The sequence below is a fragment of the Ambystoma mexicanum genome, chromosome 12 (genome assembly GCF_040938575.1).
Source record: "Ambystoma mexicanum isolate Mex_15411 chromosome 12, UKY_AmexF1_1, whole genome shotgun sequence".
NCBI classification, from domain to species: domain Eukaryota; kingdom Metazoa; phylum Chordata; class Amphibia; order Caudata; family Ambystomatidae; genus Ambystoma; species Ambystoma mexicanum.
This window is the reverse complement of record NC_090936.1, coordinates 766,981,507-767,269,864: the sequence shown is the minus strand read 5'-3', so window position 1 is coordinate 767,269,864 and position 288,358 is coordinate 766,981,507. Positions and strand designations below refer to the sequence as shown.

General features: G+C 42.7%; 1 protein-coding gene across 2 annotated transcripts; it reads left to right on the top strand.

Moving 5' to 3' along the window:
* The first annotated feature begins 90,901 nt into the window (after positions 1-90,901).
* DCN (decorin) lies at positions 90,902-280,392 on the top strand. Of its 2 annotated transcripts, none has more exons than XM_069629267.1 (8): positions 90,902-91,414; positions 147,638-147,886; positions 206,635-206,747; positions 237,416-237,629; positions 263,771-263,884; positions 270,060-270,153; positions 271,707-271,845; positions 279,701-280,392. In XM_069629267.1, the coding sequence occupies exons 2-8, from the start codon at positions 147,664-147,666 to the stop codon at positions 279,893-279,895; spliced, it is 1,092 nt and encodes a 363-aa protein (XP_069485368.1). In that variant the 5' UTR covers positions 90,902-91,414; positions 147,638-147,663; the 3' UTR covers positions 279,896-280,392. The 2 variants fall into 2 exon arrangements, with proteins under 2 accessions (XP_069485368.1, XP_069485369.1); XM_069629268.1 differs by lacking the exon at positions 90,902-91,414 and adding an exon at positions 93,045-93,159.
* The last annotated feature ends 7,966 nt before the right edge of the window (positions 280,393-288,358 follow it).

Genomic DNA, 288,358 nt, shown 5'->3' with positions numbered 1-288,358 from the left:
CAGAATTCGAAACAATCCGTAGTACGCCAAACAATGATGAACAGGATCAGCTGTGAAGCGCTGGATAGCAGTCAGCGCGTCGCTTTTAAATGCAACAGTAATCACGTGACCATGATTCACGTCACATGATCGGTCTCCGGAACACGTGACCGAGGTGGTAAGTAGTCCCCTGTTGCGCAACGGACACTAGGCATCTCAGTGATCACGTGAGGTCTTGTGTGGTGTGTCCGAGGAGCCCCCCTGGCTTCACCACCGAAGACGTTGGAGGACACCTGTGGTACGTCTCCAGGGCAATTGCCAACACAGAAACAGGAAATGTGGCAGATGCCGACGTCGTTTGAGATGCCGATCCTGGCCAACCCCTCGCCGGCAAGCCTGCAAGTGTAAACGGGACCTGTCTTGTGTGGGGCCCTGGTGTGCTTACTGTGTGTCTATTGGGGAGGCCGGGGGCAGTACTGTTGGGTGCGTGGTTGAGGGCGTGACAAAAGCAAAAGGAAGATGAAACATTGGAGACCTTTTAGGGACGCCTTAGGCGCCTCTCGTTGGCATGTGTGTGGGGCGACGCAGAGGACATGATACAAACTATGCTGCTCCTAGGGCAAACTCAGAAGACAGGTCCTGAGAGAGCCGGGCCTCGCACTGCCCCGCATCTTTGAACTGGGCCGGTGCCACGAGGTGGCTGAGGCTCGAGCAGCCAGGTTGGAGGCGGGGTCCCACTCAGCCAAGACTGAGGAGGTGTGTGCCATGTGGCGAGGTGGAAGAGGCTTCAGAAGACCTGGGGTAGGACCCTGTGACAGAGCTGGAAGAGCAGGTGAATCTTGCCAGAAGTGTGGGTACGACCTTCCCCACCCGACTGAGTGTCCGGCGGCAGGAAGGACATGTGGTAGGTGCAGCCTGCCTGATCATTTTTCTTGGGTGTGTAAGGCAGCCCTGCCCATGATGGTGCCGAGAGGCCCGGCCCGGTCCGGGTTCCTGCGCCAGAACCGCCCGCCGAATGTTGCCCAGGTGGACCAGAGCGAGGAAGATGCCCAGGTGGATGAGGCAGACGAGGAGGAGGAAGAGAACATCTTCTTTGTCTCCAGTGTTTGAGTCCTGAGAGGGAAGAACAGGAGACAGCCGAGGTGTGTGGTGGAGGTCAATCACTCGCCAGTCCTGGTAGACACAGGGCCGTCAGTCAATGTGATGGCCCGGGGACATTATGATGCCATGGACGCGCCCCCCAAGCTAATCACACCGAAAGCTCACATTTTTGCGTTTGGGGGGCTGGAACCGATCCCACTGGATGGGGCCTTCGTGGCGAATGTGGAGCATGATGGCTCGCAGATCACTGCCCGGTTCTATGTAACGCCAGTAAGCACGAACACTCTGTTGAGCTGTGCCTCAGCCAAGGCTCTTGGCATTGTCAGTTTCGCTTACTCCGTGTACCTGGAGGACATTAACAACCTGCTTGATTAGTATGCCGCTCTCTTTAATGGAATTGGACAGATGGCTGGTGACCCGGTGAGGTTGCATATTGATGAGTCCGTGCAGTCCATTGCCCTGAAACACTGCAGGGTACCATTCCACCTTTGTGAGCAGGTGGACAAGGAGCTGGACAACATTGTTAACCTTGACATAATTGAGATGGTGGAGGGCCCGACCCCCTGTGTGTCCCCGATTGTCGTGGCAAGGAAACCCAAGAAACCTGACTCTGTCCGTATCTGTGTTGATATGAGGCTGCCAAACAAGGCCATTAAGAGGAAGAGGCACCTTACCCCAACCATTGATTACATCATTGTGGAGGTGCAGGGGGCTCGTTTCTTTTCCAAGCTGGACCTCCGGACGGGCTATCATCAGGTGGTCCTCCACCCGGAATCTAGGTACATCACCACGTTCACCACCCACCGGGGACTCTACTGCTACAAAAGACTTAGCTTCGGAGTGTCCTCGGCAGCGGAGGTTTTTCAGAATATCATCCGAGGTGCCCTCACAGACCTAGAGGGCGTTCTGAACATAAGTGATGATATTTTGGTGTTCGCGAGGACAGAGGTGGACCATCTGCAGAGGCTGGCAAAGACATTCGAGAGACTGCAGTCACTTGGCCTCACCCTTCACAGGGAAAATGTGAGTTCCTGCGCCCCTCCATCGAGTTCTTCGGCTTTGTTTTCAAAGAGGGGGGTGTGTCGCCGGACCCCAGGAAGGTCCAGGACATCAAGAAGGCACAGCCACCCGAGTCGGTGTCTGATGTGAGGAGCTTTCTCAGCATGGTCATTTACTGTGGGAGGTTCATTCAAAATCTTGCCTCCAGGTCTGAGCCCCTCAGGGCCCTGACGAAGAAGGAATCCACCTGGCACTGGGGCCCACTTGAGCAGGCGGCGTTCGAGGACATCAAGGGCGCGCTGATGGCTGAGGACACCATGGCGTTTTTCGACCCGGCCTTACCATCGGTGGTCATCGTGGGCACCAGCCCATTTGGCCTGGGCGCCGTGCTAACTCAGATAGATCGTGACGGGGTTATCTGTCCAGTGGCCTATGCCAGCAAGGCACTGTATGAGATGGAGCAAAGATATTCACAGATTGAGCCCGAGGTGCTGGCGGTTCTCTGGGGCTGCAGGCACTTCAGGCTCTATGTCCTGTCGAGCCCGTTGACAGTCGTTACGGACCATAAGCCCCTGCTTCCCATTCTGGCAGGGTCATCATCGAAACCACCGGCGAGGATCGAGCGGTGGATGCTCGCTCTTCTGGAATACGGAGTCACCTTGGTGTATCGGCCGGGGGCAAACATCGCAGCGGACTATCTACCGGCACACGGGAGCGCATGGGGGAGTAGAATATGACACATGTGCTGAGGAGGCCGATGATCATGTCTGAATGGTGGTGGAGGCGGCCACGCCCAACGCAATGCCCCTGGCCGAGCTTGAGTCTGCAGCTGCCGAAGATGAGTGCTTCCAAATCCTAAAGCACTCCATGCAGCAAGGCTCCTGGAAGTCGGTGCTGGAATCCTTGGCAGGGTGGACTCAAGAGGCCAAGACGGGACTGGAGCAGCTGTGGAAGGTCAGGGAGGAACTGTAATTCTCGGCGTCGGGCCTGCTGCTCAGAGGTGACCGGATAGTAGTCCCTCAGTCCAAGGTAAAGGTTGTGATCGCCCACGCCCACCATGGACACCAGGGCGCGGCAAAGACCAAGGCCAGGCTACGACTGAAGGTTTGGTTCCCTGAACTGGAGAGGAAGGTGGACGACTTTGTGGCCGCCTGTATCTGGTGTCAAGCGGCATCTCCCCTACAGCAAGAACCCGCCATTGAGGCAATGCCTCGAGGCACGCGACCCTGGGAAGTGGTCCATGCGGACTTCAGATCAACAACCATGGGCACCCACTTCCTAGTGATCGCCAACGAATACTCAAGGTATCCGGAGGTGTAGTTTGTGGACTCTGTGGCCTTCGAACACGTGGTGGTGGCTGTGGAGAAGGTGTTTGCGGCCCATGGGTTCCCCCTCACGCTGTGCTCTGACAACGGGGCGCCATTCCCGAGTGAACGGTTCTCGGAGTTGATGGAGAGCTGCGGGGTACAGCACCGGAAGATAACCCCCTTGTGGCCTAGGGCAAATGGAGAAGCCGAAAGGTTAATGAGGACACTGAACAAGACATTCAGGATCACCCAAGGCCAGGGACAGTCCCTCCAGAGAGCCCTTTATCAGTTTCTGCGGGTGTACCGTAGCACCCCGCATGCGTCCACGGGGGTGGCTCCGGCTGAGGTTTTGTTCAGGCACTGCTCGAGGGGTCTGACACCCGAGGTCGAGGAGAAGGAGCCGGGGGTGATCGACAACCAACAGGTCGAGGTGGACTGGCGGTTGAGGATTGAGCAGGAGAACATGCGAAGAGGGCTCCGCCCGCAGCGACTGGAACCCGGTGACGAGGTCCTCATCCACAACAGAAACCTGCATGGAAAACTCTCCCTTCCCTACGAGCCTTAGCCGTTGGACGCTGTGGCCGTCAAGGGATCTATGGTGGCTGCCTCGGACGGAAGGTCCGCTGTCACCCGGAATGTCAGCTTCTTCAAGAAGCTGGGGGACCCGAGAACTGACCCACCCCCAGAACCGGACTTGATGGAGATGCCTGATGACGAAGGAGGCCCCTCCAGCACACCTGAGTCCCCTGTCAGGGGAACGCCTGCGGATAGACTAACCGTGCCGGAGGTAAGCGGGAGGTACCCCAACAGGGCTGGGCGAGAGAAACCTGCTTACCTCAGTGATTACGTGCTGGGACATTTGTCTGATCGACTTGAGTCTGGGGATTGTTGAGTAAGGGGACCCGGCTGGTTGATAATAAAGGGGTGTGTGGGGAAACTGTTTTGAAAGGTTGATTTAGTAGAGTTGTTTGATTTGCACTGTGTACTATTAAAGTGTTTCTTGTTTGTCCTCCCAAAAAAGGAGGAGTGTGGCGCTGCCCCTTGAAGGGATGCGCATGCGGCGGCGTGATGTTGGACGCTGCCGCGTGCAGCAAAAATTAAGGGTGGCATTCCTGGCCGCGTCAGTGCGACCGGGAAGCCCGAGACAGGATGACGTGTGTCGAGTGAGTCCTTGTGTGCTGGGGGCTTACGGTTATCGCTGCAGGTCAGGACAAACCCCCAACACGGCCTACTCTACTGCCATGCACACTGCTGCACAGTGCTGCCCCCATGTATGCCCAACAGCCTTCCAATGCGTTGCCTGGCAAGACTGCCCAGAGCCTCCTTGAGCCTTCACCTACTCTATTGCATCCTTCTCTTGCCATGAACACTATTGCCCCTTTGGCTGCCTGCCAACAAGCCATTGTGCCACTTGTTTCGACTTGCCTAAGCCTTCTGAGCCCACAACTCCACCTACCTCTTGCCACACCTTACGTAGCACCATCAGTTAGCCTCTCCATCACTATTCAGGTCTCCAAGCACGTAAAGGCACTAGGGGTTTCTATTGATGCTGAGCTACACATGTCCCGCCATATCAACGCACAAGCCTCTTCCACTGCCTATACGGCTAAACTCATCTCTGTGAGCACAACATTTATTTCCCCACAAAACTGCCTGAATCTTGCACAAGCCATTATTTGCAGTATGCTTGGCTATTGCAATGTATTATTCTCTGGGACCTCTCCAAACAATCCCACAAAATTGCAACTCTTGCAAAAGAAGGCCCTCAAAGCAGCCCTGGGTTTAAATATCTTGGCACATATCTCAACAACAAGCAGGGAAGTGCACTTGCTTCTTATAAAAGCACAAAGCGGATTTAAAACGCTAGCGATTGCTCACCGATGTCTGCACAAGAATGCCCCCTCCTATCTCATCACACCTATATCAGCAAAGCCAGTGTTTCATGCACTAAGATCCTCCTCCAGTCTGGCCTTGCTTGCACCCAGATTCAACCGCAAGCAAGCAGGGGGTGCTGGTTTCTGTGTCACTGCCTTGTGGATCATTCTTCCTGAATATATTAAAAATAAGCCTTCTTTCCTTGTCTTCAAAAAGCTTTTAAAAAAACAGGCTTTTTAACAGATATGTATAAACATGCAATGCACTATGTTCACTACCTGCTTTTATCTGACACCACTTACTATGTACGAGCGTGTGATACCTGCGGGTTTGGGCCCTATATCAAATGAAATAAATACATAAACAAATGCATCATATCGAAACTGAAATGAAAATACATAATACTAACATTACATGTGCATGTATTTCCCAGATCACCATGGCCTCTTCAGCAATCTCTGTGCTAGTAGCATAGTGTAAACCTGTGCCCTGCTAAATCAGTATCCTGATCTGCAGTGCCTGTTCTCCAGTGGATGAGAGGAGCAGGTTCAGAGACAACAGGTACCTTCTTTGCAGCTGCAGTAAGAGCCAGGCCTCTTCAGTGCAGGGGCTGCATTTAAGTTGTGTAGCCCTGTTCCCAAACTGCATAATTTTAAGAACTCTGCATCCTGCTATAAACATAAGCCATACCTGAATTGGGGTATGCTGGATATTATTTCTTTTAATTATTAAAGTCAAATCAAATTGGTATCATAATTAAGTCAGTCCTGTGAGCCCAACCAAGCCATGAACAGGTTATGTGATTTCCTCCTAGACTGGCTGTCTTTCTGCAACCAGCAGGACAGGAGCCAGTTGGATTTTTCTCTCTTTTGATCCTTTGTGAGGTTGGGTAAAACCTCTCTCCAGCAAGACAGCCCCTCAGCACGGAGCTCTATTGGGAAACAGACATAATCAAAAGGTACAATGAACACAAATGGACTAGCCTCACATCAGGGGGCTTCATACCAAAGTGTCTTTGATACTATGGGCCTCATTACTGTTAATGTTAATGTTAATGTTAAAGGACATTTGTACCACGCACTATCACCGCCAGAGTGGTCCCCTGGCACTGTGGTGGCTCTGAAAGAGGAGGGGAGGTTGAGTTAGTGGGAGGAAGCAGGAAAAGTGCAAGAGAGCAGTGATGTGCTGTTGGCGGCCTCAGCCCGGTGGGTCCGTGGGCTGGACCTGGGGTGTTTGTGGCTGGTAGTCGTCGTGCACTGTTGTGCAAGACTATGTGTGTTTTTTTTTTGTTGTTGCAATGTAGTGACTTTTGTGCGGTTTGTTGTGCTGTAGGTTTGGGTGCGTTTGGTTTGGAGTTTGAGAGGTGTATGCAGAAAGGGAAATTGTTAGTAGGGCTTGTTAGTTTGCGTCTCTATCCTGAATTGAGGCGCTCGGCTTGTGTAGTCTCCCCTGATACGGCTCTGTCCTGATCTGGGTGCGACTGGTATACAAGGTTCCTTACTCCTCTGGCCCCCACCTCTAACATGCTCTCTCGTAGCTCCCCTTATCCTCCCTTCATACTCCTGTGGCCAGTGCACCTGCCAATGTCAACCTCTCAGGTAGTGTGGTGATTGCCAATATCTCGACAATTCCACACTTCTGTGGTACCTGGCGGTAACCAAGGGGAGGGCGAAAGTGTTGGTGGGATTGTCTGGGATAGTTGACTCAGTCTCTGTGCGTGCCGCCTATGTAGAAGAAGTCCAAGATGGAAGAAATTAGGGCTATAAATGAGTCATCCGAGATCAGCGCAGGATTCCAATATGCATTTATGATAGAGATCTTACAGCAAATGCCACTTCCTGCTGATGATGGGTCGGGTTCCCATGTGATCGAATTTTCTTGTATAAGGAAGTTTGATGAAACTGATTTCAAGAGTTTCAAAGTACTGCCCAGTTTCACTGCTCTGAGTAAACCCGCCGATGGTAACCCAAGTATTCCCTTCACAGCCGGGACAAGAGAGAAATCAAAGCCATCCAACATTGGCAACTTCCTCAGCCACGTATCCTGTAGGTTGATTAAGTCAAACTCGCCAAGTTTAAGTTCAAGTTTAAGTTGCTAGGTCTTGAGAGGTGGGTAAACCCCATAGTGTTCCAGGATATAAGTTTCAGCCTAGCGGTATTGGCTGAAGAGGAAACCGCCAGACGATCTCATGTTTTCTGATTGTGGAGCTAGGCTGCTAAGATGAAGGTTGAGACGCCAAAGTATTGGCCAGCCAAGACCAATCATAGGTGGGCAGATTGGGCCTTTTAGTGGGTTCTTGAAAGTGCATGTTTCCCACTTGTCGGGTCTGACTTGAATGTCACATTTATTTTGAATTCAGGACCTAGTGATCTTCAGGGAGTCCTGGAACAGGGGGAAAGGTTTAGAGGCAGGTGTACTGTTGCAGGTGTTCTGTTGCCCCTCCAAGAGTTGACCCTCACAGCGATTGCACTTTGTTGTCGTGGAATCAGAGTTTAACATTGGTGCAACATGACATTTCAAATACCAGTAACAGCAAGCTTTCTGTTGAGTCCAGCAGCATGTTTTTAACCACTGGAGACGAGAGATGGAGGAAAACCAAATCCAGGCGTTTTGTCGTAGAATTCAATGAGTTGGAAATCGGAGGACCGTAGCAAACGCAAGTTTGGAATAATTCCAAAACCCCTCTCCAATAACAGTGATCAGTTTCGTGGGTTAACCCGTTTCGCACTTGCTCCGATGCAGATGGGCCGGTTGTTCCTGGGGTCATTACTTTTATTGTCTCCCATCCTGCATTGGAGTTCTTCAACATGGTTTGAGCTTTTGGGCTGAGGGGCTGATTTGTTGGTAGCAGCCTGGTTTCTTACCACCACTGGGGCCTGTGATCTTAATCGTTTCCATTTGTCGTCCATAGACTCAAACCATTACGAGAATCGAGGTAATGAAAATAGGAAGACGGAATGGTATTACCAACACCTTTAACGGGTCCAGGCCATTATGAACTGACAACCCGCCAATACCGCTACCGCCCATACCGTGCCCCTTAATATCGGCCTGCGCGCGTACATGAGCCCCTTCGCAGAGTAAATACCAGGATGCCGGTAATAGGAGGACATCACAACTCACGTGGGCATGCAATTACCGGCATCCCGAAGGTGGTAATTAGGGCCTGCACGATGGTGGCCATACAGGCATCGCTGACCACCCGTAAACAGCAACCTGCCGTCAAGGCAACTGCCACAGGTGCACACAATCACCACAGGTGGAGTCAATGGAGCCTGTCCCAGTATAAAAGGAGTACACCCACACACCACACCCCTTCCTACACCAAAATGATACCACTAGCTGTTGCAATCATGGGGCTGGAGGACATGCCTATAGTGCTACAACTACAGCAATGACACCAACTACAACAACAACTACAGCTAACATAACAGGCAGCACAGAGGAGACGCACGAGGAGAAGGAGGGTGAGACAGAACCAGCAATTACCACCAGTGCAGCCAGCAGTACCTCGTAGGCAGCCACCAATCCCTCACATCAGACCCAGTCCATTCAATCTAACCCCTGAGCAGATCCACACCCTGTACCGCTTGGACCGGGACACCCTCTCCACCATTGTGGACATGATACATGATGACATTGTCAGCCTCATTGAAATACACACTGCCATCCCCCCACTACTAAAGCTGGTGTCTGTGCTCCACTTCCTGGCCACAGGCACCTACCAGCACACAGTGGGCCAGCTGCATGGCATATCACAACCACTCTTTTCCCCCATGCTGACCCAAGTGCTGGATGACCTACTGAAGCATGCTAGCGCCCACCACGGACTGCCCAGGAGATTGCCAACACCAATGTAGGCTTTCATGCACTGGCAGGCATGCCCAATTACGTTGGTGCCCTCGACTGCACCCATGTAGAATTGGTAGTCCCCCATGCCATAGAGGCGGTGTTTTGTTCCATCCCAAGACCTAAACCATCCAATCCTTACCTTAATACCTTGTCACAATGTCAGAATCCTTATTGCAATCCTGTCTTTGATTTATCTTCCTAAGCGCCATCTCTTTAGTCATTTTCATCTTGTGTAAATCTTAAGTTATCCATCCTACTTCGAGTGATCCGACTAGTTCCGCCAGAAGAGGACACTGGGGATTTGGTGTTGAAGTCATGAATCAACTCCAGAGCTTACTTTGTCCCTCCTTGGTATTCTAGCCGGAGTGCTCTAGTCATAGAGTAAAACTATAGTAAATATTTTCTTGTCCAAACTGAGTTCTTGTCTGTTTTCACTGCCCAATTTTTCTAAAAACGCCTCTCATTCAACCTTGCATATCTCACTCAATTTAATAGCTAGAGACTTCATTTCAACTCTGACTTATACATAAGACCTGTAGATACACCGCACACTAAGAATCAGTGTATTTCACCCATTTTTCTTAAAAACCGTTTAGTGAATTTTAGGCGGGAATTCACATTTCAGCAAAGTTTTACATGTGTGATTTTCAATTTAAATTATTCCAAACTTCCATTAAGATTCAAAGTGCACCCCCAGCAGCTGAAACCGCCACTCCACAGCTGGCCCCTGTGGTTGTGTTGCCCCTGTGGTTGTGTCAGGGGAGCCATATACTGCCCCACACACATCAATCTGCACCCACACTCACCCATCTGGCCCACGTTATGCTATGTTATTGATACTTATAGAGCACAACATTCACCCAAGGTCATCTTGGCGCTAAACAGCACTAGGAAGGAGGGCTATGGGAAACTGTTCAAATTTCAAACAGATATGTTTTCAGGGAAAGCCTAAAATACATATTTATTTATTTTATTTGTAGTTTTTATAAAGCGCTACTCACCCGTAGGCCTCAAAGCACACAAAAAACAAAACAAGACATAACATGACAGATTGTCAAGAGAGGGGTGCAAATGAACCAAGCCCGGTCTGATAAAATCTATACAAAGGGGATCTAGTCTGGATCAAGGTTGAACAGGTGAGTTTTGAAACTTTTCTTGAACTCGAGACTGGAGTTGGATTGCCTGAGTTGAAGCGGGAGTTTGTTCCAGGATGATGGTGCCTGAACATCAAAAGTGGAGCAACCAAATGTTTTAAGGTTGTACCTCGATTGGATAAGTTTTAAGGGGTGATAGGACCGCAAATGGCGACCAGGTGGAAGGGTGGTGAGGCAGTTGGTAAGGCATAGGGGGGCTTCACCATGACAGCACTTGTAGGTCAGGGAGAGTAACATGTACATGTCACGTTGTTGACAGGAAGCCAATGAAGACTTCGTCGAGCACTTGTGACATGTTCCCTCTGAGTAAGGCCATGGACGGCTCCAACTGCCCCGTTCTGAGCAACCTGCAAGGCCTGAAGATTCACCTTGGATGTCCCCACCAACAAGCTGTTGCAGTAATGGAGGTGTGAGTTAATTAGGGCGTTGGCTAGGAGGGATCTATTTTTTTGTGAAATGTATGGGCGGATGTGTTTCAATATTTTCGACACATGCCCACAAGAGGCCCAGGCATAAGCAACATGGGGTTTCATGGACAGCTCTGCATCCAGCACAACACCAAATGTTTTCACCTTCTTGGATACTTGGATTTGATTTCCTGCTATGGAAAAGCTACTGTATTCAGGAGACATGGTTTTAGGTTTTGTCCTGATGCTAATATCAGGAGTTCAGTCTTTTCGGGATTGAGAGCAAGGGGGTTTATGGTCATTCAATCCTGAATGGTGTTATAGATGCGATTTATAGCATCGTAGTCCATGCTGTGACAGCTAGTTAACTCTACTATGACCTATGTGTCATCTGCGTAGTTAGTATACTGCACACCCAGGCCATCCAGAAGAGTGGGGAGTGGCATGGCATAACAGTAATAGGGAGATACATGACCCCTGTGGTACGCTGCAGGTAGTAAGTGTGGGCATTGAGCGGGAATTCTCTATTGCAACTCTGGTGCTCATGGGGCCAAGAAAAGATAAAATCCACTGAGCAGCCGCGTCAGAGCAATGCGCCTGTTCACTCAGCCTGGTGACCAATAATGAGTGGTCCTTAGTAGTGCGAAGCAACAGTGGGAGTGAATTCCACAGCATGGTGGCAACGACAGAAAAAGCTCAACCACCAATGTGCACATACTTGGTGTGAGGGATCACAACTAAACAGGCCTGGGCCGAGTGCAAGGCCCGAGCAGGAATATAGAGAGTACATTTCTGCTGCAGGTATTCTGCGCCAATCCCATACTATGCATGGTGGACCAGGCAAAGGGACAAGAGAGAAAAGTCTCTTGGCCACAGGGAGCCAATGCAGGTGGCAGAGGATCGGGATGGTATTGAAATAACGAGGTGCTGAGGTGGTCGTCCTGGCTGCAGAATTCTGCAGGACCTGAAGCCCATGTGTAAGGTAGGCAGTTTTCCCCAAAAACAGAGCATTACAATAATCCAAAGCAGACAAGACAAGAGATGCAACTACCGACTCCCTTAATTGTTTAGCAATAAAGGGAAGCACATTGCAGAGGATTTTAAGCTGGAAATGGCCTTTCTGACACACTGCACTAACCTGATGTTCAGCTGACAAGGTGGGGTAGATTAACTTCTAGATCCTTCACAACCAAAACAAGGAGCAAGAGTAGGAAGTCAGATCATGGGAGTCACGAGAGTTGCGACAGATAGCAGGCCCACCACTAACACCTTGGTCTTGTCACCATTCAGGTTGAGACAATTTCTGCTCATCAATTCCCCCACAGTTACCAAGCAAGCCCTAAACTTGGATGTAGTCTCATCAGAAAAGAGGTCTAGTCGCACAATGATCTGGGTATCATCAGTGTAAGAGTAACACAGGAAGCTGTGGGAGGATATGAGGTTGGTCAGGGGTTAACTGTAAATGTTAAAAAAGGATCAGCAAAATGGCAGACCATGACACCCCCTCGTCACCTGAGCAAGATGACCAGGCACATGTCTAGCATGAACTGCAATCAGAGGGTGACACTGATGCAATTGGACCACACGATAGAGGTCACATGGGTTTCAGTTCTCCCTGCTTTGGATCCAGCCCTCTCATATCCCAGAGCCCATTACACTGTTGTAATTGGCACCAATTCCTTATTCGGGTGTGTGGTAAAAGTGTTGGTAATTCTGTTACCTCCACTTTTAACATATACCACAAAACTCATGATGAGCCCCTTTATCCTAGACCTTGACAGAGGCCAGAAACAGAGAACACTATAGGGCCTGTTGAGAGCATGTTATGGTCTTGGTCCCAGAAGATGAAAGGATACCAGAGAAGGGGTAGGGCCAGATCAGTCACCCATGGGTGCGGTTCACATAAACTTAGTGTAACAAAACCCCAAGCAATGGGAAATAAATACTAGTTAATAGAAGAGTGAAACAAGTATCAAAATAATCCCAAGAGGGTAACATGTGACTGGACGGGAAGAATATCTGAGCCTGACAAGTACCCTAAAGAAAGTAGAGAGAATTACATGATGGTTGTGTAACTGGGCTCTGCACTATAATCATAAAACTGGAAACCAGGAATGCTCTGGATTATATCACCTTTACACTATTTCCACAAAGGGAGCATGGCACTATAGGCTTGAGATTGTAATTCTGATCCAAGAAGTGTGCTGGAAACTATTACCCTAGGACTGTATGCTAGTTGTAGGCATCCCCCTTGTTTGGTCCTTGAAACACATCTAGTTAACTCATCCTGGCCTATTTATGACATGTATCATATTTTATATTCTTTCAAGGGTGATTCCCTCAGGCCACATAAGTTATACCCACCCATCCTGTTTAGTTTAGAAACTGTTTAACTTACCTGAATGTTCCTGAGTGTGTGGATCCTGTTGATCCTTAATCACAATCGAACACGCATTCATGATTTTTTTATATCAGGACAGTGCATTTAACTTCTGTAAATGAAGATATAATCTTTGTGTGACAAGTGAAATATTAATTGCAGAGAAAAACATCAAACAATTTGTTATAGGGAGGAGTAGATTATATTCAGAAATTGTAGACCAATGTGCCATCTTTCTGTGATGTGACAAAATATGTGTTGCTTGTGTAGAAATAGTCTTAAAAATCTTTCAAGGCAGGATGAGACTACATTCAGTGTCTGCACAAAACATTTTCCACCTCCTTGTGACTAGTTTGGCACCACAGACAGGAGTGACTTTGGAGGAAGGCCAAAATAGGGAAGGCCAGGTGGGAGACACCTGCTAAAGCCTCAGTTTTGGGCCAGGGATTAACAGTCCTGGTGAGGGTGCGTTGTGTATGCAGGTGGACTAGGTCTCTCCTCTGCCAATAACAGGCAGGCTACACTGAAGAGAGCAAATCCAAAATGACTGCTCAAAAAGTCTTTGTTCAGGTAACAGATCTATTCCTTGCAGAGAAGCAAACTTATTGCCGGCAGAGTAGTTTAGTTTAGTTTAGTTTCTTTATTTGTACCACGCACCGAACCCTCAGGTAACTGGGCGCCCAAGTTTTATGCAAGAGTTACAGACAGTTTCGACAACAACAAAAAGAATAATAACAGTAACAGAAGTAAGTGCATATCGACCATGATTACATGGGGGTCAAGACAAGGTAAAGTCAAGTCTGTTACAATACCAGGTTACAGAAGGCATAGAGAGAAAAGGCAGGTGAGATGGATGCAGGGTGAATGTAAGGTAAGAAAGCTGGTTACTCCTGTTTCTTACTGAAGAGCCAGCCTTTTACTTTGGCTCTAAAGGTCCAAAATGTGTGTTCCATTCTAAGAGTGAGGGGCAGGGCATTCCACTGTTTGGCAGTTAACACAGGGAAGTTCGCACCCCCCGCTCTTTTTTAGGAGAAATCTAGGAACGGTAAGGCAGTGTGAGTACACAGCTCTGGTTGGTCTACTTGGTTGGTGTTTGTTGCCTTTGTCTGTCCGGTATTTGAGGTGGAATTTGAGAGGCAGTTGTGGGTGATGATGAGCGTGTGGAGGGCAATTCTATCCCGTACTGGTAGCCAGTGGGCGTCCTGTCTAAAGCTAGTTATGTGCATAGATCTCGGTATGCTTAATGCAGATCTTATTGCATTATTTTGAAGCACCTGGAGTTTGTTGAGGTTCCTTTCTGAGTTACCTAGGTACAGGGTGTTACAGTAGTCAATCTTGGATAACACTAGAGCCCTAGCTAAGGTAATGCAACTACTCAGTGAGGGGTATGATTTGCAGGCATTGATTAGCTCGTTAGTGTAGGCCGTGGAAGAGGCAGTGGCATTCACTTGCTTCTTGAGAGAGGGGGTAGAGTCTAAGTATACCCCCAGTGTTTTGATTTCTTTGACCACTTTGATCGGGTTTCCATCGATGTTGATGGATACGTAGCAAGCGTCTAGCTTGTTAAGGCGAGTTTGGGTGTCGACGATGAAGAGCTCGGTTTTTTCATCATTAAGGCATAGGCTGTGGTCTTCCATCCACACCTGGATTTCCGAGTATATCTCGTTAATCCGTCTAGAATCATCTTCATATCACCCTGAGAGCGTAATGAGAACCTGGGTGTCATCAGCGTAATTTGTGTATGTGACACCCAGGTTGTCAAGATGGTAAAAGAGGAGCTTAGTAAAGATGTTATAGAGCACTGGCGAGATGCACAAGCCTTGTGGTATGCCGCAATGGATGGGAATACGGTCCGCTGAGGCGGATGGTGCGAAGACTCTCATAGTGCGATTGGACAGGAACTATTGAATCCAGGTAGAGGTGTTGCTGGAGAAGGCAGCTGCTGTGGACAAGTGATCAGTGAGGATCTGATGATCGACAAGATCAAAAGCTGCAGATACATTAGGCACACTGCTGCAGGCAAAAGACTGAAGGCATACATGCTAAGCACACCCACGTTCCTGGCACCCAGGGCCTGTAGCGTACCCTTGGATGGAGGGGGGCACCAAGGAAAGAAGGGAAGGGTTAGAGAGGGGAAAGCTGAATGGGAAGGAGGAGAGAGGGCGGGAGAGAGACTGGATAGAGGGGAGAGAGAAGGAATAATGGACAGCTGGGGAGCAAGGAAGAAAAACATAGCTGAAGAGGAGCTAGTAGGAGAGTGGAGAGAAGGGGCTGGTAGAGAGAGTCAGGGCTAAGAGAAGAGGTAAGAAAGAGAGAGAGATATCAAAAGGGAGAGAGAAAGAGGAGAAAAAGAGTGAGAGAAAAAGAGAGAGAAAGAGAGAGAGGGAAAGAACAAGGGAGAGAGATAGAGAGAAAGAAAAGAGAGGGAAATAAAGGAAAAGTAAGAGAAAAAGCGAAAGAGAGGAAGGGGAAATAGAAAGAGAGGGGAAAATACAGTGAGGAAAAGAGAAAGTGAGGGAGAGAGAGAGGAGAAGAACGAAAGATAGACAGAAAGAGAAAGAGCAAGAGAAGAGTGAGGGTTAAAGAGATAGAGAGAGAGAAATTGAAAGAGAAGAGAGAGGAAAGAGAGAAAGAGAGTGAGAGTGAGAGAGAAGGAGAGATAGGGAGAGAGAGAGAGAGAGAGAGGAATAGCGAAAGAGAGAGAGACAGAAGAGAGAAGAACAGGTGCAGAGATGGCTGGGCGGTTCTCCTGTGGCAAACATAGAGCAGATCAGGGGAGAAAGAGGAACAGCTGGAGGGAAAGAGGAGAGCTTGAATAACAATTAGAGAAATGTGCCTGCTAAAGGGCCTCTTCAGCTTCTCTGACCCAACCCATACATTCAGCACACCACTGCAGGAAACCCAGAAAGAGACCCAGGTCCTCTCTCCACATGCTTATAAGGCTGTCAATCCTCCACTTCAGAGCCCACCCACACCTACTCCCATGCTGGACACAACACATGGAACTGGTTTCTGGCTGTTCCCAGGGCTCAAGGAGGCAGGGATAGGCCCTCTCTCACAGCTGTCACTTCTCTCCCTCCACCCGCATGTTCGACACAACAGGCAGAACTGGTTCCCAGGTCCCAGGGAGGCTCGTTGACAGGAAGGGGAAGGACATCAAAGGTGGGAACACATAGGCAGGACAGGTCTTCTCTCCACAGCTGTTACTTTCTCCATCCAGAGTCCAGCCACCAACCCCAACCCCATGATAAACACAGCTGTTTCCAGGGTTCATGGAAGCTTGGTGACAGGAAGGGGGCAGATAAATCACAGGGTGTAGGGCAAGTGGGCAAACACAGGCAGGGATTGTTAGATTGATGTTTCTGTGGAGGGGGGTTCTCAGGAACAGATGAAAGGGCCTGCCTTGGGCTGCAGAATACCCTGGGTATAAAGCTAGCAACTGTTTCCTGGTTGGGAACAGCTTCAGGGGGAGGTTGGCCAGGTTCAGGAGAGAATGGAGTCCCTTAGTCTGGGCAGGAGCATGGCTGGAGTTCCACAACCTCCACAATATACAGCCACATACAGTGCAATATGAAAAATACATTTGGGACAATGAAACATACAGAAAGTCCACAGTAAATAACAAATTACATATATGTGAAACACAAGTGAAGGCTGCCATTTCCACACTTCTTTTCAGGGACTTTCAACACAGCCTTTCTGATATTGAGGTGCTAATTTTCAGTGTGGGGCTGCCAAACCATCAACCAAAAACATCCTGTCCAGCTACAGGTGAGCTTCGTAGCTGGAAACATGCAAGTTCCAAATGCAATTATTTGCTCTGCTGCATACCCATGTTCTACAGCATTAACTTGTTTCTGGGATTTACCAACTTTGCAAAAAACAAAAAAGTTGCTTTAGCAAACACACAAAAAGCCCCATGCCATCAATGCTATCATGGCAATTTTGAGGAACTAGTATTAGGTTCAAGCAGCCGTTCTAGACTATACGTTGCGTAATATCACTTCACATCCTCTTCTAAGCCTTCAAAATATTTGGCCTTTGCTTCATTCAGCCAGTACATATTGACATTGGATTCAGTGGTGGCTTGATGCATTTTCTGTTAGTCTCAAAAATGTCCAATGCACATCTTTTCTTCCATCATTGTCAGAAGATTAAATAACTCAATAGGTGCCTTTCCCAGCTGGCAGCATGTTGAATTCTGCGGATGGAAACTACAAATAAATAAGAACCAGTGAAGTACAATTCATTGGATTTTTGCCTTTATAGGATTTTCCGACAGCGTCCCAAAATCAGTGGTATCTGCTACCAAGCGCCAACATTTGTTCCATTAATTTCATTCTGGTTCGGATTAGCTCCTTTAACTCTGATTATGATATGATATATGATATTTTATTTATATCGCGCCCATACACAGGTGTTTCAGAGTGCGATTAACTTCTTTACTCCATTCTTAATCTTTTTCAGTCCCATTTCAACTCTGCAGAGAGGGGAACCAACCAGCTTCTGAAACTCATTGTTGCTTTCACAATTGGAAAGCCATACCTACAATATGTGTTGTCTGTCTCTCTGGCTCCAAAGGCAATCACTTAACTTTTGTATCGTCTTGCCAAATTCCCTGTCATTCACTTAACAAAGGTAGGATAGTTCTGGATAGTTCTGGATAATGCGACTCTTCATGGTATACACCCCTCTAATGGAGACCAGTCCCCACAACTGATGCTCATCTTCCAATACATAGTGTATGTGTCAGCCTTACCTCCTTCAGCCCCTCCTCTGCAGTCTGTCCCAGTGGCAATTGTAAACCCTTTATTGTCAGCCCGTGATTCACAACCTGCTTCCCACGTGGTAGTGGCAAACCATCATTTGTCAGCCCTGTGACCTCTCCTCTGCCTGTGCTTTGCACCAATGACTCTCCCACCTCAGGCAACAACTGCTGTGGCTGTTGGCAGCTGGCACCTGCCCCCACAAGAACAGCAGATGCTTAATTTTACACCAGGCCCTGGTAAATAGCATATTCATCCTCCAAAAAGTGACCACCTCTTTTAATGTCCTCTCACCTGCTTTCAAATGCAAATCCTTGCATTGCTTCATGATTTCAATTCCTTTCTTATCTAAAGTTAATGTTAATGTCAAAGATCATTTATACCGCACACTATCACCACCAAAGTGGTCCCCTGGCACTTTGGCCGATCTGAAAGGTAAGAGTCTGAGGTGGATTAGTAGGGAATAGCGGGAATAGGTAGAGTAAGAGTTGTAACGTCCTTTGACCTCTTCATTGTGGTTTGCACCGTTCGCTGAGCTTGGGTGCGATTTGCAGTTCAGTAGATTTACGTGTGCTGTTGTGCAGGGCTATGTGTTGTTTGTTTTGTCATTGCAGTGTGGTGGAGTGCATGCGAATTGTTGTGCAGAGAGGTGGTTGCGTTGTTTTGCGTATGAGAAGCGTATGTAGAACTTGAGTTTTTAAAGTTGGGTTAGTAGGGTTTTTCTTAACTCATTGCTTTAGACTGCGGTACTCGTCGTCGCACCCCACGCTGTGTGTTGTATGTTTTTGTAGCAGTTTGTTTGCCGGGATGGCAGATTTTGGTTACTTTCCTCTCTAACTGTCTAATGGTTTGTGGCCAAGAGGGTTATGTGGGCCCCTCCCCGCCCCCAGGCTGGAGATGCCTAAGGTAGGGGTATTGTATGTCTCCCTGGGTTATTGTGCGGGATCCCATCCACCGAGGACCGGGTGCACTAAAGGCTCCAGGGGACCCTGTTATTGGTTAGTGGTCCCTGTATGCATCTGGGGTTCCTGTGTTTGAGTAATGACTAGAGTATGTTCTTGGGATCTCTCCCTTGTTTGTTTATTCCATGTATGCAAGGTAAGGAGTGCTGTTTCTGGCATAGTCTTTGTTTTTCCTAGTCGTTCCCTTCTGATTCTGAGGTGAAGAACCATGTTTAGAGTCGTTTTCTGAATTTTAGGTGATCACTTGTATTGCATATACCTTTTGGGAGTGTCAGGCTGAGAGGTCCTGTGTCCGCGGAAGCTGCTGAACCCCCAACGATCCCCCTGAAATGTAATTCCCAGAACTAGATTTCAATTCAGCTCTGTAAACTACACCCCAAAGGGAAAGGGGGAAGTGGATAACAAAACAACACCAGGCAGACTGCGTCAAGGCTAACCAGAGCTGAACCTGCAGAGGATATAAGAAAGCAGATACAATTCCTTTATTTACTTACTTAACCTTAGGAATGGGAAAGACTTTCAATCCTTAACTAATAATTAAGAATCATACCTGGCTCTTCTCTTGAAATTTCTTAGAGAAGCTTGTAAAGAAGCTGAAAATCTCTCTTACTTGAGACTCTTGAAATTCACAGCAACTTCTTACTTTGGGCAAATCTGGAAAGTTTAGTTCATTGTCTCTTTTCCAAAATGCACTAGATGTCCAGTTAAATTGTCTTTATTTATTCTTTCCTTTTCTTTCAAACTATTTACAATTCCATTGAGTTTGTGAATTCTTGAAGAATCACGTGTTAAACTCACACACGGGTTATTTCCATACAGATGAAGTTCACGTTGAAAACTTCCTGCATTGAAGAACACGCACACGGAAAGCAAAATCCACGCGCAGAAAACACACGCGCAAGCCTAAACACGTAAAGTAGAATTCACGCGCAAACGAGAACACGCGCAGAAAAAACACACGCGCTAAAAAATTTCCGTGTTGATGAACGTCCGTGCCTATTCACACGCGCCTTATAATCCACGCGCAATGAGTTCACTTGCGATCGAATATACACATTTAAAAAGACACGCACAAGAAACCACACGCACAATTGAGTTCAAGTGCAGAAGCACACGCGCTTGAAATCACACGCGCTATAAAGTTCTCACGCGGCAATTAGATTTTCGCGTCCGGAAGCTCATGCGCTGGAAACACACACGCTTTAAAGTTCTCGCGCGACAAATGAATCTCACGCTAGGAGCATCCGCACTGGAAAACAAACGCGCTCTTGAGTTCTCACGCGACAAACAGATTCTCGCGCTAAGGAGCACCTGTGCTGGAAAACACACGCGCTCTTGAATTCTCATGCGACGAACCTATTCTCGCGCTAAGGAGCACACGCGCTGGCAAACACACGCGCTCTTGAATTCTCACACGACGAACAGATTCTCGCGCTAAGGAGCACACGCGCTGGCAAACACACGCGCAGTTGAATACACTAGCACGCGCAAAGGTCCAACGATAATTTCAGATTACAAGTAGTACGCGCATTTTCAAATAGCGTTCAAGCGCAATCAGGAAGTTCAATAGTACAAGTACAAAGATAACTTTTTACGAATTTTCAAGGAAATGTCATTAAAATGAACAGAGCTGCAGTACAAACAAAGTCACTTATCTCCAGAGCGAATTCATAAGGATCTTCAGAGTTTCCTGTCTTCAAAAACGAATTCCTGACAACTGATAGCTTCTCCATTAACCCCCAAGAAAGTAGCCGCTCAACTGCTAACGCCTGAAGGATAAAATCCACCAGGCCCAAGTCTAAAGCAGGAGCAGCCACTAAACACGTCCTCTCAGCTGGGGTTTAGATGATGAAAGGCACAGAGTGACAGTTTAGAATGTTCATTGTTGTTCTACAGTGTCTTCTAACCAATCAGAGCTGTCACTGTGAGACTCCATTTTGCCTTGGGTCAGAACCAGGATTCTGAATCAGCAAGTTAAGGCCAAACCAACTACAATAGAAAACTTCCCACCCAAATAAGGCTAATCTAAAAAAGGATAGTAAAGAGAAATAATGAGAAGGAAACTTGAATAAGGGAAAATAGCCTGAATAGGGGAAGGAAACCTGACAGTACCCCCCTCCTAATGCCCAGTCTCTGGGCCTACCTTATGTGGATTTTTAGCATGAAACTTAGCAACTAAACGGGGTGCATGTACATCAACTGAATCTTCCCATGATCGTTCCTCAGGTCCATATCCCTCCCAATCAATTAAATACTGCAACCTTCCCCCCACTTTCCTGGAATCCAAAATTTGTTTAACCACAAATTCCTTAGATGAATCCTCCAAAATCACAGGGGAAGGTGGTGTTCTAAATCTAGTTCCTGAACAAACTGGTTTTAAAAGGCTAACATGGAAAGTAGGATGTACCTTCAATTGCTTGGGTAATTTCAATCGTACTGCCACAGGGTTGATGATTCTCTCTACCTCGAATGGCCTACAAATCGTGGACTGAATGTATTCTTCCCCTTAATTTTTAGGTACCGGGTAGAAAGCCACACTAAATCTCCCACCTTATATTCAGGACCAGCCTTCCTTCTCAAATCAGCACACCTTTTATATTTCAATTTGTTTTCTCCCAGCACCTTTTGAGCTCTATCCAAGTTATTCTTCATTACCAACAAACGATCTTCCACTCTAGGATTCCCAGAATCCTCCAACACCTCAAAACTCAGAAAGCGAGGATGAAACCCACGACCCAAAAAGAAAGGGGACATAGAAGTAGCATCTTTACCACAATTGTTGTAAGAGAATTCTGCCAACCATACCAAATCCACCCATTCCTCTCTAGCTTGTAAATAGCACCTTAAGAACTTCTCCAATTCCTGATTTACTCTATCCACTTGTCCATTACTCTCTGGATGATACCCAGAAGTCAAACTAACTTCCACTCCAAGTTTCTTACAGAAGGCCCTCCAGAATTTTGAAATAAATTGAGAACCCCTATCAGAGATAACTTGACTTGGGAGTCCATGTAGTCGAACTACACCTTGCAAAAAACTATGAGCCAGTTTTTCTGCGGTAACCTCTTTAGTAAGAAGATCCACCACAACAAGAATGGTAGTACAACCCTTATCTTGAGGGAGATCAACAATGAAATCCATAGAAATAGTGTGCCAAGGACGAGGAGGAACAGGTAACGGCTCCAATAAACCATGCGGCTTCCCAACTTGACTTTTTGCTTGTGCACAGACTACACAAGTTTTAACAAAGTTCAATGTGTCTTGGCGAATTTTTTCCCACCAAAAATTCCTTCGAACCAATTCCAGAGTTTTTCTGAAACCAGGATGTCCTGATAAAATGGATTCATGACAATTTCTCAAAACCTTTTCTCTTAACTCTTCTGTAGGTACATAAAGCTTGTTATCAAAAAAAGGAAGATCATCTTTCAAACTTCTGGCTGGATCCAGTCTCACCCACTCCTCCATCTTCTGCAAGGACATATTCTGGCGAACTTCATTCAAAAAATCCATTTCTTTAATGGTTCTAGCTAACAAAAAACGTTCTGGAGCAATTATAGGTTCTGGTTCCAGAATCTCTCTATCCTCACTACCAGGAAATTGGCGGGATAAGGCATCAGCTTTTTTGTTCTGACTTCCGGGTTTAAAAGTCACAATGAAATCATAATCGGCAAAGAATAAAGACCAGCGAAGTTGTCGTGCAGATTTTAAAAACAATACATTTCGGTGATCAGTAAGGACCGTTACCGTATGTCTTGCCCCTTTCAGAAAATGTCTCCATTCTTCAAAAGCGGACTTTATTGCTAATAGTTCACGATCTGCAATTGTGTAGTCCACTTCAGCGGCAGAAAACTTCCTAGAAAAGAATGCAACTGGATGTAGTTGACCAGTATTTTCATTCCTTTGAGAAAGCACCGCCCCCAACGCTAAATTAGAAGCGTCCGCCTCCACAAAAAAAGGTTTAGAGAGATCAGGATGAATTAGAATTGGACTAGAAGTAAATCTTTGTTTTAACTCTAGAAAAGCTTTTTCTGCTTCAAAGTCCCAGTGAAATTTCACTCCTTTTTTCAAACGTCTCGTTATAGGAGCAACCAGCCGAGAAAAACCTTCGATAAATCTCCTATAAAAATTGGCAAACCCTAAGAAACTTTGTATTTCCTTAACCTTAGTAGGAGAGGGCCATTCAAGAATTGCTTTGTCATGATCTCTGCTTCCAAAAGATCAGGACTTGCCCGACTCCCTTGGAAGCAGACCCATAACCCCGGTTCCGAGTGCCAGCCAGTCCCAATTGGGACCTTTTGGACCCTGTCCTGGTGCCAGTGGCACCAGGCTCATAAAGATGCCCAGTCCCAGCGCTGGAAGCGCCGGGCTCATAATGCTTAGGTGGACTTACCTGCAGCAGACCATGCTGCTTACTTACCTGCCAGTTGAACCCCTGATCCTCTTCTGTTTGGGACTACTTTTCCTGTTGGGTGGGGCAGGAGCCACTCCCTAGGTTCAGAACACTGGAACTCTTCTGGAAAGCAGGAACTCTTTTCTTAGGCGTGGCTGTGGAAGGAGACACCTAAGCAGGAGGCTATTTAAACCACACCCGATGGATGAATCTTGCTTTGCGTTATTCTGCATTCTCTGCAGCAGAACGCTCATCGTGTCTTCTGCTTCTGATCCTGGGCCTAAGGGAACAAAGGCTTACCATCCTGGAATCCAGTCTTCAGCAGCACCTGTAAAGACAAAGAAAGAACAGGTTAGCACTACGGTCTTCAGTGGCAGCGCATCTCTTACCTGGTCCATCGGCTGTCACCAACGCCTCGCGCTGCATTCTGGCATCTGAAAGACAAAGGCTTACCTACTCTTCGCATGCTCCGGAGGTCTTCGCACTGCATTCCGGCATCTGAAAGACAAAAGCTTACCAGCTCTTCGCATGCTCCGGAGGCCTTCGGCGCTGCATCCCGCATCTGAAGACAAAAGAAGGTGCGTTTAAAGACATTGGCCAACTTTATTACTCACGTGCCATTACTCCTTCCCACGCCGAATCCAGTGGGTATTCCAGCACCCTTCAACTTCTCTAAAGCTCCGAACTTGTACCTGCAAGATAAAAGGGACAGTTAGTGCGCATCGTGAAGCAGGCTACAAGCGCTTACTTACGTGCTTCCAGGCGCTTCTATTCCTCACGCGGGTTCGATCCTCAACTCTCATCAGCCCGCCATCCGCCATCGCCGGAACCCTGCAAAACAAGAGATATCATTACAAAAGACTTTTAAGACATTTGAAGTGCCCAGAACTTACCGTTTGTGCAGTTAACGACGGACAGCAGTCCTCTGAGGTCAAGAGGCCTGCACCCTTATCCAGTGAAGAAACTGGTTACGGCACCCTGCCCCGAGGCAGATGGAGAGCTCGGCGTTCACTTACCTAAGGTGAGGGTGTTAACCTTTGGGGTTCTACAGGAGAAGAGAAAGGGAAGTGGAGAGAGGCACCCAATAACCCCAGTTCATTAATCCCATATTTTCTATCTGCAGACACCTTACTCTTCGAGTCAGACATACAGTGCACAGAGGTCCAACCCAAAGAGCCGACCGTGTGTTACACATCACCTTTGAAGATACAGCATTCACCCAGTCAAGACCGGCGCCTCTGCAGGAATCAGGTGAGCGTTACAGAACGCAAAGCCTATCGCAAAACTCCCACCCAGGCGCTATGGAAACCTCGGATACCGACCAGCTAGCCCAGTTACTCGGGGAACTAAGAGCAGAAGTGCATGCAGCCCGTCAGGAAACGAATGTTCTAAGAAGGGAACTGATTATTTCCAAGGAGCTGACAGACGGTCTCGCTAGACAATTGCTACAGTCACAAGCCGGACAAACTCTGTTACCCGCATCAGGGGCAAATCTTCCTTCAACATCCTCTACGAACCCAGTGCAGATCAATCTACCTGGGAATGTACCTCTGGCTCCGCCCGAACGATTTTCTGGTGACCTAAAGAGGTTTGCAGTATTTATTAATCAGTGCCGGTTGCACTTCTTATGCCGGCCAGCAGCCTTTCCAACTGATCAAGCTAAGGTAGCTTTCGTGCTTTCGTACCTTAGTGGCAATGCGGCAGACTGGTCGATCTCTCTAGTTAATCAATATGATCCGGTTCTCCATGATTTTCGAGCTTTTCAGCTCAGTATGGAAAAACTGTTTGCAAGACATTCACAGGGGCAGGCCTTGGACAATGAGCTCCTTTCATTGCGACAGGGTAATCAAGACCTTTTGGCTTATATTGCGTCTTTCAACAGACTGATAGTGGAAACTCGATGGCCTGAGGACAAAAGGATTACGCTGTTTTATAGAGGTCTACGTGGAGAGCTCAAAGATGTGTTAGCCCAAGTAGTGAATCCCCCGCAAGACTGTTCGGACTATATTGACTTAGTCGTTCAAATTGACCACAGACTGCAGAACAAGAAGGCCGATCGTTCCAAGTTTGATGCTCGAGTATTTTCCAAACCACCAACTCCTACCAAAGGGGTAGACTCCGGGAAACCCATGCAAATAGGGGGCCTGAAAGGACCACTAACACAAAAGGAGCGGGAAAGGAGAAAACAGCTGCAATTATGCCTCTATTGCCGAAACTCGGGGCACTTTCTTCGAGACTGTCCGGTGAAACCAGCCAAGAAGGCAGTAGGAGCTGCAGTTCCCAGGGTCACAAACTCTGAGCAGGGAAACAACCTTGCCCGACAAGAAAAGAGGTCCTCTTGCCGAGCGTTAAAACCAGTTCCGTGACCTCGCATTTCGTGATACCTATGGTCCTCATTAGCCCTGAACATCCGGATAGATTACATGCGATTGAAGCTTACGTCGACAGCGGTGCCATCGGCAATTATGTGGATCATGAAATGGTTTTGAGGATGAATCTGACTCTTTGTCCAAAGGCTGTAAAGGACGTCATTACTACGGTGTATGGTACGGAGATAGCCTCCGGACCAGTAACGCATACCACCCAAGAAGTGACGCTAGTAAGTCAAGATGGACACCATGAGAAGATCGTGTTCGATGTGATCAAGGCCCCCCCAGTTCCAGATTATTCTAGGAATTCCTTGGTTAGAGAAGCACATTCCTCAGATCGATCGGCGAGCAAGAACGGTTCAGTTTCCAGAATGTGTCTCTACTTGTCACCCTCGACCTGGTGTTGCACTGGCAGCAATTTCCTCGGAGGCTCCTCAGTTACCTCCTGAATACCTAGAATTCCAAGATGTTTTCAGGAAGGATCAGGCTAACTCTCTACCTCCTCATAGGTCTTATGATTGCCAGATAGACCTGATACCTGGATCTACTCCTCGTTGTAGTAGAATTTATGCCCTCACCGAGCCTGAGAATCTTCACTTCCGACAATACCTGGATCAATACCTAGCGAATGGGTTTATTCGTCCTTCCAAGTCCCCTGCTTCCTGAGCTTTGTTCTTCGTTCTAAAAAAAGAAGGGGACCTTAGAACTTGTATAGATTATCGCGCCCTGAACCAGATCACCGTTAAGAATAGATATCCGTTACCTTTGATCCCTGAACTCCTGGACCAAGTCAGAAAAGCATGCATATATACAAAGCTGGATCTTAGAGGAGCCTACCACTTGGTACGAGTAAAAGAGGGCGATGAATGGAAGACGGCCTTCCGCACCAAGTATGGGCTATTTGAATATCAGGTCATGCCCTTCGGACTTTGCAATGCCCCGGCCGCCTTTCAATATTTTATGAACGATGTCCTCAGAGAGCTCATCGATGTGTGTGCTGTTGTTTACATTGACGACAACCTTGTTTATTCTTCATCGGAAACTGAACATCGGAAACACGTGAAAATGGTCCTCGAGAGATTGCGTCAACACAAACTTTTCGCTAAGTTGGAAAAATGTGTTTTCAACGTGACTGAAGTTGAATTCTTGGGATTCATATTATCACCCAGCGGAGTGCGTATGGATTCAAAGAAGGTCGATGCAATTCTCAAATGGCCATCGCCATCCTCCGTAAAAGGTGTTCAAAGCATGTTAGGCTTCGCTAACTTTTACCGCAGGTTTATCCCCGAATTCTCTCGAATAGTCCAGCCCATCACCGCCTTGTTAAAGAAAAACAAACGTTTTGAATGGTCTACCGAGGCGGAACAAGCTTTCCAGAATTTGAAGACTAGATTTATCTCTGCACCGATCTTAAAACATCCTCGCCCAGAACTCCCCTACATCGTTGAAACTGATGCTTCGAGCCTTGCCATGGGGGCAGTTCTATCACAAAAGGACCCAGTAACCAATCAGTTGCATCCCGTGGCATTTTGGTCCCGCAAATTCTCGCCTCCTGAAATCAATTACACTATTACTGATAAGGAACTTCTAGCTATCAAGTCCGCCTTTAAGGCTTGGCAGCATTATCTTCTGGGGGCCCGACACACCGTTACTGTGATTACAGATCACCGCAACCTGCAATATTTGAAAACCGCAAAAGCTCAATCCTCTAGGCAACTCCGTTGGGCACTATTCTTTGCCGAGTTTGACTTCATAATTACCTATCGACCTGGTACAAAAAACGGTAAAGCTGATGCCCTTTCTCGGATGGGAGTGGAAGAACATTTGATCAATCTTAAACCTGTACCTATCATTCCCGAACAAAGAATTCTAGGTGTAATCGCCACACAATCCATAGAGGAAGTTAAGGATAAAGCCAGGCTACTGGTAACTCCAGCAGACATACAGAATTGTCATCTGCAGGGAAAGGACTTTACGGTGAAGGACAACCTATTATATTTCCAAGAACGGTTATACCTGCCCAGCACAGATTTACAGAAAAAGGTAATCTCTTGTTATCACGATTCTTTAATGGAAGGACATCCCGGTATGACCAAGACCTCGGAAAAGATCAAGCTCTACTTCTGGTGGCCGTCTTGGAAAAAAGATATCAGAGACTTTATAATGTCCTGTGGAGTATGCACCCAAAACAAGAGTCAAAAGGAAAAACCAGCCGGCCTCTTACGCCCTATTGACATCCCGCCTCGCCCTTGGCATACGCTTTCTATGGACTTCATCACCGATCTACCTCCATGCTCCGGATACAATACAATCCTAGTAATCGTGGACCTATTCTCCAAGATGGCGCATTTCATTCCACTCAAAGGCTTACCAACAGCAGCAACTCTGGCCCGAGAATTTCTCGAAAACATCGTCCGACTGCATGGTTTTCCTTCAGTTCTAATTTCGGATCGAGGTAGTCAATTTATTTCTCATTTTTGGCGAAGTTGCTGTCGGTCGGCTCAAATTGATGTGAGACTTTCGACCAGCCACCACCCTCAAACCGACGGACAAACCGAGAGGACCAATCAAACTCTGGAACAGTATTTGCGCTGCATGCTACAACAAACTGAAAAAACTTGGAAAGATATCCTTTGGATAGCCGAATATGCCTACAATAACTCTGTCCACTCGGGAACTGGGAAGACCCCGTTTTTTCTTTTATACGGTAGTTGTTACCCTCTTAGAAGGGCCAGTAAGGAGGACGCGCACACGAAGTGGATGTAACAACTTCTTTATTCATCTATCTTCTAATCGGAACTGGCGCCTACGCGCCTTACCCAGAACTCCCCGTTCCTCCTTCCCGCTCCCCAATACAATAACTCCGCCTCCCCAACGGCGGGGGCTGCACTCATTAACTCTCGAGTGCCTGGCAACACCACCCCCGAACAATATGTCCAAACATCAGAGTCAACACTCTTCAACTAGTCTCACCGGCTTCTTGACGACTCTCCGAGGCCTCTCATCAAGGGCGCTTGGTCCCGGGGTTTCCGGGGCACCTTCTTCCTGACTCAGCCCGTCCGGGTCTCCTCCCGGGGGAATCCACGGATCGTCCCGCGGCTCTCGAGGTTCTGGAGAGACAGACCTTTGGGGCACTCCTAATCCCTCTCGTCTGTTGTAATGTTTGAAATGTTGACAGTTCCTGGTGACAGCTCGGTGTTGGTCCTCCGCTGTCACCATAGTGCCATTGACTGCGGTTACCCTCATGGGGCTTGGGGCAAACCGCGGATCTGTCTTCCTGAGGGTTGGTTGTTGTACGAGCACTTCGTCCCCTATGTGGAAGTCTGGCAACGTCGCATGGCGGCGTGCGTCAGTGTCCCATCTCGCTTTTTCTTTTGCCTCTGCATCCTTTTGGAGCACCTCCATGTCAGGCGGTTCTTCAGGTGACAAGTTGTGAGGTATGCGGGTTCTCACCTTGTATCGAAGCATTAGTTCAGCAGGCGTCTTGTTCGTGGCTTCGTGTGGGGTGTTTCTATAATCCCTTAGGAGTCGGCACACCGCCTGGTGAGGATCGATTGCCTCCAGCATGGCTCTTTGTCGTGTTTTTTTGATAGACGCCATGAAGCGTTCGGCCATGCCATTTGCCTGTGGGTGGCGAGGGGTCACCTTCATGTGTTTAAACCCTAGGTGTTCCGCTAGTGTCCTGAATTCGTGGCCACAGAATGGCGGTCCATTGTCAGATTTGACCATCTTCGGGATCCCCCACTCGCTGAATGCCTCTTCTATCACCGCCGCTACCTGTGGGAATGCAGTGGAGGTGACGCATTTGACTATCGGGAACCTTGAGTGCTCGTCTATGAGAAGCAAGAGGTAATCGCCAACTTCCGTCGGCCCGTAAAAATCCATTGCCACGCGCTCCCACGGGCGTTCTGGAATCTGTGTATATTGTAGCGGAGGAGGGTGTTCTGGAGGGGCGGTGCACTGACATGCATGGCAGTTTCTCACCCATTCTTCTACCGCCGTGTCCAAGAAGGGGAACCAGACATGGCACCTCAGCTGTTTCTTTGTGTTGCCCGCGCCCCTGTGGCCCTCGTGTGCTATGTGCACGACCTCGTTCCGTAGCGTGGCGGGGATGACGATCTTGCACCCTCTGAGGAGGATGTCGTTGTCCTTCACAGCCAGCTCCCTGTGTATCCTGGCCAGCCGCTCAATTTCCTGTTTGCACACCCCCGGGTGCGCCAGCATCGCTCTGCGGTGGTCATGCCACTTGTTGGCGGAGGTGAGGCTGATGGCGAGGGCCATGGTCGGGTCGGCCGCCGATGCGGCTGCAACTCTCTCGAGGGACATCGCGGGTGGCAGTGAGTTGGTGGAGATGAACTGTACGTAGGCGACGTCACCCTCCTGGGTCACTGGCGCCCCGACGGGGTGTCGTGATAAGTAGTCAGCGGGGTTGAGGTCGCCCCCGGGGCGGTGGACTATGTCATAGTTGTATTCTTGCAGGCGGATGCCCCACCTCTCGATCCTGGGGGGCATCTTGGTGTGAGGGTTCCCAAACAGGGACAACAGGGCTTGATGATCAGTGATGAGCGTAAACTTTTTGCCAATGACGAAATTGTGGAAATGTTCGCAGGCCCAGACGGCTGCCAGACTCTCCTTTTCCGCCTGGGAGTAGGCAAGTTCCGGGGCGGACAGCGCCCTGCTCGCATAGGCGATCACGTGTCGTGGGTGAATGTCCTCCCCGCTGGTCTGGGCCAGGATGGCGCCGAGTCCCACCGGGCTGGCATCCACGACGATTTCGGTGTGCCATGACGGGTTGAAGTACGCCAATCGGTGTGCCTCCGCCAGGGCACGCTTGATGTCAGAGAATGCCGCACGACACACGGGGGTCCACTCGAAGGCTGCTTCCTTTTGCAGGAGTTTGCGTAGTGGGTCCGTGAGGGACGCGTAGTGAGGTATGTATCTGGCGCAATACCCCGCCATGCCGAGGAACGAACGGACTTCGGCTGCTTGCCGCGGCTCGCTCAGGTTGGTGATGGTGTCGACCTTGTCAGGGTCCGGGAGCATCCCTTCACGGGAGAAGATGTGACCGAAGAATTTCAGCTTCGATTTACTGAATCTGCATTTGGAGATGTTGAGGGTGAGACCCGCGTCTTGGAGTGCCGTGCACGTGGCAAGGAGGGCTCGGTCATGGGCCTCTTTCGTCGATCCGAACACGAGGATATCGTCGCTGTAGTTTAGGGTTCCTTTGATGGGTCTGATTACCTGCCGGATGGCCTCCTGAAAAATTTCCACGGCGGACGAGATCCCAAAGTTCAGTCGCCGGTATCTGTAGAGGCCATCGTGGGTGGCGAATGTGGTGATGGGCCTGGACTCCGGATGCAGCTCCAGCTGATGGTAACCTTGGTTGAGGTCGAGCTTGGAGAACATCTGGGCGTTGTTTAGTTGGACAATCATGTCCTCGATGCACGGTCCTGGATGTCTCTCCCGTTGGACGGCGGTGTTTGCCACCCTCATGTCAACACACAGACGTATCTTGCCCCCTTCCTTGGGCACGATCACCAGTGGTGACACCCACGGCGTCGGCCCAGTGGCTGGTTCGATGATGCCGTCGGAGAGCAGTTGGTGAAGTGCCTCCGACACTGCTGTCTGTAGGTGAAAACCAACCCTTCGAGGGTGCTGCGGGACGGGGGTCACCGAAGGGTCGATGTGTAGCCGGATGGGGGGGGCCTTGAGCTTGCCCAGGCCTTTGCACAGCTTCGGGAAGCCACTCGCAACGTCGGCCTGTGTGATCACATTTTGCGGTTGATGGCACGTGACAGTGCCGACTGAGTCTCTCGGGTTTAGGCTGTCCGAGATTGCGGCGATGACGTCTCCCGCTCCCACGTGGATTTCGATTAGCCCCAGACGAGATGCCGTGTGGTAACTGAGGAGGCATCGGCTTTTGGTGAGCGACCGGATGACGTGGATAGTCGTGTCGATCTGCCGGCCGTTCAGGAGGAAGCGTTGTGTAAAACATCCCACAGCCTGTAGGGGCGTTGCGGCACCCCACTGGAAAATTCTGGAACGGGGGGCCTCCAGTGCTGGTGGGTTCAGAATTTTGGCGTAGTCCTGTTCACCCATGATATTGACGGTGGCACCTGAGTCGATCATGAAAAGGAACTGTTGGTTGCCCATCTTGACAGGGATTTTGGGGGCCTCTCTGGCCTCTTCAGTGTCCTGTATCAGGTTGACGAATTCATCCTGGTCATACATGTCGTATGGCGGATCGTATGCCGCCTCTTGCACGTCATGGTAGGCAGTCCCGTATCTGAAATCTATCGGGGGGTGGTCATATTCGTCGGTGAGAGCCTGTGGCTGATCCGGTAGTTCAGGCAGCATCGGGTAACCTTGGGTCTGATACTCGTCGATGGCTCTGATGTAGCGCCTCTGTCCCCCTCCTGGTTGGCCGAATCTGGGCTGGTGGTATTGTGGGGACGGCGGACGGAAAGGCATCCTGACCTGTGTGGGGGGTCTCACCGGCGGGAACGGTATGCCCTCACGGCATACGGACTGGAAATGGCCCTCTCTCCCGCAGTTCGAGCATCGTTGTGACAGCGCTGGACACGCTCCGGCATGGGGGAACGACATCCCACACCGATAGCACAGCCGCTGTAGACGAGGAGCTTGCGCGGGCTGCGTCCTGTATGGGTGTGAGCCTCTATCTCCCGGGCGGGATGGCTGCAGCGCCGCAACAGTTTCAGCAGTGTCCAATTTGGGGTGGGCCGGATTGCACATGGATGTGGCCTGGGCATCCACCCTCTCGTGAATGCGGGCTAGTTCACTCACCTCTTGGATGGTGAGAGGTTTCTTCAGGAGTTGTTTCTTGAGGGCCGGAGACAGGCACCCTTCGATGACCCTCAATCTTATGGCTTCTTCCAGTGAATACGCGTCAAATTGACAGTTCGCTCCTTTTACCCGAAGGCGAGTGATGAACTCATCTACCGTCTCTTGCGGCATTTGGGTGCATTTGTTGAATAGGTAGCGTTCATAGTCACGGTTGACTTCAATTATGAGGAGCTTGTCTAGCGCCTTAATCAAGTTCTTGAAAGTGTTTTGTTCTGCAGCGGGAATCGTTTTCACAACGGTTTTAATCTCTCCCCCCACCAGATTGAGGAAGATGTCCCTGATGTTGGGCGATTCGCCATCGCCGGACCCCCGTACATAATGTTGAAAATCCTCCATCCAGTCAGTCCATCGCGGCCCTTTTGTGGACTGCGGGGTCATGGTGAAAGGTGGGGGTAGGCGTAGTTGAATCGGTTGCGTCGCACGGGGCAGTTGAGGTGAACTGGGCCCGGACCCCGAAGTGGAGCCCCTTCTGCTCATGGCGACGTGCGATGGTAGCTCGTCGGGGGGAGATCAGTCAGGCCGTGGCGTACTTCAGTTGCCGGAGGGCACGTGGTAAAATCCCCGATGTAGCGGAAAGAGGAGGGTGGTGGCACGTGTGCGGCCACCGAAAGAGCAGGAGGAGGTGCCTGCGGCGGAGGAGCCGGTAGGCCTGCCGAGCACGAGTGTGGCGGATTGCCAAGGAGGAGGAGGAGGACTCCGCTGTGCGCACTGGAAGACCTCGTCGCCAGTGTTACCCTCTTAGAAGGGCCAGTAAGGAGGACGCGCACACGAAGTGGATGTAACAACTTCTTTATTCATCTATCTTCTAATCGGAACTGGCGCCTACGCGCCTTACCCAGAACTCCCCGTTCCTCCTTCCCGCTCCCCAATACAATAACTCCGCCTCCTCAACGGCGGGGGCTGCACTCATTAACTCTCGAGTGCCTGGCAACAGTAGTCACCCTCGAACCTCGGAGTTGGATCCACTCCAAGATCTTGGAACACCAGCAGTAGACCACCTGCATTCTACAATCACCCAAGCCTTTAAGGAAGCCGTTTCTCACCTTCAAAGGGCTAAAGAACAATACAAGAAAGGAGTAGACCAACATCGGAAGGAAGCCCCCCAATATCAAGTAGGAGATCAAGTCTGGTTATCCACCAAATATCTACCCCTAAAAGGACCACGCACATTCAACCCAAGATACCTTGGTCCCTATTCCATCACTACCATAGTAAATCCAGTAGCGGTCAAGTTGGACTTGCCCCCTCACATGAAGATACATCCGGTCTTCCACGTCTCTCTATTAAAACCCGTGCAACCTCAAACCCAACTAACTACATCTCCAAAACCTATTCTAGTTGATGGAGAACTCGAGTTTGAAGTCAAAAGCATCCTGGATTCCAAGATCTCCAAATCCAAACTATTTTACCTGATTGACTGGAAAGGCTACGGTCCCCAAGAAAGATCCTGGGAACCTGCAGAATATGTCCACGCGCCTCGTCTAATCAAAAGATTTCATCGAACATTTCCTAACAAGCCCAAACCCCCGGAGAAGCCCGGTTTGGGAGGGGCCTTGAGGGGGGGTGCTGTCATGATCTCTGCTTCCAAAAGATCAGGACTTGCCCGACTCCCTTGGAAGCAGACCCATAACCCCGGTTCCGAGTGCCAGCCAGTCCCAATTGGGACCTTTTGGACCCTGTCCTGGCGCCAGTGGCACCAGGCTCATAAAGATGCCCAGTCCCAGCGCTGGAAGCGCCGGGCTCATAATGCTTGGGTGGACTTACCTGCAGCAGACCATGCTGCTTACTTACCTGCCAGTTGAACCCCTGATCCTCTTCTGTTTGGGACTACTTTTCCTGTTGGGTGGGGCAGGAGCCACTCCCTAGGTTCAGAACACTGGAACTCTTCTGGAAAGCAGGAACTCTTTTCTTAGGCGTGGCTGTGGAAGGAGACACCTAAGCACTACAGGAGGCTATTTAAACCACACCCGATGGATGAATCTTGCTTTGCGTTATTCTGCATTCTCTGCAGCAGAACGCTCATTGTGTCTTCTGCTTCTGATCCTGGGCCTAAGGGAACAAAGGCTTACCATCCTAGAATCCAGTCTTCAGCAGCACCTGTAAAGACAAAGAAAGAACAGGTTAGCACTACGGTCTTCAGTGGCAGCGCATCTCTTACCTGGTCCATCGGCTGTCACCAACGCCTCGCGCTGCATTCTGGCATCTGAAAGACAAAGGCTTACCTACTCTTCGCATGCTCCGGAGGTCTTCGCACTGCATTCCGGCATCTGAAAGACAAAAGCTTACCAGCTCTTCGCACGCTCCGGAGGCCTTCGGCGCTGCATCCCGCATCTGAAAGACAAAAGAAGGTGCGTTTAAAGACATTGGGCAACTTTATTACTCACATGCCATTACTCCTTCCCACACCGAATCCAGTGGGTATTCCAGCACCCTTCAACTTCTCTAAAGCTCCGAACTTGTACCTGCAAGATAAAAGGGACAGTTAGTGCGCATCGTGAAGCAGGCTACAAGCGCTTACTTACGTGCTTCCAGGCGCTTCTATTCCTCACGCGGGTTCGATCCTCAACTCTCATCAGCCCGCCATCCGCCATCGCCGGAACCCTGCAAAACAAGAGATATCATTACAAAAGACTTTTAAGACATTTGAAGTGCCCAGAACTTACAGTTCGTGCAGTTAACGACGGACAGCAGTCCTCTGAGGTCAAGAGGCCTGCACCCTTATCCAGTGAAGAAACTGGTTACGGCACCCTGCCCCGAGGCAGATGGAGAGCTCGGCGTTCACTTACCTAAGGTGAGGGTGTTAACCTTTGGGGTTCTACAGGAGAAGAGAAAGGGAAGAGGAGAGAGGCACCCAATAACCCCAGTTCATTAATCCCATATTTTCTATCTGCAGACATCTTACTCTTCGAGTCAGACATACAGTGCACAGAGGTCCAGCCCAAAGAGCCAACCGTATGGTATACATCACCTTTGAAGATACGGCATTCACCCAGTCAAGACCGGCGCCTCTGCGGGAATCAGGTGAGCGTTACATGCTTGCACTTTTTTAGGATTCATTTCTAAACCCTTAGGTGAAATTATAAAACCTAAAAACTCCACAGAATCTGTATGGAATTGACTTTTTTCCAATTTGGCAAACACATGGTTTTCTCGCAGCTTTTGTAAGACTAAGCGCACATGTTTCTGATGTTGATCCAGGTCAGAAGAGAAAATCAAAATATCATCGATATACACGACCACAAAAATATCTAGGTATTCTCTAAAAACCTCATCAATGAAAAATTGGAAAGCCGCTGGAGCATTACATAAGCCGAATGGCATACCTTGATATTCAAACAGCCCAAACCTGGTCTTAAACGCTGTCTTCCATTCGTCCCCTTCCTGCACACGCACAAGATGGTAAGCTCCTCTCAAATATAACTTAGAGAAAATATTTGCTCCTTGTATTTGATTAAGCATTTCCGAGATGAGAGTAGGAGGATACCGGTTCTTAACCGTGACTTTGTTAACTGCTCGATAATCTATACAAGTTTGAAGCGTTCCATCCGGTTTTGGTACAAAAAATAAAGGAGAGGCCGCTGGTGACTTAGAATGACGAATAAACCCTTTGGCCAAGTTTTCCGACAAATATTCTTTTAAATAATCATTCTCTTTCTCTGTAAGAGCATATACCCTACTACTAGGCAAAATTGTTCCTGGCTCCAGCTCAATTTTACAATCAAAGGGCCTATGGGGTGGTAATTCTCCTTCCACTTTCTCATCAAATACGTCCCAAAAATCTTTGTAACACTGGGGAAGTTGACCCACTACAGCTCCCACATCATGACATCCAATTCCAGTCTCAGCCAGAAAACTAGACACTGAATTACTTTGACATCTTCCTCTAAGAGACTTCCTGAAAAGCAATTCTCTTTACAAAAATCTGACTGCATGTCAATTGTCCTAGCACTCCAATCAATCAGAGGATTATGGAGTGTAAGCCAAGGCATACCCAAAATAATCTTCAACAAAGGAGCATCAATTAACTCAAACGAAATTATCTCTCTGTGACCTCCTGATAACTCCAAAGTTAAAGAACCAGCCCTGTGAGTAATAGGACCAGAAGATAGATATGTACCATCAACAGCCCTAGCCTGCTCTACAACCTCCTTCTGAATAATTGGAATTCCCAAAGATTTTGCCAGACCCCAATCCATGAAATTTCCGGTGGCACCAGAGTCAAGCATTACAAGACCATTTCCCTTACACTCCAACTCAAAGAACAAGGATACATTTACGGTTATATGGGGAACCGCTGTCTGCACCGTATTGGCGATCTGTTGCACCTTGACCGCTGAGGTAGAAGTCTTCTTGGGAGTGTAAGGACAGTTCCCTAAAAAGTGCCCACCTCTTCCACAATATAAACACAGATTGTTATCTCTCCTCCTAGCCTTTTCTTCCACTGTTAAAGGGCCTCGGACCCTGGGAGATGGATTATTCCCTTTGGATCTACTCTCTACCTTAGGTCTATCCACTCTCACTAGAGACTTTATGTCACCCTGACAATTACGCCTCTCTGCCTTCATTTCACTCAAACGAAAGTCCAATTGAATAACCAAATCAATCAGACCTTCACAAGTAGAAGGGCGTTCAACTACTCCAGACAATGCATCCTTTAACTCATCTCTAAGGCCCCTATAAAACAACGAGGCCTGTTTAACCTCGGGCCACTTGCTTTCTCACACAAGGGACTTAAATTGTGTTATATAAGCAATCAAGTCTCTATTACCTTGTTTTAGTTCTAAAAGTTCACCATCCACTTCCAGAGATAACTGTCTTCTATCAAACATCTTTCGGAATATCTCTAAAAAACTGGTGTAATTTCCTAAAACCGTACTCTTTTGACTCACCAACAACCCAGCCCAAGCAGATGCCTCCCCAGAAAGATAGGACAACATAAAAGTTATCTTAGATGCATCCGAGGGAAATAATTCTGGTCTACTCATAAAATGTAATTCACCATGTGTCAAAAACACCCTAAACCTCTTGGGATCCCCATGATAACGTTCTGGAGGCGCCAAAGGAACTGGCATAATTAAACTCCTTAACCCTTCTGCCACTGGAGGCCCCCGTTGTATTTGTGGTAAATGATCTTCACCTTCCCTTTCTAACTCAAGTGGAGAACCAGCGCCCCCTGAAACCTCATCATCTCTCCTTTCTCCCCTCTGTTGAATTTGTGTTACTTTAACACTCAAGTCATCCACCTTTTGACTAAGTAAGGCATTTTCATCCCGAGATATTTTCAACTCCTCCCGTAACTCCCTGATCAAAGATCCTAACATCTCCATGGATTCGTCGGGGTTCATGACAGCTCGGGCGGACTGAATTATTGGCCTTTCATTCTGTCAGGCTGAGAGGTCCTGTGTCCGCAGACGCTGCTGAACCCCCAACGATCCCCCTGAAATGTAATTCCCAGAACTAGATTTCAATTCAGCTCTGTAAACTACACCCCAAAGGGAAAGGGGGAAGTGGATAACAAAACAACACCAGGCAGACTGCGTCAAGGCTAACCAGAGCTGAACCTGCAGAGGATATAAGAAAAGCAGATACAATTCCTTTATTTACTTACTTAACCTTAGGAATGGGAAAGACTTTAAATCCTTAACTAATAATTAAGAATCATACCTGGCTCTTCTCTTGAAATTTCTTAGAGAAGCTTGTGAAGAAGCTGAAAATCTCTCTTACTTGAGACTCTTGAAATTCGCAGCAACTTCTTACTTTGGGCAAATCTGGAAAGTTTAGTTCATTGTCTCTTTTCCAAAATGCACTAGATGTCCAGTTAAATTGTCTTTATTTATTCTTTCCTTTTCTTTCAAACTATTTACAATTCCATTGAGTTTGTGAATTCTTGAAGAAACACGTGTTAAACTCACACACGGGTTATTGCCATACAGATGAAGTTCACGTTGAAAACTTCCTGCGTTGAAGAACACGCGCACGGAAAGCAAAATCCACGTGCAGAAAACACACGCGCAAGCCTAAACACATAAAGTAGAATTCACGCGCAAACGAGAACACGCGCAGAAAAAACACATGCGCTAAAAAATTTCCGTGTTGATGAACTTCTGCGCCTATTCACACGCGCCTTATAATCCACGGGCAATGAGTTCACTCGCGATCGAATACACGCATTTAAAAAGACACGCGCAAGAAACCACACGCGCAATTGAGTTCAAGTGCAGAAGCACACGCGCTTGAAATCACACACGCTATAAAGTTCTCACGAGGCAATTAGATTTTCGCGTCCGGAAGCTCACGCGCTGGAAACACACACGCTTTAAAGTTCTCGCGCGACAAATGAATCTCACGCTAGGAGCACCCGCGCTGGAAAACAAACGCGCTCTTGAGTTCTCACGCGACTAACAGATTCTCGCGCTAAGGAGCACCCGCGCTGGAAAACACACGCATTCTTGAATTCTCACGCGACGAACATATTCTCGCGCTAAGGAGAACACGCGCTGGCAAACACACGCGCTCTTGAATTCTCACGCGACGAACAGATTCTCGCGCTAAGGAGCACACGCGCTGGCAAACACACGCGCAGTTGAATACACTAGCACGCGCAAAGGTCCAACGATAATTTCAGATTACAAGTAGTACGCGCATTTTCAAATAGCGTTCAAGCGCAATCAGGAAGTTCAATAGTACAAGTACAAAGATAACTTTTTACGAATTTTCAAGGAAATGTCATTAAAATGAACAGAGCTGCAGTACAAACAAAGTCACTTATCTCCAGAGCAAATTCATAAGGATCTTCAGAGTTTCCTGTCTTCAAAAACGAATTCCTGACAACTGATAGCTTCTCCAAGAACCCCCAAGAAAGTAGCCGCTCAACTTCTAACGCCTGAAGGATAAAATCCACCAGGCCCAAGTCTAAAGCAGGAGCAGCCACTAAACACGTCCTCTCAGCTGGGGTTTAGATGATGAAAGGCACAGAGTGACAGTTTAGAATGTTCATTGTTGTTCTGCAGTGTCTTCTAACCAATCAGAGCTGTCACTGTGAGACTCCATTTTGCCTTGGGTCAGAACCAGGATTCTGAATCAGCAAGTTAAGGCCAAACCAACTAAAATAGAAAACTTCCCAGCCAAATAAGGCTAATCTAAAAAAGGATAATAAAGAGAAATAATGAGAAGGAAACTTGAATAAGGGAAAATAGCCTGAATAGGGGAAGGAAACCTGACAGGGAGACAGTTCTAAGTTTTTGCTGCCAGGTGTGAGAATGACGACCCCCCAAGTTTTCTTTTTTTGCATGGTTTTGGTTCTAGGTGAATGGTGTTGCTTGATCTGAGTGGCCTTGCCGGTAGGTAAATGAATATTTTCTTTTGTAGTAATTCTGCTCCTTGGCCGTGGATTGCTCTGTGCATTATGCACATTGTTTTGGACCTTATTCTTTGATGGGTAGCCAATGTAGAACTGTTAGTGCTGGGGTGATGTGGTCCCTTTGTGGTAGTCTGAGCAGGAGCCTGTCTGCTGAGTTTTGGATAAATTGCAGTTTCTTTAGTAGACATTCCTGCATTCCCAGATATAGACTCTTGGCATAGTCTATTTTGTACATGATGAGGGGGATGGTAAGTGTTTTATGGATAAAAGAGAGGAAAAGGTAGGATCCTTATTACCATGTGTAGGAGGAAGAAACATTTCTTGATTATTGCATTTACTTGTGGTTCTACTTGCCTGCCGTGTCCTTGCAGAGTGGTTTGATGTACGTTGATTTGAATGATCGCAGTAGTTTCCCTGTTGCAATGGATAGGTTTCAGAGGTTTCTGTAATATTACAGAGGTGTGCCTTGTGTGAGGATTGATTTGTATATGTCTGGAGGGCAGGGGTGCATGGGGGAGCCTGCTTTTTTGCTATTTCTTAACAGCCTGGCGAAAGTCTCTACTGATATTTGTGGGAAGCTTTGGCGTTTGTTCTGATGATCCTCGGAAAAGAGGGTTGGGTAGTGTATTTTGATAGACTGTTCTGCTTTGTTTGATTCAGTTGATGATGATGATTTTGTTTTTGAAGTGATCTGCAAGGTTGTTGCATAGTTTCAGTGATGGTACAGGAATGTTGTTGCATCCAGGTGGGTTCCTCATTTTGTTTATGATGTTGAACAGGTCTTTTTGAGTGTTTGCGGTTTTGGTGATTTGGTTGTCATAGTATTTGTTCTTGGCCTTTTGAACTTCCTTTTTGTATGTGCGGGTTTGTATTTGAAAGTAGCGGACAGGTGCATGGGGAAGTGTGAGAGGTGTGAAAATGGGGAGAGCAAGGTCATTGATGTGACATGGGTGTTGTTTGTGTTATTTCTTATTGGTTTTTATATTTTAAAGAGATTATTTTGATAAGGCATTATAAGGTAAAGTAAAGGTATGGTAGGGAGCCCCTCCTCGGAAGGGGAGGGAAGGTGGTACCACAATAAAATATATTATTTAAAGCAGGAATACAGAAATAAAAATAGTGGTCCTGTGTATATAGTGGGACTGGAACAAGTAGTGGTTGTTATTTTAGCTAGTTATTTTATTTTATACACGTTTTTATTGGATGAAGAACAGGCTCTAGGAGGAGCATTGATTGTGTGTGTCGCGGCATGGTGTGGCATTGAATGGTTGTGTGAAGGAGTGTGTGTGCATAAGGGAGGGGGAAAGAAAAGTGTGGGGGTTGATTTTCCTTCTTTAGTTGCAAGCAGCAGCAGCATGTGCAGCACATTAGCAGGGCTTTGTGTGGTTAGTACAACATAGAGAGCACCAGCATAGTGGGAGGAACACCAATACAGTATATGTATAAAGCCCTGCCACTGTATCATTACAGGGTGGAGAAATATCGTAGTGTATCACGGAAATGGGAGGAAGGGGGGGTTGCCCTGCCCATGGCCAGAGCAGGGCTCCCACAATAAGAGCATCTTGGAACACATGTCCACATTTTTAGTAGCTAAGTATAAGGGAAAACAGCTACAGAAGTTTCCAAAATTAACTTTACAGAAAGACCAGCGTATCACTCTAAAAAATGACCCCCACAGAAGCCACCAAATTGTGTGAATATTTTGTCACCTGACTGGCTGAAATATTATCAGGCCCACCTCCCACTGGTCACAGAATCACAGAAAAGGGCAGGCATCTGAGAGGAAATCCATAGTACGAAAATAGATGTCAGATTATTTCCTCACTCTAAAAGAGAGGGAAACGACAGTAGTGAGGACCTACGGGGATACTCCAGCTATGGTTGAAATACCACAATTAATTATATATCTATTTGCCACAGTCAATGTTAGGTTATTTTACTTATATATATTACTGTCTTTGCCTCTCACCATTGTTTATTCAAGAGATGTTATGTTATGTTGATTTATACTGTGCACCGCTACCATCCAGGGGCAGTCTCCAGGTGCTCACATGGCTGCGAAAGAAAGGAAGGCGGGGTGCGACTAGCGAGGATAGGATAGGATAGGTTCAGAACCAAGAGAAACTGCCATATGTGTGCATTGTCTTGCGTGTGGATTGGTTGTGTTGCCTGGCTTGTTGTAACTGTAAGGGTAAGACTCAGGGCCTCGGATGTGCACAATTGTTTGTGTAGGTGTGTAGGTCTGCAGTTAAGTTTTAAGTGCAATTGTGCACACTGGTTTGCAGTATCTGTGTGGTGAGGTTTGATTTATGTATTAAGTGCACTGGGATGTTCCATCTAGGGTTATGTACAGAGTCTCCAAAAGTTTGTTGAGTGTGAGAGTTCATTGCTGCTAGGTTTGTCTATGTGTATTGTGGCTAGCCCATAGTCATGTATAGTGGCCTGGGTTATAATGGAGGAGCAGGAGTGGGGAAGATTTGTCAGTACATTGGTTAATCTCGACAGTACCTCAGAGGTTTTTCTATCAGCACAGAGCCAGTTGCCTCTGAGCGGTACCCTCCAATACTCCTGGTTGTGGTGCATTGGCCACCCCCCCACCACTCCAACCATAGAGGTTAACTTTGGCTTGTTGCAAGATTAGCTGCTAAATAGACTCCTGGTTGGTTTCCATGAATCTTGCGGAAGTGCTGCACGACTGTGCTACCCTAATTATGTGGAGTGACGCATGGTTATTCTAATGCTTCAACTTAATGCGTTACATGGCTGGTCTTTCCTGAATGCAAACATGATGTGCATGGGGTTTCTTTCCCTGAATCTGTCTGAAGTGAGACAGACTATTCTTCGCTGATCTCTCTGGCTGTAGTCCTTGACTTGGAGGGGGGGTGGGCAGTGGGGTATTTGTAGTCCTCCTTGAATTAGCCACCATTGTCCTAAATCTGTGACTTAGTGCCTTAGTGCGTTTCTTTCGGTCCTCTAGGCTTTGCTACTGGTGTCCCATTGTGTCGGTCATTGGCAATTGAATAACCACGTTTTTAGTTATTTCCCGAAGGTGATGTGGTCTTGTGTGGTTCTAATTCCCTTGGGCACTGTGTTCCATATGTTAGCAGTTAGGGGTGAGCATGCATATCCTCTGAATCTTCTTTTTTCATATTGTTTTATCTCTATTTGTGGGTTGTTGCTTGATGTTAGGTCCCTTCTTGGTTGGCAGCGGCTTATTTTAGCCTGGAAGAATTTGGGTCCTTGTCTGTGTAAGGATTTATGTGCAATGCAGGGGGCCTTGAATTTAATGCATTTTTTACCTGCAGTCAATGGACTTCTTTGAGCTGGAGTAATGTGGTCTCTTCTGTTTAATCTCAGGAGAATCCTACCTGCAGTGTTCTGGCGCTTTGACTTTTTTCTGTGAGTCTTTCTGGCATTCCTAGGTAGAAAATGTTTGTTTTGTCGATTCTTGTTAATATCAGGCATATGACTGTAAGGTTTCTGTGTGGAAATGAGAGGTATGGAAGCAACCTCCTGAGGACTCTCGGGAGATAGAAACACTTTTTTGTGATTGCTTTGACTTGCAATTCCAGTGATTGTCCATTGTTCATGAGTATTCCTAAGGTGGGTTGTGTTGCTTTCTGGCGGTGAGACCATTGTTTCCATTTTGGCCAGTTTCAATTTGGGGTTGTTCATTGTTATCCAGTTGTAGATGTCTGTGATATAATTATTGAGGGTGTTTGATTCTTGGGTCGTGGTTATTTTTATAATCAGTTGTGTGTCGTCTGCGCAGTTGTAGGTCACCCCGTGGGTTTGAATGATTTCCATCAAGGGGGACATGTAGATGTTGAAGAGTAGTGGAGAGAGGCTGGATCCTTGTGGCACTCCGCAGGAGATGTTTTTGGTGTAAATGGTGAAAGGTGGTAGGTATGTTCTTTCGGTTCGATTTGTGAGGAAGGAGGTAAGACAAATTAGGGTTTTGATTGATTGATATTTTATTTCTATCGCGCTCGTACACAAGTGTTTCAGGGCGCGACAAGGCAAGGGAGGGGAACAGGGGAGAACAAAACAGCGATCTTACTAGGGCCAGTGACATTGAGAAAGCGCAAGTGCATGGGATAGGGGGAGGGGAAAAGTGCATGGAAGGGGGGGAGAAGTGGAAAGTGCGAAACAGATAAATAACAATAAATAAATAATAAAGGCAACAAACAGTGGTAATGCAGCCAGCAATTTGCAAGTGCTAGGTTTAAGGCAGCAGACAGGGTAGGTCTGATAAGTGCAGGAAGAAAAAGTGGGGGGGTGTATGGGTACAGATACAGACCCCAGTGCACGGGGTGGCCCAGAGGCATTGCGGGAGGATGACAGGATGAGCAGGTACCTGGGCCCAAAAGACAGAGGATGGCCAGGTGCATGGTGCCAAGAGAGAACAGATCAGCAGGGGAGAGGGGGGGCGAAGGCAGGAGAAAAGAGGAAGGTCTTGAGGTGCTTCCAGAACTGGAGATGGTTCTCCTCAAGTTTTAGAGTGGCAGGGAGGCTGTTCCAGAGGGAGGCCCCAGCCGAAGACAGAGATCTACCCCCAGCTCGTTTCTTAGAAAAACGACTGACCCTGAGTAAGTTGGAGGGAGAGGAGCGAAGAGCTCGAGAGGGGAGGTATTTGCGGAGGGATAGCTGAAGGTATTTTGGACCCAGGCCCCAGAAAGCCTTGTGGACAATGCAGAGGGTTTTGAATGTAATCCTTGCATCCACTGGGAGCCAGTGAAGAGATTTCAGAGCTGGAGAGATACGATCCCAGGGCTTGAGGCCAAGGACAAGTCTTGCAGTCCTGTTCTGGATTAGTTGCAGGAGAGTCGAGGCAGGTTGATTTAGAAAGAGGCTGTTACAATAGTCCAAGCTAGAGAGAACCAGAGCTTGAGATACCATGAGCTTCTGGGGGAAGGAGAGGAAAGGCAGAGTACCTCTGAGGAGGTGCAGTTGGAAATTTGACTGGTGGGTTCTTTTATGCCATGTTCCATCACTCTTTTTATTAGTGTGTCGTGGCTAATTGGATCTTCTTTGAGAGCAGCACCTGAGATGCTCTCCCCTACTATTTCTCTCTCAGATCCTCAACAATGCATCTGTAACCCTACCTATAACAGCACCTTGATGCCCTTGCCTTATTGGGTGCCATTGTCTGCATTTATTTTAAGGTCGTCCCATCTGGATAGGAGTTAGAATTCTGTTCCTCAGAATGAAGATAACCCTTGATCACCCTTCTATATGTTTACCGGATCTTGGCAGAAAAGATATTAAAACAGTTTTTTAATCACTAGGGTTACAGCTATGAATTTGTAATTTGTCAAGAAGTACTGTCTATCTCCTAAATTAACTGAAATTGTAACAGGACTTACAAAAATGGAGAGAGGCATGTGCATATTTATCTGGTCATGAGGTTCCCTTGCTTAATGCTGCAAAGTGACATGTCATCCTCTTTTACAGAAATTTCAGGGTGCCGTTTTCCCAGTGACACTCAGTTGGGCATGTAGGAAGTACCCAAAAGGTCCATCCTCTCTGAGAACAAAGGGGCTTTGGGCCTCATTCAGAGTTTGTTGGTATCCTGGCGGCAAATGTAGATACATTGCTGCCAGATTCGGAGTGCTGGAGTGTTGGAGTAAATCTGCATTCATGGAGTCCCATAGGACTCTATGAGGGAATTTGCCGTCATTACTGAAATGCCAGTGCCGGTACTGAGGGCATTTTCTGCTGGTAGGACACCTGCCTTACCTCTACCTTTTAGCAGGAGGTAACGCAGGCACCCCACAGGCAAAGCCATAATCAGGCAGTCTGGAAAAGTGACAGTATCCTTGAATACCGTCACTTTTTTACCATACTGGTCAACTTAGAATGAGGCAGTTTATCTGTAAATATGTTCCTTTGCCAGGACTTCCTCTCCCTCTAGCAGACTGCATCCAACGTTTGTCTATGTCCTCAGCCCAATCTTTATAAGAATTCCCCCTCACATGCTAGTGAGGTGTGACACTGTCCCTTTGTGTTTACAAGGGATTTATTTCTTTGGACTGTGCACAAATGTACATGTGTCCATGATATATATGACGGTGATGCTGTAACATGCTCACTGAACTACAGGTCAGCAGCTGAGGGCCTTTCCACTGTTAACAATTTTTCAAGCAAGCCATGATTTCTTGAAGAGAAAACACCTTGATGTTTTGTAAAGAGAGGACTTTTTGTCACCTGCATTCTGTGAAAGTTTGTTTAGGTCAAAGTCTGTATGAAGAGATAGGGCCTCATTAGTAGTCTGTCATTACGAAATCCGATTTTCCGGCATGCCGGTGACACCATGTCCGGCAACCCGTGATGCAGGAATCTCTGTCGTCCTCGGTGCTGGGGACTCTGAATCCGGCAACACAGTCCTGGAGCCACCGGCGGTAACAGTGGTGCCACAAACACTGTGACCGGAAATGCAGTGATCGCTGGAACAAGAAATCGTCCAGCAGCCATTACTAAAACACAATCCATTGCAATCCTGAAAGCAAAGGTGACTTTCACCACTCCTGACCACAGAAACTCCACTCTTACCATGGCATCAAGAGTCTGTGAGATCCGGAGGCGCAAGCCATGCTTCAGTGAGGCAGAGCTTACCAGGTTATCGGACACCATAGTCCAGCATGCTGCAGAGCTCTTTGCAAATGACCAGCACAGGCAGGTCCAGCTGCACAAGAAGAGCATCTGGGAGGAGGTCCCAGAAAGTCTCTGCAGTTGGCACAAACCCCCACACAGTGTGAGACTGCCACAAGAGGTGGGATGACCTGCGCTTGAGGGTGCGCAACCTCCTCTTGTCCCAGCGCAGATAGGGCATGGCTGCAGGTCGCGGGAGCGCATCCCCAAAACACCTGCTGCCCTGCGAGAAGACATGCAGCAGTGTGCTGCACCGCGAGGCCATCAAAGTGGTCAGTACTGCAGAGGCCAGAGCTAGGACACCTCGAGAGGCTGGTGAGCACACGTAACCCCAATGTATTGTCAACCTCCCTGTCCACCCTGCACCCACTACTGTATCAACATATGACATGAATGACAAGTGCATTGTCCACAACACCAATAAAGCCCTGCATGCCCCCGACACAAGACCAGCAATAGCAATCTGGGTGCACACACCGACATACACCCTCCCCCAAAACATCACTCATACCACTAATAAAGCTAGAACACAGCACAGGCACCCTGTGCTGCTAACAGAAAATGCTTCTGCTACTAATCAGACACACCTCCCACTGCCACAGCTTAATTTGCATGTGCCTGCCGTGCTTCGCATAGCACAAAGTCGCATCAGTGCTAATCCCCTTATCCACCCACAAATGACCAGCATCACACACAAAGGAAACACATGACTCCCTCATCTCAGCCAGCCTGACCAATGAGCAGAAATGGCCACCTATCCCTGTAAGTGCTACAGGCAGCAGGGACATGTCAACCCCATCCATGGCACATCCCTCCCCAAGCCAACATCACACAGCGTGAGGGCCACACCCCTAACACCATACCCAGCAATTGTCAGGACACCAAAACAGTAACCCCGGCATGCCACCCGCACAGTACGCGTGATACAAGCATGTGTTCACCATGCCATTCCCCCGACATGTCCCTGACACAGCACAGGCACAAACAAGATAGTGCTTGAATCTCTGCCTCATCCATCCACACTGTTCACTGACAACATGCCTTTCTGACTCCCTCAGGCACATCATCTGACAATGAAGAGGCTGATCCAAGCACCTCAAAGGGCACCAACCGTCGACACCGCTAGACCCAATGGACCACCACCACCTAAACCCAGGACTCCACAGCCTCAGTTGGCACAACTGCCACTGCCACCCCAGCTGCACCCATCGAGCCACCACCGGTCCCACAAGCTCAAGACATTGAGCCACCACTGGTCAAACAAGCTCAACACATTCAGCCACCACCGGTCTCACAAGCTCAACCTATTGAACCACCATCAGTCCCACAAGCTGCACCCACCCAGGATGCCCCAGCTGCAGCAGTATCACCACCACCACCGCAGCGACATGCATATGCACATGCATGCATTGAAGAGGACATAGCAGATGACAGTGGAGTGGACACAGGGGAGACCACCAACCACATCACCGGTGAACCTTTGCTATTCAGCCCCATAGGCCCAATTAGCCCACAATGCCCACCCTTGCCCAGTGTGAGGGAAATTGATGGCAGCTGATGCGTGAGAGCGCCCATGCTAGTGGGCGTCGTAATGCCAGTGCACTTGGCCATTGTACATGAGCAATAGTAAAGATGTCCAGGAGGGGACGGGAGGGCAACAGTGTAATGTCATCCATAGCTGAGACAATGGCTACGTTCCTCCAGGCTTTCCTAGACCGACGGCCCACAGAACTCCACCACGCACCATCCACCAGTACAATGCCTGCTTGTTTGGTGCAGAGCAGCCCAAGGTGGCTTTCAATGCAGCTGTCCCGGTTGGCACACAGCCGCACGCCTGATCTGAAAAGGGGGCGTAAATCGGCCCAGGACACACATGTGCCCTATCTGTGACTTGTGCAAGTCATCCTTGCAGAACATGACAGGAGTTGCGTAGAGACAGTTGGGGAGGGCGAGTGGGGAGGGATAGTTGGGGAGGAGGGTGGTGAGGGACAGTTGGGGTCGGGCAGTGGGGAAGGATAGTTGGGATGGGGCAGTGTGGAGGGATAATTTGGGAGGGGGAGTGGGGAGGGATAGTATTGCCAGTTTTCTTTTTCTACATTTGTAAATATTTTCATTGTATAAATTACAGTTGGTGTTGCATCAAACTCATGACTGGACATTGCTTTTTCAGTGTACGTGAGTGATTTATTTACTGTGCAGTGCCCAGTGCGCTAGCTGGCCTGTGCCATGTGCATGTGTGAAGTGATCAGACATAGTGGTAAATCAGTTCCTTGCATGCAACATGGCCATCCATCCCATCACGGTGATGTGCAAATGTAGTTCATCATCACTCTAATCCTCCTCCGCCTCTAGTGCGTGCATGACCATGTCGGGGCAGTGGGATGTTGCACCTGATACACCTGTTGTGCAACATGGAACAGGCCAGGACTATCTTTCCTACCTTCACAGGGGTGTACATAAGTGCGCACCCCGATCTGCTCAGGCAGCGGAACCCTGCTTTTAACAGGTCAAATGTCTGCTCTATTGTACAACGAGTACAGATATGGGCACGGTTGTATCGCTGCTGGTGCTAGTTGTGTGGTTGCCTCACGGGAGTCATCAGCCATGGCATCAGCGTATATCCAGTATCGCCTGCATGGGAGCAACAAAAAGTGTAGAATGTCATACTTCTGTCTGTATCATGTTGATACAGTCTGTATAGTGGTCACTAAACAATGCACAATTACACATGTAAATTGCTGATTACATAGCATATGTCATATTTTGGCAAGTTGAAATGCGTATTGTCAGTATAAATGGATGTCCATGCATTGTATGGACCATTTTGCGTAGGATCAGAGTGATTTTAGGGATATATGTCTGCTGTCATGAATGTCAATGTAATGACAAGTGCTAAATGCAATTGTGGCTTGTCCAGGTGTATGTGTGCGGGTGCCGGTTTACCGGCCTGGAAAATGGTCTTTGGCCTGACACAGCCAGTGTGCCCGACATGGCAGAACCTCCCGGGGGCCGCAGACTTAGTAGGCATGGTGGACATGGGTAAGGACGTTAATCTTCGTTGAGATGAGATTTTAAATTTGTTTTTAATCTGTTCATGCCTGAAGGTGTACTTGCATTCTGATGTACATGATGTGCTGCATTGGAGTGGTTGAACAGCATCAATGATTATGCAAAAATTATGAAGGTGGACATATTCACAGAGAGATACCATACGAGGAATTGGATGGATGGAGAAGGCGATCACAGCCTAATGACTGCCATGAAGCCAATATGCCTTGTCAATATGCATGGTGGCTGTGTGGTGTGCTGTCGCTTTGATATGGCCCATTCACACCCACCACAACCTCGGACACTTTCAGTACAACACACACAAATGAGACTTATATGTGTTCTTTTTGTGTTCAAATTCAATATTCCTATGATGGGCATGCCACACAATCATAGATGTGTGGGTATAAATGTGAACTTCAGGGTACTGTGTACTTGGTGTGCAGGACACAAGTGGTATGGAGGTGGGGTGTTGTGATGCCTAAGTATTATCAGTCTGTGCATCAAGTGGTGTGGGTTGTGCTGATTGTGTTTGTGCTGGTTTTTGGGACATTGGTGTGAGGAATTCTGGTACATGCAGTGCTTTTGATGTTGCTGTACGGATTTGATGTTGTTATGCATGCACATGACCAGTTTGGTCAATTGAGACACGCCAGTCAAGGCCTTGTACTCAGGCATGCTATTACAGTGTTGCACATTGCATTGCAAACATACACTGTTGATAGGTGTTGCACATACCCCAATCAACGAGTGCACATGCTCTGGTAGATACACTCACACAACAGCCAGATACGCTATGGTGTTTTCTGTCCCCCTCACTTTCAACAGTGCACATACTCTGGTAGATACACTCACTCGACAGCCAGGTATGCACTCTGCTGTGACGTGCCTTGTACCCTGGCAGCGTGGAGATCCGCAGCACCATGGGTCGTGGGTTGAACCGGGGAATCTGGAACAGCAGTGGATGATGAGGTGGCAGGCATCACACACCATCTGCACATTGAGTGAGAGGTTGGGTGTTCTGTTCTGGTACACTGCCTCAATGATATGCCTGGCCAACAGCTCCACATGTGTGCAGTCCAATGCACCTATCACATTGGACATGCCTGCAAGGGCATGAAAGCGATTTTAGTGGCATTGACCTGGTCAGCTGTTCTGGGAAGGCTGATGTGATCGTCAGAGCATTACGCAGGAGTGCATTTATGCCCTGAAACTGAACACGCAAGAAAAAGGGTTGTGATAGCCCATGCAGTTCACCCACAGTGTGTTGGTAGGTGCCTGTGGATAGGAAGTGTAGCACAGACATTTCCCTGAGCAAGCCTTGTGAGATCAGTAGCCGACCCAGAACACACTGGGACGGGAACAGCACGACCTGCCACCATTATAGTGTAACGATGTAGCCATGATGAACTCGGTCCGAACCTTATTTATGAGATGGTAGTATAGAAAATAAAATCAATTATTTTGTTTGTTTTGTTCTATTCGTATTTATATAGTACACAAAAGCCCGAGGACATTGTGGCAATTGCTGATCAAGACAAAAAAACAAATAACGTCTTTATAGGTTTTTCAAATGTGGATATGGAATTTTGGTTAAAAAATAAATACATTGTTTTTCTTTTTTATATAAGGGTCGCAAAGGAGACCAGAGGGGTCACGCTCCAGCCACAAGGTGTGTGGCTGTGACCCCTGGTGACCCCCAAATGAGATCCCTGAGTGGGTACACTGGGTGTGTGCTAACTGCAGAGCTGGAGAATGAACAAAAAGTAAGCACAAATTACAAAAGTCATGAGAACAGTTAGAAATAGTTGTACCAACACATACAAAGCAATTTTCCTTCCTCTCTGACAGACTCTCTTTAAGGTTGTTATGGACAAGGGAAAATCACTTTATATGTGTTAGTGGACAGCGGGTGCGGATTGCAGACAATTTAGTCATTCCAGATGGGCGCAGTTGCGTTATGACGTCTGCGACCTTCTGTGATCATGCCATGTCATTGGTAACCATCAGTGTGACCTTGGTACTGTGTTTCTGTCTGTGGATTAATTAAAAGTGTATCACGACGTGAGTTGAAGGAACGTGTAATTTATATGCATTTTATTATGTACATGTGCAATGATTGAGTACAATATAATATGCTATTCTTATTTGTAACCATTTATGTACATGGACGATCGAAAGGATCTACATTCCTCAAATCAAGTCTTTCTTCCTTAGTGGATGCTCTGCAATGTGGTTAAGGAATGCATCAATGGTTGGAGGCATTGGCAGGAACTCTTTAGTGAATTCCCTCGAGGCATCCTCCATACCAATCATCAGACAAATGCACCCAAGTCTCCCAAGTCTGCAGAAAAGTAGATTTGTGGTCCCTAACCTTGAAACAATGGCCAGCATAGTCAGGGTATATGAGGAGGAGGAGTGGACAGATCCTGGCTCCTCTGGAAAGTGTGTTCTTTGCATTTTCTTGGTGATCCATCTAGAATGAGTTCTTCATCTCAGGAAGAGAGGATTATTAGATTGAGTACAGGTTCTTCCTCTGCCCAGAAAGGGTAATCCATGCTGCAATTATTGAAAGAGTTCTCAAGCTCAAGAAAAAAACAGCCTGCACCCTTAAAGCATAAACCTTATTCAGCTCACTTTCCCACATCTCCCAAATTCCAATTATAAAGCCAAATATGTCTTCTGTTCTCATTTGCACAATTACTACCTCGGCAAGCACCACCTTTCCTCTCCTACTCTCTTATGTCAGGTCTGCCCTGGATTACTCCTCCATTTCCAGAGTTTGCAAGAGCTTACTGTATTTGATGCCCTCTTGGAAAGCAACATGACCCCATTAGAGACATTCTGAATACAATTCATATAAACCCATTATCCTGATCAATGTTGTTTTTTAGTGTTTTTTTAAAGTATTATTTATCCATCAATCAACTTTATGCTCTGGGATCATTACAACCTGGGCAGAACAGTTCTTTCTTATTAAATCACCCAGCCACAGAAATATTTACCATTAATGTCTCAAAACATCCTGCCCAAATGTATCATTTATACAGTATAGATGGCTTTCATGAACGCTCCACCTTAGTTTAAGATTCTCAATTTCAGATTGATATGAAAAAGTAACACTAGGAAACAGTGATGTATGACAGATACACTATATATTAGCCACCGGCGTGCTTGGGATGCTCTGCATTATCTCTACTATCCACTGACAATCTGTAGATGCTTGGAAGCATGTCTTCCTCGGCGCCTGCACCGGCTTGCTAAGCTCGAGACAGCATGTTCAGCAAAGTCTGTGTGGAGGTTGATAGTTTGTATCTGGGAGATCCAAAGCTTTTAGTGCCTGGGGTGGGCTTACTTTAAGGGCCTCACCAAGAAGGATGAAGTTCAACCTAGCACAGACAATTGGTACAGTTTTTCAGAATTCCTGCTTCCTGCTGCACAGCTAAAAATGAAAAGAACAATATGAACCAGCATCACCCAGGTTACTAGAAGCACACCTCACTGGGAGACGTGGAGTCCCCTCGCCCAAGTTGCCCAAAAACAGAGACTTGCAAAAGAATAAGAATTAGCTCAAGGGAAATTAATATTCCTTCCATCATTGAATCGACAGCACATCCAAATGAATTGAGAAATAGCTAGAAACCCCTCTTTATGAATCTTACAACAGCATGGCCTACACATCCCTACAATAAAATAGAATCAGTTTAGTTATGATACTCTGACCAGCACCAGTTCTAAATGCCTTTAATTATTTTAATTGTTCAAAATAAAAAAAATGCAGTTCATTGTTGTTTATTATATATTTTCAGGCAAAGGAGAAAATGCTGACTATAATGATCACAATCTCACTCTTTTCATTGCAGGGAGAAGTAATGGTGCTAAATGAGAAGACAACAAATACGGTCCATTAAAAATAATCGCAGTTGGCCCAGCTGTCTGGCATCAGTCCTACTTAGAGGTTTCAGGTGTCAGCTCACAATCATGGAGATCCTACCTTATTGTTCCGATATGTGAAAAGATGGGAGAGGGTAACCACAGAACTCTGACCCTATTTCCCTCCTCCATTACTCATTGAAAGTGTTTGAGAACTTGCTATTGAGTTTAATGTTTGCTTGGGACACTAAACACTCAGCTATTTTGTCTGCCCCCTCCCAACCAGCATTACAGAGGATATTGGTTTGGTACTATTGACAGGGCTGCAGTATTGCTCTGATTGTAGGAAAGTATGTAATATATTATCTTTCATAGGGAACAGCATAAATTTGTATTTGGTTTTTATAGATTTCAAAATTTCATTTGAGTCAGATGATCAATTTCTTTTAAGAGAGGCACTTGATAACCCAGGGATCGGGAGCACAATACTAACTATATTTCACAATTCTAGCTAATGTGATGTGTGGGTAATCTTCACAATATTTTCTAATGTGACGCATGGTTTCTAGCTGAAGATGAGTGGGCAGAGTGTCAGGTGGGAACTTGATAGGCAGAGAAGAGATGAGAGAGAGTTTTTGGCAGGGAAGAACAGCATCTCTGGTCTGGTAGAGTTTACCATCAGAGAGTGCACAGCCATCCAATATTTAATGGCAGAGACACAGTTTGAAATGTTCATTGGGAGATCAGAGGAAAGTTCGGGGAAAGAGAGGAAGATTTGGGTGTTGTCTGGGAAGTGTTGGTACAAGACCCAAAAGGAGGAGATTAGTGCCCCAAGAGGAGAGGTGTAGAGTGTACAGTGTTAAGTGAGTGGACCCAAGACATAGCCTCATGGAATACCAATAGTTAGAGGAGTGAGTTGCGAAGGATTGTTGATCCCGGAGACAGACAATTTGCAGGGGGCAAGGTAGGATTCATTCCAGGCAAGGACTTGATCGTGAATCCCAAGAAGAAAGAGAGTATTAAGGAAAGAGTAGAGTTGAGAGTCTTAGAATTAGGAGGAGTGAGGAGTGAGTGTAGGGGCCCTGTAGCCTGTGAGGATGGTTGGAGTGAGAGTCAATGAGGGTAGGTAGAAATCCCCTTTCACTCTATCAAGAGTGGATTTGAGAGTGTTCAAGGCAGAGAGGCAGAGTTGCAGGTCCTCATGCTAGTGGGTATGCCTCCATTTGTGCAGCAGCTGATGCATCTGTGTGCGGAGAGAGCATATGAATGGAGTGACCCTATCCTGAGGATGCCGAGAAAGTAAGCAGTGGGAAGTGAGAGGAGAACTAGTCATATAGTAGGCATGAGAAGCTGGAGAATGCAGTGTTGATGGAAGAGGCATCAGGTGTGAAGAAATAGAGTGAGAATGAATTGTAGGTCAGAGCAAAAGGGGGGAATGGCAGAAGGTTTACATGAAGCAAGAAGTATGAATCGTGTGATGAGGAATGGTCAGAGGGCAGAAAGGAGAATGTGGTGGAAACAATGGAGTGATCAGATATGGATGTGTAGTATTAGTGGCTGAAGAGGTGGAGATGAATAGGAGATGCACATGGTTACCCCCTATGTAGGCAGATATGTTATTGATAGAGTTGAGAGTGTGGTCACTAAGAAAAGACTGAAGTTCAGATTTCTGAGAAGTGGTTGGAGAGGGAAGGTTAAAGTCACATAAGAGAATGAGGTGATGTTTAGTGGAAAGAGAATCAAAGAGTTGGCCAAGATCATAAAATATTGGTCCACTGGGACCTAGAGTGCTATAGATGGAGATGATGTGAACAGAGTAAGGCAGAACAATAGTTGAGATGGTGAATTCAAAAGAGGTAGCAGAGGACATGGCATTGGAGATTTGTGAGGCATTGAGGTAAGAAGGGAGTAGGTGTCCGACGCCTCCAACTCTGCCAGTCAGTTGAGGAAGGTGAATGAAAGATAGTTTTGAGTCATGTAGACCCACCAAAAGGAGGTGTCAGATAGAGAAATCCAGGTTTCAGTGATGAAAGCAGTAAGTTAAAAAGTATGTTTTCTTGCATACAGACTGAGCATTGCAAAGTGCAATGTTGAGTTGATGAGGTAAGGAATGGTATAGAAATTCAGTCTCAGAGAAAGAGAGGCAAGAGGAATATGTGTTAGAGGAGGTATGATCAGCTTGTCCGCTTTGCTTGCTGGATGGTGGTGGAAGAGAGATGGAGTAGTGAGAGTTTTGAATTGTGAGTGTTATAATAGAGCCAGCACATGTGGAAGTTGTAGCGTGATTGGAGAAAATGTTGGGAAAGGTGAGTAGGAGGAGATTCAGGAGGAGCCAGAGTGAATGCATTATAGGTGAGTTGCACAGTGTCACAGTACAGTAATTAGGAAGCTAGTGGTACTCACAGGTGCAGGTGTATGCAAATAGTTGTTTTAATGGAGTGTTGGAGTTAGATTTTAAGGTTATTTGTGTGCTGTATGCAAGGCATTTTTGCTTGTGGCAAATGGGGCTATCAGAGAACACAGATTTAAATAGAGAAGGATTGTTATATTATAATTCGTTTTTAATATCGAAGAGGTTTCTAAGTGCGGATGCATGATTCAAACCAGTGTTGGTCTGTGTCGTCTTGCTTCCAAGATGAGCACATTGCCCCTGAGCTATACTACCCATTCTAGGATATAGTAGCAACCCTTAGCTCTGTCATCCCTTTGCTCTGGACACCTGGGCAAGTGGACATACAAAGGACATTACTTATACCCCCAAAGTAATTTGGATGTAACTTTGCCAGAGGGCACAGGGCAGAGTCTCTAGATCGATCCTGGAGGCGTATTCTGGGTCTCTTGGCCTCTGCAGGCAGCCTCAGGCAGATTGGAAGAGGGCTTCTGGTGGTGTTGGGGTGAGCTCTGTGTTGCTTCCATCCCCTTTTGGAGGGGAAGGACCTTCCATCGATGGCTGTTTTGGGGTTAGAAGTCACAGGGGAAGTCCCTATATTCATTCAATTGTAGAACCAAAATCATTCCTTCTTAATCTCTTCAAATGTTCAACCAATATGTTTCTTACTCTCTACATGTGTTTCACCACTTTTATTTTTGTGTACCATCAGGAGAGCTTCTACATGGAGCAAAATACAAAAAGAAATATAGTGAAATAATAATAAAAATTGTAACCATAAACATTTTTATAAAACTTACATATAGTTTCCCATATGCTAAGTGTCAACTCACCCTGTTTATTTTTCATTGTTTACAGCTAGAAGAATATTTGAACTCATACAGATTTTTAATCTCCACCTTATTTTTCCATCATATGTATAGAGGACCTAAAAAGAAAATAACATCAGTTGTTTTCACATCAATGTTGTGTTTTCCACCTAACATCCTTTTTGTAGCAGTTTGCCACAGCACAGTGACCCTATTCTAAGCTAAATTGGATGCTAAGGTAAAATGAATGGATCTGCTTTTTAGATCAGCTGCACTTACCTTATTTAAGAAGTGCCAAGGTGATCCGCGTATCCCCCAGCATGTGCCTCCATTCCACGATACAAGCTGGAGGACAAAATGGCGGCCAATTATTTGCTTAGTGTCATGACAGCATCATGTTTTAATGCGCAATGAAACCAACTCTGGACAAAGAAGAGCTCAAAATCAAAGTACCTCAACAACAATCCAACACAGAATAGAGGAAAGAGGTCAGGAACAAAGAAACCAAGGTGGAAACACGCCAGGAATCCAAACATAATCTAAAAAAAGAGGCAACAATCGATAGTTCTGGTAACTAACTTGTCAAACTATCAGGTCAGTGATGCTCTTAAATTAGTACTAAACAAAGGACTATCATTTAGCCTTACGTGTAGAGCAGCCTACTTTGAAACCCAATTAGATGTTTTCAAATTGTGTAGATTGAAATTTAAAACGTTCTTTGGGGAAACTCCACATAAAATGAAAGAGAGCCAAACTATGCAAATTGCATCTGAACTAACGGGTGACCTTGTAGAAAATACGGTCAACCTATTTAACCTGGCATGAGACGAAAACTAAAATGCAAATTGATTCACTGAGGAACAAGAATTAGAGACAAGCCTATCAGAAGAAACAACATTAAAACGTCTTTACCAGAGAACACTATCATTGATTTATTTAAAAAAGTAATTTGCAAGGATTTGAGAGAGAACTACCTTGCCAACAAACATTTGAAAATACGACACAAGTTAACTATGAAAGAAAAACAATCTATCCAGGAGTTGGAGAAAAACCAAGCGATAGTAACAAAGATGGCAAATAAGGTAGGAAGAATAGTGATTATGAATCGCACAGATTATGTTAGAGAAGGAAATCTGCACCTGAATAATCAAGAATGCTACCAGAAACTAATCCAAAATCCAGTACCAGATTTGCAAACAATTTGGCAAGAGAAGAGTAAAGTATGGAGTGATGAAGGCTTGTTAGGGGAAGATGAATTTCACTACTTAAACATATCATGTCCTGTTATTGGGAAAATGTATATTCTCCCTAAGATCCATAAAAATATACCCCATTTCCAGCATGTAGGCCTATCATAAATGGAATAGGGTCACTCACGGAGAGAATATCACAATATATAGACACATTTTTACAACCACTGGCATCAGGCCTGGCATCCTATATTCCTGACACTAAATATGTCATCCAGCAATTGGAATCAATTCCATGGGAACAAAGCTACAGATTTGTAATTCTAGACGTTTTTTCTCTTTATACAAGTATACAACCTGACATGGGGATCAAGAGCACTGTATACTTTTTGAAAATGAGATCAATATCGTACAAACAGCAAAATGAAATAATAATATCAATGTTAAAATGTACTATAAATAACAATACCTTTTGCTTCAACAATAAACTGTGCTGCCAACTGCAAGGCATGGCTATGGGCTCAAAATGTGCTCCTTCTTATGCCAACTTATTTATGGGCCACTTCAAAATCAATCATCGAAACTCGAGGATTTCAAATAAAACAATAATGTAATATTCTGGCTTTGCTGTCCGACACAGATTTTGTGAACTTTGTATCCTGCTGTTGTGCTTGAAGACTTGGATTTTAAGTCTCGCCCTCCCTGTGCTCCAGTTGCTACCGCCACTATAACAACAAGGCTGCTCGCGCACCCACGCACACGCACTCTTGGCAAGTATTTGGTTAAGTACGCTTGGCCGCTGGTCCTGCTTTGCTTTGCTGTCCGACACAGATTTTGTGAACTGTGTATTCTGCTGTTGTGCTTGAGGACTTGGACTTTAAGTAAGCACAACAGAGACTTTGAACACTATCTGTGTTTGGAAAGCTTTCTTTCCACTATTGAATGGTGTGCAGGGGACGGGAGTTCCTATTACTGATAGGAACTTCATTTTTTTCATATTGTTGCTGACTTATTGATACCAGAGTCATTCTTTTTCTCCCCGGCACCCAGAAAAAACTGATTAGTATAAGGATCATTGGATCAGAAAAATAAGGAATATTTGAAGTACTTTATATAGAACATACATATGATAGGGTGTGCTTTCCCTGCTCTTTTCTTGAACTTTAAGTAAGTACAACAGAGACTTTGAACACTATCTGTGTATTTTGAACGTGTTTTCAACGCAGCTCAAATCTGTTTCTATCATTTTAGTTCCCGCCCTCCCTCTGCTCCGATTGCTGCTGCCACTATAACAACAAGGTTGCTCGCGCACCCTTGTGGCAAGTTCTTGGTTAAGTACACTTGGCCGATTAGCTGAGATGCCGTGGGACCGAGGTGTAGCTCTGCTACGTGAGTCATGTCATAACAAAATAATCTTTTTTGTATATTGCAGTGTGTCGGCTTTCTTTGCATGTACACCCGAGGCAGAACCTACTCGCTAAAAACAAACATGCCGAGCACGGCAGGAGACTTACACATGGTCGCAGTCACGCCGACGAGCCGAGAGTTTCAGGTGTCCCACAAATCAATACCCCTAACGCCTGCCCTTGTGTTAAAGGTATTGACAGCTATTTCCAAATTGTCTGAAATAAATATACCTTTCCCATTTGAAATGGGGATACAATTGGGCGTGCGCTCGATAGCAGCTGCCAGAATTTCCGGTTTACCAGTAGTCTCTTTACACGCTGCTACCTCAGTCATGCCGGTGCATCCGCAGCTTTCGGATGACACCATGCTACAATCACCAGTCTCCAAACTTGTGCGACCGCAGGTGGATACTTCGATGAGTTTACAGTCAAATTCCACCCTCAGTCAGGAGGATCCAGAATAATCCATTTACGCCAGTCAGTGTGAATCCCCAATTTCCATATATAGCAATTTATCTGGGAAGCGAAATGGTCGTTCTAGGGACTCTTCAGTTCATGCTCATTCACTTCAGTTTGTTTATCCCACTCCCCACCGCCCAGCTCTTTGGATGAAAGCATTGGTGTGAATAATCCAATCATTCACCTGGCGTTTTCCTTGTTGAGCCTTGTTAAATTATTTGAAACGTTCGATGCTAAAGTGACCAAACAAGTTGCCCAAATCGATCAACTGTCATCATGGCTGCTAAATAAGCACATTTGTTTAGCTGTGCCAAACACAGTCATATTGAAAGAAGATTGGCTTGTGAGGAGGGCGGTGCCTAGTTTAAATTTAGGCTGTACTTCTGAAAAAATGAGAACTCCTGTGGCAGAGTTGCCTGAATTTGTGGATATAATTCGACCAATTGTGGATCTTACAGGTGAACCCGCTGTGATACCCATGAATGTCTCATGGTTGAGCATGACAGACTCCCCGATACAGTCAGGTGGGGTAGAAATGAGGTTAGTAAGTTCCCCTTCTGATACTCACAGAAGGGCTAACTTGGAGGCAAACACTGTGCAGAAATCAGCAATAAATTAAAAAAAAGGTCTAAGTGGGGTGGCTAAAAAACTACAGAGCACTCTCCCTCTTAGACACTCCAGAAGCGCGTTGATGTCCTTTTTTAAAGCTTTAACGTTAACCAAAAAACTGTCTGACATTCCCAGAACTCAAGGCCCGAAAATTCCAAAAAGTGTAGGAGAACTGACTATTGCTCCCAAAAGCCTGAATGTAATAAAGAAAGTGAAGTTACTAAATCTCCACTGCCGTATGCCCCCTTGAATGCTCTATTACAGGAAATAAGGCAGGATGAACTATCTTGTGTCATCCCAAATGTGAGTGCACCGCAGAATCCCCCAAGTATGAAAGTGAGCTTTGAGAATCAAGCACAGGGGGTGGAGGTTTCCCCAGGAGCCATCCTGATGAAAGATCTGCGGAGGGCGGTAGATAATTATCTGGCTGAGCTATTGTCTGAGCCGCCTGCTGTATGTGCGTATGGGGTGCCTGTTGTGACTCAAAAAGCTCTGCCGTGGCCTCTTATAGTAGATGATCAGGGTAGTGATCCTGCCAGGTTGGGTTCTTCACATCAAGCTCCTAGGCATAACCTTGCCCAAAGAGATGGGCACACGCCTCTGTTTCAAGCAACAAAAGCTGATAACCAATACCTAGTCACCAAACTGATGGGCACTGTTTGTGTTGCCTCTCGTCATTTTATACCATATCATTCTATTTGTGATTCTTTAATATTGGAATGTCGAGAAGGCCCCTTTGAAACTTACAATATAAACAGACAAAGTGTGATTAATTTTTTGGGTGATTTAGTTGAGCTAGAAGATATTAGTATCTGCCGATATTGCAAAGGTGGAATTTGTGTCTGATTTACTCACTTTGATTGTTAGATTGTGGATCCCCTGTGGTGTTGTCCTAAATACTATCTGGAAGGCAAAAATGAAACTTTTGAAATGGGGTTTTTGATTGCTCAAGATCCAGAGCGCCTTGCCTTAAGAGTGGAATATGACAATCCTCCAGCAAACATATAGCCAGGAGCACGTGCGGAGGGCAGGCCCAGTGTTTCCCCACTTCCATCAGCCTAACCATCAACACAAATATGTCATTCATCGCTTAGAGTTGCAAGTTGGAATACTAGAGGACATTCCCACTTGCAATTATCTATTAAAAACATTCCGGATATCTTCGACATAATTGCCCTACAGGAGACTTGGCTGACCCAAATGCCAGTATGGGGTAACTATCAAGCCATTCTACGCCCAGCAATCACAGGTGTGCTAGGTCGACCATCACCGGGGCTAGTAGTGGGTGTAAACATGAGTCTAGGGCTATCTATTGCACAGTGGGACACTGTCAACTCTTATATTCAATTTGTTAAAATTGTGTGTCCACAACAAGTTATTGCGTTTGTAAACATTTATCGAAATCTGCTTGGGTTAACTGATGAGGCATTTTATTCAGGTTTGGCAAGATTATTTGATAAAATAACTTTGGCGTCAGATGTAACTGATACTGTGGTAGTTGATTGCCTCTCAAATAAATCTAAAGGTCAATCTAAAGATCTGTAACTCCAGCATTACCGGCTACTCCCAGTACTTGACTTTGTAACCTAGACTGAACCTTGCTCTTCAGCTGTGGATCCATAATTGTAACTGATTATGTATTATATGCTATATTGTTGTATTGACCTGTAGCTTTGTGACTTTGTTACCTTGTAACCATGTATGTAAGCTTAAAGTATTCTTGTTTTCGCACCCTGATACCTTCGGGTCTGGCGCGCGCTACAAGTAAACAAACAAACAAACAAACAAAAGAGCCGATCAGGTGGTTGAATTTCATGATGTGCAGGAACTTCTATATGCTTAATGGTGCAGTTGACGGAGATGTTCCTGCGCATTATTCCTGGCATCATGACTCTTCCACCAGTATCTTTGACTATATGTATATGGATCAGAATCTGTTTTCTAAAGTACACTCTTTTGAAGTCATTCCTCAAATACAAAGCGATCATAATTTATTATCTTTCTTTATACAATGGTTGTCCCCGGTTGTAAAGCAGACCTGGACGACCCAGCAGTTCTCAGTCAATAATGCTAAAACACGTCTTTGTTGGACGCAACCGAAATTAGCTGAATTTAATTAGGTAATCAATCATAGCAACAACTCCAATGCCCTAATACATTATTTAGACCTCCTTGAACCATTTAAAAATACAATTATGGTCATGAGTCACCCTAAAATCAAACACATACATATGTTTGATCCTTTGATCAAAGAATAAAAAGCAGCCTATCATAAGGAAAAAAGGCTAATATTAGCCTTGAAAGTCTCTGGCATTGGCCAAGCGTTGAGCTCTGCTAAATGCAAATACCTGAATTGGCTGCATGGACTTCACACACTTATCTATCAAAATGACAATGAACAAATGCTAAAGGCCATTGCGAGTAAGAACTCATCAGAAATGTAGGTAATCCTTAATCTCCACGCTAAACCACGGCAAGCTGAGGCACAAACAAGTGTAGTGCAAGAACAACAATGGGTGGCTCACTATACCACCCTATATGCCGAAGAGGAGTTTGATCCTGCATCTTATGTACAAAAATCTGGAATAAAATGGCCAATTGACTGTTCCCCCCTAATTATTGAAGATTTTATTAAAAAACTGAGTACCTCAAGTGTGGCTGGCCCTGGTGGTCTACATAACGTGATGTTTAAAACTGATCCACACAATCTTCAAACAAATCTTAATAACGCGTACTATCCCAGATACTTGGAAAACTTCCATCATTATGCCTATTTATAAGAAGGGTGATCACACAAATCTGCAGAACTATCGGGCCATAGCGTTAATAGACGCGCAGGGCAAATTGTTTGCCAAACTAATCCTGCACGATTTTAATGCATGGACATTAGTGCATAATTGGCTTGACCCCCAACAGACTGGATTTGTTGCTGGCATAGGGACTTACATCAACCTTTCCTTGTTTAGTGCCATTAGACATCAATGCCAAACAACAAAACAATCTGTTTACTTCGCGTTTGAGGAGCTACACACGGCTTTTGATTCCATCTCAGGGGTACTTTTAATGCCCAAATTAAAAAGAGATGGTTGTCCTCCAACACTTTGTGACATCATCCATGCTTTCCATTCGGAAACTTCAATACGCATTAGGCTGACGCTGGATGGGTTATTATCATCCTCAATTTTAACAGCGCAGGCCCTCAAACAAGGCTGCTTACTTATGTCAGCTATTTTCAATTACTTTATTCAAGACGTTAAGCAGTTCCTCACGAACATATCTCCTGATTCACCTATTCTTAATGGTATCCCCATTACAAATTTAGTGTATGCAGATGATATAGTGCAAAATGCAAATGTCTCATATCAACTCAAATTAATAATATGATGAGATTGGTGTTGGCTTATATGTTCACATCATCAAGTTGGTTGAATGAAGTTTATACCATTCTCGCAAGCTCAAATGTTTCTATTGAAATGTTGATTTCTAACCCTGACAAAGCAAAAGAATTGATTTATTGTTGTGATTGGATTGCCACCAGAGTTCAATGTTTAGAGTATAAACAGAATTGTGCTTTGAGATTCCATCCAAAAAATGCTAAAACCATGGAATGTTATCTCTTAAAAGCTCCATCACCACAGATACGTTTAGCTATCCTTAGAGTCCGCCTTGATCTCTGGCCTAATAGACAAATTTAAGCAAGACGTAACTTGATACCTAGTCACAGAAAATGTTGTTGATTCTGTTTTAATCAAAATGCAGAAGAATCCCTTGAACATTTGATTTCATGCTGTCCAGCTTTAATTAGTTTACGAATTATACATTTTGGGTGACACGCTATCACTATTGGTCGTCTGGATGGTGATTAACGATGGCCTTATGTATTATGCTCGTCCAATATCTCAATACAGATCTCGACTGTCAACTTCCTAAAAGAATTGAAACGGGATGGTGACTGATGTAATCATTGTTAAATGAGTCAAAGTGGGGATTTGTATCTTTTTTACTTCATGGGTTTGTATTCTGCAATTTTAAAAAAGGCCAGGTGTCATTTCAGTTTATGTGTTTTATGTTATTTTCATTAGTTGAGAAATGTACTTCAATGATGTATCTTGTTTTGTTATAAATGTACAATGTTTTGTAAAATATATATTAAAAAGTTGATTTATTTCAGCTAAAACAATAAAAAAACAAATATATATTATGGGGTGATTTATTGATGGCATCTTGATGATTTGGGAAGGAGAAAGATCCACACTCTTGACTTAAATTACAATGAATATAACATAAAATTTACAATGCAGGAAAGTCCAGAAAAAATAAAAAATTTGGATTTGGAATTATAGATAAAAGAGGAAAGCATACAAATGAGTTTATGCACAAAACCAACTGCTGGTAACAGTATTCTACATGCCCAAAGTAATCATCCGCACCACATAATTAACAACATTTTGAGAATAAAATCAATTGCAGCACAGATGAAACCTATGAGGAACATGTTTATGAAATGATAAGCACATTTCATCAAAGGGGCTATAAACTGAAGGATCTACATAAAGCAGTTAAGAAAGCCAAAAAAGTCTCACAAAATGTTCTACTATCCGACAAACCAAAAGAAGCTAACAAGAAAACAAAGGTTAACTCTTTAACAGCATGCCATACTGACGCTCAAATTATTAAAGTTATCCTAAAAAAATTGAAATATCCTCAGGACTGATGACAATGTAAGAATATTATTTGGAGGAAAAACCAACAGTAACGTTTCGCAAGTCCTTGACAACCAAGAATTTGACAAACCCATGTTTTCTTAAACCAGAACAACAAAAGGAGCTTTGTAGACAACTTAGCTTGAAAAAACCAACAGGAAACCATAAATGTGGCAATTGTAAATTTCACCCGCAAATCATGAATGGCACTAAAATTTTGACACTACCAAATGGCAAGATCAAGAACTTAACTCAATTAATAAATTGCAATACCAAATATGTTGTTTATGGAATTAAGTGCGTGTCTGATACATTTAATAATGGAAGTACTAGCCGTGCCCTTAAAATACCATTATTGGAGCATATGGGGATCATCAAAAATAGAGATTCATGATACCTCATGGCATTACATTTTTGTATGGAACATTCAGAATCAGAAGTAAACAATATAACATTTTTGGGACTAGAAAAGGTGAACATGCCACCACGAGGAGGAAACAGAGAACAACTGTTAAGACGAAGAGAGGCAAAATGGATATGGGAGATGGACACTTGCCAAGCTGGTTTAAACAGTGGAAATGAAATGTCCAATTTGCTGTAAATTTGATTGGAAATTGGTAGAAAATGAAATTTTATTTTTCTGTATTTATATTTTGAAAAGTGAATGTAACTTAATCAAGATTTAAGAAATAGGACAGAAAAACCTATAGATAGGGTACATTCGAGCCTTGTAGCAAATTCAGTAAAATCTAAGGTTGGAAAATGTGATGACAATATTATTATATGGTTATTTGGATAAAATGGTTGAAATAATCAGGGCAACTCAGTTTAAGTAAACAAAGATGTCCATTATAAAGTACAGTATGCAAGATGATTTATTCGTGCTTAGGACTGACATCCGAAGAAAAGCAGAGTAACAAAATGAGCACAAAGCACACGGCAGCCAAACTTAGATGGCCGTCGAACGTTGGGCGGAATGACGTCATTGCGCATTAAAACATGATGATGTCATGACAGGAAATAAAAGGCCGTCATTTTGTCCTCCAGCGTGTATTGTGGAATGGCGGCACCTGCTGGGGGACAAGCGGATCACCTTGACACTTCTTAAATAAGTTAAGTGCAACTAGTCTAAAAAGTAGATCCATTTGATTTAGCTCAGCATCCAATTTAGCTTAGAATTGGGTCACTATGATGTGACAAACTGCTACAAAAAGGATGTTAGGTGGAAAACACAACATTGATGTGATAACAACTGATGTCATTTTTCTTTTTTCAGGTCCTCTATACATTTGATATACAAGTAAGGTGGAGATTAAAAAAATAAACAGGGTGAGTTATTGTCAATTATCATATTGGAAACTATATGTACGTTTTATATAAAATGTTATAGTTACAATTTTGATTCTTTTTAAACTATATTTAAATTTGTGTTTTGGTTGATGTAGAAGCTCTCCTGATGATCCACTAAAATAAAACCAGTGAAACACGTGCAGGAAGTAATACAAATATTGGTTCAACATTTTAAGAGATTAAGAAGGAATCATTTTGGTTCTACAATTAAATGAATAAAATATTTGCATAAAAAAGGAAATATTGTAGAATTGGTTTACATGTTAAGCGCTATAAAAAGAAGGCAATGACCCAAGTAGGGTATTGAAGCAGATCGTTAGCGTACTGAGAGAAGTACCACCTTTTGTTCATGATGCTTACAAATATTGGGCAGTCACAATATTGGTGCAACTCATGCAGACAACTATAAAGAAACAAGGAGGTTCAGACTCACCATCAATAGGTAGCCCATATTGACTCACATGCGTCTATATATATGAATATTGTTTGCAGTAAGTGAAGATTTCATACATCATACATTTTTAATGGCATATTCTAGAGAGATGTAGCAAATTGAAACACGCTTTACCCAGTGAATACTCCATGAATATGTGATTTTGTGAACTGGGAGATACACAGAATCTATATGTCTGCCTAACTTCTGTAATTCAATTATATCAGATGCTATGGGGAGGGCTTATGAGGAAATGAAACTATAAATGAAGTCAGACAGACCTGTTTCCATCTTTCTTATGTGAATGAGCCAATAGGAAAGAAGCAGCTGTGAGATGTGTCATTATCCCTTGGGTATAGCATCAAATAGAACACACAGAGAAATGTAAATCAGTTGTACTCACATTCATCTTAAGTGTGGAGTTTACTGGTTATTTAAGCACAAACAGATAGGAAGAAAGGAAGTATTCAGAAAATAAGACACGATAAAGCCCCGCCAGATAGGAAAGAAGCAGATTGGAGTCAAACTGTTTGTAGCTGATGGCAAAATGCCTTTAAAGGGCCTGACACAGATGGGATGAATGCAAAGGGTTCTATGTGAAATTACCTAATTTTAAAGCTCTCATGTGAAAAAGACTGATTTACAATGGCCGATTTTCTTTTGATCTTAAAACCGACATTGTAATGGTCTTTTTAGTTTGAGTGCTTTACCATGAGTTCTTTTTAAATATTTAGGGGATGTTACCCCTGATTCACCCAAATCCATGATAAGCTTTCTTTGGATGGCATCTGCTATCACAGGCATACAGGACTTGTTGATTTGAATATACATTCCATAAGGGGAAGTGCCCAAACTAGGTATAGAATTGTCCGGATTTATAGTGCTAAAGAAACTGGTAAAGCATCTTCTTAAGGATTTAAAGATGAGATGTGTTCCCTTCAGATTGACATGCTTTGTCCACTCTCTCTAACATTATCGATAGTTCTCAATGGTGACTGTAAGCAGTACTTACAGCTAAGGCTATTTGGGCCCAATTTCCAGAATTACAAATACAGATACTTCCTCTATCAAGTCCACAGATACCTTCTTAACAACAGCTTCTTCATTCTCTAACATAAATTGTGTCATTGGCGTATCTATAATGTCCCCCTTATCCATTCTTGCTGTAATGATGAACCTGATGCCTTGAAAATCATGAGCAGTGTTCTAAAAGCAAGAGTAGTGTTATAAAACCCAAGAATGTATCATTTGTTTTCAGAGAGTCTGACATCATAGAAGTTGCATAGAACATGCAGTCAAGTAGTGTCTTTACACAGACTAGGAACAAATAGCTTCGCACAAATAGTGTAGAATCGTTATTTCTGCAAGCTATAACTGCCATAAATTGTTTTGTGTTCAACTTTATTCTGAGAATTGCTTCATCCTTTGATTTCAGGATGGATGTGGTTTTAAAATAAACATAATTCTCTGCAGTAGATTGTTTGATTTAACTTGGCTAAAAGTGAATAGTTGAAATGGTTCAGATGGAGGTGTGGGTGCAGGCCCACTGAATTCAAGTAGGGAATTACCAGTTTATTTATCTTGTAAAATAAAATAAATTGTTGCAAACCAGCATGCTTTGTGTTTCATAGTATGAATGTGTTATTGTCATACACACACCCGAATCCGGAGCTGTATACCTTGATACAGCACTCGGACAAGACGGAGGCTTCCAGCACCATTTTCACAGGTATGCCTGACCTGTATATTTAGCTGCTGCCTCTCCAACTCGAACTCAGTGCCTTGGGCAATCCTCGTTTCACTGAACGCCTCCTGCCCTCCTGTATTGGACACCTGCCCAGAGGAGACCACATCATCCCTCCACGTGTTCAGCACTTTCTGAACCTTGGCAACCCAGTTTGCATTCCAAATCACGGTCCTGATGAAGATGGTTCGAATTCCCTAAGCCATCAAAACCGGTCGACCCCTTTCGGCCATGAGGGCTCTCATGACCCACATTTGATCTCTCCGATACCAACAAAGAGACTTCATTTCCTGCAATCTACCTGCTTTAGCACACTCTTTACCACCGAGTGAGCTAATTACTTTTATAAGAGCCAATTTTTAACCCTCCAGCCCGCTGGCTGGTTTTTACTGCTTCACCCACCAGTGGTTTCTCCAGTTGTACTGTTTTTGCACCCCAACCATGGTGACCTATGGGCATTATTAAATTTGTACACTTTGGATGGAATACAAACAGTTGACCTGACCCACAGGTAGTACCCATGTTCAAGATCCAGCAGCCACAAGATCTAATCTACAACCTTGTTGAATACTGCTACACCATCTGGAGAACACCACTTTTTTTAGATTTTTCTCACCTTTCACAGACACTGCCACTAGTATAGAAGGTCGAGGGATAGTACTCTCCTCTATATCTGTTAGATAGGCGATACACCACACGCTACCCAGGGACAGGCACCCCCGCCAGGGTTAGGGTGTTCTTCCTTAAGGTAAGGTACGCCGAGTCGGGTGGCCCTTTCTCCTTTTTTGTTTTTGAATGTGAGCACTCTAGTTGATCAAATTGCTTGCATATGTATGACGCACTCTGAATACCTGCCTTCCTAAAATAATGTTGTTGTTGTGCTAGCAGACGTTTCCTTGTTAACGGTTAAAAGGAAGAACACGGTTGTACCGTGCCCTCTAGCTTTTTTTAAGCTTTCCCTGTTGTTTCTAAGTTATTGTCATACGCTACATTATTAAAATGAGAGTTGTGAAGTGTTTTCAATGTTTCTGTCTTCCCTGCTGCACGATGTAAACAGCTCGAAATGTGGAATGATGTTTGAGTGACCTGCTGAGTGTTCTATAAAGTTGGTGAGAGGCTGTCTGAAAGAGAGGTTGTGCTGGTGGATATCCCCTAGGTTCTGTGCTTCTAATTATCTTGTTGGGCCTATAATATCTCAGCAACCTGTACCTACAAGAATAAAGCCTGATTACTTTGGACCTGTTGCTCCTGGATTCCCTACTTGATCGGCCATCACATCAGCCATCTGTCATTAACTTTGCATTTGTGTATCTCTAATCCAATCTACCTTTGTCCTCTTTCTAATTTTATCAGAAATATGTTCACCGCTGATGTTTTTGGTGCTTTTGCAAATATCTTTCTATCTTTATCTATCTAACTGGCCACCTTTGACCATCTGAAGTTCAAGTGTGGTCCTTCAACATCTGATGTTATTTGAAGCAGATACCCATCAATGGTATTTAGGGATGGTGGGGGATGTTAATGCACTGTTGACTGACTAATATGAAGATCATCGCACATCGTGGGAGTGCAACAGGAGTGCTGTTTGGCTGGAGGGACTCTGCTTTATTGGTCCATGGTTTAGACTTCAGCAGCCTGATTTGACTTTGCTACACGCTTTGCTGTATTCTGGATGAACTGTGTTCTACTGGCGTGATCTGCCAAGCCCTGCCTCTCTTTTTCCCAGCAAGCACTATAAATTCATGTGCACGCACGCAACACATGCATGCATTGTGGGAGTGCATCAGGAGTGCTGTTCAGCAGGAGGGACTCTGCTTTATTGCTCTGTGCTTCAGACATAGTCTGATTTGACTTCGCTACACGCTGTGCTCTATTCTGGATGAACTGTGTTCTACTGACGTGGTAACTAACACCTTCCACATCTGCTAAATAGCACCTGAAGGATCCATGTGGGTTTTGCGAACAATTGTTTTGCTTTCTTTGTAGATCTACCAAGCTCCGCCTACATTTTTCCCAGCAAGCAGTATAAATCCACACGCGCAATGTGCATGCGCATCGTAGGAGTGCATCAGGAGTGTTGAGTGCTGTTTGGCTGTTCAGCTGAGCAGCCGACAGCCTCCTGCCCATCAATTCCCTTGATTTACACTGCCTTTGATCATGCAGTAAGTTTATGATTGGTAAGCACCATTCAGCAATGGAGATTTTCACCCTCAAAACAGGCATGCCTACAATGTTACTCGCTGCACCTAGAGCAATCTGTCCCAACATGGCTGTTCTGTCGCATACCTCTCCCCTTAGGTCACGCAGGGCAGGATGTAAAGAACTCACTGGCCACTTCAAGAAATTAACACATTCTAAATCCTTAGTTACAGACATAAGAGCTTATTACGCTCCTGCAAGCGTAATTAAGAAGCAACCTGAAAATGGAGCCTACGACACACAGAATGTACCGAGCTTGGAGTGCAACTGCTCTGTTGTCGTCCCGCCATCCATCTCAGACATGGACATGATTGCCCATTTATCTGATACTGCGGCTATGGCCAGTGCAAGCATGGCTAAAGATGTCAATGGTGTCCCCAATATGAAAGCTAACATGCAGCCTGTCCATGACGTGTAAGTTCATAAAGTGATTGATACGAATGTGCCTCTTTTATACTCTCCATTTGTGAAAACTCAAATTGCTAAGAGCTCGGAGATGCCGATGAGTTGTTATGAACATAATGTTGAAGCAGTGATGATAAATAAAGCAAACCCATGTAGATTTGGTGGTAAATCTATACCTATCCATAAAGAGCTGAAAAATTGCGATCCTCATTACTGTTCTGCAAACCATAGGGTGTGTCGCATTTTACTATCTACGGTAGGGGGCATGGCAGTCAACCATTCTGACTTACTTGTTTATGAACCTTCTCTGATGGAGGATGTCATCCCACAGACCCAACCGAGCGAACACCCGACGGCACAAAGTTTAAATCTATCACAGTTCCCCATATTGTATACTGACTCCCCTGGTTCGTCAGTGAATATGTTCCATGTAACCATGCTGTCTTCTGCAAAGCCTACTCTTTATCCATCATTTGGGTTGGAACAACCAACACATTGCAAATAATGGGCCCATACTAAGTGCCCTGACTAACAGTGTATATACATTGATCATGTTCTACAAGACCTTACTGAAAAAAACTGAAAACAATCACGCCCTGCTAGAAAAGATCGCTAATAAACTTGATCTGATAACTAGTGCCCACAAACAATTGCCCTTAGAGGAGAAATTAGATATACTAATTGCATCTGTGAAAAGCAGGAATCCATCGCCTTACCATGGTGTAATTTTTAGTTCAGCTCAATCACACTTACAAACCCAATCAGAAGGCTTTGGAGTGGCTGACACAAACAACACCTCACTGCCTGTATTCATTGACGTTGATACTGTATTTTTTTTGTATTTGTATTTTATTTTACTTTATATAACGCCTTTGTCCGAAGCGCTTTACATGAGGAAAGGTCAACGGTCCATGAAATCAGTAATGGAAATCAGTGTTCAAATATTGCCAGTGACAATCAATCAGGGGACTGAAGCAAATTAGTTTTTATAGAAGCACGAAACAAGGAATAGGAAGTAATGGAACGAAGAGAAAGGGGAAGCTTGTTCTAATGAAGAGGAGGAAGAAGTTGAAAAGAATGAAAGCGGGATTGAGCACAGGGAGGATGGGGAACATTCAGTTTAAAGAGAACTGAAGAACAAAGAGAACGAGGAGGAGAGTAGCATGATAGGAGAGATGCAAGATAGCTGGGCAAGTCTGTATAGAGATTTGAAAACTAGGCAAAGAAAATGAAATTTAATCTGAGAATGGAAGGACAGCGAGCCAAGTGAGGTCAAAGAAGAGGAGGTCAAGTCTCGATAGGCGAGAAGGCAGAGTGATTGAATAGATGAGTGATAAATTGATTTAAGAGGAGCAAGACGTGAGCAAGGAAGACCAGAGAATGCGACAGAACCGTAGAATAAACGAGAGAATATTAACGGAGAAATAAGAAGTTTGGTGGTGTGAAAAGTAAGAAAAGGACAACAATCTATGAATATTGTAGAGATTAAATCAACAGGCACGAGATATAAGGGAGATATGTTGAGCAAAGGAAAGATTATAATCGAAATAGAGACCAAGATTGCAGGCAGTGGGAGAGATAAATAGACTGCAGAGAGCAAAAGAAATAAAAGAGGGAGGAGACTGTAACAAAAGAGTGTTAGCAAGAAAGAATAGGACCTCCGTCTTTCCGGCATTGAGAGTAAGGAAATGGGAGGCCATCTAGGACAGCTGAAAGACAAGTTAAGAGACTACAAATAATATCAGGCGTAAAAGACAAAAAAGATAGAAACAGTTGAGTGTCATCAGCGTAAAAGTGGTGTGATAGTCCAAAAGAAGAGATTATAGGAGCAAGAAATAAAGTGTATGAGAAAAATAGAAAAGGACCAAAGAGTGACCCTTGAGGAACACCATGGTGAATAGAAAAAGAAGAGGAGGTGTTACCAACTCATGAAACAGCAAAAATACGGTTAGATAAGTAAGATGAGAACCATGATAGAACAGAGCCACGGAACCTGAAAGAGGAGAGAGTTCAGAAGCAAAGAGTGATCCAAAGTGTCAAAAGCAGCAGATAAGTCAAGAAGAATAAGAACAGAGGAGTGTTTAGTGTATTGAGCTGTGAGAACAGAGTGAAGCATGTAAGTCAGTGCTGTTTGAGTAAAGTGACAGGGATGAAGGCCAGACTGGGTAGGAAGAAGAAGTGATCAATCAGACACAAATGTTGAGATTTGTGAGTACACACAACGCTCAAGAAGCTTAGATAAAAACAGGTAAGAGAGCAATAGGATGCAAGTTTGAGACAAGAAGAAGATTAGCTGCAGGCTCTTTTAGAATAGGAATAATAATTGCGTGTTTGAAAGCAGATGGAAAAGTGGAAGTAGAAAGACAGATGTTAAAAAAAGAATTAAGAAAGGGTTTCAAAAGCGGATACATTTTCAAAATGAGTAGTGAAGGAATGGGGTTAGTGGGGGCAGCAGTGGGGTGGACTTTGGTTAAGAGAAGAATAACCTCAGACTCAGAGACTGGGGCAAAGTTAGAGACAGTATTAGATGGAGTAGGAAAGAGCAAAGGAGAAGGGTTATAGGAACGTGAGCATAGAATGTCCTGACGTAGAGAGTGAACTTTAGAGAAAAAATGTGCAAGATCAGATGCTGATAAGGATGAGTTAATAGAAGGATCAGGTGTGGGAGGAGAGAGAAAGTGGGTTAATGTTCGAAAAAGGCGACAAATGTGAGTAGAGGCTGTGGAGAATATCTAGGAAATAAGAGCGTTTAGCAGAATTAATGCAGTTGTCGTAGAGAGTGTGATAGGAAAAGTAGGTGGCGTGATTAGAAGGAGATCGAAGTTTGCACCAACGCCTTTCAAGACGACGAAGAAGACGGAGCATAGAACAAAGATGGGGGGAGAGAGCCAAGGTTGGGCAGGTTTGCGAGTAGGTTGAAAAGAGGAAAGGTGATAGAGTTGGTCAAGACTACAGACAAGAGAAGAGGAGAGGGTGGACGTTGCTTTGTCCACAGAGAGAGTGGAGAAATTTGCAAGCGATGGAAGAGAGGTTGTGCAAGTATCGTAAAAGAGTGTGGAGTTAAAGTTGCATAGGTTGTGCCTAAAGAATGTATTAGGTGAAGGATTAGAGAAACTGGGAGCAGTAGCTGGGGGCAAAGAAGCAGAAAGTAAGGAGTGGTCAGACAAGTTAGACAGGTAATACCTATATGGAGGAAGCAGTAAATGATTAAGTAAAAATCAGGTCGAGAGTGGAGCACATGTATGAGTGGGGGGAGAAGAGAGTAGAGAAAGTAGATGTGAGTCAAATATTCATAGGAAAGGAGAAGCTGAGTCAGTAGAGGAAAGATGGATATTAAAGTATCCAAGTAGAACAAGTGGAGTAGGACTAGGAAGAATATATCCAAGAAGGTGATCAATGTCTTCACAGAATTACCCAAGTGGACCAGGAGGGCGGTAAACAATAAGAAATGAAATGGCGCATGGAATAGTGAAAGTCTTATACATACATTCAAATGAAGAGTATTCCGGTAAGGAGGCAGGCGCAGGAAGAGATAAACAGTTGGGATGGTACAGCAGACCAACACCGCCACCATGACCTTTGGTTCTAGGAACATGAGCAAAGGACGATTGTGAGGAAGTAAGAGAAGCAGCTATGGTTAATATACTGTTATTGATTGTATCACCCTGAAGTACTGTTAATTGAGAATGTGCCTAATGTTGTGGGGGTGGAGCAAGAGTTTGTGCTGTTAGACAATCTCTTCGAGGTTTTTCAACCTTTTCATAAGAAAAAGAAGGGCAAAGCCCAACTAATTACTGACCTGAAAACACTGAAAAAAAGGAGAACGAAAACATAAAAAAATCAAAATCTGATTAGTAAAATATACAAAAGACAAATAAAAACATGTATTAATGCGCTTTCTAACCCTTCTAAAGAAAAAGAAGCATATGTCCAGTATTGCACTCAACAAAGAAAATTGTGAAAGAGTCAGGAACTACCTTTGGTCTCTGGAGGATAGCTCAGTGGCAACGTGCTCGCCTTGGAAGCAAGCTGACACGGAGCAACACAGGTTCGATCCCTGGGCCCACACTTAGAAACATCTGGGTTTTAAGCATGTTGTAAATAACCTATCATATCATATCATATCATATCAATAAGTATCTCTACTGATAAACTGGTTGAACCTTCCCCCTTGATTGACTGCATTAATTGTTCAACGTACTCTATATCAACGCCACCTGATAGAAAGAGAGAGAGAGAGAGAGAGAGAGAGAGAGAGTCGGAGCCTGCTGCACTGTGTAATGATCCTGGGGAATGCAGGCAAGCAGCAGGACAATAGGAGGATTGAGGTAGTTTCGTGACTATGGAACAAAAAAGAGCGATGCGTCTGAACAGTAGCAAGTGGGGTCCTGTGTTCCCAATTATGTTACTGCAGGACATAGCCAAAGATCTAGAGAAATCTATATCTGCAAGCCTCAGAACGATTAACCTCATAGACCCCCCCGTATGGCACTTAGCATGACATCTGCCACTGAGGTTGCTAAATCAACTGAGGTTGCTCTTCTACCAACCTTTCTGCCAAAAGCCACACTATTGAAGACCAAGAATATATCACTCTCCAGATGAAAGACAGAAAGAGGGGAGATCCATACCCGAAGAAAACAACAATCTTGACGGTTTTTAGGGAGATACACATTTTGAAAAAGGTGAACTCTAGTGACAGCAAAACCATTCCATTTCTAAAATCACATAAATTAGATACTGTGAACATAAGAGTGCCATCACAAATTGTTAGGGAATGTATCTAGAATGAAAGATCTGCACTGGAAAAAAAGGGTGTAAGAATGTGAATCTCAAATTCAATCCAGTTAATAAAAGCAGCAGATAATATGTCTGTAAATGAATATGGAAACAGCCACCCTATAAAACGGTGAGCTTTGAGGCTGATGCACCTAGACAACTGATTAGACAGAAGGCGCAGAATAACGGTGTAGTTGAACTACCCTCAGGTCAAAAAGTCTTAAGCAGGAGCGTGCAGGATGACTGACAGGTCCCTTGGGAGTGGTTGAGAAACACCCTGAGTGACAAACAAAAAAGCAGCATGAATCATTAGAGCCAGATAAATACTGACCCTCCCTTGTATAAGATCACGGTGTGGAATATGAGAGGGTTTGCCCATCTCTTGGATGCTAATGACTCCCGTCATATGTCGCTGTACGATATAATAATATTACAGGAAACTTGGTTATGTGACTACCCGATCTGGCCTAATTACGAGATTGCGTGGATGGCTGCTATTAAGCAGGCAAAAGGGCATCCTATTTTGGGCCTGCTGATCGCTACCAAAAAAGATCTGAATGCAAAACTTACCCTGTGGGCCTCTCCCCATCCCTGTTTACAAATGGCCAAATTGGAACTGCGGGATTCATGTAATGAGAAAATCAATCTATTAGCTATTGTGAATATATACTGGAATCCAGCAGCAGTGGAGGATGATGTATTCTTTAGCCATGCAACACAACTATTGGACACGATCGCATACAATGCAGAGAACTTTGCACCGAGAATAAATGGACATTCATTTAGTTGGGCCACATACGCTGATGACATCGTGCTGATGGATTCCACCCCCATTGGTCTTCAAAGACTCTTAACAAACTTGGGCATTTATTTAGCCTCGCTCGACATGGAAATAAATATAGATAAGTCAAAAATCATAGTCTTAGGTCCTGAACTTGGCTACGAGAACAAACACTTTAAGTGGTACGTTGATCAGAAACCGTTAGCCAGCACAGACAACATCAGGTATCTTGGAATATTGTTTAACAAATCCATCAGAGAATGGAATTGGACTGAAGACTTGAAGGTAACGATGAATACTTTTGCTCTCCAAGGTGCAAAACTACATCGAGAATTTGGTAAATTCACCATGATGCCAGTCATTTTGTTCTATCGACAAAAAGTGACGCAGCGATCACCTTTGCCGGTGAGGCCGGCTTCAATATCGAACCAAAAATTTGGGATAAATTAGAGGCATTATTTTGGCGTAAAGTTTTAAGACTGCCTAAATTTGTCTCTATACCTGCAATTAGATTCGAACTTGGACTTCAATCCTTAAGTGCAGCAATTCTATGGAAATCCTTTTCCCTCTTTAGGAAATTGATACTACCGGGATCCATTGCACCTTATAATACATTGAAAGAATCACCGTTAAGCCCCTATCATGGCTTAATTCAAATCTGGTCCAAAGTTGTGCTCTCAAACCTTGATCATTTCGGTGCATCAACAGACCTTTTGTGTTATAATCCTTGTGCAGTCAAAAAGAAAGTGAACAATCATGACTGGAGTAATACCATCGACAAACAACAGATGCTGAAATCAAGTATATCACAAAAATAGGATATGCGTGCAGCAAATCAGGTGCCAAAATATCTTCAATTTTTTCCGTCAAGATACCGTCGTGACATGTTCTTGCGGATGATGCTCAACGTATTACCAAAAAAGTAATGCTATTCCTCAGACATGCACAAATACCTCTAACAACATCTGTTGTTTTTGTGACAAAAGTGTAGAATCACTTAGACATTTAGTCATTGAATGTCCACGATTAACCACGGAACGTACCACTGCATTGGGGCCCTTTGTCTTGCACAATATCTACAGCGAGGAGTGGTGGAATTCTCTAATTACGTTTGACTACACCCATGAACTGCAGTTATTCTTCACAAAAAAAAGGAATACGTATATAATACAAACGTAAACACCCTTTCGATCAGACTTTAGCAACGGCAAAAAAAAGCTGCAAAAGGACCTCAGACAATTAAAATCATATTCACCCAAGGACTCGAGAAGGGCAATTGTAAACTTGCGCACAAAATATAGAAATGTTGTTCTACAACATAAAGCTGCAAAGATACAGGTAGATAATGAAAGTATGTTGGCTGCACTTGTGAGCAAATCCAGCAGCTCAATTTGGAGACTGTTGAATTATGCGCCAACCTCTAGCATGACTGTGCTGTTAAATTCAGTATCCGAAGAGGATTGGACATCCTAGTACAGTGCTATCTATGCAGATCTTGACACGTTCCTCTTGTTACATATTTAAAGAATGAGCAAAGACTTCCTAAGTTTGATCATTTGGAAATAAAACTGCTCATATAAAAATTGCGCATGTCGGGAGCCCCAGGTCCGGATGGGCTATCGAACACATCACTAAATGCAAACCCAGACAAATGGTCCAACATCCTATATATAGTGTTCAACAGGATAAAATCCACCGGCTGGATACATTTATCCTGGAGATGCTCAATCATTGTACCTGTATATAAGAAGGATGACAGGAAGTCTCTGGCGAATGATCACCCATTAGCTCTGTTGGACATTCTGGGAAAGCTTCATACAAGGATAATCCTCAAAGATCTAAATAAGTGGTTGATATCTGCTAACCTGACTGACTCACATCAATAAGGGTTTGTCGTGAGCCTAGGTACATCCATAAATCTCATAATACTGTCTGCTCTGAAAGAACAAGCTCAGATCACTAACCAACCTTTATACTTTGTAGACTTTAGAGTCGCATTTGATTCCATATCCTGCAAAATACTATGGGCAAAGCTGTCTGAGGCATGATGTCCGAGCTATATGATACATACATTACAACAATTCTACTCAGACACATCATTTCAGATCAAACTGACGCAGCAAGGCCTACTAACTCAGCCAATCCCCACTAATCACGGCCTAAGGCAAGGCTGCATATTTGCAGCAACGCTATATAATTCTTATATCAAAGATATGAATCTCATGTTCCAGAACTGCCACTCCTTCCCCCTAAACTTGTGACACATCATTTTACACATCTGTTTACGCAGATGATTTGGTTATCATTGATCGCACTCCAATTGGCCTGCAGAGGCAACTTCAAAATCTAACTAAATACACAGAAAAGAATAAGTTAGCAATTAATGTAACCAAATATAACATGAAATAGCAATGAAACAACAAAAAACGGAAACATGTTTTCAACTGGACCGTCAGAGGTTGCAGTATGCAGATAACTCACGAGTATAAATACCTAGGCCAAATAGTTAGCGATACAAAAACTGAAGCTACCTACCATAGCAATTTGCAGCATAAAATCAAAGCATTAGTCTCACAAGCAAAACTGGGAAATATTCATATTTACCAGTGATCACATTCTATTAAGCCAAGGTGGTCCCAGTGTTTACATATTGCACTTACACTAAACTCCCTGAGGCCCAGCCGGATTGGAATTTACTGGAGGGATATTTTTGGAAAGCCCTATTGCCAATTCCGAGATCCTTCCCAATCCAGGTGGTGAGATTTGAAATAGGGCTCTCACTCTATCTGCTAAATGTAAAGCTAAAGAGAGATACCAAGCCTCTTTGCTGATAGCTGATTGAAGCTTGGCTGGAAGTTAGGAAACCTTTGGCCACTTGGAACAAAGCGTGCAGTGAGACAATGAAAAATGTAGATCTGCTAATATGCAATCCAGTGAGAACGAAATTGAAATTGTGGGCACATGATTGGATTAACACCAGAGGAGTGCCTGAAGTATAAGTTATTTAACTATGGAAGCTTTCGTATCAAAAAACTCAATGATGTCCCCAAGCATCTAATCAAGTTTCCAGATCAGATGTTTAGAGATGACATCATGAGATTAAGATTTGACCTATGGCCAACAAGGTCTCTGCTAGCATTGCATTCCCGCACCCACCTGGATGGATCTTGCAGATTTTGTATGAAGATTGAACAGAGAGAAACTCTCTAACATGTATTGGTCGAATGTGCAAGATTGAAAGCTATGTGATTTGAATACTTCTATAAACATCTTTGTGATTTTAGAAATCTATCACAGAATGACATCTGGACAATAATATTCAGTGCACAGAAGATATCTTTGAATTTGGATGTAGTTAGATATTTAAGGAAATTGGAATGTTAGACCATCTAGTATGGGAAGGAAATGTTAGATGTGTGTGATACTAATTTTGGTTTTATGAAGTCAATGTAAATACATGTTGTGATTGTATGTTGTAGTGGTTTTAAGGACGTGTATTGATAGGTTTTATATACAGATGATTATTGGAATGAACACACATTATCTGAAAACGTTGTATTACGAAAAACCATATATATATATATATACAGATCATGATCATTAGGTATTGGCATCAAAGGTCAAAGTGCTGTAATGAGTCTATACCCTATTGTCACTTCTATTCTCTTAGGCATACTCCACCTGGCTCAATAAATTAAGTATGTCTTTCTAAATGATTGTGGGGAGGGGTATTTATGCTTACATCTCTGTAAAATGGTCCTGGCACTCTTCTCTTTTGAGATTCATTTTGGTACTCAAGTTGTTACTGCTGCAAACAAATGCTACCACATCTTCCTAACTCATTTTTGTGTGTCCCCACCACATGCCCCCAGGCCATCCTGACTATGGGGAGACTGCGCGACAATGTCTTTGTCATGCTGGCTGTGCTACATCACTGTACACTGTAAACCCCAGAATAACCTCCATGCACTATTCTGCGAATGTTCTGTGAATCCCAAGGTCCCTTTTGGAAGTGTTCCATTTTGCAACAACACCCCAAGAAATCTGGAGCACAACCTTAGACTTGGGCTACAGCTGAATACCTCATCTTCAGTAGCTCCCCCGTTTATCCCTGACACTGTACATTGGTGACTTCTTTAGTATATTGTTATTGACTTTTGACTACTCAGATATTATATTAGTGCAATGCATCTGAGACATCAATTAAGCATTTAAACATACTGGAAAATATTATTAAATGCAACAATCACCTGGTCTCTGTACAGATGGAACACATGTGAAGCCTACAATATGCTTTGAATACTTTCCATATTTCGATCTATGTTTCTCAGAATATATGCATTTTTGGGGGTTTAGTGGGCATACCGTATATTGCCTTCAGAAAATCCTACTAACCTTTCTGCAATTTTAGCAAGATTCAGTTTTTGCATTTTTAGCGGGGGGTATGGAGACTTTTTTTTAGAGGGGTCCTAATGGTGAAAGCTGATGTCAAGTCTTCAGTCTGCTGCAGGACCAATTTCAGAGTTTTTTGGCTGCTCAATGTGACTCCAAGTATTACTTTAATTGGCAGATCATTGTCCTGGCCTCAATTAATTTGTGGAATTGAAAATCTCTTTACCAAATATAGTTGGCTTATATTAGTGCAATCCAAGGTCAGTGATAGCTACTATTTCCAATTATTGCTCAGTTAAAACCCAGATTTCAGCAGGATAATCTGTAAGCACAGCAATGAATTAGATCTAAAATATATTCTCATCTGTATTGTTCCTGACTCCTCTCATTGGATAGCCTAATTGTAAAGTAACTATTAAACAATAGGCAATCTGTTGGTCTCACCTGCTGTACTTTATGCATTAATATGCTTACAGACAATATAACATGTATGGAGAAGGCTGAATCGTTGATGAACCTTTCCGATTATTGGAGACTACTTCTGCTAAACATCCTTTGTACTGAGTGATGGGTAGCAAACAAGGTTATCCTTGTCCTTGTAACAGGCCACAGCAGCACAAGTCTACTTAAAGCGCACAATGATCATTTACATTTTTTTTTGTGTTATTGGAATCCTGGGCCAATTCAGGTTAAGATTGAAATAGCACACTTGACACAAATAATTGTTCACAGAAGCTTTGAAAAATTCAGCGGCTTTACAGGACAATCCTGTTTTCTCATGTATCTGTTTGTGCCCTCTGAAATACCCTAGGATATCAGTATGAGATTGTTCTCATATGTAATTCATTTTCCTTGCCCATATTCCTAAAATCACTTTCGTAAGGGGACCATGACTTTTCATTTTCATTTTCAATGGATTTATTAATCTGTCAGATAGGTTGACAATGAAGAGCAATCACATATTGGAGTACAAGACCCACAGTGTGGACTGACATAAAAGTCACTTTGGCAGAAGCAGTGTATGAGCTGAAGATGTATCTTTCTGCACCAACGAGTATCTTCAGTAAGTTATGGATTCATAGCATAGCCTTGCCAAGTTAGATGATAATATTTTACAGAATGGAATACTGGTGGTTGGTCAGCTATCCTCTTTAGGAAAAAAAATAACTGAAATATATTTTGCTCTGATTTTTGGCCACGTGATATATAGCCAACTGTGTTCTAGACAGCTCATGTTAGTCCACCAGTTCAGACTTTACAAAACACAAGCAAGTAGTCATTGGGGATATCAAAGAGACTTGGAAGAAATGATGCCAACATGTCAAATATTATTTTATAACATGACATGAATGGAATAATCAACACTGGTTACATGTTTAATGTGGTCATAAATAGTTATTTTATTTATTTATGTAATCAGTGATGCAAAGAAATGAATACAAGTCATTCCTGTTATTTTTACAATGTCATATATATCAAACTTTCAGCTGACTACCACCATGTCATTTGCTATTTCTGATTCATTTCAACAGTTGCTCGCAAATGATCCTCACATTGTATTGTAAATGTTCTCCTGGTTTTGTGAGTATTGCCTTTTATAATGTAACCAGTCTTATTGTTTAATTTAAACTTTCTTCAAATTGAGACCTAGACACTTTGCATTTTTTCTGGGGATGAAATTGTCTTACCACTGCAGTGGTGGTTGCTATGCCTCTTTTGTATTTTCCTTACAATTACAGTTAAATACTTATATGAGGCACATGTACAGTGTCTTGGGAAGATTTTGTTTTAGATCTTAACGGGTATTTCGGTAATTCTTCTTCCCAGGCTATAAAAGCTATTTATATTCCCTTTAAAGCACGTGTCACCTCTTTTATTAATGACAATGTCATCCTTGTAGTTCCAAATAAGGGCTTTGTTGTCTAGTTTGCTAAGAATTATGATACTGTGAATCCCGAGTTAGCCACTGCTTCTGGGTTTTAACAAAATAGCTTGGTTATGTTAAAGAATCAAGGTCATCCAAAAGACATGGCTTAGAATAGAGTATCACATGTGCAGACAGGGTTTATTGATTTCCCCAGGGCATTTGAGTATGGCTTTAGCTATAGTTACTGTGTCTAACTTGTGATGAAGGTTCCAGGGAGCATTTAAGTGGATAGGAATGAAAGTGAGCATCAGTGTCTTGTTCTTTCACAATCGCTAAGGAACACAATACACATTCTCCACAGTCGAATGTTACCTTTACGTTACAATACAATTGTTACAGCCAGTTGAAGAATCTGGGTCTTGAAAGATATCAGGATTGGAGAGTACTATAAAACTATTATCTTTGCATAAAATGTTATGTTATTTTCATCAGGGCATGGTGGTATGCCATTTGTCTATGGTGACTGCAGGATTGTGACAATGGGGGTCATTATGACCCTGGCAGTAGCCATGCCAGTAAATACCGGCACAGCTGCCGCCGGACTCATGAATTTTCTGGCACCCGGCGGACCTGGTAATTGCCCATTCCCGGGCGCCGGAAAATATTACTCCCATGGGACTCAATGGGAATGGGGAGGCTGGATGCACCACCACCAATCATGAATGGTGCCGGTGCTCCACGTGTGGGTGCCATTCTGCCTGCCAGGTCAGACCTGGTGGGCTGAAAGGCACCCGCTCGCAGAACTCGTAGTTTGCTGATCCACAAACAACAGTACCGGCAAGTTTACCGGCACCGTTGTTACTGGACCAGTAAACCTATAATGTGGCCCAATGGCTATGAAGTTATTAAGATGGGTAGAGATGATACAGTGAACATCTCTGCCTTGTTATGCAACATACAGCAAATGATTTTGACACTAAGGCTACCTGGTGAGCCATTACCTTTGGGTTTAAATACAGTAGTTGCATTCTGTTGAAGAACTGAGGTCGCACACTGCACAATGTACCTTTGCAAAGCTCAAACAATGGCCAGTGCCTCTGTTGTTTCAAATGTGTGTTTTCAAACCAAAATACAAGCGTGAAAAAGCCCAAATTGGAAATCTTTTAAAAAAACAATGAACATTTACATACTTCAAAGTTAACAAAAAGGTAAGAACCTGCAAGGTGGGTGCACCTTACTATAAGAAGAAGCATTGACATTTTTTCCAGGAGTTCTAAGGCCTTTTGAACTATTGGTTACTGCTGCAACATTGTATCTTGTCTTTCTACCGGACAAGAAGAATCTTTTACAAATGTAAAAGTGCACATGTAGCATGTCAATGATACATTCTACTAATTGGTGGGTTTTGGTGAGATTATCAGACCATGTGTATGTAGGGGTCAATTTAATAGAAACAGAAGTCAAATACTGAAGCAAAATACAGGGTTCCAGAATGGTGCCTTACTGTTTTTGTGTATAATGGGCTTTTCCCAACTCCATACAAAAGGTGTGGAGTCTGTGAAGTGCGTACTGACACTTTCTTATATAATATGCCACACCACATTGAAGAGCATACCAACAACATTCCCTTCACACTCATGGCATCCACACGTGATGGACACAAGAAAATATACACCAATTTATTGGTGTTTTGATTTTACAAATCATGTGAGAAATGCGTCCATGAACATTCTGGAAACCTGTCTTGTATTACAGAAATGGACATCTTTTTAAAATGATGTGTCAATTAAGCAAAACATCTAATGTTTATTTCCATAGGTCAACATGCACAGTATCATGTTTCTTTATAAATGTGACATTACAGGAATTATTGTAATGTATCTGCAAATTTATAGCACCAGGAATAAATTAGTGTATTTTTGAATGTTAGAAATCATTCATATATTTAATTTCCTAGTATCACAAACAGTCTGGTGTTTGGACAGGGTTTGCCTGGGCTTGTTATTCATTGAATTCATGGTAAGGTAACTTAATTACACATTTGCATTTGAAGACCAATATCTTGGGAGGTCCATGGCTTGCCATGAGTCACATGTGTGGCAACACCAGACATTGGATTTTTCATCAAAAAATCCCATTAAGTCAGGCTATACCAACAGAGTTACTTGCTCAAAACTTGGAGACTTCAGAATTAATATGAGTAAATACACTTTTTCTATGGTGTTCAGATTACTTCATGACTTCTGGATGGTCATGTGAGGGAGTCTGTTCTTTTTCATAACAATGGATGAGCTGCTGCAGTTGTAAGAATATTTGTTTGACTGGAGTTCTGCTGGAAACGTGAATGACTGTGGAAGTGGGTTGAGGAGACGCGCCACTTACAAATGTGATGATAGTGGGAACCGCTCATATAAAGTGCAGCAAATTGCGGCACTTGTAAGCAGTTTTGATCAGCTGGGGTTTTCCTGGAAATGTATTCATGACTGCTGAAGTCGGTGGAGCAAACAAAGCAGGTGAAACAAACGGAGCAGGTGGAGCCCTTGAAATGCACTAAGAGTGTGATGTGCTTGCGCAGTGTGCAGAAGGAAAGTGCATGGAGCTAAAGGAAGGACAGATTTGAAATATACCCTAAGGCTTGTCATTGATATGTATGCTCACCTTCCCCAACTGAGTACAGGCTTCAGTTATCAGATATTGCCTTCAGTTATCAGATATTAGCTGAATTACTACCTACTTCGCTGCTGTAAAATGTGATTGTTACAGATATATTTTTACATTTTTTGACCTGTCAAGATAATATATCTACGAGTGTCTTCGGCAGGAATAAGGGTATTTTCTGCCATTTTCATCAGCAACCAATATTTATTAAATAAGAGGTTGTGGGAGCAAGAGTGTATAATCATGTTAAAGTAAGTTTTATAATATACATCCTATTGTGATGTGCCAAAGAGGACAAAGAGTTGGGGTCTCTGCCCCAATATCTAATTAAATTCCTGAATGCCAGTTGGAGAAACCCGTTTTTTTGGCTTTAGGCTAAATCTATTGCCCACTTACGAACTTATGTGAGTTAGAGCAGAGGTTGCTTGTGTAGATTCTCTTTGCCATTTCTGTTGTGATCACAACCAAATTGAGACTTCCTTTCATACATGTGTACAATGTCCATGTCCTCATTATCTAATAAGCAAATATGTTGGTAAATGTGCATGAAATAACGCATCACTTGATATTGAACACTTTGGAGTTGCATCTTAGCGGGCAATCAAGTTTTTTTATTTTGCCAAATCTCAGGTTCATGCAGTTAATTATTTAATCAGAGGAGAGTGTCAACACAACATTTCTTACAAGTGGTCCAACGTGATTAGGGTCTTTGTATGTGACTTCATGTTGATATTGCCATTTAAAAACATTTTTATATAGTTGACTTCATTTGAATTTTTGATCGATTTTGGGTGTTTTTAATAATGTATTTTCAATAATGTCTTACTTATACAATGTTTTAATTATGTGTTGTTTTTTTTGTAAGGTTTACTTTTAACCATCACACTAATAAACAAAAAGAAAAACAACCACCGATCATACAGTCCACATCCACTTACTTTTCAACCTTAGGCTTTTAGCTTGTCCTTAAAGTCTATCTGTGCTGAACTAATGGATTACTTCAACCCTAAGTGGTCCAGCTAGCTGTTCAAGTGAATATTTAAGTTCAAAAGAGACCTCTCTTTACAAAATTAACAAGACATGAAACACATGGTTGCTTTAATATGGCTATATCATCCAGATTATATGTTTCTGTGTAACTTCTCAATGTATTGGTTTACAGGGAAGATAAGATAGTTTTAGAACCAGGAGGGCATGCCCCAAAAATTGAGACTAAACAAGATATAGTCATATTTATCCATTATTAGTAAATTATTCATATTTTAGAACGTTGTCGTCTAACACACTACAGAAACATATAACTAATCTAAAGATGTGGGCTTGCTGTCACGATTTATATCTACTTTAATGACGGGACATATTCAGGACCAGAATTATGGTAGACATATCGATTTGAGTCTGATATTGTACAGTACCACCCTTTATCACATGTCTAAATAATGTTTTACTTATCAAATAAGGGAGTTTTTTGTTTGGTGGTTTCAACTTCTTAAGAGAACCAAAAACTCAGTCAATCAAAAATTATAATGTCAAATGACACTGTGTGTGAAAATGTAGATTAAACATACATTCAAACCCATAGAAAGGATAGAAGGCTCTGTGATTCTGGAAAGTCTGCAGACTGGGAACCCTGTGCTGAAGTTGGATAATACTTGAGATGATGGGTGGACTCCATATGGCTTGTTCAGAGCATAGAAAGCCTGAAGTAGACTTTGATGAAATAGGGCTCAATTTCCTCAGAAAAATTCCTAAGTAGAGACCTGTGGGCATGGCTGAATGGTTGAAAGGTGCCTGGACCAGTGAGATGCCACACCAGCTCTGAGCCTTAATGGAAAGGCCTGGAAATTAATATAAACACCCCAGTGCAATTAGATATATGTCCTTAAGAATCCTTTATCAGTAGGCCCACTGGAGTGGGTGCACTTAGATGAACATCACAGTGGAACTGATGTTAAATAGAATACTGTAAAATGTTTCACTGTGAAATGCACCTTTTTTCTGACAATAGCCACAACAAATGTAGATGTGTTGTAAACTAGAGTGATAGCATTTTCTGTGGGAAATGCCGATTGTGTTGTGATGCTAGCGGTAAAATAAACCCTGTGTTTTTATAGGTGTATTTTGAAACTGGAATTGTCAACTTGTGTACAATGCTTCACAGTTGTACAGTGGGCTATTACATTTTCAACATGTGGAAGAAATAATTATCTAACAAAAAAAAAAGAAATTCTGTGCACAGCAAAGCCAATCATGCACAATTAGAGGGTATTGAATGTGTGTGAAATAGACAATATGCAAGGGTGGCAGTGGTTGAAAAGAATGTTTGAGAGTGCAGAGGGGCCTTCTAAATGAAAATTCTCATTGGCCTTGTGGAATACCAGAGGTCATGTTCATTTTCTTTATAAGGATCCCTCATTGGATTTTCTTTTACACAATGAAATATTTATGCTACAAGAAACTTGGCTAGTGGACTCATATTTTATTGATGGTTATCATTTGCTTCAGGCCATGGCAAAAAAGGGCCCACAGAGAGTCCTTTTGGTGGGCTGCTGGTAGGAGTAAGCCACGAACATGAGTTTAGAGCTCTCCACCCCATGAATCCAGAAAGAAATGCCCTCGGCTGTGGAAGTCATCTTGAAAGGGTCCTCTCTTGTAAAACATGTGTTGTTAATACATTTCTATGACCCACGGGGGAGCAGACCGAATTTATTTTTGAATATGTCAATTCAGTGCTCATTAACTGAGTTAATTCACCAGGAGAAGATAGCATGATTTTGGGAGGAGACCTGAATGCTAAGTATGGTGAGCATAGGATGGTGGGAAATGTTGGTACTGTCTGCCTAGACAGTAAAATGGCATTGAAGGCTTGAAATGGAAAGGGGAAAAGTGGCTAAAGTACTTATTGGAGTGGGTTATAGTGATACTGAATGGAAGAAGAGATGGGGACATCCCAGGTAAACTGTCTTGGCAGAGTGGGGGTTGTCTGGCAACACTGGACTACTTGTCTGGACTACAAGATCAGAAGCACACCGATGGATAGTGACTCCTTTTTCACAATCTGCAACAAGTAAAACTGCCACACTTTATAACGCTTCTCTAAATGTAGCCAACATATTGCAAATGTGTCACATTTCACAGAGTTATTGTCAGGGACCTCATGTTTGTTTTGTAAGTTGGGGCAGCAAGAATGTTGCCCTTAATTGGCAAATGTTTTCCCTTGGTGTTATTATGATTAATATTATTATTATTATGGTTTTTATTGAGTGCAGACCTAGCTTTGAGAAGCAATTGAGCACTTTACAGAGGTATACACCAATACAGATAAATAACAGAGTGCTTTACAGAGGTGTACAACATTACAGATGCATAACGGAGTACTTTTCAGAGGTAACAACAGAACAGATATACAGCGGGGGGTAGGATTCAGATGAACACAGAGGAGGGGTACAGCTTACCGGGTGGCGGGAAGGAGAGTGTCCGGCAGCATCTAGAGAGTCAAGTGGCGTGAGGGGCAATGTTATGGCCTAGGTGTTGAGGTGGAGAGACTCCTTGAAGAGGTGAGTATTGAGTTATTTTCTTAATTGTAGGAGCGTGTGGGTGAGTCTGATGCCAGCGGGGAGGGGGGTTTCATAGTCTTGAGGCTTAGGGAGAGAAGGCTCGTTTTCTGGTCCGTTCCATTTTGCAGTGGCGGATTTCATGTCGGCACGTGTCCTGGCTTCTGGTGGTGCGCTGTCCACCGGAGATGTTGAGTTTCTCTGCAAGATATCTGGTTGACTTGGGGGAGACTGCCTTATAGATAATGCAGCAAGACTTGAAGGTGATTTGTGCTTGCAGTGGGAGCCATTGAAGATTGATGAGGCCAGGGTGATGTGGTCGTATCTGCGTAGACCCTTGATGAGGCGTGCAACCACATGTAGGACACTTCTCAGGGGCACAAGGGAGGACAAGGGGAGGACTTTGAGAAGTGCATTGTCCCATCCCGGTGGGATAGGACCAGTGCATGAACAGTGGATCTAAAGCTGTCCGTAGGGAGTATGGGCTTAACTTTTGGCAGGAGTGAGAGCTGATACAAAGCTGTCTGAGTTTTCTTAGCTATGTTTGTCTTGAAGGAGAGGTGTTTGTCGATGTGGAACTAGAGAGACTTGGCACAGGAGGTGAGCTCAGGTGTGAACCCCTCAGAGGTCATTGTTGATAGCCAGGTCTATATGTCAGAGTGTTCAGTGTGTTGGTGAGGAGTAGGAATTTGGTCTTGGAGGGGTTGAGCTTCAAGTGTGCATTTGACATTCAAGACTGGATGTGTGAGAGGCATGTTTTGAGCCTATGTTAGTCCTTGATGGAGTCTATGTTGAGGCATAGAGTGTGTCGTCAGCGTATTGGTGGATGTGGATGTTGTGGTGGCTAGGAGTTCTTTCAATGGCACCATGTACAGATTGAAGCTCACTGAGGAGAGGATGGCACCCTGCGGGGCTCCACAGCTGATGGGTAACATTGACAATCTAGAGGAGTCCATCTGAACAAACTGATTGCGGCTGGCGAGGAAGGACTTCAACCACAGCAGGACAATGTTGCTTATCCCCATGCACCGATGTAGGGTATGCGAAAGTGCCTGGTGGTCTACTGTGTCGAAAACTGCCAAGAGTTCAAGTAGAACCAGGAGGCAGGGTGGCCTTCATCAAGGATGTTGGGGGCGTCATCAACCACATGTATGCTTGCTGTCTCCGTGCTGCATCTGTGTCTGAATCCGAATTGGTAGGTTTTGAGGAGATTGTTGGTGTCAATCTGTAGCTGCAGTTGTGTTGGTATTGCAGACGGGTGTGCTGGAGCTATGTCATTGGCACCCTACATAGGTGTTCTCCCTGGGAATTAAATGCACAGCGGGTTTCAGGGGACAGATAGAAACATCCCTGCTAGCCTTGCAAATGATGAATGATGAGTTGCCGTTACACTGGTCCACCATCCAAAGCAGTCCTGCAAGAACATGGTATGCAAGGACTAGCTCCTAGATTTCAAGATCATCATCACTGTAGGGGGACATGACCTCAACACTGTTTGAGTTCTGCTCCATTTTTACTCTGGAATAAATTCACCTATATTTTAGGAGGTGAATTACAACGTTCTGAACTGTTGCAGTCCTCTGTAAAAGTGCTCTCAACCCCTGGCCCGCCTATGACCCCCAAAAAACCAAGGCTGTTACTTTGCACTCGTTAATCACGTAGACACTACATACCTGGGAGAGACATTTAAATCCTATACATCAGACCCTGCACTGTGCGATGTTTCATTTATGCATTAGGTCACCTCATTTCCCAAACAGTAATAACGCATGGCTGATTAGCTGCCTTTTATTTATGTAAAGAAAAAAAACTGCACATAAAGATGCACATTCAGTACACGTGTACGTTGCATTAAGAGAAACAGCCGTGTGCGCATTTGCCGCTGTTAACATATACTAGCAGTGTCATCGGGAGTGCACCGATGAAAGATTTTGAAAAGCACAGTAAAAAGCGAGGCTGAATACGTGGGTGGGTCCGACAGCTTGAATGGTTCAGATCAGATGAAATATAGGTTAAATGATTCTGCTGTGCTGTACAAGTCGTTAAGATCCTGAACAGATGAAAAAGAAATAAAGCGGAGAAAAAGCCCGATAAACATCCTGGCTTGCATACAAGAGACATATCATTACCATATGATCTAATGTGGGTGTCAGCCTGGATTGTGTTCATTGCGAGAAACCTTACTTTGTAACCGGAATGGAAGCAGGAGGGTTTTCAAGTGACAGTCACTGAGCAGCAACCTTCCCCCCTCCCTCCTTTCCACACCTGCAACTCTTTTGTCTGGGCTGAAAATTTAGTTAAATTACATCTCGGCTTTGAGAGGTCCTCCGGAAAGTCACTGGAATAAAAGGTACGGTTTCAATTAACTCTCCTTTTGTGTGCATTTTCGGTAATAAAACTTCACTCAGTGTTGCAAAAAATGCTTTTATTTATTGGATGAAAAAGGACTGGAAAGTGCAATGTTTCTGTAGACTTCTGTCACGTTAGTATTGCACACAATGTGCAGTTTATTTAAAATGTAGGCTGTTTCTTTAAATATGATGTTTGTTTTTAAAGCATGGTTTTTCACATTGCTCAGTTTAGATTAACGATGCGAGTATTCGGGGGTAGGTGTACTTTGTTATATGCAAACCCGGTGGCATACATGTATGTTCCGTGCCAACTGATTAATCTTAGCAAATGGTGTTTCAAGGTAAAAACATGCACTAAAGGGTGATTTCTGCATTCATATACAATCCTTTGCCTTTAGTGCTTGCGTGTGTCTTGAGGGCATGCGCGTTTTGCTGTCCATCCGCTCCTCTTTGCCACCTCAGGTGCTAGCAGACTCTTCTGCAATTAAGGGAACCCGTTTCAGAGGTTACTGGGGTCATTGGGGGAAACAGCTCGGAGCAAGTCCTTGCACATTCAGAAACACATATCTTTGCAAATGGAGCGTACTATAGCAGACAGGCAGGACTGTGCATCAAGTTGCTGCCTGTCCACGGCTGCTAGATGTCTGTCTTACATGAAATGCCTCTGAACTGTTTGTGGACTGTGGCGATTCAGTGAGCCTTAGGACAAGCGCGTGAAGCATGGATAGAGTCGCTTTCTGTATACAAAGCATACGAGTTGCAGGAGGCTGTAATTCACTTTAGGAATGCCCAGACAACCCCACGACCTACCATTTCTGTGCGATAATGGGCATTCTTTTATGGTTGGGCCAGGCGCTGCACGTGAAGTAGTTTAAGCTGTTATTTTGAACATAGTAATTGCATACCGGCATTATGCTAGTCACTGATCTTTTCTTCATCACGTTCTAAATGAGGAGTGCTGAAGTAAATTGCAGCATCTCCTTCGCGAAATTAAATAGGATGCAGATAAGTGCCATCTCTTTATGCTGCCAAGTAAAGTGCATATCTGCAGCTAAAACGCTGATACTTTAAAACATCTGTTTGAAGGCATTTTTTTAACGTATTTAAATGGAAGGGTGTTTTGTCGTTAGAAAAAAGAGCTGCACGGCTCTGTGTGGTTTCTTGATAAGTGACATCACCAATGTAAACGATACGCCTTGCACACTTTGGAGAGATCCATGCTGCTTTGCCAACGGCCATACAGTGTATATTTTTTATGGACTTGGAGAACTGTGCATGCTTAAGGAATATTCGTCCACTGATGTTTCTGCAGAACTCACATTTTAAAGAGTACTATTATGAAAAAAAAATCCATCTTATTGTGTAGTTCATCTATAGTTATCCATGGGATGTTCTCGGTGGTCTGCTGGAAACGCTAGTTAGATGTACGCTTTGAAGCAGGGTTGCTCTTTTAGGCTGTGTGTGGCAAGCATTTTTGCAGCACAGTTTGTGATTACAGCTGCTGTGTTTGCCAACACGACCAGAGTGCCTGGCTAGGAAAGAAATGCATGGAAACGCTGGCAGTACATATTCCTGCCAGGTCAACTGAGGTTCTAATAATGTGCTCTTATTGTGAGAGAGCATTTTATTTCCAAACCGCAGAGGGAGAGGGGAACTACCAACGAGGGGACTCCTGTCTGAAGTGAAAGGTTCCCATGGTAGAGTTCAAATAGAACGCTGCATGCACGCTATACTCTTCCGAAATGTAAGTAGCAGATACACAGCAGTAATTGCCTTTTAAATGCCATTGTAAAAGTCTGCTCCAAGACCATGTGGTGTACTCTGGGAGCAGCACATCCTTATTTAAAAGGTTAATGGTGGTATGCATTGCATTGTTCAAGGTTGGTTTGCATGAGCCAGTATCATTCTTTTAAAATGCATTGCATTCCTTTCCTTTAAATATCTCTAAAAAGGACCAGATAAGAAGCATGTTGCAAATTCTAATTCTTGTATTGACTACTGAACCTTTAACACTTCAATTGATTACACTAGGTGGGTCAAATTCGCAACTCCCAGCATCCTAATACGAGGAGGATGCTGGTTGGTGAATCCCACTGCATAGAGTGTAGTTATCAGGGACTTCCATGTGAGTTGCATATTTAAGTCACCCCACAATTAAAATTCTGGATATCCATATGCTTTGATGTCTCTTTTGTTTGAATGTATTCTCTTTTGTTGGACTGTAGGACTCCCATCATAGTTTCTAATTAGAGAGCCACTCTGCCATGTCATTGAATGAGCATGTTGCAGAGTAATTAGAGAGGAGAACAATGTACCAAAGTAGTGGGGCAGTGGCATTGCAGGCACTGCTGACAGATATCGTACTCCTCTCTTGTTAACTCGACAGCTCTGCGTCAATGACTCTCGCCACCTGGGCAGATGAGTACACATGATGGTGGCTGATTTCAATGTTGTAATGGAGGAATATGGGCAACTGATATTCATGAGCCCCATGTTCTGACATTGATCAAAGATTAAATTATGTATAATGTGCACAATTCAAAATGCACTGCTGCATTACACATTTGCACTGTGCAAACTTTTCTCTTGCACAAATTACAGAACAAAAACGCACTGCAGTTGTTCAACGTTTATAGATGGTAGCCTTGGTATTACTGATACAGTGTTCAGCATTTTATAAATATGTTTATGCATTCTCAGTGAATGGATGCTTTCTTTGGCAAATTGTAATAACTGTACACTGGCCTCTGGTTCCATGAATCGTACAGCAGGGTTTAATTGTTTTAAACAAGTCAGAATTTCTTAGGTGTATATTGATTAGTTTGGAGTTCATTCTACACTCAAAATTTTAAAAAAACAGTTTCTTTCAGCAAACTCATACATAGGACACTCACCATGACATCCTTTGGTATGGTTTAGTCTTTATGATATACTGAGCTGCCCCACCTTCCGCATCTACTGTACCTATGTATTGCTTTTATGTTTGCATGTGTATATATTGGTCTTTCCTATGTTCAACATTCATACCATCAGCTGCTTCAGTCACCCTTTGATTGGGTGTGGGCAGAAGAAGTTGGGCAAATACGAGGTCTGAGTTTTGAACAGTGATACCAGACTTAAAAATAAGGGTTTGCATATCAGCTGCAACACATCTGTTTAGGTAGTAATCGTCATTTTCCCCAACAAGTTTCTAAAAAGGTTGCAGCTTTATGAAAATTCCAGACTATGCAGCTGACAAAGCATTTGCAGGAGCATTATAGACATCGTGATGGATTATTCTCCAACTCTCTCTGACCAGCTGCAAAAGTGCTTTGCTGGCATGGCTTAAAGTTTCCACTTCATATGAAAGAGCGTGTTGCCGAGACACCTTCAGGCTAACACCACAGCACGTATGTGGAATCATACGAGATGAGTCACAGGTTTAATTTGCCTTTCACCCTTTCAGATTTCCCTGGGCCTCGAGTTGCAAAGAATTTGAACTTTTCTAAAGAAAGCAGATGCTGATGAAATGGCAGTGCATTTCATTTAAGCTGCCAGTTCCATTATTTTAGAACCTTCCTGTAATATATATATCTACCTATCTATATTACAGGGCCTGCAGTAGCGGCCCTGTAGTTCTGGTTAAGTTGATCAATTCATAGAAAGAGCATTTTTTGGGAGGCTTAGAACTTTGCCCCCACAGATGAATCCTCACCAGTATATGGCCCCCTCAGAATGATTTTGCAAAGTTTTGTGGTTTTGTTCAGTAGTGCAAAGTTATAAGGGGGGGGGGGGCAAAATGAGTGGAAATCCTCATAGAAACAAAATATTGCTTGCGCCTAAAGCCCAAACCGCTGGACTGATTTTCACCAAATTTGTGCCAGGAGTGGCGGCATGGTCCTGAAAGCGTGCTTTTGTAGATTTGGTGTAAATCCATCCAGTAGTTTAAAAATAAATTGCCAAAAAGTAGTAAACAAAATTAGTGATATCTCGGTTCGGTCTATGGACTAATTTCCTGATTCGGTGTCCGCGGACACGTCTGCACCAATGAGGGAGTGTCATGACGTCCACGGACAGCATACGTGCCCGCTTATTGGATGTTTAAAAGACGTGAGCTGTGTCATATTTCTTGCAACGGTTGTGCCATGTTGGATCCGCGGACAGATGCCAGTGTCTGCAGATAGCACAGTGTGGAAAACACATTTGGGGTTATTTGGTGGCTGAAAGAGGGCCTGGAAAGGGTGGGGAGTGGAATAAAGTTGTTATAGAGCTGTCTTTATAGGTGAAAAAAAGCACTGCAGGTGCCACCGAGTACACAGTCAATTTCAGTGTCCATGGATGTCTTTGGGAGTGGGGAGTTTCAGGGTGAGTCTTGTTGTTTGAGGTGGCATTGAACATACTTGTTATATGGTTTAATTCTATTGTGGTGGTTGTGGCCAGTGTAGGTAGAAGGGCCTCCCCGTGCAACACCACAGTAGTGCACAGACCTGCATATGCCATCTGGGTCTTTTAAGAATGCCTGGCATGTAAATGGGACATTGGGGGACTGGCTAATCAGGTTTTGTGGTTGTGGAGGAGGAGTTGAAGTGTACAGGAATACAGGATCCAAAGTATTCTGTTTGTTGTTGTGTGTAGTGAAGATGGCTGTGGCTATGGCTATGAAGACGCAGAGTTTGTGGATGGTAGGAGATTCTTGGATCCATTCATTGATGGTTTATACTGAATCTGATGGCATCTCTGCTACTATTGGATTGGAAGAAGTGGATGTTTCGTCGAATGCAGCTTGTGGATTCAAGTTGGTGACTTTATTACCATTCAGTGAGAGTATGGCTTACTTTGAACATCCAGATATTATGATTTTACATTGTGGAGTCAGACAGTTGGGCAATGTGAATGCAGTATCTTTTCAGTTTGCCATGAAGTACATGTTGAAAAGTCTAATGGAACTGTTTCCAGCTGCAAAATGATTTTGTTTTAAATCCATGAAAGTCAAAAATGGAGACGTCCAAACTTGTTTTATTCTGAAATGGAAGATGCTAGACACCATGTCAATAAAGGTGTATGTGCTTTTTAATTTGGTTTAGGAATGACATCTTTTGACATTGCAAATATTAAGTGGGATGGTGTAGATATTTTTTGAGGAGATGCAGTGCATTTGACTGATGTCAGTAATCTGATTTTGCGTCTTAATATCCAAAATGCACTGACATTTTATGTGTGAAGGATTTTTTTATTAGTTGTAGTAAAAAAAAACAAAAAGAGAAAACAAATTAGAAGTAGTTTTTGTGAAAGTTAGAAAAAATAGTTACGTTCAGTAAAACATTTGTTCGTGTAGTATATACACCCTCAAAAAAAGGTTATTTTAAGAGCCACCATTTCTCAACAATTCTTTCTGGCTTGTATATTTTTTAATTTTGTTTTTTTTGTAGGGGAGGTGAGGAGGTAAGTTGGGGAGGGAAGGTGTGGAAGGGGCACCAACCACAGATATGTCGGAGCTGGTGGACAGGGGAAGATGTTGGGTGTGCCTTAAATTTAAGGTAGGTGGCAATGTTTCTCATACTCCTTGAACGTGGCCTTGAAAGTGGCCTTGAACACACTCTGAAACTGTTCCCCCCTGAAGAGTGGTGTGTCATAGTACAGAGTATTGTGACTTTCGAAAGGTAAGGGTCAACAGTGCTCTGTATGGCATGCGAGGAAGTTGGTGGGATCCTCTGCCCAACAGGAATAGCCTGTGTGGTGGTTGGAGTGGTTAAGGAAGATGGGGTAGATCAAGATAACCTACTTCTCCCTGAGAAAGGAATATCCTTTCCTAGAGCACCTGTGGTGTCACATTGAGGTGGTCACAAAAGAGTGCTGCCCAGGTTGTCTGTGACTGAGTTCGACCCTACACTCAATGCATTGAACCTCGACAGCCCAAGCTTGTACACCCCCAATGGTTTTAAAGAACTGAGACACCCATGATTCTCTCTAAGTGCTGGAGGTAGGGACTTTCTCTGCCTCATCTTCCTGTTTCTTGTCATCCTCTTCCACATCATCGTGTTTGTTCCCTTGTCTCAGTCCTCCACCTGGTGGTGGTGGTCATGGCCCCTGGGAAGTTGGGGTGGTCATGACAGATGCCAGTCTTAAACTTCTGGAATTCTCATGGAAGTAGCTCTGAAAATGTGCTCTCTCCTGGTCTGCCAGATTGAGAATGACTAAAACTAATGAGTGGGTCCCTTCAGAGGAACCATTGGAAACCTTGAGTTGAAAATAGACCTTGAAGAATTTGACAGATCAATTAAGAATAGGTTATGTTTGGGAGCTCTGGAAGGGTACACTTTCAATTTGAAACATTCTATATTGGCCAGAAAATCCAGTTTCCAACCGTCAGCAGTCACGGACAATGTCCGTGGACACGATGGCATGCTGTATGAGCGAGGTGACATGATGACATATGTGGTGCATCCATGGTGATGGCAGGTGTCCGCAGACATCAGGAGGTGTGAGACGCTTGGCGCATGTGTGGGGATGTTCGCAAACAGGTGCGTTGTCTGTGGAATAATTTAAAATGCATCATGCAAGACCGGACATGCACGGACAGGGCGTAATGTCCGCAGACACACCTTTATGCAAACGGAGCCTCTGAATGATCGAGATGTTTGTGGACTATTGATTGGGGTTTTATAATTGAAATAAGAATGCATTACACAATAATATAGAAGATATTTGTAGTAGAAAAAATACATTTATTTATGAAAGCGATGAGGTATCACGTATACAAACTTTCCATCAAAAAAATGCCCATCAAGGGTTTTCCATCAAAATGTTTCCAATGAAAAAATGTGCATCAAATGCATATGTTTGCATATTTTTGTGGTGCTTACCTTCGATGGAAAAAAATTGATGGAAAGACATATAACCGGGGTATCAGAATGCAAAACATTAATGGGAGAGTAAGGAATTTCAATAAAGTTATCATCTGGGAAGGGAGGCAGAGAAGTTTCATCCAACAGTGTTTGATTTATGTTTTGAAAATGTGATTGAGGTGAGTGCTGGGCAAAAGGGAGACAGGTACAAGTAGGAGAGTGATACACAACGTTTTGTAATTAAAGGGTTTTTAACATAATTTAATAGATCTTTAAAGTTATTGTTAAATGTATTCAATTTTAAAGACAAGATGATTATTTCAATCTGTACAGTTGGGGTTTGGAATTGTATTTCTGATTGTTGGTATTCTGTATAATTAATCTGTGCTGTAGTTTTTTTAAATGTAAACTATGTACTATAAGGAAAGAAGAAACTATTATTTCAATGAGCTCTCCATAAATTATCATATTTGTTACTATTGAAAGATGTATTTTTTACCATTAGAGATGTTATCTTCACGTACTTCATGTTTGAGGCAGTTTTCTTCTAGCCACTGAAGTGTGTTTGCCATTTCTGTTAAAATAGAACATAGAGATATTTATTTATGAAAAATGTTTATATAATGGATGGTAATAATATTGTTGGTGAAGTTGGTCAATTTATAGAAAGAGTACTTCTTTGGCAGCTTAAAACGTTGGCGTCATTTGATGAATGGCTACCAAAGTTTGCAGAGAGGCGCATGCTAATTGGATGTTTGAAAATGTGAGGTGCATTTCAATTTTAGAAATGGTCGCCATATTGAATGGTCGGATCATGGCATTTGTTAGCGGACAGCGCGATGAGGAAAATAAATCTCGAAAATATATTTTGGGGTTATTTTGTGGAGGAAGGAGGGCTTGGAAAGGGTCAGAGAGTGGATATAGTACTTTTTTTTATAGGTGAAAAAGCTGTGCAGGTGCTGCCATGTCTGACGTTAATTTATTTGTTCGCTGACGCTCTTGGGATTTGGGGGGGGTCTGGGTGAGTTTTGTTATTTGAAGATGCATTGTACATATTAGTTATATGGTTTAATTCTATTGTGGTGGTTGTGGCCAGTTGCCAGATTCTTGGGGTCATTCTTGGGGGCATGGTCATAGGCCGTTTTAAGTGGGGTCTCCCAGTCAAGACGGGGAAACAATGCCACAATTGTACACTTTTTGCCTAACATAGTTCTATACGATTTGTATATTTGAGTGACACTATGGTAGGTGTACTTTTCAATTTATATTTGTAAAGCAGAGTATTGTTGAAAGCGAGACATGGGGGTGAGGAGGGGAAATGATGAGAGAGCAAGTAAGTCAAGAGTATTTGCCCACAATGCTGCAAGAGAGTTTGCAATCCTGGACACTCGTGCTGTTATTTTCCCCCGATTGTGGATGATTTTCAGGGCACAAGTAAAGGACACATGTGGGTGGACAGCATAACTTTTTGTCAGAGGGTGGGCGCAACTCCTTGGTTTTTTTGTAGTTTGCAAGCTTGTTCAAGTATTTGGCTACCAGGATTTTACTCAGTTTGTCATGTTCCCAGTGCAGATACTTACGAGACCGCAAGCATGTGTTTTTAAAATGGCCAGATTTTGATTTAAAAAATACAGTGGGCACAGTGGTCTGGAAGTGTTTTAAAATGGACAGTTGACATGGCCAAAAATTGGGCCTGCTGGCCATGGCTAGTGATCAGGTAGTGATTTAAAAATTACAGTGGGCCATGACTAGTGAGCTAGTAGTGTTAAAAAATGCAAATTGGGCGCGGCCGAAGGCGTGTGGTCTGGTAGTGATTTTAAAAATACAGTGGCCATGGCCAGAGGCTGTGCCCACTTTCCATGGCCAAAGGCCATGTCTAATGGTCTGGTAGTGTTCTAAAATATACATTGGGCACGCCCGAAGGCCATGGTCAGTGGCGTGGAAAAAATCTATAGAATAACAAAACCCTTGAAATTCAATTAAAAAAATTTAGTTGAAGGGACGTTAAAGTGATAACTTCACGCAACAATTATGACATCACAGATGGCATCCCAATAACATCCCTTGTGACATCACTCATTGCATCATCTATGATATCACTGGCGACATCACACATTACATCTGGGAATGCAGCAGACATAACATCATTGATGACTTAGCTAATAAAAGTTTTGATTAACTAAATAACAAGTTAGGTCATCGCCTTAGCTGTGGCCTTTGCCTTGGCTATGGCTAGTGGCTAGATAGTGTTGTTCAATATACAGTGGCCATGGCCGAATGCTAGGCCACTGGCCGCCATGGCTAAAAGTCATAGACAGTGTCCCTTTAATGTGTTAAAATATACAGTGTGCACAGATGAAGGATGTGACCAATGGCTATGGATAAAGACCATGGCTCCTGCCCCTTTAGTGTTGTAAAATGTACAGAGGGCACAGCCAAAGCCCGTGGCCACTGACCATGACCGAAGGCCATTGATAGGGGTCCTTTAGTGTCTGAAAATATACACTGAGCATGGTCAAAGGCCATGACCACTGACCATGGCTGAAGGCCACCACTACTGCAACTTAATGTGTTAAATTATACAAGGGGTACGGCTGAAGCCCATGGCTAATGAATGGTAGTGTTGTGAAATATACAGGGGACAGAGCAAAAGGGTTTGGCCACTGGCCATGGATGTGAAGTGTATAGCTAATGGCCCCTTAAGGGGTTAAAATATACAGTGGGCATGGCCAAGTGCCATGTATACTGTCCAGTTAGTGTTGTAAAATATAGAGTGGGCAAGGCTGAAGGCCTTGGCCACTGGTCATAGCCAAAGGCCATGACTAATGGCTCTTTAATGTTTTAAAAAAATACAGTTGGCACAGCTAAATGCTGTGCCCACTGGTCATGACCGGTTAGTGTTGTAATGTAATGTGTGATGTCACAAGTGATGTCATAGATGATGTAATTTGTGCTGTCACCAGTAATGTCATCAGTGGTGTTGTCTGTGACGTTATCATTGCAGTCAAATGCAGCACATCATGTGATGCAAAGTTAAAGTAGATTTAGCTGACTTTCATTTTTTTTGCGTTAAAGCCTCACCTTAAAGTCCCAGCAACTAACATTTTTTTGTTGAAAATATATATGAACAAGCCACTGGTTAGTGGTGAAACGCGTCAGGCTGCCGTCTGGCTAAGCAAAATTTGCACTGGGAGAACACTTTTTATCTGCTGCATATGTAAAATAAAGGCTGTTATATTTCATACAACCGATGATGCAGTGTTTGCTGTTGGATTTCCGTGATGATTTGAATCATTGAAACACTTTTTTGTTCGTGGAGTGCTGCTCGCCTGAATAGTTTCTGTTTGAAGCTGTTTGTTTTTGAAATATATATATATATATATGCACTGAAAAATCTTTGTTAAAGGGATGTTATGCTTAAATTGAACTAATAAAAACATGTGAAATTCAGTGAAAAAGCTTTGTTAAAGAGAGGTTATGGTTACAAGTAAAACCAAAAAACACCCAGAAATTCACCAGTTATGGTAAGCTAAGCAACCATAACTTTTGCCACCACCGTGCACTGCTAAGACTAACTCCCAGGACATCAAAGATGACATCACAAATGGAATTGATGACATCACTGATGCCATCACATATCTTGGCCACTTGTTTTTGTTCACTGACATATCTAGGCCAGGTGGTTTTGTTCACAGACAGTCAGAATATGATATTTTAAATTTACATTTCAAACTTTTTTTAAATTAGTTCGCAGACACCACACCAGCCATATTTATTAATGGGCAAATGTCCTAATTTTTCACCCTATTCAGAGGTACACACCAGGGGTGTCCTCTCTCCCCCCTTCTTTTCGTTTTAGCCTTGGAACCCTTCTTAGAAAGAATTAGACAAAATAACAATACAAGGGGTATAATTAAATCAGCAGCATATTCAGATGATGCCTTATAATGCCTCAAAAGTCCAGATATGTCTTTAACACAATGTCGTGATTTTATGTCACAATTCTCTTTAGCTTCAGGATATAAACTGAATGCAGATAAATCAGAAATTCTCCCTCTTGATGTTGATTGCACCAAATGTTCCAAAATTCAGGGATGAGATGGTGTTCCAATGGCATTACATATCTTGCATTCATATTTCCGCCTCTATCAAACATCACTCTGAACTTCTACTATCTGGAATAAATGAATTTACTAACTCTTGGTCCCCCCTTCATTTGTTCTGGTGGGGTAGATTAGAATCTATTAAAATGATGATTTCTCCAATTATTCTGTATTCCCTTTATATGTTAGCAATCCATTTTCCTCCTCTCTCTTTATATCAATAGATTCCTGCATAATAAAATTCCTTTGGGGGAAAAATAGACACAGAATATCACTATGCAAACTTAAGAAAATGTGTATCTATGGAGGAGTTCGATTTCCTGATTTCCAAAAATATCATATGACCTTTGTTTTAACAAGTACAGTTGTGGTTCACTCGTGAACAATCCAATGATATACCTCAGTGGCTATGTCTGGAGAGAGCTTTGGTTCCCCCAACTCTTGCAGAGTGTTACTTATCAAGGTGAAAAATAGATTTTTTAAGTGCACCAGCATTATCGTATCTGCTTGCTACCTCAGAACATACATGTTTCCGCACACCTCAAATCCCTCCCAGCATATTTCACCATACAATTGGTTCAATCCATTGATCGAAATTAAGACAAGGTACATTTTCTGGAGACCATGGCTCTCTCTAGGTATTAAATATCTAGATTAACTATTTGTGCAAGGAATCCTAATTAGTTTGAATGAACTTGCTGCTATATTTTATGCCTGAGCTCATACCTGCAACAACATCTTTCTATCATCAATTAAATTATGGAAAACTATAACTCCTTGATATGCAAAACATACTGCTGCTAATCTCGATATGCAACAATCTTTCTAAAATCCTCATATGACTGCTTAACTGTTTTACAAAACTCTTTCAGAAAACTCTTCCTTGGAAATTATGAGGGAGTGCTGTCTGGCTTGGCAGCAAGGTTGTCCTCTCCTGGAAAGTCAACTACAATGACATCACGTTTGAAATCGTATATCTGGAGTCACCACTTCAGCAAGTCTATTATAAACCCTATATTTCTTCCATCATGTCCATCATGGAGTCTTCATTACTGCTTCCTTACTCTTTAGTTATGCCCATATGCAGAATGATAGTTGCTGGAGTTGCCTACCATCCCTAGGTTCCTTTAGTCACATGGCCCTTTATTACAAATATGGTCAACCTTTTTGGCCCAGTATTTGGATTGCACTCAAAGACATCTTCAATTTACAACAGGACTTTTGTCCTCAAGTTCTTTTTTCTGGAAATGTTACTCTAAAGGATGTTATTGATAAGAGTAATTGCTGCTTGTTCAATCTCTTTATTGTAATAGCTATTAAAACCATAATGTCTAACTTGAAAAAGTTGAACAAACTTCATTACAGGGTGTGGTTGAACTCAATTTGCAATATTTACAGATAAGAGAGGTGCAATGCTTCTACTCCATTTTTAATGCTAAAACATGAGCTGAAATGAACACCTTTTACTGCATTCCTAGCATGTGTTACGCCTGTTTAACTGCAATCCAGTAAATCAAATGCCATACTTTATCCCTATGTTATTCCTTCCCACTCTTGCCCTCCCTTCGTGTTTTCTTTCTGTCTATGTTTTGTTCTCAATGTATGTCTATGTCCCCCTCCTATTCAGAATTGTAGTTTTTATAAATACTGACTTTGTATTCATGCTAGGCCCTCATATGTTTCTACAGCCAGTTCTGAGTGTACATATATTTTATTTGCAATATGTTTACTACTCATATTACAATGCTTTGTATGATTTGGTACAAATACAACTTTTAAACTCAAAAGAAATGTTAGCAAGACACCATTGCAGTATACGGAATCTTATGCATAGACTATTCTATGCAAAAAAGTTCTGCTCTAGAACTGCAAAACATAAATAACATTCTCCTACATGCAACAGCCAAAGAACACCTTAAAAAAATAGAGCACATCCAAAGTAAATACTTTGGAACTGAAGGTGACTTAGAACATTCAGTAACTTCAGAAAACATTATCGAATACCTCACAAACACCAACCTCCTAACGAACACATTCAAAAAAGAAACAACAAAGTTTCAAAACACATCTGATGAAATACCAGACCAAGAATGTGGCTGTTGTTGCAGGATGTTTTATAAAAAGAGTACAAAATCAGTATACATGGCTTACAAGATACAGGACAATGAGGAATCACAATGATTCAAAATAGCTTTATATCTAACAACAGAAAATTAATACAAAATAGCTGACCCTCAATAGTTTGCATGTACTGCAAAACAAAGCTTGACAATAACCAAATGCTGCCTTGTGCTAACACTATTGTAGAGTCACAGGGATGTTGTATATGCAGACTCAGGCATGTGCTTACACATCCTTTAACTCCTGCCAAAAACAGTTCTTATCTGCTTCTCAAAGTCCTACCAAATTTAGTTGGCAGCTCATTCCACCTTTATCTGATTTCCATCGATCATGCTTGCTTTTCCCCGGCCAAGTTTCTAAATATATCATCCCGGACGTGCTTATCTTACAGTGAACTGCTGCCAAAGAATATTTGCTATCAGCATGAGTCAGGACTCTAACACGTTCTCACAGCGCCATTTTGTATTTGGCATCCATTTTGAAACATCTCTCTGTCTGTTCGGCCATACTACCAAACAGTGAGTCAATATTCACTTTTAAGCATATCTCATTTTCTATCCAGTTTCCAAAATATATTTTTACATATTTATAATGTGCGTGTAATACCAGAGGCACCCTTCACTTCCTGGGTAATTCTGCCTCCAAAAAATATGCATCACACATGCACTTTTTAACTTTAAAACCACTATAATTCTAATTTCTCCAATACTGGAACCATTGATCAGCCTATCATGTTATCTGCACTCAGTTTGAGGGGCAGGGGTCTGGTACCCCTAAACAATATTCCCACTTCCAAAGGCTCTCCAACAACTTAACTTGTTCAGTACAATGACCAATAGATCAATATTTATTTGTACTAGTTAATGGTGTACCAACAAAAGATAAACAAATTTGGCAATAACTAGTAGACTTAAACAAAGTTAGGAAAACCCTACAATATCTGAAAGAAAGCAAATACTACTTAGAATAAAATTAAGAGAAACCACGCAAATAATTAAAGATTCACCAGTAACTGGCCAATCTGAGTGTGTAGACCCAGTTACTTCAGCCAACATTTTAGACCAGTATACAATTCACCCACTATACACTCCAAAGACATCATTGAAGATGCATTAGAAACATATCAAATGTGTCAAGCCAGAGGATCCACAATGAGCATATGGGAAAAAAGTGTAGAAGCACGTTCTTTTCCTCTTCTTTTTCCTGCAGGAAAAGGAAGAAGATATGATGAAAGTTCGACACAAATTAGTGTATCAGGACATCGCTCTTTACAAATGTATTCTGAAGACCACAGATTCAGCCAAAATGTAGAATACATTTTCCACCTCCTATTCGAGCGTGAACTAGCAACTCTATGTTATGGAGTTGCTTATACATTAAAAAAGGCTCTAAACATGTCCGCTACCCAACTGCCTCAAAATATAAAAGGCAAAGATACATTTTTTCAGTCAAGTATGAGATATCTCTTGTCAAACATGCGTGTTACAAATAAATACTGGTTCCAATGTCATGCTGATGTATGTTGCATTCTAAGGCCCACCCACATGGTTTATTACTTTACTTTAAGTTGTGCAGAGTATGCATGGGATGACTTGTATGACTTCTTATGCACCGGAAACTAGAATAAAGATAACATAGATATGAAAACACTAGGAGAACTGTGTTCTCTTGAGCTTGTCAATGTATCAAGGCACTTTCGCCATCTCTTCATTCCCATCCTGCACTTCATCTGCAATAAAACTACCCCTCCTCTCAGAGAAGTGCAACACTTCTTTTGAAGAAAATACTATCAATCCAGAGGAGCACCACACATCCATATTCCTTTGTGGATAAAGGATGCTCCCAAATTTGGCCATGACAGTGATACCACTGTTTTAAGGTTTACTGAAAAATACATTATCTGTGACATTCCTTCAGAAACCACAGATAGGGACCTATGATCACAAATATTATGCTTCCAAAAACATAAGTGTGGCAAATACTGCCAACTTAGATATAAAAACAAAGGTAAATACTATACCAAATGTCGCTTTGGCTTCCCTAGGCCAGTTTGCAAAAAAGTAAATAGCTTGATGTCTTCTGTTAGACACAGTGTAAAAGGCAAATCCCCTAAAACACATACAACATTCAAAGGGACAAAGCATCCAAGTACATCAATGATTACAATGCAATCATTGCCCTCTTTTGGAATATAAACATAGACATACAATACACTGCAGACAATTCCACTGCAGCTGCAAGATATGTCACAGCCTATTTCACCAAAGCTGAGAAAAACAAGCTAAAACACCTCTGGGATGACATATCATCTGACAAAACACAGTGACAAAATGTGTACAGCTTCAACATTAAAATGCTCTCCCATAGAGAATGCAAGTGCTACATGGCTGCACACCGTTTAAATGGCACAGCCTTATATGGAAAATCTGAACACATCGTCTAGGTAAACCTTGGTGCAGCTTCATCCCGAAAAAGAGTAGTAAAATCCTATCATGAAATATAAACAAAAGCCAAAAATTATCCAAAGAGCCAGTACATTTAAAAAAAAACAATGTAATTGACACATACTAACCAAACAGAATTTCTGTTTTGGAAAACATGTGCCTGTACAACTTAGCCCTAAACTACTCCTACGAAAACAATGTCACACCAGTTGAGACAATTGGCTAATATTCTGTCTCAACTTTTGAATGAAGCCTAGTTAAACTTACAAAAACCCAGCCTAATCAATCATATGAAGTTATCATTTCAATCTTTGCAACATAGAGAACTGAATTACATCACCCCTCTGCAACATTTTAAAACCTAGGAGAAAAGAAGAAGAACTATTAGGTGACTATGACTCATTTGAAGCTCCTTTCAAAGCAAATGAAAGCAGTATAACAATTCTCAATTTCAAACAATACAACAAAATGTTGGACACTGAATGACATCAAGAGGAAGACATTGAAACTCAACTAGATAAAGACACTCCTGATGGCAGTCAACCTTCCCTCATAGGAAGCCAATAACCCTTTGGAGAACCACTCATTCTAAATGATGTGTAAATAGCCATGACTGAGGTAGAAAATACCATGTATCAATATAAGCAATCTGAAAAAGACTTTTCAGTGCTCAAATCACAGCTAAATGATGAACTCACCATTTATCTAGAAGTCACTGAAGAAATTGAACATGGTTTTAAACATGAACATAAAACGTGTACCTACAAAGAAAAGTGTACACCTCTGCTCCTGTATGTAAGTGGTGAAGCTGGTTCTGGTAAAACTTTCTTAATTAAAATAATCAGCATATTTTCTACAAAACTTACAAACAACAAACTTTTGGCTGTTGTAACAACCCCCACAGGTTTAGCTGTCAACAACGTAGGAGGTGTAACTTGACACCGACTACTGCTTCTTCCAGTGAAACACCAAAACAAATTAGAATGCTACAAATGATCAGCAGAAGCTGCTACTGAAGTACGCAGAATTTTGAAACAAATGAAAGTGCACCTAATAGATGAAATAAGCATGGTTTCCAACCTCATATTGGCTTTAATTCACCTCACAATGCAAGAAGTCCTGAAAAGCAAACACGAAGAACTGTTTGGAGGAAAACACGTTATTGTTTTTCAGAGACCTCCTACAGTTAACACCAGTAAAATGTCAATCTATTTTCAAAACATTAGGACACAAACAATGCTGCAACAAACTCGGCAGCATTGGAAATGTAAATCTCTGGCAACATTTTCACTACAAAGAATAAACTCAAGAAATTGTAACATTTTAAAAATCATTTAAACTGGTCTGCTTAATAAAGATGCAAAATCCATCTTAAATTGTAGACTAAACCATGAGCTAATTGGGAAAAACACATTTGATCCTGATGTCATAGAACAATTAACTAAACACAATATAAAATGTAGTTCCTTAATGCCAACACTTACAATCTTTTGCCATTTTAATGAAAAAAAGCTAAAAAAAAGAAACGCAGCCCATACTAAATATCAGTTCCATGGACAAACTAGATGTACACTGCCTATGTGTCAACAAGCAACAGCACGACTAACAGCCTGATTCATGGAATTATTTGTGTGAAAAATGCAGATTTGTGTGCCTTTCTGCCCAAGAATATCTGTTTGAAGTATGGGGATTTTCTGGCAGAAAGGCGCGCAAATCTGCGTTTTTCACGTAAATAATTCCATGAATCAGGCAGTAAATAGCTTAGAAAAATGTATCTCGAACACAGCTTGATTGGAGAAAATCTTAACTTTGTGTTTAAACTGCAGATTAATTATAAAACATAACCTTGATGTAGAACAAGGTTTAGTCAATGGAGAAATTGGTACAGTTGTTGGCTTCTAAACATATCTGCATGACAACAACATTCAGTTTGTCAACATCCACAATTGCATGTTTCCTTCTTTACAAAGACATCTATGTATGCAGAGAACAATTCTCTCTGTCTCTTGCATATGCTTTCACTATTAAAAAATCTCAAGATCTAACCCTAGATGATGCATTGGTTGACATTAGCAGCCCAGTATTTAAAGAAGTTTTCATTTACATAGCACTTTCACGTCTTGGTGAACCCAATGGTCAATTCCTAGTTAACATTGATGCAAACAAAGAGGCTCAAACTGAAAACAAAAATTAAAACTGAATCCAGATCCTTTCAGGGTCAATTACAGAAAAATTGACAAACAGTTTAAAAGTGATGAGACAAAGGGAAAGCTGTTTTTGATCTCCTCCAATTCTTCTTGTAATAGAAAAAAAGGTGGTTCCTGCGAAAACTGCCATATGGATTTGCACCAAAAAAGAAACAAATTGGGTACAAAGTGTGACAGATACTTCTTTTTTATTTTGTGTAAATCCATCGAGGAGTTTTTAAAAATTGTGATGGAGAAAGGGGAGTCACAGGTCGAAAATACTTTATATATGTCCACTGGCATAGTGCGGTCCTCACAGCCTTTGCAGTGTGGGGGCCTGACCCACCACAAGCTCAGCGGGATGGGGGCCGGCCTTGCCCTCACCTTGAATGTACGTCAGGATGAGGGCTGGCCCGGGGTGACTTCAGCTAGTGGTGTGGGGAGAAGGTGATCTGCCTATGCTGCACACATCAGATGAAATGCAGTACTGCTTCCAGTCTTTGTACAGCATGGATCTAGAGGCCTGGAGAGAAGACTGAACTTCTTCTGAATGGGCAAGAATGTGACTATATATGTATATGAATGTTCTGGGTGGTGTGAGAAACCTGAAGGTGTCTCACCCGCTAGTGCTGTAACATCTGTCGTCCAAGTGGCCATGACACAGCCATCGCATTGGGATCCAGTTCCTGGGGGTGGACCAGTGGGGGAGAATCAGCTGGATGGGGGTACTCAGGCATTGGAAGTGGGATACTGAAGGTTGAGACGCGGTACCCCCTTCCCATTAACACCTGTTCCCCATCCTACCCCATAGGATATATAGAAACTTTACCCCCACCTTTTCTGACACAAGAACTGTCCTATGCCATGACAGACAACGGACTATCACTGAAGCCGTTTACCTGATGTGTCCCAACCCCACGTCAGGCAGGGTCAAACAATTGATAATAACTATGCACACCTGATGGCTCTTTCTCTTGCCGACAGGGATAAAAGACAGAGCATGAAAGCACACTTCGAGCAGGGCCAAACGCATGAGGAAAGAGTAATTCCAAGCCGGCTGTTCAAACAGGGAAGAAAGGTGGCAAGACCTGAGAGGACAACAAGGCGGGAAGTGCCTTGCCCTCTTCAACCCGGACCTGTGGAAAGAATAATAAGAACAGGATATACAGCTGGTGTGTGGCATAACAGTTGTCAATGGTGCATGGTGGCCTCCCCATTTGATAACCCAGGCAGGGAGGCACGCTTGCTACTGTGGTACCATCCTTGACTCCAGAAGCAAGACAAGCTGATGAGGTTCAGCACAACCAGTGAATCAGGGAGAACTGATAGCAAACCACACTGTGTTGAGCCCAAGGTTGCAAACAGCAGCATTGTATGAACTTGTGAACAAGGAACTTCTGTGTGTTTAAGATTGAAAGAAAGTCCCTTGAAAGACCAGCTGCAGAGTGGTCACGTGCCACATGGGCACTCATTTGAAGGACTCTGTCTGGTCTCCTTTGTTGAAACTACAAGTACCAGGACTCCCTAGGAGAGGCTGGCATAAGGAGTCAGAGGGGCCATACAAGAGTTGGGTCAAACCCCTTGTACTATCGAAAGTCTCTGACATGTTGATAAGAAGAAGAGCAAACTGAATTGTGTGTTTGACAAATGTGAAGCCAGCTGAGGGATGCCTGCGAATCAAGGTGAATAGGAATATCCCTGTCACCACTGTGTCGACATGAGCAAACCCGGCTGAGGGTTGTCCACAGTGAAAGGTTGTCTAAAAAAGACATTGAGACTCTTGAATGTAATGTTGTGAATAAAAGGCCGTAGTGAATCCAACAGAGGGAGGCCCAAGTTTCACGAAGGATTGGAGCCCAGCAGAGGGAGAGGGGGATCGTAAGGCAAAGAGTAGTCACCCCATGATAAGTCATTGAAGGAACTTTTATTTGTGTGTGGATTGCAACACCACATCAGGTCCTCTGAGGCAAGAGACTTTATGTGAAAGAGACTTGGCCACAGAAGGCCCTGAAATTTTGGAACTGAACTGTAACCTTGTACTGACGAGGCCCAGGAGTGTGCTGTGCTCAGGAATCCTGCCTTGTCCCATGCTAACAACATATGGTATGGAATGTATCTGCAGGAAATGTACAGGGGAAAATACTGTGTTAATGGAAGAAAGGAAAAAGAAGGGGGTAAGGGGACATTTTAGCTTAGTTGTAGACATGGCCGGTGTGACCTAGTTACTTAGTACTCAGGGTGATTCAGGACATGGTCATAGGCCATGGGCACTGGTCAAATCCAAAGGCAATGGGCAGTGGGCTACAGACCTTCAGCCTAATTTCTGATATGTATCCCATGGCCATGGTGAAAGACCATGTTCACTGGGACCTGTTTTTTTATAAGTGAGGGGATATGGGCCACGGGTGAAGGATATGGCCAGTGGGCCACAGTCTTTTATATTAATGTGGGCATTCACCATTGCTGAAGGTCATGTCTGTTGGGTCCTGGATAAGCTAACACAACAAAATCATTGATAGTCAGTTACAATATTTAATAAAGACACAGTTAAGGTAACACAACCAATGACATTCTGGTGTGGGAAGTGACGAGAATCTGAACTCAGAATCCATTTCATGGTTCAGCCCATGAGCACATACATGAGATCACAACAGGGATCAACAATGAGAACACACATTACATCAGGTGTGACATCTAACTTTGTTGCCACTTCCCATCCACCCCAAATTTCATGGGCTTTGTTGAGATAAATTGAAAATTGGTATGCAACACCCTAGTTTGTTGCTAGCCCTTTTTGTTATTGATGTTCCTCTTTGAAGCATGGCTCACAGTTGTCTTCCCCCAGGAGTTTCCTGTGCTGGAGAGCTGTTTCACAAACTCCCAAGAGGTCAAAAGAGACAGTGCTACCCTGCCTATTGTCTTATTGGTTAAGCAGAGATAGGCAGTTTGGCAAGCATCCACATAGCCTGTCCATAGCTGGACTGAGCTCACATGGTTGACATTTGCTTGATAGAAATGTGATGTGGGTTTAATAATTATGCAATCAGTCACCATACCAAAACCCAGAAATGATTTGTTAGAAAAGATTACCCTGTCACCAGGCGGATAGTTTTGCACAATTAGTATGCTTTTGGACCTGAGATGAAATTTATATGTAGCCCCTGTCTGCAGTGACTTTGACATGACCGCAGCCGTTAAGCAGGACACTTGCAAACCTTGAACCTGCTGTGTGCCACTTATGAGCAGGATCTGCGGTGCAGCAGGCAGTTGCAGCAGGGCAAATGTGGTCACTGTCCTTTTGGCATTAAGCTTTCTGAAACGGGGGTTTCTTCAGAAGACCACCCCTTCTGATGTGGAAATGCCAATGTAATTGTATTATTTATTAAACATAAACAAGATAGGGCTTTAACACCCTCACCAGAAGGAAATTTCTCACAGTACCATATTTGGTTATGCCCAAATATGGCAAAATTGAAAGACTATGCTATGCCCACCATTGTCCTTTCTCAGTGGTCGAAGTGAGCGGGAGCGGTCGGGAGTGGTGCTCCTCTACTTCGTTTAATTACATTTTACCGTTCCTATGCTTTTATTTGAAAAAGAAACGATTCCGGATTGCTTTCGTTTTAAAATAAAAGTGCAGGAACAAGATAAAACTTGCACTTTCAGTGCACTGCAATGGACGTTCCCTTACACAGCACGCACATGTGTCCTGGGGTTTGTATTGTGAATGGGAGGTGGCGTGGCGATGGGGTTTGTGGGGAGTGGTGCAGGCCAGTAGGAAACATAGTTCCACTACTTCTTTTCATACACTTCGACCACTGAAGTAAGGCAGCTGTGTTGGCATGGAACAACAACATGGAGATTAGTGCTCAATGCTGTGGGGAAGGTTCTGCAATTCTGCTTCTTAAGAGCTGTTTCTTTAATCACACCCTTGAAAGTAGGGGCAGCACCGATTCTCACGAGTATTTACATGGATAATCAATTTCACTGTTATTTTACATACTTTAGGATAAGAGGATTACAAAGGAATTTAGCAACATAGCACGGTGCCTCACTACACCCCAACTAGATTGTCACTTAACAAAATTATAAAACAAAAGCATTGATTTTTTCAAAAATCAAAGACTGTAAGATGCATAAAATAAAATATGTGAGCACTCATGTACTTCTATAATTTCCATACATAATAAATGTGAATCATTGGCTTTAAAAATGAGATTTCTTGCTCCTTTGGGACAACTTTCACATACAAATGCATAGGGTACGTGAAAAGAGTGATTCACTTATATACATTTTCTTTTAAAAACAATACAAGGATTATGATGACATGTTTTAATGTAATACCCGATTAGACTACTGCTCACACTGTGCTGCTCTGGTGGTGTGCAGAGCCTAGCATTTAGGGTAGGCCTGCGAGAGGGGTATGATTCGTGGAGCATGTAGCAGCATCCTCCTCCCTCACCTTGCTCCTCTCCTTTAGACAGCAGTGGCATGGCATGTGGGGGTAGAGGATTTGATCGGAACCTTCTGCTGCAGCAGGAACCAGTTACAGAGCATGAAATCTGCCAACCAAAGACGGCACCAATCATGCCAGTACCCCCATGCTACTAATTGATAGCTTTCTTAGCCAGTCCCAGATTTACTTCATTCCTGTGTGCACCCCCTTGCCCCGTGCTCCCTTCTATACAGATATGCTATGGTAGTCTCAGCTCCAGCAATGAATCACTCATCCAGTATTCAAGAATGTATAACAGGGGAGGTGGCTACAATCTGGGCAGGGCCATATAGGACCTGATTCATGGAAGCTTTTTATAATGGTGCAATCCCATAGGAAAACGCTCTCTGAATCAGGCCCCTATTAGGAATACCTTCACAGACACGAAGTTGCACTATAATGGCTCTGGACTAATTAAGACAGTTAGCTGGAGGCAGTTCAGTTCTCCCGAATCGGGATATACATGTAAGCTTCACTGAATGCGAAAATAAACCATTCCTGGCTGGCTCTGGGCTGTATCTGGCAGTGAGAATGAACTATCTAGTGCACGTCTCCTTTACCCTAAATTGTGATAAGAGATGAGGCTGGAGAGGGCCAGTCAAGGAAGAATAACTTCAGAAACATAGAGCTCTGTATCGTGTATCAGAGCTGATTCCGACAATGAGGAATACATCTTCTGAGCATGTTGTAACCTTATCCAAGAATGGACACTGAATACTGATTGTATGAATGGCTATCACCTCTCACCACTTGTAGAGCAATTTAAGTTGCATCTTTATGCTGGTGGTATCAAAGAATGTCTCACATTATAAACGGTGTGGCTACGAATCCAACCGCATGACCGCCAAGTGTAATGTTTCTGTGATTTTTGACACATGTATGGCCCCTACATAAGTTTGATTTGGAATATTGAGGGTTAAACATGTTTTGCGTGGAATGGAAAATGCATATTAACCAAAAGCGACAGGCATACATCACATGTATACTGCCTTTTGTTTATGTGCTACAGTGTGATGCTACATTACTGCTTGATTCATCATTTTACAATTGATCATACATAAAGCAGAGGGTTAAATGCTATAATTGAGAAACAACCCTTTGTTATAACAGACATGTTATAATACCATCTGATTGCAAGCCAATCTTTACTTTATCACCTCCACACAAGTTGTAGATATTGATACCTTTTATTGGTCTAACTGAAAAATCTGTGTAGAGATGGAACAAACATTAGCTTAAAAAGTCCCACAGACCTCTTCACCAGATGTTGCAGAGTGAAATGATTTGTAAAGGAAAGCCACAGCACAGATCATTCTCAAAATGGAAAAGAAGAACATTTCATTGGCGACACACAGGTTTGAAAACAGTACACATTCCACGTGCTGCATTTAACAGAAAAAAGGAGAATAAGCAGATTAATTTCACATGTAACCATTAAGTCAGGTGCAAGCAGACTTAAGGTGGGTCCTGCTAGTTTCCTAAAATTACTAATGTTATTTTATGAGGTGTGTTGGAGTGAGAGGTTTAAAAACACATAATTTGGAATGGGGTCACTTTGTATATTAATCAGAGAGTTTAAAACAGTATTTTGCAGCCTCGAAGTAGCGTCTGGGGTGTTTGAGTGATTCCAATGTAGCAGCTAGGGCTTCCTGACTGGTATACAGTTTGGCACTACAGAAATGTGCTCTAAGGTTTAACTGATGCAGTCTCCAAAGTTACCTTACTATGGGCCTGATCATGACTTTGGCGGTAACCCTTAAATTTGGCGGTAGCGCTATTACCGCTGGATTTAAGGGTCTGCCAAATCAGGACTTCGGCGGATTTCGCCCCAGCTCTGAGCTGGGGGAAATCCGCCGAAAATTTGCGCTATTACCGCCGCTGGGAAATCCGCCGGCGGTAAGAGCGTGAATTTTCCCCATTGAGCCCAATGGGGAATGGGGCATTCCCGAATGGGCTCAATGGGGAATGGGGAATTACATTACCGCCAAACTTGTGATCCGGTGCTATTAGCGTCGGGGAGTTCTGCGGTAGGGGTAATACCGCCAGTGGTAATACCGCCAGCGTTACCGCCAAAGTCGTGATCAGGCCCTATGTCTGAAGCTTCAAAATGGTTTCCCGACTTGCATACAGTGCGGCAAATGAAAGGAAAAAAAAGTTAGCCATTTTTTGGATGGTGCAGTTTCTGCTGTTATGTCAGCTTGTCTATTGTTCCGCAATGGGCTCAAAGTTGGCCATAGTGTGCCATAAGTCCAATGTTGATGTAAAGACCACTGGCTTTCAGGTTAAGCATCTTTGGGTACTTGAGCTCCCACATTCTTCTGTGTATGGTATTAATTTACTCATGCTATTTTTTTAGTGTTATGGTCCTTTCTTTGTTCCATTCTTGAATTTATTTTCTAATCAGCTGCGGCGATATTCATCTTTGCATTATTTCATTTCAACATGGGCTGGAACATTTGTTCTTCTTTTTGGTTATTGGGTTCCTTTTTCTGCAGCACATACAGACATGCGCAGTCAGACATCTCTCCTGCCTTTAAAAAGGCATCGCTGCACCATTGTTTCTAGCCAGGTGTTCCGTGTAGGTCCCTACACGTATGCGTAGCATTTCGAATTTCAATCAATTCTGGGACCAAGAGACTGCCATCTGCTCTCCTTCGGCGCCTGGCTAATTTTACAATACGGCAACCATTTGGCAGGTAAGCTTGCGGCCAGTCTCCTCGCTTTGCAAATAACTTTTGAGCCATAGTCCTGTTCATAATTAACTTTGAGGCGCCGCCCCCTAGACTGTTGCATCTTGCCTTTGAGCTCACTTTTACAGCGTGACTGTGTGAGCAGCTCTTATTGATTGATTGTGCATGCCGAGTCTCTACATTTTAACACTTCTTGGCCCCCTCAGTACGGCACAGCTGCATGCAGGTGTTCCCCCATTTCATTTAGCCATTTTAGATGCACATATTGCAGTATTTTTACATTTGGGAAAGCCGTGGGTCATTTCTTGCCACTTAATATTATAATGGAGTTTCTTTGCGGTTGTTTCAGCATTCCGCAGACTGTGTTGATTGTTCAGGCTAAGTTGTGCTGCCTCTTCAAGTGTCTAACATATGCAGCTCTGGATTTCCCTATACTGCATGGGGCACCTTTCAGGTAAGCTACCATCTCCGCCTTAGATAAAGGCACTCCTTTCCTAACCCAGGAACCCACTCACCTAACCTAGTGCATTTGGGTTCTGTTTTAGGTTATGTTTGAGTTTTGAATTTTTCGGTGCGACTGGCCGCACTACACTGCATTGGTCGTTTCAGCAGCTCAGTTTTTACCAGGTTAGTGTACAACAAGCGCTGTTCAGATATAGACACTGTTATTGATCAGGCTATTCTTATTTATAGAGATATATTATTATATATATATTTTTTCTAGTGGATGCTTCACCATGGCTTTGAAGGTCCTTTTTCACGCTGCACGGTTCTCTTTTGGGAGTCACTCACCCACCTGTGTCTCGTATACAAAGCTGTTGTAGTGGGATCCCTATGTGCTAATTTTTATTATGGTATATATGGTCCTAAATCGCTTTTAAGTATTTAGGCTGCTAGCAGCAGTCCTTTTCTTTCTTTTTTTAATTATAAGTTGCAGACAGTCGGCACAGATTTGGGCTTTTCATGTAGTAGTTTATAGACGTTTTCTTGTGTGTTCCTTTACAGAATGGTAACATCCACCTCCTGAGGAAGACGTTGTGTTTACTACCACTACACGTCGAAACTGGTCGAGAGATAAACTCTACAGGGATGCGCTCTTTGCACTTGTTCCTCTGATCCGCCCTGACAATAGATTGTCTATGAATTATTTCTATTGCTTGTAAACATTACATTAATGTGTATTATTATGGGGATGAGTTATGAATTCCTTTTCCCCACTTTTTTTAGTATGTTTCTTGTGTCTTTTGACATTTTGGATGTATGTCACGGTATGATGAGTTGTGTGAGAATTAATGCACCATGAATGGCTAGTATGAGTGATGATGTTTTAGCTGATTTTTGTCATATTGTTGCTGCTGTTTTGCTATATTAAAGTGATCAGTGTATAATTATTTGTGATTTATTCACCAGTTTTCAATTTTTGTATCACCTTAAATAAATGTTGATACATTATTTCTAATACTATCCTTCTCTGGACATATTCTTTCTGTTTTTTTGATGGTATTAGAGAGGCCACCTTTTAAAATCATCACGGATAGATCTTAAAAAGAATGCCCATCCTCTGTGAAGTGTTGACCCACTGGTGTTTCTGTATTGTGGTTTGAGATAGTGTATCTATGTAGGTTTAACTGCGATAAAGCTAAAGCCTTTTTTCACTCAACTCGTCCTAGATTCAAGCTATTTCTGGTCCTGGACAGCAATGCCATCGAATATGTCACCAGCTATACCTACTTGGGTCTGGAATTAGGGTATTCAGGACTCTACAAGGGCTGCACAGTTGATGGGCTATATCTACAGCTTTGCATGGCGGGTGGCAGGATATAGTTTGTCTGGTCTCAGGAAACTCTACATCCAGGTCTTCTGCCCAGTAATTCTTTATGGTTTAGAGTCACTGGTGGTACATGATTATAACTGGCTTAATGTTCTTGAAGGCCACTTCTGGAAACGTATGCTAAACATTTCTCAGGCAGTGCCCATGGAAATTCTAAGATTCGAACTGGGCTTAACATCCATGAGAGCCATGGCACTGAGATGCAGAGGTGAGATGTGTATTAAATCTGTTAACTCTCCTAGATGTCCTTTATTAGACACTAGGCTTGCTCCCCTGCCACTTGCAATATTGAGGACATCACTCATTACTATTTGCTTAAACACTCTTTCAATAAGAAGATTATTTTGTGGGATTGGCACTTGAACTTCACACATCTAGACTAGTCCACTTGCAGATTACATTATATTGAATTTGAGCAATAGTGGACAAACTCCTAAATTTGGAAACTATATGACTTTAAGAGTCGATCAAGATCTGGTCACATGGCAGCTATCCCTTTACTTTTTAATGATCAAATTGATGATGTATATATTATGAATGTTGTACTGCATATTTCAATTGTTTTATTTCTATTTGCTTTGATTGCTTTTATGTGAAAAGTTATTTGTGAGCTGAACACATTAAATTAAATTAAAAATTAATAGGTAGGTTTATCCTTTCAAGCAGCTTTTTTCAGGTCTCATCCATGTAATTCCCTTGAATGCATTCTTTGCAATGTATGAGGTATACAACATTGGATGATCTTCAGTTGTATGCCCCTTTCATCTGTATTGTTCAGTTCTGTGGGGTTGTTATGGAAGATTCGGTGCAGATGTTTTGGCATGTTGTGCATTTCCTGATGTTGTAAGGGTATGTTCCAGATCGTCTTTGTTCTTTATCACCTTCGATATAATGTCAGTGGATAGGAAACTACTAATCTAAATCCAACACAGGCTGCATTCTCATGCCATTTTCATTGCAAGCAGGCTTATGAACCCTAATTTTCATTAATATTGGGAGTTTTCTTATATTAGTTTGCAAACTGGCTATAATTGCATGAATGGTACACTATGTATTTACACCAAATACCACGTTGGGATCACCAAGAATACAAGAAACACTCTTCAATTAGTCCAATAGATATATATACACAATATTGCATGAGCTTGAAACTTCTCATGCAGAGACCCATACATGGACAACATATTATGTTATGCTAGGACATTTTTCTAAGGCACAAAATTCATCATTAAGTGACATCTTGGTTCTGATGTTCTTTGCTTTGTTTTGGATGAGTCATCTGGGTTACATTTGGAGTAGCAGGACGTTTGATGATTGCAGGCGATGTGGCAGACATGATTAGAATTGTGACAATCCAGTAGGTAGAAAAAAGAGACAAGCAGTAAGAATAAGGGAAATTAGACTGTCAGTGATCTGCTTATTAAAATGCACATTGATCTGAAATAAGACAACCATGTAATGGTTGCTCACAAAAGGAAGCACAAGTACCATGCACTAATGTAAAAAAGCGTGTTACCTTTCACATCTTTTGCAATGGTGATTCCATCATTAGTAAAGATATTAGTTCAGACATTAACTGGTTCCCTTTTCCCAATTTCACTGGTGCCATTAATTGTATACATTTGATTTTGGTCAACAAGACAGGAACTTTCCCCACAGCTAGGATATATTCTGGATTTATTCCGTAAGTAGGAAAAGATATTACTATTACGTAATGTTTGCTCACATGGCAGTAGATTCTGTTAAGGAGTCTCAGGAGTGAAGTGAAGCAGATCCAGATACAGCGCTATTTTGAACAAATGGCTGTGTATGATAAAACATCTTTTGAACACTTTGCATTCAATTAATTAACACACATCAGAAATGTGCAATTGCTATTAGTGTTCTCTGATTTAAAAAAAAACTGTTCTATAGGTGCAGGCATACTAAAAAACGTAGCCATGTGGGTTACAGTCAGTCTTTGGGCTACTCTGGGTATAGGGGTGTACCACAAATCAAAAATGCCTATATAAAAAAGAACGTTTTTCACATTTATCATGAAATCAGTTACATAAGAATACACTAATTTGTATTATAATAATTATTAATACAATTAAATAATGTACTTATTATAAAAACAAACAGGGTAGACACACAAGACATTGGGGAAGTGGGGAAAAATCATGCAAGATATGATAGGAAGAATAATGCAATCCATAGTAATTATCATTATATATCACTAAGATACATAGTAGCACACATTCCAATTTCTAAGGAAGGTAGAAAAACTGTTGGAAGAGTAAGCATGACATTTTCCAATTCTATGAATAAAGCAAATACATTTTCACCACATCATAAAAGATAGTTTATCAGAATTTTTCATATTCGAAGAAATAAGATCAAAGCTAATAGAAATGAAATGTTAAATAGATTTGGAGAGGATATTTTGCCCATATAGGGATTAACAAGAGTTCCAATCGTTAGGTTACATAAGGGTAGTGATTTGTGAAAATTCAAAACGGTATATGAGCAATCACACACTTTCTCCCAGAAATCAAACACATATTTCCGATTAAAACTAGAATGAACAAAATCAGCATTTCAAGACAACAAAGAATGGAAGTGTTAATCAATATGTTTGAAATTCTCTGGGGAGGATGGTAAATATGGTGCAATATGAAAAGACTGGTTTGGGTTATATTGGCTGAAATAGAAGTAGTATATTGCTTCCAAATGTTCTCCCAAATATCAGGGAAACATGCAAACCCCAGTCTTTTTCCCATTCTTCAAGGTTCCGTTCAAAATAGAGTAGAATTTAGCAGCTTTAGTGAGAAAATACTCATTATTAATAACATCATTTTGGAATTAATTTTCTGTGAAGCATTGGGAGGCATTGGGAAAGCTGTGGAAATAGAGATGATAAAAGCATGTTGAAAGACAAGATGAGAATCAATTAGATTCAATTTTAAGCACAATTGTGAGACAGGGAAAGCAACATATGTGTTAAATAAATTACTAATTTGTTAAATATCCTTACAATATCATCTACAAATAAATTACTTATTATACCAAAAGCCTAGACAGCCTAAATGTGCTAGGTCATGGGAAGTTTCTAAAATGTGTTCCAGGTGATTTTGAAAAGGTCCAGCCGAGAAAATGTTTTGACATACCGGCCAAGAAGTAGACAATAGAACATTTTCAATAGACTTCCAAAGTCCTCAGAAAGCTATGTATCTGGCTACAGTCATTTCTGGCTAGAAGACAATAGCAAGTATATAGATGCTTTGCAGATAATCTTGCCATAGATATATCTTAGTATGGCAGTCAGAGGGGCTCTACATACTCTTGTTTCCCAACTTCTATGTTGATCTATGAGGTCAGATTATGCTATTGACATCCTCATGGCCACCAAAAAGGAAAAACCTTGGGGAAAGAATTTGAAAAAGGGTACCCAGGCCTGTAATGTGGATGATGTCTTGTGGTCTAAAATCAATGTCTGGTGTCAGGCCCTGTGACATTTTAGGGTTATTTATCCAGTCAATCCCAATTGCACAGGTTCTCTTAGCTATGGGAGACTTTGGCTTTCTTGTGAACATGGTTATTTTGGAGTTGGGGCTACAGTTGGCTGAAGAGTCTTGGCATGCAGTAGAGCTGTTGAGGGGCCACTTGAGTACTGCATTGCAGTGATGGGTACCGTTCTGACATTCCAGTCTGGTGGAGACATGGCTCCTGTTACAGTGGTACCAGAGAAGGTTCAAATAGCTCCCATTGGGTAAGGTCAGGTAAGAAGGAACTCCATGGCGATGCATCACCTTAAAAAAGGTGGTGTTGGGATACAGATGAGGTTAGGGGGCTGAGTTGAAGGATTCTCACAGATTATATCCTGACTTTGCTTTACAATTACATGTATATGTTGGTTGTTGTACATACTTGTTCTTCTGTATCCTCTGCAGAAGGAGCTGAGTCACACCCTTGACTGAACAGGCACGCAGGGTATCATACCTGCTGCTCCCACCAAAATAAGGGAAGTCATCACTACCCTTAATCTAAAAGGTAGAAGGTGTAGTTCTCAAACTACTAGGCACAATTTCATCATCAAGCGCTGTTGTGGGGGGGGGGGGCTTGAACTTTCATTAGCAGGTAAAATATAAATTATACATTATGTCCTGTAATCAAATGAACAGACTCTACAACTATTTAGTAAAGGGTAAGATCCACTGGTAGACACTGCATTTTTCATTTAAAGGGACAATGTCACCTTCCAAGGTTCTGTAAGTTGGCAACTGGCAATATAAATATGCTCTGATTTTATATTAAACTTTCTTTCCACTGTTTTACATGATCAGTCAAATGTATTTCTCTGCTCATTGAGACTTGTTTGACAAGCAATATTTCTGACATTCATAACTTGCATTAATATTTTGCAAACCTCTACATGATAATTTACTGGCAAAACATTCTTAAAGGCAACATGGTTGTAGGCAACAACTTCATCAGGTGGACGAATGTTGGAGTCATCAACATATACTCACATACATTGGTGACCACTTCAAATTATATCACTTCATTTTAATGTATCAATCACACTACTTTACTTATTAAATCATACTACTTTATTCATTATGCGGGTGATGTCAGAATTTTAATGGTATCTCTCTGTCATCCATTAGCGGGATTCTGTATTTCAGCTTTGGGTATGCTCTTTATCGACATGTCAACAAACTTGAGCAGATCTTCTGTAGTAATATAATATTTGGGTTGGACTAATTAACCCATTTACTGTACATACTACAATGTTTTCAGTTTGCAGGACTGCTTCTGGTTTCCATTTAATGAATTCTATGTGTACATTGTGTTGTGGCATCCTCACCACATCCACAAAAAGTGGAAGAAATAAACCTCCTCCAGTCCTTTGCCAAATAACACCACTCATTTTTTTTTTTTGGATAAACTATCTTTCATTTGGAGTATTTTCTCTCAGTAGTGCATATACATATTTTCTCTGACTTGGATTCCAAGAAACAAGCTGTTGTACTTGCCAGAGGCTTTAGATTTGTTCCTCGATCTTGTTGCTTTCTGTCATCTGGTACCGCTTTATAAGAGCTCTACACATGGAATTCGTAGATGTGAATGCATCTATTTTGTGTGTTGTCAAACATCAAACCAATTTGGTAGTGCCTTTTTTGTAGGTACACTTTTGTAGTGCCATTTATGTAGGTACTCTTTATTTATTATTTTTTAACTTGTTTTTATTGGCATTTTTATTAACTATAAACATGAACACCTCCTTTTGACCCCCCAAGCCCCTCCTCCACCACTCCCCCTTCCTCCCCACCCTTCCAGATGTGCATGGTATGAGTAGGAGTGTCTGTAAGATCAAACAAGTTTCTGAAGGCAATAGGAGATGTTATAGTCCTTTTGGAGAATGTTCAGCACCATGTCAGAGTCTTTGGTGAAATTGGATTGTTCACCTTGCATGGAGTATGTTATCCTTTCAAGTGCAAAAAGTTCCAATCTTTGGGGAGCCATTCACTAATATGAGGCGGATCCTTCGATTTCCATTTTTGAGCGATTGCCAGTAAAGCCGCTAGCTGTAGTATGATGAAGGTTGTTCACGTTTGTTTAGAGCTACCTCACAGGTCTGCTTCACTAACAACCAAAAGGCAAGATCTGAGAGTCCTGGGCTCCTGTAGCACAAATATTTGTGTCATATGTATATTAACTTCTTCCCAATATGTTACCCACCATATATGCACACAATCCCCAGTCTCTCCACATTCTCTCCAGCATCTATCGGAGATAGATGGCTTCATTGTCGGTAGACTGGCTGGTGTGTAGTGCATTGCGTCATTAGGCTGTACTGGAATTCGCTAACTTGAATTGATTGGGTGAGTTTGTGTATATCCTTCCATAATCTTCTGGTAACTCCTCCCCCAGTGTCAGATGCCAACAGTGTTTGTATTTCAGTGCCATTTTGTGAGTTGCATCAGCCATGAATATGTGCAGATTTTAAATGAGGGGTTTGTTTCCTGGATTGGATGTCATGGATTTTTTAAATGGACTTATGTCTCTTGTTGCTGCTTTCTTAATTGGGGGAGCTACTATCCAGTGCCGGACCTAAAAATATTGAAATCTGCCAGATTCCTGAAGACTCAGTTCTAGTTTACATTGTATGAATGATTTGGGATCATTGCCTTGAAACATATTTCTGAGTCTGTTACAACCGGCCTGTTTCCAATTAACAAATGGTGGTGCTCGAGGCCTGGGGTAATCTGCAGGCTGTTGAACAGTGGCATGAGGGAAATGTCATCAATTGACAACTGTATCCCAGACTTCCTCCAGCAGGCTCGTGATGAAGCTCAGATGCATTTTGGGCGGTCAGATATGTGTAAGATTTCTGTTTTAGTTTAGTTTTTTTAACCATCCCAAATTCTTCCACTTCTCGTACCGCTGCTTGCACTGAAATCAAGGGATCAGAGGTTAGCAGCAACATGTCATCTGCATGCGCCATGATTTTGTGTTGGACACACCCAAAATCATTCATATCGATGGTGTCCGTCTGTCTGATGCTGGCAAGGAGTGGCTCCAAGTGCAGTGCATATCGGAGCGGTGACAAAGGGCATCCTTGTCAGGCTCCACATTGTAGGGTAATGGGGAGAGATAACTGGCCATTGATTAGTTATCTTGCACTTATTATTATCTTTTACTTATTATTTTTGGATGAGGTGAAGTAGGGATTTTTCAGCCTTTTTTATTTGAAATAGGTTTAACCTGCCTGCTGCATCTCTGTACACTTTTTGTATTGAAGGCCTGTGTTTGTTTCCATATTTGTCACTACCCGTCTTAAATCGTAGTCTAATTCTATTTCGAGTGCCATTTTTATATGTGTTGAATGGCCCCTTAAGTAATCAGGACCCCACGTAAAGTTGCCTTGAAGGCATCCCATGTTACAATTGCTGTGGTCTCCCCAAATGGTTTAAGTTAAAACAAACTCCCCAATCCTCTCTTCAATTTCATCTCTAACGACCTGGTGCCTAAGTAGATCAGATGAAACTCTCCAGGCCCATAATCTTTGTTTGCCTCATGGTATATTCAGACTAATTGAAATTGGAGCGTGATCCATCAATGTTATTGTATGACATGTGATTTGCGTGATACTGCCTAATAGCGGTATAGAGGCACAAGTATAGTCTATGTGCGAAAAAGAGCGGTGAACATGTGAGTAACGTGTGTATCCTTTCTCAGATCCTCTAAGAGTTGGCCAAATATGAACCAGGGACAAATGTGCACATTTCTGTTTTAGTGTGGCAGAAGGTGGGGGGGAGTTGGGCATAGCGTGTGACTGTAATACTTCCCAGATGGGGTCCGAAGCTATGTTAAAGTCTCAGAGAACCATTGTTTCGCCCTTCATGAAGGATTATAGCTGGAAAAGGGTCGATTTCAGAAAGCCCTTTTGGCCCACATTGAGGCATATACTGAAGCCATTGTTAATGTCATGTAACACAGCTCTAGAGTCACAAATATATAACAGCCCTCTTTATGGACCTTAGTGTGTACTATCTTGATTTGGGGTCCAGGACCTAATTGCCATGAGTACTCCAGCAACCTTGCCTACAACATTCGCCTGTAAAATAACAGGGTAATCTCGCAAGCAAAGTTTGTGCCTGTCCGTATCACGGATATGAGTCTCTTTGGAGGGCCAACAAATTTGGTTGGTAGCACGCCAGTAAGCCCTGCAGTTTTCTACGCTTTAGCTGCTTGTTTAAACCAGAATATTTAGTGACAGGTACTTGAATTAACTTGATATAGCTGTATCCTCCATGGGGCTAGTGAATGTCTGAGCCTGCCTTTGCAAATATACCTTAAAACAAACCATGCTCTGTGTTTTCCTCTCTCTCCCTTTCCCCCATTCCACAATTTAACCCTCCCTTCCCCAACCCTGAATGTTCGCTTACACACCTCTTGATTTTCCCCTGGCGTGAGTCACAGTACCTAATGTGTCCAGGGGTAAAAACCCTAAGCCGTAAGCCATACTGTTCCCCAGGGTAAATTGTGGGGTACCCTAAAACTCCCATATGTTACCTGAACAGATACATTTCAAAGTATTGTGCTTCGTCTCTGCTGCAGTTGGATTTACCTTTTCTCTGTCAATTATCCACAGAAATGTTTCAATGCTGCGTCTCTACGTAGATGCATTTGGATTCTGTCCTCTGAGGCCGGCTTTCCAGTCGTCCCTCTGCATGTCCCTGTTTCTTCTCCCTTGTCAATACTGTGACGACAATACCCAGGGTTTAGATTGATTGGTGAGCTGGTCCTTCTTGTCATCAGTTGGGGCCCCTGATGTATCTTCTTCAATTTGAAGTAGGGCAATTCCTTATTCTCGAGATGTTATTACATGCTGTCTTCCCTCCATGGAAGAAGCAATCCAAAAGGAAATGTCCATTTGTATTTGTTCCATCGTAATTGTAGAGTTTTTACCACCACTTGCATGTCTCTGCATTTTTGGAGGGTTGTTTGCGAAAGATCTTGATAGAGTTGAATTTCAGTCCCGTTATACATTATTGGTGTCAATGTTCTCGCCTCTCAGGATTTGGTATTTTTGTGGATATAGGGCACAGGCTGCTAGTACGTCACAAGGGCGAGCTCCGGGTCCTGTTCTTTTTGGGCCTGTCCTGTTAATCCGGTCTAGTGGGATATTAATAGCCTCTTCACCTGTGATAAGATCCACAAAAACGGGCGTTATGCGTTATGATCTCTTTTAGTTCAGGGTCCGTCACTGTTTCAAGGAGATTTTTAATGTGGATGTTGGAGCGTATGGACTGGTTTTCAACATCCTCACAGTGGATTTCAAGATTGTGCGCAATCCTTGACAAATCTTCTCAAGCTATATTCCATTGTTTAATTTCTTGTGCGAGTTCCTGGATTGCATGCTTGTTTGCGTCGACCCGGTCTCCCCAAGAGGATATCTCCTTGCTGAAGTCCGCTAGTGAATGCCTAATTTCTGATGCAAATGAGGAATATTGTAGTTGAAAGGAAGTAGAGAATTTTTCTTGGAAGTCTTGTAAACTTTTTGCAAAGTCCTCTTTGGACCTGCCATGACTGATCCTCATTGTGTGGTATCGGTGCAGAGTCACAGTTTCTAGCTGAGGGAGTTGCAGGATCTTTTGCCCACAATCTTTGCACTGGATTAGTTTGAATCCGATGAGTTTGTTTGTGTCCAGCTGGGGTATTCTACTTTCTACCTCCTGGCATGTGCGTATTGCCGTAAGCAGTGTACAACTCACAAGGTCTAACTGCACTCAGCCAGGGAGATGAATCCTGTTAGTAGATCAGAGGTACAAGATGTATACTCTTCTGGCTTGGAGGGGTTCACTTTATGCCCTGTCACCATCCTCAGGTGCCCGTACCAGTCTTCTCCCTCCACAAAGAGCCACTGATCATGCAGATCTCATCCAGCGAGGGACGCTCTTATAATTGTCCCACATAAGGGTCTTGTTGCCGCAGGAATGACATCAGGGGAGGAGAGTGTATATGTCCTGAAAGCAGCATCCCCGGGTGCCTTACGTGTGGCGAGAGGGGTCTACACCCTGCTATCTGCAAGTCAGTGCTATTATGGGTGCTTATCCAGTCCAAACAGGGCCTCAGGCTACTTCAGGGATCTCATTAGAAGTAGTCTCTGTAATAGCGGACTCTCATCTGATAAGACCCTGGTATCCCGCACTGTCACTGCCAGGCCAGTTCTATAGTGTGCAAATCCATGTCCCTCCCAGGCAATGCTTCTGGGCTTCTCCCCTCTCCCCAGGTCAGCTCCGCTAGTTGCAGTGACTTATCAAGGCAGAAGCTAGTGCTTGGGCAGGGGCCCCATCCCTAATGTACCTGATCTTTATGGTTTCCCACGTAGCTGTTTACATGTGTTGCGGGTATTCTGTGGTCTGCCGAATCTCCCCCAGTGCGGTGGGCAGGCCGTGGAACACCGGAGTCGCTGAGCCCAGAAAGCCTCATGTAGGAAGCGATCAATGCGACTTCTCTGACATGGAGCTGCACCTCCCGGCCTACGATGGAGTTTCACGATAAGACTGAGGGCAGGCTGTTGAAATTCTTATTTGCAGCGGGGTCCTGTCCAGTCAGCATTCCAATTTAGGCCTACTTTAAGATGATCCCTGCTGAAGTTGATGTTTTGTAAAGACTGAGCACACGCACGCATGTCTTTACAGTGCGATGGCCATCCTGGAATACCTACACTCTTTATTATTATGTGCAGTGGCCATCACTTAACTCTTATATACTTAAAGGGCCAAAACAAATGTTTGTGTCCACTGCTATGTTAATGTGATGTGCCTGTTCACTATATCAAGGCCATGAACCCCTGCTGTCCCATTTGACATTACAATTGAGATAGGGACATGAACATTCTATTGCCATATGGGTGCTGTCGATTTATCTGTTGCTAAGATGGCAGGCCCTGACAGTTGGCATGTTATTCACACACATGTGTGTGTGTACGCGCGTGCGCACGCGCCCGTGCTTTATTACTGTATTTCCCTTTGGGGTAGTTAGGCATTCCCATAGGTCGACATGTGTCTCAGAACGATTTATTCTTGATCACTTGTTATTTGTAAATGGCTTTGCCTTCCTAGTGACAGCAGTATGTAATTTGTGCACTGTGTCGATGCTGCAGTGTAATATATTCATATTCACTATGCTCTATGCCTCCTCGGTGACCTCAGTATACATTTAGAATCTCCTTGTTCCTCCTCTGTACTCTTCCATGACCTCTGCGACTCCATCTCCCTGTCCATCCTCCCCTCTGGCCAGACTCACTCTGAAGGGCACACACTCGATGTCTTGATCTCCTTTGACCTCCCCATCTCCATCCCTCTGACCACTCCTCTCTCCTGGAGCAATCACTCCCTCCTCTCCTCTCATCCCTCCCTCTCTTCCCCCACGCCAAGCCTACCCCACCACTGCCATCTACCTTCTCAGACATCTGGCCCATGAAGGGTTTATCAGATGAGGCTTTTGCCGCCCTTTTCTCTCCCCCCTCCACTTTTGGCTGTCTCACATCCTGACACAGCCCTCTCTCTGCTCTACTCTTCAATTTCTGATACTCTTGATGCTCTTGCCTCTGTCATGAGGATCAGTTTGAAGTCCAAAGCCAAGTGCAATTCCTGGTATGACTCTGACCTAGCTACACTTAAATGTAACTGTAGGGCGGCTGAGAGGAAATGGATGGCTTCCTGTTTATCCTCTGACAAACTGGCCTGTCACCTGCTACAAAGGCAATACCGACTCTCTGTCCTCACCAAAAAGAGAGTCCACATTCAAGCTCGTGTTTCTGTGGCATCTAACAACTCAGCTGAACTCTTTAAAATCTGCAAGGAGCTGGTCAACTGCTGCAGTCTCTACCCCTCCTGTTGCCTCCCAGGCTCTTTGCAATGCCCTTGCCTCTCACTTCATTTCAAATACCCAGGACATCCTGTCTACCTTCTCCCCTCTCCATCTGTGCTTGCTGACCCTCCTTTTGCCAACCACCCACCATCGTTCTCGTCCTTTCCTCTTTTCTCCCCTGACGAGGTCACCAGACAAGTCAGATCTATGAAAGCCTCGTCAAAACAGGTTCATCCCTGTTCCTCTAAAACCATCAAGGACCACTTGCTCCGGCCTTTGATGATTTTTTTAACCACTCCTTTGCCTCAGGGTCCTTCCCCTCCCCTCTGATGCACTCCCTTGTGCATCCTTTTCTCAAGAAACCCACAGCTGATCCTTCTTGCCCAGCTAACTATCACCCAATTTCCATTACTCCCTTTTTGGGCAAACTCCTGGAAAAGTTGGCCATCTCTCAGCTTAACCTTCACCCCAATTCTGTTGGCTGTCTCCGAGACAACCAGTCTAGCTTCAGAGCTGCCAGAAGCATGGAAACTGCACTACTGAACATCTGTGAAGATCTGCTCTCCAAGCTTGACTCTAACATTACCTCTGTCGTCATCCTCCTTGATCTTTCTTCTGCCTTCGACACAGTCAAGCATACCATCCTGCTCAACCGTCTCTGTGACAACCCGGGTATCACTGATCAGGCTCTGGCCTGGCTGACCTCTTTCCTCTCAGATCGACCCTCTTATTTCCAACTTGGGCCCTTCCTATCATCTATCTTCATCTCTACCTGTGGTGTTCCCCAGGGGTCTAACCTCTCGCCCTGGCTTTTCAACCAAAACCTGGCAACTCTAGCCCACTGCATTGCCATTTTCTGCTCAAATTTCCAGTGCTACGCTGACAACACTCAACTGATTTTCTGGCTGCCCTCTGCCACCTCCTCTCCCTCTCTCATCTCTGATTGTCTAACTGCCATTCAAGATTGGTGTGCCGCCAATGATCTTTTTCTGAATTCCAGCAAGACGGAGATCCTCCTCATCGACACACCTTCACCATCCTTTCCCCTCACTCTAATAATAATAATTCATAATAATAATAATTTCACATTTATATAGTGCTACGAACCCTCAGGTATCTGAGTGCTGCTTATTATTACCCACGGTGTGTGGTGCTCATTTATCGACCTCGGAAGGATGGAAGGCTGAGTTTGGCCCTGCCGGGATTCGAACCTGCGTTAACAGGCTCTGTACACATCTCAAAGCGATCGCTCTACTCGCTGTGCCACTTGACTGGCAGTACTGTCTGGCTGGCTTTCCTTGGCCCTCCTCTTAGCCCCACCTACAAGGTTAAGAACTTCGGGGTCATCTTTGACTCCACCCTTTCCTTATCCACCCACATCTCTGAGGTCTCTAAAAAGTCAAATTTCCTACTGCACCTGCTCAGAGGTACTCTACCTTTCTTCTCCTTCCCCCAGAAGCTCATTTTATCCCAAGCTCTGGTTCTCTCTAGGTTGGACTATTATAACAGCCTCTTTCTAAATCTACCTGCCTCTACTCTCCGCCCTCTGCAACAAATCCAGAACAGGACTGCAAGACTTCTCCTTGGCCTCAAGCCCTGGGATCGTACCTCTCTGAATTCTCGCCATTGGCTCCCAGTGCATGTACGGATTAAATTCAAAGCCCTCTGCATTGTCCACAAGGTTTTCTGGGGCCTGGGTCCAAAATACCTTTAGCTATCCGTCCACAAATACCTCCCCTCTCAAGCTCTTCTACCTCTAAATCCCTCAGGGTCAGTCGTTTTTCAAAGAAACAAGCTGTGGGTAGATCTCTGTCTTCGGCTGAGGCCTTCCTCTGGAACAGCCTCCCTGCTACTCTAAAACTTGAGGAGAACCATCTGCAGTTCCGGAAGCACCTCAAGAGCATCCTCTTTTCTTCTGCCTTCGCTCCCCTTCTTCCCTGCTGATCTGTTCTCTCTTGGCATTGTGCACCTGGCCACCCTCTGGCCTCCGGGCCCAGGTACCTGCTCTCCCTGCCAATCCTCCTGCACAGCCTCCAGGCCATCCCTTTCACTGGGGTCTGTATCTTTAACCATACAAGCACCCCTTTTTCTTCCTGCACTTATCAGACCTACCCTGTCTGCTGCCTTAAACCTAGCACTTGCAAATTGCTGGCTGCACTACCACTGTTTGTTGCCTTTATTATTTATGTATTGTTATTTATCTGTTTCTCCTCTGCTTCACACTTTCCACTTTTCCCCCCTTCCATGTACTCCCCCCCCTCTCCCATGCACTTGCGCGTTCTCAATGTCAATGGGCCTAGAAAGATCGCTGTTTTGTTCTCCCCTGTTCTCCTCCCTTGCCTTGTCACGCTCTGAAACACTTGTGTACGAGCATGATAGAAATAAAATATCAATTCAATTCATATGTGAGTTATATTTGATCCACCTGAAGACTTCCTTTTTGGTGAATGCAAGCATCGCTGGGCCTTTGTGTAAGCTTAAAAAGGGGAGGGGCAGAATAATATGCCTTACATGCGATGTTTCAACAAAAGATGGAAGATTTTGTGTAATAGGGTTTACATTTACATGATGAGGTCTATTGTACTATATCTGTTGTTGAATTTGCGAAACTTTCATGCTCCAAAATTATGACTTTCAGCTCATTATGAGAAAGTGATGTGTTTTACATGCATTTCCTGACATTGTGATTGACATTCTTGTCATGTACGATATTACCGTCAGCAATTTTTAAAGACTTTGGGATAACAGAACTGCTTTCTGTGTTCTTTTTAAATTATCCATAAGATAACAATTGCAACATCTTGGCCTGTCATATAAGGGGGGGAGAAAAAGAACGATGGCTATAAGTCCAAAGTCTGTCATATGAGTCAAACGATAAGAGAGACAGAGAAACGGTGGAGGAGAGACAGAGAGAGAGAGAGAGAGAGAGAGAGAGAGAGAGAGAGAGAGAGAGAGAGAATAGTAATGCTGTTTTAATGTTCATTTTCAGCAAGAGGGTTTCAATCTTACATGGAATTTAATCATGTGCCCTACCAAGTTAGTTTAGACTCTTCGAACATGGACCATATCAGCATTGCTTTATGTAACCCAGTGATAGCGTGACATTTGTTTCATTTTGTGTAGAGCTTTTGCTTTCCACCGGATAGGAATCTCCTCATTTGTTCAATATTGCCTCAACATAAATGAAACAACTCTAATCTTGCCTAATTTATGCAGAGGCTATTTCAACCCCCTTCACCAGGATAGGAATATTGACGTCCGGATTCTTACCATGTAGAATATAATGGATCAATCTTTTTTGTAGTTAATGTATACCGCAATTTCTATGCTTGGGATGGATAATAGTGGAAAGAGATTCCGGGGCAAGCAGAAACAGAGGAAACAAAGGCCAGCCTTCCTCCCTAATGTTCACGTTTGTGAGATGATATACCACTAGTCCTTACGATGGTCACTGTGTCACAATATATTAATTTGCTTAGGTTCAGCATATATTCCACAATCTTCTTAGCACACTAATCAACTCTCTTTAGACATCTGGTGTTGCACAAGAATGTGGGCCCTACACATGCACTTGATGTCTACCCCACTGTCCAGATAAGCCTTTATTCCATATGACCACAAGTGACTGAAGTAAATAGCTCACACTGATGTCCTACCAGTAAGTCACAAATAGGCTGGGTTTCCATACTTCTTTACACAATTCGTATACGAAGTCATCTGGGCCTTCATCCTCACATATTGCACAACCATATATTGTTATGTTATGTTGTGATTTATAACACACCACTGCCATTTTCATGTTCTCCGGGGACCCAGAGGTATCTGAAAACGAAGGGGGTTGGAATGGGTTATTTAGTAGGATTGAAAAGGAAAAGCACAACAGAGCTTAGACGTGTGCTGTTGGTAGCTTCAGTTTGGAAAAACTGGTCACTGTGTGCTGGTATTTTTTAGTTGATCAACACTTGTGTGGTGTTTGGTGGATGGTTGAATGCAAGTGTTTTATGTGTGCCCTGGGTGTTGTGGAGATTCGGAACAGTGCTTGTGGATTACAGTGTTTCTGTTTTTGTGCCAACTGTGTGTGTCTTGTTTCTTCAGTTTTTGGTGGTTGGTATGCAGAGTTTCAGAACATTCTTTGTACGGTTAGTCGGGGCTCGTCTGGGTCTTTTTCTGTGCATTGGGATGATTCAATGGTTAATCTTATTCTATTGAGTTTGAGGTTTGAATTTTCTTTTTGGGTGATCTGGTTTCGCAGTTTCTTATTGTGTTGCGATTGGTGCTTTGTTTTACGCCGATGTTCCCTAGTTTGGTGAGTTAAAGAGCCATGTTTTTAACAGTTTCCTGAATTATAGGTGATTTTCAGTTATTCGTATTTCCTTTGGGAGCGGGTTGTAAAGTCTCACTGCTATGCAGGAGAATGCTGAACCTCCAAATGTGTGCTTTACGTACTGTTTCGGTTTGAGGCGAATGTCGATGCTGAACCTTAATGTTCATATTGGTTTGTAGATGGAGATTTTTCTCTGTATGGATTCCACTCCTTGGCTGTGGGTTGCTCTTTGTGTTATACAGAGTGTTTTGTAAACAATTTGTTTTTTGACAGGTAACCAATCTAGTGTTCTCAGCATTGGTGTGATGTGTTCTCTCTTTGTGAGTCTAAGGAGTAGTCTTGCTGCTGCGCTCTGTATTTGTTGTAGTTTTCCCCTAAGGTATTCTTACTTTCTGACATAGATGCTTTTTGCGTAGTCTATTCTTGACATGACAAGAGATATGATGGCGAGAAGCTCTGTATGGGAAGGTGAAGAAGGGAAGTATCTTCTTGATTGTGTGTAAGTAGGAGAAGCATTTAACTACTGTGTTGACTTGTAGCTCCAGTGCGAGTTTATTGTCCATTAGGGTTCAAAGATTTTTTATCACTTTGGATGATTTTGGTTGTTTTCCTAGCTCAGTGGGCCATGGGATGTGATGGCCATTCAATGGGTATTTGGCTGTGTATTTTGATGATTGCATTGGTATTGGTCATTTTGTCCACCTGCTTGTGTGTTTAGATCCCTTGTTTCTGTTTTTTCATAGAGTAGTTCCGCAAGGTTTCATACTGAATTGATGTTTTCGCTCATTTATCGACCTCAGAAGGATGAAAGGTTGAGTTTGGCCTTGCCAGGATTCAAACCTGCGTCAGCAGGCTCTGAACGGATGTGAAAGTGAGCGCTCTACTCGTGCTATCTGACGGGCTATCATCTTATTTTGGAGCTTTTGTAAGGATGTTGGACATTTGTTTTCACCAAACTCCTTGGTATTACACTATAATGTTGCTCCCTCATGGCCCACTATTATTCATGGCCTATTTTAATTTGTTTCCCGGGTATCCCACAATAGTTTTGCTGGCTGGTTTGTCATCACAATGTTCACCCTACTATAGTTTGCTTTATGTTGTCGCGCTACCGTTTGTACTGTACTGTTATTTTGCTCCATCGTGTTACACCATAATGTTTGCCCCAATGTAATTTGCTCCCTTGTATCCAACTGTAACCTGTTTCCCACTGTAAGTGTGGCACCATAATGCAAGCCCTACTGTTATTTTTCTCCAGGTGCCCCACTACAATTCTACCCTCTGGTGTCCCATAAGAACTTGTGCCTTGCTGTATTTTACTGCCTGACGTCACACCATAATGTGTACCTTGCTGTAATGTACTAATTGGTGTCCACCCCAATTTCTGTACAAGTGTTATTTTGATGCATGGAGTCCTACAGTAGATCGTACCAGACCGTGAATTTGCACCCTGATTTTCAATAATAATTTTGTGGAGTCCCAACATGATTTTATGCACTCCTGGTTTCTTTTCCTTGTGCCCCACCATAATGTGTCCGATCCTTACATGTGCTTCATAGTGTGCAACGATAAGTTGTGTCTTTCTGTGATTTTTCTCCCTGGTGTCCCACCGTAAATTGTGCCTATCTGTACGTTGGCCCCATGGTTTTCACCGCCAAAATGTGTGCACTACATTAAGTTGCTCCATGATATCCTGCCATAACGTGTGTGCTACCGTGATCTTGAAACCCTTGTCCAAACATAATTGATGCCATAGTGGTATTTGCTACCTGGTACTTCACAGTCATTTTTGCTCTACTGCAATTTCCTCTACTGTGTCCCATCTTAGTTTTTGGGTCTAGCCCACTTTTCCCGACCAAATTCTTTTTGCTGACTTTTTTTCACGTCTTTTGCCACAACCATACAGATTCTAAGTGGGGGTAAGATATATATTGTGGTGGGGATAATAAGTTGGGGTGGGCTGGCGGTACCCCCTGCATTTCTGCAGCAAAATAAATCAGAGAAACTGTAGCTTGTTGAACAATGTTTGTTTGTTTGTTTGTTTGTTTATTGGCAAAGCTTGATAGAACCAATTTTTGTCTCGCTATCATTTTGCTCCGGTACATCCCATTGTTATTTTGCTTGCTTGCTCCCCGCCATTATTTGTGCAACTCGTAATTTTGCTGTCTGGGACCTCTATCATAATTGTCAGCACGTGTCTGAACTGCTGCGATCCTGCATGCCTTTTGTGTTTTCTACAAGTACAAGGACTTGTGAGTGTGGTGATAACAGAACCATTTATGACACTGGTAAGAGTCACATTCGTTCTCATCAATTCCAAATCTGATTCGTTCAATGCACTGTATCTCAGCATTCCAGAGTACAAAGTACACCAACTACATCACAATCAAAATGCAGCAGTTCGGCAAATCTTTCTTCCAAAAATTCAACTCCATCTCTTCTGCATGGCATACTTGCCATTGACTCCCTCTAATTTAAAAAAAAAAAAAAAAAAACACATGCCATACTTCTCACTGGCTTTTAGTTTAGTTTAGGAAAACTCACTACGTGTAGTAAGACTTTTACTGCTTGGCTATTTCAATTTTACTCCATGTCTGAATCTTTAATGGATCACACTCCCTAGACATGCTGCACGCAGTCACACAATTATCACAGGCAGTATTTCGAAAAACGAATCTAATAAGGTCCAGAGTAATAAGGTCCAGAGTAATTTCACACCACTTGGATGGTTGGATACAGCCAAACGAGCCTGTTTGGATTAGTTCAGCTGCAGTTTATAAATTACATTAGGTTACTTTGGATTTGTACAGGGCACCTTGAGGTGCTGATTATGGGTCAAAATACAGTAAGGATGTAAATGACTTCAGCCTCCCATCCAATTGGGTGCATGGTGCTCATATGCAGTGTCGGGCCTTAAAAGGAGATATATTTACACCCCTTTTTTCAGGGTTTAGAAGTGTTGGCAGAGGCTTGTAAAGACCCCATACACGTTTGTGCTTTTATCCCGCACTAGGCCTACAAGATAGAGCCCTGACACAGGAGAATCACGTGCAGGTTCTGCTGCATCCCAAAGCAAATTTGTCCAAGGAGGATAGCTCAGCGGCAACGTGCTCGCCTTGGAAGCAAGATGATACGATGCAACACGGGTTTGATCCCAGGGTCTGCACTTAGAAACCTCAGGGTATTAAGCACGTTATAAATAACTTATCATATCGTATCAATGTTCCCATTTGCAGAATTCAGGATTCTACCTGGGTTTCATGTGCGTTTGCCACAAGCAATTCTGGAAAATAAATGTTAATTGCCCCCAACATTATCTGTATCTAGGCTATGACACTTCAAAATGTAAATGGAATATATGAGTGTTGTTCACATTTTAACATGTTGAGCCATTTGGACCATGCCTTAGGAATATTGACACATGTATTGAACATTTCACAGAGGAAGCACTTATCCTAAACAATCAAATAAAATTAGGCGTATTGGGAAAGCCAATATGTTTTTCTGTCATGCTCTGATTCAGAAGTGCCCTATTTTGCACTTTTGGGGATTGGAAAAAACAATATGAAATTAAATAAATTAAATGCACATGTTTGACAGAGAGTCCAACAAAATGCACTAAATTCAAAGTTTACTTTTTGGTGATTTGGTGAAGGAAACCAGGTATTCACGATTGGGTGAGTGTCTTAGTAAGGCTCAGCCCTTTTCTGTCGCACTTCCCCATCTCTACTCTCAGTTTCTGGTATGTTGCTTCCTGTTCTGAACACGCTAGACTTCACAGCACTGTTCAGAGTTCATGTCATTGTTCAAGTCTTCCGGTGCCTTTGACAGGTCATAGTTATGCTCCAGGTTCTCAGAGATTCAGGCTTCAGCACTCTTCCTGTGGGTGCTCAGAAGCTCATCCTTATCTGCAGGGTGCAAAGAGCTTCATGTTTCCCTTAGCGTCCCAATGTTCTCAGTGCTTCAAGAATCATCATAGGATTTTGAGTGCATTAAGCCATTCTTCCCCGTTACATCAGAGCCTCTGGCTTAACTACTCTTCACAAGATCTCCAGATCTTCAAGCCACTCTTTCCATGATTCTCAAGGCTTCATGCTTCACCACGCTTCCATGTATTCTCTGGTCTTCATTCCTCAGCACTCTGCCTAGTGGTCAAAGATCTTTAGACTTCACCACTGTACTAAAGGTTCTCATACCTAAAGGCCGCTATTCCCAGTGCTCTCAGTGCTTCAAGCTTCATCACTCATCACAGGATTTGTAAAACATCAGACCACTCTTTTCAGTATCCACAGAGATTAATTTCTCACCACTATTTGAGGGATTATTGATTCTTAATCCTTCACCACATTGCTGGGGCTTGTGAGAGATAGCTTTAGGCTTATACCCTTTTCACAGGGTACTCCAAGACGCATGTGACTCTTACCAGTGTCTTAAATGCTTCTGTTATCACCACTCTCACATGTTACTCTGAGCCCATTGCTTCTTTTCGCAGTGCTCTCAGCAATTCATGCTTCACACCACTTCTCAGCATTTGTACCAGCATCAGGTAATTCTTCTGAGACTCAGGGTTTAGCATTTTCCACAGGGTTCTGAGATCATCAGCCAGTCACTTCAGAGCTTCAGGTTTCACCACATTTCACAGGATCCCCAGAACTTCAATCCTCCTTTCCCAGTGTTCTCAGAGCTTCAGGCAGCACCATTCTTCACAGCATTTGCTGAGCTTCTGGCCCCTCTTCATAATACTTTTGGTATTGATCTAATGTGTATTGTTCCCCTCACTCTTATGTTTTATAGCACTCTCAGTGTTCCCATGACTGTCAGGTGATCCCACCACATTCACATGTCTGATTGCCTTCACGGCTCAGTGCCATCAAGGTTTCCATCACCTTCAGGGGTAACTACACCTTCACCGTTTCCAGCACCTTCAGTTGCCCAAGTGCTTTCAGGGTTCCATGCCATCACCTTCCAGGGTTCCTAGTGCCTTGAAGGATTACTACAGCTCTTTTACAGGTCACATCACTTTAAAAATTATTTAGCAAAACCCGCTCATTTTGGTATCACATCATCTTCAGGATCCCCCACTGCACAGCTTATTCCGAGATGACAGGCCCTCGGGGGTCTGCTTCCATTATGGCTCCAGCCAGTCACACCTTTCAGTGTGCACATTCCTTCATTTTACATCACTGGCCCTGTTCAACCGATGGTAAGGGGTTTCCTCTTCTGATATTTGGTGTTAGTGCGGTTTGTTACACCTTTTTACCTATGAGTCTCAGGCCTGTACCCAGGCCATGTAATATTAGGAACCAACGCCATAAAGTAGGGGAGGACATCTTGTTTTTTCTACCTCAATCTTAGTGTGGTGGTTCTAACTGTATGTCGAAGTCTGTTCGTGTCCACCCGTCCCTTTGCTTTTTACAAAACCATTGGGAATTCGAGTGTTCTAATACAATGCCCAACTTGCACTGTTTTTTTCCTTTCCAATGTGATACATGTCTACAGCTTCTAACTCCTGTAATAGCAGATGTTTTTGTCATCCCATATATTGTTACTCAATTTATTGAACTGGGGAAATAAAAAGCTGAGACTTCCCTGCCACAGGATTCAAACTTCTATAGTGCAGTCAGGCCCAAGTGAGAGGCCGATCACTTAACTTTCCCTCTAGCCACCTGGCATCCACTGTGTTTCCTCTAATGTATCATGCATCCTTTCCTTCCCACCATCACTTCCAGATGTGTTGATACTTTGGATAAGATTCCACCAGTGCAGTGGGTGGGTCCAGTGCTGAAAGTGTTCTTTATAACTCTCAGGAATCATTGTTCTAGCTTACTGCTGTAAAGGCTCAGCATGGTTCGTATGGTGCATTATATTTGGGTAGTGCTAACAGTGTAGAAGGTATATGACTCACTGTTTACAGGGTCCTACTGGTAGGGCATTTCCTTAAATCACAACAGGTTTAGACTGCAAACGCAGATTCAAATAAAGTCATGAAAGGTATTGGTGCTATTGCTAATACATATACTGGTCAGAAGAAAAATCTGTGAAAGCAAATGCAATGTGCAGAATGCGTTACCATAATTGAATTATTGGTTGATTAATGGTATTTCTGAATGCTCAGATCATGAAGAACCTATTAGAATAAACTGCTTCTGGGTAGAGCGTTAAAGTCAGACAGCCATGAGAGAGATCAGCAGAAGAGAACGGTCTTCAATGCTTTGCGAAAAGTCAGCAAATTAAGCAAATCAAACATTTTCTAATGGTGAGTGCTCCGCAGGCGTGTACCCCGACTTCAAAACACCTATACACTCTTGCAATTAACATAGTTTCATGGACTGTGAGCAGGAGAACTTTAGGGGATGGAACAGTACATGAAGGTAAATGAAGCAGAGTCTTATCTGCCAAATGAGAGGGGGATTAAGCCATGAAAACATTTCAAGAAAAGACAGAAGAACTTGAAATTAACTCTCTGACAAACTGGGAGCCAGTGGCAAGTATGCCATGCAGAAGAGATGAAGTTGAATTTTTGGAAGAAAGATTTGCCTAACTTCTGCATTTTTAGTGTGATGTAGCTGGTCCACTTTGTACTGTGAGATGCTGAGATACAGTGCAGTGACGTAATCAGATTTGGAATTGATGAGAGCGCTAGTGAAAGTGGGCATATCAGACTGTGGAAGAAAGGGGCAGGACGATTACACTTTTCACAACCTGAAATAGGAGTGTTAGCAGTCTCAGAAATGTATGTTTGAGGCTCAAATTTGCCTCCCAAAATACCCCTATATTGTTTCATGATTTGTCATAGTCAGTATTCCTGTGATCTGGAATTGGGAATTTATAACTGGATCATTTAGCCAGTGTTTATGACCAAAAGAAAATATTTAACATGTAATGTTGACTCCAGTTGAGACCATCTGTTAGGAAGATACATCGTCTAAGGGAGAGCGGATGTTTAAATACAACTGAGAATTGTCAGCATAGGAGTGAAAGTGAATGGCCCGATTCTTAAAAAGAGATAACAGAGGCCTAAGAAAGGTATGACGCCACACAAGAGTCACTTGCTAAGAAAATGTACTCCCGTTAGGCATAAAGCCTTTGCCAGCATGTTTATAGTGATATAAATTCCATTGGCTTTTATTAGTCTATATTTTTTATAGTGATATAAATTCCATTGGCTTTTATTAGTCTATATTTTTGCTTTTGATTTCACATAACGTGTAAATCTTCTTAAAACATCATAAATAAAATGTCACCTACATGGGTTATATTCATTTTGGCTTATACCATCATCAAGAGGTATAGTCATGTAGCTGTAGAGAACCCGAAAAAGAGCCCTGGATCATCCCTGCAAAACTAACTGAAAATGCACAGTCATAATGCTCAAGGTACTTTAACATGTTTTCTCATGTCTTTGATCATGTGATGCAAGAGGGGATTGAAAAGGACCCTGGGAATGGGGATGATCACTTGCTCCTTTCAAATTCTACCAGGGACCATGCCAATTGGAGGCATTATAGGATTGCGCCTTTAATTTCTCAAGTAAGTGAGCTGAGTAATCAGTCTAATAACTGTCAACTAGGAGGTCGTTTTGCAAGGAATAGTGAACCCTTGTTTCCTGTATCCTTTGTCTAGATGAATCTTGCTTTATTAGTTATTTTGACAATAGCACATACCAGATCATCAATCTACTCAGTGAGAACCTGGGTATCATAGATTAGGGCCCTGGAGTGGTTGACCTCCTTCCTCCTGCACAGACCCTCCCAGGTCCAACTTGGGCCCGTTCTCTCTACCATCTCTGTCTTCACATGTGGTGTTCCCCAGGGCTCTATCCTCTCACACTGGCTCTTCAATCTCTACATGGCCCCTTTGGCTCGCCTGATCTCTTCCTTCTCCTCTAACCTCCGGTGTTATGCGGATGACACTCAGCTCTCTCGCACTTTCATTTCTGACTGTCTGTCCACAATTCAGGATTGGTGCGCCTCCAATGATCTCTGCAGTAATGCCAGTAAGATGGAGATCCTTCTCAGTGGGACCCCTGCTCCCGCTTTCACTCTCTCACTCTGGCCACCCTCCTTGGCCCTCTTCCACCTTCCAACCTTGGTATTATATTTGATTCCACTTTCTCCTTCTCTCCTTACATCACAGACATTGCCAAGAAGGCCCACTTCCAGCTGCACCTCCTCTGAGGTATTCATCCTTTTCTCACTTTCCTCCAGCAGCTCAGTGTCTCCAGAGCCCTGGTTCTCTCTACACTTGACTACTGCAACCTCCTCTTTCTCAATCTTCCTTCCTCTACTCTCCACCCTCTGCAACTAATTCAAAACAGGACTGCAAGACGTATCCTCGTCCTCAAGCCCAGGGACCATATCGCTCCAGCCCTGAAATATCTCCATTGGCTCCCTGTGGCTGCAAGGAGCAAGTTCAAGACCCTCTGCATCATCCACAAGACTTTCTGGGGCCAGGACCAACACTACATCCAACTCTCTCTTACAAAATACCTTCCTTCTCTATCCCTTCGCTCAGCTACCTCCAACACTCTGAAGGTCAGATGCTTCTCCAGGCAGAGAGTGGGGGGTATATCTTTCTCTGCTTCTCTGGAATGGCCTCCCTGCCTCTCTCAAACTTGAGCCGGACCACCTGAAGTTCCAGAAGCAGCTCAAGACCTGCCATTTCTCCTCTGCTTTATCCCTCTGCCTCCCCTGTTGACCTACCTGTCTGCTGCCTGGTACCCCCAGAGTCTCATTGGGTGCCAAGCTCCTCCATGATCAGTCTCTCCTGCACAGCCTCAAGGCATACAGTGCACTTAGGGGCTGTACCTGTAACCACTATAACCCCCTGAAAGCTGTACTGCACTGGCTATTGCCCTGATTGCACTTCCCCCTCCCTCTCCCTGGCACTTTCCCTCTGTCTCTCTCTGCACGTTGCATTCACACGTGCATGATCTGAATGGCACAAGGCCTAGTAAGATCGTTTGTCTTGTCCTCCCTCGGTCTTCCCTCCCTTGCCTTGTCGCGCCTAGAACAATTGTGTACAGGCGCGTTATAAATGACATTTCATATCATATCATGTTCTACAAATGTATCTTACTGTACTGATGTTTAAAGGCTATTTACGTTAATCATGTGACCAACAGCAATAAAATAGTCGGTGCAAAAAATCAACAAGGAATTTATTTTACTTTAAATTTGGTGACAAAATATTTACACCTGTCGGGCATGGCTAAGCAACGCATCACACTCTGCAACTTGCATTTGCTCTTCAGTTCTCACTGCTCCTATGGTTGGGGCATACAGGGTTGCAGGATCTGTAGGGTAATGTGCACTGCTTCACAACTGACATAGCTAGTGCTCCGTAGAACCTGTGCCCTGAGGGAAGAGGCCAGGGAAGAATGTTCCTTAAGTTTCCAGAATTTACTGTTCTTACAGAGTCTCCTCTATCTCTAAATGGTTTATGGTGGAGACGAACAACAGGATTCTGGTTGTGTTGTTGTAGTTTTGGATCTAACAGGGATGATTTGTCACGTATGTTAAGAGACGCCCAATAACCACCATTCCATGACTAAAGGACAGTAATACAGTTCAAAACATTTCAAGCAATAGTAATCATTGAACTGCTTAAAACAAAGCAGGAAGCAGGCACACACTTTAAAAAAGAAAGGTAGCCCAACACAGATTACAATTCTATCGCGATAAAGATATCTGGGAATAGTTCCAATAAATTGACATCAGAGGCAACTGACTGCAATGAATGCACTCAAACACTATTCACCTTTCAACAAAATGCCAGCAGCATAAAGAAGGAGGGAATAATAAAAAAACAAATCACATCTCAGTATTAATTGGTAGTAAAATATGGTGTTTTGGCTATAAAACTTTAGGGTGTGGGAGCCCCTCTAATGAGAAATTAACATGGTTCAAAAAATCTGTTCTGTTGAATTTATTCCACTCAGGAGGGTCTACAACTTTGTTTTAGCCCACTGCACCCTTCACACAGGAGGAATATCCATTTTCATTTCAGTCTGGTCCCACCCGCACGGGCAGTCCAGCAGTGAAATGCTAGGCAATTCTCCTCTGAACTAGAGTACCATCTGCAACCACAACATGTTTCTGCCTTGTTGTTCTTCCTCAGTGAGATGAAGCTGAACCTCTCTAGGGCACAGGGACCAAGAGGTCCACGTCTGGATTACCCTGGGTTACGTGGGGTGGGCATGTTTCCATGGAACAGGTTATTTGTTGTGTTCGTTCGCGGTAGAGGGGCTTCCAGACCTTTTTTGTTTATGCGTTGGAACTTTGGGTTTCACCCTAAGTCACCCAGGGTACGCCACACTTGGATCCCTTTCTCACTGTGCTTAGAGAGGCACAGCTAGCTTCACGTCACTGATGAGGCCAAACAAGACTAAAACACGTGTCTGGGGCTGCTGTTGTTCAGAGGAGAATTGCTAGCATTTTGATGCTGAACTGCACAAGTCAGTAGGTCCAGACTGATTTGCAAATGAATATTTCTTCTCTGTGAAAGGTACAGTTGTAGACCCTCGCAAGTGGGCACATTTCCACAGGACAGGTTATTTGACCATGTTTGTTCTCAGTAGAGCTGACCATGTTTGTGTTACTTATAATAATGCAAATATTTTTTGACCAAGATTAGGTTGTAATAACACTGATTTTGTAATGTTTCATCTGGAATATGAATATGAATGGTCAGTATGTGAATGTATTGGCCATGGCTGAGTAGTGAGTATTTAGTTTTATTTTTACGTTTCAGACATAGCTGTGGGTTGTATGAGGGCAGTCAAACTTTATTGGTGATGCATTTCCTGAAGATAAATGGGCTTAGTTCTCCACTGAGTTGAACAACCTATTGGGTATAGTTCCAGGTTAGATGTTAGAGAGTTTCTTATATAGCAGACACATCTAACGAAAGATTAATTCAGGGCGCTTTGAATTTCTCAATGTTGGGACTGCCATTCACATCAGACTATTATGGCATAGGTGGTGAATATCACATGCATGGCGATTCTATTTGACCTGGTATTTGATAATTTAGTGGTGGATTGCTTTGCAAGTTGATCAGGCTAAATTGAAGATGGACCTGGTCTTCGTAGATGCCCAGTGCAAGATAATAGGGGCAGTTGTGCTAGGCTTTTACCGGGACAAGCATGTTGTTAGTCATGATGCTGCATGTTTGTAACTTTGAAATTTGCTTTCTGGGATGCCATACGTTTCCATATCCCACTTTGGCCCTCTGCCACATAGCGTAGATACTTGGGGTGTATTTATTTACCTTGGAAAATAGGGTGTAATTTGCAATCAAGCACAAACCCAAGAGCAATAGCAATTCATACCAATTACATATGTGATCTCTTTTGCTCTGAAAGTGGTGAGCCAATTTTGCATTAGGATTAGGACTGTGCCCATTGTGGTTCATCAAAGCAGTAAAACAGAGTTTTTGGTTAGTTTATGAGACCCAGTCCTTCATTATCCCGGTCATTTAACTGATGGGCATCATTCATTTCCTTTTTTTGCATTTATATAAAATTCTAAGCCATCTTACTGTTGGTGGATTTTGATATTCAGTCAGATCCCTGTGGTACCCCACATAAGAGCAGTATGGGTGTGGACTTTGATGGACGTTCTACAATATTGCAGTGATGGAAAAAAAAACAGAGAATGATTGTGCCTCCAACAATGAATTGGGTCTTTGTATTGTTCAGTAGTGTTCTAATTTATACCTTGTCAAATAATGTCGACAGGCCAATTGTCACCACAAGGATTCATCAGCATACTCTCTTATGCAGCACAGTTTGTGTGGTGGCATATTTTGTCCTTGATACTGTTTGGTACCACCAAAACATGTTTTTATGAATGAACATTGTCACCGAAATCAATGGAAAAACATCTGCATATTGCTTTTGCTAAGAAAAAGATGGTTGTGATTTGGTTAGAATTCCCGCTATTCCTTTGTTAAATGGATGAGTTAAGGTATTTGCACCAGGATAACGTGATGGAGTTGAGCCATAGGAAAAGCCATCCACGTGTGTGGTTCTGCGAAAAATGCAAGCACTGCAGAGATTTAAATGTTCCTTCATGGACACTGGTCCAAATATGAATAGGCCTACACATCCAATTAGCCAGCCATAATTAATAACATGATTACTATTGTAAGTCACTGATTTACAAGTAATCTATTTCTGATTGATGGTAGTCTTGGGGAGTTAAGACCTTGGTGGACAGTTTTATTAAAGAACATTTGCATGTGTGTGTGGAACAAGTTTAGTCTAATTGTAATGAATTCTTCATTATTTACATACATTATGGACGCATACAATGTCATTATGAAAACCTGTACATAATGTTCTCATAAGAGTCTAGGTGTGACCTCACTATTCACCTATAATAAGAAAATGACATCACTACCCAATAGAAATACTTTATTGTGATTGTGTTTTTTTCAAGATGTGTAGGCTGTTTGCAATATTAAAGCAAGCTGGAAGGTTCCTCGAGGCATGCAAGGTTTGATGGGGATGGGGATAGAAACAAACAGATATGAGGTGATAGATCCTTGATTGCACGAAGGGAAACAGAATTAATATGAACACAATATGGGTTGGTGGCTTTAAACATAGATGCACATTGCTATGCGGTAGTGGGAGTATGAGGAGGGAGTAGTGGCAGGTAGGCAGAAGGGGGATTAAGGATGTAGTGGAGGGCAATGAGTGATCTTGATGAACTTAAATGAAAATTAGAGGTCATCAACATGGAGGGATGATAAAATGGATTAGAGGCGGGAGCTAGTATTGCTTGAAGATTAGACGATAGTTTTAGGTTGATGTGATCTGAGAAAGGAGGAGAGGATGGTGTTGTTTATAGATATAGCAGAATCCAAAAAAGAATGAAGAAAGGGCCTTCATAACAGCAGAGAGGGAGAACAGGTCCCGACTGGTGATGGCGATGAAGGCACAGGGTTTCCTAAGCATCATATGCCTACTCATGGTGTGATACATGTTTAGGACCGGGGAGAGTTGAGATGCAATGAAGTATCAAACAGGCTGGACATTTTGAAAGAGAATGCTAACTCAGTACTCCAAGTCATATTGCCTTCTTAATGGGGATGGCATAGGATGGAGCAAGAGTTTAAAGAGAGGACTTACATGATCAAGGCAGGTTGCAAAAGAGTCAAGCTTGAATTTGCATTTTGTGATTTGAAGGCGATTGCAAGGGTAGTCAGGGGGCCAAGATGGAGAAATGCAGTTTTTGAAATGAGATAGTTCGATGTAAAGGGCAGAGTGACTAAGAGGGGAAGTGAGAAAGTACAGGTCAAGGGAGTTGCCAGGGATGTGGGTCGGAGGATTAAGGAGAGACATCACAGGGTAGTCTGGCATGGTGGAATCAAGTTAGAAGTGACGTTTGTTAGACGTGTCAGGCAGTTCGAAGTAACCCATGAGCACACTCTGAGCCACAGAGGGAGAGGGGTGAGTAGAAGGTCTGGGTTGAGAGTACTGGGGAAACGTTCACTCATAACTAATTTGAGGTTATGAAATGAAATAAGGAGCAGCCATCAATATTTGAACTTTGCCAATGTACTACAGAAGCATTTGGAGCCTTTTTTTTTACAAATTGTCTGTTGTTTTGAAGATTGATGTGGATGTGAAGTTTGTCTAAATGTAAATGGTTAACTTACTTAATTGTCTTTTTTTAAGTACAACACATAAACATTTATAAAAAAAAAAATAATTGGAGCCTTTTGCATCTGATAAATATATATGTGATAATAGTAAATGATAATAGCTGCAATTAGAAGGTACAGTAATATATTTTTGTTCTTTAATCATACCCTTTCTTTTTTGTAGCCTTTTTCAAATAGATGATCTGAAACATGAGGACCGCCATTATTTTCATTGTGCTCTTGGCAGTGTGCTGGGCAAAACCATTCCACCAACGAGGTCTTTTTGACTTTATGCTCGAAGATGAAGGGTCAACTCCCGACATAGATGAAGGTGGGGATCCAACAGTTACATTCCCACCTTTTGTACCAGCTGGGCCAATGTGCCCATTTCGATGTCAATGCCATCTCCGTGTCGTGCAGTGCTCCGATTTAGGTAAGCTATGCTGTGGATAATTAACTTGCTTTCCTATTAGTAGTTATTGTCCCCACTATGCCAATTTATTCAGAACAAAATATTTGTGTGTTTTTCTACAATGCGTGCATACAAATATCGATATAAATGTTATGAAGTCATGAGTGGAAGGCTGGGCCAAGCTTCACATTATCTTGAACAACAGTAGAGTTGCAAAAACATGCAATGTTTGGTACATAGACAGAGCTTCACTGAAACAGTCATCCACTGTTTGACTGACTTTTTCGATTTCTCAATGTAAGGCGACTTTACCACATGAGACACAGTGTTTTCCATTCCAGGTAGTTTAACCAGGGTCACAGTGAATATATGGTCTGAATAGATCATAGGCCATCTGAAAAGGCAAACATGAAACATCTGGATTCATTGTCAAACAGATAAAACACATTTCTATGTGAGGGAAGAGTGACTTAATGGTAGACTCAATTGACCAATAATATGAAATTATTCTTTGATCAAATCATAAGATGTACACCATAGCACTATGGCATCTGCCACCCGTAATGCTGAAATCAGCTCTAGTAGCTTTGGTGTCTTAGCTTCACAGATTTTGATATATCTGTCCTATGATATGTAGGACGTCTGAACCAAAGACATTCACACGTTGACAAGGTCCCTTCCCTGGTTCTGGGAACACGCAAGGTGATGAGCCAGTGGGCTGGGTACCACCATGAGTCAATGGATGTTGTGCCCAGAGGTGGTATGGAGACTATCCCCTTGTCACCCTACCTTGGTGCCTGACACATGGCAGGGGTCAGTCAGAGTGCCTCACCGCAGGCCAGTCCTGGCAGACTTCAACCCTCCCCAAACCATCAGTCAACTAGGACAGGGTAATCCTGCAAGCCCTACCCCTCCCCAATTGAGGCTGTTTTCAGCACTTTCTAAACATGCCTCCAGCTGCAGTACTGAAAAGCCTGCCTTTCCTTTTCCTTTAACGGAAAACCTTTCCATTCACCCGACACTGGCATCATGTAATATAACACTGCTCAGACTTCCAGAACACCAGGGTAAGTAATTTCCAAACTTAAAAGAGATATTTGAGACAATATTGCAAACCTGGGGCTTTCCTACTGAGGTAAAACAAAGTTGCAGGAGTATTTTCTTTCAGAAAAGAATGCTGTAGTTGCTTTGAGCACTCAGATTATTCACTAAACCACAGAGTGTAAAAGGCATTCTCAGAGTGTTTCTAGTATTGAATGTACATGTTGAGAGAGCAGGCGCTCTAAGGAGAGCAGAGGCAACCTAAGGGAGGTTCACAGTGTGATTATTGTTTTGAAGATGGTGAACAGGCCGGTTTTATAATTAGTCCAACTCCCTACGAGCAAACAACACCCAGGTGCACTCAGAGAGACCATAACCAATCATAACTCTATGTCGAGCAGAAAACACAAGTACAGACCTTAATTAGATATCCATCACACGAGGCAGAGGGAAAGCCCTGCAAAATCCAGGTGGCCAAGTCTTGAGGTGTGAGTTGCAGGAGCAAGAGACTTGTGTTTGGGGAAGGAGGGGGCCTGGACAGCAGTGTTAGAGGTAGAGGATGGAGAGATGGAAGAGACTGGATTGGTAGCACTAGTGAAGAGGAGTTGGAGGTAGTAATGCTAGGGATTGAGAATGGACAGAAGGAGCTGATGGCAGTTAAGGAGAAGGAGTAAGAACAGAAAGCGAGAGAGGACAGACAGAGTAATTGGGAGTGAAGAAGGTGAAGGAGAAGGTGGTACATCAGAGGCTGAGAGTGGACAGGAAGAGGCAATAGGTGTTAATATATTGAAGGTAGAAGATGTAACATCAGAAGGTAAGAGTTGGCAGAATTAGGTGGCTGAAAATAAGAAGCTTGAGGAGGAAGTTGTAACAGCAGAGAATGAGACAATACTAGAGGAAGTGGCAAGAGTATACGGTGGAATATTGGTGGTTTCATCATAGGAACAGGCACAGGAGGGGGAGGGAGGGACTCAGATATGGAAAGGAGGTAGTAGGAGACATAGAAGAGGAGGTGGTAAAACCCAGGGATCAGGTGTAGGTGTAAATATCAGGGGATAGGAGTGACAATGAAGCAGTAACATCAGGGGAAGAGAGTGGTACAGAATAGCCAGAAGGAGGAGTACCACAAGCTGGAGATGGTAAAGAAGCTGGAAAACAAAGTGTTAATGAGTTCAGGAGCACAACATCAGAGAGTGAAATAGACACCCTAGAGAAGGTTCTGGGTGATACCTCTCCAACTCCCTTGACCACAGACCCATATGTTCAAGGAACTTTGTGCTATAAGTCATGGAATATGGGATTCTAGAAAGCTTAGACTTTAGAAAATAATTCTGGTCACCCTTAAGCCTACAATTCAAGAGAAGGTTTGGTAAGGTAATGTTCTGTGAACTGTATGCATGCCCGTTAACCTTTCCTGCAAAGGCACAAAAACCTAACTACGCACACCTGACGTGAGAGACATTTGGGAGAAGACCATCCTGATTGGTGCTTCTTTTAGAAACACAGTTTTGCATTTAAGTAAGCCCTTACATGTACAGAGTCCACAAATACAATGTAGAGTGACAGTAACTTTTCTTGTCTTCATTCTTGATTCCAGAAGTTCTACGTTTCAACACCTACCAACACCTACATTGATATTAAGCTATTTATCTTTCATACGTCCAAGATACCTTAGGTTAATAGTAAAAATATATTCACCTGACATTCATTGCTTTAATCACCCTAAGGGCCTCATTTAAATTGAGGGGAAGGTGGTAATATAGGTAAAAAAAGAATGTGTGTGGGTTCTTACCCCATGGCTGCATTCTGTAATGGATTCCTTGCACTAGACAACCCAGTGGGAACCCAGCACCACAGTGTTTCCAACTATGTGTGAGGAATTAATATAATTCATTGAAAAGAAAGTTGATAAATAATCCGTAAGTGTAATTTCACCCTCATTCAGGTTCTCAATTTTCCTTCCAAAGAGAAGTCCCTCTCCATGGATCTGTAGTCTTATTCCATTGAGAGGCATATTTCAGACAGACTTTGATGACTGATCCATCAGACATATTTGTAAAGGCATCTGCCATCACTGATCTCCACAAATTACACAGGCAGGCACGCTGGTGATACATTGTTTTTGCATGTAGCTTAAGCAGGCTTTAGAACATGGTCCACCTGGATACCCCTGCCGGTTCCTTGCCATGCAGAAAATCAAGACAATCTCTCTGAAAGTGCTTGTTTCTTATGGATTCTCTGGATCATTTATAATGAGCGTTAAATGTGATGAAATTGCAAATTAACAGCTCATTAAGCAATTATAATATGTCAGCTAAGATCCTCCTTCTTTAACAATCATTTTTTGTCTTGATCAATCTGAGATTAGATGTGTTGTGAATTGTAATGTTTATTTTATCCATTCGAGAATATTGCTTAATGTTTCTGCAACATAAATAGCAATAATTGGTTCTGAGCCGCTTGACAGATAATCGTAGGATGTTAGACAATGACTTTAACATCATCAATAAACTTCTATCCTTTTATGTAACATGCGCAGGAGTGTCCAACATGTAGTACTCTGCTACTGCAAGCATGCTTGGTGGCCAGTGAACTCAAATGGCCACCCTGATGTGTGTTTGAGTTCACATTATTGATCCACAGGGGATTGGAGAAAAGCAAATCTGCTTAAAGGGATCCAATCCCCATCCTTGAGACAGGTGACCCTTGCCTCTTGATGTCATACCCAGAATGCTTTGTTCTGCAGAAAGTGGAGGAGACATGATGGAGAGAAAGGCCTACAGACAAGTAGTTGGAGCAATCCTTCCTCAAAACTCTTTTTTCTCCCTGTCTGACCTAAGGCCCCCAAATCCTTTCCCGGCCCTCAGCTTCAAACACTCTCTGTTGTGCAGCCCCCTAGTGTGAGGCATGTCTTTGCTATAAAGATCCCAGAAATGGCAAAGGAGGAGTTACCTTTCCTTCTGAGTGAATCCACAAAGGCATGCATCCTGCCTTTCATCTCAATCATTCGAATGCAGACTGGCTGGCACCTGACATTAACATAGCATCTCACAGCATGATCTGAGCATACAGGGATGACACTGATATGCTTAAAATCAGATGTGGCTTTAATCGTTATGTGAACTACCAGCCACCATACAAAGACCTAGATTTGGCTTCTATTTACAGATTATTCTGCCATCAGGTGGGCAGTTTATCACAATTATTATGTTTTTAAATAGAGGTGTAGACTTAAATGCAGCCTCTGCAATGTGGTGACTTGCTGTCACAGAAGCTGTCAAATAGGTCACACGTGACCTCTGAAGCTTCTCTATGCTACTGGAGCAGAGGGGCTGAATACCAGGATATTGATGCAACATGACTACACTATGTACACTATTCTTTTGGGATGGAGTTTAATGAAAAGGGTGTCTGGTTATCAGATCACCCTTTCTGAGATGGATTACCCATATAAATACAACATTTTAAAAATCTAGGGCTTTTATGCCGTTACCAGATGGCGATCCTTCACAGAGACTTAAAAGAGACAAAATGGCCCAGATGTGGATCGCAAAGGCAGTCACTACTGTGGTTTCGAATTTCTCAGGGCAAAGTCTAACTCTTCTGCTTTCTCGTTTTACTTGCCTTTGTTGGCTCAGTTTGAGCTTCCCACTGGAGACTCTCTGGATTCGTTTTTCCTTTCTCCTAGTTGAAATCCACCCTGTAGTTATCTGTTTCTGCTGATGCCCATTAACATTCAGCTCCCTCCTGTGCTGAAAACTTCTATTTGCTAGAGCAATTCATTCCTAGCTGTTCATTCGAGTGCATTTTTCTTCACCGCAAAACATTTTTTTTTCCCAAAACATATATTATATTTTTCATTCATCCAGAAATGCACGTGTTTCTGTAATAGGCATACCAGGTGCCCCATCCTCACCCAGACACAGCAGTTGGGGCACACAAAAATAAACCACAATCCAGAAAAGACCTTGAGATATATTGTCATTGGGTTGAAAAGTGTACATAAACACATTTCCCCTTTACATTAGGAAAATATTGCCTAAGCGCAGTGACACTACAACACAGTCTTTTGCACATTCCCTCTGGATCTCATTATCTTAAACATTGGTATTTAGGTACCAATGTAATTGTAGAACATACAGTACATGTGAAGTTTGTTTAGAAACCTCTTGAAAGATATTTGGCTGCATTCTTAGTTGAACATTCTGGTCTATATTCATTATGTTGTCTTCAATATATTAGGATGTTGCACTCAATTATGTAAAACGTAGTGCATTCATGTAAACTATGCAATGTGGGGAAGTTAAGTAATTTATTTTTTGGAAACCCCTGACTATGTCAAGTCTTCAACAAGACTTTTGTATTTATACTATCTAGTGTATTCATGGCAGGCTGGTGTTATTTACACAAGGTTGCCTGTTTTGTATTTTTTGATACTCTCATCTACACCTGCTAAACTGTTCCTTTACTCTTGACACCGGTTTTCTATATATATAAATATCCTGAAATTTGTACTATCTTGAAATCTGCATTCCTTGACTATGTTGACTCGTACTGTAAATATTGCTATATTATGTAATGTATCAACTGTATGTAACTAAGCTTAAGTATTCTTTTCACTGCTGCGCGCGGCTACCCCAGGGTTTTGAGCGCATTATCAAATAATAAACTAACTAACTAACAATGACATAGAATCTCATGTTTAGCAATCTGTGCGAGGTCTGGGATCACTAACATTGACAGGTATTTAAAATCCTATTTATGCCTCCTCCTTGAATGGCATATGAGGTAGGTATTGACTACATTTTTTAATGCTTAACCTTTGCGACCAGATATGTTACTGCATAAATTTATAACATTTAAAAAGTAGCAAAATAACCAAAGTTGATAATAGAATCAATCCATTTTTAGCATAGACCTAACACCATCAATGTTTCCATGGGTTTAAAGGACATGAAAACAACTTCTACGTGAAAGTTGACAGTAGAACAGGTAATTTCAACTAGTAAGCACAGCTGCTACAGTGCCACCCAGTAGCCATTCCTTGATGTTCACCCCAGTTCTGGCTCACTCAGCAATGCATTGTGGGTATGCAAACAAGCTGAAAAGTGCATAGCCCTGCTCCAGATGAGTAAATGGTGTGTATCTTGTCTGAATTCAACGTAGATGTATAGATTTGCCCAGTTAAATACATATTGCTGAACTGACAATCATTAGTCAGTATTCTTAGCAGTGGTTTTAGGACTACGTTTAATAATTAGGGAAAAAGAGGCCACCATGCCTATTTACCCTCTCTACAATTAAAGCACCCAAATATATCAATCAGTGAGCCCTCTTCATCTAAACCAATAGCGGTCATTGATGTATTGGCATACCATTTGCATCTAAGCAAGCAGGATCCAAATCTACCCTTAAAAAACACCTATTTCTCTCTCTATATAAATGAAATGTGTGGAAATGTTGGGAGGTTCCATAGTGTAGGCAATGTAAAAAGTATAACATGTACATTTATTTTTATTTTAAAGTGGTCTCCAATGCTTACCACTGCCATATGGCTCTTCACTCAATAGTTCTGCCATAGTTCTAGGTTCATTGTTCCTAAAGTTCAGCAGTTCATTGTTCTTATACTTTCCACACTATCTGCATTCTAGCTGACATTAGCGGCACTCACTTTTGAAGTCATGCAGATGACACAATACAGTGCTTTTGTAATGATGCGGGTGACAGGAAATTGTGCATGTCTCTTCAATAGCGTTCCGCAGTGACATTGTCTGTAACATGCTTCAACCGTACCCGTACGGCACTTCAAGATCACACACCTCGGCCCTACACATATGGCGCTTATGCTGAGGTCGCTGCTGCCTCTATTGTAGATTAGGACATCAATAATGTTGCTGTGCAGTCTCACTGCTTCAACTCAAAATAGCTAGAACCAACTTACAGGATTCATGCTTTTCTCATGGTCATCTTTATATAGCTTGCTCCAGAATTGGAAACAAAGACAATTTGTTCACGTTAGCTCCTACAGGAAAGACTAGCAATACTGTCTGCAAAGAAGCATTGGTTTAGTACATTGAATAAACTTCAAAATAGGACTGAAGTAGGAATGATATGCAAAGCACGGTTGCACCTGCTAGTAATTAATATTTTGTGAAATTATACTTTCTAAGCTAAGTTTATAACCATACATTTCAAATCTGCATTTTAATCGATGAAATAAGTACATAAATCGAGCACTAACCATCATTCTTCACCATTTTAAAAATTAGAAAGATCATAGTCTTCATTGTTGTGGCCTCTGTCCTAGAACCTAGGTTGTCATTTAGACCTTACATAGCATAGGGAAGGGAAACTGGTAAAAAATATAAAAAAAATAAAATTCAAAATGGAACCATCAAATTCTAAGCATTTGCTAGCCGGAGTTAGATTGTTCTCTAATATCAATCATTTTACAAGTTCCTCACCATCTAAATAGTAAGTGTTACTGTTGTCACCTGTTGTGATCATTCTTAATTGATACAACCCAACAAGACTTTGTTAACATCCATGGATTGTATGTCAATACATTCTGAGCCCTTTACATCTATTTCCATTATTACCGCCTAGAACAATTTGAAGCGAGCTCTGCCTTGGGATGCAGGTTGTTACTAATTTTATCTATCCCCTTGATCTAATAGAGTAGATCAGCCTAATCCTAAAGTATCACTGATATAGACCCCAACTGTGTTTAGTTTTACTCGTGTCTCCCTTTCTCATTAATTGCAAGGCTAACTTTTAATACATGAAAATAAGTAGTATTGTTCTTAGGAAGGATTGTGGGACCCCAAATGAACTGATAAAACCAAACTAATGAACTTGTTATCATCTAGAAGAGATATATGTAACCTTCTATTGTTGACCTTTCCATGTTTTCCAACATGTTAATCAGAAAATAAGGATAACAATGTCTAGCCATATAATATAATCCCCACAACATTGGCATCTATCACTATTTACAGAAGAGGTTCGAAACGAAACAGTATAAATACATATTTTCAGTGTAGTGTTGAGAGATATGTATATGCTCTTTCTTTATGATTCATTAATCTTCATGGATTAAATAAATCCAGAGAATATTATCGTCTGAGACACCTATAGAGATGAGTGTTTCACAAAGAATTTACCAGGAGTAACTCTGAGGTACTCCTTCAGAAAGAATATCGATTCAGAAAGAAGTTAATGCTAGTATCTCTGGCTTATTCCTGGCTTGTGTTAATCAGGAGTAAGTCAAAGTTAATATTGGAACTTTCATTGTAAATCGGGTATCTATATGGTTATGATCTAAAAGGTTTTGTCACCAGATCCGTCTAAGCAAGGTTCAGGCATTATAGTAAAGTCCCCAAGCATACAAATGTTATGTGAGGTAAAGGTTATTTGTATATCAGAGAAACAATTGCTATGATCAGCATTTTAGAGTTAGACAAATTCAGAGGGCACCTCTGCTTTACGGCTTGCAGAAACAATCCTACCCTCAAACTCTGAAATGACCTCTTGAACTGAGCATTTATGACTATTATGGAACAAAAGAAGTGCCTCTACATTTAGAAACAAATATGATCAATTTCACTGCCCCAAACCAACATCTAAGTGAGTCAGAAAGTTATTTTTCCAACAAATGTATTCTCCACCCTCTCCCTATTGAGTAAAGTCATCATTTTCTCTCTTCTGACAGCGAACTTCACCGCTCCAGCATGTCATGGGAATAATCTGGCAGTAATCATATAAAGTGAAGTCGAAAGGAAGAGGGTAATTTATTTGTGTTGGAACATCTGGAAAATGCATACTAAAAAATGTGATCCAGATCTCTACAAGCAGTCAGCTGTGGCATCTTCCGTATACTCACTTATGGCTACTTGCGCAAACATGAACAGCCGGAAATCAAAAAATAAAAGGGAAGCCATAATGAGGTATAACAAACACAACTATTGAAGTGGTGCAGTCAGAGACACTGTCTCTTCCAACAGTATGTATTACATACAAAACAATAATCAAACCCTTTTAGAAGCAAAGCAACCCTTCCTTAAAAGAAGAACATATCCATCTGCATCTATATACCGTTGATTACAAAAATGAGTATTTGTTTTACTTGTCACATGTCACAAAAATGGAAGGGTGAACGCTTCCTGTCCCCAAATGTCTCTAAACAGAGAAAACTTCTTATAACGCAAAACGTTATTCTTGCTTTTCGTTTGACCTCCTTAACTGGGTAATTCCACCAATCAATACTTCTGTACAATTTGTGAAATGGCAAACAAAATCACTGAGGAAGGTACTTCCTCTACTAAATTCATTACCTGGTCCTCTCAAAGTTGAATTATTGCAGTGATGTATCCCCCACGCTCCAGATGTTGAAACTGCAAAGACTCCAGAACACGGCTATTTGATCATACTTCAATCTAACAAAAAATAATCACAGGACACAAGATTTAAATAATACACACAATTAGCTCCAAGTAGTGAAGCAAATTGAGACCCAATCACGCTGCACTCTGCACAAAGCCTTCTCAATCAGGTGCTCAAATTATCTAATGCAACTGGCTAGCCAATGTGCTCCCGCTTGATCAAACAAAAAAGGTTTAAGGAAAAAACCACAGAAGAACACCCATGAGCCCTTTAGCTGCAAAACTGCAGAACATTCTACACTACAAGATAAAATATTTAAAAAACACAGAAAATAATGGAAGGTATTTTGTTCATGCAAGTTGTCAGCTGATAGCATAATGTCCCCTGCTCTTCCTGAGGCCTCGGACATTGGCTAATTTAGCACTTTATTGCTTTAACACTCAAGTCCATATAAGGACGAGCTCACTATTTTAACCACCTGATCTTTAAAACAACACATGCGTACAGTTCCAAGACACCAAAATATATGAGGATGACACTTATAGATGACCCCACCCCATCTGAGATAAGCTGATGGAGCATGAATAAAGAATATGTGAATTATTAAAACTGTATATACATAAAAAAAGAATTAGAAGTAAAAACAGCATGTACTATGGCAGAACATTCCCTACTGGAATGGGTAAAACACATGGTCAATGATGCTTCAGGCATGATAGCTCATCACTAGAAAAACTGGTGCATTTTGACTTCTTGTCACCTTTCTTCAATGCTAGCATGAAGACATACCAAAACCCCCATGTAGGTAATACACAATTTAAATTTGCAAGCACATGTCCCTCTTAGCTACTAAGAATGACACAATATTGGTATTTCATCCTGATTGTCTCCATTCACACACTGAATGTAAAGTGGTCTTATATAGCGCCATTCTTCCAGTAATGTTTGCCTCGCTGCGCATGGCTCTGTAAGAAAGGAGGGCAGGGTTACTTTGTTGGATAACAGGCAGACAGATGTAGAAACCTTTGGTGTTGATGGATGCAGGTCGGAGGTAACCGATACCTCTGTGTCGATATGAACATTTCTAGGTTGTTTGTGGCTGGTACCGAGCAGGCAGTTTAGCCATATGGGCAGCCCCTGGATTGTGGAGTGCAGAAATTAACAGCATTAAAAGCATAGTTGTTGATAGAAGATGGATAGGTTCTGAATCTGGTAAGTACACTAGACCTAGGAGGTCATATGTAAGGAGTATGGGATGCAAGATTTTAGTAATGAGTGGTTAGTTGAGAAATGAGGGAGGTTGCGGGCAGAGTGAGGGTGTTGTTACTTCCTGTGCTAGAGTTCACTGAGAAGAAGGTGCGGACCAGTGTCACACAGCCGAGGCTCCATGAGTCAAATTGGTTTCCCAGAGACGGTAGTGCCAAGAGTTTTGAAAAATGCTTGCCATGAATTAGGGAAAGTTTCAGTTTTTTAGTCAATTGCATTTATTTTCATTTCTTTCAAAGTGATTGGTTGAAAAGCCAAGATTTGAACTGTTTCCTGAAATTCAGGAGGTTCACCTACACGCAGAGAGTTTTGGTAGGGTGTTCCACAGTGTCGTGGCTCGAACTGAAACAGATGATTATCTCTGGTGTTTCTTTTTGAAGTTGCGGGCTAGTACTAGTGCAGCATTGCTGGACCTAAGTGTTCTGCAAGAAGTGTGGTACTGAAACTCATTTTTGAAGGCAGTAATGCTCCCTCCATGGTATGAACTATGTGCGATGCACAAGGTTTTGCAGTTAACCCTTTTGTTAAGTAGCCAGTGGACAGTGTGTAATGCTTCATTCTGAGAAGTGGTTTTGCTGCTGCATTTTGAACCCTTTGAAGTGTCCTCATTAGGTAATCTGTGAGTCCAAGACAGAGGCTGTTGCCTTAGTCTACTTCAGATGGTATTAGAGAAATTATTCACAATGGTCCTTTGTGTAATTGGTAAGTAATGTAAAATCTGATGTTGCCTGCCTATCTGGAAAAAAAGCTTCTGAAGATGATTTTGACCTGTGGATCAAGAGTGACGGTGTTGTCCATTGCTGTTCCAAGATTCCTTACTTAACCAAGGAAAAGTTCAACATGCTACTAAATCACATGTAGATCAGGATATTTAACTTCTTTTATAACTCCTTGTGTCTTTCAATGCTTAATGATTTCAATACTGCAGGATTCACACATGTGTTTCTGGACAGCCATCAACATTAGCTGCCTGACAGCCCGAGTCAAAGTAGGGTGTAGGTGCCGTTATTGACCACGATTGCTTGTGAACCCACATATGAATGCAATTAGCATCCTGTCCGTGTGTCCTGATAGTGTGTCTTGACACTATTAAAAGCAGAAACGTTCTCTTTGATGAAAAGGCAAATGTGGGTGGGGCTCCCTCATCAAAGGGAAAGTGTTCTCAATGGAAGATGGCCATCAAAGATGGATCTATGTTATGACGGTGCCGCCCGTAACTGCAACAGCCAAAATGCCGACGCCAGTTACGGCACGGCGCAGTGATCATATTGAACATATTGATCACCCTTCCCCTGGCCTGCATTACCCCTTCCAACCCCCACACTCCACTTACCTTAAGGGCGGCACACGCAGAAGTGTGCCGCCCGTACCCTGCAATCCCTGCAGTGTCAGATCTTCCCACTAACGTGGGTTGGAGCTGACGCCGCAGGGTGCTTTTATTTTTCTTTTTTTTTCCTTACATGTTCCCGCTTTCTGAAATGGTAAGCGGGGGACACCCCCGCAGCCCTTGGCCCCAATTACTGTGCCCAAGAAGAGCGAGGGACACCCCCGCAACCACTGCTCTGCTTGGGCGCAGTAAATGTCACCCTCATTTTGTGCACCTCCAAAGTCGCAGTGACTACAGGGGCGCACAAATGAGGGTGATATTTTTGTACAATACCTCAAAGACATGACAAATACTCGTGATTGAACCCTGTCACTCTCTCTGGTAGGCATGATGTGAGGAGGGAGCCGACTGCAGATGGAGGAAAGGTAAGTGCAGGGAGTAGAGGACAGCCCAACAAAGGGAGGGAGGAGTAACAGACAGATGAGGGGGGATGAGCAAGGACAGCAGAGAGGGTGGGGGAACAAAAAGTCACAAGCATGCAGGGAAATGGCCCCTCTGGCACAAGGGAGCCAGCAGCTCCCTCTGAACATCGGCTTTCTCTATGGATTAATGTTCAGTTTCGGCAGCCGATTGGCAGTCTCCCTCACACCGGATGCTAATGGCTATTATTGCCTCTATCATATGTACATTTTTCATTCGGCAACTTATTTATCAGACTAAATTCCTGCATTCTTAAAGAATCACAACTACATCTGAATGTATCGCGGTTTTAGGTTTCTAGAAAGGGAGCCCATAAATCTTCTTTAACTTTCAGAAGAAAAATATTGACCATAGTTAGAGAGGCCACAAGTAAAGAGTTCCAAAGTTAAGGGACCTCCTCCAAGTATGCTGCACCTCCCAAGTTTTTTTGATGAAAAAGGAGGACCTGAAGCAGAAAGTTGTGTTTGAGTATAGGGCTTAGCATGGGACATAGTGGTGCAAGGTATTCATTTTAAATCATGGTCTCAAGTCAGTCATACAATCCACATAGATAACACAGAGGCCCTTGAAAGGAATTTCTGCTTCACATAGTGTAGCTGAATGTACATTGGGCTTCATTACGGGTATGCCGGTCTGGAAAAAGGTGCCAGTAACAATGTGCACCGACACCTTTTTTTGGACCGCCATACTCTTAATCTGCTGGTAGGGGCAGTGAACTACCAGCAGGCCTGACCTGCTGGTAGTTCAGGCCCCTATCGGCAGATAATTCACTGAAGCACCCGCACCATTAATGATGGTGCCCATGCTTCATTGGTTCCCATCCCATGGAGTCCTATTGGACTGCGTGGGAGTGGAAATTACTGTTAATACACCACTGGTAATTCCAGGATATCGGGCAGTGGAAACGGTAAACCGATATTGCTGATAAACCACCGGTACTACCGGCGGATTACCAGCAATCTCGGAACTCCCATTATCTCCACACTGTTACACAGTCTGTAGTTTGGCAGCAGGATTCTGAAAGGTTTGCCAATGTCTGAGCAAGTAGTTGAAGGTGGAAGTGGCCTACTGTTGGTTACAGGATTGACTGCAAACTATTAAGCCAAGGCGTACCTTTGGAGCGAATAAGATGTGGAATATTGCTCTGAACGTACATTCTGATACAAAGAGATGGAACATGATTATTTGCTGAGGTCTGTAAAGGAATTGTTTTTTTTTTATGTGAGGCATTTTGATTAGTCTATTGGTTGAAGGATGCTGTAAATGTTAGATTTTCTGCATAGAACGAGCAGGCCCTGGCAGCATTTGCAGAATGCATCTGTTAGCTTTGTAACTTCCAGAGTATATTTCAGTTTGTGTACATATCTTGACAAAGAGTTTGACACGAGTGCCAGGGAATTAGTTTGCTTTGCAAGAGTGAGGGCTTGATTCCAAGCTTCATGTAAATATAGTCACAGAACATGGGGTAAATCAAAAAAGGGTTGTCCCAACAAGGAATTCAGAATCAGGCCATGCGTGCTGTGCACAACCGCAGTAGTATGATTGGTGACACATGCCTGGATGATTCGCTTGCTTAAGACACTTTAAGCACTTTAAATTACAATAAACACTTTACACTTTTCCTTTCATGCACAACCCATCATTTCAATAATTAGAGCATCAATAGGGAAGGTCACACTATTTTATGGTGTGTGCAATAGCAGGTATTAAACACACTGTCCCTGCATAGTGCTCCCATTGCTTCAACTGCAGTTTTGCCAGTAGGGGGATATTAATGGCTTTGTAACCCCCTTCTTTTATGCAGGTCGTGATGATTACCAAATTTAATTACATTCTAACATTTATTGGAGCAGATGGGGGGGCATGAGCCATTTTTAAATAGAACTTTTCCTGAATTGCAATTATCCACAATGCCACAGGACCGCTGTTCTAAAAAGATTGTGGTTACGAAGTGTGACAAAAATCTTCCAGGGAGTCTTGTTGCCAGTAAATTTACAATCACCATGAACCTTGACTGAGAGTCACACTATAGAAATTAATACGCACACAAAAGTTGAATCACCTGGCATAAAATGGCCTAGCCAATTAAAATCTTGTATGAAGAATAAAAATAACTAAATATAGAGTCAGGGTGGGTGGGATGCTTCTCAATAATCTCAATCAATATCACAGGATACAAGAAAATGGAGAAGGGGCTTCAGATGACTATATATCAGACCCTGTCTCTTTTTAGCCATAACATTGCATAGCATGTGCCTCTAAGCATGTCTTTTCAACATATGTTATTCTTTAAAAGTAATATGTTCTTTTGGTGAAAAATTGTTATTCCATTTCTCCTCTTCCCTGCACCCTCACGTACCATTATTTGCCAAATTGTACTGCTTCAAAGAGGGAGCAAGAGGAGTAGATGAGGAAATAAACACATGGAAACAACTTCTTAAGCAATGACAGTGTAGAAAGCTTATTTCTAATTATTAGCAACATATGCCATACTTCAAAATGACAGGACAAGGTAAACCAAATCTAAACACCTACAACACAGAAAGAGCATTAAAACAGCCGTTCAAGACAACAAAGATCAATAGCGGGCGTGGTTGATAGGGGAGCCTGACTATGCTTGAATTAACAATCACATAAGGCTTGATTAGATATTCCAGATTGGACAAGCCTTTTAAATCTCTTGTGATTTTGTTCTGCTATAATCTCTGTAGGCAGTATATACTTGGCTTGATTAGATAGTCCGGATTGGATAAGCCTTTTAAAACTCTTGGGATTTTGTTCTGCCATAATCTCTGTAGGTAGTATAAACTAACTTCTTCACCCTACCAAGACTAAAGTTCTGAAATCATGGTGATTTCTTGTGACAGTAGAGGAGAATAGTAGTTTGTGCATTAACTAACACAGACTTATTCCACAAATACATTCCATATGATTTCAGATTGCTAGGCCTTGTGTTTCTGCATCTGTATAGATGATGCAAAGTGCCTTTTAGGTGATCCTTTGTTCCATGTGGACCTGTTGCATGGACTTTAGCACCAGAGTGATGGTTTCCCAAGGTAAACATACATTTTATTTAGGAAAAGATGAAGACGGAGGATCAAGTGCTTCCTGATGCCTATATAGATTGAGCTACAATACAGATCATCCCATGGGTTGGGCAGCCTTACTCTTTTGTGGCATTGTAAGATATGGGGTGATTTGCTTAATCAATTGGGGTGAATTGTCATTTTTGTGACACCAGGTTGATTTGCTGCATTCAAACGGGCACTTTGTCACAAACTAGTCCCACGTTTTTTTCATTTTACAACATTGGTTGGAGGTCATACCAATTGCATGAGCCATTTGCATGGCGTGGTCCTTGGGTCCGGTAGCCTAAAGCAGACAGTCTTGGCTTTCTCAGAAATCAAATGAAGGTTGCTCTCTATAGTGTATTCCTCAAATCTTCGAAACAAGTTGATGATGAGATTATTATCAGTCTCGGCAGCGATGCTCAGTAGAATTTGAGAATTATGTGCATATTGGACATTTGAAACTTGTATGCAAAGGAATAAATCAGATTGGCAAATAGGCTGGCATAAGAATTGAAAAGTCAGTGGGATAGCATTGACCCCTTGTCAGACACCACCACGTAAAAGCCTCAGGGAGGTGAACCCTTCGGGGGCCCTTTAAATCAGTAACATGTCATACTCGGGATGGGATGCAGAATAACTCTTACACCAAATAATAAGACTGACTCAGGAAGTTGGCAAAAAGTCCCCTGCGACTGTTTTATGTTTAATTGTCTGAAACAGGAGTTACAACGGACATCAACAGACGTTGCACAGCATTATCTCAATGCATTTCATTAAAAAAACAGTTCCTTTATAGCAAAAACCCATCAAACGTGATGTCAAGCTATGTGGCAAACTAAGAAAACCTACAGGGGGTTGTGATTGGCTCAAGGGAAGCATCTAAGTATACCTTCTTTGAGGGATCAGGTTGTGATTGGGTCTCTAGAGTCAGGTGTACAACTTATGCCCACCCCTAGTGCAATTCATCTTCATCAGTTACTAGATACAAGGTACACCATTGGCTATCATTATATGACCCTCTACTACTGGTTGGCATGCTTGTACCCTTCTGGAACATTCGATTCACTAGCAGCACATACTCTGGTACCCCAGGTGCCAGTGGGTGGACTTGACTGTGTCGCCCCACCCAATTAGCCCAACATCTTTCATCGCTCATGCCGTCTGCCATTCAGATTGTCTTTGAACTTGTCCTTGCAAAGTGTCACTGCTCCTGAGAATAGAACGGAGTATAGGCACACTCTTATCACAGTTCAGGTCTGTACATCCAACTCCTATTTCCATCCTGGACTCACGTGGCAGAAGACCGTATGTTGGCCTGTTTTGCAGCATTTAATTGTCTTGAATTAATAAAGTTGACACCCATGATGTTCTTTCTTGCACCTTAACAAGGGCTGATTCAGCTTCTCACGTTCTCTGTTCTTCAAGGATAGAGAACCGGTTCTTGGCTGCTCCATCCTTTGATACCAAGCCAGACAGGTATTTCAGACCTTTCCTCAATCTTCAGCTGCTTTTCTTACTATGGCACAGCTTTCCGATCCTTCTTTCGTCACGGGTATAAGCTTACTAAATACTTGACACCAATGTTCAGATTCTACATAATGGCGGTACCACCTGCAGTCTATTCACTACGTATAACCAGACTTCATGATTACTTAATCTACTTGCGTTGCTCTATCTGTACACTTATAAAACAGCTTGCATTTTCTGCAGTGTGCTTCACACGTGCAATCTGCATTCCGCATATGAAGTTTACTCGATTCTTTACTTCGTCATCAGATTCTATAAGGTCTATGCATCTTCTACTTCGACCACTCTGCTCAGTGGGTCACGCTCATTTCTTGTGACGTCACCAGTCTCCTTCTCTCTCATCTTCATATTCCTTCGGGGATCTCCTCTGAGAGATTGTCATCTCTACGGGGATACGTCATATAGGGTCTTCTCAATGGATACTTTTTCTCAAAGACTATCTGTGGAATTGGCACAATCACTGATGTTGTGCATGTTGCTACTTCCGGTTTCCAACATATGGGAAGAATGGTGGCGGGACTTCCTGCACAGGGAATCAGCTGCTCCTTTACGTACTGTTTTTCTAAGTGGTTTACTCTAAGATGCAGTTTGTGATCCAATTTAGCACCTTAGCATCAAGACCCATAGTACAGCTGGAAGATACTGACGGTGTCAACACTGCAGAGAAATACCTGAGGATTCTGGAAACTTGTTTGTTCTTACCTTTTTGTTCGTGGATAGGAGCCTGGGCTCTGTGCAGCAATGTTGACAAAAGCCTGATTGATTTTCATGGAGGAGCTGATTGGCCTCACTGAACGTAATGAGATGAATCACTTTTACTTTTCAAGTAGTTGTTTTTTCCAGGAAGGGGATTTTGGAAATAGAGTGATAGTTATGATATGATATGGCATTTATAATGAGCCTGTACACAAGTGTTTCTAGTTGCGACAGGACAAGGAGAGGAAACAAAGGGAGGACAAAATAATGATCTTGCTAGGCCTTGTGTCATTCAGTTTGCGCAAGTGCGGGAAAGAGGGAAGGGGAGAAGTGCCAGGGAGAGGGGAAGTGCAGTTAACTCACAAGTGCAGCTAGTGGGTGTCCCATAAGAGCTGAGAGAAGGGACTGTAGGGACTGTAGGGTTGCAGATGCAGACTATAAAGTGCTGGGGAGCAGGGAGTTCAGAGAGTGACCAGGTGATCAGTGCACAGAGCAGTCAGGTGTATCAGCAGGGGAGAGTAAGAGAGGAAGAGAGAAAGCGGAAGCGAAAGCGAAAAGGAACATCATTGTGTTACTTCTGTAACCGGAGGTGGTTCTGCTCAAGTTTGAGAGAGGCACAGAGGCTATTCCAGAGGGTGGCACCAGCCGAGGAGATAGATCTGCCCCCGACTCTCTGCTCGGAGAAGCTTCTGACCCCAAGAGAGTTGGATGTGGATGAGCGGAAAGCTCAAGAAGAAAGATGTTTAGGAAGAGAAAGTTGGAGGTAGAGCGATCCCAGGCCCCAGCAAGCATTGTGGATGATATAGAGGGTCTTGAACCTGATCCTTGCAACCACGGGGAGCCAGTGAAGAGATTTCAAAGCTGGAGAGCTACGATCCCAGGGCTTGAGGCTAAGGACAAGTCTGGCAGTTCTGTTCTGGATAAGTTGTAAAGGGCGAAGAGTAGAGGAAGGGAGATTTAGAAAAAGGCTGTCCAGCCTAGAGAGGACCAGAGCTCCGGAGACAGTGAGCTGGTGGGGGAAAGTGATAAAAGGAAGAAATCTTCTGAGGAGGTGCAGCTGATAGTTTGACTTCTTAGAGATGTCAGAGATGTGAGGGGAGGGGGAGAGGGTGGAGTCGAAGATGAAACCAAGGTTCTTAGCCTCACAGGAAGGAGCAGGAAGAAGGCCTAGAGTGGGCAGCTAGAGAGAGAGAGAGAGTAAGGAGACAGTGAGTGTCCCAATGAGGAGGATCTACGTCTTACTGGCATTAAGGCAGGGATTATTGGTGGCACACCATTTCTGAATTGTGGCCAGACTGTCTGGTATGAGAGAAAAAGCCGAGGTGGCTGAGGGGAGCCTGAAAGAGATCTGAGTGTCATCCTCATAACATTGAAAATTGGAGCAGTGGGAAAGAGGTGGCAGGTAGTGGTTGAAGAGCCAGGGGAGAGGTTAGACCCCAGGGAACACCACAAGTAGAGAGATAGAAGAGAGGAAAGACCCCAGTTGGACCTGAGAGGGTCGGTCGGTGAGAAAGGAGGTTAACCACGCCAGTGCCTGATCAGTAATACCAAGGTTGTCATGGATGTGATGGAGCAGGATGGCATGGTTGGCCATGACAAAAGCAGAGGATAGATCAAGGAGAATGTGGATAGAAGGGAGATTTTAGTCAAGATTGGAGAGCAAGTCTACACAGGTGTTCAGGAGAGCATTTTCCGTGCTTCTGATAGCTCTGAAGCCAGACTGGTGGTGATGGAGGCAACCAGCAGATTCAGTATGTAGATTAAACTGGGAGATGGCTAGTTTTTCCAAGAGGTTGCCCGGGAAAGGAGTGATGAAGATCGGGTGATAGTCAGAGAGGAAGGATCGCCCGAGGGCTTCTTTAGAATGGGGCACACATGGGAGTGATTAAGGGGCAGGGGAAAGTTCCAGTGCCAAAGGAGTGATTGCAGAAATCGGCCAAGGCTGGAGCAAGGCTGTTGATGTGATCCTTGATGGTTCTGTATGAGCAGAGGAGAACCTGATTTGACACGATCTTCATAGATCAGGCTTGTCTATAAACATCATCAGGGGTGAATAGGGGAAAGGAGGAAGAGAGATGGCCTCAGATGGGCCAGGAGTGGTAGAGGACGAGGAAGATGAGGTAGAGAAGAGAGGGTGGACAGGATGTCCTCAGTTTTAGTCGTGAAATGAGAGGGCAAGGTGATGCAGGGGGGCTGGGAGGAAACAGGAGAGGTAGAGACTGCTACAGGATTGGCCAGCTCCTTGCATATTTTGTGAAGTTTGACAGAGCTGTTGGATGCTGCTGAGATGCAGGCATGGTTGTAGGCTCTCTTTTTAGAGAGGACAGATATTTTATTCTGCCTTTGGAGCAGGTGGCAGGCCAGTATGTCAGGGGGTGCGCCGGATGCCCTCCACTTCCTCTACACTGCCCTACACTTGCATTTAAGGGCCGCGAGATCAGAATCGTACCAAGAATTGCACTTGGATTTGGGCTTCCAGCGGATCCTCGTGACAGGGGCAAGGACATCCAGAGTGTTAGAGATAGAAAGATGAAGGTTAGAGAGGATTGTGTCAGGGTCTGGGTCAGCCAAAGGTGCAGGAGGAGGAGAGAAAGTAGCAGTGAAAGCCTCAACGGAGACACGCTTTAGGGATCGGATGACTGAGAAGGTGGGTGGCAGTCCTGGAGTTGGCTTGTCCTGCGAGGAAGAGAGAAAGAGGTGGGAAAAAAGGAGAAAGTGATCACTCCAAGAGAGATGAGTGGTGAGAGGGTTAGAGAAGGGGAGGTCTAAGGAGATGAGACCATCCAGGGTGTGCCCTGCAGAGTGAGTCGGGCAAAGGGAAGAATATAGTGAGAGAAAGAATTGCAGAGGTTACGAAAGAGTCCTGAAGAATGGCTGGAAGCATCCAGGTGGATGTTCAAGTCTCTGAGGAGGAGAAATTTAGAGGTAGAGGGAAGGACCAAGGAGGAAATGTCATCCCAGAGAGGAAGAGGGTGACCTGGCCAGGTAGCCTGTAGATAGTGGACACAGCGAGTGAGAGGCTAGGAGAGATAGAGAGCCTGAGGCAGGCATTCAAAGGTGGAGTAGTCCTGCATTGGAATGATAGAAGCAGGGATCCACTCTGGGAAAATCAAGGCTACACCCCGGAGATGGTTGGTACGGGGTTCGAAGAGGATCGTGTAGCCATGGGGAAGGAGAGTGTTGAACCTTGTGACAGAGCTGGCTTTGGTGAGACCGAATACATTCAAATCAAGCTCTTCATGTAGACAGCAGATATCAGAGTAGTTTTTAACATCTGAAAGAGAGTTGAGAGTAATGATGTGGAGCAGGTTGCCACATTTGAAGGACATCTGTGGAGGGGTACAGGCCAGAGGTACACCCTGCGGAAGAGTTGGAGATGCCAGGGGATTGTCAGAGGAGGAAGGAAGAAAAGGCAGGGTAGTCAGAGAGGGAGAACAGAGTGCCAGAGGCGTGGCAGAGGAGGGAGTCAACAGGGTGGTTAGAGAAGCAGCAGGGGGTGCCAAAGAGGTGGCAGAGGAAGGAGGCGGCAGAGGAGTCAGAGAGGGATAAGAAGGGATAGCAGGAGAGGAAAGGAAGTTGATAAGGCATGGGTTGTGTCTTTCAAAGAGGAGGGGATTGGCCTGAGGGCCCTGGAGCAAGATGGTACCATTTAAGTAGACATTAATGATGGTCTTAGAGGAGTGGAAGCGGGCCAGGTGGGCATCCCACCAGGTGCCACCATTAATGGAAGAAGAGGAAAAAGGAAAAAGAACAGAGACCATATGGGGGAGTCCATAGGCCTGGAGAGGGAACAATAAAGAGTATGTGGGTAAGGGTCTGTTTGGAGAAAGCACTGGTATAGTTATCAGCAAGAGGGAGGCCTGGGTGGGAGACCAGGATGTACCTTTTTAGAGCTTCTTCCTGCCAGACTTAGTGAGAGGTATAGGATAGTCGATAGAAAGGCAAGTAGAAAGGATAGGTGAGAAATAGAGCACAATATGGGGTGCAGGGAGAAAAGAGAGTAGTAGGGAGAGGGGAGCCCAGGCAGGCGAGGGGGCATCAGAGGTCACACAGGGGTGACAGACATGAGGGAGGGACAAGGGGGGGACACGAAAGGGAGAGGGGCACAACACAGAACAAGAACAACAGATCAACAAATCAGATGCAGTACAGAACCATCAGCAAAGAACAAAGCAAAACAGGGAACCTAGAAGTAGAGAATGCAGATGTAATACAAAACCAAGGCAAAGCACAAAAGGGAAACTAGAAGTAAATAATGCAGATGCAATACAGGGTCAAAAGCAAAACCCAGAGGTCAGAAGGGAACCTAGAAGTGAAGAATGCAGGCAATTGCAATGGGATTCCACAAACCATGGATAGCAAAACAATATCAAGAACCGTAGAGAGCAAACACAAAGTCAGTACAGGCAACAAGACACATAACACAACAGGAACCTAGAAGAAGAATGCAGGTAAAGCAAAGTAATGGCAGAAAAACTGTGGAGCACGAGACAGTGTCAGAATAGTAAACAATAGATCGAAGAGTGAAGGGCTGAGATGCGAGAGGAAGGAAGGGAAACGCAGGGGGGAATGGAACAGGGTGCAGGGACCTACGATGCGAGCGACGATGCGAGCAAGCACACACAGCTAGAGAAGAAAGGGGCCACATATGGCCAAGTTGTGAGGGACTGCATGCATGTGAACAGGATGAGGAGACCTACGATGTGAGGGAGTGCACACAGTTAGGGAAGCAAGGGAGCGCACGCGGCCAAGTTGAGTGCAAGCGCATGCACGCAAACAGGATGAAGGGACCTACGATGTGAGGCAGTGCATGCAGCTAGGGAAACAAGGGAGCGCACGCGGCCTGAGTTGAAGGGAGCGCATGAAGAGGAGAGATGCAAGCATGTGGGGGTGGGAGGATTGCTTGTACAGGGAGCAATGCATATTCAAGAGGGGGAAGGGGCACAAGGTCAGGGGGCTGCGTTGAGTGAAGTAAAGCTAACACTCCCCGAACCTTCTTACCTTGCAGCTGCAGACAGGATTGTGAGGTTGTCCGCTTTCACAGTTTGCACCACAATCCCATCACCGCCAAACACCTGCATCGCTCAACTTCGCAGCCTTGTCCTATGAGGGCTTTTCCATAGTTGTGTGATGCAGTTGGATTGCTATTGGTTTCTCAATAACAGGTAATTCTTGATTTCAGATAGTTAGGTATCTCAACACTTGGCAACAAAGCATTACAGATGCCAGCACTGGGTACATAGTGGAATGGCTTCTTCCTAAGTGAGGTGGGAAAAGGGTAGCTTTATACGACAATGCCTTAATGTTTAAAGGGACATTATTCTTCAGTGCCTAGAGATATTTGGTCTGGATGACAACCTCCTGAGAAGTGAACATGGGTACATTGTTTAGATCTATCCTGGATTCTGTATTAGTTGAATGCTGTGTTTGGTTTTCAGTTTGAACTTTTCTTCTGTTCTGTTCACTGTATCCTGAAACGTTGTAGACATTTTACCTGCCATCTCAGCTGAAAGTAGGGGCTTGTGGTAGTGTGATACACGTTACTAAATTCTGTGCAGTTTTGGAAGAATTTGGTGGATTGCATTCACGTTTGTCAGGAAAAGGGTTGTAAGCAGCATTTCATTTTTCGACAGTTCATTTTCCACTTTACGCAATAGCATCTCCAGGCATTCCGATATAGTAGTTTGAGTTGCAGCAGGCCTAGACATTTCTTTAACATTGTTTTGCCTAGTTAGTTTTTTATTAGCTCTCATCAGGTTCTTGAGTTTGTTGCATGACACGAGTATTCCCTGCATGTGTCTGGATTCCTCACTCATTGCTCATGATATGCTGGTCAGCCCAGACAAGAGGCACTTGGCTTGTGTTTTGGAGAGGGTGGTTGGGTGTTTAAATTATGTCAAAAGAGTGGCATTTCTTAGCACATGGGAGTTTCCTTCCATTCTGTAGTTTTGATCCATGTGCTGAATGACTTCAGGTTCTCACATTCAGTTAGTCTTGTCTTTATGACATTTTTTAAATCCATTTTCACTTTTATCCTACCAGTTTTAATGATGTGCTTCATTATAATGTTGATGCCTTGGCTGACTTTGATCCGAGTGTAATTTTATGTACCCCCTTTGGCATGATTTCTATCAGGGCTGAGATAAGAAATACATTCACATGTTCATGGGTGCATTTTACCCTTAAGTAACATGTATGCTATTAGTTATCTGGACTGAGGTCAAGGATGCATTTGTCTGGACTTGCACAATGTTGAGCGGGTTGCCATTTAATGTATGCCGACTATGGTGTACAGCTGGCCTTGAGAATGACAATGGAGGAATTGTGCTGCGACTTGATATTGTTTTCATATCTGCATTATCGAGGGTGTGCAGTGAAAAAGTCGAAAACATTATGTCGAAAGTCATAATGTGGAAAAAAAATGTCTAAAGATTTTTTTGTGAATGTTTTCTTTTTTATTTACTTTTTTTTTGGGTTACACAAGTAAAAAAAAGGGGAAAACAATTAAAAAATTACAAAAAAGGGGGGTCAGGGGGAACATCCCATTTCAAACAAAAAACAAACAAAAATAGACATTCGAAAAAAAAATGTTGACTTTTTTTTCGACATTATGACTTTCGACATAATGTAATTCGAAATTATCACTATAAACCATTATCGAGGTGCACATTTGCGAAACTGCTGTAGATACATGCTCCAGTACTGGCAGCTATTTGCCTAGCTCAGCAGAGTTGATAAGAAAGGTTGCCTAGAACACTCAAACACCCCCACTGTGTGACATGGTCACTGCAGTTCTGGGTTTCAATGAGGTTCATGGATTCTGCAACCTCATGCGCATCTGCTGCATACGTTTGTGAAAGCGAGCAAGGAACAGGGAACTGGTGAAAGGTGGAATGGCGAGCTGCATGTCATGGCAGTGGGCAGACCTGCTAATGTGCTCACTCTCGTACCCTACGCTTTCAAGTTGTTATACCTTGCATTGGAGTAACTGAACATATTATGCTGAGAGGGCTTGAGCTTTCGAAATCCATAAATCTTCATCATCAGATCCTGAAAAGCAAAAGTGAAGGGACAGAAATAGCGGTGCATTTTGTAAACCCAGATTTGGTATGCAAGGAATGCAGTGCTGTGGTTGTCTTATCTAATAACTATAAATCTAAACATCAGAACCATTAGCTTGCGTATAGGGCAGTTAAGGATGTTATGTTGCTTAAAAGATACTCAGATTTACACAGTTGAAGCACTCCAGTCTTTTGTACATTTCAGTAAATGCTAAAAATGTCTCACAGTGGAGTGTTTACAAAGGTGCAGGATGCATCTGTTATACTACTATTGTTGTCCCATTGGTCAAAATGCATTTCTAAAAACATTTATACCAACGTTGTACGTTTTCAAATCCTAGCTGTTTAGTCTGAAGTTCCAGTACCAACTAAATTCAGTGATTTAACTGCTCAATTATGCTTAATAACGAAATAATAAATCACTTAAATGATACTTAAGAGCGCATAATATTACTTAAGTGAGAGGCTAGGAGAGATAGAGATGCTCAAAAGTAAACATTTTCAAACTGGTCTCCCCCTTGGCACAACCCAAAACCTGAAATGTAGAATGCCTGAGAAAACGTTTAAAATCTGATATACTCAATAAGCAATTAACAACTAAACCGAGCCTCACAAACAAAGAGAGAAGGGACATAGTAGCACTCAAACAAGGAGACAATAACAAAAACAGATGACAATACTCGTGCAGTTGTGTTGATAGATATAGAGAAATACAAAAGAGAATCATACAGAGGATAATTCCAAAATCTTGGAACAAATCCTTAGGTCTAAGCATCTAACAACATTATCGATCATATCAAAAGTCATACCAGTCGAACCAACTGCTTGGACATTCTATTTACTGTTGAAGATTCAAAAACCAGATAATCCAGGCTGTCTGACCTTCTCTGCCATTAATACAACAAATATCTAAATACACTAAATATATCTTGAAACCTTTGTTAATGGATAACATTCTTTGAACAGGACACAATGCTTTCCCATGGGAATATCTGAAAGATAGTCCATTTTGGCAACATCATAAGTGCCCTCAATCTATTCCAACATTCATATAAGTATGGAATAGATGCTTGTCATAAATTGCTGCAAAAAGTGACCAACGCAGTTGAAGCCCAATCAGAGTAATCACACACCTCATGAGATTATTACTCACACAAAACAACGTTTGCTGAAATGGACATAACTTTCTACAAACCACTGGAACAACCATAGGCGCAACAATACTACCTAATATGCTAAACTGGTCATCGGAGACCTCAAGGATGAGTACCTACACCAGCAATCACAGATACCACTACCAAACTATGGTGAGATTTCCATAAATTGAACAGAAGGTGAGTTGTCCCCTCAACAACTCCATCAATCAATCAATCAATCAATAGCTTCCACCACCACATTTAATTCACTATGGGCTAGTTAAAAATGTATTTGCAGCTTAGCAGGCTTTTTGTTCATTTTGATTCTAGTGAGTTTTGACACATTGGTGCTCCAGGTTTTAGAACATTTCTGGTTGACACATGCCACTACATCCTTCAGGAACCCCAGTAGATCCTCCTCTCTATAACTCACTAGTCCTTTCACCCATCTCTCATTGGAAAACAGCACACCTTCTAATGTTAGTTGTCATCTTATTTGACAACGTGCTTGCTCTTTGTTCTTGGCACACTCATTTTCATCTCTGGCCATTATGACTGCCTAGACTGTGTGCCCTTGAAACAGGCTTTGTGCTCTACAAAGGGCAAGGTGCACTAAACTTTGGGCTATAAGAAGTGTCATTTCTTGCGGGATTAACAGTTTGGGTGTGCCTGTTGCTTGGGTATAACACTGCAAATGTAGCAGCTCTCATTTGCCTTCACTCTTCCCACCTCCCTTATGTGGTTGTTGTGGCAGTGCACATCCGCAACAGTATCCAAATGGACTCCTTTATATTCATTGTATTCAATTTTATTTTTTGTTTCTGTTTTATTCCTTGCCATAACTTTACTTCACATTTCTGTGTCATTACTATACCCCCTTTTATATGCACAAACCATATATAAATGCCCATAAGGAAGAAAAGAAGAAGACAGATAGAGACACATCCTGTGTATAACAATATTTACATTGCACTATTTTTTTTATCCTGGAAGCTGCGAGGATAAAGAAAACGTAGTATCATGGTGCCTGCAGGGATGCATGTGTTGCAAGAAAGTCACTATAGAAGTCAGTACATTAATGTTTTAATGTCACTGTTCTTGATGCCCTGTAGGAGATGGTGCTGTGCCAGTCACTTTGAGAACATCAGATAGGTGTATCGAATAGTGCAGTTCTTTAACCCTCACAGCAAATGGCGTGGCATACACAACCTTAAACAGACCTTGGTATCGTCAGTCATTCCATTTCCTCATTAAGGACCGCACATACACAAAATCTCCATGGTAGAGTGTGGGTCAACCACAGGCATGGACGCTGTTTCTTATCTCCTGGGAGTTAGCTGTTGGGAGATTAGCTTTATACGTTTTGTTAAATTGCTCAAATACACCTGAAACTCCTCCCCAATATCTCAGCTGCCCTGTATGCATCTGATGCAGTGCATGCAGGTGTGAGTGGTGCAGGCAACATTCTCCCCATCACTATCTCATACAGGAACAAGTGGTGGTGCTTACCTGGCTGGTTCCTAAGGCTGAACAGAGCCAGAAGAAGACAATGCAGCCAGTTCCTCCCTAGTGTATGACACAACTTTGATAGTTTATTTTTTTAATACGCCATTAAGTCGTTCATTGTCACGTTGGATTGTGGGTGGTAAATCGAGCACAACTCCTATTCAATCCCTAGCAGGGATGTAATTGCTTTAAATAATTTGTCGAAAAAGTTGTCTTACTTTAGGACATCACATCTCTCCCAGTGAGGAAAGACCTTGTCTACTAAAAATGAGAACACTGATTTAGCATCTGGTTGTGCACAAGGGCCTGCCTCAATCCAATGAGAAAATGGACAAACAACAATAAGATAACAATAGCTGCTGCACCTGTTTATCATGTACACATACTCTATGTGGAGCTCCCAAAAGCGTCCTGTTGGATGGGGAAATGTGCCACGCAACATCATGAGTGTGTGTCCGGTGCTATAGAGGTGGCACGTAGTGCAGTTTGCAACACATTTATAACATATTCTTGAAGGTTGGGAACAAACCAGCCCTCCTGGCTGTGGGCTGCAATATACTGTTCAGACATATGCATTGGGTAACGCAGTTGCTCAATAGTAACCATAAGCAATTCCATCGGCATTACTACTTTACCTGTAACATTTTGTCTCTAGATAAAATCGGTCTGTGACACTGAATACCCTCTTTTCAGCCACAAATTCTTCTGCTATTGGAGTGCTGGACCTTGCAATTCAATTATATGAGTGAGCAAGACTGCTGTGTAAGGTACTGCCAGTTGCAATTGTTGCATGGCCACTTCAGGAGATGCCATGAGGTCCGGGACTTCTAAGTACGCTGCTCCTTTGGTGGCCCTGTCTGCGGTATCATTACTGAGTCAAACAAAGTCTGTGTTGTGGGTGTGGCCAGTGCATTTCACCACCAATACTACTGATGAGTGGGATAAGGCATACATTAATTTTTCTAGCAATGCTGCATGCTGCACAGGCATCCCATCGGCCCTCTTGAGCCCTCTCCTTCACCATCTGCACAACCCTGAATGTACTGTTGATGTGACATATGCTGAATCAGAATATATTGTTACTAAACACATTTATGAGACTTCTAGTGCTTTAATCATTGCAATTAGTTCTGCTTCTTTTGCATAAGAATGTGTTGGTAACCTATTTGAACTGCTACGTTCTACTGCCCATCTATGAGGCGCACCTGTGCAGCACTGGTATGCCTTTATCCAATCTCCTGATCAATTGTCTATGAACCATCAACAAAGAGCACCTCCCTGTCTTCAAATGCACCCTGCCTTGCCTGAATTAGGTCATCTTTGGGGCCTTCGTATGTAACACAGTCATGCACCCCCCTGGCTGAACGGGTATTGCAATGAATGTATCAGGGTTCAATGTGCAACACCTTACAATGTGGATCGAAGTGTTGGATAGCATGTCCTCATAGCCTGATGCTCTTTGGGTATTGAGGGATGATTTGGACCTTTCCAGAATGGAAAAAACTGCATTTTCTACTTTTAATACTTATAATACTTGTAATCTTACTGCGCACCCCATGGTTATTGCAGATGACTTTTCAATTGTGCACACAGCAGCTGCTAATGCTGTTTGCAAGAGAAATGACCCTGCATCACTGAGCCTAAGATCCTGCTGTAATAGGCTATGGGCTTGTGTCCCACAGATGTTGTCTGGGTTAACACTTCTGTAATTATGTCCCCATTTGGATGTGAAAACAAATATAATTATTTTGTGTAATCAGGGGTTACTAACACTGGAAGGCTACTTATAGCATACTTAGGTTCTTGAAAACATGCAATCATTTCTCCTGTCCATGCGAGGGACCCATTATTTTTCTTTGCTTCTTTAAATCTTTGAAACAAGGGCTTTGTGTAGCTAGAGTAGTCAAACAATCATGTTCTACAATGGCTACATAATCCATAATCATAGAAACAGTTGCATCTCTTTTATAGTGGTAGTCTGTGTTATTATTTTTTACTGCAGCTAATTTCTTCCTGGGTTACCTTTATTCCTGCTGTAAATATAACCTGCCCTAATTATACAGCTTCTTTCTGACAATACAGCATTTTGTTGTTGTCCACTTTATACCATTTTTCTGCAAGTAACGTCAACAGTGCCACTGAGCCCTATCTACACTGCTCTTCAGTGTTACTACACACTAGAATGTCATCTATGTATTGAATGAGGATTCTCAGAGCGTGTATGTTACCTAAATCCATGTGTAGCCCTCTGTTAAAAATGCTGGGTGAATCCCAGTACACCTGCGGAAGACTTGGGTATTGAAATTGCTTCCCGTAATGCGTTAATGCAGTTAGATGCTGAGAATCAGGTTGCAATGGGATGTAGAAAAAGCATTTTTCAAATCAATATGCAGCCTCAGTTGGTGTGTTACAAAGGATTGTGGTGGATATCGGTACAGCCAGGAACTTGGCCTGCACACTGTTGTTCAAGGGGCAGAGATCCATTATCATTCTCCAACTTGACCCCTTTGCAGGATTTATAGTTGTGTTGCATCAGGATTGTGATGATGCTATTATGTCTTGCTACGATAATGGCATGATTGTGTCATAAATCCCTTCATCTGCCTCTCATCATAATGGGTATTGTCGTACTCTAGGTCATTTTGCACCCTGCATCAGCTTTTTGTGAACAGCCCATATGCTCTTCAATAAACCTACATTGCTGGGGTTACTTGTCCAGAAGGTGCTGGGTACTTTTGCCATGTCTTCCTGTAACTCAGAGGGTAATTGTCTACCAATACGTGTAGTATGTGGTACATCTCTGTGCTGCACCATGACCTGACAAGGAATACATATTTCAAAAATAATGTCTCCATCATTGTTAACATCTTCAAACAACTCCTCATCAGACAACCCCCTTAATGGCTGTGTGGGATTTATACACAACAGCATGCGTCACTCACATCCCTTCTTTTCTGTCACTAACAGTATTATCTAATCTCTTTTGATTATTGCTGCCTTCAGATCTAGTGTGACGATAATACCTGGGACATGATCTTGAGGTACTGCTGGCATTAACAAAAATTTCACTGCCACTCTCCACGTTTCATCTTTCATTCCTGGCACCCATCGCACCACCACTGTTACTTCATACAGGAAGAAATCTGGATGTTTTTGCACCCCTCTGCTGGTGGCATCAATGTAAAGTGCCGTATTATCACAGCAGCCCTAGCATGACATATTCATGGCGTTGAGCACTCTATTCCGTTTTCAGTAAATGCAATAGTCATGTTTAGCTTGCTCAGGAGGACCATGGCCCTCATTACGACCCTGGCGGAGGACCATGGTGCAATTTGCACCATGGTCCATGGCGCAAAGCTGCCAACTCCGCCATGGGGGTTGGCGGACTTACCGCCCCATTCCGACCTTGGCGGGGCGGTAAGTCCCCAATCCCCATTTACCCTTCCCCATTCCCATTTTTGCCCCATAGGGTATAATGGGAGTGGGGAAGGCGTTAATTACACCACCGTAAATTACAGTGGCGTAATTAACAACAGGTCCCGTAGCGCCATGGATTTTTCCGCCCGGAAAAAGCAGGCGAAAAAAGCACCATGGCGCTACGGGAACTCATAGTAAGGCGGAAAGGTACGCCATGCATTCCGCTGGCGTAAACCCCTTTCCACCAGGGTCGTAATGAGGGCCCATGTCTTGCCATTTCACTGGGGTTTATTTTGAAAAGAATAACACAGCTACCACCTATTGGGTACCTACCTTAATGGGTAAGTCTTCTGTATACAGAACCGACATTATTGCCCCAAAGAACCCCTGCTTGTCCATGACTTTTCCTGATAAGGCAAAATGGCATTCCTTGATACAGGACTATGTAGCTCCCATGTCTACCATGAAGGTGAATGTTTTACTGCCTAAAATCACACCTATCTGGGGTTTCTCTTTTCTGGGTCAGAAGTGACTGGGTTAGGCAATTGTGTGGGGGCTGGGGAAAATGGGGGTCCCATCTTTGATGGCAGGTAGCATGTGAGCACATAAGTGGGTTCACTCAGATAAGCGTGGGGATCATACGAATATACTGGTCTGCTCCTGCACTCTCACATAAAGTGCCCTGTCTTGCTGTAGGTCTAACATGGCCGTGGTTGCCCAAACCTCAGCTTCTTCCCCCAAATATGCTTCCTCGTCCTCGCTGTAATGCCCTAATCACCTCCCACCTTACTTCTATTGTATGGGTACCCTTGGTACCCCTCCATCCATTATGGTGCTTGTCTTGTGTCCTATTACCCCTCAGGGGAGCTGGTGATCAGTGCCACTTCTACACTTAACTTCTACACTTAACTCCTACAACTTCTTTTGCGCTAACTTCGCTTCAGCCTTCTGCGCCTGCTCTTCTGTGTCCTTTTCCTTCTCCTGTCTCCTTCTACAATGATGCACTGAATCTCAGCCCACCCCCTCATTTCAATCCCTACTACCTTGTCTAAATCATTTTGCACATCCATGGGGAGTCCCTTCCATAGCATGTGATAAAATACTGCTATATTCTTGTCCGAGGGCTCTCCTCTCTCTGTGCTTCACATGTCTTATACAATGTGCATGTCTTCATCTAACTTCATGGTACAGGCCATAATCAACTTGATATCTGATCTGTCTGGGTATGATAATCATAAAGCCTTCTGTACCCTCACTCAGCAGTCATGATTGTCATTATTGTCATGATTGTCATTATTTACCTATACCCCTGGGTTCCTTGCCTTGCTCTATATTTCATCTGCCTGTTCTACTAACAGTGAGGCAAATACACTTCTGATGTCCCGCACTGCCAATGGAATCCCTGCAGTCTGTTTTTCTAATGCATATATCCATTTACCTTGCCTCACTATGAGGGCAATGTCTTCATTAAATTGTTTTTGTCCATGTGTGGCCAGGACACATATTGTTCCCTCCCATGTCCCTTATGTAGTAATGAAAACGGTGTTCCCACCTGTTTAGCCTGTATGGTTCTCCCTCCTCTCTTGCCTTTTGCAACAGATATTTGAGCTGGTTGTGTCCTAAGCCTCATCCCCCATAGGCTCTCTACCCTTGGTGTTGGTACTGGTGGTATCCCATCCTCCTGATTCTATCCCTACTCCTCCTCTGATGCCCTCTCATCTTCCTCCTCTGCGACCTCTGTGCCTCTAGCCATTCGAGTCAAGTCAAAGTGTACACTGATGGCCTGCAATGGACCCTCTGGATGCCCCCCAGCATTGGGGTTATCTTCACTTGCATCTTCTTGCACATCCCTAATCAATCTGCTCTCCATTTATCTGCCCCTATCGTCACTTTCCATCTCTCCCCTTGCACTGTTCACGCCAGCTATGCCTCTGTCCTGTGAGGCACTGTTTCCAATTCTATCCGGCCCTATTTTCTACCTCCATAACCAATTGGTCTTGTGTAGCACTAGCGACTGAGTAATGCATCGCATTTGCACTAGCAGCGGGAGCTTCCTGCCTTGGTGTAGGTTGGGTACCTACCAGGGGTTGGTATAACCTTCTGCGGGTTGCAAGGGGAAACACCCATATGGGGGCAGGGCCATGCATGGGTATAACCATAGGTGTAGCTATGACTTCCTTTTGTTCTTTTTGTACCTCTGGGGCATATTCTAAATTCTCAAGCATTCTCAAGAGTTCAAGGATAACCTGCCTATTTCTCAACTTCTACCCTTTACACTTCACAGCCAAATACGTGTACATATGTCCCAGCACATCCTTGTTATTTGAGCCCTCTTTGGGCCACGGCTTTAACATGTCCCCTTTTGTATCTGCAACCCATTCTCAATGGTATTAAAGAATCTTTCCCTGGTATTGCAGAAGCGCAGAACACATATACTCAAGTGAGGTGCTGTTAAATCTTCCCACTTCTCTCCTTACCAAAAAACGTATTTCTCACATAACCAATCCAGCGGCACTGTTCTACCCCGTCCTCTTAATGTTGGACACATTCCTTGCATCCCAACCCTATGTCCCTTCAACCCAAACCACACCCCCCTCGTCCCTTCCTGGCCACACACACTCACCACCACATACCCCTATTCATGCAACTGCACAACCATCGCCCCACAGCACAACAATAAACCACAATTAGTAACAACAAACACCATCAAAAATAAAACACACTTTTTTACACAATGATTTAAACCCTTCCTCTGTCTCCTTGCCTCGAGAAGAGGGAATTTCCCCTCTTCATGCCCCCTTATGCCAGACAAGGGATCCCTGGCTCTTGTAATAATGGCCCACTATGCTAGCAGCACTGCCTTCCCTCTTGTTTGATGGTATCCCTTTTCCTCTCTTCTCTTTTATCACTGTTATGCTACTTATGACGCCCTCTTTGCCAATATATCACCACATGGTCTACTCTCTCCACACACTTACAAACACTCAACTTCACACATCTCCCCCCGTTGTTTTTTCCCGCAAAGGTGCACTTATGTCTACTATGCGTTCTCCCTAGCTCCTCCGATGAGGGGTTCCCATCAATTTGCCTGCACAACTGGGTGCAGCGCCCCTCTCCAAGGAACAGGAAGGCCTTCTGGCAATAGGGTGCCTGCAAACCTACTGAAGTCATGCGCGTGGAACTGTTCACTGCAGATGGGTGCTGCTACCCAGGATGTGCAGCGGGGGACCCTTGGCCTCACGTAGAGTCTGGGATTATTTCAGGGTTACCAATTTTGTAGAATGAATGACCCAAAATCCAAGCGATAAAAAACAATCCCAAATAGGACAAATAAGCTATGCACCATTTTCAGTATCGAAAAGTCCCATAGAACTGAACTAACAGGAAGCTCGCCCGACCAAAAGAAGTTACATCTTTTGTGGTGGAAAACCGCAAATGAACAAAATCATGCATAATAATGATTACAACATGATCCTGCAGTCCCCACTGGCTAACACCTGTATATAATTCTAATTATTCATTATAGTCCATTATCCTATTGGTCACATGTTATCCAAAACACATTCTCCTAACCACGTGACCTGCTATGTCACTTAGCGGGAATTAACTACCAGGTACATGGTGCATGATACATTTCTTTAATGAGAAAAATAGTCTTGACCATCACGTGATGTGCACCCCTTTGTCGGATTCTGATCAAAGTGTAAATAGTGAGGCCAGCTCTGCCATGATAATACAATGGGCCTCCTCATTATACTAGACACAGTGGCGTGCAGAAACAGCTCCCTGACCCCGTAGATACATTTATTGGTATCAGCTCTGCTCCTACCATACCAAATCACGGTACAGCCGTAGCATGTCTCCTCCCTTTTCTCTCTGGGAACCAAGGTGCCCGTGAATGACATGATCGGGGCACCGCTCTTATGTTTGAATTTTGTGTATTTATTGATCCTTAGAGTGTGGCGCCTTCAGTTCAGATTAGATGACATATCTTTGGGTGAGTGCAGAAGCACTCTAAATCTTCACCATGCCTCTTGGAATCACAGAATTCAACCTTCAAAAGGTACATCCCTATCGTTCCTCCCTGTGCCCCACATTCCTTTCCCAGCTCCTCCGAGTACTGCAGCTGGATTCAATTAACTGTTATTGACTCGGCACGGCTGCATGTGACCATGACAGCATAACTTCTCTCTGGGGGAAGCAAGGGTGACTTGTCTCTGGATCAACTGGACAGAGTCGCAGCTCCAAATTGGGCCTGTTTCTCATACTTTCACAAACGCATCCTGTAACATGCCCTAAAATCCAACATGGTGGAACTCCTGCTACCTTAGTGTCCGGACCCTGCCTTTACTGCAATACTTCCCTGACTCCATCGCATATGTCTACCTAGGTCAGCTACCTATTCGCACATCCCTTAAAACATAACACTGTACACCACCGCTAAATGCACAATACATCATCTGATCTTTAACCACGGCAACCGCAGCATGAATACATTGTTGCTCTTTCTGTATAGCTATATGGTGCTTCTAATATGTGTCAAATCTAACTACAAGTGAACACATGCACATTTTGCCACACCCAACCAGAACATCTAGCACTAGGACACCTGCCTATACGTTTTTCACAATGAAAATCTCTTTGCCTGATTGGGACATTGCACTTGCATCCCAACACACTGATAACATATCCCTCAGGTACATGGAGCTGCTAGTAATTATCATCATCATACACCTTTATACAACATTGTGCCATTATATTTCCTTGGGAAACGCAACATTGCAAATACCTAAACAAACTGTCAGTTCACTTTGCTTAGCAGTGTAAAGTGGCTTTTGATTATTATTATTCAGCAGTTGAATCACTGAATTCCTGACCCCCCTCTCGCTGGCTACATTGAGGACAACAGTGGTGGCAGGTCCACCACTGGCCATTCATCTGCAACACCCACCCATCATAGAGGGGAAGAAGGGAAGAGGCCTCCTAGAAGTGGAGTGACAAGCTGGCTGTTAAGCAGATGGCTTGCTCTGCAGGAATGCTCCCCACAGGATGGCTTCCACAATCAGTGTACATGCTATTGGCACACCTCTCAGAGTAGGGAAGACCGGAAACAGGAACGTGCAGTGAAAAGAAGGAGCTCAAGCCATACTGAACGCAGCATTGGCTGCATCAGTATGTCAGCTTGCCTCGGGAGGGACGGAGAAGCTTTACACACATGCCACATTTTTTTAAATACCCATGCATATTTTGACCGTGTTTTCAACAGCATTTATCCTGTCGCCTCTACCCCATAACACTGATCTACGAAAATCCACCAATACACATATGGATGCAAATTTTGTGTACACCATGTACGTGCATCTCTAAAACTCAGGGCATCCTGTCCTCCCTCTCTTCCACTCCCCCAGCCCCCTCTGCTCCCTGCTTTTCCTCTGGCCCTTCTTCATCCACCTCTCCTGCGTCATTCTCTTCATTTTCCCTCTTCTCCCCAGATGAGGTTTCTTGACAAGTCTGATCTATGAAAGTCTCGTCAAAACAGGTTCACCCCTTTTTTTCCAAAAACCATCAACGACAACATTGATAACTTGGCCCCTGTTATGGCTGACTTCTGCAACCACTCCTTTGCCAGGGGGGTCTTCCCTTCCCCCTGAAGCACTCCCTTGTGCACCCTCTTCTTAAGAAACCCTCTGCAGACCTGTCCTGCCCAGCTAACTATTGCCCGATCCCCATCACTCCTTTCCTGGTCAAACTCCCCTGATCTCTTTCCTCTCTTATCAACCCTCCCAGGTCCAACTTGGGTCCTTCCTCTCCTCTATCTCTAACTTTACCTGTGGTGTTCCCCAGGGGTCTAACCTCTCTCCCTGGTTTTTCAACCAATACTTGGCACTTCTTGTCCACTGCATCTCTCTGACCCAACTTGCAGTGCTATGCGGATGACACTCAACTCATTTTCAGGCTCCCTTTCACCACGTCTTCTACTTCCCTCATCTCTGACTGCTTGTCTGCTATCCAGGAGTGGTGTGCTGCCAATGATCTTTGCCTTAATGCCAGTAAGACTGTGATTCTCCTTATAGGCACACCTGCTCCCTCCTTTCCTGTCACTCTCTGGCCGGCCTCTCTTCACCCTATTGCTGCTCCCACCTGTGAGGTCATCTCTGACTCCACACTCTCCTTCTCTCCACACATCTCCGACATCTCTAAGAAGTCACACTACCAGCTGATCCTCCTCAGAAGTATTCTTCCAATCCTCTCCTTCCGCCAGAAGCTCACTGTCTCCAGAGCTCTGGTTCTCTCTTGGTTGGACTACTGCAACAGTCTCTTTCTTAATCTGCCTGCTTCTACACTCTGCCCTCTGCCCTCTGCAACTCATCCAGAACAGGACTGCGAGACCTGTCCTTGGCCTCAAGCCCAGGGATCGTATCTCTCCAGGACTGAAATCTCTGCACTGGCTCCCAGTGGCTGCAAGGATTAAGTTCAAAACCCTCTGCATTGTCCACACGGCCTTCTGGGGGGGCCTCAATACCTTCAACTCTCTCTTCCTAAATATCTTCCTTCCTGAGCTCTTCACTGATCCACCTCCAACTCCCTGAGGGTCAGTCACTTCTCCAAGCAACAGGTTGGTGGTAGATATCTTTCTTCGGCTGGGTCCTCCCTCTGGAACAGCCTCCCTCCCTTCCTGAAACTTGAGGAGGTTGATCTCTGTTTCCGAAACCTCAAAACCTTCCTCTTTGCTTCTGCTTTCTTTCCTCCTCTCCCCTGCTGAATTCCTGGCTGAAACTGTGACTAAAACTGCACTGGTCACCTGGCCACACTCTGATCTCGGGTCCAGGTACCCTCCCCGCCAGTTGCACACCTGCACTGCCTCCCTGGCAACCACTGCACCTGGGGATTGTTTCTTCATCCCTTTATATTTGTTTACTGTAAATCCTAGGTCTGCACTGCCTCCCCTGCCCCCCCACACTTTTCCCTTCCACTTTCCCCAGCACTTGCGCGATCTCAATGTCACCTGGCCTAGTAAGATCGTTGTCTCTGTTTTTCCCTCTGCCCCCCCCCTTTGCCTCGTCGCGCCTTGAAACACTTGTGTATAGGCGCGTTATAAATGCCATATCATATCCTATCATACATCATATCATCATGCACTCATAAATTACATGTTTGCATACATGATTTTTCTTTTGTGAATTGTATCAAATGTACACATTGTGTAATGCACTAAACTACCATTCTGAACCCCTCTGTGGCATGCTAATAGACAGCAGTTGTAGTTTGGACCATATGAATACATTTTTACTGTTTTGTTAGTGATAAAAAGACATTGGGCCTCATTACGACCCTGCCGGTCCAGAAAGAACGGTGGTGGTAAAACCGCTGCCACTGTTCTTTCCAGACCAGCGGATTAAGAGTCCTGAAGGCGGGAGGTGTCACTCCCGCCAGGTCTGACCGGCAGGTTTAACACAACTCGCCTGCAGGCGGACATGGAAACACTGGCTCTGTCATAGACGGAAGCAGTGTTTCCATTGTCCCCATCCACATGGAGTCCTATGGGGCTCCATAGGAATAGGGACTTACACAATTCCGCCTCCGGAATTCCCGGGTCACCGGGGTCGTAATGCCCCAGTGATTCCGGGAATCACGGAGGCAGAATGGTAATATGGGTCTGGCGGTAACCTGCCGGTTTTTCCGGCTCGGTTACCGCCGGACTCGTAATGAGGCCCACTGTTTGTAAGCTCTGCAATTTACGATTTAAGCAACAGTAAGGCATGTCATCATGAGTTGTGCTTCCAGTACAGGGGGCTGAGACCTGCTGGTGACATTACCCCACAATGTTTAGCGAAATGATGCTGGAAGCCAATAAACATGTGGTTGGCTGTTCAAGGGAGCCTGACGGTCTAAAGGCACTCCCAAAATGTGCAAATCACACATGTGAATGATGAACCCCGTTTGTGCTTCACATCGATATGTACACAATTCATTATTTGTACATTTTTCTTACGAATACGTGGCTTTGAAAAGTCTTTCATTTTATATGAGGATACATCGAAATGGTGTCTATTGTCTGAGGAAATACATGTCAAATGAACAGTTAAGCAAACGCCGTATCTTTAGATACTTTCTAAAGTGAGGAGGAACGAGTGTTTCACGCTTGGAACTTGATGTTCGAAAACATCAAAAGTGTACATGTTAAGGGTTTTCGGTTTCAGAGAACGATTTATTTCCATTACCGCTTCCAAGCCACATATCTGCTCTTGAGAAAATCAGCCTGCAGGGATCTTTAATTGAAACTATCTGGCCTATTTTGGCACTCTCAGTCAAACTGAGAAATGGGTTTTTCCAGAAATCCCTCATCATGTTTCAAAGTTAGAAAACATGTCATCCACAATATTCCGCCCAGTGGAGTCATGATACGGTCAGCTAAAGAATACATCAAGTTAGCTGAAGGAAACATGTAGCATTCCGAGTGCCTGGCCGTCGAAGCACTTGAAGTGTACAGAGCAGAGTCAGCATTTCAAAAACTGATATGATGCAGGCATACATCTTAGCTCTAGGCGGTTTCTGTGACACATGTGCTTTTACTAACTCTGATCAAAATGTACATTCATAGTATAAACCAAAGCATTTTTCAATGACATGATGGGTCTGGAGAGAAAAGATTCGGTGTAAATGTTTATGTTTTATATCTGTCTAAAAAACAAAAATAGGCACGTCATTTCTGGAATGACATGGATGTAATTAATAGACTTATACAGATGACATACTTGTCTATTTGTGGCCCACAATCGGCACTTTAGACACAATTACACTCTGTGAAACTCTGAGATTTCGTTCCAAGGGTAGAAAAGCAGTTTCTTCATGAAAGAGCGGGTTATTATGTATGCACACAATTAACCAGGCCTCATTATATTACTCGCTCTTATACAAGGGTGGTATACAATGTTAGCTTTGAGTACAGAGTGCTGAAAAGAGCTGGGAATGGTATGTCTGCTTTATGAGTGTCTTAAAGGGGACTACATCTCATGACAATCAGCAATATTTCTTGTGGTTTTTATGTGGGACACGAAACTTACATCTCAATTAGCCCGATTCTTCTGGATTTGACAAGTGTGCCATTTTATAAATTGCCTCCAGGCGTTAAAATAGCTAAATAACCCTTGCTGCATGCTCGATTGGTGAAATTTTTTTTTAGCAAGTACATTTGTGGTGTCCTGCACTACAGGAGATCAAACACATTTCTGGATTGGAAGTTGAATGAGCCTTTGATTTTTAAATGTTGCCTCAGTCGGTTAAGCACTATCTTGTGTATAGCTCACATAAGATGCGATAAGCAACTATTTCAAAATTCAACTGTTATAGCCTTCTAGCAGAGGATTATGAAAGTCATTACCAACTGCTAGGACATCTCAGCAGGGGAAGACAGATTTACTTTACAAAATCATTTTGTTTTCCTTTTAATGAGCTTTGGGGTGAGGTGAGAGGGAACTTGAGGCCTCATTCGAAGTTTGGCGATATTTCTAGTGGAAATGTGGCCATACCTGTTTAGTGGATTGGACCCTACTAGGGAGTTGTATAATTTAACAACAGCGTTAATTCTGCATGTCTTAAATCCTCAATTTTATAGGAGGTAACATAGAGGAAAACCTCCAGCAAGTGCAAGTGTTGGAGGTTTTCCTCAACTTAAACACCAAATTCGTAGTTTGCTGATTCTGTAGATTGGCATAACATTGGAAGTAATGGAATTACCACCACTTTACCAAAATTTTTCTCACACCCTAAATCTTGTAATTATTATGTTGTCTATAGTTCCTCATGTCTTTACTGTAGTTGTCTTGTGATGTTGGTGCATAAGGACAACATATCGGTTGGAAAAGAGGTTCAGGGGGCCATACACAACATAACCTTATCTATACGTAGCTTACAACTGCGGTTTCATTTCATGTCAAAGTTCCGAACGACATCACAGAAAACTTGAGCTTCACTCTCTTTGCCTATCAGATGTCACTCGGAATCCCTCAGTGAAATATATTGGCATAATTTAAAGCTACCCAGCTATAGTTAGATTTGGTTGTCCAATTACAATCACTCTTAGTTCCAAACGAAATAGTGCAGCCTATCCAAAACTGCTATGTTACTTCCATTGTCCAAAAGTCTCACTGACATGTTTAAGCCTCATTGGGGATCATCATACATTAGGATTGTAGGCACACCAAGTTCAGGATACTAGCCTTGGCATACCCCTCCCACATAGGGAAACATTTCTACACTGAATAGTCTTGGCCTTTGCGTTTAAGGCTTTCAGGTATTGCACGATCTACTATATTTTACTATATTTTGAGAAATTCTGACTGCTATTAACCAATGTATTTATTACAAGGGCATGAGTAGTGGGTGGGACCAGCTGTAGGCACTTGCACTGGGAAATTTTCAGGCAGGCTTATTGTAGAGCTAAGCAGCTTAACATCTTACTCAATCACCTCTACAAATCCTTCTCTATTTGTAGACTTGCACTAACATGGTTTACATTTTTTCTAAAAGAGTGTATATGACAGGTCAAAGGTGGGACCTTTTCTTTTCCAGACCCTTCCTCGCCCCCTTGATCTTCCTTGTCACCATGGCTCTTTAGCAACCTATATGAAGACTTGGACATTCCTCCCACACTCACTGAATTGCCCATACCAGTGTTATGTGATGACATCCAGATCCTCGCCCAGCTAAACTCTGACCCAAACCTATGCATGTTTAGCCTTAATAATGATCCATAACTACTCTTACCATACCCCAATAAGAATGTGAAGAGTTGTCAAATGGCAACAAAGTTATATGCCATAAAAAAATGTTGAGACAACCTCTAATTTTCAAACCCTTGACAAAATCCTACCAAACTTTGCAAAAACATTCAAAGTTGGGTCTATAATGTTTCTGAAAACCTTTGTGTAGATTTGTCAAAAGGCACAATTTTGATAAGTCTTTCAAATATTTTGGGACCCCCGCTCCTAATTCTGCCCCCTCTTGGCACCAAACTTTGCATAACCATTCAGGGTTAGGTCTAAAATGATATTGCACATTTTCATGCAGTTTCATTGAGTGGCACGAAAGTTATAAGCCATCTAAAAACTGCTTTTCCCTGTAATGCAGAAATATGCATGGATGTCCCCGAACATCGGAGCCGAAAAAATACCAGATTTTGGGCTGTTTGTGGCCATATCCCATTCCATCCTCATCACACCTCACCTCCCCAGAGATAGTTTCATTTGTTTGACAAGTGCAATGTTGTGTTTTTTAATATGTTTTTACTGCGATGTCCGCGGACTACGGGTTCGGTTTATGAGTCCAACATGGCAACCGTTTAAAAAGTTTTGACGCACCTCACCTTTTTCACTATCCAATCAGCAGATATCACGCCAACCCCCTGATTGGTCCAGATATGTCCACGGACTGTGAATCACAAAGTGAGCCTGCGAACCGGACAAAGATATCACTATTTATTGTTACCTACTTTTTGGGCATTTTTTTTTTAAAACTACTGAATGGATTTACACCAAATTTAAAAACACACGCTTTCGGGATCAAGCCGCTGCTCTTGGCGAAAATGTGGTGAAAATCCATCCAGCAGTTTCGGTCGGCTCTATGCACGAGCAATTATTTTTTTCATTTCATCTAAGAGGATTACCACAAATGTTGAGACCTCCCTATAACTTTGCCCCGCCCCCGAACGAAACCGCATCAAACCTTGCAAAATCATTCTGAGGGGCCCCTATTCTTTTTTTTTGCAAAGTTTGGTGAGGATTTGTCAAACAGCGTCAAAGTTATAAGTTGCCCAATAAGTGCTCTTCCTATGCTTTGAGCAACTTAACCATAATTATAGGGCTGCTACCTCAGACCCTGTGATATATATATAATGTATTATAGGGCAGCAGTCATCGCCCTATAGTTACGGTGAGTCAGGCTCCCATATGAAACCTGAAAAAATTAACAGCTAATACGGTTTAACTTGTTTGACGAATTTGGCTGAAATTCTAAAGACAATTAGGGATGCCCCTCCCTCCCCCCATCCCCAGACTGCAAAATGTGGGAGAGATCTGTTAATTTCTCCACTAAGAGACCTCACCACGTAAACTTACCACTGCTTATTTATGATATGCCACTCTTTTGTCTGTCATGACTTATGATCTGTTAATCATCTGTCTGTCATTCCAAAATCTATGCCTTTGATCTCATACCGGACCCACCTGTAACCAGGGTCCCTCTCTGTTTTTTGTATTTGACTGTAACATGAATGTATTGCACTTCTCTGTATGTAACCACCAAGTTTCTCAAGTGCCCAGTTACCCCAGGGTTTGGTGCGCGATACAAATAATAAACAAATACAAATACAAAAAAGAAAAAAGTTATTAAGAAAACAAAACAACAAAAAAAACAAAGTTGCGGCCTAGTCCTCATTTATTTTTCCATAGATAAAAGAGGTCAATTTTTGTTGCTCCACTGCACAGCCCAAACCATGTTATGTTGATGCTATCACAGATGTAATCAGTGGTGCTAGATATGATGTAAACAGTGATGTCACCAGTTATTCCATCAGTGATGTCATCAGTGTTGTCCTCAATGATGTAATTAGTGACATCCACAGTGATGTCATCAGGGATGACATTAGGGATGACATCATTGTCGTCATAGGCTGTACAACAGGGGGCACAAAGTTATGGTGGCTTTAGCTGAATTTCAGGAGTTTTGTTGCATTACGTTCTCAACTTAACGTCCCTGCAACTAAAGTTTTTTCCTTGAATACATATATGTATATATGAACACACACAAACACACACACACACACACACACACACACACACACACACACACTCCTAACTCTAATCCCATCATTTTGAATTCCTGCTGAATTATCTAGATAACATGTATTACGAGAGATTCAACTCTATACACATAACGCCAAAAATGGAGCACAAATGCAGTTGAAAAACCAAAAAGAAAATGAAGCACAAATAAGGACACTAGTGTGTATCAAACTAAAGACTACTGGATCTGTTTTGACTGCACCCCCAAAAGCAAATGAAGAGTGAATTGTCCCTGTCTCTGTGCTCTTTTTGAGTGCACTTATCTTCTTTCCCCGTTTTCTACACAACACCCCACTTCTTCAAGTCTGCACTATTTAACTATCACAAATAAAATAAAACATATTACAGTGAGTTCATAGTGCGCTTCTCCCATTAGGAGCCAGAGTCGACCATCTCGAAGGCACAGTATATCTGTTTATAACCACCCTAGGCAAGACTCAATGGGATGATTCATGGAAACGTATGCAGTATTCATGGAATTGTTCACGCAAAGTAACCGTATATGCAAGTCGTGGCTGGAACGCCCCTGAAACGCCCCCACGCAAAGCAAAAACAGCAGAAACAGCTACCTATGCGTGTTCCCTGGGCACGAATGCTTGCACCCTTAAAACAGTGTGGGGCGTCCCCTGCAAGGAGGGCTGCATCTCAGGGACCCTGCACAGCATGCATAGGATTTATCGTAACTTGGGTAAATCTCAGAAAATCAGTGTGCAAACCCCTGTAAACTGTTCCTGCACTCTGCTACACTGCGTAGGCGCAACCCTAAATTAGAACTTTACCCTGGTTGCACACACTCACCCCTCAATCCGACACCCGTTATTTCCTCTGCTCTGTGAATCCTATACGCAAGTGTATGTACGCCTGCCTTCGGGAGGCAGATGGAATGAGGGCTTTGCATGGCCTTTTCACTACCGAGAGGTTGCACGGTCTTCCCTGCCCTCTGTGCAAGTCACACCCCTGTTCTGCATGGTGTCTTGCGCAAAGCACTCAGCCACCAGAAAATAATGTGCCGAGCCTGTACAAAGTACCTGCAAAGTGTGAAAAAGTGCTGTGCAGTCGATTCCATTAATCAACAACTGGGTTTTTGAACACGGTTTGCCCTATTTACCGTGCAAATAATTCCATGAATCGGCCCTACGTGTCACTATGAATATTTGTGGACTGGGTGCCTAAATAATGCACTAGTTCCTGCGCAAAAAGTACCATGTATTTTATTATTTGTTTAAGATGTTTTGTGGTGTTTTTATATAGTGCAGACCTGGCATCAGAACACAGAATAGAATTTTACACACCAATAGGAAAGAGGGATATACTCGGTGCTGGGTGGGTTACAGATACACGTTTGGGTGTGTACTAGCAGACACTTTTCAAAACGGCTAGAAAACTTCAGTGGGACAACTTTAGTGGGTATTGAGTGGTGTTTAAAGAGTAGTGTAGATTGAGGTTTTTAGACTTTACTACATGTTTTTAACATTGGAGTGAGTTTTATGTGGCATGTTTGAGATTTCCATATTGTAATAGCATAGCCCGAAAAGGCTTGTTTATTTGAATATTCTTTGGGTCTGTTCTAAGTTTAAATATGCACTGCCTTTTAACTTTGAATGGTGCATATTTTTCCGATGCGTTGATGTTTTCCCCTAAGTACTGATGTGCATGTAAATGCATAAATGATGTGGAGATCTGGCAAGAACAAAGTGCTTCAACGCTGCAGTTAAATAGATTCCTTGGTTGATCGTCTTACAACCTGCTAGCTTTCTGTAAGCATGATGTATGAATGTGGTAGTTTGTCTAACATTCTTAAATGTACGGTTAATGATTGTAACCTCATTTGATATTGATTGATTGATCAGCTTTTTACGACACATCATGAATTCGTTCACATAAATTAATCAATACAAATCACATCAGCTAAATTATTAAAGTCACCTCCTACCCGAAAAACATGTGTTCTGAATAAAAGATGAGGCAGCAAGGCCTACTTCACAATTATTTGCGGTTTTACAGCCTGTGTCAATGTTCTCAGGCAATAATTCTTTAAATATTCTTCCAGATTTCTATTTCTCACTTTCATGTACTGAGGACAAGGGAATAAAAGGTGCTGAATTGCCTTTATTTGTTCACATCAGAAAGAACACTTGTCTTTATCTGCTGCTGTCCAAGAATACAATACAGATGCAAGTGGGAGAATACCCAGCCTATATTTTAGAAACAAAATGTGCGAATAGACAGAGTAAATGAAATCAAGATAAATACCAGAGGCCAAAAATATACTTATATTGAACACACAGACATGCCAGATGTACATTTAAGGATTTCTCTACAAATGCTTCTTGTGATTTGGTAGCGCATGCTGATTTTATATCCTTTACAGAGCCCTTTGGTGATTAATAAAGGATCGACTCATAACATGGTATTCCAACTAAATACGTTGACGATTTAATATGGACAACCAAGGGTGGTTGTTTTGCCCCGAGGTACTCCTTATTTACAACAATTTGTCTTTAAAATTGATCAGCAACGTTGAAATCTATGACTGAATCCAATAAGGAAGTGGAGATAACGCTAATATTTGCTTGACCCTCTGTATTGCAAGTTCAAGATGAAGCAAGTCATTAAAGGAACTTTTTGACAAAACTACTTTTTTCTAATAAAACAATGTTCCTCTTGACAAAGCACATTAAAGGTTCTCAGAACACCACATTTGGTCTCAATAGGCTATACCAGGCATGTCTGTATTTTATAAACTTTCAAAATCAAATAAGCACCATTATACCTTGCACATTATACCTTGCAAGAGTCAAGCAATATTTATCAAGCTCAATTTCATATGATTACATTTCCGTAGTCCAAGATGATCACATTGTCTGACTTCCTCTATCAGGGTACCATCTATTACACATTCTGAATTACATATTTTGTTTTTCTTTTGGGTACAAACCATCCATTTTGTTCGACCACAATTAATGTCCAATAATCTCTCTATATTTAGAAAGCTGCCCTAACCGTGCTTTTTTGGTTTACGAAGTAAGGATTGCATCATCGGTGCGGATTAAAATATGTATCCTTTCTCTGTTAAGAACTATGAAGGGTGTCACAGGTTTTCCTGGGACCAAGATGGATGCCAAGCTCCTATGCTTGAGTTCCACACCTTTGTTTTGGGAATAGTTACAAGAAGGGGCCAATTAACATTTCAAAAAATGTAATTTCTTCTAAACATCACCAGAATGGTTCTTCTCCTTGATGTAACTAGGTCTCTTCTTCCTTGGGAGATCCCCACAGTGTCCTCTCTGTGTTTCCCCACGCTCTCGTGTCTTCTTGTTCTCAGGTTTGATCACAATGATCCTCACGGTTCTAAAGGCATAACCCCCTCCTGGGAGTTGCAGATTGTATGGTCACCTAAACAATCTTTCCATCAGAAAAAGTTCCATCAAAACATTTTCCATCTAATTTGTTGCAATGAAAAAAGTCAATCGAATGCATACTTTTGTAGGGTAAAGGGTTCATTTTGTTTGGGGTGGGTTTTTAATGGTTCAAAATGGGTTGGGGAAGAACCCCTCATAGAAAATAAATACATTTAAAAAAATGCATTCAATGGACATTATTTTGTTGCAAAACATTCGATGGAAAAATGTTTTGATGATAAATTTTTGATGCAAAGCCATGTAACCCTCCTAAACCCTTCTTTTATGAGTGATCTAGCTACTGTATTTAGTTAGTCCAGTACTTCAAGTCTCACTCGGGGGCGTAGTATTGGGAGCATGCTAAAGAGGTGTCCCTGGGGGTTGGTCTTACCCAGCCTCCCTCCTACATATTTATCCTCACATCTCTAATCTCAGGATAACCTCCCAGGCCACTTGTTTCCTCCTTCCACAATCTGGTCCTACCTTGGACCAATCTGGTCCTGTAAAACCATCCTATTCTGCCCACCTCCTCTTCTTCTATATATCATTCACCACCTGATGTCACCCCATCCTTATCCTCCCTCGCTATCACCACATAGCATGTGCCATCATCACATCTCCAAACCACCTTCTCGTATTGGCACACTCATCATGGCTACCGCATTCTCCCTTCAATGTTACCACTACCACATCCTCTCTACCACCTTTTCTATCACATTTGACACCTTCTCTTTCCACCTCTGCCACCTTCGAATCAATCTCACCACCTTTTGTTACCTCCTTTGCGTCACTTGCAGTCTCTCATATTATCAATGCTTTCTCTTCTCCAGATTTGACCAATTCCTCCTGTTTTCTCACCAATTTCTATGATTTCTAACCTCTCTTTCTAATTTTACCACTTCCTCCTGCACCATTATTCTTGCCACTGTCTCCTCACTTCCAAATTCTCCTCCCGATGTTACTACCTCCTCCTGCACTTGCTGGGCTTACCACCTAACCTTTGAACCCCCTGACTGATGTTAACACCTCCTCTCCTTTCAGGTTTTTCCTCTCACCACCTCCTCCTGCCCTCTTCTGCTGCAACCTCCTCAACCCCCTAATCTCTCCAATCTCCACTAACCACGAAACCTGAGCCTCAGCTCCTCCAGCTCACATTGGCTGAGTGGGCATCTGGGGTTTTGTAGAGCTCACCCTGGGCTCAGCATGTGCTGAGCGGTTTCACCTGTGCTTAATAATTGAGGCAGGGTATGATTGGATGAAGCTCCTGGGTGCACCTTGCCTCGGACAGCACCAAACCTTTATTTGTCCCATTGACTAACTTGGGTTTAAGTCCTCTCTCTCTGCCCCACTTTAGGGTCACATGGCAGGGCTCTGTCTCCTACTATCACAGTGTGTCTTTTTTTAGCTAGACATTTACTAGCAAGCTGCAATGTATGGGATAATTGGCTTGGGTTTACATTTGTAACAGTGTATCCTTGGTGGTGGATTGACTGGCCGAGAAACAATGATTTGGTAACTTTGACTAGCATGCAAGGAAACGCTTGGTCAGTGAACCACACACTTGCAAGTTTGTATCCAGCACAGACTTCCAGAGCTCCCATGATGACTCACCAGGACTATAAATTGAGTCTTCTGATATTATTGGTTAAAGGAAAAGCTGTATCAAAATGAATGTTAATGCTGAAACAGTGCATACAACCAGTTCCGAATGAAGTGAAGTGTTTTATTTTCTCCCACAGGGTTCTGTGACTTCATAGAGAGCTTGAGGCTCTCTCAGCTGTGGAGGGGGCTCATTATCCCTACATTGTATGCCGTCTCTAATCTCCCAAGTCCATCCTGAACTTGGACCCTGAGAATGTCCTCTACCCTGTGATGGGGATGAAGGGAGGGTGAACTAGGGACACTTCACATACCATCCTTGGGCCCAACGTCGATTGGCTCAGGGTTTCTCCCAGCCTCCTCAAGTACCCCATCTGGCGTGTCCGGAACTAGGCAGAGGACTTTATCACAATGACCAGTCAAAGTCAAAAGAAATGCTGATGGATGTCACAGACGACAGACCCGTAGGGGATATTGCTGTGGATTAAGGAAATACAGCACCAACGCACAGTAACAGTAACAGTAACATTGCATTCTGGAAGACAAAGCCAATGCCTCAACCATACAAAGGTTATAGAAGAAAGTGCTGCACTCTGGTGGAGTCTAGTACAAGAGCAAACAATATATTGATATTACTTGAGGTGCTGCATTCTGTGAAACTGAGAAAATCACTAAGGAGCTAGTGCAACAAGTCCCTGTAAATTGCGCAGAAAGGACTACTTATGTTTGAACTTAAATGCAAAAACATCCACTCTGTGTAATTTTCCTTATTTGGACAGGGAAGTGCAAAACATGAAGGTATAACTATGTTAGGACTGATTTTCTATACTCTGGCCTGGCGGACAGAGGTATAGAAGGTCAACCTTAATTGTGAAAGGGACAACTCTGGGAGCTGTAGCCAAACCAGTTCAAGGTAGCAGTGACTGGAGGTCTAGGCTAAGTCTCAATAGGTGGTGAGCTTGTAAAGGGTCCACAATGAGTACACACATTGGGAGTCACAAATTACACTTAAATAGTATGTTTAAAAATACATTTATTTATTTATTGCAGGGCACCACTGTGAAAAATGACTACTAACAGGTAGAAGTATCACACAACACTAATAATAGAATACATAAACCCCTGTGAAGGACACTATAGATTAGTTTATGCACTATAGATCCATAGAGAATTAGCACTGGCTTCAAAAGTCCTTCCCTAAGTTGTCTGGGGCCTTTGACTGTTTGTAACACTGGAAAAATGTAGGTAGGGTCTCTGTGGTCCAGTGAATGATTCAGAGGGTTAAAGGACAAGTTATTCTAACAAACAAAAGTGTCCCCAACTTTCGGAAGGCTTGCGCAAGAAAGCAATGGCAAATCCAAAGTTTGTAAGAGTTTTAGAGAAGTTAGCACAACTTTTAAAGGGAGTTTGAGGGAAGGTAAGAACCACTATAGCTCACCCCCCATACTCTGATTCTTCACAGCGTTTGGCAGGTCAATGGAAGACGGTCCATGGTCACTTTTCCTGCTGTCAGCCTCAGTCCTTGACTTGCAGATCTCTGGTCGGTGCCTTTGGCTGATGCAAGGACTCTTGGTGGCAGAATGCAGCTAAAGACAATGCAGGATCCCTCTCAGGACTGTACTCGACTCAGGTAAGCTGTTTCAGACGGCGGACACTGCAGCACACAAAGGGACTCACTTGTCACAGTGAGATATTCCCTCCTATCTCGGGTCCCCTTGATGCTAGGACTCCGAAATTCTGCTGAGGTAAATCTTGTAGGACAAGCTGAGGATCTCCCATGTTCCAGGCCTCAAAGCAGAACGGCAATGTTGGGAGCACAGTAACCAAAACTCAGAGCTGGTCAGCAAGAGGGCAGTCCCGGGGCACTTGCGCACTTCTTCGCAGGATACCAAACAGACAACAGGAATGGGTGTTCCCTCCACTCCATGAGTCGCAGCTCCCTTGCAGGACTGTTGAAGATCAATAGCAAGTCAGGGCTCTTCCAGCACAGCAGCAGAAGTTGTTTGCCAGGCCTTCTTCAGCCGGCCCTCCAGTCTCTGTGTGGGTCTCACAGCTGGACAGGAGTTTTGGCTCCTTCAGGTTACTCCTGGATCTCTCTAGAATGGGTGTAGGTGGTCCTTTTATCCCAAAAGCCAGGTAAGAGCAAAAACTCCCACTAGCCAATAGTATAATTATCCCTGCACATGCCCCAGCAGTGGTCCAATCAGGACCACTGGCAGGAACACTCATGCATAACACTCAGACACACTGAACCCAGTTTGTGGATTGGGACCAGACAGTCCCAGCCCACATCCTGCCAGCAAACACACATAGCCCACAAGTAGCCCACCAAAAGCCTCTGCTTTCCTGGGCACTGGAAGCCCATATAAGGATTTTCCTGGCCTCACAGGCCAGGAAGAAGGCTAAAAAACAAGATGGACAAATGACAAGCGAAATACCTCGTGGCATGGCAATATTTGATCACTAGCCACAGTTAGTAGCCAAATGCGGTAAATGCGGTAATGCTAAAACGAAATGAAAAGCACCAAAACATGGTAAAAAGTCAGTGTTGCCACTAGCTTGTCTATTTAACACTTCTAGAGTAACCAAATACCCTCTGAGTGTTAGTTTAGGGCATAAACAAAAGTGTGCCCCGTTGTACTGCATTGTAAGATGAATTGTACAATGATAAAAAGTTACCACAAGTGATAACAAGTTACTAAAAGTAGTAACTAAGTAACAAGACTAAGGGAAACAAAGTTTCCTAGTACTGACAGACTGAAGGAAATGTCAGTGTCCCCATAACATTTGAGCAAAAGACAGTGTAGTGAAGCCTAACTTCACTGCACTGTAAAAAAAAAAAAAAGCAAAATGTTTGGGGGTCGATTAAAATAGAAGGAAAGGTGCAGTAAAAATAAATCTTTCCTATCAATGTGTCTATGAAGTCACTGTTATGCCTCACTTTTGCACTTCGCAGGGAACATTGAATAAGTACTGCTCGTCATTTGGCAGGCAGCTTTTACAAAGGATTCATAAAGATCCGTCAGCATTTAGCTGTTGTTAAAAGCGTGCTGATTCCATAGGAACCTACAGCATATACACCAGCATGGAGAAGCGGTTGGGGAAGCCGGAAACCCGAATTACATTCCGATTCCCTCTCCATCATACAACTGAATGAATATATGGCATTTTGTGAAATAAAACATGCATTTTAACTTCACCCAAAATGAGCTCCTGAGTGACAAGAAAATAAGCGAAGGACATTTAAGCAGTGGTCAACAGAAAAGAAGTGGAACTATGTTCCTTGCTGACCTACCCCTGCTCCCCACAAACCCCATCGCTAAGTCCCCTCCCACGTACAATCCAAACCCCCAAACAAACACAACTGTTGTTTAAGAGAATGTTCAGTGCACTGCACTGAAGTGTAAGTTTCAACTTCTTCCTACACTTTTATTTACAAATGAAACCATTCCGGAATGGTTTATTTTTCAAATAAAAGTATAGGAACAGTAAAACTTTGTTTTTGTAACTAGAGGATCACCACTCTCATCCGCTCCCACCCATTTCGACCACGATATTTAAGTGCTACATTTTGCCGAGTGAGAGGGTCCAGTATGAGAAAGGGGGAAAGTCTTTAAAACCTTAGATTTTGCTCAAATGTGGGAATTCTCTAATCAAGGTATCAAGAGAAGGAACTTTGAAGTACTGTTCTGTGGTGCAGTAAGAGTCCTGTCATGGATGTCATTTAGGGAGGGGTCACCAGAGGTCGCAACTGCTACCCCTGTGGTCTCCCATGCTACCACAAAAATGAAATTGATATATATATTTTTTTCAATTGCGGCTCATGGGCTGTGGCCAGCAGCATGTTGCTCTTTGTTTCTGGGGTAGCTGGTTTTCTGATAGCTATAGCCGGTAAGATAGCTCAGTGGGTTGAGCGCTGGATGCTACGACGTATGTGTAATCTGCAGGTTGCAGGTTCGACTCCCAGCAAGGACAGCTCAGCCTTTCATCCTGCTGAAGTTGATAAAGGTGTACCAACACAGGTTGGGTGATATTGTATGTGTATGTATTCTATATGAAGTGCTTAAGTGTAAATGCTATATAATAACACATTATTATCATCATCTGCTTGCATTCATAGCAATTTGGTAATATGGGCCTACACGCACTGATATTAACGATACATATGGTGATCCATTCTTGTATTAAATCACTTTAAATTGGTATAATAACCATATTTTTCGTAGTGTACTAAGAAACAATGCTGTGTGATGCCACTTCTTTTTTTGTCGAGAGGCGAAAGGTCGTGTTCCATCGCTTACCGTGATGTCTCTTTGGGATGGGCGTCAAATTACATCAGTTCCTGTGATGTCATTAGAGGTCAAGGGTCTTGTGATGTCACTTCTGCTACCCCTGGCATTTTGGTGAAATGACGTCCCTGAGTCTTGTACGGGAAAGAGAAAGCCCTTTTCTAAATGCTGGAGTTTGGGAAACAAAGTTAACTCTATAAGCATTAACGTGGCAAAAAAATAAATATTTGAACGGCTTTAGTCTGAAGGAATAAAAGTCCGATATCAGAGAGTGATTCAAACAATGCATTGTCAGAAACAGTTCCCTTCCAAACGAGCAAATACACCTGAGGGACAGAGAGAGAGAGCGGGTCCTGGTCGAACTGGTTGAAGATAGCAAGGGACAATTGGATATTAAAGGCAGGCACTGAAGAGAGCAACAGGATATGTATGATATGTCAGGTTATTTATGCTTAATATCCAGAGGTTTCTGAACACAGACCTGGTGATCGAACCTGTGTTGCTCCGTGTTGTCTTGTTTCCAAGGCAAGCACGTTGCCTTTCAGCTATCCTCCTAAGAGGAGAGAGGGGAGATTGGGAAGTGATCCCAAATGTTTTCACAACTTTTGATAACATTGATTAGATCAAGGCAAACGTATTTGTAAAAAAATAATTTAATGTAGTTCTATGTTGCTTCTTCACACTACGTGAAGCTGTTAGAATTGACAATATTTTAAAAAGGATGTACGATATAATCCGAGGCAACACCTTTGTAGTGAAACCATTTTGCAAACATAATAATCAACTTTATGCCTGTGTGCTAAATTGTTTTCGTATGTATACTCAATCTCAAGTACAGGTTTGTACATTTATTTTTTGAGTTTGTCGATCTGCTCTAGTTATACAGTAACTGTGACACGTTTTCCTCTATATTCTGATATAGAAGCAACACGCTAGTGTGCGTTGAAAAGGGTCATTTGTCAGCCAAATGTTAATGCATATTTAATTAATTCAGGATTACATGAAACACCATTAATTAACTGCTTCTAGTAGTGCATGCCTGTTCTCTTCTCCTTCTCCGCGCTTGAGATTTTTGAGAGTATTGGGCCGTCTTTATAAGTTTGGCGGTAACAGCAAATTTAAATTAAAGGTCATGAGCGTTTTACTCATGTTATTCATCGTGAATGCTGCGTGATTATGAAGTTTCAATACATCCTAAACATCTCTCTAATGCCTACCTATAGACAAGTGTGTAGGTAATAATTGTAAAAGCAAACCAAGATTGTACACACGTTTTTCAATTGCAGGAAGGGATGCGCTGCACTTCATAGGGTAAACAGAGTGAGCAAAGAATATGAGTACATCGATAGCATATACGTCCTAGTAGCGAGATTTGGCAGGGTTTGCATTATTTTGGTTCAACTCAGTTACATGGACTGTACAGTAAATACGAACAATCCAGTGAAAGGGTAATTATGTCAGTGGGGGTGATGTATTCTACTTGTAAGTGATTTCCAATGATTTCTTAATTGCAATATGCGCATGTATTGTCTCTTAGGTCCCAATTCATGGAATTAATTGCACAGGAAACCGGGATTTTGCACGACAAACTGCACACAATACCCCCTTCATCGATTCATGGAGTCGACTGCGCTGGACTTTTCCATACTCTGTGGGGACTTCGTGTAGGCTTGGCACATCTCTGTGAGTGGCCGCGTGCCTTGCGCAAGACACCACGCAGAGCGTGGCCTGTTCAGAGACCAGAGTAGCAGGTGGAGCACGCAAAATGAGGAGGAACAAGGGTACATTTGGGCGTTACGAGGGACAGCCCGCAGGCAGTCTATCACGCGCCCACAAATGCATACAACCAAGCGTATTCATGGATCTGACCACGCAACCACTCATCAGGGAAATGCCCATGCAAAGCTCTCGATCTATCTGCCACCCAAAGGCAGGTGTACAGGCACTTGCGCATAGCAATCACAGAGCAGATGTGGGATTGCATGTTGGATTTAGCGGTGTGTGCACGCAGGCGGAGTTGCAATCTAACTTAGGGGTGGACGTACGCAGTGTAGCGGGGTGCAGGAATGGTTTACGTGGATAGCAAGCAGATTGGCCATAGTTTTAACTGAGTTGAGGAAAATGGTGTGTATGTCATTGGGGTGCCGGTTACAATTACGGGGGACCCCGCACAGTGTGACCAAGGTGCTGGCTTTGTTGCGGGGGAAACCCATGCAGTGTTACCAGGGTGCATGAGTCTGCGGCCGGGGGATCCACAAAGGTAGGAGTATATGGCTGAATTTGCTTTGAGTGGGGGCATGAGGGGCGTTCCGTATAGGGTTGCTTTGCAGTAACAATTCCATGAATATGCAGAGCGTGTAGTGAAATGTATGCACGTAGGCTCGCGTAGAGTCATTCTCGGCACGCAGGCTTTGCATGAGCTATGCATACTTTTTCATGAATAGGGCGCTTAGTGTTGGTCTGCTTATTTAGAACTCTGCAGCAGATAACATAGGCTAATGTACAGATTCATGTTGACAATCCCTATTCTCCAGCCAGTCCTCTCTTTATCTCCATGCATAATGACTGTAGGTGAAGGCCCCCATGTTTGGCCGAATAAGAAAAGGATAATTGTCTTTACTAGACATAGTTGGATCAGTGCCGCAGATGTGGGTACAATCCTGATGCTGCAACTCAAGTAGAGGCCTGCTGCCAACCGTGTAGGTAAGTGTTGGGTCTTCTTGCGAACAGAGGATAGCACAGGGCCAACATGCTGGTATTGGCAGCAAGACCACACAGAGCAACAGAGGTTTGAATCCCGGATCTGCACTTAGAAACCAAACTCAAGTTTTAAGCACGTTATAAAAAAACAATAAAATAAAAAAAAAAGTTCTCATGCATTCCACACTCCACTGCAGTAAGTCATCACCTCCTAGGCATGTCACTGGCCGGGTTAGGAGAGTGGGATTGCTTGAGAACTATTACCTGGGAGAAAAATGGTATCTGCACTCCAAGTTTGTTCTCATACCACCGGCGGGCATTAGCAATGTTTAATGCACAGTTTGTAGAAGATCCCAACCTTGGTAGCCAAGCCCTCGGATAAAGCAACCCTAAAGGTGGGCTGCTTGCCATGCGCTCCCTTATATATTTTGAACATTTATGTAATATGTATTGGAGCATGAGAACTGACTTCCATATTTCCAGCTCATTTCCCTCTTGAATGTATTTGGCTGCTACTTCCTTAGGGCATTTGTTACATTAATTGCAAGCAATGCTGAAAGTTTTGCACAGAGAATACCTTACTTTGTCGAGCAAAGATACAGAAACCTGTACAATGTGTTTAGATTAACACATTGAAAAATATATTCTAAGGAAACTAATTTTAGAGCACTATTTTGACACACTTCTCTCAACACCATTAACTTTTGTTGCTCACTACATATCATTATTACCAACGTTATTGTACAGAATTATTTTTCCCTTTTATTTTCCTATAGAAATATGATGATGTTTAGTTCATATATAATGAATTTCGAATTTAAATGATACACTCTGGGTCATTTTATTTTTATAAAAAAAAGGAAAATTGAATGCAGGCAGTGGTGGCTAGTGATTTCTTTTTTATTAGAGGGGCTTAAACATTTCCCACTAACATGCCTGAGTGCCTCAGGGTAGCAAGGGAGCCTGAACCAATCAAGGTGGAGGGTGTGGGTGGTTCACCCTGAGAATTTATCTTGAAATAATGAGTTAACATGGTAAATTGAATAGCACACCTCTTGAAAGCCAAATAGTTTGTATTTCATTGTGTAGGGTAACTCATGATGTAAGTCACCAACAGTGCACAGGAGCATTTCCCCTATGCATTTTCATGATGCCTTTGCCCACAGTACATGCCAGTATAAAACATTTTCATGGTGCATGTGCCCATACATTTACATGTTGGCTACCAGCATGGAAATGCCACTATTCACATATAAGAACATACTCGTGTTTGCTTGCATATAATGCCAGCAATGAAACTAGAAGAAAACATGTCCACTCTGGTTCCACCAACATATGGCAGTATCCCCACAAAAGAACATACTCGAGTTGGCTTTGTCATTTAAACTGCCATGCCACAGTGTTAAAACATGCCCAAACTGGCTACACCAAAATGTCAAGTCTAGCCACCGAATAGCACTTATCATGCTTTCTTTATCATATATGCCAAGCATAAAATGTCATGCCAAATGAATAGCTAGGTTGGATGTACCAAAATGTCAGTCTAACCATGTAATACAACTTATGCTTGCATTATTATAGTAAAGAATGCCATTCCAAAGAAATAGCTAGACTGGCTGCACCAAAATGCTAGTCTAGCTAGGTAATAACACTTACCAGGCTTGCTTTATCAAAGATACCCAATACAAAATGTCATGCCCCAGTAAAAAATGGCTAGACTAGCCTCACCAAAATGCCGGTCTAGTCACATAGTAGCCCTTATCATGCTTGCTTTATCAAAGATGCCCAATATGCCCAATGCCCAATATAAAATGCCATGTCACAGTAAGAAATTGATAGACTTCACTGCACCAGACAGAAGTGCTCCATCAGCTGCAAAAAGCAGTGCTGGCTCATCGGCATCTCCATAATGGGCGAGTGTTCCAGTGGGTTGGTGCCTCCTTTCCCATTGTGTATGGGCGGCCACTGTGCAGAGATCACCAACAAAGGCATTTACGTGCTGCTGGGTCACCTGAGTGCAATTTTAAAATTTGGGACACCAACAATTAAAACAGTGCGTATTTCCGGGTGCACTTTAGTTTTCATCTCCATCTTGAGAATAAATAATTGCTGCATGCAAATTATGCTTTGCAGAGAGCATTTATAAATGGATTCCTATGGCATCTGCCTGGTCTTTTATAATCGGTAAACCAACACGCATTACATAAGAATCTGTCTGTTTCATGCGTGCATGAAAATGTTATGCAGGTCTCGGGAGGATAGCTCAGGGGCAACGTGCTCGCCTTGGAATCAAGACAGAGCAACTCAGGTTTGATTCCTGGGTCCATGATTAGAACCCTCTGGGTATCAAGCGTGTTACAAAAAAAATATATCATATCATATCATCTGAAGAAATGCACTGCCAAGATAGAGGAGAAATGCACAGCAGAGATTTCAAGTCCGTGCCCCTCTTACGTCATGTCACTTCTGCAAAATGGGGCAGGGATGTAAATCAAGGCATATAAGCATTACACTTTTACACCCTGATTCACCACTCTGCCCACTTTGAAATGATGCTGAATATCGATGTTGTTAACAAGTGGCATTACTGTGTAATAGATTATTTTATATTATTTTATATAAACTGTAAAAACTGTTACGTGCTATGCCTGCTAGCAGAACTCTGCTATAATACAAGTCAATCGAACCAAACCACACTGAAGCAGTTGCAAGGAGTGAATACATCAACGTGTTGTTAAAATGTGATATGACAACTAAGTGTGAAACTGGATAGTAAAGCCATGTGGACAGATGTTTAAGAGATATTGTGATATTTGTAAATGATACATAGGTTAACAAGGAACTGGGCTGCAGGAGTCACAGTCGAGTTAACTGCACACATTTGCCAGAACAATCCTTGGGAGTAATATATTATCAAGGCACCTTTAAATAAAGTCTATGAAATTAGCACATTACACAAAAACGGATTATAAGTAATGTACCTTTAAGATTCAGAAGTAGTCTGATAATCTTCTTTTTGCTATTTTAGGACTAGAGAATGTGCCAAAGGATATCCCTTCAGACACCACTCTGCTCGACCTACAGAACAACAAAATCACTGAAATTAAAGATGGGGATTTCAAGAATCTAAAGAACCTTCATGTAAGCTATCAGTGAAACTAATGTATATTTATTTTAAAGACAAACCCAAGATGAATGTCGTTACACTCAAGAACAAATATCGATTACAATGAATGTTAGCATAATTTTGGGTTGGCCAAGCCTAACCTTGTTCCAACTGCAATATACAAGTGTATGTCAAATACTGAATGATTAACTGTTGCTTTCTGTAATGTCTCCTGTCCTTATGTGCATCGGTTTTCATGACATCTTTCGCTGTACGCTCTACTCTTACTTTTTCTTTTCATTTGAAGGCCTTCCTTGATTTTGATGCCTAATTTGTATGTCTTCCTAGTCCGATTATCCACTAAATGGGCATGATTTTCTTTGGTAGAGATAAAATTTGGAGAAAAAAAATGCATAAGGCATAACATAAATGAAAGTGTTAACAACCAGGTTGTCAAAGGTCAAGAATTTTGCCTAAAGTAGTAATCAAGATTTTTACATGAAGTTGACACTTCGCCATATTTTGCAGTTACACGCCTATTGCCTAGGGCCAGCAACAGCTCACAGGCTTATGCTTTGCTCTCACATATAGATGTGAATATTGACATAAATAGATCTAATAATGGAACAAATAAACTGCCTGATACAGTAATACAGACTATGGGTCTGATTCATGGAACATTTTCCCATAGGGATTGCGCCATTATAAAACACTTCCTTGAATCAGGCCCTTTGACTCTTCGATTGATGCTTGTCATCGTCGTAGATTTCATATTGTGTTCTTGAACAATAAGCTGTCATGGAAAGTGTGCCAAACAAATGCTCACGCTTACAAAGATGGCCCGGACGATGGCATTCGTCAAGCACTAAAACAATATCCCCCAGCAAAACAGCAAACACAGAGTAATGCAAATGGGAAAGAAATGAAAAACAACACCATCGAAACCGCAAATTCATAGTTTATGAAAGTCTCAGCAATAAAAGAACAGACAGTTGGTAGTGGATTGCTGTGATTCATACATAGCAGCAATCACTCTGATTTTGACCAATGAAAACAGGGAACACTTGGCAAATTAAATAATCAAGACGAGGGTGGAAGGGAAAAGCCTACTCAGGAAAAAATAACTAATGTTAATGGCGACTAAGATAGGCATCTTCAGTAAATGTCATGGGGCCTCATTACAGTAGTGGCGGTAAGGCAACAACGGTGCAGGTAGTGCTACCAGTGCCATTGTTACCATGTTGACACATTAGACCAGGCGTGCAGAGCGGCACGCGCGAGCAGAACTGGATGGTAGCAACGGTATCGTTACGAACAGTACCACTGCTACCATCCTCCCCATTTCCATTGAGCCCTATGGGGGCTCAAATGGGAATGGGGACGTACCGGCTATGGGTCCCATGCAAGGGGAATTACAGGGCCTGCCGAGGTTGGAATGACCTTTAATTCCCCTTTCACGGGACCCAGAGCCGGACCCGGTTTGGGGTAGCCATGCCGGTATAAACGGCATGGCTACCTCCGACCTCGTAATGAGGCCCATGGTATCATTGGGCAATTTGTATATAATGTAGCTCTATAACTGTCTTCACAGTATGCAATTGTTTACAGGCTCCAAGGCAAGAGTGTCTAGCCAATCAGATGACTGGGGGCACAGGTAGAATACACCAGTAACTTCACACATTCTTTATGATAACTGTGCCTATCCCATAGGTATCAGCGATACATTTTATATTAGCCCAGTGCCTTCCCCTTTCTACCACACCTACTGGACTTTGCAGCTCCAACGCCATCCCAAAGCCCCTTCTTAAGAACTGCACCCCATCCCCATGCCCACCTCATTCCTTCAATTTCATGCTCTCCTCGATCTCCGACCTGCGTTCCATACTCATGGCTACGATGCAAATAGTAAAGCTACTTATTGCCTTTACTGTTTTCCATAGTGGCCATCTTTCTTTGTAGTTTTTCATGGGAAATTGGACATGCTCATTCATTATGGCCACATTTTCACTTTGGATCAAATAAAAAACATCAGCACTCGGATCAAAATCTGCTAATAGTGTTAGCCTCTGCATCCAGGGTGGGCAGAGCCAGCAATTCCCGCAGCCCTAACAATGGTTATGTTATGTTATAATATATTTATAGAGCACACAGTCACCAACCAATGCATCATACAAAGATAAGTTTTCAACAAGCGATGAAACAGGTAGTGCTCTTCAATAGTTCTCAGAGTGAGGGGAATAGAATTCCATAGCTGAATGGCAGCCACTGAGAAAGAGCGCCCACCAATCTGGAAGACATTAAACCAAGGCACAGAAACTAGACAGGCTCTCGCTGCGGTATACTACAAGACTTGGAGATGCTGCAATAGATTGACAGGTTGTACCAAAAATAAAGCATTAATTAAAGCAATAATCCATAGAGGACAAAACAGGAGAGGATACCACCGGAGCTCTAAATTGAAATGGAAGATAGGGAAGAATCGTACGCAGAATTTTAAATTGGAAATTACCTTTCTGGCAGGTGGCACCTATTTGGAGTTCGGCACATAAAGATGCTGATATTTTCAATCCAGAAGCTTTCACAGATGAAACCGGAGAAGGCAAAGGGCCCAAACCAGATGGCCAAAAAACAAGAGTCCAGCAAGCAGCAGCAGATGGAGGCCCTACCACCAACACCTCCGTTCAATTATAGCCAGTTGTTACCCATCCATTCTCCCACGGCTTCAAGACATTCCTGAAATCTGGTCGCTGTGCCAGGAACACACAGATCTAAACAAACCAAGATTTGGGTATCGTCAGCATAAGAATAACAGCTGAAGCCGTGAGAGAAGATGAGCTTGGTCAAAAGTTGGATATAGTCATTGAACAAAACAAGGGAGAGGGCTGAACCCTGCGGGATAACACATGTGAGCGTAGTAGGAGAGGAATTAAAGGGTGGCAAAATGTCCCTGAGCCCACACTGCGGTCTGAGCAAGGCTCAGGCTGGTGGGACTTTACCTGCCCTGGCCACCCTGAATGTGGGGATTATTGCTAGAAACATGATGCTCTTGTACATTACTGTGCTGAACCTTATTGAACATGCCAGTGTGATTGGTTTCTTAAATGAAGTGACAGCACACACATGAGGTTGTGATTATAAATAACAAGGGCACCTAGAAATTACAAAAATATGTTTTTGCATCTGTCAAATTCTTACTTAATTTTTTATTTTAAATTGCCATTTGTAGAGCGCACCAAACCCGAGGGCATCCAGGCGCTGGTTACAGTAAGCGCAGTTAGCTTTAATTTAGCAGTTACAAAATCAATACAGTCAGGCTTAAGGTTACAGGAGGTACATTGCTATGGAGAAAAAAGCAGAGTGTGGGTTATACATCCTTTGAGAAGAGCCAGGTTTTGAGGCCTTTACAGAAGGACCAGAAGGAGGTTTGGGAACTTAGATGAGGAGGTAGGGCATTCCAATATTTTGCCGCCACTACATGGAAGCTGTGCCCCCCTGCTTTCTGCAGTTGGAATCTAGCGTTGTACAGTAGGTGGGTGTGGGAGGCCCTAGTTGGACTTTTCGTTTGTGATTTCTTGAATTTATTAGATAGATATCTAGGGGCAGTGTACACTAATGGGCATTTCTTCTGACCGAGGAAATGTGTTCTTTTTTAGGGATATTCAACACTGCTCTAAGGCCATTGTTTTGTATGGCCTATACTTTTTTTATATTGCCTGTATTAATTGTTTTTGGTTACTACATTGTTGGAGGAACTATGGTTGGAGAGGGGCCATTATATTGACCAGTCAAAGTTGGCCTTAAAGAACATCATGCTTTAAAAGGGAATTGAAATGTGCACAGTTCAGTTGGACACTGCTTCATACTTTGAGGCAGGTTAACAGCTACAGCCTACTCCCAATAAGGGCATTTTTCCAAGCAACCCAAATGCAAGGTTACTTTTAAACCTTAATTGGTCCACTTGTAATGTCAAGCATAGTGGATGGTATTCCAGAGTTTGGGACCTTTGGTAGTAAGTCACTTACCCCCTGCAGCAGTTTATTGGTACACCATAGTGCGCGCCCAGGGGAGTAGAATTTAAACAGTGTATTCTGGTACTCCGTACCTTAGTTATGTAAAGCGTGTGCAAATGGCTTATGAGTTTGTGGGAGCAATCAATTCACGGATTTCAAACTGAAGGAACATGGTTCATACTATTCACTGTACATAATAGTCTAACAGCACAGATTAGGGCTAGTTGTAGTGTCTGGATCATAAATGGAGGTGTGCCTGTCAGCACACCTGAGTGGATTAGTGCCTCAACCAATTCCTTTCTTTGAGGGGAAATCCCACAGAAAGCAAACGTTTCAAAAGGTGAAGTTGGAAGTTATATTTTTCACTTAGAGGAGAACCATCCCCGATGCACCTCAAGACCTTCCTCTTCACTTCTGCTTCCTCTCCTTCTCTGGGAGGCTGTTCCAGAGGGAGGCCCCAGCAGAAGAAAGAGTTCTGCCACCAATGTGTTGCTTGGAGTAGCGACTGACCCCGAGGGAGTTGGAGGCAGATGAGCAAAGGGCTTGAGAAGGAAGATATTTAAAAAGATAGAGTTGAAGGTATTGAGGCCCAGACCCAGAAGACCTTGTGGACAATGCAGAGGATTTTGAACTTAATCCTCACCGCCATTGGAAGCCAGTGCAGAGATTTCAGTCCTGGAGAGATAGGATCCCTTGGCTTGAAACTAAGGACAAGTCTTGCAGTTTTGAATGAGTTGCAGAGGGCGGAGAGTAGATGCAGGCAGATTTATAAAGAGGCTGTTGAAATAGTCCAGAGCTCTGGAGACAGTGAGTTTCTGGGGGAAGGAGAGGAAAGGAAGAATACCTCTGAGGAGGTGCAGCTGGTAGTGTGACTTCTTAGAGACGTCTGAGATGTGAGGAGAGAAGTAGAGTGTGGAGTCGAAGATGACCCTGAGTTTTTTAGCCGCACAGGTGAGAGCAGGAAGAGGGCCTAGAGAGGCCGGCAAGAGAGTGATTGGAAATGAGGGAGCAGATGTGCCAATGAGGAGAATCTATGTCTTTCTGGCATTCAGACAGAGATCATTGGCAGCACACTACTCCTGAATAGCAGACAGACAGTCAGAGATGAGAGAAGAAGAGGTGGCGGAAGGGAGACTGAAAATGAGTTGAGTGTCATCCACATAGCACTGAAATTTGGGGCAGAGAGCGGCAAAGTGGTGGGCAAGAAGTGCCAGGTATTGGTTGAACAGCCAGGGAGAGGGGTTAGACCCCTGGGGAACACCACAGGTAGAGATAGAGATAGAGGAGAGGAAGGACCCAAGTTGGACCTGGGAGGGTCGATCAAAGAGGAAAGAAGTCAGCCAAGCCAGGGCCTGATCGGTGATACCCAGGTTATCAAAGAGATGGTTGAGCAAGATGGCATGGTTGACTGTGTCAAAGGCAGAAGAGAGATCAAGTAAGATGAGGACAAAGGGGGTGTTGGAATCAAGGTTGGAGAGCAGGTCTTCATAGATGTTCAGAAGAGCAGCTTCCATGCTTCTGGCAGCTCTGAAGCCAGACTGATGGGCATGGAGACAACCAACAGATTCAGTGGGAAGATTTAGCTGGGAGATGGACAGCTTTTCCAGGAGTTTGCCCAGGAAAGAAGTGATGGAGATTGGACGATAGTTCGCTGGGCAGTAAGGTTCGGCAGATGGTTTCCTAAGATGAGGGTGCACAAGGGAGTGCTTCAGGTGGGAAGGGAAGACTCCACTGGTGAAGAGTGTTTTCAGAAGACAGCCAGAGCAGGAGCCAGGGTGTCAATGCGGTCCTTGAAGGTTTTGGAGGAAAAGGGTTGAACCTGATTTGACAAGACTTTCATAAATCGGACTTGTCTAGGAACCTTGTCTGTGGAGAACAGGGGAAAGGCAGAGAAGGAGGGAGGAGAGGTGGCTGAAGAAGGGCCAGAGGAAGAGCCAGGAGTAGAGGGAAGAGGACAAGAGCAAGAGAGAGAGGACAGGATGTCCTGACTTTTAGAGATGAAATAAGAAGCCAGGGCCATACAGAGGGTCTGGGAGGGGGCAGAAGAGGTTGAGACTGCAGCAGGATTGGCCAGCTCCTTGCAGATTTTAAAGAGTTTGGCCGAGTTGTTATATGCCGCAGAGACGTGGGCTTGGATGTGGACTCTCTTCTTGGTGCGAACAGAGAGCCAGTATTGCCACTGGAGCAGGCGTCAGGCCCGTTTGTCAGAGGATGGACCGGAAGCATGCCACTTCCTCTCAGCCACCCTGCACTTGCATTTAAGGATGACGAAGTCTGAGTCATACCAAGAGTTGCACTTGACTTTGGGCTTCAAGTGGATCCTCATGACAGGGTCAAGAACATCAAGAGTGTCAGATATAGCAGAGTGGAGCATGGAAAGGGCTGTGTCAGGGTGTGAGTCAGCCAAGGGGGGAGGAGGGTGTGAGAAAGTGGTGGTGGAAGCCTCAACTGACACATGCTTCATGGGTCGGATAAACAAGAAGGTAGGTGGCAGTGCTGGAGTTGGCTTGGCCTGAGGGGTGGAGAGGGTGAGCTGGGAGGAAAGGAGAAAGTGATCACTCCAGGAGAGAGGAGTGGTTATAGGGATTGAAAGGGGAAGGTCTGAAGAGATCAGAACATCCAGAGTGTGCCCTGCAGAGTGGGTCGGGCCAGAGGGGAGAATAGAGAGTCACAGAGGTCACGAAAGAGTCCAGAGGAAGGACAGGAAGCATCTGGGTGGATGTTAAAGTCTCCAAGAAGGAGGAGTTGAGTGGTCGAGACCATGAGGGAATAGGAAAGGTCCGCCCATTCAGAGAGGAAGTAGGAGATCTGACCAGGTGGCTGATGGATGATAGACACAGTAATGGAGTGGCCAGGAGAGAGAGCGAGACTGCAGACTTGGCATTGGAAAGATGAGTAGGCCTGCGTAGGAATGACAGAGACAGGAATCCACTCAGGTAAGAGTAGAGCTACACCCCATCTGAAACTTTAGGATCTGGGTGCGGAGAGGATCTTGTAGCCATCAGGGAGGAGAGTGTCAAAACTCATGACTGAGCTGATCGTGAACCATGTCTCGGTGAGACCGGATACATCGAGGTCAGGTTCCTCCAGGAGGTGGTAGATGTCAGAGGAGTGTTTGACAGCTGAGCAAGAGTTTAGAGTGGCAATATGGAGAAGGTTGCCGTCCTTGAAAGACTGCCAGAGAGGGGTACAAATCAGAGGTACGCCCCGCGGAGGTGTAGAAGAAGCCTGGGGGGTCACAAGAGGAAGGGAGAGAGGGCAATGTAGCCAAGGAGGAGACAGTAGGGGAGGTGAGGAAGCCGTGGAGGGGAGAGAGGGGACAGCAGGAGAAGAAAGTAAATTGATGAGACACGGAAAGCATCTATACAAGAGGAGAAGGTTGGCTTGAGAGCTTTGGACCAAGACGGTACCATTCAAGTAAACATTGATGATGACCTTAGAGGAGTGGAATGAGGACAGGAGGGCCTACCACCAGGTTCCACCATTAGTGGGAGAAGAAGAGAAAGGAGAGAGCGCAGAGACCATATGTAGAGTCCATAGGTCTGGATAGGGAACGACAAAGAGGATGTCAGTGAGGGTTTGCCCGGAGGAAGCACTGGTATAGGTATCAGTGAAAGGGAGGCCTCTGTTTGAGACCAGGATGTCCTTTTTAAACTTTTTCCTACCAGATTTATTGAGGAGAGCAGGATAGTCGATAGAAAAGCAGTTAGAAAAGATAGGAGAGACAGAGAGCACCATAGAGAAGGTAGGGAGAGGAGAGAGAAAGAGGGTGTGGGAGGGGCAGGGGCGAAACACTAGGGATGGACATAGGGATTGGTGCAAGCAGACGAGACAGAGAGAGTTGAGACAAAGTAGACAAATGTATAAGACAACAGGAGCTAAGATAAAAGTAGAAGGTTTGTTAGATGAATGCTTTGCTAGGAGTCTAAAACCACAGAACGGCACTACTTTCACAATGAAACTGAAAGACCAGGAGAAAACACACCTAAGTCTGAGAGTACTGCATAGTGTTCAAAAAGGCCTAGGTTTCACAATGCAATTTTAAGACTTTCACAATGCAATTGAAATACCGGAGAAAAGACACCTAAATCAGAGAGTCCTCTATAGTGTCGAAAAAGGCCTAGGTTTCACATTGCAATTTTAAGACTTTCACAATGCAATTGAAATACAGGAGAAAAACACACCTGAGTCTGTGAGTCTCCTATGTGCCCAGGTATTCATGGTAGAGTGAAGGCACTATCCCTATTCGGGCCACTCCTACCTTACTTTGACGCTGGTGGTTGACGGCTGGCCACTGGCTTCCCCTGCTTACACCTGCTGACACTAGCTGGAGCCGCCACAGTTGGAGCTGCCCTTTACCTAGGGGCCCTTAGGCGCAGGGGCTGCAGGGGCAGAAGGCTGCCCTGGGACAGTCAGTTATGACTGGTGGAATAGCCAGTCAGGGAAGGTGGGTGGTCAGGGGGGCAGGTGGAAGGGAACAAGGAAATGGATGGCGAGGAGGAGGGAGGAGGATGGAGAAGGTGCACAAACGGGGCTGTGGCCACGGGAGGAAACACAAGATTTTTACACAAAGGCTGAAGATGGTCTCAAGGCTAGGTTCCATTCACCGGCAAACTGTGGATCACAAGAAGATGCTCTGGCACTGCGTGTCAGTAGACTTAGCAGTGCTCGTAGGGCTGGCCAACCAGGGAAGGTGGGTGGTCAGGGGGGCGGGAGGAAAGGAATGAGGAAGTGGATGTCGGGGGGGGGAGTGGGATGGAGAAGGTGCGCAAGTGGGGCTGTGACCATGGGATGAAACACAAGATTTGTACACAAAGGCCCAAGAGGGTCTCAGGGCTAAGTTCCACTCACCGGCAAACTGCGTATCACAAGAAGCAGGCTTTGGCACTGCAGGTCGGGTAGACGTAGCAGGGCTTGTTGGGCTGGCCAATAAGGGAAGGTTGGTGCTCAGGGAGGTGGGAGGAAGGGAACAAGGAAGTGAAGGGCGAGGGGGTAGCAGGATGGAGAAGGTGCGCAAGCTGGGCTGTGGCCTCTGGAGGAAACACATGATTTTGACAGAAAGTCCCGAGAGGGTCTGTAAGGATATTTGGCGTGTTACAGCACAGAGTACAGCACTACTGCACAGGTAGCAATTTTTTTTTATGCAGCACCACCACATGGGTGCGGTGCATTGCTATATGTGTTACCAGATTAACATGGAAAGACAGGCTATTCAGTCAAAAACGATCTTAACATATAAGATGCAAATCTATTTTTACAGTTAAAAGCACACGTGCACATTCAAAAATGCACCCTATTTTTCACCTGAAATGCCTATGGTGCAAGAGACACATTTGAAAATTAATAACTAACATTATTAATAAACAACCTGACTAATAAAAATTCATTTAACTTAACCCACTAATAAAAATGTGTCTCCACTGCAGAATTAGGCCTATTCTGAAAGTGAACTTTTAAACGCACATTCATTTTTTTTTCTTTTCGTTTTTTCTGCTGCTCTGTCCACATAACTACAGGAAGCAAAAGGGCTCGAAAGAACAGGAAATCAGTTGGTTACAAAGTATTACTATAAAAATGAGCCATTGTGTAGAGAGGGAGGAGATGGCATGATTGATTCTTATTGGAGCAGCGTCATAGCAAGTATCATGCTAGAGGCCGTGATTAGGGTTTTGCTGGGGAGTTTGAAGAGAGGGGGAGAGAAGTCGAGATTTGGCAGAGCTGGGAGAAGGACCTGTTTCCTGGCTGAAGCATTCCTATCTGCAAAAGCTGAGAATTCCAGATAATAACCCCGGTTTGAGAACGAAAGGCGCTCGTTTTCACTGGGGTTAATCTTCAAGGGAGCCACATTCAGAAAGAGAACAGCTGAAGAAAACTCGGGCTGAACAGATAAGGTAATTACATAAGTGTGGGGGCTGAGTGTGTACGAGAATATTCAGTCAGTGTAGGAAAGGAGATTCCTGTGATTTAATCACATGTTAATGTTGCAAATCGAGTTCTTTTCTCCGCCACTCTCTTTTCAGTGTATCATAGACAATGCTGTTACTGTGCTATTTTAGTTATTTCTGTAAAGAGTGAGATCGTGTTTAAATGCAACTTTTATAATACAGAAAAATATTTGAAAGCAGACGGGTGGTGTGTTTTATATTTACCAATACAGTGCTGATGATGTGGGGAGATTTTTAAACAGTGCAATTGTCATTTTAAGACAGATGTGTGCATGATCAAATTCAGTATGGACAGTTGTGAGTGACTGTTTGTAGCATAGCTCGTTGGAGGTACATGAGCCAACGGGAAGAGGGACTCTCTGGACATAGTTCCCTACCGTATATAAGGTAGTGGAAATTACCACAAAATTACCACATATAGCTCTCTGTCGTAAATAAGTCAGTGAGATCGCCCATGGTGGCACACTAACACTAACACTGAAAATGTGGTATTCCTGAAATGTAGGCCTGAGGTCTCTCTAGTGATTACACGAAAAATCTAAGCAAAGATAAGGGATTCTGGACATTGGGGCCACAAATAAAACAAGGGAATTATGCTCACCAAAATACCACCAACCACGCATACCAACCACGCATACCAAATATGCATGTCTGGGTGCTGAAATAATGCATGTCCACTGTATTATTGTTGTACATGGCCCAATCTGAATACAAGGAGTGATTGTTGCTAAGTTATTTTTCGGCGGTAAGAAAATACCGTCAGGCCCCAAATCTCCACAAAATACCCTACAGGTCTCAAGGCTAAGCTCCACTCACCGGCAAACTGCAGATCACAAGAAGCAGGTTCAGGCACTGTGGGTCAGTAGACCTAGCAGTGCTTGTCAGGCTGGCCAATCAGGGAAATTTATTTTGGAGTTTTGTACTTTTGTTTTTTGGGTCGCTGCTGTTATAATATTCACACCCTGCTTAAGATATATTTCTTGGCAGTGCCTGTTTCACCTATATGGTTGGGATCACTGTTGACTTGGAGTAGAGCAAGGTCTGAGTACGGTGTTTATCCAGTACTCAAACTACTTCTACTGCAGAGCACTAGTCATTTTGTCACAGGAGCATCACAAATAAAGGCCCTTTTCTTTGTTTTCACTTTATCTTTTAATGTCAGTTCATTTTTTAACCCCACATGGGTCCAGATCCTAGAGGAGCATGTCCCAGATAGCCTGCAGGTTTTGTGGCTAGTTGGGCTGCTGTTCCGGATGGTTAGCCAGTGTGTTTCTCCTAACGTAGGATAGATTTGGTAAAATTCCTTAGTTCTTGTTATGTTATGAAGAGTACGGAGGAATGTCTGAAAGACCATAAGGAGGTCAGGTGTGGGGCCAGGATGCCGGATAGGGGGGTGTTTCCTCCATCGAGCTGTGAAATTAGAAGGGCCTGGCTCAAGGATCTAAAATCCTCTGGTGGGAGAAAGGGCTTTATTTCTGGAGGAGTGTTAATTGGTAGAAGGCAGTTAGGGCTTTTTTGTTGATATGTTGCCTGAAGGATAGATTGCTGTCAATACCTCATCTGAGTGATTTGGGATAAGGGGCAATTGAGGTGTGAATTCATCAAGGTGCATATCATTCTTTCAGTGTAATAGTGAGGTAAGATATAGGCATCATTCATGAAAGTGACCTGAAATGTTCCTTATAGAAATAGAAGACCACTAGAGAGAGTATGAATCATCCCTGCAGGACCTTACAAGGGACTGAGCAATGATAGGATCTGAAGTCACTCATCTGGGCTGCTTGGTGTGTGCCCAAGAGTTAGACGGTGACCCAGTTGATGACTCGCCTGTGAACCCAATTCTATCTGAGAGTGGACTTGTAAATGTGAAGTGGTTGATGTGTCAACGATGGCAGAACAGTGACTGAGGACCATGAGGTAAGATTGCTATTTAGCATACTCTATGACCTGGATGGCGGCAGTTTCTGTGCTGCACCAAGGTCTATTTCCAGATTTGCAGTCACAGTGCGGGAAGTGTTGGTTAATCCGATCATGGAGCTGGTTGGCAATTTCTTTTAAATGATTTTACCAATAAATGGAAGGCTAGTGATCAGCTGGTACTTAATAAGATGTTCTCGGTGTAGAGTGTTGCATTTGAGTAGTTAGTGGAGCTAATAGAAAAATCGTCTTTTTAGTGTGTTTGGGAAGATGCCTTGATCAGGTTGAAGACATGGTCTGACCTGGAGAATGAGGTAGCTAATGCTTTTAGCAGGGACATATTTTAAGTGAGCATTATGTCATGGGTGTGCCCACCAGTATGGACAATGCCCTCTAAAATGGAGGAGGAATCAAGGTTTGCAGTAGCACATATGAATTTTTGGTTAGGTTTATTGATATTGTCTTCTTTCCAATCACCCAAGACAACTGTTTCCTAGGGCACCCCAATATTTTAGTCATGAGATCAAGTCCTTTATCTAGCAATGTCTCTTCATTGCCTCATGGTTAGTATGTGGCTACAAAGGAGGTGGTGTTGTGAGTATTGTGTAGTCTCTTACCCAAGATGTTTTTGTAAAAGGATATGCATTGGATTGGAAGACATTTTCAGAAATGGATTGGGATATGATGTTAGCTGATCTCCCATACTTTTTCATTCTTACATGCCATCCTAAAATCTGAGAATAGTGGGATATAAGCATATGTGAGAAGCTTGTCTGAGAAACAAATGTATGTGATGGCCAGAAAAGGTAGTGAAGACATGGCGAGTAAATGATAGATGATATTAGCATTCTAGACAGCACATCTCACATTAATTGTGGGTATCTCTGCTTGGTTAGGATCAGATTTAGAATCTGCTCTTTGGGTCAGGGTGGGTAAAGTGGTGAAGTCATGGAATTGTGGGTTGTTTCCGAGGCAGGACTGATGTGATTAGGCTATAGTCATTGTCATGTTACATGGAGTGTCCCAGGTGGAGCATCCCAGGGTGAAGTCCAAGGGAGTTGTAGTTCTTGTCTCTGAAGGTGTGGTGGTAGCGAAATCCCAGAGAACATGCTTGAGGCAGGTATTATTAGCTTGGACCACGCATATTTGGGTATTGATGGTGACTTTGTCATCCCTCATGCCTTTCTCAGAGGTAGAGATCATAGTGCCTCCCTCCTTAAGGCTAATCAATTAAAGTTGATACACTTTAGTGCAATTTGTTTCACATATTTCTGGTGTAAATGAGCTTTGTATTTCATTTATGAGAGGTATTGTTAATGTAGCAATCTGCGATTAGTTAGTCTGAGTGACTGTGTAAGAGTAAATGTCTGAAGAATGTATATAGAGAAATGTACCATTTGGTGGTGATCTTAAAATAGTCTCATTGTGACCATTCTCATTCTGAGTTTTGATATTTGATCTGGAATCAACTTATTCTGAACGATGTACCACTTATAGCACACCCCTCTCTTGGAACCCACCCCCTCCGCCCCCAGGTCACACTGAACCAGGCTGGCTTGCAAAAGTTAAAATATTTATTTATATATTCACAATATAATCCCACTATTTGTAATGGGGATACAATAATCACCAATGGGGTGATGTCACACTAAGCAATCTCTTTAATCATAAGGAGTAATAATGAGCAAAACAAAGCAGCACAGCAATAATACTTTTGTTGGTGTGTGTACAAATCAACTAGCAATGTGGTTACTCTTTCCCCCTGCACACCCCTCAACCCCCCAATATGCAATATCAAGAGATAGAAGGAGAGAGAACAGGTTTCAGGAATGCAGAATTCAAGCAAATAGATCAACCCCAATTTCCCCCCAGCAAACACAAGAGAGAAACAGAACTGATTGGCAAACTGTCAACATGGTTTTAAAGTTGTCTTTGAATGAAAGGGGTAATACACTAAATATGGCTTAGTAACTGAAATTGTTTAAATTCTAATGGGAGCCGCTTTATATGGTTGCAGACAAACACTAGCAATGACTTGACACTAACAAGCAATGTTCAAACTGAAAATTGAGGTCGGGTGGAATCAAAAGCTATTTTACACGTGTAATATTTTGCCGAAACGAAAATTCGCTGCAAACTTTTCTGTGTGCGGTAATCGCGATTGCGGGAAAACTATAAGGATTTGAGATGTGGTTTTTGGTTCTGTGGAAAGCTGGGAATGTTAGCAGACATTTAAATTTTGTTTCTAGGATACAATTTGAGGAAGTTTCCGTGGAGGTCGTTTTTTACCAGCTAGGCGCAGAAATGCGAAAACAGGGATGCGCTTTCAAAAGATAAACAGGATTTCTTTACACTAGGGGGTAACTATGAAGAAGCAAATACCACACGGAAGCACAGGTCGCCTCTGGATCAAGTTTTTGCCTGCCAAGGAGCGTGTCTTCTTCAGATGAAATATATCAGCGCAAAGATATGTTTATCAATACTAGGACAGAAGGAAGATATTAGCGATGAGATAAAGATTTCAGGCAATTCAAAAATATTTCTAACAATGCAGTTCTGAAGATAAGATGGATTTGGATAGGGATTGCTATGGACAATACATAGGCTGGTGACAGTCCTATACTATGGATACTCACTATATAGGTTTGAACAGAACCGTCAAGAATTCTGCTCCGTCAAGATCAGGGATTCTGTTCAGACATTCTGCTGGGCACACCGGACTGGACTGGGTCGGCAATGGCTCTGGTTCACAGCTATCTGGTCACAGCACGGCACAACTGGATTGGGTCTTTGGATTCTGGTAATAATTCTTAGCAGGAAAGCAGTTACAGCACTAGCCGGCTGTTCTTTGGTTCCCCTTAGAGGTCTGGGGTAAATTCTGGTTTCTGGAATTTTTAAGGCCAAGCTGAGAATGGTTCAGCTATAGAATGGGCCTTTTTGCTTGCCAAGTTTCTGGAGTCTGGAGAAAGGAAGATGTCTGGTCCTCTCGCAGGGTGCTCCACCAGCAATCGGTTAATGGGTGAATCTGTGTGTCTTTCTAAGTACTCAGCTTTTTCTATTCATGCATTTCATAAAGGGGTGTGTGTGTTGGCTTTTCCTAAGCGTGCCCCCTAGGTAGGCTATTGGCTAGAGTCTCCCCTCTCCGTTGATTGGAGGGGAAAACAGGGTGTCACCATGATGATGTGGGTTTATGAGTCAGAGGATCTTCCCTTTGTCCCTTTGAACATAAAATCTACTTTAAGTGCAAAACATATTTACAAATGTGCAACCTTTCTAACAATAACATATATAGATGGTATAGATCACATATTTTGTGGAGCAGATACTCTTCCAAGTCCCGTCGTTGTAGGATCTTGGGTCTGCTTTTTGAGAGAAATTTGCCCTTTTGGTCCGGAACACAATATCTAGTTTATCCAAAAATGTGTACAACTGTCTGCATTGCATATGGGCATAAGCGTGTGAAGTTTCATGCTTTTGACATAAATACATTTTCTGCAAAACCATAATTTTCACAGTTACTTCCCAGAACATAGCACATAGTTCTGGCTCCTCTTAAAATGTGCTGCCAGAAATTAGGTTCAGAAGTCCAGGGTTTACATATTTTTCAAAATTGTACACAGTAAATTATCAGTCTTTCTAGAAATGTTCTTTTTGTCCATTGTAAATCAACAAAAGGTTGTCTGTCCCCGCCTTCTTCTCCTTCTTGCAGCTCAGAAGCAATCTCCGCCTCCTTCTCCTTCTTGCAGCTCAGAAGAAATCTCTGCCCCCTTCCTTCTGGCAGAGGCCATTTACAATCCTTCCTGATTAGCATCTCCTTGCCTTGGAGGAAGTCCATGGTGCTCTTCCCACAGCAGCACAAGTTCTCCTCCACTCGTAATCATCACCTTGGTGTGAGTTCCTGGTCTAGAGAGCAGAAGGGAGGTGCCTGGCCCTGTGGGGGAAGTTGTTCTACTGGTTTTGGCTTGGAGTCAGGCTTAATTTAAATGTCATTTGTTACATTTTCTCTTGGTTCAAATAAACTTGTAATTTTTAAACAAGCAGCTAGAACACTGATTCCAGACTCTAAACCATGAAGTTTAAATAGTTACAACCTAGGTTACTCTTGATAACAGGTCACTTAGATTTCAGACATTAGATCTTAGTGGTACAAGTTTACAGTTTTAATGCATGCTTTTGAAAACAGTCATTCAGGCGGCCGCTGGCACTGTGCCCAGATTTTGACAGATCCCACAGGCAGGCACTCTGGCTGGGGATGTTTAGATGATAGATTCAGCTTTTCAGGCTATTGTAATTTCACAATGATTTCTTGAATTCAGTACATTGTGACACCCAGCAAGAAGATTGGATGTTTTTGGGTGTTTTGGACCAGCATTCTGTATTTTCAGCAACCAAGAAAAGATTTAAAAACAAGATTCCGAATTTCTTTCAGCAAGCACCGCTTTTCATGCAGTCTCCATTTTTACTTGTCGGGCAGCCCAGTGACATGTTTGAGGAGTGTGGTCTCTGATCCACCACTGACAACATGCATTGTAGATTTGGAAGCCATCTTTTTGTGCTTTGTAGAGCGCGATTTCCATAGGTTGTGGCGCGCATAGGTGTTTTGCGGCCATTTTGATGATTCTGTCACCATCAGGACACAGGGATGCCACAGGGCAGAGCATAACTGGGTTAATACATCCCACAATGTCACATGAACAGACCATTAGTTGCCCAGGTGCAGCTCAAGTCCTTTGAGCATTCAGTATTATAAATGACACACACATTGCTTTTCATGTGGTACTTCGTTGCGTCACTGCAATGGAGAAAATATGTTTTGACCAACAGATGTTAAGTAACATATCTGCTTTGATAAAAAAATGGAAATGGATCTACATATGTTTGGCAGATTCATCAGAGTGGCAGCACTGTTCCCACTCTTTCTGAAAGTATGCAGCATAAGACTAAGGGGCTTGTTGGAGAATGTGAATGTTTCTAATTTACTCTCTTTGAGGAGGTGATAAACCACAAAATTTCCATGTGCACACAGGATTTGTAGGACAATATGAAATAATATTCTCCAGCTTGACGAAAAGAATCTCTGAAGAGCACGCATGCAAAGTGTATTCACACATGCAGCAGCCCTTATTCACGGTCCCTTATTAAACTGTTGCTCTGTGTTGCTCTATGGAGACAATATATGTAATCCAAAATATAGCTTACACCAAGGAGAGAAGGCCTGACACTCGAAGTGCAACTGATGTGATGAGACATGCAGGGTAAATACAATAAATATTTCCACCTTAAGCAAGATTACATTTTTCCACCCTTTAATGCTGCAGGGACCTTACTCACTGATGAGAATTTTGCACCATTTGAGTTGGCATCTATTACCCTGAAAGCACCTGATGTCACCTGATGTCAGAGGGCCTATGGCTGCTAAGCAGGATGTGACGAGATTTCACTGGAAGCAAAAGAGAATCGTTTTTAGCAGAATTTTGAGAACAGAAATGGAAGTGCTACGTTATATATCCAGAGGAGGATGTTCCAGTGCAGAGGTGTTAGGAGACCTACGAATACACATCTGTATTCTCCAATGAGGTGTTGTAAGATTGTGCTGGGCTTGTGAATAGAGAAAACGATTTGGGTGTAGCAGAAGATGTCCAGAGTGACATAGGGGTGTGCAAAGACTGACTGATTGCAAAACTATTATGAGGAGTTTATTCAGTGCTCTATTGATAATAAGTATCCAGGTTCTCTGCTTCTAGCCTTTTGATGGGTTAAATAAGTGGCTTTACCTAATGATGAACCTTGCTGATGTCCTTCTCTTCTGTAATGTTCTTACCCACCAATGATGCTTTCTTGCTTTTCCCTCCGGGTTGCCCCCTGATCCTCCATCAGTAGATGCTGTCTTCACCACTTGCCTGCTCCTTCCCTCTATCCCCTAGCACATCTCTCACTTGTCCTTTCCTTCCTTTGTTTTCACTATGCCACAGCAAGTGCCTCTCTCCAAACTGCCAACAAATAATTTCTCAGGATTCATCGCACATTGTCCCAAGTACTTATAGCTTCATGCCTCCCTTGAGGGGGAGGTGTTTACAGCCCGGTAAGGGTGCTGGGGACTTCCTCAAAGCCCTTTCTTCACGCAGGACTGTAACGCAGGCTCCCAAAATTATCAGGTAGTAACCCTCCCACCACCCATGGACTTTCTTAATTGAGAATCAGCCTTCTTTGTAAACATAAACAGGAGGGGAAAGTGGCACAAAGGAGTTTGAACAAAGTCCAGGTGGCAAAGTGGAGACATTTCTAGAAGGGGAAGAACATATATTGTTGGAGCCCATTGATGAGAATGGATTCTGTTCATAATGGAATGAGATGAGTGACAAACACATTTCCCACAGACAAATCATGATACAATGTCCAGTCCTATGTATAGCCGGAGAAAAAAAATATATTTTTTTCAAGCAGGATTGACCCATGCATTTCGATACAGTAATAGATGACATGGGAAATGAATATTGTCAGAACGGCAGAATATAAAATGCTCTATGAAACAAACGCACGTTTTACCTCATTATTATATATGGTTAGTAGTGTATTTGTTGTTTGGTAGAGTGTGACTATTCACTGGAGCAGTGTTTTGTCATTGTTGATTATAAACTACAATGTGTGATTAACTTGGGACAGGCTAAATTCATAAACGCAAATAAAGAATCTGGTTGTCACAGGCCTCATAATTTGCTCTCTCCACTAGCCATTGAAGAGAGATAATTGAGTCTTGGCGACTTAGAAATGGTGTGCTAAGTGCATGTGGAAAACTCAAATGGCAAGTGACTTTTTAAGCTTGGCTAGTAGCTTGCAACTTGAAATGCTTATATTGTCAGTATTGTGGATATCATTTTAAAACATACATTCGAAAATAACATGCTTCAATACCTGGAGCCTGAGTAGCCTGAGTAGCGTCGCCAGGGCATGAGTAACATTGTCACGTCTGCAATAACCCAGGGTTATCCGTGCATCAATATCATAGATCTGTGTAAACTGTGACTGCAATTCTCAGCTAGATATTATTTCACAAATCGTCTCCGGAAGATAAATTGCATCTATAGTCAAGACCATGTGAGAGATCAAGAGAAAGGGGAGTAGGTCGTTTGAGGTGTTTTAGGTGTAATACATTTGAATGAACTACCATTTTTACTTGTGAAGCTACTGCCATTTCACAATCTATCAATATTCCCACGTTGTGTGCTTCTGGTGTTGGGTCTGAACAGGGTTGAGTTTTTTGGGCTAGAACAAAGAACCCGGCGGTGTTAGGATGCCTCTAGCCAGGGCAAGATCCATTTAGAGAGTTGTAGTCATTAGGATCACTGTCTTGCCATGGTTTATCTTGAGACCCTTATTGAAATGTATATATTAATTGAAATACGCATTCCTTTATCTGGGTTTATATAATATTCGCCTCCATATAACTTGATACAAATGTGCATATAATCTCCTCAATTTATGACATAAAAACAACTCACTCTGATTGGTTTGCCAAGGGGCTAAGTGTAAGTATTGGAAACATACAGGAACAGTGTGCACCCCTGCGGCACACAACATGCCGAAAGGATAAATGCAGATGTAAACAGTGGTATTACAACTGCTTCTGATGCACTGTCTGAAAATAAATCAAGTATTGCAAGATACAATTATTGCCTCAGGCATATAGTTTCTAGAGGAGTTGGTGGTTGATGATATTGAAGATTGCAGATGAGTCCAGAAGAATCAGCGCTCCATAACTCTCCACAATCCAGCTTCTCTAAAAGCTGATGGAGCATAGTAAAAGCTACACATTAGGTTTAGGGGTACACCTGGGGTGAAAGCCCATCTGGAACCTTTCAAGCAGGAAATGGTTCTTAATGAACATCTAAAGATGAGCTGGGGTTACAGCTATGCAGACGGGCTGGCTGTTTCAGTGAAGGGCTGACAAAGGACTTTGTCCACATGGGTGGAAATACACATAGCTCTAAAGAAAAATTAAACAAAGAAATGAGTATTGGCAGAAATAGAGGCATACAATAATTAAAAATATTCAGGAGGAAATGGATCCAATGGATACCATGGGCATTTTTAGGTGTTAACCAATCCTTTAGGTTGACTTATGGAGATAGTGTTAAAGTTGGTAAAAGAATGCCTGCCAGCGGGTAGTGAGTTGATATTAAAATCCACTGTTTATGCATTTTGAAGGTTCGAGGTGGAGAGTTCAGCTCTTATTTTGAAGATTTTGTTTGAGGCGAAAAAGTATGTAATTCGTTTCAAGCAGGCTTGTAAGGAGAGGATAGTGTAAATGGTGGCATTAGGTGTTTAAATAGTTTCTTGATGGTTAATCAAAGCTTGCTTTTGTTTTCATAGCTGACATTTTAAGACAATTTTGTCAGTGAGTTCATAACTCCGGTACCACCTGCAGTCTAAAGTCCTAACTGCTCTTCACAGTGTCACGACTTTCAGAAAATCGTGTATTGTTGTGTTTCACTTTCTGCCTTTTAGAGGTGCTTTGACAACAGCAAGCTCCCCACGTTGTTTTGCTAATTTGTATACCATATTTTCAGGATTCTAATTGTATGTAGGAGGGCTCATGAGATCTAACCTAAAGCTCACCATGGAAAGCGTTACAGGATTCCAAGATCTAGATTTGGTGTGGGGTAGTACCTAAGTTGTACCCACTAGTTGAAGGGGGCTGTGGGTGGTGCAAGATTAGATGCACAAGGCACAAGTGGTAGGACCAAGTAAAAGTTAATAGGGGAACAATTATAATTGATGAAATGGATATACAACCAAATGTATCAGGTCTGGTCCATTTTGGGAGCTGCCTTATTGTATGGTAGCACATAGAGATTGTTATTGACCTCGTCTCAGCCAATCAGAATGTTTGGCCCACTGGTCCTCATTACAAGTCTGGCCATAAAACTGGCAGGCTGCCACCGCACTTGCAAATTTTTCTGGCGCCTGGCTTGCTGGTAACAGCGGGGGATTCTATCCCCACCTGTCCAGGAAGTCAGGCGCCGGAAAAATGGTATTGCCCATTGCCATTTGAGTCCCATAGGACTCAATGGGAATGGCGAACACAGTGGCACCAGCACCGTAAATAGCGGTGCATGTGCCTCCATTACGGTCTGCTTGCCGTGGTCGCTGTGCCCGGCAGGGCAGACCTGCCAGGCACAGCGACCCCGGCATGCAGACTCGTAGTATGTTTGACACTTCAATCCCCGCTCAACTCCTCTAGGCATGCTACAGTGCCATCTGGTGCAGGCAAAGTCACATGACCTTTTCTGGTTTTTCTTTTTGGTTGTCTCCCTCACCACTAGCTCTTCTCAACCTAAACATCCACAACACCCCCACGTTTAATACCAACCATCCCCCCACTCCATCACATCCCCATGCCACACTATTCCACTCTTCCGCAACCATACACCTCCAACACTTTTCTTTTTTGGTTGTCTCTCTTCTTGCATTATCAACACTCTACACCCAATCACCCCACAGTCACCCCCAATCCATACCATACTGCTCTACCACACCTCCCTGCCCCTATGCCGCCACACCCCTACACTGCTTTTTCTTTTTTGGTTTTCTGTGTCAGCTCTCCCCTCAAAATCCCTACAATCCAATCCTCCACACCCTTAAGCACCCACACACCTATTCCATAAAAACCACACCCCAGCACCCACAACCATTGCTCTACGAACCCAGATCTCCACTCCACTCTACCCCCTCACCAGTGTACCATTCCACTCCACCACAACTCTGCTTACTCATGCTATCAACACACCCCTACTTTGCAACCCCACACTACCACTCCACACACCACCAGAACACCATTCCACTGCATGTGCCGCAGCCGGTATGTCCCCATTCCATTTGAGCCCCCATAGGGCTCAATGGTAATGGGGAGGATGGTAGCAGCGGTACCATTCACAACGGTACCGTTGCTACCATCAAGTTCTACTCGCGGGTGCCGGTACGGCCAAGTGGTCAGACCAGTTGGCTGCCAGGGCATCCTCAAGCAGAACTCGTAGTATGGCGGTATGGTAACAACGGTGCCCGTACCGACACCGGCGCCGTTGTTGCCTTACTGCCATACTCCTAATGAGGCCCACTGTCTTTAAAAGCAGACGGGGAAACAACAATTACATTTCCAGGCCAGATTTCTTTCAACAAGACACTTCCTCTCTAAGAAGACGTTTTTTTTCTGCACAGTCCTATTTAACACATGAAAGTAACAGCTAAAATGTGGGAAAGTGCTATTACTTTCTTATAGAGAAAAAGCTCACCTTTACATGTCACCAAATGCATGCTCGTGTTCACCCTGTTTCAGTTCAACTAGGTTTGGAAATACAATGATTAATGTATGAGTGCAACAGTGTTATTTCACTACTAGAAAAAAAAACACATTCAATCTACTAACTCAGTAGCCTAATTACTTTTCCCCGAATTAAAGTACTTTTTTTACATCACCACCAACACTCCAAAACATAAAGGGGGTAATTCATGGATTATTTCCGCTGAAAAAAACAGGATTTGTGCACCTTTCATCCCGCAAATCCCCATTTGTTAAACAGGGATTTGAGGGCAGAATGGCGCACAAATCCCGTTTTTTTCAGCGCAAATAATCCATGAATTACCCCCAAAATTGCTACTACCACTATGTGCTCTTAGCAATATAGACCCCTAGAGGAGTTATTGTTACTTGGAATAATGGCCCTTCCCCACATTATTGCCTCTGACTCTGCTTTGGGCCATAACTTGGTGGCGGTATATTATCCCACGATAATGACCCCTCGCAGTCTATAAGGCTATAGTAATCATGTTTTTCTTGTCCCCCAGCTAATCATTAAATCAGCCACAATCGTTTCAATGGGAGTGGTAAATCTGCTACAGCTTCAATTATTTCATCTTGTAAACCAGATTTAGAAACTGGAGGTCTGTAAATTACTACAGTGGGTACATTGCACATAGTTTCATAGCGAGATGGTTCATAAACAATAGAAAAATGTCTATATTACTTTGATGTAAAATCGCAGGATAGTAAGGTAGCTCAGCCAGCTAAACTCAGGATCCAGACGTGAATACACCAAATCAATTAAAAGCGCATAGACTGTGACAGGTAAGTGCACTAATGGTTTACTTAATTTAAAAAACAAAATATACATTATTATGTTGCTGTTGAACTTGTGGTATCTATCATGAAGTGATACACAGAAAACCGATATTCTTTCTGAGTAACTATTCAAAAAGAAAACAAGCTGCTCTTTGTCTCTTGGACAGAGTGACTTGTCTGCAACCGTTTGTAAAAATATATTGTCCGCAGCTACAGCACCTTATATACACAACACCTGCTGATATGTCCCGTTACTAATATTTCTGATTCAAAGACACTTTACTATCATGTTGACCATTGGGTGCGTATTCATTTTTTCATCCTCCATGATTTGCTCCACTTCACAGGCAACATGCATTAAAGCCAACACAAACAATGCCATTTGGAAGATGCACATCTAGACCTGTTTTTTTTCTTGCATTCAAGATTTACTTCAAGGGAAAGTAAAACTGGAAATTCAATGCAAAGAAAAAAGCAGAACTGTATGAGCATCTCCTGGATTATGTGTGTCTCGGTGGCATGTATGACAATGTTTCAAATATTCTGTGGCCTTTTCTTGCCTTATGATTTTGTTTAATTCTTACGGGGTACACCTGACTATTTGTTGTGCTTCAAGTTGGATGGATCATTAGGCAAGACATGAGATTGACACATTCAAAATAGTTTTCATGATTTCTATGAAGAATTGCTAGCATGCCAATTTATCAACAAAAAAAACCCACTTGAATGGTCCATACTTTCTTGTTTCGAACGAGAATTAGGTATTAGACCGGGGTCGATGATCCGAGAACTATATATGAACATTTGCATATTTTCACGGTATATTCAGCACAATTCTTCATTATTTGTGGTTCAAATTGATCTCCTGAATCCCTTATCAATTTTGATATGTGATTCAGGAACTTAAATGTCATTCATTTTCATTTATTGATAATATACTTATAGCCCAAGGCTTTGTCTATACAACATAAAATTACATACATGCACATCAACATACATTTCATTATTATATATCCTGCAAAAATAGTCAACATAATACAATGTTAATTACAATGCAGTTTTGGTTGCACATAGGCCATACATGTCAACCTCTTCCTAATATAAAATCTGCTAGATAACTCTAAAACATGGTTCTAAAATACATCAATTATTACAAACCTTTAAAAATCATCAATATTTTCAAATAAAATGTCACCATATAATACATAAAATTAACATCATCGCCTTTCATAAAATATGGCCATATTTCAGACATATTGCTACTATCACTGCATTGTTATACGATTTCAAAAACGTTGAACAAATCTTGCTTAAGTTTTCACAATTGGCAAGCAAATGTTCTAATGTCTCCACCACATTACACCCACATAAGCGACAAAGTCTTTCTGTTCATGCTCTCCCCTGCCTTACTCCTACAACTTCCATAGTTTCACAAGCATTACATTTCATCAATAAATAGGTTCTGAATACATGTGCATTAGGAAATGCTGTTATATAAAGGGGCATAGACGTTTGTCAGCCAATATTGACAGTATCTCCCACTAACATTCTTAGTCGCTAATTTGACCAGATTTGCCTCTTTTATATACTTGATTTTCTATTTTAGCCAACATTTGAACTTATTTTGAGATACCGCATTTAATTATCTTTCATAGTCAGCTGACCATTTACTATGTTGTTTGATAATTTTCCCCACAGTGTCAATTGTGGAATACCTGTCAATTTCTAAGTAAGCTTGCATCTAGGTAACTATCACAGTATCATTATCTATCAACATCACATTTTCTAAACACATAACCATTTTTCTCACGCATTCTGTGACAACCCCTTTCATTTCAAATTCTAGATAAATATATTCAATTGTGAGGTTCGTAGGCAATCTAAATATTTTCCTCATCAACATTGCTTCACATTTTTTGAGATCCTTCAAATAGTTGTGCCCCCAAATCTCACAACCATATAATAAGACTGGCAAAATCTTAGCAGAATAAAACAGCAAGATGGCACGTGTGGCATTTTTCCCTATAAATGAACGTATTGCAATTGCTGACTTATGCATTTTCTTGTGTAGCTTGCCAATGAGAGTCCCACTTAAAATGTTCATCTATTATGACACCCAAGTATGTGTACACCTTTACTTGTTCCAATCTAATATTTCAATATACCAAGAATAGTGTTTTGTTGCTTTACCCACACTAAACACCATGGGCCGCATTACGAGGTGGGCGGAATGGGTTTAACGGCGCTGGTAAAGGTGCAGGCGCTGTTAATCCCATTCCACCCTATTACGAGGATCCCTTGCGGGACCCGCTCTGGACGTCTGGTTTTACCAGATGTCCAGAACGGGTCCCGCGAGGGGACCAGGGAGCTAACAATGGGCCTGTTATTAACAGGCCTGTTTTTAGCTCCCTCCCCATTCCCATTGAGCCCTATGGAGGCTCGAATGGAAATGGGGAAGGACCAGGTCCGGGTTCCCTGAAGGAGGAAATACGGGGCCCTCCAAAGTTGGAATGGCCCAGTATTTCCCCATTCAGGGAACCCGGACCCGGACACGATTTTGGAGGCAGGCATGCCCTTATTAAGGGCATAGCTACCTCCAAAGTTGTACTGAGGCCCCATTACTTACTTTTTTGTATATTTACTTTCAAGCCATTTAGCCTGGCATATTCTGCATTTAGTAAGTTTTGGAGACCACATAGTGAGATTTACCAATAGCAAGTCAGCCGACTATGCAAGCCAACTTATCTTGGCCATTCAAACCTTAACTGGGCTAATCGACAAGTTCATAAATTGCACATACATGTCACCCAGGTACAGGTTGAACAGGGTTGCAGCCATTCTGCAACCATGTTTAACCCCCCGACACGTATCTATGGGAGTGGAACGTTTACTCCTGGCATCTAGGCGAATACGAACAGTAGTGTCAGCATATACCAGCATTAACATGTTCAACAATCCCATGGGTATAACCCACAAACTAAGTTTCCTCCATAGTCTATTCCTAAGAACAGTATCGAATGCTGCACTAAAGTCGTTAAAAGCACAATAGACACTAAGTTCCCGTCGTTTCCATGAGTATTCAATAGCTGATGTTGAAATGAATACATTGTGCATCGTGTTAGTTTTTGGTCGAAATCCTATCTGGTTTGCTGGCAGGATCATCTTTACTTTTGTTCCTAAGTTCAGCACAGCTAGCAAAACCCTGGCAAATATCTTTGGGGAGATATCCAACATTGCTAGTGTTCGATAATTGTCAGGAGTGTCCCAGGGCCCTTTTTCATACACAGCGAGCAAGTGGCTCATGTGCCATGTTTCGGGGCTCTTCCCATTATGTCCTATTTCTTTAAATAGTATGTAGAGTATGTGTGCCCATAGTTCAGTTGAACATTTCAGTAAAGCATTACACACCGCATCGAGGCTTACAGCTCGAGACTTGTAGAGACTAACTACCTCTGACTGTATATATTGTATATTACTTCTACAAAATGTATAACTGCAAATTTTATATATACTGTAATCTGTAACCTTCCTTAAGCGCCCTTTTACTCCTGGGTTTGGAGCGCTATATAAATAAATAAACAAACAAACAAACAAACTTATTGAGCTTTTCTATCATTAACACAATATCCAATACACTTGTTTCACAACTCCATGTCACACTTGGTAAGGGAAAGGGTTGATCACTTTCCGCACCAGATCCTATGGTGGACTTACTGGCTTGCCAAGATACAATTTATGGTCAATTCCCTTTTTTTTGCCCCACGCAATGTATCCCTAGAGCAGTGTTTTTCTGTTTAATGGCAAGATTTTTCTCCACTGTTCTTGCTCTTGGTGTCTTTTATAATTTTGCAACTATAATCAATACACTTGTTTACACGCCCAAATCTGTTTTGCTGTAGTTCATATCTTGCTACTAGGTGTCTCAAGACTTATCGCATAGGCCATCGACTGACAGAGCAATTTCTTAGCTTCTGAGATGGCCTTACCACATTATTGGTGATTTCCCAGGACCTTGTTTGTTCGCTCCAATGTGGAGGTACAGGACTTTCTTGGGCTTTTATTCAAACCAATATTTGCCATGATGGCAGAAAACAACTCAATTAGATTAGGCTCATTAGTGCTATCACCACATTTCATAATAAAACGTGGAAAATACACCACCGCTTGTCGATGTAGAGATGTGAGATTTTTTATCATGCCACTTGCTTCTATTTTGGGCTTCATTTAGCACTATCTGACCATTTTTATCATATGTCGCCGGTGCTTGATTTAATATTAAAGGAGCCAAAAGGACACAAAGTGGAAAGTGATCACTCTCATGACGATGGATTATAGCCATGTCAACTGTGAGTAAAAGACCCCTGTTGTTAGTAAATACATAGCCTATTGTTGACATAGCATGCCCATCTGTCCGTGTTGAAGCCATTTTTGCATCGCCGGGGCAATTACCATTTAATCTTGTCAATCCATATTCTTCTATAATTTTGGCTCATGGTCTTCCCTGGCGATTTGAAGTATTATTACACACCGCTTCCGAACTGATCATACGTCGTTTTTTGTTGGCCTTGTGTAGACAGGGGTAAATGATCTGGGAAATATATATGAACATTTGCATATTTCCACAGTATATTCAGCACAATTCTTCATTATTTGTGGATCAAATTGAGCTCCTGAATCCCTTATCAATTTTGAAAGGTGATTCAGGAACTTAAATGTCATTCTATTTTACTTACTTACTAAAGCTAAGCGGATGGGGCCTGATGGCTTACACAATAAACATAGGAGAAATACTATATTCTGCTATGACATAGAAGAAATACTACTGTCTGTTATTCATGCATTCATAAAACTAGCAGACCATATCTTATGCCATCCTTGTTACAAGAATCTCAGCAAAACCTCATATTTGTTGTGTAGGAGGAAGGGAGATTTTTGAAAAATAAACACTTTTCCTGCATGATCCTGCACTCACCAAGAGCTTCTTTTATAAAACATATAGCACTGTCCTGTAATCGTCTCCCTTACCAGGTAGGTATTGAAATGCTTACCTGTGGGGGAAATGCTTGTCCACACCAACTCCTGTCTAGTGCTGTGGACGTGGATGGCAATATCCTTGTGGCACCTGCTTACTAAGTAGCCCAGAAAGGCAACATTAATACTGCAGTAAAGTGGTTTAATACTAAAATAAAAGGCTGGGTTTGAGGAAATGCCGACCTTGGAATCTACATTCTCCACACTAAAAAAGGCCTAAAGGGAGACCCAAAAATAAGGAACCCAGTAGGAATAACATTAAGGCAATATGCAAACTAAAGGCTAGTAACGCAAAACAAAAGAAAAACACTGTTTTCTGAACTCGGAAGGTGTTCTGGGAAAGATGTTAAATATGTGTAAAGAATCATTATCATTACAATGTGTGGAGCAAATACCATGTTGAAAACTGGGAAATCCATAGGACTAGGCAGGTTTCCTTGTGAGTTCTATGAACCGTTTAAAGGGGACTTGGCATCCATACCTTCTGATGTATGTAGCATTGGTATTCAATTCTGCTTGTTTTTAGATCTGATGAATGTGTCAAAAACTATCCTAATTCGGAGATAGAGCAAGGACCAGCAGAATGTTCAAACTATTGCCCAATCACATTTTTAATATAGATATCCAGGGGTCACAAAAAACTAGTACAGCATTGACCCTATGTTGAAAGAAGATATTCAGTCAGATCAAAATTGCTTCACAAAGTGCAGGTCCTGTTTCACAATATTAGACAAATGTGCAATATTGTACAGTTGTCAAGTCAAAACAATGAAATATGTCATGCTATTCAGTATGCATTGATGCAACACAGGATCTAGGTTACTGTTTGGCTTAATATCTGCAATGAACTTCGGTGAAAAGTTCAGAAAAGGAGCAAGTTCATTGTACTCTGGATGCAAGACAGTTGTGCGGACAATTTTGCTGTCAAATGGGAACAGCTCAGCATGCATAAAGGAACCATAAAGGAACCAGGGATGGCTTCCAACTCTCACACTTGCTGTCTCGTATTACTCTTCAGTCACTTTTTGATGGCATCACTATTGGTCAGTAATAGTACAAAGGAGAGTGATAGGTTATACTACTTATGCTCCATACACAACTACTATTAGCGCATCCATGACCAGCCATAAAGGTGAAAATAGGCACCCAATTTAAACCTCCTTTGCCTCTTAAGGTAGGATGGGCGAAGGGCAAGCTATATTCTTCCTAGATACGTAAACCAGCACGAAAAAAACACAATGAACAAGAGCACAGTAATACCAAAATTAAGTGAGTTTCCACATGGGGTTCTTATAAAATATAGGTACTTTACTATAACACAGATAACTAACAATCCCACCCCACTTAAACACATATGCTGCTAACTCTGAGTATACATGACGGGAGGGAGGAAAAACAAGCAGACATGCAGGAAAAGGAAAACAATTATAGAATGGATACATAGACATTTCTTTTTAAAGTAGGAAATGGTATGGCAACTCTCTCTGAGGACAAAGCAATACATGCTAGCTAGACAAGCCTTTGTATGGCGGTTCAATAGTGTTGAGGCAGTCTTCTTGGTGTTTTTTTCGATATAGCAAATCGTGGGTTTGAAACAACAGGCGCCTCTTTTGGGTCTCAGCACTGGTGTTGATAGTGCTGTTCACGGGCAGCTGACTCAAAGAGCTACATGAACTCTGTGTTATGTGTAGCTTCTGTGATCTGGCCCACCATTTTCTTTACAAGGTTTCTTTTAAGAAGTAATTATAATGGCCCGTGCTGTGCAGTGCTGTGGAGTGCCAGGATGTTCAGGAAGTAACAGCATCAGACTATTTAATGAGTACAAATAAGTGTTCTGTTTGGCAGATGGTATAAGAAAGGACTGACACTAACTCTTCCTGTACGATTTTAGAGAGCCTGCTGCAGATTAAATATAGTATGGATGCATGCTGTAGATATTCTGTAGAATGTTTTCAAATACTGCACATGAAGTGTTAATGTTGGTCCTTGCTTAGTCTCACTGACGAGCACAACACAAGATTTGAAACTAAAATAATTTTGTACGGATTATCTGAGCTCCCATGACCTATTCAGCAGTTTTTAGTTACACAATGTTCAACAGTTAATCAACATCTTCTCACCTTTAATATAGAATCAACCAAAATGTTTGAAATGTTCACCCTGGTAAAGGTCGCAGAAAAAAGCAGTAGATCAGAAAAGTCAGGTTTTGGCTTGCATACACACTCCCTGTTTCTGAAGCCAGCAAAGAAATCTCTACCAATCCAATATATATATATATATATATATATATATATATATATATATATATATATATATATATATATATATATATATATATATATACATATATATCCATTATTCAAATCTCTCACACTGTATATATTAAAAGCATTTAGGTGTTCATCTTTTTCTGTTCCATACACATTTTGAGTTTCCTTTGTTGCAGCTTTCATTTTAAGATTTTAACCCAGCTTTTATTGTATGCAATTTATGGGGGACAGGTAAGTGAAGGAAACATGAACTTATATATGCAATATGCATGTATGTTGACTGTATACTGACTGACAATGTCTGTGATATTTGTTTAAGGTGTCAGATAATGCCAAAGTTGCCACATTCTTTTTTAATTTCAATTCGAATGGCACCAGAAATGTAATGGCTGACTCTTTGGTATTATTTCACAGGCTTTGATTCTAGTTAACAATAAAATCAAGAAAATCAGTCCAGCAGCTTTGAACCCATTGACCAAACTAGAGAGATTGTACCTCTCCAAGAATAACCTGAAGGAACTGCCATCAAATATGCCTAAATCCCTTCAAGAGCTACGAGTCCATGAAAATGAGATCTCTAAAGTTAAAAAGTCTGTATTTGATGGTCTGAGCCACATGATTGTCATGGGTATGTACATAATGAATGAATATAAATAGTTAACTATTGCTCATATAAACCTTTATATGTTTTACCATGTTGAAAGCAAATGATTACAATTGTACCTAGGTTCTACATTTTCTGTATTCATGTAAATGAGATGTTTTTAATTGTGCCTTAATAGCAGCTCTTACTAGCCCACAAAAAGGGTTAAGAGGCATGACAGAGTGAGGCCACCTAAGAGAGGTGAGAGGAATTAAAGAGATTTAATTGGTAATTGGCACACAAATATGAACAATAGGTCCATTCCAACCAAAAGCCATAGTTGACAGGACTGGCAGAATTGAGGCCGCGTAAAGAGGGGTGAGAGGAATTAATAGACGTAATTGTCATGAAAATATAAAAACTAAGTCCATTATCACCACAAACACAATTTACAAGCCTGTTTGGAATAACAAATGCACACTACTCCACCTAAACAAGGAAGACAACAAATCTAATAGGGTGTACCTGTGGAAGGCAAATCCAAGAGGGGAATATAGACTTTTTTTTTTAGATAAGTAACAATCTCATTGCTACACAGTTACATCTGATTTATATCACCTGTGGAAATATTCTGATAGTTATAGCCCACATTCCAAGCAAGATGATTGGCAGCTGAATCAAGAACGCTTAAACCAAGCTGTTAATTTAGCCATGATCATGTGTTCTGAGGGCCGTAAAAGTTGATAAAGGCTAAGGACTCTAGTTCATAGGTCTGAGGGAAGTGAGGTCCTTTAGCAAGGGCCCCAGGATGTTAATGGTTCCATGTGATAATAGTGAATACAAAAAATTAAAATAACGAAACAATATTGATTCTTTTTATTTTTCGATTAGGGGGTGGCCTGCCAAGCCCCGGTTTTCCTATTTAAATGACCAAAACCCAACTCATGCCCCCTCTTTTCATCCCTTACCCCAACCCCATATACACTTTTACCCAAAAATTAAATATTATTTTGTTATTTAAAGTTTGTTAAAAAAAGTGATTCGTTATTCTGAATTTGTTAGTATCACTGTACACCGATGTTAACATCCCTGTATGCCCCACACAATGTGCAGAACTTGTGATTATGGCTGTTAGCACTTTGGGTTAACATCCTGCTAATAGTAATGTTTTGCTCCAAACAAAGGGTTGCTGCATGTACGTGACCCATTGTTTCAAAGAAACACTTGTGCAGCATGGTTTTGAGGCGGTATCTACTCACTCATAACTCAATCAAAGCCCTTTCAGAGACGGAATTGTGCAGACAGCAACAGTTTTATTTTTCTTCAGCCGGCTTGGACAAGTTACTCATGCCACAGGTGTCAGAGTGTGTCCATTTCGAACAAACCTTTATAGAACATAAAGTATATCAAAATAATTCAATAACCTCATATTATGGTAATTAGCAAGACAAGGTGTTTTCCATATTTTCTAAATCACAAGACATATTTTTGCAACTTTAAAACTAGAAAATAGCAGGTTTGAGTGTGACACATGTGCTTCACACTTTTAGCACACTTTGTCCAAGGTCATCTAACCTAGCTTATCTGCTTCCACCTACTGCCACATTTTATTTGTAAAAAAAACCTTTGAACACCACAGTTAAAAAATGTATATTCCTACCATTTAAACTGCTGAATCACAGCCTATTGGCTTCTGCCCAAGCACTCCCTTTCTGAGCTGCACACGGCCCTATATAATTTTATTTGTTCAATACTTTAAATCTTCATATAGCTTTGAGGCCTTTAGCAATCTATATTCATTTAGAAAGCAATGGATTCTTTTACTATTATTAGGGGCCTTATTCTAATATTTGTGTCTATTGTCTATTGTGTGTGGGCAATATTTCTTATGCCAGAGGGAGCTGTGTTCTCTATTTTGTATGTTGTGTGCAATGTTTGCATTCCTTTATTTCTTATGTTGTCCTACATAAATGTGTGTAGTGTCTCCTATTTTCTAATGTACCTGCCTAAATGGACAATGCTTCTGGCTTTTATAATGTGTTCTCTATTTTGTATGGTGTGTGCAATGTTTGCATTACTTTATTTCTTATGTTGTCCTACCTGCCTGAATAGACAATGCTTCTGGCTTTTATAATGTTAGATAGGACGGCAGGCCACATGCCCTAAATGATGTTTTACGCTGTCTATCACCAAAGAGGGGTGGTCCATATATTCCACCTCAAAATAGTTATTTACCCTTCCCCGCATGCAATACCTCTGCATCCCTATCTCAGTCACAACCTCAACTCAGTGCTCTGTCTCAAATATTGGAAATATCGTGAAAGATACTTCTAAAGAACCAATAGGGTCTCCAATCATAATATATTTTTCTTATCTATTGTATATGTATTTTTTTTTCAAGGATGTAGCATAGTTTGCCCTCTTTTATTATATGTGTGTATATATGTATCCCCAAAAAGTTAAATTGTTTACTTCCATCTTGTTCCCACCCCTGGTGTCCAATTAAATGTTGACTTACATGCATGAAAAGTGATCCTGCCACTACAAAAAATTGAGAGATATCTTTAAAAGACATTTATATATTTTCTCCTGAGGAGGCCCACCAGCTCATTCATTCTTTTTTTTCTTCTCTCCTATTTTCCTCTTTTTTTCCTGTAGGCAATAGGTTATTAAGTATGCATTTGTACACCACATTCGTTCGTTTCCCCACCCTGCAACATTTCCTTTGTCCCTGTCCCATTTGCCAGTTCATTTTCTGGCCATAATCTCACCTAACTTCTGTTAGAACACCTTCCATTGGGTTCTCTTTTCTTCTCCATATTGGGTTTAAGAATCTTTTGCCAGTCCATTTTAGCTTTTTTTGTCTGCTTTGCAGCAAGTTCAGGGGCCCTTTACTTCACATAAGGGCCATGCCTTTGAACACACTGTCGTCTTGAGTAAAATAATCAGTGAAAGGGACATTGCCATAATTGGGAATATGAGGATGGGGGAGTACATAAAGAGTATTGTTTCCTTCAATTCAGCAGCAAAGGGCATCTGGCTGGGTCTCCTAAACCATTTTTATGACAGTTAGGGCCTTTCTTCCTGCTCATAGGCTCGTATGCAGAGGTCACTTGAAGCGCAGTTGTTCTCTGCCCATCTGAAATATAAAAAAAACTGGTTGAAAAGCACACACACATATGTCATTTTACCCTCACTTGCCCCAACCTTTTCATAAGTTCACACCCCATTTTGTCTTTCTTGGTGCCGTGATGAGCTCAAACATCATCTGCAAATGCTTCTCTTAATTGAAAAAGGAAACATTTCTCCTCTATTCTTGATAGAACTTATTGTACACGGTTGTGTCATTATTAACAGTACTGTGGCTAAATTGTCCCCCTTTTTTTGTAACCATAAAAAAACGAAACATACAACAAATCAAAACCAACAATGACACAAAAGGAACAGTCTTCTTTAGCTGCTGTTGTTCTTTCTTCTTGATGTATCCAGGGATAAAATGTCATTCACTTCCTGTAGAAACCAAATGGAGGTAAAAGTCATAATATACTAATGAATTGCACTGTACTTTCCTTTTAGGGCATGTCCTCCTGTCTTTACATGTTGGGCATTAGCCGTGCCGCTATATATTTCCTTAATGTGATGATGCTGGTATCATCTCTTTAAATCCATGGCCAGATAGAACGCAATCTCATCCTTTTAAAGTAGAAGCAATGGTGCACTATTCTTTGATTTGTAGGCAAGCCTGCCTTTAGCGCTCTTTGTTTTGCTCAAAATCTTTTCTGTACTATTCTTTGTGTAGTCCTTCTCCTGATGTCACAAGACTGCAGTCTCTTCTTTTTTTAATGTGTTTATTCTGGCAAAATACAATTAACACTTAGTGCTGCCCTTCCTACTCTAATAAGCCTACCTATGATGCTGGAAATAAGCACAGATCCGATTTAAGTGTATGCAAGTGTGGAATATATGCATACAATGTATTGTCTCTTCATTTTCATGACCCATTATTTCTTTGTTCCTTTACTAAAACATAACATATATCAAACATACTTGCAATACTTTTCATTAACATAATCATAAAAGGGTTACTCCACCTTCTTACATCCAGGAGTATTCTTTACCTTCTTCACTAGATATGTCCATACGTATGCATCGACTATACCTTATTAATCGTTCTTTGCTCCAAAAATGACACTTTTAAAAAAATCTGTATCATAAACCAACATTTTTACATAAACACATATGTATATATCACTTAAAAAAATGTTGTTAAAGGGTCGTTCTGGTTAAGTTGCACTAATAAAAACCTATGAAATTCAATGAAAAAACTTTGTTAAAGGGATGTTATGATTACAAGTAAAACCGAAAACCCCCAGAAATTCCCCAGTTATGGTAAGCTAAGCAACCATAACTAATGCCACCACCGTGCATTGCCTAGAGTGACTAACATTCATGACATCAAATATAACATCACAAACGTCATTGATAACGATAACATTTTATCAATGTATTTCATGTTTTTATTCGTGCAACTTAACCATAATGTCCCTTTAACCACGTTTTCTCAGAGAATTTCTTAGGTTGTTATTATTGCAACTTAACCATGATGTCCCCTTAACAATTTTTTTATGTGAATTTTACGGGTTTTTTCCAGTGCACCCTAATTTCCTACAACTTACTAATATCATACTGACCCCAATATAGCTACATTGTTGTCCAATTTACAAAGTTTCCCGGTAAAACTCTTCCATTTCCCAACTTCTTGCATCATTTTTAACACTTCTATACACTTTTAGCAACTTCTTCCACTGTTTTGAACAGCTACTACACCTATTCTAACTCGTTATCCATTAACAATCTAGCACACAGCACATACTTAGAAGAATATTAGTAGAATTGCTTTTTCTTTTTAAAATGGCATCAGCTATTGCCATCCCTCCTCCCCAAGAGCCACCACCACCAGCTGGAGGACCCACACAACAAAAACAGTGCAGTAATTCAAAATACAATGAAGAGGACCAAGATTACCAAAGTGAAATGCACTGAGTGCAACATTGTACTCATTTGCAGACTACCTGGACAGTACTCCCACAGGACCACCTCCATGAGCCGCCACATCAAATCCAACCACTCGAATGCTCTCAGAAAGCTTGTTCCTTTCCTAGCAAGTAGTAGGCTGTCTTCCTACACCTCATCTTCCTCAACCAATACTGTACCCAGACAACCTACTTCTGCGGGATGCAAAACCCCACCAACTACCTTGCAAGCAATAAAAGAGACTGTGGATCCATATCTTTTGAAGACAACCGTACTCTCTGTAAACTGCAACACACCACTCTGCAGGGGGGAGCGATTTCAAAGTGCTTTTGAAGCTGTAATGAAAGAGCATGAGAAACACTGCCCCTTACCTTAGATGTAACACATGGCCAACATCTTCACCTGCCCCTCCATATTTGTGGTTGGTGTCTCTTCCCTCATTTCCCTACCCACCTTACTTTCTATTCAAAAAACACCAAAAAAATGTTCCATTAGGAACCAATTGGCACAGTTAAAAAACAGAACTAAAAAAATAATCTTATGGACTCCATCTACTTTACATTTCTCAGTAAAGTATATAGACTCAATAAGATTCTCCAATATTTCCCTTAGCATGTGTTATGCTAATGGGAATAATGGACATGTGTATACTAGAGAAAAATATAGGACAGAAACAATTTTCTGTCCCAAATACTTTTCTCTATCATACCATAAGGACGAAAATCGATGGACCTTTATAACTATCTGCCATCTCTACATTCCCCTTTCCAGGTCATGGATCATTAAAAGACCTGGATTGCATATGCACACCATTGCAGAGGGCGGGCCTTGTACCCTTTTTTAATTTTATATGTGTAACACTCCCTCAAAGCTTGCTTTCAAATAGTCACACATCCATCCACCAATCTCTTCCAAAAACTGTACATATAACCCAGTCAACATATTAAGCTTCCAAACACCAACTGCCACTTAACAATCTTCTACAAATCTTTTTCAGCTGTATTTCCCAGTATTTCCCTTACGTACACAAATACATTGTACACAGTGTTCCTATAGATGCACATATGCATTGTGCAGTAAGAGCAGTGCATAAATAGAAGGGACAGTACGGATGGGCAAGTGCTCATGAGCACCGAAGAGGAAAGTGCCAAGGGATGCCAAGGCGGAACACCACTGGCTAACTACTGGAGCAGAGGAGTCCCTAACCATAACCATAACATCCCTTTAACAGTTGTTCTGTGAATTTCATAGTTTGTGTAATAGAAAATGTTTCATGGTGTTACATCACTGTATATAAGTTATTAATCATTCCTCTCTATATATGAAAGAACTATAAAGCTAGTTTAAGAAACATATGTATTGCTATACATACTTATGTCTATCATTATCAGCAGAGCTGGGCCTGCAAATCATTGTTCAATTGCCTACAGCATAAGTCTCCACCATGACCCCAAATGAACCAAACCACCCCTATTCACTGCACCTAGCTCAGTGTCCACTATACCCTAATAATGTAACCAATGGCCAGTGTTCATGGCTTGCAGCCATGGCCAGTCTCCAAATCCATGGGCATGGGCTTCAGCCATGCTGCATTCCCCAATAAGCAAATCAGAGTACACATTTGTGTTTGCTGAGTGCCCAACCCACTACCCAGACACCAAATCTATATCACTAGTTTTTCTACTTGTATTCTTACAGTTTGGAAAAATAAAACACTAGGCATATTTCCAAAAACATGCTTTCAGGTCTTTGCAAATGCTTGTTGTGGAAGTTTGTTGTAATCTAGTCCACCACTTCATGCTGTAACCGTAAGCAGAATATCATTTCACATTCAAACCCACTGCTTCGGCCATGCCCCATACCCCAATGAGCAAATTACAGTATACATTTCTCCCTGATGGCCAGGGCCATTGCCCAGACACCAATGTTATATCACTGTGTTGTGTACTTATATTTTCACACTCTCAAAAAATAAAACACAGGACATATTTGCAAAACCATGCTTTGAAATTCTTGCTGACCCTCCTCTTGCATTTTTGCTGCAATCCCATCCAGCACTTCAACCTGTACAAAGGAGCAGCTTTGTTTTTCCCATTCAAACCAATCCCAATTTCAAAAAGGTTTAACATATAGCTGGTCCCTGATGGCCATTCCCACTTTAAACCCATTTCTGGTCCCTCGTGGTCATGGCGAGTAGCCAGATGTTCCGGGTCATGGCATGACCCGGACAATCTGGCCACTGCCCATGGCTGCAGGCTATACCTCAGTCACCAAAGGTATGTCACTATCTTTTGTTCCTACATTACATTATAACACTTTAAAGAAAATAAAACATCGACAAATTTGCAAAACCATGCTTTCAGGTCCTTCCCAAAGCTCCCAACACGAGTTATAACTTAGCCCCAACTTGATAAAATCCGTTCAGACTTTGCACAAATCTTCTAGGTCAGGTGCATAATCTTTCTGCGAAATGTTGTCAACATTTCTTCATATGGAAACAAAGTTATAAGCCATCTAGATTTGTTGAGACCCCCCCTTCTAATTTTGCCCCCTCTTGACAAAATCCCACCAACCTTTGTAAAAAGATCCATATCTAGGTCTAAATCGTTTTTCAAACTGTGCAAATTTGTTAAATGGCATCACATTCATTAGCCTTTGAATTATGTTGGGACCCCCCCTCCAATGTTGTTCCCTCTTGACAAAACAGAACCAAAGCAGATCCATTCAGAGTCAGTACTGGAAAATAATTCCAGAATTTCATGCCGTTTCATTGAGTGGCACCAACGTTATAGGCCATTCAAAAGCTGCTTTTCACCAACCCTGTAATGCAGAAATAGGCATATATGTCCCTGGACATCTCAGATGTTTGCAAACATCACAGGACTGCCCTGGACATCTGGACTGTTCGCAGACATTGGACTTGAAAAGCCACCCATTTGTTGGACTTTTCAAGGCCATATCCCATCCCATCCTCATCACCCCTCGCCTCCCAAGACATTGTTTCCAACATGCCTTTTTTTTCCAAAAATCTGACGAACCTCACGCTTTTCACCATCCAATCAGCAGGCACGTCCGATGTCACGTGACCATCACGTCATCCTCTAGACCAATCGTAGACCCACCCGCGGACCGAACAGGGAAGTGAGTCCGTGGACCAAACACAAATATCACATATTTTTTTGTACCTACATTTTGGCCATTTTTTAAAAACTATTGGATGGATTTACACCAAATTTTCAAAAGCACGCTTTTGCCACCAAGCTGCCACTGCTGCTGCGAATATGGTGAAAATCTGCCGAGCGGTTTGGGCTGCAGGCATGGGCAAAATTGTTTTGCCATTGTGCCTATGAGAAAGACCACACATTTTGGGACCCGCCCTATAATTTTGCCCCTCTCAGCACGAAATCACACCAAACTTTGCAGAATTAATCTGACGGGGCCATATACTTTTTTTTGCAGTTTTGTGGGTCCAGGGGGGCAAAGTTATAAGCCACCCAAAAAGTGGTCTTCCGATGGGTTAAGCAACTTAATCATAACTATAGGGCACTACCACAGGCCCTGTAATATATAATGTTCTTGTTACTTACTCTCATATGTTGTTCTGTGCACTGGCAGGAATTCTCTCATTATGTTTTTACTCATAACTCCTTCCTGAACTTGCCGGTTGCATGTTACTGTGTGTCCTTTTAGATCTTGTGACCCCTCCCCTATTGTTTTAAAAATGCTCCAAATATGCTACAAAAATGATATGCACTTTCTGTTCTCTTATGTTGTGTTTAGCAGGACATAGGGTTACCAATTCTTAAATTGGTGGTATACTTGCTTTGTGGGAAAATTGTCTACTATTGTGGAGGGTATATATGTTCAGGGTATGTGATAGTGTGTGTGTGTGTGTGTGTGTGTGTGTATGTTGCTCTCCCTTTTATGACCCTAACCTAAAATCTGTATGTTTTTCCAAATGTCATGCACAATGTCCTCTCTTTCTACAGCTCCAAAGTGCCTTCCTCTTCACTTTTTCTAATAAATCACTCATCATAAGTACTACTGATCCATAACATGCTCAGTATTTAGGCCAAATCCTCCTAAACAAACCTTTGTCAAATCAATCTATCTTTATTCTCCACCAAGAGCATCACTGTTCTTCTCTTTTATTTCCCTCATGTTTGCAGCTCTTAGCTTGCTTGCACTCATTGGTCCTTCTTTATCATCCATGGTTATGTTTCATTTGAATAAAATCTCTATAGGTAATCATAAAAATCTACACTTTATTCTTGAAAGCCATGCTAATCAGGGTGTGTGTCCCATAGAAAATACCCCTTTCCTGGCTTTAAAATACTAATGTGACTCCTTGTGTAATTACATATTTAATTCCTAAAATAGTGCATGCAATCCCTGGGTAATTACTCAAAATCTCTCCCCGATATATCTGTTAATATGTTGCAAATAAATGTAATAATGGTATAAACAGATAATGCTCCCCTATCCTATAGAGTATGTAACTTCAGTCTTCCGCTGGAGAATGTGCTCCCTCTCATTACTATTACTTCCCCCATTATGAATACAAATGTATGTGCCAGTGCATACGTATTTCATGACACCATTGTAAAAAGTGCAAAAATCTTGTTAATTCCTGCTGTACTCATGTAAGTGTTTGCTGTGCATTATCTGGTGTCACCTGCTATTGCATTACCCTTCTCTGTTGTGTACTTTACATTTATGGATGTACTTCTATTCTTGGTGCGTGCCTGGCACCATGCGTGATCTTGGGTATGGTATTTGAATAATTCTGTGCTATGCAGTGGGGGACATGCTGTTTCCCCTCTTGCTGTCCTTAGTTACTCTTCTGACCAGTGTTCTCACGGTCTGGATATTTGTAGCGCTATCATGTGCCTGCATTGCAATCTCTATCTCATTCTTGCTCTCCCATGCCTGTTTCTTTTCTTACCACCATTTCACTATCTCTTCTTCAACAATCACTTTCTCATTTCCCTCATTTGACTTACTTCATTGCCTTCTTCTTGTTACAAATTCTCTGAAAATAAACTGGATACATCTGCTCTTCCTTTTGATAATGTACACACATGAAAGAGCCCTTCCAGTTGTTGGAATAATTCATATGCTACCTCCCTGTGCGTATTCATTGTATGTTGGAAAACCATTAAACAGGGCACCTTTCCCTTTTCAATATTACTTTTCACCAATGTGCCTAAACTTTAAAAATGCTTTTTTCATTGCTCAACATGTCTTTCTTCCTTATCTGTGTGACTACTCCAGTGGACATTTATAGTATATGCCCTTTAAATATGCCCCATCTATTACTAGTAAAGGTACATACAATGTTTAAATGGGAGTAAATTACACTGGGGGGCTGTGAGTTGTGCTAAGATAATGTCTATGATCAGGTCCTAAAAAAAAGTATCTGGCATATCTCCCAAAAATCATACATAAATAAAAAAAACCTTAATATGTGAAGCAGCTTGTGTAATTTAAATAGAACATGATCTAATGAGGCCAATCTAATCCATATATGGGTAATGACTGGGGACAAATTCTAGTGTGAAAAAACTGTGCTCCAAATATGGTTCATCATGCATTACTTTTTGGCCAAAACAAAAATACTCACAAATATAGACCCTTAACAAATCAAAAAACAAGGGTCCATATACTATACAGTCCATTACGTATCAATCAAAGGCATCCCAAGGGCACCATCTCAACATAGCACATAACAAAAAATCAAATCTTGTTTGTTTTCCCTTTAAAAACATCAAATCTCGGATTCCGTCAACTGGTGTTGTTAAATCAAATAAAAACTGACATCCTTAACTCATAAAACACCATTATTACTGATATATCTCTTAAAAAACTTAAAAATAAAATTCAGTTTAATGAGTCTAGGCTATCACATACTTTTTCAATGAGAGTGGTACTGAGCCCCTGCTTGATTTAAAGCTCTGTATCAAAAATACATGTTTTCAAAATATATCACCCCAATCAGTATATGTTCTTCTACTGACAATATCAGTACAAAATAACTTTACCACTATATACAACATATTGCTTCATTCTCAAAAAAAAAACTGTTTTACAAATCTTAAAAAAAACTATTTTACTCATAAATCTACACTATACATGCACACATTTATATCATCTCTAGCCCTACTCATTCTTATCTTGTATAGTCCAGAACCTACATATTTCCAATCTATTTTTCCCATATGTACTATTATGTGCCTCAAATCACACCTGCTAAAAAGTCATTCATCTTATTTTTTTTAATTAACCTCCTTCATAGCCTTTGCTCCTCTTACATTCACAGACTATCTATAACAACCACTATTTGCCTCATTAAAAGGTCCAATATCTACTTTTACACACCCTCTCTGTGTCATTCGCATTATGTATATTTTTCCTCAAACCACCTTTTCAAAACTTGTCATCTCATTCTCAAATCCAAATATTATTATTCCCCAGCCCTACTGGCATAATAAAGTGGCCTCAACTTGTACTCCAATACTTAATGTATACTACATTGTACATGCAATACTTAGCTCCTCTTCATTCTTGGTAGCATTTTAACATATGTTTCTTTTTCTCCTCCTGTCTCTTCAATGTGAGAAACTGAACACTCATCACCTTACTGATTGAGCTATCCCAGGTTCAGCCACTGTTCTCATTTAAGGAATGAGGCCTGTTCTATTATCTGTCTTTCGCAAACACATAAAAAACCCACATCCTTTGAATTAGTAGCCTGCAAGCAAAAAGGGAAAACCCATCTCTGTTTTGTTTTTTTCCTTTTCCAAAGTTCTTCTTTGAAGTCTGCTAACACAGCAATGTTATCTCTGCCTCTATCAGACGACTATAAATTCTGCCGAACATTAGCTGAAATGTTCGCATAGCAAATCACTGTGTCTCCATTAAAACCCCTCCATTTTTAGCTAAAATCCATCATAGGATATGCACATTCTTTAGGCCTAAATGAACTGCACTTGAAAAACGTAGCTTTTTTAGCTCACAGCTGTTAAAAAAAGGATTGCTCTGCTACCCTTTCAATTAACCCAATCCATATTCAGGCCATTTGTTTTTCTGAAACTGCCTTTACTGATCAAAATAATGTGGCTGTTATCTCTGTAAACGCAGCCCACAGCTTAGCTGGGGACAAACTGTGTTTCTCTTAAAACAAAAAATGACATTTGTGATGTCATCTTTGATGTCCTGGGTGTTAGTCTAAGCAGTGCATGGTGGTGGCGCAAGTTATGGTTGCTTAGCTTACCATAACTGACGAATTTCAGGGGGTTTTCGGTTTTACTTGTAACCATAACGTCCCTTTAACAAAGGTTTTTCATTGAATTTCATCATCTATTTTATACAATGCAATTTTCCCCTTTAGTTTTTGTTGCCTGCACAATTTCATACTTTTCCCAAAATCTGGTTCCTTCATTGTGGCGCTGCAGAGCCTGGAAAAGAACACACCACCAGACATCTGCTTTGATTGAAAGAAGTCAGCTTGGTTCCTGCACCATCTCCACACTATGCAGTGCCGTACATCATTGGATATCATCAGAAAAGACCTTTAGCTCTTGCTTTTAATCTGTAACAGATTCAAAAGTGTTGCTTTGTGGTCAGCGATAAGTTGAGGAGGCGTCTTCTCCAAGTCATAACTCAATAAAAGCCCGTTCAGAGACTGAATTGTGTAGACAGCAATAGTTGTATCTTTCTTCAGCCGGCGGGGAGAAGTTACTCATGCCACAGATGTCAGTTATCACAGCAAGGACTCAAAGCTTGTCCATTTCAAACACACTTTTATAGAAATTAAAGCATTGCGCAATAATTCAATGACTTCATATTATGCTAATTAGCATGACTATGGGCCTCATTACGACCCTGGGGGAACGGGGTAACGGGTGTCACAAAAGGATGCGGACCAGTTAAACCCGTTCCGCCACATTACGAGGTCTCCTCATGGGACGCGGTAAGCACGCCTGGTAAAACCAGGCATACTTACCGGGTCCCGCTAGGGGAAGAGGGAGCAAACAACGGGCCAACTCGTAATCGGCCCGTTGATTGCTCCCTCTCCCATTCCCATTCAGCTCTATGGGGGCTGAAATGGGAATGGGGAAGGTACAGGTCCTGGTCCTTGGAGGGAGGAATTACCGGGCCCTCTGAACTCGGAATGGCCTGGTAATTCCTCATTCTGGGAACCCGGACCCAGAGGCGATTTCGGCGGCAGCCATGCCGCCAGTAGCAGCATGGCTGCCGCTAAGGTCGTAATGAGGCCCTAGGTGTTTTCACGTTTTCTAAATCACAAGATTCTAGTTACAACCTTAAAACTAGAACATAGCAGTTCTGAGTTTGGCACATTTGCTTCAGATTCTAGCGCACTGTGTCCAAGGTCATCTCGCTTAATTTATCTGCTTCACCCTACTGCCAACGTTTATTTATTTAAAAAAAACCTTTGAACAATACCATTACACATGGTATATTCCTACCATTTAAACTGCTGAATCACTGCTTATTGGCTTGTGCCCAAGCACTCCCTTTCTGAGCTGCACATGCCCATGCATTATTTTATTTATTCAACACTTTAAATCTTCATGGTGCTTTGAGTTCTGTAGCCATCTATATTCATTTAGAAAGGAATGGATTATTTTCATGTTATTGTGGGCCTTATTCTAATATGTTTTCTAATGTCTATTGAGTGTGGGTAATATTTCTGTTGTCAGAGGGAGCTGTGTTTTAAATTTTGTATGTGTCCGCTATGTAAGCATTCCTTTGTATTTATGTTGTCCTAAATAAATCTATGTAGTATCACCTATTTTCTAATGTACCTGCCTATAATAAGGGCAGACTGGCTACCTCAATGGACAATGCTTCTGACTTGTATAATGTTAGGTTGTGTGGGTTGGGGAAAATGGTAAATCTGTGTGCCTCCCTTCATTGTTTAGGGTGGTTGTTCAGTGTGTGTTAGCCGGCTGCAATGACCTAATTATGATTGACATTCCCCTAATCAATCAATATACATTTGTGCTTGGTTTGCTAGTTAGGTGTGGCACTGTGCCATGGCCAATAAGTATTCAGTCAGCAGAAGTATATGTAAAATATGTATTCAAGGTTTAATATGAGGTCAGTATCATCATTCTAATAATAACAGTATTAGCATTCTGATACAATCTTTAAGTATTGTGTATTGTTGCTTGAGTCTTTCTTTTTGCAGCCAACATTAACCATATGGCGGCACACAGTGGTGTTTTGCCCTGCTGCAGGCTTTGTCAAGGCTATTTGGATTCAGTCGTTAGCATTAATAACACCAAGTGTAACTCAACCTGTTCAAGCTAATAGGTGGTTTTGATTAGGTAGAATTGTGCATCAAGTTTCGACCATTGTCCTATTTGGCGTTAGTCGTTAGCATTTGAAACATAAATAATATGTCAGCCTGTTCAGTTTTACAGGTGATTATAAGTTGGTAGAATCATGCATACACTTATGAATATCAGTTAGTGTAATTGTTCAGAGCATCTACAAGCATAAGTATTACCATTATCATGTGTAGTACAGCACACAGTTTACATTGATCATGTCAGGTATATACATATACATTTGGACCGTTCAAGCAACCCATTTGTCTTTCAGATTAGCGTGACGTGGACTGGATCTCATTTGTGAGTGATTCTTGGTGCTTATTGGTCATTGTCCATTTCTGTTTAGCTTGAGGTGTTTGTGTCGGTGTGAGTACACCGTTATATCCCAGTTCTTAATTATATAGTGATCACCCCATTGTGGTGTGGAGATCTGGTGCCTATAAGTGGACATTGATGCTTCAAGAATATTTAACCTAACAGAACAGGCGTATTTGTAAAGCACACGTTCACCCCCAAAGGGGCATCTTAGGGCTAATAGCAGATGTTTATTGTTACCCAATGTAATGGTACTCATTTGATCGACCCCGGAAGGATGAAGGGCTGAGTGGACCTTCTGGGATTCGAACCTGTGACCATGGCGTCAAACACAGGTTCCTGTAGTGGATACATTAGTCCACTGAGCCACAGGCCTTAGTGACTACCTAGGTCCATGACAGGAAACAAGAACTATTTATTACAGGTGTCACATGCTATTTTCCATTTCATGTTGTAAGATTACTTATAGAGTGGGCTGTGGTGTAAGTTACCTGGATAATATCAACCAAGATCCTTGAAATGGTTCCTTGGGTTGGACCCTTGGCCCAAAATATCAGTCTCAATTGCTGGACTATTTCTGTTGGGAGAATGAATTATTATTAATTCTGTTTATTCTGTTGGTATCGTGGTCTACTCCCGTCAGGAAATTTGCTGAGAGGAAAGAGGACTAGCAGTTAAACTGCCTTAACTGTGCTTAGTATTAACAAACTATGGGTGTGTATAGGTCTACAATCCAATGGTGACTGTGCCCCGATAGATTAGATATCGTAGTCTAACTCCTGTAGACATCATAGTCTCACTTCTGTAGGTTAAGAATTACATGGGAGGAGAACTTGCTCAGCCATACTTAATTCTGTTATTATGGTGCCTAAAGAAAGCATGAAATGGGGTCTCTGACATTGTGAGGGTCATTGTGAGGGCTGGTAGTACAGACATCTAGAAAAAGTCTTAAATTGAAGGTGCATGTGATTGGGGGGAAGAGTCAAAAAGCGTTGGTTCAGTTATCTGGTGCATGCCAGTATACACATGATAGTGGCAAGGGGTTGTTTGTCTTTAGCCCTTGACTTTCGCATGGGCTGTTCTCCTGTAAGGGGAAACAGTGGTGTTAAAAGAGGCTGGTGTGTTGGGGAAGACGTAAATGTATGGGCCTTTATTACAGCTAAGGTTCATTTTACCTGGAAAGGAGAGTTGGGTTCAGTGTACTCGACCTCAGGCGGCGACACTCCAATGTGTATTGTGAGTGCTGCCATTTTCAAAATGGGATAATATGCTGTAGCGTGTTGATGTCGCGTGTTTATAAGCATGATGACATCATAGTCATTGTTACTGTACTGCGGTTGAAATAAACCATAAGTGCATGTGAAGTTAATGAGAACATCTAGCTCTAATATTATTCCATGGTTCTGCGAGTTTGGGTGTCTGCTTGTTGCAACAGCCATACGAGGATCCACTAGACAGTCACCTATTAAATGGAATAATCCATAATTGTATTTGAAGTTAATTGGAGCACCGTGCTCTTATGGTGTTCCAAAGTGCTGTGGGTTGGCTCTCTCTGCTCCCTGACACACAGATCAAAAATCAAATGGGCTTTTATAATGTTAGACAGGAAAGCGGGGCACATGCATTAAATGGCATTTTCACCTGTCTATCACCAAAGAGGGGGAGGGTCTGCTCCTCTTCAATGGCTGTCATGGAAATGAAATGGAAGCAAGGCTCTGAGAAGAGCCCCTCTTCTATTTCCATGGAGGCTCGGTGGACACAAGAGACATTTTGCAGTTTTGCCGCAATCTCTTTGGGTGTGTGGGGTCGGGGGGGTCAACTGAGGAAACAGCAAAAGTCGAGAGAGAGAGATAGATAGGCGAGATGAATGGACTGACATGAGAAGCTGTGAGAGTGCTCAGAATGCAGAATTATACCCTGAGTTTGAGACCCCGTTCTGAGCAATCTGATTAGCTGTGGTGCCCACACTGGGTGATGATTATGAAATTATACATGAACTAATGGTATTAATAAATATGTACACAGCACATTACATGATTACATGCCCACAATGTGTCTTCCAAGAAAGTCAATACTCAACATGTTACCCTAATATGTGTAATTGTTCTATATGGGAATGCTATGTGTGCAAATAAATAGGAAATAGTTGTTTCCTGGTTTTATAAATGCACACTGCATTCAAAATATCCATATTTAAAGCCCTGTCTGTTAATAGGTGTGTCTTGTGTACCCAAAACATATACATTTATTTTTCATGAGTACCATAGAATATGGGCTGGCCTTCAGATGGGAGATTATCCTAAAAGGGTGAAAATTCACAAATTCATTTTAATTCTCTAATTACATTTTTAGATGTGAATGGACAATCACAGTCTATTTAAGAGATTGAGGTCCAATGTGAATTAAATCTATTAGAATATGTTTACAATATTCTTATAAAGCATTTTTTTCAATAAAATTCTTCATGATTGATTCATATCATCATAGAACAATTACTAATGGCTGTGTCAAGTGTTCAATAATTATAGGTGATTAAAACATGGAGTGCGGTAAGGACCTCCTCTCAGTCAATTAAAATATTCACAGTGCAGTCAATAACTACTGTTATTTACTACTTTATGAAAATGTTGGTCCTTATTCACAGAAGCATTTAATAATGGCAAAACCCTACTGGAAAACCTTCTGTGAATTAGGCCCGTTGTCTCCTAAAGCAAACAGGGAAACAATAAGGCAGTTTCAAGGCAAGGATGTTTTCAGCAAGATATTCCTTCTCTAGAAGGATTATTTTCCACTGCATCATCTTATAAATCATACCAGAGAGAAAGCTAAGTCATTGAAATAATGTTCACTTTCTTATAGAATAATTGTTGACTTTGATATGACACCTAATAATTGTTCATTTTAAACCCTTTCCAGCTTAACCACGTTTGCAATTAAGTCTTCTTATTTAAGCACTACAAAATAAAAACACAATTAATCTGATAACTCAATTTGTCAATTTACTTTACTCACTAATAAAGTACATTTTTGCTTCACCAACAAATCTACAAAACATGTATTTCTATTAGCAATAAGTGCTAATAGCATTGTAGACCTTGGAAGGAGTTTATATCCCTTGGGATAATTACATTTTATCAATGTATATCTTGATGGCGGATCATTATTCAGTGATAATGACCCTTTCTCTGTCTATAAGGCTATAGTATAAGTCTTCTGGAACATAAAACCAAAACATGTTTTAAAAGATACTGCAACCTGTGGTTGATATGTAATTAATTACATATTTGAGCCTGGCAAAATATATTATCTCTAGGTTTCACAGAATTTAGAACTCCAAGTTGAGGGTATACAAGTTACCAAAAATTACTCGTCATTCTCTGCCTCGAAACTACTTCATTGGCAGTGGTCAGTGAGCATATACTTTTTAAAGTGCTTTGCTTAGCTCACAATACCCACTTCAAGGGGGGGCACCAGTTTCCTTATTGGTAAATTCAAGATATATACTCCTTCACAATCTTTGCATTCTAAAAGACCTGAGCAAGCATTTTCTACAACAATTCTGCAGCAAGAAATAGATGTACCTTTCGATCTGGGCGGCAACTTTGTGGAACTCTTCCTCTTTTTAAAGAAAATATTACTACAACCTCCATTTCAAGAAACCTTTTGGAAACCCATTGTCAGGGCTGACCTTGTGTCTCTGTACTCTAAAAAAGCACACCAACACACCTCTAAAGAAGTGAATGAACATTGTCATTTAACCAAGTTTATTGCACAATGGCATCCGGAAGAGAGTCTAGACAACTCCATGGAGATTGAACTAACCCGAGTCTCCCTCAACCACAGAACAGATACAGAATATATACATTTCCAGAACAGTTAGCACGCTCCCATATGTCCCTCATGTTCCCTTACAAGTGATTAGACACAATACAAATGGGTTGGCCCTATAGAAGGACATCTAATCCCCACAATTTCATTGCCTGCCTTCACTGTGGCACCATCCCCTTAGACATACAATTTTCATGACATTGCAAATACAAGCCAAGTCCTCTTCTTTGGTTTCTGCCTGCAAGACACAAAACCTTAACATGGCATGCAACACTTTTTTAGTACAGCTTCCACTTAGTCAGAGACCTGCAATGCTATATCTGACGTGCATGTTTTATGAGGCTACAGAGACATAACAAAAGGCTCCTTTGATCAGGCACTAACTCGTTTCTCCAAGCACTCTGATACTCTGGAAATGTATTATTGTCCTCTCACCTTTTCATTGTGTGCGATCACCAGTGCAATCCATTTGGTCTCTGATCCCATTATGATCTTTATCATGCTCATCTATTTGACCTTCTCATAGGTTTGTGTTTATTGCTGTTCCCAGTTACCCTTTTACAGTTTTTGCCACTAACACTACATTGCCAGTGCCAGGTGGCCAATGTTTCTTCGGCCAATTGCTCAACGATTTCCAAGCCAAACCCTGGGCCCATGCTCTTAATTCCGTTTCTGATCCAAATAGCAGTTCCCATGTGGTTGCAGCTGTATTTCTGCCAACCGATACTTTCTCCCTCAGCCAGCCAGTTTTGCCAAACAAGAATGTGTACATGTTTATTTTTATGTACGTGTGTGTGTTCAAAACTACTGCATCCCCTCATAATGGCTTCCCCATTCAAGAGCCTTTTCCATGTTATATGAAGCTTCTGTGCTTTAAATCTCATTGTGCTAAGTTGCACAATGTGTCCCCATATTATATTCACACAATTTGTGTTGCTACATGTATGCACATGTAAAATATATCACACTTGACACAAAATACCACTAAAAGTAACCTTTAACAAACCTCAAATAACTATTCTAAATACATGAAAAACTACAACATTGCAACAATATCGCATCAATGTCTTAATAGTAATATGGTGAACACAACTTGAATTTCTCTTTCCTATTGGGATAAAATCGATCTACTCCACAGCATCTTTTCCAGGTTTTGGTTCCCCATTGTTTGTGCAGTCAGGACAATTTGAAACATTTCAGTGTTCCCTAACTCGACGTGATGGTACCATAAGCACATGCTTTACAAATACACTCAATTAACCAAAGCATATCTGCAGTCGCATCCTTACAAGTAGTCTGTGAATCTTACCACTAAAAAGAAAACCTTGATTGGTCTATGCCCAAAAGAGCAGCCATGTACTTAAAGCAAAAATACCATAAACCACCACCTTCTTGGATATTGTGCATTGCAACTGTGGACATGAAATCGAATGGATAGATAAATCACTCCTTTATGTTTTCTAAGGTTTTGGTTCAAACTAGCAATTACCTATCTCTCCCACCCCATTCTCTTGGACTCTACGTGTGCAGCAGTGTAACAGACTAGTGGAACTTTAAAACATTGTTTATAATTTGGAACTAAGGTTAATGTTTTCATGAGTGTGATGTGATCCATTTGCCGGCAACAGATATTTAGTCAAGCTCCTTCTATACATGGTAGTGAGTACTGCAGCTGGCTTCATCCATTTTGAACACATAACTTCAGGTGGATAATTACAGGCAGGGATTTTCCTTCCTCTGTTCAACTACCTCCACTTTGGGGTGTAGGACTTGAAAATTAGTTTATTTTCTTCACATGTTTCTAACTGGAATCAGGAGGAGTCGGGAGCATGTAGTCATTGGAAAACATGGGCCTCATCATGAGTTGGGTTGTAGCCCTTAAATCCAATGATAACGGTATTACCGCAACATTGAAGGGCTGGCCCTCTCACAAGTTGGGCGCTAAATGGGCTGTTGTACCTCCAGCTTTTATCTGGAGGTGAAAATCCCATTTAGCACCCTGTTTCTGGCGGAATTACCGCCCAGCTGTATTAGCTTGCAGTATTAGCTCCAAAAATGCCCCATTGGATCCAATGGAGCCAATGGGGACTAAGGATTTACTGTTAACGCCGAACGCGTGATCCGGCGGTAATACCGCCAGGCCGGTCGGTGCTAAGGCTATTACAGTCGGGAGGTATTACAGCCAGGATACAGCCCAACTCGTGATGAGGCCCATACCGTTCAGTGCTAGGTAATTTCGCATGATGTTATTTCTTGCTCAAAGCAAATCATATTGACCAAGGAAGTGGATATAATGGGTGATTTTGCAGTTCATATTACTGTCATTGGCAGATTGATTTAATTGAGTTTGCAATGGAAAAAGCATCAGATTCGCCAGTTCTGTTGTACTTGATTGTTAATTCCTTGCAGTAGTGCACAAATAATTATAAGAACTGCTAACAGAGTCTGATTTTACATTATCATTAATACACGTATGCTCTCTGGGTGTTATGTTGTATCTGCTGGAGTGTGGTCTTGTGCTTAATAAAATGCACCAGGTCCCTTACCTGGATGGTTGCCTTTTTCCATTTATGAATTGAGATATTTGCCAATATGTTGATAACATATTTGAAATATACAGAAGAAATGTGTTGTAATGTAAAATGTAGCAATACCAGCGAATTGGAGTGGGCAATAAGCACTTGCTGGTCAAGTAAGTGTAACAATGGACATACTGGAGAGTTACGAGATTTCAAATATAATATGATTCTTCTCTTAAATGCCATGGTAGACAGTGATGTGAGGCCCAACTTCCGATGGATAATTTCAACTGGAATGATAGGGGCCAGTCCCAGAATTTTCTGCCAGAGTCTGTCCTCCAACACGTCTAGCCAAGAGAAGGCTTTCATACTAATTGCTTCCAGGCTGTATAGTATCGAAGTGCAAAAACACTGCCTATAAAGGATGAGTATACCCTGGAAACGAAAGCCTGAAGACGCTTTCACACATCTGTGCATTATATTCAGCTTAGTAATTGCCTTTCGTTTTCTTGCGTCAATCAATTCTCCATAATTGATCCTAGTGGTAAATTCAACACCCAGATACTTATAGCTGTGGGCATGCATGATGATATTCCCGTCAATAACCAAGCTAGGGATAGAGACACACTTGTGTGAGAAGTGCATGACCATAGTCTTCTCATAGTTCAAAATGATATTGTGGTCCTTAGGAAACCTTTGTAGCTCTTACATTCAACTTTTGAGGACAGCAAATGTGTGGTCAAATAAGACCAGATCATCTGTGTAAGAGAGACAATTGACTTTGACCCCAATTAACTTAGGTGGGCACATTGTTAGCCAATTCAGGCACATCTGGTAATTCAGCCAGATATATCTTAAATAACCAGAGGGCAAGAGAACACTCCTGTTTCATCCCTTGGTTTGTTCTGACTGGCACTGACACCAAGCCCTTATTGTCAAGCCTAATTTATACAGAGGTGTTCTCATGTCAACTCATGAGAGCTAATAGCAAGTCTTGCGGGCAGCCAAAATGATTCATTTTAGCCCATAACTTACTCCTATTTACTGTATCGAAGGTGGCCTGGAAGTCTATCATGGCCACGTAGAGGCTCGGTTGTTCCTTAGTCTTGGCCGGTTTGCTAATAACCACAGACAATGGGCAGTTCCTGATCCTGCACGAAAGCCCATTTGGAACTTACTCAGCAGACTTATTGAGTCCACCCATTTAGTTAGTCTGTCAGGTAATAAGGACACAAACATTTTGCCAGTTGTGTCTGGCATGGCTAGCAACCTGAAGTTCTCTGGGCATGTTCTGGGCCCCTTCATATGTATTGGCACAAGAATGGAACAACGCCAAGATTTAGGAATGAATCCCTCCTGGCATACCTTACTGGACAAACGGTTCATTAGCTCTCTCCAAAATGTCATATTGTTTTTTATGATTACATTGGGGAGCCCATTAGGGCCAGGAGCTCTAGAGACTTTTAAAGCACCAATTTTCAACATAATCCCTTACAGAGTAAAGCTAAAGCTAAACTTGGTTCCAGGCCATATTAGGTTTCCAATAGCGGTAGCAGGGTCATAAAAAACATTGCTAATATGCCTCAGCCACTCCTGCTCATCGATAGCACAGATCTCATGGGTTACATATAGCGCTATGGTAAACAGGACTTTTTGCCCAATGCAAACCCTATGGGGAGTAGGGCAGGTCATTAGATATATGTAATCTCAGCTCCCTGAAAGTTTGTAATAGGACCAGGTTACAGCAAATTGCTGGCAGAAGCAAGGCTCATCATCAGGCAGGGTCGTCTGGTCACAAGTTTAAGGTTGGTAATGCCCGGTTGTCGTTAGAACCCTTTGGTGGCTTCAGACAGTAGGCAGAATTCCTGTATTTGGTTTCACAATGAAAAGGGGACCCTGGAGAAAGAGAAAATCTTCATGGATGCACTCCTTCCATTGATTCCAAACAGGGTCAGGAGACACTCAGGAACTAGGCGGTTAAACTCTGGTCGTCCTGCAGTCATGTCTCATGGTGGAGGGCAACACAGTGGATTTCTAGAGCCACAGCAGTGCCTTGAAGATGGCCATGTCAAGTTCCACACGTTTGAGCAGCTGGAAGTCCTTGCAACGGAAGCTGACTATTTTTGGCCTTGCAGGGAAAATGCATTAGTGGCTCCAACGGAAGAAAACTGGTAACCAACCTCGAACAGATCAGGTGACTGGTTCACCAGTCTTAGGGAGGAAGGCACCTTACAGAGGTCTTCCCTGTCGATCAGAAGGTCGTGGTGCACAACATGCTGGTTTCTACTGGACCAATACTGGTCACTGGTGCAGTCCTCCATCAGCCCTCGGTCGTCATCTTCTTCAGATAACTTCTAGTCCAGTGGTCAACTTGTGTTCCTGGGTCCAACTCATCTCCTTATATCTAAAACAGGAGATGGGGGCGACCCCAGCCTTCCAGTAGGGGCACAAGCAAAATTCAAACTTGAAGGTGGCTGTCCAATTGGGGCCAGCCAGCCTTCCAAAATGTTCCCCAGCAACAGACAGTCTCCCGGAGGAATGTGTATTGGGGTCTGGACGACCCCTCCCCACTTACTGCTAGCACATGGGAGCCTTTGCAGGCTTTCTGCCAGAAACATGCAAAGGTGCATGAAAAAAAAGAGCCCCCCCCCCTACCTGGGAAGGAAGAATGACCAACAAAGGACAAGACACCTTGAACAGGACTAAAAACACCAAGGGGAGCCATTTTGAGTAAATGGTCCCCTATAGTGCATTATTGTGACTGCAGCTGCAGCCTTGATCAGTGCCTTTACAAAATAGAGTAAAAAGTAACAACTGCTACCAGACTGTTCAGGTGATGCTTGGAAAGTAACAATATTGTCATTGCCAACAAAGATGCAAGCCCTCTTCCACTGCTCAGAGTTTTGTTCCAGGGAGACCACGAATTGCGATACTAGCCAATCGCACTGGACCAAGAAAAGAACTCTGTAGTCGAACGCCAGCCAAGCCTGTGGTACGTATACACAGTCCACAGGAATGGCCACTCATTCATGAACCCTAAAATGCAGATATGACTATGCTATTCTGGTCTAAAGGCACACATAGCCGTCCACACTGAAACCCCTGACGTACCTCAACACCTCTGCCATTAGTATACAGCGACAATCAATGAAAATAATCAGTCTAGCAGGGCACACATTGAATTTTCAGCACTAGAACTTGATCATAAACCACTAACAGCACCCACCCATGTGCCTGACCTCAGGGCTGCTTACTGGAGCCGAGCCAGCCCACCTAAAACCTAAACCAGCAAAAATGCACTCACACATCTTTAATTTAATCTCTTACACCCTCCTGCACATGAAGGGCAGTCACTGAGGTCGTTCCAGCCACAAAGCACATTGAGGCCATACAAAAGAGGAAAGGGCACTATATAGATGAAGTATACAATACAATATACTACAATACAACGTGTCCCCAAAGCACTCCCTTGAGCATGGCTTGTGCTGCAAAGGGAAACAAACACCAGTCAAAAAAGGAGGTGACTACTCCTTCACTGGGGAACCTGGGTGCACCCCAGTGAACCCAAACTGATATTGAAACAGGGACCTTAGGGATCCCTGGCAGCATACCACCTAGTGTGGGGGTGCTGCCATTGGAAATCAGAAGGCTCAAAAAGTCTAGGGGGAAATATCTCCCTTTCAGGGGATTCCTGTAAGAGGGTTCCAGTGAAACCAAACCCAACAGACATGCTGCCCTCTGAGCCCTGCCTCTGTATTGAAAGCCTACTGCCCAAATACCGCTCATGCCCTAAACTTCCAGCCATACTACACACACAAAACACAAACCACACATCCAACACCTGCAAAAAGCAAACAATCCTAGACACTGGCCCTGAACCCTCTGGACAAAACAAGCCAGTACACACAATCAGAGCACACTTAGGAGCAGACACACACCAATGCCGGTTCTTCCTGGTTCTGCAAGCATCAACAGATGAGCATAACCTCTATCCTATCCTCTTCCCTGACTAACCCACTCCAAACTTTTTTACAGAGCCACGCAAGGACCTGGAGACCATGCAAATGGTAACAGTGCACGGTATAAATCAACTTAACTTAACATAACATAAACAATTTATTATACACGAGGGCATGTATGGCTAACTTGTTTTCGATAACAATGAATAATAGCAGCCTTTTGTCCGAACAATTTCACAGGGTATATTATTGGGGAGGGTACGTCACAAAATCATTGTGATGAGAAAGCAGATTAACCATGGTTGGGACATTTGAAGCGTTATCTGTATAGCAGTGCTGTTTGTTGTCTTGTACCCTCAGAGAATCAGGTTATCCTTACGGCAACCTGAGGATACACAACAATAAATAGGAGGGAATTAGGACTGACACCTAAGACAGATAACGTCTGTGATGCCATATTATCAGGCATATATGACTCTAATTCGAGAATTCCGGCAATTGAAATGCAACAGCAAAAGGAAATATTCAACGATTTCCTGGGATGAAGACCTAAAGTATGTTTTCTCCGGGTTGCTCCCCAATCATGAAGACAAAATGCAAACCAGTAATTTCCCCTCCAGCTTGAAAGGTGACTCGTGGGTCACCTTCAAGAAGGAAAAAATGTTATTACTAGTTATACCATTGATCTATCATCATAGAGAATGCCCTTAATAGCAAGCACCAGGAGTCTTAAGAGACAGTACTTAGAGACAAGCGAGCAGCAGGTGGTATATCTTCTGACTCCTAAGGAATGCCACAAGGACACTCGCCCCATAAGCACTACAAAGAGACACTCATTGTGCTAGACTGTTTTGTCATTTATTCCAGCAGCAGGATCCTGCAGTACCCAACTCCCAAGCACGCCTTCGTGGGCCAAGAGTGGTGGGTGCAAACCTTTTCCTGGCAGAGCCTAATTCAGGCATTAGTGTAGGATCTAAACCTGGCATAACGGGTCAGTTAATGTTTTTGAAACAGATATTAGATAGGAGCCTTAGGCTGCAATTGTGACTCTTCCATAAAAACAACAGTATTTTGAATTCCCCCTAACTTGTATTTTAATCTCTCTTCGAATGTTGTTACTTTGTGTAAGTTGTTTGGATATATGTACATATTAACTACTGCTTTGTTTACAGAGCTCGGAACGAACCCAATCACCAGTTCCGGAATAGAAAATGGAGCATTCCAAGGATTGAAAAAGCTATCCTATATCCGTATTGCCGATACCAACATAACCAGTATTCCACAAGGTACGCATTGTGAGGTGTAAGTTTAAAAATAGTCACTATCAAGATCACACCTCTGCATAGGTTTCTGATGTGCACAGTGTGTCGATTTGCTGTTACTTGCAAATTCACAGATATTTGAATATAAGACAGAGCTTACTGTTGAAAGCAAATGTAATTTCATCTAATGGAAATGGTTTTCCTCGTAACAGTCGATATGTGTAAACAAGATGCTTACATCTACTACTTGGGGCCTAATTCACAGAAGCGTTTTATAATGGCAAAACCCCATTGGAAAATGCTCTGTGAATACGGTCTGCTACACTCTATTTGGTATTGATTATTATTATATTGTTTACAAGCAGTCTCATTCTATCATTGAACACTCTAATACTTAAAATTATGAAAGTGTGACATTGAGAAATTGGGTATTCTTTTCTCAGTTTTAACAAACACACTTACACATACTTGTAGAGTGCATGCACTACCTGCCATCTTGGTGGCTGGATAGTGTTCTCCAGACACTCACATCTGTTCTCTTACTTTCTGAGGCACCACTTACTCTGTATAGGTTCTGCCCTATTTGTACTATCAAGTGGCAATCAGATGGGAGGGCCACGTTCTCCTTCAAACACATCACCGTTCACTTATACAAGTGTAGCACGCACCATGTACCAACTAATGTCTGAACGGGGACACATATAAGATCATTCCACCAGACACGCCTACCTTTTACCTGGCCAGAATCCATGTGTATCCTTTTTTTAAACCAACCTCTGTTTCACAATAAGGTCACTACTCAAACACGCCTGTTGTACTCGTACATATTACCCCATACTCGTAAATATTACCCCATTACTGGAATTCTGTGACAGAGGGGACCATATCAGGCCCTTATTGCTAAACTGGGTAAGTTATTTCAACAATGCATGCATATTCCCAATGGATATGTTTAGAAGAACTGCAGCTGGTTCATAACCCAGCAGTACTCCTAGTATTGGCCCCATAAAACAGAGCCATATCTCCCTAGAACATAAATCCCTATACTGTCTACCTATTGAACAGTGAGTAACCTTTAAAACCGTTTGCAAAAAAAACATAGAGTAACGTAGGTGCTGGGATGCACTTAGAGCATCCCAGCCAGGCAAAAAAGGTCAGGCTGAGAAAAACATAATAGTATGTGCCACATGGTGAGTAGGTTGAGTTTTGCACGGCAGAAGGCACTTGTAGTTAGTTTTGACACATATCAGATACCAACATATAACAACACAGAAGGAGCAACAAATATATTAATGTTGCAATTGCAGTAGGTATAGATAGGGCACTGTTATAGGCCTTGTGCTTAGGAGTAGTAAACAAAGTTATGTTTTTTAGTGAGGTGGGAGGAGAGAGCTGTAGTAGGTGGAAATAGAGTTATAAAGGTATTATGGTAAGGGCAAACCCCCGACGTGGAGCTGTGGGTCTGTTTAGCTCAGTCCCAAGACAAATCCCTTCTGCCTCCCCCAAGGGAGAAGCCAAGGTCAGAGGCATCCACAGTGCACAGATAATGCTAATTGCATTTAGCTGCAGAACCTGAAAGTGTGGGAATGGAATGTTAGCTGTGCGGAAGGCAGATAGGGATGTGCCTTTGAAGGGCAAATTCATGAGAGTAGGTTTTGTGATGCCAATAGGCCAGGCAAAGATTTAAAGAACTACTGCCCCCACCCAAGGAGTGGTCATCCCATTTGAACTACAAGTAGACACATGACCAAAGCAAATAAATCCCTGAAATTCAGACTCGAGAGTGGTGCCCTGGTCACGTCATTAATGGGTACCTGAGGTTTCAAGGAGATAAGGGAGTTGTGTGTAGAACACTCTGTGATTTGGGATAGGCCGACCAGAGATGGGGCCAGTAAATCTAGTACAAGTTCAAGGGTGCAGCTTTTGTACGCCGCAGCATCTGGTATAATTTGAAAGCCTATTGTCTTATCAATGCAGAGTTGGCTTCACCAGTCTTACTTTGAACATGTCTGGGTCATAGTGGTGCACATCACGTGACGGTCACAATGTATTTGTGTATTATTGGACCTGTCGGCCAATCATGTACCTAGGGTCAACAGTGATTATGTAGTGGGCCATGTAGATAAGGAATGGTTTTATATAAGGTGTTGTCCATCAGTCCAGGGAATATAGGGGGCATTAGCATGTTCTATAGGTGGTAGCCAATGAGTGTGGTTGGGTGACATTGTATTCTATGTATTCCATATAACCTGGTACTTCTTGGGGTGTGACCAGCTCGGGTCAGTTCATTTCCACAGGACCATCTTAGACCTTTTCAATGTAATAAACCTTGTTTTCCTTTGCAAAGTGGTGCAGTAGTTCTTTGACTTCTTGGATTATTTTTATTGTATGGGTTTTTGGGTCATGTCTTTCTTTACATAGGGTACTTGCCCTTTGTCCTTTGTAATTTCTGGGCACAGACTAACACCACTTTGACATTTAGGACATCTAGGTCAGGCCAATTGTGTGTGGCCAATCAGATGAAAGCACAAAGCACAATGTGTGCATCCGCTCCAAGCTGTATCATTCTTTCTCAGAGAAACTGCAGTCCAGCACTGGCATGCTAGTTAATTCTCTTCTGAATGAGGGGCTCCCCCACTCTCGCTAAATTTGAGGTTTCATCCCAAGTAACACAGGTTAGTCCAGACTTAGAGCCATTGCTCACTTAGCCTTGGAGAGTCTCATCTTCACCTGCCTGAGCAGGCCCAACAAGGCAGAAACAGGTGCCTGGGATTGATGAGGGTACTCTTGTTCAGAGGACAATTGCCTAGCCTTTTGGTACCGGACTGCCCTTGTGGGTCGGACCAGAATGATATGCAGATAGATTTTGCTCATCTGAGTCAGAACCTTGTAGTCCTGATGGACTCCTAGATTTCCATGCTAACTCAGATCAACAGGGTTAAAAAGATCAGTGTCTTCCTACACAAACTCCTTAGACACATTCTACTTTATCATTCCAGAGTCGATTGAGCTGCATTTGTAGTTGATGTGGTTAACTCCTGGTTAGAGTATTATAACACTCTGTAACCAACTCTGCCCTAATCGAGAATCGCTAAATTGCAAGTCACGGAGAATGCATCAGCCCCTTGACCAACATGACATAAACAATATTTTTTAAGGTGTTTTGTCAATTGCAACAGTGTCGTTGGGGTTCAGTACTGGAGTACCTTTGCACTCGTATTAATCATTATGCCCTCCTGTCCCTTCTCATTTCTAAAGATAAGACAATTTGGGCCTACTGATCATCCTGAAAATAGGCTGTGAGACTTGTGGTAACTGCCATTTCCCTGTCTAGGGCAGCACATAGAGGCACAATCTCCTTGAGAACATTTTAGAACCTAATCACCTTTGTTTCTGGGCCCTTCTTAAGACCCTAGTGATTGCTAGCTAGGTCTGTTCTCTATTTGCAGTTCTAGCGGGCTAATGAGATTTGTTTGTGGTAACGCTGTGGATTGCCTTCTCAGAATACACTCAGTTTAGCACAATCTGTGTAGGTTTATGTATCTATGATTACCTCTTTTGTTCTGTGCTTTTTCACATATAAATCCATGCCATCAGATATTGACCTGGCTTTGTATCAATATAGCGAGATTTCCCGCACACTCACAAACCTGAGAATGCAAATCACTGTTTCACTTCTTTTTTGCAGTTAAAGAGATGTCTCTGCCCACTAGTCGTGGGCAACTAATACATAGAGATTGTCAAACCATACAGCTTGATTTTTATGATGTCGCCAATACCCTGTATTTATGAATCAAATAAATACTATTTGAAATTGTACATATTCCACTTAAACATATACACATGGCATTTAATATGAACACATGGAACATTTTACCGTTCTATGTGGAAATGTCCCGAAGAAAATGTAGTCATGTGAAAACGTAGTCAGAAAGAAAGATGTTTTGGAATATGTAATACTTCAATAGAAGCAAGACAAAGTGTGAACATGTTGCCGGTAATAAGGTCAACAAAAAAGCTATTTAATACACATAGTACACGACTGTAACCCTAACAATGACCCAAACCTCAATTGAAATCTCCACAATCAGCCTAACTCTATTCCTAATCCTTTCCTAACTCTAATTATTGCAATCTTAATTCTACTCTGAACCCTTACCCCACACTAACCCTTCAGTGCACTAAAACATTGTATGTGCATGTGACTCAATTCAAAAGACCACATGAATAGAAAATGAACAGTGAACCTAACTCCAAACCCATCACCAACTCACCAGAAATGACATTGCCATGCCCTAAACCAAACCCTTGCTCTAATCCTAACCCTAGTCTTACCCTAACAGCAACTCTAACATTTACACTAATGCTTACTCTAACCTAAATGCTAGGTTTATCATATGCAATGCCCACCAGCCTCCCTATCCCTAACACTTACAAAACCATTACTCTATTAAACCTAGCCTTAGCATAACCTGTACACTAACCCTTACCTTGACAACTAATCTACCCTAACCACTTACCAAACACCAAAATCACCAGTACTCCCACATCCTCCCTAACCCCTACCTTAAATCTAACCAAAATATTGACTCTTCCCGAAACCTCTATCCTAACCATAAAGAAGGTAATCAGAACCCCACCAAACCAGACATGACCCTAACTCTTACTCTACCAGCACTGTATTGAGGCTACTGTTCTGCTGCATTTCTCAACTACATTCTGCTTTCAACTTTTTCACTTCAGGGGTATTTTCACAATTTTTTTTCACTGACAACATTTTTGTTGGCAACCTTTTCACTGAATACCCATTATTCACTGTAGCACATGAAAAACACTTAAGTTATGCAGTCAAACTCACAATGATATCTCATTAACACAATGACAATTTGTACTGAAAAGACACAATAGTTAAATGCATTTTTTCCAATAATAGTCTTTACAATTTAAATATGAATGTTTCATTTTTTCTAGTCAATGCAAGAAGTTAGGAAGACAAGAGAAATTAGAGAAAATAAAGAAACTCAGTTCAGTAACACTCCACTTTCCAATAAACCACATTTTGTGAAGGCTGCCTTTGAGAAAAAGAGAATGAAGTGACCTATTATTTTAAATTTGGGCCTCATGAAAGGCGAACAGAGAATGTGCTGTGCAGAAGGCTGCCTGCAAATGTTCAATTCACCCATGGAGTGGTGTTTGTCTAGTTATATCCCCCTGTAACTGAAGAGCTAAATTCCAAAGTTATTTGATTGCTGGTCCATGCATCATCACAGAAGCGTTTCTTTTAGCCCAGTCAAAATTACTTTGTGCTTGCCAATTAAAATGAATTAACCAAATCATTCAGATCTAGTGCACATGTACAGTACCTTCTTTCCCCAACTCATGAATGTCCCTGAGGACACAAGGTCAGACTTCGCCTTGGAAGCACAGGTACCTATATCCAGCTTTTTAGCAGTCTGATGAGTTCATCCAGGCTCCTGAGCTTTTTGGTGATGGCATCATAGTGATGGATCCCCTTTCCCCTACACTTGCTCACCACAAAGAAACATCTATCTTTCAACATGTGTTGGAATCGCTGATCAACCCCTGGTCGGTCCACATGTTCGTTCTCTCTGCTACCCTCAATTGCCCACCCCACAAGTCAGTACCAAGATGCCTAGAATGAACAAGCACTTAACAAAATACCCAATATTATCATTCAGTCTAAATGTTCTGGTGTATTTTCAGCATGCCTTTGCATTCAGGGAATTGGGGATTACTGATGTTGCAAATATCATTCTAAGGATAGAGGGGAAAGAAAACAATGTGTCCAGTCATCTCATGCCCCTCTAGAATTATCCCTTCATAGAAATATATGAAATCATAATGCCTATTTAGACTTGGCATTTGACCTTATTTCATTGTGTAATCATATATAGATAAGTCTAGAAAATATTTTAATTAAATGTTCAAACTTTCTGGAAATGTTGAGTCTTGTTTTAAGACTCCCATCTTGGTATTGTATATTTTTGCAGAATTAAACAATAGGACATGAATAAAGGTAGCATCTGTGTTTGACTGTCCAGTGTGAATTAATTGATTTGAATGTTGATGCACTGCATTTACCAATCACTTCAGAAATAATATAAATCAATCCATCAAACCATCATGTTCAACCTCTGCTACCATATAATGTATATGCTTTGTAACATTTCTATTGTAGGTCTACCAAGTTCGCTCACTGAGCTCCATCTTGATGGCAACCAGATCGCTAAGGTTGACTTGGACAGCCTGAGTGGCCTTAGGAACCTGGCTAAGTAAGTTACCATAGCATTGCTTAACTCATCTGGGTACCCAATAACATTTTCCAATGTATCCTTAAGCTTTAAAATTATTTCCAAACTGCCCAAAATGTCTACACTATAGAGAGTGAGACATGTAAATAATTGTGTTGCTCTACTAGACGAACCCATGCCATTTGTGAGAAGTGTGTGTGCACACCAGGTTGGGAAAATCTACAGCTAGATCAGTTTTTATTAGACCTTTCCAGTGATTTAACAGACAATGAAGGAGTCTGGAGATTTTAGCTTCTGTATAGTGCCTTAAAAGCAACGTGGAACCGATGCTCATAGTGTATTCTGCCAGTACATGGTTCATTATCATTAAATAAAGTGTTGCATTAATCAAGACACACTATCCTGCTGGAAATATATCCAAAATAGGCCAGAGCAACTACATAGTGTCAGGGATTATGATGCTGTCCATAATTTTGTAAACCTTTTACTGTAATAACACCTCTGATTTTGTTTTTTTATTTTTTTTTTATTTACTGAAATATATCTAGAGGTTATCTAAGAACTGTATAGTTGATGTTCCAAACAGGAATGGGGATGTGTCTTTACACAGCCCAGGGAACTGAAAAAAAGGCGTATGGCTAAGAATTACGTGCTATTCCTTTTCTGTTGTCTAATGAAGTTTACGGACCTCACTCACAATGATTTGAACTGAAATAGGTAAAGAGCTGCCACTTGAGAATTAGCTGGGGGAATAGTAGTCTCATCCACCTCGCCCTTGCCCACTTGCTGTTTGCTATTCGCCAGATGTTTTAAAAAATATTCTGGTGTTTTTTTCTAGACCTCATTCATGGCAGTGTTTTTGGAGGTGATGGGGTGGTTACTTATCTGCTGTCTGGTGTGGTCAGTGGAGTGAAGATCTAATATCTATGTTTCCCTCCACCTGATCTATATATGTCCCTTCCATTAAAGCTATAAGCGGAGAGATCTAAGGGAGGCAATACTGACGCATTGCTAGCACTTCGGGAACACTAGAGTCTGTGAGCAGTCTTTGCTTGCTTCTGAAGTTGTAAGCCATTCAATAGATGTAAACTCTCTTACCTTGAGGCTTTGCCAAAAATGTTTCGGAGCACTGTTTACACTGCATACTACTGCAGTCAACTGCACTCCTGGCACTCTCCATGTTAACTCCATGCTGCATATGACTTTTTGAAGGTCTTCCTCTGATACTGCTAAACTCTAACTCTACCTGCAAAACATTGCCCCTTACCTCCAAGATTGAGAATCCCCTGCGGTCAACTGTCCTCCTCCCACTTCAGACAATATACCCATGAAATTAGTTTACAGTATGAAGGATCTTGGTATTACAATGACAGTTCTTCACAGGTACATGTGAGAACATTAAAGAGAAATTGATTGGAGGATCAGCAGGTCATCTTTTAATATTTCTTATTACGCACAGTGAAGTGCGGGCACTTTTCAGGCGGAAGAAAAAAAGGAATATGTAAGCCATGCTCTATTTGAAGACAGTATGTTTTGCTTTAAGTCACATTCCTATATTTTGTTTTTTATTTCAGGCTTGGTTTAAGTTACAACAACATTGCAACTGTTGAAAATGGCTCGTTAGCGAGTATCCCTCATGTACGAGAACTTCATTTTGATAACAATGTCCTCACCCAAGTACCTGCTGGCCTAGCAGAACACAAGTACATCCAGGTATGGTATTCTGAATCAGTACACTCCAGAAAATTAAAATATCTATTTAGTTCGCTATGTTCACTATAATGCATGCCTGAAGGGTGTATTATAATGTTTATGTCAACTGAATACTGCACATTTGAACACATTGAGCTTGTGTGGTGAAGTTGCATTAAGTACTAGAAATGTTATAAATAAAATATTTGGTGTTAAACTGTATTTCTAATGATCTAGGCCAAGAGCACAGGCAATTTTGCCTGGTTGACAGCTAATTTTGACCTGACATTTGCATTAATAATTCATTAATAATTAATGTATTACAATTTTATTTTCAGCTGTGTCCCTACATAGAGGGTCTCATTGTGCCTTGCAACAACGTTCAAAGTTTGAACGGAGGGAGGTCACATAGAGATTGTAAAACGGTTTCAGGATAGGGCAGAACGATAATATTGGCAAGTAGTAGCAGGGGAGAGGGAAAGACAGAGTTAAGTGGAGGAATGTTTTGAGGCTCTTGCTGATAGTGGTGATGGTGGGTGCAGTGCACACGTGAAGAGGCAGGGTGTTCCATGTCCTGGGTGCCCAGTGGGTAAATGCCTATTTTTGTGTGCATGTTAGTTTGCAGAGTGGAACACGTAGGAGATGCTGGCTTGCTTGTCTGGTGTTTGTGTGAGTGATGGGTTTTAGTTTGTCATGACGGTGAAATGGGGTTTTGCAAACATTGGAATGTTTATACAAATTCCAATAAAGGTTTATGATAAGGTTGATCTCAAAATGTTCAGAAAGCGATAAGGATGATGACCATGTAAGCATAATATTGCAAATCAATGTGTATTTGATTCACCATATTAGAACATATTGATGCATGCACATTATCTTCATGAAGACAGACTCATAGGTGACTATCAGTAGCCACATTGAACATGCGATTATATCTCATTAAATATTTAAGAGTGCTTTTTCGTTAGAAAATGCCAGAAGGCTACAATTTAAAATGGTGAATCAACGTTGTGAGATGTTTTATTGACAGTGCAATCATGAGTAGACTTTGGTGAACTGAACTTTTCTGCCAGAGCGGTATGTGTATTTGCAGCCCAGCAAAACATCTGCTAAAATGTGTAATACAATGTTTAACCTTTCAGACAATTTTCAGAAAATATACTTGCATAGAAAAAAACACAGATGATAACTGATTGAAGGGGAGATTAGCCAGAGCAATTTCAATGATTATGATACATATCAATGTTTTCCACCCAACACTCTTTAGGCACAAAAAAACACCTTTGCGACATATTCAAGACATTCTGCAAACCTTTCCGAATTTAAAAATAGATTTATGCTGATATTAGCACTACCTTTTGGGTGGAATTTCACAGACATGTCAATGGCACCTTTAATGGAAGTGTCTGCACAATCCCTCTATAGATGGATATTCTGCAGAGACTGTGGTAAAACCAGATGACTGCTTATTCATGCATAAATGTACATTGAAAGGTCAAGTATATGCCGCAGCATCTCTTTTGTGAGGATTTCAGGGAGATTGTCACTGCTCCCCAATCTGGAGCCACCCTCTTTGTACTAGGGAGGTGAGCTTGCTATGCTTAACACCCCCTAGGGGTGAAGGCACGTGGGATACCTTTGGGGTGACTCCACCTTAAGGTGCAAGGTCTCTGGTAAGGGTTTAAGTCACAATCCATCCCACACAGCTAATAGCACCTTTGAAGGATATCTCCTAATGTAGGCTATCTGGGGGTGGAGGTTATAATAACCATATATACCCTTTTGCAATGGATGACACGGCTTCTTACTCTACCTGCACTCAATCTCCTGCCACGAGGAAGGTATGGGTGTGTCTGGTGAGAAGGAATGCCATTATCAGCGATGCGTCCAAGGACGTTCACCTTAGAGGGGAGAGATTCTGCAGCAGGAAGGCAGGAGCAGTCAAGGGAGGCTGCAGGAATGAGGCAAGGAGGCCTCCCACAGCCAAAGCAGAACAGTGTTGACCCATCATGTAAGCAACGCTGCTCAGCCTATGATGCTGCAAGATCTAGGAGGGAAAGCCTCTCATGGCCCGCATGGAGGCCACCTGACAGGTTGGACATGCAACACTGTGCCAACCTGGAAGCCCAGAACCCGAGCAAGAACCTGAGGAAGAAAGACCTTGTAAAACTGAAGGAGAGCCAAGCAATAAAGCTGCATTCCCTGCTACAATTTAGCCCTTGAACCCGTCTGACTCAATGCCCGTCCCACAGAGCACTGCAAGAAGCATGCAGGTATGAGGAGGTTCCAGGGGAAAGGGAGGTGGCTAAAAGAGAAAAAAACAGAAAGCATTACAGAGTGGGGAGTGAAACAGACATGATCAATGTTGTGGGCAGAGAACTAATGGAACCGAGAAGAGTCCCAGAGTAGGGAAAGAAACAGCACATCTTAGAGTGGAGAATGAAACAGAGAGGAACCCTAGAGTGGGGATGAATAGAAATCTCCCCAGAGTGGGGAGAAACAGAATGCATCTCAGAGTGGGGAGTGAGACTGAGGAAATCCCTGGAGCATGTAGAAGAAAAGGACCTCCCAGAGTAGGGATTGAACAGGAGTAGAGCCCCAGAATGAGGAGAAAGAGAGAATACCCCAAAAAGGGAAGTGCACAAAAGAAGTGCCCCAGAGTAGGGAAAAGACAGCAAGCACCAGAAGAAGTAGGAAATAGGAATAGCCCAGAGTGGGAGAAAAGACTGAGAGGCTCCCAGAGTGGGAAGATATGGAATGAGACTTTAACTGTAATTCCTTGTGAGTTCTCAGCACCCAGGAGTTGTCATGTATGAACTGGAACTGGGAGCAAAAACCTTTGCTGAGAAGGGACAGGAGTGGGGGTCAGAAGTCAACATCCAGAACCTCAAATTCCTAACCCCCCACAAGTCCATCTTTTGTTTTAGTAATTTAGATATGTGCTTTAAGGATTAGGAACAGAGATAGAAGCGATGGAAGTACTTTGGAAGTTGGCAGCGGCAGTGCTGCTGTGAGGATCGCTATATTTTTCTCTGAAGATCAGACTATGTGACCAAAGTGTACCAAGGGGCAGAGTCGGGCATTGCCAAATTTAAAGAGCAGTGCCAGCAGAAAGTGCAGAAAGTGAAAAAGTGCTCTGGCAGTCTGCCGGCTACCGTTGCTGTGGGGGGTACACTGGTAATATCTGCGTAGGAAGTTACAGATTGGGTAATATTGTAGGGGTTGAGGTCTAAGCCTCTGTGCTTGATCCTCTGAGTTGACTCTTGTATCTGGGTTGAGCAGATTCCTACATGGATTAGAAAGACATCTGAGCTCACATTGGCTTCATAAATGTACTGCTCCATGGTCTGAGTGCAGGAATTGGCTGCAGCCCGGAAAGGAGGTTGCAAGGTGGCTGTTGTAGTGTTGATGTCTGCACTAGACAAGAGCATGACAAAGTCTGGCATAAGCTATAATTTGCACAGAAAGGATCCTATCCCGCTTGATAATGAGGTTGCTATGGCCGGAGAGGAAGCAAATAGGCAACACTCGGGTGTGTGAAAATATCATTTTACTCTCTCCTAAAAATGGTGAAGTCTAAATTGAACAACTAAGTCGTCCTAGAAGAAGGGTTGTTAAGATCTAATACAGTGGAGAGAAGACCTCCGTTATGGATCTGGGAATAGTAACTAATGATGGTGTTACACGTGATGAATGGGGTGACACTCCAGACCCAAAGAAGACAAGGAAGAGAGTTGATGGACATGAGGTCCTTACTAAATTTACTGGTGGTGATGAGGAGGCACAGATGTTGGGGAATAGTTAGCTATTGCAGGCCTGCATGGGCATCAAGGAGGAACTTATAGACTTAGATGTACACCTGTTGGGGACCAACTTAAGTGTGTCACTTTGTCTTTTTTCGCACTCTGACTCAACTGAGGGAATTTTAGCAAACAGTGTGGGGGGTTGCCATGATGGATATCGGATGTCGATGGGGCGGATATGCATCCAATGAAAAGGGATATGGACTTGATGTTTAATGAAAATGTTCATCTATCTAGTGGCACAATCTCAGCCTTGAACTTGGCTCTCCAAGCGATAGGAGATTGTATGATAACATTAACTTAGAAGTAAAATCACATTCTGCTTTTTTAGGTGAAATCAATACAAAAATATGAGAGATCGTAGCCCTATATAAACACAGCAAGGGGTTTGGCTCCAGTGGGAGGAGGGGTGATTTTAGGGAGGACACTGTAATTAGGTGATCATTCTTGTGCACATCAGGGGGAAGGTTTGGTAGTTCCGGAGAGTATGGTGATAGATGACTCTCAGTCACAATTGATAGCTGGAGATGCTATTAAAGATCCTGCTTTGCATAAGAAGACAGGAGATAACAGTGTGAAGAAAAAAACAATAATTTCAAAAATGGAAAGATGGTCAGGCAAACGGGTTTGCACAAAGGTTTTACGGGGCTGCCACCTTGAGAGAGCAGGGAAAACCAGACATAGTTTTACGGGATAAGCTGAATGAGGGCCTCAAGATGAGTTTCTTGCCAGGGATGGTAATTGATGAAAAATGACAAGAGTTGAAGAGGTGTTGAGTTTTGATCTGGTTGGAGCTGCATATGAGGGTGCTGTTATCCACAACAAAAAGAATACTAAAAAGCATGAATAAAAGAGCCCAGGATGGTGATATCAGGGATGTATTCGGTCCACAGAATTGGGAGGCCCCAACAACCTCCCCAAAATGTTGTCTCAAGCTAATGAAGTACCTAATTCAATGGCCCCAGAGGAAAGGAGGGCACATGACTGAGTAATGATATGAATAGTGGGATTTATAGGACTTCTAATATGAGTTTTGGTTTGGGCAGTGAGATGAGTGGTGTGAAGGAGGTGGTCCGTTGCTGCTGTTTCAAAATTGTGATGGATTCAGTGGTGGAGAAAGGTGCGCTGGATGGGGTGGATTCATCGTGTGTGAGGTGCTCTGATAAGGAAGTTAAAACGAAAAGGGAAACAGGGGGAAAGTGGTTCTAAAATGAAGGGGCCACTCTGCCTGAAAATATTTACTGTTTTCAGGAAAGGAATTGGGGTGAGTTTTGGTTATATATAGAAGAGTATCCCTGTGTTAAGTAAAGTTTCCTCTGGTGATATACACATGATATTTTGCCTAAATTCGATTATTTTAGTGAATGCATTGTACAGTTTTATTCAGAAATAGTAGTGGAATTGATTTTTGGAGCCAAAGAGAGTTTCTCCTAAGAGGGAATGATGTGTATCACGTTAATAAAAAAGGAGAAAGTGATGATCAGAGGATGTACACCAGTATGCGTAGGGATCAGAATAATGAGACTAAGAGTGTGATAGTATGCAGTATTGATGTTTCAGGCAGGTGCAGTTATGAGGGTTTTGAGCCAGAACACTAGGGGCTATTCTACTTTTTCAAATGACGAATTTATGGAGGAATTTAAAAACTACGAGATTGTGGATCTGCAAGAGACTTGGCTGATGGAAACACCAGTGATTGATGCATATGGAATTGTTATAAAAAAGGAAATCATGGGCCAAGAAGTCATTCTTTGGGTGGCCTACTGGCGGGGTTGAGGAATGGACTTTAGGGTATTAAAAACTAAGAAGCGAATTTAGCTGCACTGATATTGCATTCCACGTTTACTGATGTGTTCAAATGTTTATTTGTTAATCTATATGTTAATCTTGTGAAGGTAGACAATGAATATATACAATTGGAATTAGATAATATAATGATGCCGTTCTACAAGCAGTCTAAAAACCATGTAGTCTTATGTGTAAGTGATTTTAACTGTTATTGTGACTACTTTGATATTTTAGGGGAGGATGATAATGACAATTGGAACTTGGGCGTGCTGTTGCAAAAAAGAGGACCAATTTGAGGGGATCTAGGGATAGGGCATGGACACATTTTATGAGAAAATTGAATCTTTGGAAAATAAATGAAAATGTGCAATGGGGTTGGGAGATACGGCCAACAAGGTTTGACACCTTTTCACAAACTAAAATTGATTTTGCATTTATTTGGGATGAAAGTTTTGATTCAGTGAAATCTCTCAGAGTTAGGAGGATTGAGAGAAGTGTGCATGCAAAGTTATCTCTTAGTGTTGATTTTATGATGTTGAGAGAAAGTGTGAATATACCCGCTGCATACATTTAGTGGTTAATCCACAGGGTACTAGACAGAGTCAAAGGCTGATGAATATTAAAATATTTAACAAATGTGATGGAGGAATACTGGTCAATAGGGACGTATAGTGAAAACCAGCAATGTTTGGCTCCTGACATGTTTTCTGAAACCTTGGGGGGGGTGGGTGAATACTGTTATTCAAGTGTCTACCTGGAGAAGCCGCCATCCTCTGACCACCAATCATGAACATAGGTTTGATGTGGAAGTTAGAGACAAAAAACAGTAGGACGTGAATGGAGGAAAAACTCTAGGGCCCTCATTACGACCTTGGCGGAGGACCATGGTGCAATTTGCACCATGGTCCATGGCGCTAAGCTGCCAACTCCGCCATGGGGGTTGGCGGACTTACCGCCCCATTCCGAGGTTGGCGGGGCGGTAAGTCCCCAATCCCCATTTACCCTTCCCCATTCCCATTTCTGGCCCCATAGGGCATAATGGGAGTGGGGAAGGCGTTAATTACGCCACCGTAAATTACGGTGGCGTAATTAACAACAAGGTCCCTTAGCGCCATGGATTTTAACGCCTGCTAAAAGCAGGCGTTAAAATCACCATGGCGCTAAGGGAACTCGTACTCAGGCGGTAAGGTACGCCATGGTTTACGCCGGCGTAAACCCCTTTCCGCCAGGGTCGTAATGAGGGCCTAGGTCAATAATGGGGGTTGGCTTGGAACAGGTAGTAAGGATAACAACAAAAAAATAAGGTTAAAAAATTGGATAAAATCGCACAGGATTTTAAAATACATTTGAGAAAACCAGAATATGATTTGGCTGCCACGAAATCATGATAATAGAAGTATTTGAAGGGTATTTAATGGTCAGAGTGGGCAACAGAGTTACCTCCAACCGAATGTTATTTGGCAAGGAGTATGGATGAAGCATGACTTCGCTCAAATTGACGTGTGTGGGACTGACGTTAAACCTTTCGTGGTTCTGGGTACCGAGGTATGGGAGTTTAAAGATCATGTTGAGGACATTACATTGGCCATTGACAAATTGAAGAATGCATGGGTTTGTGCCCCCAAAGACATGTCTAATATGGCCCTAAAGGGGAATAAAGTACTATGGGCAGAAATCTTATATTGCTTATTTCGTCAAGAATCACAAACCCTGGAGATCCCTGCGTCTTGGCATAATGCCATTGTAGTTGCTATCTACAGAAAAGGCCCCAGAGATGCTCCTACTAGCTACCAGCCAATTTCTTTGGCAGATTCTGTGGGGAAAGTACTTGCAGGGTTTCTATTAAAGACATTGGTACTGTGGATTCAAATAACATTTGGATTAGAATTCGTTTTCATCCCAGTTCCCAATCAAAAGAGTTGACATACATTTAGGAATTACCTTATGTTCCAAAAATTTGAAATAAATGACAAAATTCATTTGAAAACACATAAGCTGTAGTCGCTTCTTTGACACGATTGGACTGAATTACCGGGATGTAGGACAATTCCTGAATATATGTAAAACTGCCAAAGATGCCTTCTTCTGCATTCCTTCGCAACCCTTTAACAATGTTAAACATCCCCTGTCAAGCCCATCTTTTCTCACTGTGCTGTGAATCAACGTCTGCATGCATTGTGATGTTGTACAAAAATCCCTTAAATAACTAATAAATACTCACTTTACGATTTCAAAATGTATTTATGGTAGATACATTTCTCATTATTGTGTTTATATTTTTGCAGGTTGTCTATCTTCATAACAACAAAATTGCTGCTGTTGATGTCAATGACTTTTGCCCTCTAGGATACAATACTAAGAAGGCCTCTTATTCAGGAGTGAGTCTCTTTAGTAACCCTGTCCAGTACTGGGAGATCCAACCATCTGCTTTCCGATGCATTTATGAACGTTCAGCGATACAACTGGGAAACTACAAGTAACATATCATCGGTTGATGGTCCTTACTACTATTTCAGATATGAATACATTTTTTGTAAAAAAAAAAAAAAAGCTTGTTACCTTTGTTAATTGTAAACTTGTATACCACATAGCAGAAAGCACCTAGCACAGTAAAAGACAATTATTGAAATAAGGACATTTGGTAAGATACCATGTTCATAACTGATTACCAGAGGACCTTTGATGATTTGGAAATCTTACAGATCTTTTGACATACAGTAGACACTGCAAGTCTATTATATCTTCCAAGTTTATCGTGATTGTCCAAATGAGAAAATAATGCATTTCCCAATTCATCTTTGGGTGTTCAACACTCAATTTTATATGCTTTGTATAGAGAAGAAGAACAAACTCTACTTGGTGATTCGAGACTTTTTTAAGTCAGTTTCTAAAAATCAGATGCAAGTGTGTACAAACGACCATGTTGTATTGGTTTTCCTTTTTTAACAATAAATTGAAAGAGCAATGAGTCACTAAAGTGGTGGTCAGGCCAAAAAAAAGAAGTGTTTCAAAATAGATTGCATGCACGCAAAAAAAAAAAAATCAACAAACTGCAGTAACATGTTTGATTTGGTGGCCTTTGAAAAATTCACCCATATGTTTGCAAGACATTTGGTCAATAACATTCTAGAATTCTCTGCAATCGCAAAATATGAATTGTACAGTTTATGTTGATACCCACATTTATAGCAGGCTATAACTGGTTTTAACTTCAACAACATTTTTCATAGTATAAGGCACGCTCAAAGAAATAATTTATTTTATTTAACTTAATGTGCAATGCAATAAATACATTGCTTTTATGTCAAGGAAGAACCTGATTGATCCTGTACCCAAAGGTACTTCTCCTACTCAAATGTTCAGAGAAATGTGGTATTTAAACATGCCATGGACTTTGAAAATGATTACCATCCTTAAAGCAGAATGGATGGAAAACGGCTACAAACTCAACATGCAGCAATTTGCGTGTGATGAAACATGAATATTTTGTCTGCCTCTTGCTCCTGTGTAATGTTTACCCCCTTCAGTGCTACCGGCGAGTATGCTCGTCCCAAATTGCCATAAGAAATCGTTTTAAGCTCCACCCACTCCCGCAGTTAATGGCACATACAAATTCGGGTTCGGGCATGAGAAACTACTGTAGCTTGGTGTTCCTCACTTTTGCCGGATGGCAACTCTACCGAGTGGATCTTCGCAGAATTTTGAATATTTTTTTTACTGCAGATTGTAAGTATGGGTAAGGCGTATAATGGGGTGGTTGGAGGGCAGAAGAGAGGGGGAAGTTTTCGGAGGTCTCCCCCTGCTTTCTGTGTTAAAAAAAGATGTAAAATTGGTGGAAAGATAATTGAAAAAGTTGCCATTCGACAAACAAAAAAATTGGCAAAGTCTCATAGAGACAGCAGCTTGACATACCTGTGGTAAGCCTACCTAGGAGGACATAATTCAACAACAAGACACTGACAGATGACCCCGGGTGAGTAACAGGCACTGTGACTTGCAGGGGTAAATATGTCCAAGCTGTCATACACAAACATATGTGGACACAATAGTATAAGTACACTTTTAGACGTGTTATGCTGCATTTTCAAAGAAGTCTGGATATTGCTGTAGCAAGGCACTTATGATCCCCGTTTGAAAACTGAGTACACGTGATGTTGGAAAGTGGAAGAACGCTAACTATACTAAAGAATAATGTGCACATATTCTAACACAAGAGGTTCAGCAACCACCTGTGTTATGCACATCTTGTGAAAGTTCGTTTGGGGCTTTAACAAGTGGAGGTGTCTTTCCTGCTGGCATACGAAAACGGACAAACACGTTTTTTGTATATACATTTGGAACTCTGAATTGGTAGTTAAAATAGATATCTTATAGCACACTTCCATAACTCTATTCTCGGCGAAGTTTTCAACATCAATTTTGGTCTTGTTCAGGTAATGTTCTCCTCACAACTTGTGTATCGTCACTACTCCCTTGTTCAATAAAAAGGATTTAAGAGCATGTTTTTTTTAGAACATGTATTGTTATAATTTTTTGGAAGGGCTTTATTCACCTCACCAATCAACAAGCTGTAATCCTAAATTACTGCCCCAAGATTCTTTTTGTACAATTATTTTCATAACACACACTTCTTATTTTGTCTGCTTCTTCCCACGGTGGATACACCTTTTTACAACACTTATGTAGCATGTTCTATAAAGAAGCCACGCCCCCGCGGTCACGCGTGTCTCAAAGCTACTGATTGCTGTTGCTAGACGTGTGCTCCGTAGTTCGCCTTCGCTGAATTCTGTTGTGTCCTGGTTCCCGGACTGCCCGCTTCCTCCTACTATCCTCCTTCCTCCTTATCCTGTCTTGCTTCCTGGACTCCGTGTACCCGCCTCTGAGTACACCTCCTTCGAATCCTGGACTTCCTGGAGTTTCCTATTGATCCTGAATGTAGAAGCTGAACGAACACTGGAAGCCGAAGACGGCCGTGCGGGGTTGTACAAAACCGGAAATGTATGGAAGAAGACTCCTTCCAAGGATTCCAGCAAGCATTGAACTCAGGTGAGAAAGGGGGAAACCTGTGACAAAGGAATTGTGTGCTGATAGATGCTTGATATTTTTTATTAGCATCACAGGGAATTGGTTGTCAATATCAGATCATTGGGCTTTCCAAATAATTAGGGAGACCTATGCATGTTCAATATGTTTCAAGATGTCTCCATCACTGCACTATTGTACATGCCAGGCATTATTGATGTTATTCCGTGAGTTAATGTATTTCAACAAGATTTTTTTCGAAACTCCGTTCCAGATACCTTCTTTTCGTATCATTTAGTTAACTTCAAACATTTCCCCAATCCAATCACAGCAACTTGTTTGTAAATGAAGCGTACCAGCAATACATGTTCCACTAGGCGAGTGAGTGAGTGAATGTGGATAGGTGGGAATGTTGACAGCTGCTGTGAACTCGTCTGATATCAAACCAACCCTGGAGGTTTAAGAACATCTGTTGAATCACGCATGTGGCCTACTTTTGGAAGGATTGTATTGCTTCTGCATGTCACAAAAGTTAAACCACTAAAACATACAAACTGCTTCCCACTTTTAATTTTTTGTTTGTTTTTAAAAATTGTAAGCACGCACAAATAATGTTGAAAATAAATCTTTTGAACGACATGTATCGTTTAATCTATTTCTCATTTCAACTGTACGTTTCTTTTAGTTGGAATCTTTGACTATTGATATTTTACCAGTGGTGTAATAAATCATCTGCAAAAGTGTTACTTCTTCCTAGTCACATATGCTAGTTCTTTTCCCTTGCGTATTGAGGGTTTTGCATGCTGGCGTAGGAACATTGTCTGCTTGAGATCTGTTCCTTATTATTGTGGTTTCCGGTCATTCGCTGCCAATAGTGTGAAGATGGAAATATGTCTGCCTTTAATCTGCTTTCCTGCTGTCCTGATCCACTGTGACCCAAAATCAGCGTGGGAGGCAGGTTTTCGATTCAAATTAAGTACTGCCATCTTGTGGATCTTACAATTACATGTGCTTCTGTTTTCTTTCAATGATCAGATAGAGTCACTTTGTGACGTAAATATTATATATTCTTGAGCAAGTCATGTGAAGGGACCGCTAGGGTTTCATGACATGGCCTGTAAAATATGTTCTAGCATGCCTGTGTCACATCAGGGCGGCAGCTCGCCACCCACTCCCTCCACCCCTTGCTGATGCTCCCCAGAGTGTCAACATATTTGGGGTTGTAGCTACAACTCCCACCAGCTCCTTGGAAGTTATGGTTGCACTACAAATGGCAGACGTAGCATTTACAAATACCGTTGAACATAACCTAAAATAATATAATGTGAGATACAAATTGTGCTAAAAATAAGTCAGCCGATTCATTGATAAAACACTAAGTCTGTGCAAACCTTTGCGCTATAAATAACACTGCGCATACGAAAAGTTTGGAGCTGGGATAGATTCTAAAGTGAAAAGTAACGTGCAGCGCAAAGAACACCGTATTGCACCCGGAATGCCCACAACACGCCCCCACGCAAGCAAAAACTAGCGCTAAGAAGCAACCTTTGCACAGGGCAAATGTCAAACAGTAATTAAGGAATACTAACATCTAAGCAAATTACACCATTACATCACCATCCAGCACCCTGACTAAAATCCAGCCCATATCCCCTAAATGAAAGCAACACCCTGGTGAAACTGCGGCCTGTCCACCCTAAGTCAAAGCAGCACATTGGATCAGTGGCATAACACAAGATCTGGGGCCCCCCTGCGAGCCACACACTGGGCCGGCCTAGATTACCACACTTGCGCAATACGCACAAACGTGCTGCTGAAGGGGTATGCCGCACACTGCACTAGGAGGAAGGTATAAATATGTGTTTAATGCAATATACAGTACACTTTCTGAGAAAAAATGGCTAAAAAGCCACAGTGTTTGCTATTGTTTTGTAGGGTAACATCAATTCAATACATACAAGTCACCAACAGTGCACATGAACATTAATGCTTTGCTATTAAAAATGCATTGTTATAATGAATACATGTCCTACTGGCTGCACAATGTAGACCAGTGTAGACACGTAATAACATTACAATAAGACTCATCAAGAAGAGAGCACACATTCAAGCCTGTGTCTGCAGCCTCTAACAAAAAAGGAACTTGCAAATCCTGTTACGGTCTCTACCTCTCCTGTTCCCTCAACAGGCCCTCTGTACGCCTTTTGCCTCTTGCTTCTCCGCTAAAACTCAGGACATCCTGTCCACTATCTCCTCTTCCTCTCCCTCTTCCTCTATCGGCCCCCCTTTGGCCATCTCTCCTTTCTCCTCTTTCTCTCTAACACCGGACAAGGTTTCTAGACAAGTCCCATCTATGGAAGTGTCGTCGAAACAGGTGCTCGCCTGCTCCTCCAGAACCATCAAGGACCATATTGACACCCTTGCTCCAGCCTTGGCCAATTTCTGTAATTGTTGTTTTGCCACTGGAACTTGGCCCCCTCCCATACTCTTGGAAAAGCTGACCACCTCCCAGCTTATCCTCCACACTGAATCTGTTGGTTGTCTCCATGATCAAAAGTCTGGCTTAAGAGCTGTCAGGGGCTCAGAAACTGCTCTCCTGAACACCTGTGAAGATTTGATCTCTAACTTTGGTTCCAGCATTCCTTCTGTCCTCATACTGCTTGAACTTTCCTCTGCTTTCGACACTGTCAACCACGCCATCCTGATCAATCGACTCCGTGAGAACCTGGACATCATGGATCAGGCCCTGGGGTGGCTGACCTCCTTCCTCTTGGACCGCCCCTCCCAGGTCCAACTTGGTCCCTTCCACTCTGCCATCTCTCTCTACCTGTGGAATTCCACAGGGCTCCATCCTCTCACCCTGGTTTTTTAACCTCTAATTGGTCCCCTTGGCCCACCTGATCTCTACCTTCTCCTCTAACTTTCATTGTTATGCGGATGACACTCAGCTTTCCTTCAGGCTCCCCTCAGCCTACTCTCCTTCCTCGCTCATTCCTGGTGTCATCTTCAACTCCACTCTCTCCTTCTCTTCTCACATCTCGGACGTTGCAAAGAAGTTCCACTACCAGCTGCACATCCTCAAAGGGACTCTTCCCTTTTTCACTTTCCCCCAGAATCTCACTGTCTCCAGAGCCCTAGTTCTCTCTAGCCTGGACTACTGCAACAGCCACTTTCTCAATCTGCCTTACTCTACTCTCTGCGCTCTGCAACTAATCCAGATCAGGACTGCAAGCCTTATCCTTGGCCTCAAGCCCACAGACCGTATCTCTCTAGCCATGAAATCTCTCCACTGGCTCCCAGTGGCTGCAAGGATCAAGTTCAAGACCCTTTGCATTGTGCACAAAGCTTTCTGGGGCTGGGATCTGCACTACATCCAACGCTCTCTTCCAAAATACCTTCCTTCTTGAGCCCTAAGGGTTAGATGCTTCTCCAGGCAGAGCACAGGGGTAGATCTCTCTCCTCTGCAGGTGCCTCCCTTTGGAATGGCCTCCCTGCCCCTCCTAAACTTGAGCCAGACCACCTGAAGTTCTGGAAGCAGCTCAAAACATTCCTCTTCTCCTCTGCTTTCTCTCTCTCCCTCCCCTGCTGACCTATCTGTCTGCTGTACCAATTAGTTGCTTGGCTACTCTCAGTCCAGGCTCTTTCTTGATCAGTCACCCTTGCACTGCCTCCGGGCTTACCACCCAGTTAGGGGCTGTAAATGTAACCCTACAGTCCCTTGTTCTCCTTGCACTACTCAGAGCCGTGCTGCCCTGGAAGCACTTATTCAGAGTATTGCTGCCCTGTACTGCCACATACACAAGTACTGGGATGAGGAAGACAAGGGCTAGGAGGAATGAAGATTACCAATAAGTATTCAAGGCATTAAACACAAGTAGCGGTGTAACACCATTGAGCTGACTGGGCTTCAGCACCCCCCTCCCCTTGAAATTGTGGTCTATGTTTACTTGACCTGGCTGACCTACAGAGCAGTCGCTGGACAGAAAAGGACACAGATGTTAAACAGCACCTGGGTTTCGCTGTTAACTAGGGCCCGGGCCAGCAATTAGTAATGTACAGAATTTCACTGTTAGTACCTGCATTCAAATGCCAAATTTTAAAAGTACTTGCATGCCAGCAGAGTGATTGGAAGGGTAGAGAGGGATCAGGAGACCAGTCATTCTCAAAGAAGTCCATAAGTGGCTGCTTTCAGATTTAAAGAAGAGCGTTAACTGCTTGTAACATTGAAGCTGCACGATAATAGTCTCATTAAAATAAGTAAAGAAGTTAGATGCCCCCACACAAATAAGTCTGCTCCTCCCCACCACACCTGAAGTTAGCACCTCTCCCAACATTTGAAGGGTTAGCCCACCTGAAATGTAGGTTTTTTTGCGCCCCTGAACACAAGCACACACACATTCACCATATATACACACGCACACCCAGCCATCAATACATTTAAGTGTACACTCTTTCACCATACAGGCACACCCAGGCAGCCACCCATATATTTAAGTGTGCACCCTTTCACCATACACTCACACAGGCAGCCACCTATTTATTTTAGTTTCCACCTTTTTACCATATACTCACACTGACAGTCACCTATACATTTAAGTGTGCACCCGTTCATCACACAGACACACCCAGGCAGCCACCCATACATTTAAGTGTGCACTCTCAACATATACGCACACACGCACACCTCATATGGTTGAAGGGAGCCATAATACTTCAAAAATAAATTGTTTCTTTTTGAAGTCACTCTGACTTCATAAAGAAATGATTTCCGTTAAGGACTGAACCATAACGGAAATCATTTCTTTATGAAGGCAGAGTGACTTCAAAAATAACGTATTCATTTTTGAAGTCATGGGGCTTCCTCCACCCCATCACATGGAGGCCTCCAGCCTATGGTCTTCATGTCAAGGGGTGGGGGTAACAACCAAACTTAAAAAAAAGTTTCTTTTTGTATTCACTCTGCCTTCATTTCTGTTACATAAATAATTTCTTTATAAATACAGAGTGAATTCAAAAAGAAACATTTGTAAAAAATAAATAAAAAGAAAACATTTTTTTTCTTTTTTTTTGAAAACTCCAAGTGGGGCCCCCTCCCAGGACATGTGGTCGCGGGGCCCCCTGTTACGCCAGTGCCTTGGAGAAACTGTGCATCGTCCTCCCTAATTCAAAGCAACACCCAAAGAAACGGGTCCTGTCTCCTGTAACTCAAAGCAGCACTCTGGCAAAACTGCAGGCCGCCCACCCAAACTCAAAGCAGCACCCCGGCAAAACTGTGGCCTGTCCAATTTAATTAAAAGTAGCTCCCTCAAGTTCACCTTCTTCCCACTAACCCACTGACCTCCAAACCTAACCTCAGCCAGCCCGCTCAAGTTCTGTCACTTTCCACCACACCAACTGACCTCCGCCACAACGCCAGGCAGAACCTTCAAGTCCTGCCTCAGCCCACTACCAACAATGACCTCAGCCCCAACAACCTCAAGCATTCTGCTAGTCCGCTCTTCTTCCCACTACCCCACTGACCTGTGCCCCAACCCCAAGCAGCCCCCTCAGGTCCTGCCACCTCCCACTACCCCCACTGTCCTCCACCCCAACCCAACCCCCTCAAACTCAAGTCCTGCCACTTCCCACTACCTCCACTGACCTCTGCCCCCAAATGCAGGAAGAACCCTCAAGTCCTGCCACTTCCCAAAGCACCCACTAACCTCTACCCCAACCCCCAGAGGCCCCCTGCCAGTCTGCCATCCTTCCACTACCCCCACTGACCTTCGCCCCAGAACCTAGGCAGCTGCCTCAAGTCCTGCCTCCTCGCACTACCCCCACTGGCCTGAGCCCCAACGCCAGCCAGGACCCTGCTAGTCCACCAAACTCCCACTACTCTCTCTGACTTCTGCCCTGAACCCCAGGCAGACCCTCAAGACCTG

Coding starts and splice junctions, on each gene's coding strand:
- DCN (XM_069629267.1), top strand. CDS start 147,664: ATGAGGACCGCCATTATTTTCATTGTGCTCTTGGCAGTGTGCTGGGCA. Junction 206,748..237,415: donor AGAATCTAAAGAACCTTCAT/GTAAGCTATCAG, acceptor ATTATTTCACAG/GCTTTGATTCTAGTTAACAA. Junction 271,846..279,700: donor CAGAACACAAGTACATCCAG/GTATGGTATTCT, acceptor ATATTTTTGCAG/GTTGTCTATCTTCATAACAA.